Consider the following 229,534-nt stretch of genomic DNA (forward strand, 5'->3'; position numbering starts at 1 on the left):
TGAATATTGTGTTATTATTATTTATTTAATTTGTATACCACCCTAAACCTGGGGGTCTCAGGGCAGTAAGACTCTCAGAGACTTTTGAATGTATAAAGTGATATAAAGTCTAACAAATCAAATTAAAATTAAGTAGAATCAATAGAAAAGAAACTGTGGACCAGGTAAGAAACAATATTTCAAATCCACAGAGGTGGACAAATTTAGCAAGAATGTTGAGCGAAGGAGACGTCAGAGATTTGCTTCTGCCTACTCACAGTGATTACAACAGAGAAATTCCAAGCTGAATATAAGATTGTGCGCATGCACATTTAGTTGGTTGTACTTTGAAACAATGCATCGTAGCTCAGTGGCAGAGAATCTTCTTGGAATGCAGAAGTCTCAGATTCAATCCCTGTCATCTCTAGCCCTTGTCCCAGAGAGCTACTGAACTAGGTGGAACAATGGCCTGATTCAGTAGAAGGTAACTTCCTACGTTGCTATGATTCACTTACGGCTTTTAAGCATGAAAGCCAAAGCTGTACTAATTCCCAGCTGTGAATAATGCAGATTAGATACTCATTAAATTAACATTGATAGCCTATCTGATGGAAACATCATTGCTGGATTAGTGTTCTTGCACTAAATCTGAAGGGCAAGGTTGGGAGTAGAGTTTTTTTTTTTTTTAAAGTACAATGATTTTACACAACGAAGATTTCTGGGAGCATCTCACCCACGATCCTCTAACTTGTGATCTAGTGAGTACAGTTGCCACGTCATGATTCAGATGCACTGAATCAAATCATTTAAATCCCAACAAAAACCCTGTGTAAATGTTCTGTCATTCAAGAAAAGAGTGCAGTACAGCCATCCCTCTGCACAGATAGACTTAAGAGACCATGGATGCTTAATGTATTAAGAGTGCAGAATACAAGCAATGCCAGCAACAAGATATATGCATCAATATATGCATTTTCCCCATTCTTAATTAAGACGGGCGCAAGTGGTGCATAATAAGGTTGCAAAATAAACCTTGAAAGTGAGAACCTTGACAGCTGTCAGTTATTGGCTTTGTAATGCACTACGCTGTTCATGGAATCTAATTAGTTGAACTTGGCTCAGTGGAACTGGATCAGAAGGCCCATGTGCAATGTTGCTGCTTACCAAAATAATAAATTATCATCCTAAATTGCATCACACTAACTGTGTAGCCATATTATATTTCAGGATTATTTCTGCTACTGTTCCCCTTACTTATGCTTGATTGATGAAAGAGTATTAATCATATCTCAACACACAGTGGAAGATGGGATTGTGAGATTTGGGCAGTGATTTTTTAAAATGTGAAAATAAAACATGGAGTCAGAACTTCAGTTGGTTGTATATTGCTGAAGCTCCATTGCAGATCATTATTTTATATAACAGTCTTGAGAGTGGCTATAGAATCATAGAACTGTAGCATTGGAAGCCAGCATGAGGATCATCTAATTCAATGCCCTGCAATTCAGGAATCTCAACTAAAGCATCCATGACAGATGACCATCTAACCTCTGCTTAAAAACCATCTTCCAAGGGAGTCCATTCCACTGCCGAACAACTCTTACCACCAGAAAATTCTTGCTGATGTTTAGCCGGAATCTCCTTCCTTGTAATTTGAAGCCATTGGTTCAGGTCCTATCTTCCGAAGCAGAATAAAACAAACTTGCTCTACCTTCCATCTGACAACCCTTTAGATACCTGAAGATGGCTATCATATCTCTCCTCAGTCTCCTTTTCTCTAGGCTAAACATACCCAACTCCCTCAAACGTTGCCCACAAGGCTTGGTTTCCAGACCCTTAATCATCTTGGTTACCCTCCTCTGAATATGTTTCTGCTTATTCATATATATTTTTAAATTGTGGCACCTGGAACTGGACATGGTTCTCCAGGTATGATCTGACCAAGACAGAATACAACAGGACTATTACTTCCCTTGATCAGTAGTTGATACTTCTGTTGATGCAGCCCAGAATAACTTTGACTCCTGTTAAGCTTGTGGTCTACTAAGACCCCTAGATCCTTTTCGCATGTCCCAGTGGCAAGGCCAGTGTTCTCATCTTATATTGGTGCAGCCATCCTGCCTAAGTGCAGGTCCTTAGATATGTCTTCAGCCTTTGAACACTGAGTTGATTTGCAGAAAGTCTCATGGTCAATTCCAGACATTTTTTTAAAATATTTACTTTTATGATTTTTCCAAATTATTACAAATCAAATCAAATTACTTTAATTTGATACAATTTCTTAAAATCAGGTTTCCTGCTCCTGTTGCAAACATTTGTCGATCATTTCCTCCTGCAGCTGCATCATTTCTTATTTAGTGGCCAGTTGTCACCCTTCACTCGCCGACACATCTTTAATCAGATGGATGAAGTGGTAGATGATGTGTCTGAGGCTCTGGAAAGCTGCTGCCAGTCAGATGGGCAAATAATCTGACTGGGTGTAACATAGCTTCCTGTAGGGTGCGGCTTTCTCCTGATTGAAGTGCAGAGTGTTTGAGAACCGGAACATTAGCAGGGAAACCAAAATGCTTGTTTACAAAGTTATTGTACTACCAACCTTACTGTATGCTTGTGAAACATGGACCACTTATAAACCCCATCTCCAACTCCTCAAAAGAGTCCATCAATGGTGTCTCCGAAAAAATTTACACATCACTTAGGAAGACAGGCTAACTAATACTAGTGTACTGGAAGAAGCAAAGATCACCAATATTGAAGCAATGATCTTCAACATCAGCTTCATTGGACTGGTCATGTGCGGATGCCTGATTATTGTCTTCCAAAGCAACTACTCTATTCTGAACTTAAAAATGGAAAGCGTAATGCTGGTGGTCAACAAAAGAGGTTTAAAGACTGTCTCAAGGCAATTTTTTAAAAATGTAGTATAAACACCAACAATTGGGAAACACTTGCCTGCGAGGGCTCCAACTGGAGAACAGCCTTTACCAAAGGTGTCATGGGCTTTGAAGACACTCAAACTCAGGATGCAAGGGAGAAATGTGCTAAGAGGAAGGCATGCTTGGCAAATCCACACCATGATCAGTTCCCACCTGGAAACCAATGTATCCACAGTGGAAAGACGTGTGGATCCAGAACTGGCCTCCAAAGTCACTTACGGACTCATTGTTAAAACTGTGTTTATGGAAGACAATCTTACTCGGCTACGAGGGATCGCCAAAGAAGAAGAAGACTCTTAATTTTAACACATTTTGGGCTGCCTTTCTTCCTCTTTTCCTAGTTGCCTTGTTGCCAAATTAAAAACAACAAACCTTTGATACATGTTGAAAAATTGTGACTAGATTACTAAAACCGACATTGTGTCCATTGGTTGATACTGATACAGCCTACTGCTGTAGGTTGTTATCAACCAGACTTTGAACTGTTTCATTCTCCTCTTTCCCCTCAGAAAAGGAATCCTAAACAGACACACAGACATCATGGTGATGGTGTTTCTGATCCAAAAGGGCATTACTGACTGAAAACTAACGCCTTCTAATACACCACAGAATTCTCTGCCATGTAGAATAAGGAATCACACCGTGGTTCCTTACCACACAAACCTATGTAGAATTGGTTCTTCAAAGACAGAAAGTGTGATCTATCACAATGAACGTTCTATGGATACTTAATATATAAAAATAATAGTTTCTCATGCCAAGTATCAGCTCTTTATCCTAGTAAACATATTGCAGTTGGGAAAGAAATACATACATCTATATTCTCAAAGGAAATACTAATCTGATTACTGTTGTTGAATTTAACTCTCCTTTAAAAGAAAGACAAAGTGGTATTATTCTCTCTAAGATATAGCAACCAAATAAAGGCTCCTTATTTTTCAATGCAATTTTCTAAATAATGAGGTAAACATTAATCTCTGCTAAGATCTTCACTGCTCTGGGATGATCGGGGATGATCGAGAAAGCCCCCACATCTCTATTAGCAACAGTTATCTGTGCTTTTTGGTGGTATAATGCAATCAGAATATTGCTCATCGCAGCAATTTGTAGACAGGTTAAGTAAATTAAATCACTCAATGTCTCTCTTTTTAACAGCTCTAAAGTTAAAAGTAATCTGCAAAGAAAATACACAGTTTCAATTGGTTTGTAATATGTGTTAATGATCTTTGGTAAAAAATTTCTGATAACACACTACAATTCCCTCAGGGACAGGCTTGTGAATAAGTGGATTTTTTTTTATAAAAAAAGTCTGAAATATCATTAGCTAGTGATTTCTTTGAAATAAAAAAAGCTGTTAAAGAATAAATTGCTTAGGTATACAAATGAAAAGGACGATCTTTTATAAGGATAATATATGTTGCCACTATGCATTCTGTTGTACAAGGAAATAGTTGAAAATCTGACTTGATACAAGGAACACAGTATCAACCCATAGATACAATATTGGCTTTACTGACCTGTTTAACATGTTTTAGGCAGAAATCCTGGGAGTAAGTGTCACTGGGCTCAATGGGGCTTACCTCTGAGCAAATATGCATAGGATTGCAGTTAGTCATGTTGGCATCATAGCTTTTTTTTTTTTTAAAAAAAAGGCTAGCCTGGGGAATAGTTTTTATTCTTGAGCTATAATGCAGCAGACACAAGTGTAACACTGATTTTCAGCTGCCTGAGAAAGACTTTCTTATTTCAGCAGGTATTTCAGCAGGTTTGTATGATGAATTTTAATTGTTCTTATTCTCTTCTAGGAATAATTGTTCTTATAATTGTTCTTATAAACGTTTTTGTTTATACCACTTAGAAAATCTAAATATTCACTGGTATATATTATCTATTGATTCATTATATTAATTAATAATAATAATAATAATAATAATAATAATAATAATACAATAAATGTATGAAAGAGGAGTCCTAGCCAGATGTCAAATTCATCTAAATGCAGAAGATCCCTGGCTCAATCTCTGGCATCTCCAGGTACGACTGGGGAAGTTTTTGAAAACCTGGAGACCCGTTACCAATCAGTCTAGGTAATACTGATATCGACCAATGGCCTGATTCAATATAAGGCAGCTCCCTATTAACCAGTACTACAGCCCAGACTAAATGCATTCCTTAGCTATTTCATGCAGAAAGTTGTTCTGACTAGAGCCATCAGGCTTAAAGGTCAACACAGGCAACTCTTTTTAGGAAACAAGAGACTATCCAAGGATCTTTTAACTGCTCTGTTCAGAGTCTGAATCTTAGGCATTGGACACATTTAATAGGAAAGATTAGGCATCGGCAAACTTTGGCCCTCCAGATGTTTTGGGACTACAACTCCCATCATCCCTGACCACTGGTCCTGTTAGCTAGAGATGATGGGAGTTGTAGTCCCAAAACATCTGGAGGGCCGAGTTTGCCTATGCCTGGGAAAGATGCTGCACTGATCTTAAAGCTGTTTCCAAATAGTCTCCTCTAATTAATCGGTTATGGAGACTGTGATGCATACACATGGATCTCCCTTGCCCATAAGAGATTTCTCATTCTATTAAATGCAAGAGGAGTGCCCCACACAAAGGGACAAGTAGATGGGAGTCCACTGCTTCACTGAAGTGAATGGAGAAACACACACAGGGGAGAATACCACAGTTGCATCCAGTGCTTTTTTTCCCCTTCAAAAAAAATAAAAATGTTTAGGGATACTGTCATTTTGACGCAAGAAAACCACCATTTTATAGTTTAAATCAGGAAAAATAAATACAGTAAATGGACAAAAGTACAAAGATTCACAAAATGTTTAGGGGTATGCGTACTCCTGCGTCCCCTCCCCCAGAAAAAAGCACTAGGTGCACCAGAACAAACGTGTGTGTCTGCAGGATTTAGAATAAGCATTGTGTATTTATAGCAAATTCAGATGCTGAGTTATGATGGCTATGTCTCCAAAACAGAGTCCCTGGGAACCAACAGGTAAGTTTCAGAATGTTTGGGGGAACGCCTAGATTTGCAGAAGAAGAAGAAATATTTAGAGGACATAAATAGGGAGTAGCATCTTCTACTTAAAGCAGCCCAATGAAGATTGGGCATGCTCAGTGGCTACAGAATGCACTATCTATAAGGTGGATGGATGCAGGAAGGGGAGTAAAAAACCAGCAGGAAGGGGAGAGGAGAAACGGACCTGAGCATAGGTCAGTTGGTGGAGCACAAGATTCTTAATTTCGAGCCCTGCATTGGGCAAAATATTCCTGCATTGCAGGGCGGTTGGACTTGATGACCCTCATATTCCCCTCCAATTCTACACTTCCATGATTCTACGATCCTGAAAGATGGTATGGCTGGCTGGAACACTGAACAGGAGCATCCCATCAGGAGCAGCCTTCTGTTAGAGGTGCCTTTTGTGTAAGTGATTTGCAATGCTCAGCGCATGAACTTGCCTTACGCTGAAACAGCTCACTGAGTCCAGTTTGATCCACTTGGATTGTTATCCTGCTGCTCAAAGTGCTGGAGGTGGAGGCCTGGAGCTACTTCAAGCAAAGGGTATCCTGCTACTGATTCAGAACCTATGACTTTATGTGGACAACGCCCGCTACAAAATATAAGCTACTTTTATTTATTATTATTATTATTACTGATTTTTTAAAATTTAATTTGCACACCATCCTTCGTCCAAAGATCTCAGGGTGGTTTGGAGCATAAAAATACAAAATAAAAACATATATTGTTGTCACTTCCCCCCCTTCTGCAGCAATATATGATAGAATGCCTTTTTTTCGCACCCAGCTGCTTGCACCCTTCTTAGCATCCTAAATATAGGATCTGTAAAAATAAATTTCTGAAAAATTCCACTTTTAGGATGTGGCTTAAATTACCAAAAATACATTAGTGAATGTCATGCTGGTGTATCCTTGCCAGAGAAAGCCATTTTAGGAAAATTAAAAGCACCATTCTTGTATGCCCCGGCTATTCCTTTCGGACCACTTTTGCTGCTAAAACATCTTATTGTTTAGACTAGTGCTAAATTCCCATCCCATCAACCTCTGTTGATTTTCTGGGTTTTCTTGCACAATGGTGAGACGTAAGCATAAGAAGATATTCACATTCATTTTATGAAAATCCTCGGCTTTTGATGCTTTATGGCACAATCTGAAAAAAACCCCACACTGAACATATTGTCTTGTCTATTAAATAAATATAAACAGTGCTGCCATGGTGTGCTGCAAAAAGTAATTATATTGCTAGTCAGCAGCCTAACAGTTCACTTCAGGCAATAAATCCTGATCAACAAACAATACTTCTTCAGTGCTAAATTGGATCTTGGTGGTAATTGAATGTCCTTAACTTAGTATTCTCTTGGATTGGAGGAATATCATTTTCATGTACTCTCTTTAAATTTTCATTAAGGAAAGCTACAGCTACCTGCTGCCTCATCTGGTCATGTTTAATGATATTCTCTAACTCTTCTTTGTACCAGCAGGACCTTCTTTAAATTGGTCAACTGGGTGGAACATTGTTTTCATGAGTTTAATATACTTGGAATTAGTCTTGGAGAAATAATGACATAAAATGAGGTAATATTTCACACACACACACACACACTTTATTTACTTCCTTTTGGCAAGTTATTCCAATAAGGTTTGCCCCAAATAACTACATCTAGCTATATCTGCATTCACCAAAGTGACAGTCTGTGGACTACCACTGTTTGCACTGAAATAGATCTAGTTCCCTGCATTATATCTCTTTGTCACACTCAGAGCACATCAGACAGAATGCTGGGAGCCAGGTTTCTTTCTGTTGGTGGTAGGAAGTATCCACTGGGGAGTACGCAGAGATGTGTTTGGCCTCAGGGGTCTCTGCAATATACAGCCCACCCCCTTCATCACAATGGCAGACACTGTACTAGTGTACAATTCAGATATCCATTTTTTGTTCATTATATTGAAGTTGTGTCTGCGAGACTTTATGTGGATTGTTATGCCTCTCTGTACAAATGGCAGTCAATATCTTATGCAAATAAAGAACAAGAAAATAGTTTTGCAATAAAATAATGCTTTTAGTGGGTGGGCATTTTTGCTCCACGTGTTTAAAGACCTTATAGTGTGAAGAAGAAGGAAAGTAGATTGTATTGTTAACAATAAAGCCTTTAACATGTGGGAAAACCCCCAAAGTCCTGTGTGTATTTGTGTGGTGTTTTTTTAAATGATATTTGTTATTAAAGTTAGTCAGATGTTCCTTAAAATGCTCCCTATACCAGGATATTGTGTTTTAAACGTATGTGCATTTTTATATGAGCAGAAATTATTCAAATACTGTCAACTGTAAACAAACTAGGGCTATTGAATAGGTTTCATTTCAGAGCGATTTAATTTGTGGCAGCTGCTTTCAGTCCAAATTTTACAGTTGAAAGCAGACTGATGTTCCCTTGGTAAATTAGTGCTTAACTTTATTTGTTACATTTGAAATTCCCTCTTCCTCCAAGGATCTCAGAGTGACATTACCTTCACAACAAGCTTGAGAGGTAGGTGAAGCTGAGAGCTGTTGCTTGACTCAGGGTTGCCCAGTGAGGTCCATGGCTGTGGGTTATTTGAACCTGGGTTGCTCAAATCAAGTCCCAATTCACCAGCACTACAGTTCTAAATCTCTCTCTCTCTCTGCACATCTTAGAAACAGGGCAGACAGAGAGAAATGCCGCACTCATTCTTTGGTGATGCAATGTAACCAGGAGGCAATATGTAAGGGTTCTTCTTAAACATGAGCATCACATTGAGTCATCACTTGATCATTCAGTATTGTCTGTCTAAAAAATATTCTGCTTGAGTTGGCATCATGCAATATGGAAGTCCAGTCTGTGATGACTAATTGGCATCCACACATGCAATAATCACTTGATGCTGCATGCAATGAGTGGTTGACATGCACATGTGAACTGGGGCTAATGCTGCAATATGCATCTGTGGGGAAGAAGCAAACTGAAAGTCAAACAGCTGAAGCAGAACCGGAATGGAAAATCACTTGGATACAACTGAAGAATAAAAACTCAGCAGAATTATGTAATGCAATCTCTCTTTAAAGATTAGACCACTTCAGACTATTAGGAGTGGCAGGAAAGGAGGATGGCATGCTTGGATTTTCCCCAAATAAAAGCATTCCCCCAACAGAAAGCAGAGGTGTCAGGGAAAGGACCCACCCAGCTAAGTCCTTTTCCTGACAAGATAGCTCTATGTGTGTGAGAAGGCAGTTGTCCGTATATCTATCAATCTTGCGCAGCTGTGGCAAGATTTGGCTTGTATCCATATCTGTAGTGTTCGGAAGCAGCCCAATCTGTTTTGGATCCGTTCTGTGTTGTTCCAATTTGACCCAACCCAGTAATGTTAAGGATTATACTGAATCGTCCTGATTCACCTCATTATTTTGGATATATGCAGAGCTGATGCTATATATCTGTATGAAAATTTCAAATGTGCAATTCCTGACCTATAGTCTGAACTGGTATACACCATCGAAAACATGCTTCACTCAATAAGGTACGACTATGTACATTAAAAAGAGAGAGAAAATGTTCTTTTTTGTGGAAACAGTGTTCATCTTATATAATGCACATACCATACTTGATAATTTTGTCATTATATATCAACACTAAATAAATTTAAAAAATCAAAAAAAATCCAAACAAAATCCAAACAAAATCAAACTCTTTGAATCCGTAATGTCATTTTAGGCAGGCTTTGAGGGACAAAGTTCTATCATAAGAATGAGCAGTTGGGCCGCCCAATGGCAGCAGGGATTATTTTTTTACCAGGGGTCAGCAACCTTTTCCAGCCGTGGGCCAGTCCACCATCCCTCAGACCATGTGGGGGGGGGGCGGATTATATTTTTTGGGGAAAAAATGAACAAATTCCTATGCCCCACAAATAACCCAGAGATGCATTTTAAATAAAAGGACACATTCTACTCATGTAAAAACACGCTGATTCCCGGACCGTCCGTGGGCCAGATTGAGAAGGTGATTGGGCCACATCCAGCCCCTGGGCCTTAGGTTGCCTACCCCTGATTAAAACCAACATTTAAAATCCCCTAACTGCACCAGTGCTTTTGATCACCACTTATTATACACGTGTTTCAAACATCAGCTTGCTGCAATTTTATTTATTTTTGATGCATTTTAAAAATATCCCAACCTTACTCCCACAAGAACCCAGGGCAGGATATAAAAATTGTACAGATGATAAGCACAGTAGCACCTGGGCATGATCTCCTTTCCTCTTCCAAACAGATTATCAAGAGCCTGAAAGACGGAAGAGGATGCTTAGAGTATATTACACTTTATTGGAGACAGAAATGCATTTGTGTGTTTGTTTGTGTGTGTATGAGAGAGAAAATGGCGGGGTGAGAGGCAGGGAGCACCACGAAAAGCCTCAACAGGTACACAGCCTGCCTTTCCACACATAGATCCCTGGACTGGATTTTCTTCCATTTAGGTATTGGATGTACCCCAAAAACAACCAGCCTCATGGGTGGTACAGACAGCATTCCACTCTGTGCATGGGAAAAAAGTACTTCTGTGTGTGGATGGTTGCTGAATTGATCGGCGCCCCTGTCCTATATGCAGTTGATGGTGCAATTTGCCCAATTAGGATTCCATTTGCCCCAGAGAGTATCCCAAAGCTTTGGAGTGGGTCAAATGGGGAGGATGTTGATATAACTTAGAGGTTAAGTGAAAATCTTACCTCATCTTCACCACTGAGAATGGCTCAGGAATTCCTGTGCCAAGGGCACTTGGCACAGGAAACGGGAGCATGGCCTTTATACAGAACGAAGTCTCTGAGGAGGAAGTTATACAGTAACTTGAGAAACTCAAGTGCCATAAATCACCACATGGTGAGTTCTGAAGGAACGAAAGTGTGGAAAAAGCAGAGCTACTGACAAGGGCATGCCGCATTTCCTTAAGAGGAGCAGCTGCTTCAGCTGAGGGAAAGGAAAGACCTGATACGACCTCCCTGTGCAAGGAAAAGAAAGGGGATGAAAAACACCTCAGGATGCTTAAAAAGATGGCTACCGGCAAACAACAACTCAAGCAATAATAGCACAAACCTTACGTGGCTGCTTTAGAACTCTCAGAGTTGTTTTCTAAACTCTTATATTTCTCATGGGGAGGGGGAGATAAAACAGTAGAGTGAGTTGCTATTTGAGAATTGTAGTTCAGCTTGTTGACTCAAATCCATTGCTTATCACAAACCCAGGAGATATCATCTACAAGAGAGAGCATTATTTTTTTTAAAAAATGGTTGCACAAGTCCCTTTGTCGCTAACAGCAAAACAGTGGTAGGAAAAAAACCACGCCAGCTGTTTGCCATAAGAAAGGCTGCACTGGTTGAGGACCAGCAGGACCAGCTAATTAAACAAATGCAGAAAAAGCAACTATTTTTCTTTTCACTTCCCCACTTCTCAGGAAGCAGTGAAGAGGAAAGGAAAAAGGAAAGTTTAAAAGTAAAGTAATGGTTTTGTTAGGACTGACTGAAACATCACAATGTTATACAGTGGTACCTCAGGTTACAGACGCTTCAGGTTACAGATGCTTCAGGTTACAGACTCTGCTAACCCAGAAATAGTACCTCGGGTTAAGAACTTTGCTTCAGGATGAGAACAGAAATTGTGCTCCAGTGGTGTGGCAGCAGTGGGAGGCCCCATTAGCTAAAGTAGTGCTTCAGGTTAAGAACAGTTTCAGGTTAAGAACAGACCTCCAGAACGAATTAAGTTCTTAACCCGAGGTACCACTTTTGAGGTGTTCAGGAAACTTTTTCAAGCTGGATGTTAGAACAAAATGCGGTGAGGGTGGGGAAAGCAAGCAAGTCCCAGAGTCTTCATTTTATTAAGATGGTGTGCAAGAGGAGTTGTGCAAACTTATAGCCTCTAGCAGATTTTAGGCGGCACTACAGGCTACTGTGCCAAAGAAGCGTCCTTGCTACTTCCCTAAACAACACCCATTATTCCTTTGTTGTTTCTTGGCAACCCTGGGTGCAACCTGAAACATACTTGGTGCCTAGCAGAGACTAACCTGATTAAATCTTCACAATGGCTACAAACTGCAGACTTTGAAACATTAACAAAATGCACTCTCCCTTCCCTATCCCAACCTGTTTCCTTTCCTTTTTAAAACATTTTAAAAACATTTTTTTAAACAAAAGCTCAGGAGAACTGGAAAGCTTGCTCACAGTTCTCTGACCTGTTGTTTGGCCCTTAGAAAGGTATTAATCTGCTGTAGCTTTAGGGTGAACATGGCTATCTACATAATTTTTGTGTGCTAGGTTTGAAGGTTGCACCTGTGGACCTGGTTTCACTCTCAGGAGACTGCTGGTTTTCTGTAACTCTCAGTACAACAAGATAACAATAACATTCAGTGGCAACCAGTGGCAGCTCACTCACTACTGAGGTAATTTTGTCGAAACCCTATATGGCCAATAATGGTTGCAGAAATCGGCCTACACCACAATGTGTTTGGAAGGATATGTGTTTACAATGGACAGATGCTCTACCACTGAACTATGGTTTCCCCCTCAAACCCTTTAAAACAAAAGTTGGCCAACTTAAGGGCAACTTTCTGAGGACTGTATATAGGTGGCAGATTAGACCAGAAGCAAAATAATGGGCAGAGCAATAAATGGGTTGTATCAAATTTAGGACTCAGCAACATTAGTTTCAAAAAAGCCTTTTAAATGCGTTATAACACTGTGACACCAAATGGTGCTGTAGAGTTTGATCCTTCGGCAACGTGATTTTCCATTATGAGCTTTACAACGCGTTTTCCTGAAAGGTTTTTTTAAATTGTGTCTAGATCCAGCCTCAGTCACTGCATGGGCAGAATGATTTCTGCAAGTGCAATGGAACTTTACTCTCCCTCCTTCCTCCAGCCCCACACCAGATCTGATCTTGGGGATTCCCCCAACCCTCCAGGGCAGATTTGGGGGGAGGCACAAGGTTTGTGTGCGTATGGGGAAGAAGAGAGAGAGGGAGTTCCATTGCAGTTGTGGAAGTTGTTCCATTCATGGAATGATACCACCTGATGTGACTTGTACCTTTGAATAGCAAGCTAAAATCCCAGACACATAAAACTCATACATACACACATCCATGTACACCCTCTATCCAGGCAAGCAAAAAGCATTGTTACAGTTCAGGGATATATTCCACTTAGGCACAAACACTTGAGGAGGGCATGGAGCAGAACTACTGAGGGGTGTCACCTGAGGAGGATGTACAGCTTAGAACAGGCATAGGCAAACTTGGCCCTCCAGATGTTTTGAGACTACAATTCCCATCATCCCTGACCACTGGTCCTGTTAGCTAGGGATGATGGGAGTTGTAGTCCCAAAACATCTGGAGGGCGGAGTTTGCCTATGCCTGGCTTAGAAAGAGCCCTGAGGAAGGAACAGAAAGAGTTGGAGGGCCACATTTGGCCCTGGGACTTACATTCCCCACTCTCCTGCCTTAAAGATACTACAGAAATAATTGCCTGAGGGACAGTCATCTGTTGCAACAAAGAAAGAAAGAAAGAAAGAAAGAAAGAAAGAAAGAAAGAAAGAAAGAAAGAAAGAAAGAAGACGTCATTCTCTTCAGACATTGTTGGGTTGTAAGAGCTTACAGTAGAGGTAGAAAACAGCCATTGTGGCTACTAGCCATTTATAGCCTAAGTCTCCAGGAATTTTTCTAACCTTTGTTTAATCATCCAAGTTGGTGCCAACTCTGAATTACCAAGATGTCTGCAAACATGACAACATGGCAACATCAACCCTGCCATGTGGGAATTCCTTGCAGACAACCACAGTGCCTGGAGACAGACAGGTCATGAATCCATAGCAGTGACCAGAGGAGGAATGACTGCTGAGAGCCAGTATGGTGTAGTGGTTAAGAGCGGTAGTCTCATAATCTGGGGAACCGGGTTCGCGTCTCCGCTCCTCCACATGCAGTTGCTGGGGGACTTTGGGCCAGTCACACTTCTTTGAAGTCTCTCAGCCCCACTCACCTCACAGAGTGTTTGTTGTGGGGGAGGAAGGGAAAGGAGAATGTTAGCAGTTTTGAGACTCCTTAAAGGGAGTGAAAGGCGGGATATCAAATCCAAACTCTTCTTCTTCTTCTGCTGGAAGGAGTGCAGAGAGAAGAAATGTCATGGTGCATCTACAGCGGCACAACCAGATGCCTTTGTCTGCCCCAGTTGCAACCAAACATGTCTCTCCTGTATTGGTCTCTAGAGCAAGTGCTTCAACTTTCCAATAGTTTGACTTCATCCCCAAAGGTGCACTCCTCCATGGTTTCTGACAGATGGATGTCAACAAAAAGTGCTGCTGCTGACCACTGCCCCCTGTGGGAGCAAGTTTCATGGTCAAACTATGCACTAATCTGTTTTATATGTTTTTACTGCCCAGTCAGTCTGACATCAATACCAGGGAAGATTCTGGAGCAGATCATTAAGCAAACAGTCTGTGAGCACCTAGAAAGGAATGCTATGATCACCAATAGTCAGCATGGATTTCTGAAAAATAAGTCATGTCAGACTAACCTGATCTTGTTTTTTGACAGAATTACAAGCCTGGTAGATGAAGGGAACGCAGTGGATGTAGCCTACCTTGATTTCAGCAAGGCATTTGACAAGGTGCCCCATGATATTCTTGTAAAGAAGCTGGTAAAATGCGGTCTTGACTATGCTACCACACAGTGGATTTGTAACTGGCTGACTGACCGAACTCAAAGGGTGCTCATCAATGGTTCCTCTTCATCCTGGAGAAGAGTGACTAGTGGGGTGCCACAGGGTTCTGTCTTGGGCCCGGTCTTATTCAACATCTTTATCAACGACTTGGATGATGAACTCAAGGGTATCCTGATCAAATTTGCAGATGACACCAAACTGGGAGGGGTGGCTAACACCCCAGAGGACAGGATCACACTTCAAAACGACCTTGACAGATTAGAGAACTGGGCCAAAACAAACCAAATGAATTTTAACAGGGAGAAATGTAAAGTATTGCACTTGGGGGAAAAAAATGAGAGGCACAAATACAAGATGGGTGATACCTGGCTTGAGAGCAGTACATGTGAAAAGGATCTAGAGTCTTGGTTGACCACAAACTTGACATGAGCCAACAGTGTGATGCGGCAGCTAAAAAAGCCAATGCAATTCTGGGCTGCATCAATAGGAGTATAGCATCTAGATCAAGGGAAGTAATAGTGTCACTGTATTCTGCTCTGGTCAGACCTCACCTGGAGTACTGTGTCCAGTTCTGGGCACCACAGTTCAAGAAGGACACTGACAAACTGAAACGTGTCCAGAGGAGGGCAACCAAAATGGTCAAAGGCCTGGAAACGATGCCTTATGAGGAATGGCTAAGGGAGCTGGGCATGTTTAGCCTGGAGAAGAGGAGGCTAAGGAGTGATATGATAGCCATGTTCAAATATATAAAAGGGTGTCACATAGAGGAGGGAGAAAGGTTGTTTTCTGCTGCTCCAGAGAAGCGGACACGGAACAATGGTTCCAAACTACAAGAAAGAAGATTCCACCTAAACATTAGGAAGAACTTCCTGACAGTAATAGCTACTCGACAGTGGAATTTGCTGCCAAGGAGTGTGGTGGAGTCTCTTTCTTTGGAGGTCTTTAAGCAGAGGCTTGACAACCATATGTCAGGAGTGCTCTGATGGTGTTTCCTGCTTGGCAGGGGGTTGGACTCGATGGCCCTTGTGGTCTCTTCCAACTCTATGATTCTATGATTCTAATGTTGTCTTTTTAAACTGTTGTAACCCACCCTGGGACCTTATGGAGAAGGGAAGACAAGAAACTGAAACAGTAAAACAACAACCTAAAAGACTAATAAATTCATTATGGCATAAGCCAAAATAGAGGGCTAACTCTTCCCCTTTTGAAAAATGGTTCCTTTCCGAAGAAACATCCTAAACAAATTAATCCAAAGCTTTTCATCCTAGTTTAATAACAGCTCTTACACCAAATCCCAACTCCAAAAGCCAAAAAACTACCTTGAACAGCACTCTGGAGTGTGTTTGGGATACGAAATCATTGGCACTGAGTTCAATGTCAGGAGATCCAGAGTTTTAGCTTTAGATGATGGGCTCTGGGAATATCCTTAGATGTTAGTATATAGAATGATACCACCGATAAGATGAAAAATGTCTGGCAGGTGGAAAAGACATAGTAGCTTTGCCATTTATCTCTGCCCCTTCATGCCCAGTAATAAATCAGGTCATGAATGCTGCTAAACGTATTGCTGACCAATCTTTGATTAAATCCAAAACTACCAAGGAATGAATCTCAATGCACCAACGTTCAGGGTGGTTGTAATAACCCAGCACATGATGCCAGAGAATCATTCTCAGATACATTTTACAACCTAGCAGCCCTCAGACGTTTCCATCTTTGGTTTGTTCTGACTGCTGAGGGATAGCTGTGGGAAGATATTTGGTCAGTGAAACTCCTAGGAGAGTTCCTGGGTGAATCCTTAAGTGAAGCAAGAAAGTCACTGGAGGAGTTCTGGTTTTTCTGTGAGGGAAAAGAGTTCAGGAATAAGAAAGAATTACCTAAGTGACATTTAGCTCGTAGAGTGATAACATTTTTCTCTAGAAGGCGAAATGTTTGCAACCAGAAGAAAAAGAAGAATCTGGAAGGATTTCATTTACTAAGATAAGGAAATGTTCAAATTGTGATTTAGGAAATGTTGCTGAGAGAAGTCGGCTGAAGGTACCATTACTCTCTTTCCTAGAGTTCCCTTTAAATTTTGTTAATTCTTCCCACTAAGGAATTGATTAGGTTTTCCATTGTACACATGTTTACACGGGTAGAGAAATTGACACAGGATTAGCAGAGGGTACCCAGAAGGGAAGTTATGATTCAGAATTCATAGCAAATCTTTGTTTACTGGAACAATGCAAATACATTTTAAGCTAGTAGCTCTAATTGATTAATGTGAACGGGTTTATCAAATTGGTTTTGAATAACCCAGCACCTGACAGTAGGCAAAAGAGCTTAATGGTGTGTAATGACTGGATATCTTAGCTGAGACTTTGCTGCCATTTTGAATTCAAGCGAGATGGAGGGCTGGGCATTTATTTTATAATATTGTATTTATCATCTTAAATGGTATTACATAAAAAACCAAAGATGGGAGACAGAAAAAACCCAAACCAATGACACAAAACTATGCAGGGAAGCTATAAATTAACAGAACTGATATCATGAATAAAATATGTTAATATTTGTGTTTTTAATGGAGATTTTAATATGATGTCATTATTGTTTTTGAGTTGTGGATTGTAAACCTCCTTGAATTTCTTTGAGAATTTGTTAGGCTATAATTTTAGTCTAAATTAAAAAACCCCAGATAGAAATAAATAACAATCAAATGCATGTTTCCAAGATAAAACACAACTAACAAAATGTAAATATTAAACAAGATAATAAATGGAATCGGAAGCAAAAAGTATAAATGACAAGTGAGACTTTGCCAGTACTGGAACTGAAAACTCTTTAACCATATAGAAATATTCAAAGACCCATAGAATCAGAGCTGTACGGGTCCACAAGAATCGTTTAGTCCAGTGTTTTCCAAACTTGGGCCTCCAGCTGTTGTTGGACTACAATTTGCATCATCCCTGATCACTGGTTCTGCTAGTTAGGGATGATGGGAAATGTAGTCCAACAACAGTTGGAGACCCAGGTTTGAGAAATCCTGATCTAGTCCAACCCCCCTGTAATCTTTTGCTCAACGTGAGTTGACTAGGATCAATATGTGAAACGTGGTTAGAAGGACACAGGGCTCTAATTTGCTTTGAAAACTAATCTTCCAAGCATTTATAAATAGAGCTAATTTTTCAATGAACCTGTGTACCTAGTTCCTTGAGTAACTTCTTGAGAAATAAATCCATTTCACTAATGGATAAGATATACCTGATTCTTTCTATCCTGTCTCAGTGTGCTGGAATCAGTACATATTTCTAGTATGGAGCTATGAATACAGAGAGGTAGGTGTTTAGCTGGAGGTGGCTGAACTGAAAGCACTGGCTATGTGAGTGCGCAATCTTTTGCAGGATTAGTAGGCATGGTGCAGCTGCTCGCTTCAGGAGCCTGCCCACATCCAATATGATCTGTTTGTATATTTGCCGCTGGTACAAAGATGACTTAGGTCTCCAATGCTTTCTCACCGCAAGCGGTAACACACTGTAAAGTGGCCTATCCCTGGGTCTTTGTTTGTCACAATGCGAATAGTTGTTAACTTAAGAGCTCTAATTTATGACACAGTAATGATAGGATGAAGGTGCACCAGAAGCTTGTAAAGCTAGTAAAACATAGGTAGATATAAAACTACTCAAGCTTCTATCGCACTTTCAAGAAAATGCACATCTGATTCAATGTAAAGGAGTTTCTGCACAGCAAGCGTGTCGTGTTCATGGCCTTCCATGAGTGTCCTGACCAGATGGTTTTACACCCTGCTTGCACAAATAGACCCCTAACTAAATTCAGAGAGATCACATAGGGACAGTTGCTTAAAAGTCGACCCAGTTCCTGTGGTGCCACTGTATTGTCACCTCAGAAAATCGACTTTTTGTGAATCAAGTGCAAATATCGATACTGCACAGGAGAGCATTAGTCAGTGCTTTTTTTCCTAGTCCCAAAGGTTCTGGAACACACTTCCCTGAGGAGACCCACCCCAGAGCCCAAAGAGGATATCTTCGGACTGGTGTGTGTGTCTTTGTGAGCCAGAGGCAGCCCCTGTCAGCCTCCGTTTGTGGGGCTGCCTCTGCCGCCTTCACATGGGTGGGCTTCCTTTTTCTCCCAGGAGAAAGAGGCGGCCTGTCCATGTGTAGGCTGTGGAGGCAGAGGCAACCCTGCAACAGAGCAGAGACCCATCTAATGGCGTAGCATGGGCAGTGGTGTAGCTAGCCACTTGGGTGCCCGGTGTGGTGCGCACACCCTGCAGCTGGGGGTGGGGTGAGCTGCCTATGAGGGCGGGGTGAGCCAAGGCAGGGCGCACTGTGTGGAGCCTCTCCACAGCCTTCCCCTCAGCTGTAGGTGGTGTGCAGATGCAAGCCCTGCGCTGCGCAAAAAAGCAGCATGTGGCTTGCAGTCAGTCCGGCCGCCATCTCCCTCCCAGGAGAGACGCATGGCTCAGGCATGCTGCAGGCCCCGCAGTGTGGTGCCCAGTGCCCCCCGCCTGACCCAGCTACCAGTGGCATAGGAAGGGGGCTGTGGTGGCTGCAGGAGTTTTTTTTTTAAAGGGTCATGAGCCCAATTTTTTATTTTATTTTTAATACACATTTTTGCCATTTTGTCACCCCCCTCAGTGATGATACCCAAGGCAGCCTGCACCCACCGCACCCCCTCCCTATGCCACTGAGCATGGGGGCAGTTGCCCTTGGGGGCAAAATTGTTAGGATGCATAAAATCTCAACACTTGGTGTTGCCTCCAAACAGCTTCATACTTCCGCTGCTGGACTCCGTTGAAAATGTCTTCTCCATACGAACCAGGAAGTGACCTCTCCAGATGATCGAATGACTCTTCTTTTCTTATCTCTGCTGCTGCAATCTCCTTGGTGACGCAGATGCTGTAAAGCAGTCGAAGGCACATGCATACTCTGTCTGTTTCCCTGCCTCCTCACTCCTCCGTGTGGCCCCGCGTTCTGGCAACCCATGTTACGCCACTGGACCCATCCGCTGGGAAGCTAGTGTAGCAGCTCTGCCCCACACAGTGGCTCACTTCTGTGCCTAAAATAAAATGCCCACCATTACTCAGTAGCTGCATATATATATATTTTGGCTTTTTGGTGGGGGCCAAACATTCACTGCTAATCATAATCCCACATTTTACGTTTCCCCTGCTGTCTGCTCAAATTTTCATTCCGAGAGTGGCACAGTGCACACCAAAGCTGGCACTGAGAAGGACAAACAGCTTAAGGAACACTTTACAGTCTTTCCTTCCTTTGAGCAAAAGTGGTAAGAAGGCTTCCCTGGCCACTTCTGCTTCCTTCCTGGCCTGCCTTTACCCTGAGACTTGAGAGGGGTTGTGCTATTTATTATGTGCTGGGAAGGGAAGGCGAAGAATGTTGCCATAGATGTATGTGTGTGTGTGTGCGTGTGTGTGTGTGTGAGCAGACACACACAAACACACATTAGAAACCAAAAATAAAAAAGGAAAAGTAGGAGAGATTGAAAAGCAATTTCCTTTTAAGGTGTAAATTCCTCATTTTCCACATAAAAGTACAGGAATTAAGTGCTAAATCCTACTTTACCAGTTGGACCCCTGAAAAGAAGTGCAGAAAATAGAGTTACTGTTTGGCTTCAATTCACGTCTCCTGAAAGCCCTCGTATGCAAAATTACACTGAAATGGCCCGGATTTTTTCAAAGCCATCCTGCTGTTTGGGCTGACTTTTAAAAATGAAGCCTTGTCCAGCTTTATTTGTGTGGGTGGTTCATATTTTGTTCTGCCTGCTCTATATCATTTTCCTTCTCCTGCCATTAATCTTCGGTGACTATTCCATAGGGCTGTTTTACCCCCTTTTCTGCATGTATCGCCCAAAGTGAAATTCGCAGGCTGAAAGATGAACATTCTCCCTGTATTGGTGTTTGCTTCAAAACCGGGCGGCTTTTGTGACCCAGCACACTGGGGTGTCTTGTTTTTGTTTCTGCTTAAGAAAAAGCTCGGCTGCAATGTGAGGAGGTCAAGACACAATTTGACAATTGTATGCTGCATAACCTGGGCAAAAATGGGTGGCTTATTTCTCTGAGAAAGATAGTGCAATTAGTGTGTGTGTGTATGTGTGTGCACGCGTTGGGGGAGGGAAATGAATGTGAGGATTTTTTAAAAAATAAAAAACCCATTAAAGGCAAAAATGATAGGCTACGCACGGTGGTTTGTGTATAGCACAGGGCATGTGGGAACACCTCAGATTTCGGTTTAATGCCCTCTAGAGGCCTACACAGAAGCCTATTCTGTTTCATAACAGTGAAGCTTTTGATCAATTAAAGAGCACGTGGAAAATAAATAATCCTTCAATGGGTTCCTAGGAATGCTTCTGGGAAGGATAGTGCCCTCCCCGTAAGGCCTTGAAGTGGTAGATGATCTAATTAAATGCACTGAAGTATCTAACTATAGTAGAATAAACATACTATATTTAAATAGGAACGTAATATATTACAAAAATATAATTCTAAATCCTCTCTCTCTCTCTCTCTCTGTGTGTGTGAGACGCAGAGAAATTTGGTCCAGTTTGGATTTTAATTCTAATTTATATTTTCCAAGGCAGTATTCAAACAGATGTGCGCCTATCCTTTGAAATTCGCACGTTTCTGAATTTTGTGAAGCAGTTCAACCAAATTTTGTCAATATATTAGGCACATTAGATCTAATAATAATAATAATAATAATAATACTCCACCCACCTGACTCTCTCTCTCTTCCCTCTCATCTATCTATATCTATCTATCTATGACAGACAGGCACTCACACCCTCACAATTTTAAAAATACATTTTAAGAAAGGTAGTGCTTTTGGGATTTTACTGAAACATAATCCTTCATCCTGCTACAGGATGATGTATAATGCCACATGTTGGAATTGTGCTTCTCCAAATTGCCATAATTTCAATCAATTAATCAATTGCTTTATTATTATTATTATTATTATTATTATTATTATTATTATTATTCCCCCTCCCACCGCTAATGTACATTTACTTCCTTACACTCCACACAAAAGCTCCCTCAGTTGCATGTAGAGACCCTCATACCAATGTAGAAAACTACCTGAACATTTTGCACAGGTGTGATACCTCTGTTGCAGCCCAGGCTCTAGATATGATAGGCGTTGCTGCAATCATTAAGGCCCTTTTAGGACAGGATAGGGACAGAGGATGGGTTGGGGATAAAGAAGCATCCAAATGGCCGTTCATCAGCGCTGGAGCCAAGAACTGTGGCGCAAGATGAACTACTGTTTGTGCTACAACAGCTAAAGCCAATTTATAAGATCAGGCTGCCAGACTGTTTGGCTGCCAACATACTAATCTCCTGCTGTTTGCTTCTTGGGATGCTTTGTAATGTGGGCCGCTGGGAGTAGGAGTCTCAGGCAATGGCTGCAAATGGGAAACCCTCAATTTCTTGCCTGTTTAAACCCGGTCTGCACAATTTGTGGCCCACGAAGCTAAATTTAGTCCACCACTCATGCACTGGGGCCTGTCACAAGCCCGACAATCCGTCTGTTTCTGCTGGGAAGAACAAACAGGAGGCTGATTGAGCCAATGGAGGGCCACTCTGCATGGCTGACAGGCTGCGTTCAGCCTGGGGGAACCACACATTTCAAAAGTATTGGATAACATTTCAGAAAAACATAATTAGAAGGGTGTTTTTTATTTTTTAAAAAATGAATGCAGTGGGACTCAAGAATGCCTGACACCCTTCCTCACAACTCAAAACATATGCGAACTGTTTGTGGTTATTCAGATGTACAGAGAGGCAAAAAAGAAGAAGAAATGCAATGAAGAAATGGAGGACAAATAGATTCTCAGAAGTACTAAATACCAGTAAACTACAAATGTCCCTGTTTTCCAGGGACAGTCCTGGATTTACAGAAACCGTCCTGATTTCTTCGTTGATCCTGGAATGTCTTGCTTTTCCTTAGGACGTCCCTATTTTCATCGGAGAAATGTTGGAATTATGCAACCCCCTAGCCAAGGAGATAAGTAACTATACAACCTTTAGAAGACATCTGAAGGCAGCCCTGTATAGGGAAGTTTTTAATGTTTTATGTTTTATTATGTTTTCATAGATGTTGGAAGCTACCCAGAGTGGCTGGGGCAACCCAGTCAGATGGGCAAGGTATAAATAATAAAGTTATTGTTATTATTATGGAATATTTTCATTGGAGAAATGTCGGAGGGTATGAAACTACTCAGGTACTTTTGAGAATCCATTCACCTCTCATTCCTCTAGAAGGATATCTGCACATGCACAGTGATAATTTCTTATCATCCCTCATGCTTCAGAGCTGAGTCTTTGCAAATTAGCAGGTGCCAGAGTGAGCCTTGTGATTCCTCACTATTTTATTATGTCTGCATCCTTCGCTTTCCTCCAAGGAATGTCAGGGTGGTGTATACAGAGTTATCATAAGATGACCCCAGCAGTGGGGAACTTTGGGGCCTTAAATTTCAGCGGTGCCTTGTGCGATGCCAAAATTCTGCACTCCTGCCTCTTGCTCTCCAATCTAAATCATGGTTGTGGCGTCCCCTGCAGTGACCCTGAGGCTCTGTGCCCAGTGTGGCTGAACAGATTGTGCTCCCCTAAATCCGCTTCTGACCCCAGCTGGATCAGACCAGAGGCCTATTGCGTCTGGCAATCTCATTCCACAGTGGCCAGCCAGGGGTTGGTGGGAAGCCTTGAAGCAGGACACAAGGGGCAAAAGCCCTCTCCTGTTGTTCTTCAGTGAATGGTATCCAACTAGAGTAACACTAGAGCAATATCTAGCCATCGTGGTCAGGAGCCTTCGACAGGATTTTCATTCATAAACATTTCAGCCCCACTTTTCAGCTTCTCTAAATTGGTGGTCTACAGCTTGTCGTAGTGAATTCCATGGCTTCATAATGCCCTGTGTGGAGGACGTTCTTCTTTTCTCAATTCATCACCACAGATTCTTCCAAAGCTATATACGAGTAGGATTTGAACCCAGTTCTTCCACATGGAGATTTTGCACGCCTATTACACCATTGCTTAATACATAGTCACTTTGCCTTCAAGAATGATGCCAGATTTGTGCTAAACACATATCTGAGCATGCTGTGTCTTCCATGAATATTTCTAGTTTGGGCAAATCTCTGTGTCTTTTGTGTGTATATGTATGCAAAAATGTTCCTAATTATTACAAATGTTGCTCTGAGCTGGATCTGACACTGATCACTGTGGAATTGTTTTAAGATTAGCCTTGTCAAATTTGTTTAAATGGGCTAGGCAAATACATACAAATAATTCAGTTATAGGCAAAATTAACTAATGCTCTTTTTCATGGTGAGCTGCTGTAATGATTTTATATAGCAGTCAAACTATTTAAATACTAATGTTGCCTTCATGCTGTAATCACCACTCCAGTCAGATGTCATTTTTAGCAGCCTATAGGGAATTCCGTCCCTTAATTATTCTTCAATACACAAACCAAGCATTCTTTAATTGGTGTAAATTGAACAACGTCCCAATGCAAACAAGGAGAGGACAAACTAATCAATGATTCCGTGCATGTCTATTGGAAAGCTATTGCCATTAGATCAAGTAACAAATCCTTAACTCCATCAGCTTCAATTGCGCTACAGTCAAACAAACACTAAGCTAATGCTTTGGTACCATGGTATATGGCCAGAATGTGGCAAGACCTAAACCCCAAAAGTTAGCATGCTGGGGAGTGGGGTGGTGGTGGCCAGTCCATATTTAATGCATTCTAAAAATTCAGAAAATTATGAAGTGAAATAGAAATCGATGGAGCCAATTGCAACAAGACGGGAAAGCTCAGATAGAGCTGAAGACAGATGCTAAGCCCCATATAAGCACATCTCTTCCCTCCCCACAATTCTTGTGGTAGGCTTGAGGTTTCCCAGAGCTGATTCTTGTTTGTGGTATGGTGAAGTATTGCAGAGGAGCCTATTATATAACCCACAGCCAGGTTTTTCCCCCCAGTCTGGAACTCACAGGAACTCATCTCCAGTACCTCTCAGGTGGGTGCCATTGCCATTATAAGTGAACGAGGGAGGCTATATAGCAAAAATCAGCTTTAAAAAAATGACACTACAATGTTTGGTTCCTTTATTCCATTAAATTCTAGTCTACGTGATCCTGAACAAACATTTGCTGTCAATATTTGATTTTTTAAAAGTCCAACTCAATCAAGTAAATAAAGCATTAGAAAACATAATTTCCTTTCTTTATTAAACTAAATCCATTAAGACTTTAACATAAGTATGAATGGAAAACAAAGGGTACATACTTCTCGAAACATGGAAGCCTGTAGCACATTTGCATTTTAAAATTAATTGCTGACCTAATTATTTGTCAGTAGAGGCATAAATTAAGCAAATATGACTTACAGTAAAGCTTGGAGACACCCACAGGGTTTCTCCCCCCCCCAAGAGTAAATGGCTGTATTGGTCCAGTATGACAATCCATCCTTCCTGTCATCTCAAGACCGTAGGAAGAATTTCTGGGAAACTGTACCATATGGAGACATGAGAGAGAATGATGTACTTAGATCTTCTGTACAAAGGAATGATAAGCCAGAAGTCACCAGAGAGAATCAGGAGACACAGACTTTGATTTAAGAAAAGGAGGATGATGCTGCCTATCTCTACTTAGATAACAGTTTTTGTTGCTTGTAGCCTGGATGAACACAGATCTATGTAGCTGTCCAAAAGGAAAACAAACCCTCTGACCTCTTCAGCTTGCAAATTATCTGGAATCGAAGCCTGCTCTTTAAAACCAAAGAAATATGTGGAGAGTTGCAAACCGCTAAGAGGTCCCAAGGAATGGTCTGGAGGCCCATGAGACCACCAACTTGCTGAAGCTACACAGGTCTTGGCTTGGTCAGTGCCTGGGTGAGTGGCTGCCTGGAAGCCACAGGTATGCCACCTTGGGTTAGGATAGAAAGAATGAATGAATGAAGGAAGTTAAATAAGCAGCGCTCGTTCAAAAGAGAAGAAAGGCCACTGCTGTCTGTCCCTTTCTTTTCATCTCCATCCTCAGTGGTGCTCCTAGCATTCGTGACCTTAATTTCATAGTGCAATAACAAAGCCAAGTATGCAAGGAGCTGCTCTGGCTTTTCATCAGACTGCTGGGGGTAAAGCTGTGCACAGTTACATCCAGTTCTCAGACTGTGGGCTGTCAGGAGTGGTCAACCGGTCAGGTTGAAGCCACAGCAATAGCTTCCTGGTGGTGGTATTACTGCTTTTTACTAGGAAGGGGAGACAGGCAAGACAGTTGTGAGTTTGGGGCTGTGTGGGTGCCCTGGCAGGAGCACTGTATTGCCTCTGCTGGTCCACCTGCAGAGCCCCTACTTTGCTACTACATTGCATACCCCTCTCCTGGCAAGTTGCAGAGGTGCCACTGCTGGGAGGCTATTGCTGCTGTTTTGTCCCAGCTGGCCAGCTGCTCTTAGGTTAATATGGGAAATAGCCACTTGTTCCATCTCACAGGGTTTCTTTGAAGATATAAAGGGTGGTGGTGATGGAAGAGCACCATAGACTGATAGAGTTGGAAGGGATGCCGAGGGTCATCTAGTCCAACCCCCTGCAATGGAGGAATCTCAGCTAAAGCATTGAGGACAGATGGCCACCCAACCTCTGCTTCCAAGGAAGGAGAGTCCACCACCTCTCGTGAGAGTCTGTTACACTGCCAACCATGTCAGAACATTATTCCTAATGTTGAGTCAGAATCTCTTTTCTTGTAACTTGAATCCATTGGTTCAGGTCCTTCCCTCTGGAGCAAGAGAAAACGAGCTTGCTCCATCCTCCATGTGAAGCCCTCTAGATATTTGAAGATGGCCATTATATCTCCTCTTACCATGCTAAACATACCCAGCTCCTTCACTGTTCCCCATAAGGCTTGGTTTCCAGACCCTTGATCATCTTGGTCGACCTTCTCTGCACACGTTCCAGCTTGTCAATACACTTCTTAAACTGTGGTGCCCAGAACCATGTATGTCACATTGCGATGGCATTATAAATCAAGCAATGAAATAAAGCATCCTTAGCATTGCACAGAATTGCTACCCTGACTCTTGCATCTCTTTGTGTGTTTGATTTCTTCCCTTTCTTTCTTCCCCTTTTTTATCTTAGGGGCTGTCGGAAGTCATCTGTAATAGTTGTCCACTCCCAAGATGTGTTGCTAAGTGTTTAGGGTTGAACAGCAAGCATTCAGACAAGGCAAAGGAACAAAATCCATACATTCACCGACCTATGTGATACTTTCAAAGGGCCCACTCATAAGAGGAGGATCACACTCCGTTCTCATCCTATAGCTACATGAGCGACTCTGCTTTTTTCATTTCATGGCTGCTTCTATCTTGTCATCAGCTGGCACTGGCAACCCAGCGTATAGGATGTTTTTCTGATCTTTTTGCACTCATTAAATACAGCTGTCACAATAGCGAGTACGGGAATGCGTGCCAAACTTTTCTTATGCCACGTCAAAATAAAGCACAAACATTTTTTTTTTCAAAGAAAGAGAGAAAGATCTGAAACCTTTGAGCTTCTTGAGAAATCCGGAAATCCTTTTTATGTTGTTGTTTTTGACAATCTAAATTGTTCCATGGCAACATGCATTAAAATCTCACGGCAGAACAAAACGTCAACCTTCAGAATTATTTTTTGGGGTGAAAGAGGCAATAAACAAACAAATAAATGAAACTGCAAAGCTAAACTTGACTTTTTAGTAGTATAAAGAGCTTGGCTCTGAAAGTTCTGAGAACTGGGGCTTGGGCAATACTGCTGCAGAAGAAACAAGACACTTTGACAACATTGCAATGAATGCCACTGCCCACTTTTTGACTTCTGCAGCTTTGGAAAAGATTCGGGGCTTTCAGCAAAAGCACAACAGTCTGCCATCTGCCCATCACCACCACCAGCAACACGAGAACATAAGAAGCATTCTGCTGGAACAGGCCAGTGGCTAATCTGGTCCAGCATCCAGTTCTCGCATTGGCCAAAGATGTGCATGCGAAGACCACAAGCAGGATTTGAATGCAAGAACAGCCTCATCTCCTATGGCTTCCAGAAACTGGTATTCAGAAGCATAGTGTCTGCCTCTCCCTAAGATCTGGGGAGAGACATTTGCCACTGCCACCACTACCACCATCAGGAAGGTACCAGGAACTATAGACTGTCCTATGCGGGGAGATGCCCTGTCTTCCCAGGGACTAAAACACCTGTAACTGGCTTTGGGTTGGCACAGGTGTGGTGCTATCCTGCCCCATGAAAAGCAGGATTTGAAATGGAAGTAAACCATAACCAGTAACATCCAGACCTGTGGCCAGCATTTTTTTGTGGGGAGGGGCTCCCGCATATACTGGGCAAGGTGGGACCGTGTGGAAGTGCTGCACTGGAAATGCAGCCTGCACTTCACAACATTTAGAAATCAGGAGCACAGACTTGCTAACGTTTTCCAAACATTATTTTTATTGAGTCGCATTAAAGATGCAGTTCATGAAGTGCAATTAATACAAACAAATTTGGAACAAATGAACAAACAAAGCAAAAGCAAACCGCAGACAATTTTTTAAGGTGACTTTACTGAACGTTATTTGCATGATTATTGCGGCCATCATTGCATTTTTCTAATTGTAAATTGCTTGGAGATTTTTAAATTATATTTTTATAAATGCAGTTTTTAATAAATGACGAAGCCAGGTTATAAGCATGTGACTGACTGCTGTACAAGTGAGGTAGATGACAGCAGAGAAGTTCAAGGTGGTGTACAAAAAATAAGAATCCAATATAACCCAAAAAAGCACATCATGCAACTGACTTTCATCAATGGCCTCATTTTTAGGAGATGTCAAAATGTCATCATTGATGGTGCCTACCTCAATTCAGGAGGAAGAGGTTTCCAAATCAGGAGCACCACAATGGTGAAGGCTATCTCTGGTTTCTCTGTTGGTGGTGACACTACCATCATCAAGAAAGCATCACCATCTCAATAGAGCAATAGGGATGAGAGTGTGGCCAGAGGTCCCAAGTTGTTCAGGATTTGTAGCTGTGGACGAAAACTGTGAACCTCACTCAATAGGTTATTGGCAGCCAGGGGAATTCTTTTGAGATTGGTGTGATAAGTGTGCAGCAAGGCATCCCAGTGAGTAGCCTGTGTTTGGTGATCAATAAAGCATTAATCTCTCTCAGTCAATAGCCACTGCCTCCCCAAAGCTACACAAGCTTGTACTATCAATAAAAACGTGCATTTATCAGAGAGCCATGAGTGGCCACAGCTCTGCATTGCATGTGGGCATATCCAAACTGGCCTTGCCTTCCTATAACATGCAAAAACCCCTTTCCTGAGCTTTGTGAGCAGGTTCAAGTATATGGACACAGACACGGCCTTCTCCTCAACTTCCTGAATAACATTTGGAAGCTGATCAGTGTTGCTGGCAAACTCTAAATTCCAATACATTGGTCAAATCCATTATTTCAACAAATTTCTATGCTTCGTTTCAATGTGCAAGCTGATTTATAGTTCATGTACGGAGCCATCACTATTAGTCCCATTCTTTGGGGGACTGTGGTAAAGCCTGAGTCTCTTAACCAAGGTTACCCCCAAAATTCATGGTTGAGCAGGGAATGGAGACAGCAATCCTAGGTGCATTGCTCAGAGAGAAGGTGGACTCAATGGGTTCATGACCTCTGAGAAGACATTCACAGGTTCGCACTATGAAATCTGGACCTCAGGTCGAAGCCCAGTGCTGTAACCACTGGAGCACCCTGATGCTCTCTCTGTTATGCTCAGTTTAGGTTAAATTATGTCAATTCTAAAAGGATCTCCAGGTATGCTGCAAAAACAGCTTCATTTTAAGTTTTCTCTACTGTGTTGCTGTCTGAATTTTGTTCCCATTGAAATACATGGGCGGAACCTGAACATCAAACACATGAAAGGTTTTGACTTTTTATTCCTATCGTGTATTTTGGTGAGGGGAATTAAATGTCAAAACACAAAAGTGATTATACTTTTAATGGTAAAAAATATATATAATCCCATAATCAGCTCAGTTTTTTATTATTACTTCCAAATTGTAGGGGTTGCAGGGAAAGGGCAAAGGGGTCTTTCTTTGACATTATATGAAATGGAAAGTTGCATGCGTGTATGCCTTTGTACCTTTTAAAGAATTTATGTATTGCCAGCTAGTCTCATTCATTTTGGAACAGATCACGCTTTGGATTTAGAGAGGATTTTGTCAGAGTATTGATGCACACACCCAAATAAAATGTGACATATGACATCAACAATGGGTGAAAGTACGGTAATTATTCCTAGTGGCTGATCATTCCCAGGCCTCAGCAATGCCTTCCAACTTCAGATTTCACCCTTGTTGGTAGAAGAGCTAGGAATGCACGGGGTTGGTTGCCCTGGGTGCAAAATTTCAACACCCAGTGTTGCCTCAATACAGCTCTGTGCTTCTGTTGCTGGGCTCCATTGAAAATGGCTTCTCCATGTGAACTAGGAAGTGACATCTCCAGACAATGGGACGACTCATCTTTTCTTAGCTCTGTGGCTGCAATCTCCTGGGTGAAGTGGACGCCATTAGGCAGTTTCCATTTGTTTCCCTTCCTTCCCACCCACGCCCTCCACATGGCCCCGGGTGCTGGCAACCCCCGCTTTGCCACTGGTCTAAGTGGGCTTCCATTGAAAATCAGGCATATCCTGGTCACATTGAAATAAATGGAATTAAACACTGGCTAGCCTAAACTGATGCATCATTGGAAGTCCAGCATGGAATGCCACTGTCCCACCCACAATGTGGATTATTCCCTCTGCCTCCTCTGGTATGACGGGCCAGAGATTCTGGCTGGAGAACACAACCTCCCAGAGCAGATCCACATTGCATATTTAAATCACGTAACTTCCCCCAAAGAATCCTGGGAACTAAGTGCTAATACATAAATTGTTCAGACTGTGGCAGGAATCCACCCAGCACTCATGGGAAAATGTGGTGTGATCTCTTAGAGCAGTGGTGGCCAAACTTGGCCCTCCAGCTGTTTGTGGACTACAATTCCCACCATCCCGGGCCACTGGTCCTGTTAGCTAGGGATGATGGGAGTTGTAGTCCAAAAACAGCTGGAGGGCCAAGTTTGGCCACCACTGTCTTAGAGTAATCAAATGAAACTTTAACACATGGCATGATAAAAGGCTGTAATTTTATCAGGACAAGTTACTTGCTGTTTACTGTCGTAGCAATTGCTTTCTCAAAATTTATCTTCTGTACCATGAAAATAAATGAAAACAGTATTGGAAAGAAAAAAAGAATGCTGAGAATTGTAGCTCTACGAGGGGAAAAGGACAGTTCCCAGGATTCTTAGCAGGGTGGTGGTGGAGTCATGTGCTTGAAATGTGTGTTGAGTGTGGTGTAGTGGTTAAGAGTGATAGACTTGTAATCTGGTGAACTGGGTTCGCTTCCTTGCTCCTCCACATGCAGCTGCTGGGTGACCTTGGGCTAGTCACACTTCTTTGAAGTCTTTCAGCCCCACTCACCTCACAGAGTGTTTGTTGTGGGGAGGAAAGGAGAATGTTAGCCGCTTTGAGACTCCTTCGGGTAGTAATATCAAATCCAAGCTCTTCTTCTTTTAAATGTATGATGTCAGTCGTGATTCAAAAAGCCATGGCCCCAACAGTTCCATTGATTTCAATGGAGCTTTCTTCCACACAGGTATATTTTGGAAGATCTGAATGTGAAGGCTCACATCTCCGCAGCACGGAACCCCGATCAATGCCTAGTTAGTTGAGCTCTCTTTCTAGCCCAACGAATGAAAAGCGGATTGCCAATAGCTGAGTTTGATAAGTAAAAGATGTTTCCTTTCTTTCTCCCTCACCTCCTCACATGCTGGAATGTCACCATCCCCCCTTGGTTCCTTTGCAAGTCGCTGTTGTCACTTCCCGAGTCACAGAACCATTTGCAAGAGCGGCTCTAGAGGATTTGGACTGAAGGAAAAAGAAATAATGTAAGATGCTTCGTTTTTAAGAGAGATAGCGATAGAAAGACCAAAGAAGAGAGGGAGGGGAAAAGAAGGAGGACATAAAGAAACAGGGGGGATTCTCAAGTATGTAGCCTGCAGCCTTGTCAGGTAGCGTTTCTTCAGATGATGTTCTCTTTCTTTCTCCACCCCAAGATCTCCCTTCATCATTTCTCTCCCTCAAAAAAAAGCATCTCTTCTGGGGCAGAGACATGAAAGCAAGCCGTGGGTCAAAGACAGGTACTAGGGGTTGCCTGGGATGCGATGTGATGGCTTCGTTTTATCTCTGTGTCCAGGCTTTTGCCAGTCAGCAGGTAGAGCAGGCAGCCCGCCATCATTCCATTCTGGTCACATCATTTTCCTGCCGGATGACAAGCATCACACCTTCATCCATCACATTTACATTTCAAACTGCCACGCGGCTGCTATTGATTAATTATTTAGCAGCCGTTGCCCACTTGTGAGCAGTTCTGATCTTGCATTTCTTGTCAAAGAGGCTGCCTTCCCCTCCCCTCCCTTTCTTTGGTGGTTCAGCTTCAATAATTTTATCTGCATGAGTGGATGGGCGTAGCTCACTCTTAAAGCAAAATGGACACATCCGTGGATGCCCGCGTGGCTACAGACAGATGTATATTTCAAGCGCAGGCACAGGAACATGCAGTCGAATAGCCTCCCCCAACCACACTTGCGGCAGAAAGACAGCTTCCCAAGTCTTGCAGTCTTCAACCCCCGGGTGGGGGACACCTGTGTTGTGGAACTACAAACTCCATCATCCCTGGCCATTGGCTGTACTTGCTGGGGCTGATGAGAGATGTAGTCTGATGACATCTGCAGGGCCACACATTTCCCACACCTGTTCAAAACCAAGCTCAAGGCTGAGGGATTTGAGACAGGAAGGTTTTGTTTGGCTTAGGTTCTGTTTCCATTGCAGTGGAACAGTTAAGTCAGCCTTTGCTTGTTTAGCTGCTCTAGATCAGTGGTTCCCAACCTTTTTTTGGCCGTGCCCCACCTAAGCACCTCTAAAATCCTGATGCCTGCCCGTGACATATAATTCTTATTATTCAAAAAAGTGAACTCCTGTTCATGTGGAGGAAGCCAAAAAGGCCATTCACTGTTAATAACTCATTCTCGAATTGCTCCCCTTAAAAATCAAATTGCCCCATGGGGTGTGTGCCCCATGTTGGGAACCACGGCTCTAGATGTTTTGTACATCTATCAGCCCCCGCCAACACGGACGGGAGTTGGACGGCAAAGCATGTGGAGGCCACTAAGTTGGCAAAGGCTGAGTTAAGCAATCTGAAGGTCTTGATGTAGCGGTTGTGGTGGGGCTCTTTAAGTGCGTTCCTTTCCTAATTTCAAAATGTGGCAAGCCAACCCATTGCTTGTTCTGTTTAATGGATACCCTGGACTCCTACCCCAAAGTCCTGCACTGTAAACATCCCTGTTCAACTAGGACGGCAGTTCCTCTTGCCCAGTTTTGGTTCAAGAAGACGGAAGATCAGGACTTCCGGAGGCGGCGCAAAACGGCAATGGCGGTCCTCTTTACCGTGTGAAGAGGGGCTCCGCGAAAAAGGGTCGTCCGCTGCGGCAAAGCGGAGACCCATTAAGACAAACCGTAGGCAGAGCGAGCCTGCGGCCGTGGGACTCGGCGGGTGCCAGAAGCCCCCCCAGAAACGAGGAAGGGACCTCGTAAGAGGCTCCGGAACGTGAAAGGGGGAGCGGCGCTGTGAGTTCATCGCTCTTTTCGCGGAAGTGAAGCCGCGCTGCTGTTGCTGATGAGCGTCGACCTTTCTTCTTGAAAATCATCGGAATTGGCTGCAACTTACCCGTGAGTAAGGGGTACTAAAGATTGATTAAAGATTGACTTAAATTCATTTAATTCGGCTGAAAACGGGAGGCGAGTAACAGGAAGTCCGTCTCCCGGTCCTGCTAATCAGAGCAAAGCAAAGAACCCGACGTGGGCTGAAGCGCTCAAAAGAGACTTCGAAATTAGTATGAAGGGGCATTAACAGACTGTGTTCTTCTAGAAATTAAAAAGATTGAAGGATTAAATCTTTTGGTTTATTGCGCTAAGGAATCTTCCCCCTATTGTGAAGTGACGTGGAATTGAAGGAGATAACCGAGCTATCGGACTGCCAGTGTTGCAAAGGAGTACTGTAAGGCTGCTGAAACTTTTTCTTAAGTACAAATTGTTGCATTGATGGATACACTATCGCTTTAATACTGATATTGGAACCTTTCTGCTACCTTGTGGCACTATTTTGAAACAGAACTATCTGAAAGCCTCCTTTTCGAACTTGGGGACTATAAAAGTTGAAATAGGAACTTTGATGGTGGAAAAGAAACTTTCTTTCTTATGAAAACCCCCCCTAGTGGATTTGCGGAGACATAGAGGTCTGGGAACTGTACCTTATTGGGATTTTTTGTGGTTCAATTGTTTACATTCTGGACTTGCCTTTCTCATGGATTGAAAGACTATTTGACCTTGAACAGAGGCAGCTGGGGAATGAGTGGCCCAGGGAAAACAAGAGCATCTAAAGCTAAGGAAGCTTTAGCTGAGGAAGCTAAAGAAAAGAAAAAAGATAAGAGAGCTGGGCAGCTTGTTCAAACAACGTTGACTCATCAACGCAGATCTTCGGTACCAACTGTGCTGACGGCGCAGGAGGAAGAAGTTGAAACGCTTGCAACAGAAGATATGGCAACTGGAGGAACTGATCCAGTCTTGAAACAAATTTTGGAACAACTGGCACTTTTGAATAAGAAGGTGGACGATCAGTCATCTAAAATTGACAGAGCTACATCTACTATCAGCAAGTTAACAGATCAGGTTTCCCAGCATACTCAGGCTATTGAGAAATTGCAAGGAGCTACGGCGGAGAACTACAAATTAGCTGCGGAAGCCAATCACAAAGCTGAGCAAGCGTGCAAAAAGGTGGAGGAGATCAAAGGGGAAGTAAGACCTCTGAAAAGACAGGTAGGAGAACAGCAAGCCTACCTGTCAATGGTGGAACTGAAAAGTAAGGAATGTAATCTTAGGCTGAGGGCCGTCCCAGAGCTGGAGCAGGGCAACCTAGAGGAATTTTTGACGCAGTTGTTTTCTAAATTTTGGGGGGTTGAGGAAGATAAAGACTTCAAAATTGTGACGGCCTTCAGATTGGGAAGATCGGTTAAGAAAGACAAGTCCAGAGACTGTTTGGTTTGTTTGAGAACAAGAGAGGAAAGAGACAAGATATTAGGCCAACATTTTAAAAAATCTCTGGAAGTTGAAGGCAAAAGGGCAGAAATTTATAGAGATATTCCTAAATATCTGCTGGACCTTAGAGCCTCATATACAGACTTGGCTAAATTGTTAAGGTACAACGCAATCCCTTACAGGTGGGAATTTCCTCAAGGTCTATCATTCACTTATAAAGGAAAGAAGGTAAGAATTAAAACACCAGAGGACCACCAGAAGTTCCTACACGACAACGAGGAGGACCTCCAAAAGAGAGCTGTAGATTCCTGGCCCCCACCACCGGGATCACCACCAAGACCCGTACCATCTGGAGGCGGACCGGCACCACAGCCTTCGGGAACGGAGGACAAATTGGATACCCAACTGTGATATTCAAGAAGTAGACCGGGATGTCTCTACAGCTTCTTAGTTGGAATATAAATGGCGGGAATTCTCCAGAAAAACGGAGAAAAGTATTTCATATTTTGAAAAAAGAACAATTGGACATTATTTGCCTGCAAGAAACACATGTGACAAGACTCCACAGAAAAGTGTTAATTAACAAAAGGTTAGGCCAAGAATTTATCTCATCGGACAAAGTTAAGAAAAGAGGAGTGGTGATATATGCAAAGGAGAACTTGTCACCAAAATTTGTATTCAAAGATGAACAGGGTAGAATTTTGGCAATTGAAATTCAGACACAAGGAGAAAAGTTTTTAATTCTAGGAATATACGCCCCAAATGATGGAAAATCGGAATTTTTTAAGAAGCTGCATGAGACTATGCTGGACTATTTGGATTACAACAACATTATCATGTTGGGAGATATGAACGGCGTCGCCTCAGTGAATATGGATAAGTCGCAAAGTGCTAATATAACGAAAGACGGCAGACTACCAAAAACCTTTTTCGAAATGACTGACAATTTGGATTTGATTGACATATGGAGGATCAAGAACCCTCTAGGGAAAGAAGGAACTTTCTTTTCTGAGGCCCACATGACATGGACGCGAATCGACCAAATATGGATAACTAGAGGGCTGGCACCTAAGACTAGAAAAGCGGAAATCTGCCCAAAAACCTGCTCCGACCACAACGTTTTGAGAATGGAATTGAGATTAAATACAACCGGATCTTTCAGATGGAGAATGAATGACGCTTTGTTAAGAGATCAGGAGATTGTTAAGAAGGCCCAAAAAGTTTTAAAGGATTATTTTGAAATAAACTTAAAGACAAACGTGGAAAAAAGAACAATCTGGGACGCAAGTAAAGCAGTTATGAGAGGGTTTCTAATACAGCAGAACACGATTAAAAAAAGGCTCTGGAATGAAAAGAAGGAGAAGATCTTGGAGAAAATAAGAGAAGGAGAGAAAAAACTGAGATCCAGGCCTAAATCAAAGGAAGTATTGAGAGAAGTGAAGTTTTTCCAGGCACAATATTCGAAACTGATAAATCAAGAGGTGGAATGGAAAATTAAACAAATGAAACAAAGATCCTTTGAATCTGCTAACAAGTGCGGGAAGTTGTTGGCTTGGCAGTTGAAAAAGAGACAAAAGCTTAACACAGTTACAAACCTAGAGATTGAAGGGAGAATGGTTCAGAAACCCGAGGAAATTAGAAAGTGTTTCCAGAGATATTTCAAAGAACTTTATTCACAAAGGCCACAAAAAGGCTCGGAGGTGGACCAATTTGTCACAACTAATGGATTACAAAAAATACCCCAGGAAATGAGAGTAACCCTGAACTGTAATATTACAATCCAAGAAATTGAATGCGCCATTCAGAACCTCCAACTGGGCAAGTCTCCGGGACCTGATGGACTTACTTCCAAATATTACAAGGCATTGAAGGATTCATTGATACAACCATTGTTGGAAGTTTGTAACCAGATTATGGAGGGGAGGAAAGCACCGGAAACGTGGAAAGAAGCTTTCATCACGTTGATATTAAAATCAGAAACTGAAAAAACTCAACTTAAAAACTACCGTCCTATCTCACTCCTAAATGTGGATTACAAAATTTTTGCTGACATTTTGGCAAGTAGGTTTAAGAAAGTATTAAATGAAGTGATCCATAAGGACCAAGCAGGCTTTCTCCCTGGCAGACATTTATTTGATAACACAAGAAACATCATTGACATTTTGGAATTTTTACAGATTAACTCAAATACAAGAGCGGTGTTGATCTTTATTGATGCGGAGAAAGCCTTTGACAACATTTCTTGGATGTTTATGAAGAAAAATTTGGAAAGGATGGGAGTAGGGCGGGGGTTTGAAAACGGAATAGAAGCAATTTATTCAGAACAAAAAGCTAAATTGATAGTAAACAACGTGGTGACAGAGGAGTTCAAAATTGAAAAAGGGACACGACAGGGGTGCCCTCTATCTCCTCTGTTGTTTATTTCAGTCCTGGAGGTGCTATTGAATATGATTAGAAATGACCGGTTGGCACAGGGAATTGTGGTCGGAGAGAAACAATATAAACTGAAAGCATTTGCAGATGACTTGGTATTAACATTACAGGAGCCAGCCTCTAGTACTAAAAGAGCGTTAGAATTAATTTCTGACTTTGGTCGGGTGGCGGGATTCAAGTTGAATAAACAAAAAACTAAAGTTTTAGCAAAAAACTTGACAACTACTGAAATAGAGGAGTTCAGAAAAGAAACAGAACTAAATGTGGTTAAAAAAGTAAAGTACTTAGGGGTGTACCTGACCTCCAAAAATTTGAATTTGTTTAAGGACAATTATGAGAAATGTTGGTCAGAGACCAAAAGAGACTTGGAAACATGGTCAAGACTGAAACTTTCCTTGTTGGGTAGAATAGCTGCTATAAAGATGAATGTATTGCCGAAAATGCTATTTTTGTTTCAGGCCCTCCAGATCGTGGATAAGGTGGAATGTTTTGGAAAATGGCAGAGGGATATGTCTAAATTTGTCTGGCAGGGCAAAAAGCCCCGAATAAAGTTTAAAATACTAACAGATGCGAAAGAAAGAGGGGGGTTTGCCCTGCCGGACTTGAAGTTATATTATGAATCTGCAGCCCTCTGCTGGTTGAAGGATTGGATTTTGTTGGAGAACACCGATGTCCTCGACCTGGAGGGATTTGATAATGCTTTTGGGTGGCATGCATATTTGTGGTACGACAAGGTTAAAGTTCATAAATCGTTTAAAAACCATATTGTCAGAAGGGCAATTTTTATGGTCTGGTCAAAATATAAAGACTTATTGGAGAGTAAAACTCCGAGGTGGCTCTCACCGATGGAGGCCAAAGCACGTAAAAGACTCAATATGGAGGCCCATTGGCCTAAATATTGGGAAATAATTGAAAAAATTGGAGATAAATGGAGGTTGCAGAGTATGGAAAAGTTAAAAAACAAGGTGCGAGATTGGTTGCATTATGCTCAAATCCAGGAAGTTTTTAAAGCGGACAAAAAAGTGGGTTTCCAGGAGGAAAAATCGAAACTAGAGACAGAGTTGCTTGAGCCAAAATCTAAGTTAATTTCGAGAATGTACAACTTGCTGCTTAAATGGAATACACAGGATGAGATTGTTAAATCCTCCATGATAAAGTGGGCGCAGGACTTGGGGCACAACATTTTGTTTGAAGACTGGGAAAGGTTATGGAACACCGGAATGAAATTCACGGCATGTAGTGCCCTGAAGGAAAATATTATGAAAATGACATACCGGTGGTACATGACCCCAGTCAAGCTTGCAAAGATATATCACCTGTCTGATAATAAATGTTGGAAATGTAAAGAGGAGGAAGGGACATTTCTACACCTCTGGTGGACCTGCCCGAAGGTGAAGGCCTTCTGGGAGATGATACATAATGAACTAAAAAAGGTGCTTAGACTTACCTTACCCAAGAAACCGGAGGCCTTCCTCCTGGGCATGGTAGACCAGAGGGTGGACAAGAAAGATAGAACTTTTTTTATGTACGCTACTACAGCAGCAAGGATCTTGATGGCAAAGCACTGGAAGACACAAAATCTACCCACATTGGAAGAATGGCAGACGCAGCTGATGGATTATATGGAACTGGCTGAAATGACTGGCAGAATTCGAGACTCGGGAGAAGAAGAAACGGAGGAAGTTTGGGAAAAATTTAAGGACTATTTGAAAAAACATTATAAATTGTATGAATGCTAAAAAATGCTTCTCTCTAGGAAATTATAGCTTCAGTATCGGTAAATCTTTGAATTGGTAAATAAGGCACAACAAGACAGAAGTGGTGTAAAGAAATAATTTTATTGTGTTGAAACTAAAAATTAATGGGTTCGGATTGAAATGTCTAGAGACCAGATAACACGATAAAATGGAAGATATATATTATGTTTAAAATAAGTCAACAAATTGCTGAGGTTTTGGTTTTACAGAGAATGCAGAGTCCGGAAGAGGGGGGGAGTCCACTAGATTTATGGAAACATGTATTTGGAACTTGAATTTTGTATATTATAAACTTAATATATGCGTTCCTTTCCTAATTTCAAAATGTGGCAAGCCAACCCATTGCTTGTTCTGTTTAATGGATACCCTGGACTCCTACCCCAAAGTCCTGCACTGTAAACATCCCTGTTCAACTAGGACGGCAGTTCCTCTTGCCCAGTTTTGGTTCAAGAAGACGGAAGATCAGATACATGGTTTGAATGGGAGAATTTCAACCCACTCACATTTTGCAAAATTGCACAGTGAGGCAGGCCAGGTGGATAGGTCAAATCTGCTGACATCTCCAAGAACTGGAGAATCTGTATGTGCTGCACTTTGTTTATGGAGCTCTGACCATTGGACTGCTATGGAGAACCTCCTGCACATGTGGGGATCTGGACAATAAAAAGCATCTTACATTCATTACATATTTCTGCTTAATGCATTCCTTCTCTTATTCATGAGTAACCAGCTTGTTCTGTATAGGGGAAAAATCTAACTAAAGTAATTAGTTCATCATAGGTGTGCCTAATGTGTATTGTCACAAATAAAAAAAAAAAAAGCAAAAATGCCACTTAATCTTTTTTTATCTGTGCTTAATGGGATCAGGAAGCTATTTTCATAATTGAGTAGTGTTGTCTTTGGGGGGGGGGAATTCACCCAAAATTAGTGACACCAACATAATATAGGTACTTCACATGAACGTGACAGTAAAATAAACACAAATCATACAAGAAACAATTAGATTGTGAATGAACCCATTAATTTATTAACAAATATAAATACACACAATAATTTGAGGTAATTTGTAAGGTCACACTCGTTTAATACACAGGTTGGTAGGCAATGTGTAAGGTAGCAGCTAGCAGCAACAGAAAGGGAAATCCAGAGTTCCTTCCTCAGCATATGAAACCCACAGTTCTTGAAAGGTTTGGGAGGGCAACCTTTTTCTACTGCTGAGCCACAATAGCTCAGGGAGATAGTGCTTCACCCGCACTCCCTCCTTCCTGATCAGTCTTGCTCTTGTCTTCCTTCCACCCACATGCCCTCATTGTTCCAAGCTGGCCTCTTTCTGCTGCCAACCTGCTGTTTTCTCACATTCTGCACTATCCATTGGCCAACTTTCATGCTGGGTTTTTACTGCAATAGACTTTTGGCCACGTGGCCATGCCTTTTGATGGATCTTTGGTTGTTCGATCCCACTTCTACATACATTTCTCAGAGGTTATGCACATCCGTTGTCATCCAACCCTTACATTCCACATGGGGCCCCTGCTCAAACCACTGCCATTTCGCTACTAGGCTAAGCTCAAGGTGATGGTTTGGGTGTAGAAAGCCCTATCTGAAAGATCATCTTACCCCTTATATACCCAATCAATCATTGCACTCCACAGGTGAGGGTCTCCTACAAACGCCATCTTATCACACAATGAAGGAATTGTTCCTTTGGTGTTGTGGCAGCAACCCTTTTGAATCTCTTCCCCTTGAATATTAGACAGGCACCGTCTTTATTGTCATTTTGGTTCCTACTGAAGACACACACACACACACACACACACACACTTATTGTTTACCACCCAGGCCTCCTTTGGGAGGAAGGGCAAGATATAAATTTAATAACAAGCAAACCAACCAACAAATCGGTCCTCTGTGTTGATGAGAATTATTCTAAAGTGAGAACCTGTGGATTCTCTCACACCACACTGTTCCTGCTTCAGGTAAGGCTTTATGAAGTTTCTTGAACTTGTCATGCAGAGATAAAGGAATCTACCTTTCCCACAATTACTTCTTCTGCATATATATTAAAGCCATGGACACCTTCTCTTCCTTGGCAACGGAAAAACACAAGGAAATGGACATATCACATGTGTGTACCAAAATATGGACATTACATAAGAGTGGGTGATATAAAGTCAAAACAAATGGCCACTTTGGCCACCTACCATTTTGAATGGTTCATGGTTTTCTACTACATGGTTTCAAACATTATGTGATTTTTTTGGGGAGGTCACATATTCTCATGTGAGGTAAAGCAGATCTTCCCCATATTTTCCATGTGGTTTGTTGAACCTATCTGCATTAATTAACTGTGGCTGGTGATGTTGAGCAGAGAAGGTATTCCTTCAGATTTGCTGCTAGAGACTCCTTCCCTTCTTGTCTTTTCTTCCACCTCTTCCCACCCACCCCCACCGCTTTCTAGATTTCACAATATCAAATGTCACTTTTCAACTGTGAAATATTTACCTGCTGTTTCGGTGAGAACCTATGTAAATAAACCACCACCATACTATGACCAAACTTTTCAGAACAGAATAAACCAGAGGTAGCTATCAAACCTATCCATTCTTAAGGAAATCAGCCCTGAGGGCTCACTGGAAGGACAGATCCTGAAGCTGAGACTCCAATACTTTGGCCACCTCATGAGAAGAGAAGACTCCATGGAAAAAACCCTGATGTTGGGAAAGATGGAGGGCACAAGGAGAAGGGGATGGCAGAGGACGAGATGGTCGGACAGTGTTCTCGAAGCTACCAGCATGAGTATGACCAAACTGCAGGAGGCAGTGGAAGACAGGAGTGCCTGGCGTGTTCTGGTCCCTGGCGTCATGAAGAGTCGGACACGACTAAACAACTAAACAACAACAACAACAAAAGCGATGGTGAGAAAATACAGCAGTGGCACATGGATGGATCAAGAGAACTAATCTGCCACTAACAGGTAACTGGGGATGAAGGAACATCAACCACAGAATACTGTGTAAGACCAACCTTGATCTGCATTAACACATATTTAAGCAACATGCATCTTCCTGGCATTTCTCTCTTGGTAAGTTGGCTGTTCACATTCACCTATAAAAACACAACATATTTTGGTGCTTGTCCTTATTTCAGATATCAACTCTTCCTTGAGATGCTCTCTGGAAGTTTCTTGTGCTCCCACTGTAGCGCTGAAATGCCAGAGCAGAGAACGGATCGGTGCCTGTGCCTGTGCCCTGCCCATTTAAACAACAAGGTAGGCAAATGGGGTTTCTGAATTCAGCTAAAATAAATTTTGAATCTGTTCATTCAGATCAGGTATGTTGCCTCTGGAGGCCCAAGATCTGTCCCTCAAGAGCTTTGTCCTCATCATTAATTGTCAAGCATCAAGCAGACGAAATCCAAGTCTGTGGAGAAAAAAGCAATTAGATATTTTAGGCAGTGATAAAAACACCACAAATAATCAATTTCTATGGCATTAGCAGCTACCAGGTCCAGGAAAAGTCTATAAAAGCTAGAATTTATTGCAGAACACCAGCCAGCTTACAAAGCATTGATCCTTAGTAGTATGCATAGATTGCTGGATTTTAAGAGGAATTCCTAATGATTCTTACCTTTCGTAAAAGTGGGGGTGGGGTGGGGGTTGACACTGAAGGAAAGAGAAAACACAGCAAGGGAAAAAACTAGGCTAATAATGCCTGTTAAACTGTATTTGTTTACTTTCTATAAGAAACCCACTAGTAAATTGTTTGGAGGCAATTAGATGTAATCTGATGCACAGAACCTCATAAAAGGGGAACAGTTAATTGCAGTAATAACACATTACTTAAAAAACCCCCACCACATTTATTGTTCTTATTTTAAAGATTGTTTGCCACACCTGGAAAGGAAAAGGAGGAACAGAAATACATTTCTGAATGTAATGGAAACCTAGAGCTGCTCTTTTCTATCTCTTTTTTTTTTTTGGAAAAACACATACATCCCCTCTTTGTGAAAGTTAATGCCAGACGGTACTTAAATTCGTATTAACCTTTCCAATACTATTTATTTATGTTAAATAATCCCACATTAGACTCTTGCTCACACTACACAAAATGAAAATGGAATGAATAACACTCATTAGAAAGACTAATTTACCTACTTAACTTTAAAGACATTGCTGGGTAGCTTTGAAAATTGAATATAGAGAGAGCAGCCACTGGCAACCTGGTGCCCCCCACATGTTTAGGACTACAGGCATGCCCTCAAACATTTCTCAGATGAAAATATGGACATCAGGAAGCTTCTCCAGCATTTGATCTCACCGCACACATAGACGTCATCTACATCAGTTCCCTTGAGCCAATTGCAACCTCTCTGCCAAACTTACCTCATAAGATTGGTTCTGAGTGAAAATGTTTAGAATTGCAATATAAGGCTGCCCAGTCTTTACCCAGTTACCTGGGAGTCAGCTCCATTGAATACAGTGGGAGTTACTTCTGAGTAGGTGTCCTACGGCTCCATTTACCATAAAGGAATAAACACTCCATGTGTTTCCTAAAAAACGGCTGGCTGTGGAAGCATTGCAATTAAAGAATTTAAAGTGGATTGGTGACATTTTCCTTCACAAGTATAGGGAGGGCTTCGTATGCCAGCTTCAACGTTTCCTTCATTTGGTGCAATTATTTTATTATCAGTATAAACAGGACTTTGTTTTTCCACGCACCACTTTTAGTTGTTCTCCAAGACGTGGTGGAGAGGAAAAAGGAAAACCGGGATAATCTGGGATCAAATAAAAAACCAAAATGGCTTCTGTAATTCCGGGACTGTCCCTGGAAAATCAGGACACTTGGAGGGTATGTGACAAGTCCCATCAGCTCCAATCAGCAAGGCCTTCTGTCTCAACAAGAGACATTGAGGAGCTAGCAGCAGTATTATACTGAAACTGAAAGAGCTGCATAGGGTACACCTCAAATACTTCTAGAATTGCAGCATGAGGAGTGGTTTCAAACATTTTTAATCAATTCCCAGTTACACAAACTGAGAGTGACATTGCAGTAATGTACATGTGTACGTAGAAGTAAGCTCTACTGTGTTCAGTGGTACTTACTCTGAGGTAAATGCTTATAAGATCACAGTGAACTTGGTTAGCTGGCTTTGGGAGGGCAGTACAAGGGCTGTGGGGGAGTATCAAATTTTGGGCATGCTGGTCCCCTGGACAACAAGGTAGTGTGCAGCCCACCCATGTGGAAGTGCTCTTGTGGCCCCCTTGGTATGAAAAGTTGGGCCGCCATGCATCAATACAGGCATAGGCAAACTCGGCCCTCCAGATGTTTTGAGGCTACAATTCCCATCATCCCTGACCACTGGTCCTGTTAGTTGGTGATGATGGGAGTTTTATTCCCAAAACATCTGGAGGGCCAAGTTTGCCTATGCCTGATCTATACAATTCAACTGCACTCAGGTACCACGTGGAAGCCCTCACGACTATATTTTGAGGAGCAGGCAACCATTGTACATAACTTTACCTGGCCTGAACAAATTGTGACCCACCAAATGTATATTATGGTCATATGTTACAGTCCAACCACCCCTTCCTAGGGTTTTGCCACCACCCTGAGAATTTGTCCAGGATGGCAGGGGTAGGCAATATGCCGGTCAGATCTTTTCAAGAGAATGCATTGAAATGTCAGAAGGTATGAAACGCGAGCTCTGCTTTAGAGGTGGTGATGGTGTCCAGGAGTGTGTGTGTCGGGGGGGGGGGGGAGAGAATAGAAATTAATCCAAAACGTATCAAGTTCACCCATTAAATCCTCGCAGTAGTGAACTGCTCAGTAGTGGTGCTAATAAAAACAACAACAGCCTGGCTTACGGAATGCAAATGAGGCAGTGAAAAAGCAAAACGAGAACCCACCGCCAACCAGCCACCCTGTTTGGGTTATGGTATTTACTCAATCTGTACGTTAGCTGCAGCCCCACACTTGCAAGCCCTCAGATATGCTCACACAGCAGTGGAGGGGAACCTGACAGCGACACTTGGCATGCGATCATAACATTCCCTGGCACACTCTCCGAATGCCATGTGGAGCTATTTGTACAGTTAGGCAGAGACCCCTGCAGCACAGGAAATGCCATCGGAAGTACCGCTGACCCTGCTTGGCCTCTGGTGCAGCTCTGCTTCCCGACTTATCACTGGCCCGAATTCAAACGCGATCTCTGGAGAAAGCAAATCAATTGAACACATGTTTGGTCTGAAAAATGCCATTTTTTTTTTGGGAAGAGGCGGAGATATTCCCTTACACCAGAGCGTTTTCCTTGCCCTGAAGATTTGTCAAGTGCAATTGAAGGCACGCACATCACGGCGCGTTGCCGGTGCCAAGAGAAAATAATTCCAATGTGTCCTTTAGTGCTCCGATAAAATACAGGCAGGCAGTGTTGAAACAAGATGCCCTGCGAAACTCCCAAACACTCTGGCATTCTGCGTTTCTTCTACGTTTGGGATGGGGCCAGAGCGGCAGGTTTTGTGTAAGAACCAAGAGAGCAACTCCACAAACTTCTCCTCTCATCTCCTAGACAGTTGTTTTTAAGCGGAATAATCGATGTGTCTCTCTCTCGCACAAGCTCATCTTGAAAAGCCATGTTTAAAGCAAACTGGTAATCTGGGTAGCTGAAGAATAAATGATGAACAAATATACATCACAAATGAATTTATGCATTCATTTTCTTTTTTGCAAGTCACAGAATCATATCACCTAGTCCAACCCCCATGGTGTGTTTCTGCTAAAACATTTCACAAATACACCAAGAAGTCATTGTTGGCACAACCATTATATTTATCATTTAGGTCTTGGGGGTGATTTTCCACTGTACCAATTTTTCAGTGTGGTCTCCAGATTATTAATATGCTTCCCAGATGAGTTCATTGGGCCCCTTCCTGATTGCTTTTAAGTGGGTATGAAAAACTATATCGTTTTGGTGGGCATTTCAAAGTTAATTTTCTTCTCTCTGTTTCTTTTAGTTCTGTTTCTGCTTGTTTCTTTTAAAATTGGCTTCTTCTTTGATTGTACTTGGTTTTGTTACATCAATTTACCTTAAGAGATTGCATGCCGTCTTGAATTGATACTTTGCCAAGGAGGTTGCTTGGCATTTAAACAATATAAGTAAGCAAATAACATACATAAAATAAATGATTACTTCCCATTCTTTCTGAATTTCACCTGCTCTTTATTAGCTAGCTATTACAGTAGAAATTCCTATTGAGGACAACTTGGCTTGGAATCTTTTTCTTTTTTTCCCTTTTCTTTTTTTTTTTTAAAAAAACAACATTTCAATAAACCTGCTCCTCTCAGTGTAACACTAGGTCAGCCCTGTGCAAGACTGTTTTGAATGGATGAGGTTTCCTACGGTTTTGACCACCATTGCTGAAGGTAAACTCAAACTGTGAAGGTCAAACTCCCAGCCTCCCATTGAAAGTATTATAATACAGAGAATGTCCTGGAGTCAGATACTACTACTGATGCAATAGGGGCCTGACATATCCGAACCGCGAACAGCCGGCAACATTTTAATCGTAACACCCTGAACGTTTTCTGCAGGATATAGAAGAAATAACGTGATCCACAGTGAGGAAATTAGTGGAAAGGGAATAGGAGAGGAGGAATCCCAAAAGAATCCAAAAGGAACACATTTTCCTGACGCCTTTCCCCTCACATCACCAAATGATACCCATATGAGAAGCTTCACACAACTGCACACAACTGCAAGCAGCGGAAAGGCAACATTTGCATGGAAAGGTCAAAGGACTCTTATGGATAAACAGCTTGATACACATCCCCCCGTCCCTTAAAATTAAAGGGAATTACAATGCTATTTTTAAGGGGGAGGGGAATACTAAAAAGGGGAAACTGGTTGTGCTCAGCTAGAGGAAACCGATATATTTTCTTTCTTTCTTTCGGGGTGGGGTGGGGGTTTAGGGGGTTGCTTTTAGTACTTTCCGTGGTGCGAATTATTTATTTATTTATTCGCCAAGAACAAGGATTTCTGTTCTTTGATAGTTTGTTGTGTTTAAAAGACAGTGTAAAACTCTCCTCGCAAACAGTTGTTTACAGGGTGCTTTTCAGCACAAAGCTGTTTTAAAGCTCAATTGTGCATTTTGCAGATAAAGTGGGAAAACTAACTGAAGGCTGTATTGTAAGCAGCGGTTGCCGTGGAAACCCCAGTTTCAAGAGCTGGTTCTCCATTACCACTTAATTTAGGCTTCCTAATTGCATTCCGCTAAATCGGTAGCGACAATATCTGCAGAGCAAAACTGCATGCCCAGTCTAGCGCAAACCTCTTTGAAACAAGCTTTTTGAAAGCCAGGAGCTATAAAAACTCAGCATGACGCGGAGCATATGAGAAACCTGTAGTTCAAATGTACTGCTGCCTGCTTTCTCATCCTTAGTAACTTCAGTGTGCTCCACACCAATCTATTAGTTCAGTCTACCTTAAAGATCATAAAGCTCTGCCAAGTGGAAACTCATCTGTCCACCAACACGTTGGTGCAAAATAGATTTAATTGTACTCCTGACCCAGTATCATGTCCATCTTATTTTACTACACGCCAGCAGGTAGCCTGAGCGGAGGCTCACTTTTCCTTGAACTGCCCTTGCTCCTGCGGCACAAGGAGAACAATGCTTCCTCAGTTTAAATTATTTGCCACTGTTCAGCTGTGTAGCAAGCCAGACCGCCCATCTGTGGCCTGAAGAGAGCCTTGTCAGAACCACTAGACATAAAAGCATTCCAATTATCGACCACACGGCTTTAATAGAGGAGGCAACTAATATGATAGTGTAAGTGATTCTGCCAGTGAGACGCTCTCCGTCACTGTCAGATTAACACTTCAGTTAAACTCCTGTAAATCAGTCACATTATGCAGTTGCTCGAGGAATAAACACAGGCCCATTATGCTCAAAATTCCAGAGGGCTGCCCCCCTTCAATGGGGAGTTACATGGGATGTTCTATTAATCGACATTTCTTGTCAAGTTTATCATGGTGCAAGCACTAACGTGGGCATTGTCAGAAAGATTTAACTCACCAATGATGAGGTTCTGAAATGGACATCCAAGTGTACTAGCATCTCCTGAGGCCTCCGATCTTCTGCATCTGAGAATGTCCCCTTTAACTCAGGCTGGGCTTACTCCTGAGTGAACATGCCCATTGTTGAACTTTATAGGTGGAAGGGGTTCTCGGAACTGATATGCAGTCATGGCCAGGTTTCCTTCTTAAAACCTTTAAAAGCTTTATCCAGTGGCTTCAGCAAATTATCGCATCAAGTTTCAGGTGCATGTTGTATTTGCAAATCACCGCTTCTTTCCACATTTTACTTTCATTCACTCTGGCCGGTGTTTACAAAACAGTCTCAAGCCTTAACACCTTTGATTAGTGGTCTACATGTCTCACACACACACAGACACCACCACCATTTAATGTTCCAGCCTGTCTTCTCTGTCTAAAATGGCTTTGTGACACCAGCACCCGAAACATGTCATTTATGGATTTTCAAAGTTGCTCAGCCCATTTTTCTTACATGGAGGAGCTCAGGAGCACATTGTTCGTGAACAGAGAAGATCACATTGAGAACCACCACAGGTTCTCAGCCACAGTAACTCTGTGGATAATTGAGTGCAGCACATAGCTGCAAGGAAGGCCCAAGTCTTTTAAATACAACTGGGACCTGTGAAATGGCAACAGCAGAGTGTGTGTCTCTGAGCATACGCAAAGCACCTTTATTTCACTGCTAAAACAAAGTGGTTGGCTCTCATCCATCTGGAATTAAGAGAGAAGTCATCTTTCAACGTGAGAGAATGTGTCTTCCAAGCAAGCCTACTGCTTTTAGGGTTTATCATTGTCATTTCCTTGGAACGAGGTGACCAGCCCTGTACTTGTACTGCTGTAATTGAACTTATTCCTCGGAAATCAATATCAATTCTTTAATAAGATACAGTACACATGTTGTGTTATGGCATCTCCTGCTTACCTTCTGGCCTGCTCTCTGTTTGGGATGCAGTTGGTTTGCATTGTGTTGGTTGCTCGTTGGAGAGAAAGCTTAATATTGAACGGTTCAGAAATCCAGGTTTGCAAAGTAGATTTTTCAGACATACTATCTATACGGCACATAGGACCAGATAGACAGGTGGTGCCTTAGGGTCTCAATGCATGAATGAGCTAATGGTTTCAGGAGGCACCATTTAGATTTGCCAGGTTCTGGGAACATTTTGGGTCAAGGGGCTAGGGGTGGGAATCTGTACAAAGGAGATGGGCTCCACTCGAACTGTAATGGAACCAGACTGCTGGTGCTTAAAATCACAAAGGTTGCACAGCAGCTTTTAAATTAACTTCTGGCAGGAAGCTGACAGGTGCTGGTTTGGGAGGCATCTGCCTCAGGAGAAATCATCCCTTGGGAATGACATTCTAAATGTTCTGTGAACTCCAAATGGAGGACAGGGGAGAATGTGACAATGAACGCATGGAAACGAATGGGAGCGAATAAAAAGAAGAAGACTAAAAGGTCACAGGAGAGATCATTCAAAAAAAATGAGTTTGTAAAGAGGGGCCATAGTGTACAGTTTATGTGCAAATTCTAGAAGCCTGAAAGCAAAGGTGCATGAATTACCCTACTTGGCAATAAAAATTTTTTTAAAAAGGAGGGATATAGGGAGCAGAGATACCTTCTCGTGCTCAGGTTCTGGGAATCTTCACTCTCAGTGTATCTCCTGATGCCCATGTTGTTGTTGTTTAGGCAGCAGGTGGAGACCCTTTTGTTCCCCCAGGTCTGATAGCATTCATTTGTTTTTTGTTGCTCTGCTACTTTTATATGATGATGAATGGAAAGATACAGCTACGTGACACTAATGTCCACATCCCCAGATGGCAGCTCCTAATGGTTGGTTTGCCAGCTACGGCAGTGGGCCAGGATAGCTTGGCATCATATGTCCGTGCTCTGGTGACCTCCTGCTTTAACTATTGTAATACACTGGGTGCAGTGCTGTGCTTGAAGATGGTCCAGAGACTGCAGCTAGGGCAGAATGCAGCTGCTAGGTTGGTAACTGGGACAGTGTGATGGGACGATGTGTCACCAGTCCTGGCTGCTGGCGACTTAAAGGTAAAGGTAAAGGGACCCCTGACAGTTAAGTCCAGTCATGAACGACTCTGGGGTTGTGGCGCTCATCTCGCTTTACAGGCTGAGGGAGCCGGTGTTTGTCCACAGACAGTTTTTCTGGTCATGTGGTCAGCATGACTAAGCCGCTTCTGGCGCAATGGAACACCAGCACCAGAGCAGCGCACAGAAATGCTGTTTACCTCCCCACCGGAGCGGTACCTATTTATCTACTTACACTTTGACATGTTTTTGAACTGATAGGTTGGCAGGAGCAACAGGAGCTCACCCCATTGTGGGGATTTGAACCGCCGACCTTTTGAACGGCAAGCCCAAGGCACAGTGGTTTAGACCACAGTGCCACCTGCGTCCCTGCTGGTGACTTACCAAGCCTAATTTAAGGTGATAGTACTTGGGTAGAAACCCTAAGTGACCTGGGACCTACAGTAAGTTCCTAAAGGAGTGACTCCACCAATATCAACCATCTTGGTGGTGCCATCTTTGGCTGTTATCCTTTGGCCTTGACCTGTGGCAAGGCCTTCTCATCAGTGGTCTCTCATTTCTAGAATGCCCTCCCTGGTGAAGTGCAATTGCCTCCCTCATTGTTAACTTTCAGGAGGAATTTAAAGACATTCATGTTTACCCAGGCACTTGATGGTTGAGAGATACTGGCCACGGCAACATTGGAATTGGTAAATATAAGGGTATGTAATTGTCTTACAAAGGTTTTACATGGTCTAAAAGGATTAGGTGGTTTTTAATTGTTTTTAAAAGCTTTAAAGTTTTTGTTGTTTTTATTTTAAATTATAGTGTTTTAACATTTTGATGTTTTCTGCACTGGGCTCTTTTGGAAAGTAGAGTGGGACACAAATGCAACCAACCAACTAACCAACCAACATATAAATCCAGTGGTCATCATCCAACACACCAAATAGGCTACAACTTTGATGCCATTTTTGACACATGTGATGTGAGGGATGGACCAAAGAAAGGGTATGTGTGCAGTGCACCCCTTCCCCAGTCATGGTTGGGCCACCATCTGAGTAAAGCTTGGATTGGTGGTGGCAATTGCTCCCTGCAAGAGTGGTGGTGTTATTTACAGAACAAAAGATGTTATACGTTAATTGTCTTCAAGAAATTGACACCACTTCTAACTTGGCTCTCAGTCCTGCTCATGACTCTGACTCTCTCTCTCTCTCTCTCTCTCTCTCTCTCTCTCTCTCTCTGGATACAGAAATAAACTTTGGGGTTAGCTAAAAACGAAAAAATGGGAGCAAAAGAAAAGAACTGCAGATTTTATTTTTTTAAAAAGAGAAGGAATAAATCAGGTAGAACAGTGCCTGGGCTCTTTTGTATGCATTAAACCTCATAAGCCTAGCTCATAACTAGTGCCACGGAAGGGCGAGTGCCAAGACCCATAGGCCTGTTGAGAATAGGATACAAAACAACTGGCCCTGGTTTCAAACTCTGGTGCAGGAGCATCTCCCTTCAGCTGCTTATATAGAGAGCCAGTGTGGTTTAGTGGTTAAGAGCGGTGGATTCGTAATCTGGTGAACCGGGTTTGATTCCCCACTCCTCCACATGCAGCTGCTGGGTGACCGTGGGTTAGTCACACTTCTCTGAAGTCTCTCAGCCTCACTCACCTCACAGAGTGTTTGTTGTGGGGGAAAGGAGATTGTTAGCCACTTTGAGACTCCTTAGGGTAGTGATAAAGTGGGATATCATATCCAAACTCTTCTTCTTATATGAGTATGCTGCCAAATGGTTTGGTGGGCACCCATTTCTCCTACTGCATCGATCTTCTCCTGCTGTTCCTCCTACTGTCAGATTTGTGTCAAGCTGAAGGGATTTGCAAGATCAGAGGGCAGCACAGATAATTTCTGGGACTCTGCAGCATGCATAAAACACTATCTCTGGGATGAGCCGTGCAAATCAGCTCTTCTCTTCATTTATACACATACATATGTGGTCTCCTTCCATCAAAGAAATAACGGCAGTGTGAAGAGACCAGTGGGAGGTGTGCAGAGGTGTTGATAACAAAGGTCCCCATGCTCCCATCCATTGCAGAGCAGGAGGACAGAGGAACTGGGAGGGCTGGGGGAAAAGGAATGATGAAAAGAAACATGTCACCCCCCCCTAACAAAGAGCAGAGCCAAAATGGCACGTTTCCTTTTCTTCTGAGTTCTTGGGTGACCTTCTGCAGAATGAATGAGTGCTTGGCTTGCCATAGGCTTTGAGGGAAAGGTGTCAAGGCAGAAATGGAGCCAGAAACAATTGTTCTATATGGTACATGCTTCCCAGTGGTTGGCACACTTCCCAGGAGATGCCTCAATGTGAATTAACAAACATCAACACTTCCAAGAAGTCACGAGGAGCTGTGTTATCCAGATGATATGGCTTGTTTTTTTCCTAGAGATAGAATGCAAGAAATATGATAGGACCTTAATGCCAAGGATGTGGCAATTTTATTAGCAATCTCAAACACGAAGGTTTCATTGGACCGACCCACTGAGATTTTACTTTTACAGTAATACTCTAAAATACTTAAGGGAAGGTGGACATTTGTGTTATGTTGCTCCCAGACAACCATGTCTATTGAGTATTCAACCTGGTTTGTTTGTACAGAGCTTAGGGGAGGTAACATGACACCCAGGATCGAGCATTCACTCTTATTGGGTGGCAGGGAGATCATGCAATGGGACATCAACCAATGAATATCACCTGCAATGCAAAGGTGCTCCAGAGGCAGCCCCTTTCACAGTCACACTGTGCTATCCCAAAGCGCATAAACACTCACCAGGAAGGTGTATCACTGCAGGGAAATTGCAATTTAATTTTACTTTTACAATCTTTTCACATCTTCATATATTTAAATTGTCACTGATAAATATAACCTCCCTAATCTAGTTATGGACGTACACCACAGGAACAGTTTGACACAAGAAGAAATAGGCATGCAAACAATTCTGTGCATACAGTTTTTCTGCATCCTGATATGTGCACTTAGCCCAGTTCTGAAGATCAGTGATCATGTCAAGTCCTGGACTGGATTCAGTGCTCCTGCTTCCACCTTTCTGCTAATCTTGTGCATGAGCCTACACAGGTACTGTTCTAGGTACTGGACTTTTCAAAACAATGAGAGCAAAATATTACAGTGGTACCTTGGGTTACACATGCTCCAGGTTACATATGCTTCAGGTTACAGACTCTGCTAACCCAAAAAATAGTACCTCAGGTTAAGAACTTTGCTTCAGGATGAGAACAGAAATCGTGTGCCAGCAGCGTGGCGGCAGCAGGAGGCCCCATTAGCTAAAGTGGTGCTTCAGGTTAAGAACAGTTTCAGGTTAAGAATGGACCTCCGGAACGAATTAAGCACTTAACCTGAGGTACCACTGTACTAGCAAGAAAAAAGAGTTCACTAGTGACGCAAGCAATTTCAGAGGGTGCCGAGCCATAATTAGGGATCTACTGGATTAGATAATCTTAACATGTAAAAGGTGACATCCAATTAGCTCAGATAGAGCTAGTACAAAATTATTGCACTTAAGCCTTAATTTCAGTGAGTCTAACCTGAGTAGGGCTAGCATTGGGTATTGCTCTTAGGAACATACATATTAAATCTGAGCAGCCCTGGAGTTTTGTTACAAATAATTTTTTGGACGCCATCCAAATTTCAATCTTTCCATGGATTCTTCTTTTTAAAGCAGCAGCTAGATCAAGGCTTAATGAGTATGTGATATAATTACTTCTCCTAGCATTGGAATTATGCCACATATTCAGTTATTGAAGTCAAGCTCTGCTGTGGAATCCCTTCCCTGCGGCAATGCCGTGACGACTGTTGCCCTGATTGTGGTATCGTTGCCGAAAATCAGCTTGAAAGTCAGCATGGTGTCTGTTTGTTATCCGTAGGCTTAAAAGATCTACTTTTTGGCCAATGGGACGAAATGAGAGATCTCTGCAAATGTTCACAGTGGCAGTAAATCTTTTATTGTACAGCTTCCATTTGCAAATATCAGCTTTCATAGTCTCAAACTAGCTATTTAAATATTCTCACTAGCTTAAATTTCCTCCATCTCATCGGCTGGATTTTCCTGTGGTCTGGCCAAGCCCATTTTGTAAGGAATAGATTCTGTAGTTGCCGTGTCGGATTGTGGCAAACACACACACACATACACTCAGACGGCAAGATGGGAAATGTTGCCATACACTGAAGCTTATTGCCTCATTACTCTTCAAGTCTTTATGAGCAGGGGTGGGGAAGCCTTTTAATTGTATTACTTAACTGTTTAATTAAGGGCCATTACTATAACAATTTCATTCTATGCAAAATATATGTCAAGATGACATTAGCCTGCACAATGAAACACACAGCTATAAGGCTATGCAGAAATACAGGTTAAGCACATGACTTACCTCCCCCTGGCTTTTTGCATATGGGCCTTTGGACATTGACTAATTGTACTGCTCATTGCTGTCTCCCAACTGTATACTTCTTGCATGTGCTCCAAAAACGAAGTATTGCATTTACAAAGTTTACATTCCTTGCAGACTCCAAAGCTACTGAATCTGGTGGCGTCAAGTCAATCATGGTTTGTAGTGCTCTTCAAGGTCTAAACATCAAGGAATGTTTGAAGAAAATCACTTTGGAGACTTTCATGTGATGAAGGTTTAAAATCTAGCCTCTTCTGTGAGAAGGTTCACAGGTCAGAAACAGGGAGAAGAATGTTTTAGCATGTCACGATTAGTGGCATATTTTCAAAAGATTATAGCTGGATTACTTGATAACCAGGAGCTCTTAGGTGGTATAAAATACACACATATCCACATCCCTGTACAGATTTTAGTCATTTTAGCACCATTTTCTGGAAAAGTGTTGGAAGAAATCATTCTTTGACTTATTTTAATAAAGATAAAAATTATGTTCCCACTCTTTTTTACAATCTGCAACTGACTAATGCATACGGCAACTAAATGTGACAGATTATATAAGCATACCATCAAATAATGGTTTATATCATACAACCTTTTGAAATCAGCATCCCACAGAGAAAATTTCCTGTCCAGCTTCAGAACTATTTAAAGCATTCCAGGACAGTGGCATCTCTTTTAAGACTTTATTGAAGTTCATAACTTCCAAAGGGAAGACTATGATAGTGTTTGGTTTTCTTCCTTCAGTTTTCCCCCTTAAATGTTTTACCTAAAGGCAAACACACTCCCCCTTGTTTCAAAGTAAACTTTCAAATCAGTGTTTGTGTATCCTTGAAGATACTTACTCTGGATCAAGAAGACCATTTTGGTTATTAATCATTATGGGTCACTTACTAATATTTGTGCAATTAGTGGGTATTCATCTGCATTTTAGTGTGAATTCCTCCTAATAAATGCATTTTTATATGCAATTTTCCTTAATATAATGCATTTTTTTTGTTATTTTCACTAACAGATGCACTTTTATGCCCCCCTTTACACTGCTATATTCATTTTTGTAAGCATCACTGGGCTGAAGAATTGCACTACAAAATACTGAGAAGTGCAAATTTTGAAGAACAACTCTGTTTTGGTTTGTGTATTGTTTCAGGAAGTGCCGATCAGGTAGGTTCACCTTTAAATGTTAACTGAACCAAATTTCCCCTCTTAAATCCAGTGAAATATATGGATGCAAGTCCTACTAAGTTCAGTAGCAATTTCTCTGCCCATCAGACAGAGAACGGCTACATGACATGTGTTACACTAGTTGCCAGCAAAATACAGTACTTCTAATTTTAAACCTTGGGAACATTATAACTTAAAAAATAGACAACAGATCTTCACCATACCACTGAAGATATTTCCATATGCCCTGGAAATACCCTTGAATTTTGACATAATCTAAACCAGCAGAAGGGGAAACTGAAGGTATGTTTTGATCTTGAATGTGTAGACAGTCCCAGGCAGTGGGATGCCTATAGTTCAAAGCAAGAGAGCTGAAGTGATAGAATTCAGCCATCTTACATCAAATTTATATGAAATGCAGTTTATACTTCTTATCAGATTGATTCTCTATGCCAAATTTCATAGATATTGCACAAATCATCTTCACGTTCCCACATCATGATGGACAGAGTTCATTTGGACTTCTTTCTGCCTTTGACTCTTACGTGGTCATATGGTCACTCCCATATGTGACCATTTAAAAACAAATAAAGAAAAAAATCCCAGGATCTGGATTCAGCGGAAGACCAGCTGCCTGACACAGTTTTGAGGCATTGGGCTAAGAAGAACTTCTATCATATAGAACTTTTAAAAAAGAGCTTCCCTTGATCTGCAGATCTACTGTCAAGGTAGCATTGCTGGGACGTGGGTGGCGCTGTGGGTTAAACCACCGTACTGCTTGGGCTTGCCGATTGAAAGGTCGGCGGTTCAAATCCACGTGATGGGGTGAGCTCCTGCTGCTTGGTCCCTGCTCCTGCCAACCTAGCAGTTCGAAAGCATGCAGTGCAAGTAGATAAATAGGCTCCAGCGGGAAGGTAAATGGCATTTCTGTGCACTGCTCTGGTTTTGCCAGAAGCGGCTTAGTCATGCTGACCACATGACCTGGAAAAACTGTCAGCGGAAGTGGACAAACACCAACCTGTAAAGCAAGATGAGCACGGCAACCTCAGAGTCGTTTGCGACTGGACTTAATTGTCAGGGGTCCCTTTACCTTTACCTTACCTTTCTACTGAGCACAATCCAGAGAAAGTTAAGGTCCATTGAAATCCATCTGCAAAGGTAAGGATTTCACACCCATTCATTTCAGCGGGGTTCAGGCATGTTTAACTTTCTCTGAACTGCACATGATATGTTTCCAAACTATGCTATGTAATAATCTGTCTCCATACTTAAATGTTTGACTTGAACATCAATCTCGCCACAAAGTGCCTGGCATGCAGTCAGCGCCGAAGAAGCTGATAAGAAATGAGTAAAGGGTAGACACTGTAAGGTCGCTGGAATCTTCGCGAAGTGTGCCTTTTAAATTTTACCAGCTTCAAATTTTCACTTAACTCGGAAATGTGATAATACACAAAATGGAGCAAAACCCAAGATACCCAAATTGACTTAATTTGTGACAGGATGATAACAGGATGGGAATTAATAGCACGGTAATCAAACTAATACATCTTTTCTAAAGAAAAAAAAATATGAATAAAAGGCTTTTAGCTTTTGAGAAATGGAATCCTATTGTAATTAGATCATGAACTAGGGCCTTTCAGTGCTGAAAATTCAAACTGTGCACAATTTAAGTGGCACCTTTTAATTCTTCCACAGCATATACTAATAGAAAACTCTGCTCTGTTTTTCTTTGTGTGAACCCAATCACATCACATCAAATTATACAACTAATTAACACACACTCCTTAAAAAATTGCATATTATTTTGGCAAGCCAAATTAACGCCAGTCCCCTGAAACCATGTTTAGTAATTCCCATTGACTGTAGTAACGCCTACTATTGAGAGACGGTCTAATCAGCTACAGGCTTTCCTGCTGATGAGCTGAACCAAGGAACCAGATGTTTCTGCCTTCTAGGCTAATGAAAATGTCATAGATGTTTCCCCCTCCATCTCAATGAAGAAATAATTCCATCATGGTCATGATCTAGGTAGTCCTTGCCTGTTTCTTGCTGATCTCTTTGGCACAACTGGAAGGAGCGAAAACATCTACTACATACATACAGTACAAACCCTCATGATTTGATATACATACAATTATATATATATATATATATATATATATATATATTTCTTAAAAAAAATAATTGCTCAGATATTTTACAGATGCACAGCTGTTCCATGTCTGCGAAGACTTTCTTACCAGAAAGTCTGAAAGACATGGAGAAAGATAAACCTCATTGAGGAAATTATATTTCCATCTCACATTATATTGTATATACAAGCTAGCGAAATATGTTTTCTGTTTATGGGCAAGAGATCTCGCTAGCATTAAATTACTTAATGAGATGTCTCATGCAATTAAAATAGGCATACCATTTGCATTAACGTTTTAAAGCTTGGTTATTCTGGGAGGGTTGGTTTACTTGAGTTTAAATAGGTGATAATGAGCGTGATGAATCAGTCTGCTTAAAACTGCGTACTGTGTAACTGTCTAGTAAAATCTTAATATTAAACTGCATAACACACAGCACATTATAAATGCCTTTGGTATGGTGTTATTCTACCTTGTTTATCAGATGATGGAACTGAAATTAACTACGAAGATACATGGAAGAGTTCATTTAAGATTCTAAAACTAATGTAACTGAGAATCTCCCTCCCCCATAACACACAAATATAGCCCACACAACTGATTGTGCTTTATGTGTGTCTAGCTCTGTACTCGATTGTAGCTTTGAAGTATCTTGAAAACTGCTGCTGTTATTATTATGCCTGGTTTTTAAATTTATTTAAGTTTATTCATTTGCTCTCACACCCTGCCACAGAACCGGATCCTGCCCTCCTTCACTTCTCAGTTCTTTGGTTGCTAACAATGAACACTGAGATGAGTTAATGAACTGGCCTCACAATTCAGTCTAAACACACTTCTCATTGGGGCCCAGTTTATGTGTTTGGCCTGAACGGAGAACCATAATCTTTCCCCGGCAAATAGAAAGAGAGTTCCTGAGGGAGGCCCTGGACCAAGTCACCTCCCTCCAGCTCTTCCTGCTCACAAAGGGCTGTGGGATCCCTGAGAGCTTACAGGGTTGCAGAGACCTGGAAAGTCCCCTTGGCCATCTCTGGACCACAGTGACCCTACTTCCTGTCAGGTTCTCTTCTTCCTCCTCCTGCTGGCAGCAGCTGTCATCTTCAGGATGACACTATGTAGACAACCGAGACTCTGGGGAGTGCAAGGAAAATGCCAAAGGCCCGGACGGAACCCCAGCCAGTCCACTAGGCTGCCTGCTAGGTTGCTGAACACCAGTTTGCCCAGCACTTCCAGCATCCAGCACCCAGTCAGCCGGGTGTAGTGTTTTACAAAGTACAATTTGACATGCCCTTATCCTGGGGATCTGATGGCACAAGGCAACAGAGAGGGGTGGAGGGAGAAGGGAAATGGCCTCTGGGTTCAACACAGGAATCATATACAGTGGTACCTCGGGTTACAGATGCTTCAGGATACAGACGCTTCAGGTTACAGACTCTGCTAACCCAGAAATAGTACCTCGGGTTAAGAACTTTGCTTCAGGATGAGAATAGAAATTGTGCGGTGGCAGCACGGCGGCAGCGGGAGGCCCCATTAGCTAAAGTGGTACCTCAGGTTAAGAACAGTTTCAGGTTAAGAACAGACCTCCAGAATGAATTAAGTTCTTAACCCAAGGTACCACTGTATAGGACTAGTTATAATAGGGTATGGGAAATAAGGAGTTGGGCCAAAAGCTTCACTGGAAAATGTGGTTTTTGAGGGTAGGAAGGGAGGGAAGGATGTGGTATCATGCAAGCATTCTGGGAGGCAGTTCCAGGCATAAAAGGGCAACAATGGAGAAAGGGCAGAGTTGTTTGAGGGAGTGGGAGGTCTCTGGATGGCCGAGGGTAATGGACCTGGAGGGTCATAGGCTAGGACATATTGGGTTAGGAGAGCAGCAGAAGCAGCTCACCCAGGGGGATGCAATTGCAGGGCTAGCTTCCCAGCAGCAGTGTTGCAGGCAATTACCAATAGAACAGAAGAAAAGCCTGCTGTATCAAGTCAATTGCCTATCCAGCCCAGTATTATGTTCTCACAGTGTCTGTGGGAAGCAAGCAGGACAGGAGCACAGCCACACTCTGCCCACCTGGTATTCAGAGGAATATACATGGAAGATGGGAGATGGCCATTGTGACTAGGAGGGACAAGGGGAAGGTGTTGAGGAGGGGGGTACAAAATTGATGCACACCCCTCCAAAATACTGTACCATAGCAGTTATATATTCATTGAGATTATCAAGGAGCAATTAAAATCAGACATTGTCTTGCAGTTTAAAACAATAAAGCAAGCAAAAATACTATTCAGAGAATCAAGTAGGAAGGACTGGTTAAATTCTGCCCATACAGTGCCACTTATTAAAATTTGCCTCTCGCAAATACTGGTCAAGTCCATGTTTTGTTGATTAGTCTAGCAAATTAAATTTCATAGCCCGAATGTCAATCCATTAATGAACAGTTAATACACTCAGCTAATGATTTGTAAAGGTAAAGGTAAAGGTAAAAGGACCCCTGACTGTTAGGTCCAGTCGCGGACGACTCTGGGATTGCGGCGCTCATCTCGCTTTATTGGCCAAGGGAGCCGTCGTACAGCTTCCGGGTCATGTGGCCAGCATGACTAAGCTGCTTCTGGCGAACCAGAGCAGCGCATGGAAACGCTGTTTACCTTACCGCTGGAGCAGTACCTATTTATCTACTTGCAGTGATGTGCTTTCGAACTGCTAGGTTGGCAGGAGCAGGGACTGAGCAATGGGAGCTCACCCCGTTGTGGGGATTCGAACCACAGACCTTCTGATCGGCAAGCCCTAGGTTCTGTGGTTTAGACCACAGTGCCACCTGCATCTCTTAATGATTTGTATCCTCATGTAAAAAAACCACCCTCCAAAAACTTACTCATGTCTGAGATTGCAGAACAGTCCTGTACACCATTACCATGGAGTAAGTCCCACTGAACCCTGTAAAGTTTGCTTCTGAGAAGAAACATCTAGGATTGCAATGTACTGGTAAGTTTTATTGAAGCCAATGAAACATGCTAGTTCTCTATTTCAGTTGCTTTCGTGCTTGGTTGGCTTGGAGTCTACATGTTCTTTTATCATCTTTCACAATGTGACGGATTCCTCTTGGATAGCTGAAAAGCGTACAGTAGGTATTTGCATAAAGTAATATAATCACAGAATAATCAACATGGAAAAGGCCTTGTATTTGGTCAAACCTGGATAGCAACGGCATTTTAAAGTTCTAAGCCACATCCTCAGAATTTAAATGCCAACAAAATAATATCTAAAATCCATGGGATTAAGTCTTCTTAATTTAGTGATCATGTTCCAGATGCATTGACACAAATTAGCTTGGTTTAATACAGAAAATAGGCTATACAGTACTCTTATCTACACTGCCTTGGTCAGACCACATCTGGAATACTGTGTCCATTTCTGGGCACTACAATTTAAGAAGGATATTGACAAGCTGGAACATGTGCAGAGGGCAACCAAGATGATGGTTAGCCTGGAAAAGAGGAGATATGATAGCTATCTTCAAATATTTGAAGGGTGGCCACAAGATGGAGTAGGCTTGTTCCAATGGACACGAACCAATGGCTTCAAGTTACAAGAAAGGAGATTCAGACTTAACATCAGGAAGAACTTTCTGACGGTAAGAGCTGTTTGACAGCGGAATGGACTCCCTTGAGAGGTTGGGGACTCTCCTTCCTTGGAGGTTTTTAAGCAGAGCTTGAATGGTTATTGTCATGTATGCTTTAGCTGAGATTCCTGCATTGCAGAGGGTTGGATTAGATGACCCTTGGGTAGCCTATTCAACTCTATGATTCCATGATTCCACAATTCCATGATACAATGAACAGCCAGATTCAAATCCCTGTTGAATCTAATGGTTTAGAATTTAATCTGATTGAACCAGTTGGTTGAAAGTGGACCTAGACCAAAGTATTTGAGCTTCACTTGATGGTGGTATGGGCCATCTATGTGAAGTAGGCATACAAAGAGTATAAATGGGGACACAAGACATATATGCTGAACTGTTTTTGAGAAAGAAGGGGCTTTCGGTTGGCAAATCCACATGCTATTAAACTTCTCAGGTTTTTTTATTCAGGTTCAAACTGTGAGAGCAAAATGAAGTGGCTGGACCATGTTAGCCTATCAGAGCAATGAATGACAATACTAGCATCCTCAGCAAGAATCAAATTGCTGTGCTTCACTCAGAACCCCCATTAATCCAAGCTTCAAGGAGAAGCGGCTCCATAGTCAACAAAAGAAGAACTCTGGCAGGAATTCTGGTAGCCAGCTCCTGGGTCATAATCACAATCCTATATTTGAACCAATGGCTGCCAGCGAAGTTGAACTTCTAAGAACTCTTCTGCATACCAAACCAAACCAAACCAAACCAAACCAAACCAAACCAAACCAAACCACACCAAATTGTGGGCACAAAATACAGAGCACTCTCCAAACATATAACATTGGCTGCAGTCCTAAATCCACTTATCTGGGCGTTAAGCCCCATTGAATTCAATTGGACTATTGTCTGAGTGGACATGGTTAAGATTGTGCTGTTAGTCTGCCTTAAGGGGGATTCTTTTTTTTTTTTTGCAAAATTATTAGAAAGGAGGGGCATTTCACAATGGAACACAGCCTATTCTTCTATCCCAAAGGGATTTGCAAACATTTTGAAATATGCAGTTATGTTGTAGACAAGCATCTGCACCCGTTCTTCACAGATGAGAAAATCACATGCAAACGTAGACTGAGATAAGAATGGCGACATGTTTTACTACAAGAAGTGTTACAAAGTTATTATAACTGCTATTATAACTAGAATTATTGTTACCCTTATTGTTGTAAGCTGTACTCCACAGTAAGCTCTACTCCAAGCGTGTCCTTGAGGCTTCTTCTTAAACCCACTTACCCGGGAGTAACTCAGTGGGGCTTACATCTGATAGAATTGCACTGTAATGCTCCCACTGGGACTCACTGCTCAGCTCTGCCTGGACTCACAGCCCTTGCTCCTCCTTTATAGAGCAAGAACAGCAGTTTTAAGCCCGGTATTTGGCAAGTGTCTTATTTATGCGCTTCCAAGAACTCCTTGAAATTAATGGTATCTATCAGATTAATAATTGAAAAAGTCCCTACAGACATTGATTTCTCTTCATGTGCTTGCATAAGAAAGCTCAGTCCACCCCCTTTCCGATTTTAATGCTTTCTTTTCCTTTTCATCCCGTTGAGATTGGTTAGATGATTCCTCAAAGTGCAGGTGCAATGAAAATAAACATGTAGGGAAATGCATCTCAACAAATAGCTTCATTGTTTTGTTAATTAAAATACATTCCTATTCATGTGCCCATTTCAGATCGGTGCTAAACAACATCAAACATTTCCCCCAAACCAGAAAAACGAACAAGCAAGGGCAGCGCAGCAGAAAGACCTTCCTTTTGCAAAAAGAGAGAGAGAGATGTTATAGTCCTGTATACCAGGTGCCCCAGAAAGGGGCTTTCTTATGGTCTAATTGGTAGCTGGCAGGCTCCTCCCTTCAAATCCTTTGCTCTGGGGTCCTTTCTTTTGTCCGGGCCATCCTAGTTTCTGTGTTCTAGCTCATTCACTCATGGTTGACCTGAAGGTCCTAGGTTAAGCATTCCCACTGGTATTTAGCCTCAGACCTTGTTATTGTTCCACCCATCTGACCCCTGCTACATTAAATTCTAACAAGGTACTCTGGAAGGAAAGGGGAGAGAGAGAGAGAGAAATCCCTCATTTCTCTGTATGGTTTCATGGCTTGCCTCTTACAGCTTGGCTGATGTTCTTTTCTCCACAGCAGACCACCAAGCGCTCTGCTTTAGTTTGTCAATTTATAGTGCTGTCATGGTTTCGAATGCTGAAACCATTGTGTCGAATATACCCGGCTGACCTCTGAAGCGACTTTCTGTATTTCAATTGTTAACTCATTAGGGTTGGGAAAGGGCTGGCTGAAAGGAAAATGGCCTTTTCCCACAATCGCAATCCAACGAGTGGCTCAAGAGCCGTAACAATGCCGCGTGAGGGGAGACGGAGAGCACGTTGCCCCAAATTAGCTCCAGATATTTTTGCATTTGTAATCAAAGGGGGGAAAACAGCAACACCCCCTGCCATGCATTGATTGTATTCTTCAGCTCTTTCCACATTATATAATTCATGGGAGGCGTGCCAAATAAAGAAGAACGTACTCTGTGACTTAAAGAGCTTGGGTTCTTATGGGGTTTCCTTTAGCAGTGCCAAAGCAGAAAGCAAATTGTCATATCATATAGGAGGCAACTTGTGGCCCTCTCAATGTTGTTGGACCACATCTCCCACCATTCCTTGTCATTGGCCATGCTGGCAGCAACTGTTGTGAGTTTGGAGTCCAGTAACATCTGCAGGACAAATGGCTCCCCATGCCTGTCGTACAGGATCACAACAATGACTGTATAGAAAAAATTGGTCGCAGGACTCCACATAAGCCTCCATCAATTATATGAATAATCCCTTATTGCTCAAAAAGGGCCTTTTATCAGGGGCAGGGCCTTAGCTCAATGGCAGAGCATTTGGCTGAGCAATGTTAGAGCGATTTGGAAGGGCAGTATGGAAATTCAATAAATAATGAAATAATGAAATAATTTGCTTTGCATCACTTAGCATCTCCAGGTGGGGCAGGGGATGTCTCTGCCGGAAATCCCTGAAGGCTGTGCCAGTGTCACCGAATACTCAGCACTGTGCAATAAAAGAAAACTTATTTTCACAGTAGGGAAATGTTTAGGGCTATAAGCCTTTGTTGTTTCCGCCTTTGATTTAAAGCAGGAAATACAGCCACTTCCTTTTAAAAAGCCATGCACTAGGGCAGGGGTTGGGGACTCCAACTCCCATGATCCCTCGCCACTAGGCTTTCTGGGGCTGATGAGAGTTGGAGTCCAGCAACATCTGGAGGGATACAAGATCCTCACCCTTAGTGCAATAGCTCAGTCCAATGGAATATGGAATGAAATAAGTTTTAGTGACCAGCATCAGATCTAGAGTTATTTAACAATGTCATCATCACTGCATACAGCTGCTTCCAGCACTTAGGAAAGTGCTATAGAAACATCTATCATTAGAATGTGATATAATAAATGAGCGGCAGAATTTCTCCAAGTGGCACGTAGTGTTTACAAAGTTTCAGAAGGGTTGTTTTAAGTTCACTGTGTGTTAGGAGTGGCTTGTGCTAAGATCGGGCTTGTGGTCCTGATCTGTTCCCCACTGCTTCTTGGGGCTAGCCTGTGGAAATAAGCAGCCACTCCAAGATTTTGGGGTCCTCAGACATGCCCCCTTAAGCTGGAAGAAGCAGAACATGAAAACTAAGCATTTCCTTAGGCTGCATCTGATCAGTAGCAGATGGCCGGCGATTCTCACCTGACCTCCTGACAGCGGAGATGGAATGAGAGAGAAAAGGCTGAGGCGGTGGAGAGGCTGGCATGGTGGAAGCACACCAGCAGGAGCACTGGAATGACTCCACTGTTGTGTTTGCACCACACTGCCCTTCCCTCACCAAACCAGCAAAATTCCAAATTATCGGATGGCTAGCATTCGAAACAAAAGCAACATTCCAAACAACTTTAGTTTTTAAACCATCTCTGCTAAGTCTTCCAAAGCCAGAACACTTTATAAAAGCATCAGACAACTGCTCTGTAGTCATAACCCCACTACCAAATTTAATCCCACCCTGATCTACCTAGGAGCAACATGTGAGCATTGTCCAGGTTTCTGTGTACACTTATCCCTACCTAGATGAAGGATCATCCACAGGCCCGGGCAGAGCTTTTTTGAGACCCAGAGTGGGGAATCTTGTTAGAATAAAGTTATAAACTCAAAAATCAGCCAGTCCCTGGCTTGGCCCTCCAGGTGGCTTAACCCTCTGACGCCCTGGCTGCCTTCCCACTCTGTGTGGGTCTGATCATCCACACAATCATATCCTGAGTGAATACCTCCCAGGCCAAACCAGTATTCAGTCGTGCTTTCCTGCAGATCAGCTACTGGGGAAGAGAAGCAGGTTGGATCCAGTCTCCTTGCCCACCCTTCCTTCCTGACTGGTGGGATTTTAGGTTTCCCAAAAGCACTACACACGAGCAAGCCTAACACCCAGAGTCTCTGTCTTTCTGGGAAATAGGATGTGGGAGTTTTACAGTAACTGTTTCCATTAAAACAAATTGCATGGGTGAATGCTATCCAAAAACTATTGGTTTGCAGAAAATGTTCTAGTTGGTTGGCTTTTTCTTTTTTCCAGCTATGTTTCTTATGCATCACTGTTTTTTAACAGAGAGTTTCTTATTATGACTGCATATACCTTCCATAAAAGCTCTCTAAGCTGGATTTCCCCATACCACTTGGCATTTTAAAAAATATATACTTTTTCATTGTGAACATTTATGGGAGTTATTTCCCAAATGTCCCAAGTTGGTGAAACGCTGAGACCGTAGTAGCTTGAGGAAAGCGAGCATGATAGTTGATGTGGGCCCCAAACATATTTTGATTTTAAATAGAAAGCCTTCCTCTTTATGAGGATGTTCAGTTCGCAGCTTGAGCAGTGTAATTTTTACACAGGCCCCGGCAATCAATAAAAAAAGCCATGGGAGGAATGATTTATCTTGTTGGTTACAGAGACTGTCACCGAGAGAAATTGTAAAAGATCAATTTACACAACCTGGTGTGAGAATGTTATTGATATAACACGGCTGATCAGTTTCTGGTTGTCTGTGGGCAGTCACTGAAAAAGAGAGCTCTGCCCTCTGATAGGGCCACTGACCATGAGCTTAATAGACTCGCTGGTCCATAAAATGGACAAGAAGCCAATGGAGGACGAGATTGCCAAAGGCTCTGGGTATGCTAACCTGCCGGGAGCAGAATGGATTGGCTGGACGCCGACTGCTTAGTTAAGCAATGTCAGGCAGCCTCTCCCTCCCCCTACATCCCCCCATCCTTTTTTTCCTCCCACTGTGAGAACAGTTCACATGGAGACTTGCTGCCTTAATTACAAAGAGCCCTTTTAAATACAGGTCACAGGAGTTGGCTCACTTGAAAGGAAATAAGGAAACAAGCTACCTTCCTGGAAAAAAAAATCAAACTTCCACATCTCAAATTAGTTAAATGAAGCTTATCAGCAGTTGTTAGTTGATCCTTTGACAGTCTGTTAATTGCGGCTCTTACGTTAACTATGCTGTGTGGACCCTGGTATATGATTTCTCTCTCTCTCTCTTCCTTTTTAAGCCAATGGACAAATCACATGAGAAGCATATTGGCACAGAAAACAGAAGCTGGGCTGTTATGCCCATTTGCTGTAAATATCTGGGCATAAGGCAAATGTTTGTGAAAGGGACGTTTTAATACAGTTGATTAACCTACATGCGTTTACTTTTGAAATCAGAATTTGCTTCATTTTGCTTGGCCAAAAGATCATTCTTGCTTCTTCGGACACTGGTCTTAAATGGTGATGGGAGTATTAGATCAGAACAGGAGAGTTCAAATCCTCATGGATGATTGCCAATCTGGGGTTAGCTCAGGTTCTCATTTTTCCACTCTTAAATTGAGTTCCCCACATTCTTTTTTTTTTTTTTTGGAAAAATAACAAGTCCTCATGAAAACTGACCAGCATTTTGGTGCAAAGTGCCTCCTAATATACACATTTTTGTATGTGATCTTGCCCAATAGACACATTCTGGCAAAGCAATTTCCCCTAATGCCGTGCATTTTTGCCAAGTTATTTTTTTACGTACTTTACTAGCATGCTTTACACTAGTATATGCATTTCAGGGCACATGAGTTGGCTGGAGAAGTGCTTTGCACAATTCAGAGCAATTCAGACTTTGAAGGCTGGCTGTGTGTTGGTTTGCACATTTCTTTTACAGAAAGTGTGGATTTGGCAAAAGTGCATTTAAATGCAAACTGAACTGAATTCCTCCTCCATCCCTATTCAACCATCAAGTCCACTGGGCCAGTCACTTTCACTCAGCCTAGCTTACAGGGTTGTTGTAAGGATAAAAGAGGCAGTGATGGGAAAACCCTTTGAATTTGTTAGCTGCCTCAGAGCACTCATGCTGAAGGCTAGGATTCTTTTTTTAAAAAAGGCTAAAATAACTATCTTTCCCAGTAGTGATGTATGGAAGTGAGAGCTGGACCATAAAGAAGGCTGATTCCCGAAGAATTAATGCTTTTCAATTATAGTGTGGAGGAGACTCTTGAGAGTCCCATGGACTGCAAGAAGATCCAACCTCTCCATTCTGAAGGAAATCAGCCCTGAGTGCTCACTGGAAGGACAGATCCTGAAGCTGAGGCTCCAATACTTTGGCCACCTCATGAGAAGAGAAGAGTCCCTGGAAAAGACCCTGATGTTGGGAAAGATGGAGGGCACAAGGAGAAGGGGATGACAGAGAACGAGATGGTTGGACAGTGTTCTCGAAGCTACCAGCATGAGTTTGACCAAACTGCGGGAGGCAGTGGAAGACAGGAGTGCCTGGTGTGCTCTGGTCCATGGGGTCACGAAGAGTCGGACACAACAAAACGACTAAACAACAACAAAATAACTATCAAAGGCTTGTAGAGACGTAGGAACTCTTCCCAACCCACAATGAATTATTTAAGCCCACATGCTCAGGGTGAGACTACATGGCATGAAAAGAGGGTACACGGTCACCTCCCCAGATTGTTACCTTGGCCCGTTATGTAAAAGGCTGGTTTGAATATTGTTGGTTTGTGCATTTGCTTGGTGCTTGTGATGAGTGAAGCTTTAAAATTAATAGTTTGCAAATACAGAAGCTCAGCTAGATTGCTTTATTTACCAACTTTCATTTCTTCGGCATTATTGCAGAAAAGAGAAACTCAGTCACAATTAAAAATCCCACAGAGGTAATTTCTGCCTTGGTTGAAGTTATTATTCTGCGTTAAAGCTAACAATATAAAGGATCCAGAGGAACATTAAGGGGGGAAAAGGAATGTTGTCATGTGTTTAACCTGTTAATTATAGTAATCTACACCACACTGTAAGTATCTTAACCTGGAATGAGTAACAGGGGGTTGAGAAAATGAACAGACTAGAGTCACTGCAGCAAAATGAAAAGGGGGAGAAAGGAGAAAGATTAAAATCACATTGCCAACTGAAGTGTAAACTGAGCTGTGTGTTTCCAAGTTGTTTGTTTTCACATTTCCACACACACGGGTATACACTAGACAGAACACTTTGTGCCTGGAGACAAGGTTCTCATTCCCCTTTCTTCTACATTTTTAACATGCCTGTAGAAGCTGGGCAAGTTTATCTGACCCCCCTCAATGTAACTTCTAAAGAGGCAAAGCTGAACCATGTTCCTGTCCCATATTGAGAGCAGAGGGTTGGGTGGGAGGAAAGGCCCCAAATTGATGTTTATTCTCTTGTTATGACAGGGGGAAGAGGGGACTGAGAAATCGAGAAATTAAGCCATAGCTTTGAATATGAGACAATTTCATAATTTGGTGATCACCCCGATCCAGAAAGGGGGGGGAATGCTAATCTCTGTACCCACATTCAGCCTCCTTCCCAGTTTTCCTAGTTGGGGATCTGCCTGTCTTGACCCAAGGGGCTGTGCCATAGTCCTGCTTCCTGTTACTTCTGTTCATTTGTGGGAATGCAGGAATAGTTCTGGGGACGGATAGCTATGACTTTCATTGAGAGATTTAGGGTACTTCTGGGCTGTCAACTGCTTCTGGGTCGGGTTCAAATGCATGTCTGCAAATCCAGATTGCCCCATGAAAGCTGATTTAGAGTTACTGCACAACAAACCTGTTTCTCCTGAAGATCAGACATTTTGAAGCAAGGGAAGAGATGGGGAAATGGAATGTGAGATGCTACTTGCTTGAACACAACATTGTTCAATCTCCTCACAAAATAAACAAGAAAGAATGCCCATTAAATAGCCAGCATCTTCTAGTCCTCCCACAAACAAATTAGGACGAATGCTCAATAAACAGAATAATAATCTTGATTCCTCCCCCTGGCTGCCATTTTAAAAACTAAAGACAGAGAGGTTAATGGGGGTAGGGAACCAGATGTTATTGGATTCCAACTTCCATCAGCCCCAACTGCTGGCCATAATGCCTGAGGCTGATGGAAGCCTTACACAACTCAGGACCTCAATACCTTACGGATTGCTTCTCCCTTTACGAATCAACATGGACTCTGTGCTTGTCATCTGAGGCCCTTCTCTAGCTCATGTATCCCAGAGAAGTTCAGAGGGTGGCAACAAGAGAACAGCTCCCTGATTGTGGAATGCTCTCCCCAGAGAGGCTCGCCTGGTACCATCACTACATGTTTTTAAATGCCTTTAAACAATCTATGGCTTGTGAAAGTGTGGGGGAGAGGACTGTTATTATGATGAGTATGCTTTTTATTATGTTTTATTCTTTGGTGTTCTGTAACATATTTTTAATGTTGTACACCACCTTGGCATCTTTTGACAACGGGCGGTATATAAATTGAAATAATAATAATAATAATAATAATAATAATAATAATAATAATGTCATCTGGAGGGCTAGAGGTTTCACATCCCTGGATCAATGAAGCATCTTAAGTTCAATATAGACTGTGAAACCTCCATGAACCAAACCTCCTAGTATTCTCCTTTAGTGGGTTTTTCAAGGGAGGACTTGACTGCCAGCTCCCAGGTTGTCTCAACACAACTAACCTGCTTTTGCATGGAAGGCTGGAGCTGAGCAAAGCTATACAGCAAGAGAATGGAAACCAGTTGACAGGACTTAAGTTCCCTGCCTATGATTTTGGAACTCATATATGTCTTTCTCTCATGGCCAACAAGTTCAGCAGGATTTTAAAACAGCAGAACCTCACTCTCCCTGTAAAAACTGCTTGTCCCCAAGTGGGATAAGTGTCTACGATTGATGCAGCTCTTCTTTCTCCAACCCCACTTCAGCTATTAGCCCCAGTTAATCTATTGGCTTCCTTAATATTGTGGTTAGGTTGGCCTTCGTCATCACACATCCCCAAAAAGGGAGCTCAGAGCTGCTCCAAGCCTCTGATAACCCAATTCAAAAACCTTCCCACAAAAGTTCTTGCAGGAATATTTGGTCATGGTGGCGGTAATGGGTGAGAAGCTGGTTCTGAGAACACACTCTTTCTTTTATTTGACAATTTCCTGACAATCACAGTTGTGCATATAATCATTTACCAAGAGTGACTTTGCCAGCTTGACTAGCTTGTATCGTTAAGATCCGTCATTTCCTCCATTAGAGTGGTCTTATCCAAGCAGAACGAACCAGAGCAGCTGGCCATACCTCACCTGCAAGGACAGCCTCCTCTCAGAACTGCAACTCTCTCTTCTCCACCCCCAACACTGTGAATCCAAACCTTGACTACAATACAGTTGCTCATATACATTTTAAATCTATAATAATTAAACGACATACGGAGAAACTCACAGGTTAGCTGAAACAGACTTTGTGAGTTTTTCCATGCAAAACCCAGCCAGGCACAGTACACACATTGGGACAGGAAGTTGTGTTAAGAGAAGCCCATTCCCATATTTTCATTCTCTGGAATATTATCTGTATACAACAGAACCAATTGTGCAAAAACTGTCTACTGTGGAAGTAGCTTTAGTCTTGTGTGTGTGTTCCAGATTGTGCCCCTGCAGTAGCTTTTCCCTTTCCCATGAATAAAAGAGGCCTGTTTTATCACGGTTTGAAAATATTGTGTGTTTTTTTTAAATGTTGTGCTAGGATAACACAACATGTGGAGTTGCTGTATTATAAATTGTGAAGTGGGCCTTCTTCATGGAGTCTCATAATATGCATGGAGATAGTGCTGAGAGGGTTGTTTTCTCTCAAGAATTGCAAGGGATGGGATTGGAGGAAGAGATGATTGCACAAATCAGGCTTATGCATATATTGGACCCTCATTTGGAGCACCCAAATCACAAACATTAGATTAGGTAGGGCTGCCATACATCTGGAATTTCCCAGACGTAGCCAAACTTTGGCCGAACCCTCTGCCCCCCCGCCCCAAACCTTTGGTGTCCGGATTTTCACTTTCTGAAATATGTGATCAATGTTGATTGTGCATAATGCTGCTCTTTCATGGAAACTGGGTTTGTACCTGCTAAGGATCTGAACTGGACCTGAGGATTTAGAAAAGGTTCAGATGGCATTCCCTTTTACACATCAGCCATGCCAAACTGCCACATTTCACCCTTTCATCGTTTGGGGTAAGTCTACCTACAAGGAAATATCCAGCAGGATACCAGAATTTAAACACTTAGCAGTTTGTCAGCAGGATTCCTCTCCACACTATCAAACTCCATGCACAGTTGTCTCTGCCAGAGTTAGCCAACATGGTGTCTTCCTGGTGTTATTGGGCTCCCAATACCATCAGCCCCAGCCATCATGGCCAATGGTCTGGATTTATGGGAGCTGTCACATCAACGTGGACAGCTAGAGGCTCCCCATCTCAAGTGGCAGCTGGTGTCCATTATGTCAGGGTGCTGATGAGTGTGCTTGGGAGGAAGGGTGGCTAGAGTCTGACTCAGGAGAGCTGAGCAGTGGCTTGTGAGGATCTGTACCAGCCAGGAGGCAAGAATCAGAAGCAGGGGAAGTTTCAGAGCGGAACACAGGATGGGTTGGAGGAAGAGGAGGAGGAGGCAGGTCAAGCAAGGGAAGTGTCAGGGACTTTCCCACCTTCTCCTGCACCACTGTCTTCCTGAATCAGGAGGGAATTGAAAAGGGAAGAGCAGAGGATGTTTCCAGGCAGCTGCAGTGCCTGGCTGCATGCATGCAGTCAGTTGGAGGAAGGTTCTTAAGCTGATGGAGGGGGAGTGGTCCCCTGTTGCTTCAACTGCTCCATAGAGTATGGACCTGGGAATAGCTGCCTAGCTGTTAGATTGGTGTGCATTGATATCCAGAGCTGTAGTCTTTGACAATAAATTCTATACTATCTGCTGTGTGTATTCCTTAGCTGGGAAGTGCCTTCGACTGGCTGGTAGGCCAGAAGTCAGGGAGCCCCAATGGACACCAGCCACCACTGGAGATGGGAACTTGTGGACCCCCACAGTAGGTGGAGCCAAAGCCAATGACAGACAGAGCTGACTAACTCTACTTTTGTCCCCAGCCTCCTTCCTGTTGAGGGGCATCATTGAGATTGAGGAGGAGGAGTGTGACAGCTAGCGCCACCCCCTGGACTGGCTGTAACTAGGTAAGGAGCCGGGCAGGTGGGGGCTACCTGAAGACAGACTGATCTCAGAGGGGTAGTGTCCCACTTGCTCTAATGGACCATCCTCCACTTCCCATCTCTGCCCAACATCTGGAGACCATCTTGCTGACTAACCCTAGTCTATGCTACAGCACAGGCAGGGAGAAGACAGACTGAACTAGAGTTGCCACCAAAAGCTATACAAAAGGTGAAGCTGGGTTTCCTTCCCAACCAAAACATCAAAAGTCTTTCTATAGGACTAGCAATGTTTTAGAGGGATGTTTCCTATTGGGGGAAAACACTGTCTCTCTCTTTTGGCTGCCCATTAAATCACTCACAGACAGACACTCAGGGGTCAGTGCTGAGCTCGAACATCCATACTTTGAGAATAATTCAACAATATGTTCGGTATGACAACCTTATGACCCAGCCATATGAAGCGGGAAGCACAGCAAATATCACATGGACTCCAGAATCCAACTTTTTTTTTTGTAAAAAAATTACAAATTAAAAAACCCTCTCCCATTACCTTTTAACCCCAATACAGAAAAGGAAGAAAAGAAGAAACAAGCCAGGTTCTTGCGAGATCCTGCCAGTCAAAACTCGATCTCGGTTGCTACGCATTGCAAATTAAAAGTGAATACTTAGCAAAACACAGATGTGACCCCTCAATTCAGAGGACGGTGCTTGATAGTGAGAGGAAGACAGCAGGAGAGTGGAGACCAGATGGGGAGAAAGGCAATCAGGAAACACAAAAAGATCTCTATTCAGGTGTCGCCTAAATGGTTCAGGCAAGCAGGGTTGCAAAGAAGGAATGGGAGCAGAGGTGGAGTTGCAGACACTACGGGGTCCTTTATGATCACCGGTTGACTGGTTGTCTTTTTGTTTTGAGTCATGCACATGGCTTGATTTCTTAGACGTAATCTTTGGCCCATACGTAACCTACTCTCAAAGGTTCCTATCTTCCTTCCTTCCATTCCCATGGTAAGGTAAAGGTAAAGGGACCCCTGACCATTAGGTCCAGTCGTGACCGACTCTGGGGTTGTGGCGCTCATCTCACTTTATTGGCCGAGGCAGCCGGCGTACAGCTTCCGGTTCATGTGGCCAGCATGACTAAGCCGCTTCTGGTGAACCAGAGCAGCGCACGGAAACGCCGTTTACCTTCCCGCTGGAGCGGTACCTATTTATCTATTTGCACTTTGAGGTGCTTTTGAACTGCTAGGTTGGCAGGAGCAGGGACCGAGCAATGGGAGCTCACCCCATCGTGGGGATTCGAACTGCCAACCTTCTGATCGGCAAGTCCTAGGCTCTGTGGTTTAACCCACAGCACCACCCGCCTCCCTATTGCCATGGTATTACAGTGCTAAACCATTTACTCGCTTACTTATTACGCTTGTATCCTGCTTTTCTTCCAAAGAGCTTAAGGCAGCATATTCTATTCCATTTTAGTCTCACGACAACCCTGCAAGGTAGTTCAGATGAAGAGACGGGTCCAAAACCAGCCAGTGAGTTTATGGCTGTGTGGAGATTCGAAACAGGGTCTCTCTAGTCTTGGTCTGACATGTGAACCCACTGCACCAGAAGCCTCTTTCTGCAGTGATGTTGGGAGTGGACCTGCTTTTCTGTGCCAATACCAGAACCACAGGGACAGGGCTACTGCCTTCATTGCTCGCCAGGTGATGACCACATGGGGAAAACATGAATAAATTGACCAATATCCATAAATGCATATTATGCCTACAGGGGAAAGCCCCTACTGGAAACCAGTTCCTGCATTGCTGTACATGTATTTGAGTGGGCCTAGAAATGGGGAGAAAGCCGGTACATAAAGGGTAGTGCTGCCTCCATGCTCAATACTGAAAAACCAAACCAAACCAAACCACCACTCAAAGCCATTTCCACTTGAATGCACCCTTGTAGTTCTGAAAAAGTGTGATGACCAACTCCTACAGAATGTACATTATCTAAGCTTCCTTGGCTACAACTGACCTACTTCCCCATTAGCAGGTGTGACGGACAGCAGAGCCAGACCAGAGTCTGGTGATGCAGTCCCCCCTCCAGAGTGCTGGAGCCTCTTGCTGATTGGCTACAAAGTCAGCCAGTCACGGAAGGGAGAGGAACAGCACTTTGGGAGGGAGAATAAAAGGGTAAGGTAGGGGCAGCATTAGATAGGGTTTGATTTGAGATGAATAGGCTTGGTTCTGAGATAAGGCTAAAGTTCAGGTTGAGAGATAGGGCTTGATTTAAAATCAGACAGATAGGATTTGACTGAAGGAGAACTGGTTCTGAGTTAAGTTAAACATTCACACTGAGCAGACTATCCTAAGCAAGAGGACAGAGCCTTGCAGTTGGATAGGAAGACCAGGTTGAGGTTCTGGGTAAGGTATACAGACAGGAGGATTTGGGGAGAGGCAGAACCTGTGGGAATTCAGGCTACCTGGGTCTCATTCTAGCCAGGAGGGAAGAGTTCTTCTAGGTACAGAAGACTCCCAACCCAGTAACAAGGGGTGAGGTGATCCTCTGGATCTGCCCTTTTGAAATACCTCAGGTGTGAGATTGCTCAGAGAACGGGTAACTGAGGAAAAGTTTCCCTTGCTCATGAACCAAGGTATTAATCAGTGAAGGAAGCTGTATGGTCCGACGGGGGCGGGACTTCCAAGGCTTCCAATTGGCTGCAGGAGTTTCCTGCAGCCAATCAGAAGACATGCTTTGGTTTTTGAATGTTTTGAAAGTCGAACGGACTTCTGGAACGGATTATGCTTGACTTCCAAGGTTCAACTGTACAGTGTGTGAAATCCATGCATACTCAATGTACAAGTGCTGAACCAAAAGAAGTCCATCTGTTTACAAGGAGCTATCATCAGGTTGGGTAGGCATTACCTTGAAGGCATGGGTCTGGTACATATGTTTAGCTTAAGGACCCCTAGGTATGATGGGTTAGTGTGAAGCTGGGGTGGTACCATCATATCTACCAATGTAGTGTGTGAGGCAGCTGGAGGGATGGATGGATGAACAATGAGTCAATTGCCCATGCCTAACTATTTTTGCTAATCAAACCTTGTGCATCATTCCATTCAACAGAAAATTTCTGACTGTCTGTTCACCTCTTGTAACTTCACCATAACCAAGAATTAACAAAGAGAATTTCTGAATTAAGCCATACATTGTAGGAAAATTAGCTGTTATTAACTTCTGTGACATCCGAACAAAGTGCAAAGTGCAATTTACATGTCATTAATTTATTGCATTAAGGTGTTGTGGAACACTTCATTGTTTAAGTGTTCTTTAGCAAGAGATACCCTTGCTAATTCTGACAGATCTATGTTAATCTTGGACGATCAATATACTGGGGCAAATCTTTTGCATGTTATTGCTTGCAGGAACTGTACATTTTATTCTTGCACATTTTATTCCTGTTGTCATTTCTTGGTAAGTTTCTGCATATGGCATTGTGAATGCTACCCACAACACCTGCACCAAGAGTGCATTACAGAATGAGCTTCATGCTGAGTGCTATATATTCTTTTGCACTAGGTTCTGGTCCATGTCAGCCCCAAAGTGCTAGCATTTAAAGTCCTTAATGGCTTTGGGCTAGTTTACCAGAAAGAACATATACAGCATACCTGTTTGGAAGTTCTTCATCAGAGGTCCTATTCCAGGTCCCCCAGCCAATTGATGTAAGGCAGGGAGTCACCAGGGAAAGGAACTTCTCAGTGGTGATTCGCCCTTTGTGGAATGATTTATCCAGAGATTTCTTTTACAGTGTCAGCTGAGGACCTTATTTATTTTCCCTGTTTTTTTTTTTTTAAAAAAATCTGTTTTAGTGCCTATGTTCATACTGATTTTATACTTTTGCAGTGCTGGTTTTATACTAATATTATGCTGGGTTTTGATAGTTGTGTTCATGCTGGCTGCATTGATACTCTTTTAATATGAGTTTTGATATTCATTTTTGGTGTATTTTATACGATTATAATTTTGTAAACCACCCAGAGAGCTTTTTATTGATGGATGGTCTAGAAATAATAGAATTAATGTTGAGTCCCGCTTCTTAATCTGAAAAACAAATGAGAAGGTTTTTAAACACAGACACAGACACACACACACACACAGAGAGAGAGAGAGAGAGAGAGAGAGAGAGAGAGAGAGAGAATCCTATAATAGGTAACCTGGGGAGAATGGCAATGTCTTCTCCACAAAATTATTTGACTAGCTTTTAAAAACAAACTTGTTGACGTGAAGTCCCTGATGTGAATCAGGACCCTGGGTCCCAGGGGGTGCACCTACAATTTATTATTATTGGCATCACGTATAGTTTGACCCTAAAACTGTATGTTTCAACTTTTGACTGTAAACGATTAACCTCGTTCCTTACGGGTTGTGCCCCTTCCAAAATACAAAGGGTAGTAGCTAAAAATGATGTTTAATGCATATATAAGGAATATCTATCATTGCTGTTTATAGTTGTGTCTATTCACTTACAGCCCAATTAACAAATGGTCCAAGAACAAACAACTGTTACTGCTATTGATTTGAATGGAGCCCTGCCCCAAATTCATTGAAGTTATGAATGGAATAGTTTTCAAGAACTATAGCCCTCGGGACATCTCACAAACAACAACTGGATTGTTTTTTTCTGCATTTCCTACGACTGTAAAGTGAATAATCAGACATGTATGTAAAGGTAATTTTGATTTTTTTAAAAAAGATGTCTTGTTTCTGCACTCTAGTCACCAGTGTCACACTTACCCATCTAGAAAGCATCTTAGTGCCACTTCTGAAAATCCCATCAATACCCCTCCATCCTCAAAAGCTACCTTTTCTTAATTAAAAAAGAGGAGGGGGGAGAGGAATAGGAAACTACTTTGGTTCCTTGGGTCTGTACTATTGTGAATTAATAAGAAAGAAAGGGAAAGCAGATGAAAATGATACTTCTGTCGCAAACATGCCAAATCTTAATCAGGTTGGTTTCCATTTAAGACTGTCTTGCTTGAACTTGCTGAGTGCCCTTTCACGAAAATACCGGTACATCTGTTTGCATGGATATTTCAGTTTTCAGCTAGAGTAAAATACTGAGGGTGACAAGTCTGTCCACTTGTGGAACTGGAATTCTGGTTCCTTTCCTCCCTCCATCCTCTGCTCCCCCCCCCCCAATCTACCTTGGAGTATCCCAAAACCCTCCCCTGCAGAGTAGATTTGGGGGGCACATTGTGGGAATGGGGTGGAGAAGTCCTGTGGTGTGATCAGGTTTGAAAAACACTGTTTGGTGATAAAGTCACCATTAGTACAGTTTCTGCTCTAAAAATAAATAAATGTTTATAAGGCCTCAAGTACCACAAGTTAAAAAAGGCCAAACCATCAGAGCCCTGCATTTCAGAAAACAGCACAGAAATAAGAGAATGCAAAGTTATTTTATAGTGGGAAGGGGAAGGAGATGAAAAGGGGGCGAGGGAAGAGAACTAGAGAAAAAAGTCTGTCTTTCAGTTTCAATCTGTCTTGATGTTTAAAATCTCTGAAGTTTTCTTATGTGTTAAAAATGAAAAGCTACAAATTTATCTTTTGCCATTTTCCCAAGGGAAGTTGACCCAAATCCTCCAGCAACAGTTGAAAAGGTTTTTTCCCCCCCAGCTTTATCAAATGGCCCCAACAGAGCCCGGCTTAAAATTAAAAGCTTCCCCTACCAGAGGGAATATATGTGACTTTAATAACTGAAATGTGTTTTTACTTTCTATTACAAGGGTCAAAAGGTTTCTAAACAAACCCAATTTATCAATTATTTAGAGCTGATTTCTTCTGAAGTGGTATTTCTAAGATATTATTTGGTGGAGAAATTCAATGTTCTAAGACCAGCCACAGCATTTTATTCATAACAAATTTCTCTGAAACTGAATTTGCTGGGGCAACTTAATTTCCCCGCTATCGTGTTTGCACTGCAGAAATATCAACTGAAGTGTTATAGGGACTAACGAGTGGGCTTTTTCAGAGAGAAATCCCATATAAGCAATGCTTATTCAGCACCACCCCTGCTTGCTGTTTATTGCTTAAGAAATGAAGTAGTCGATTGTGTTTGGAGGAGAATTTCTTTAGGTGCGCCAATATTCTCGTGGGTGGGTGAGGGGGGGAAACACCACACACAGAGAACGACGACGCAGAGACACCTTTAACAGTCATGGAACAATATCTAAAACCACACTGTTTGTCACCCATGCAGCAAGCAAAAACCAGATAGCCATCAGAGGTTGTGTTAAAATACACTTTGAAATGAATGCACACAACTTTCTCAACGCGGGGACTTTCCCACCCAACAAACTACGTACAACATTTCATTTAGTGGAAGGAACAAAATGAATGTAAACGCAGAAAGTGGCCATTTTCCCCCCTAACGGAGTCTACAGACCATGTAAATACTGTGTTTATTATATAGCTAAACACACATTGGGTTTCTGCCTAAAGACTGCCATTCGATGCTGGCAGAAGATTTTACGGAACAGTTCATAAATTCATGGGAAGCCCTGTTAAATGAAACCAACCATCCAGGGGCTGACATTCTGCCATCTTTCAAAACCTGTCTTCCCAGCAGTAAAAAACTGCATGTTTATTTGTGCAGGAAAGTATGAAGCAGAAATGAAATCTAGGTGTTATATAAGGCAATTAATTATTTTTAAGGAAAATAATTTGTCCATTGTACATGCCAAAAGGGGGAAATAGATACTGGCCTGTATCTGTAAATGAAAAAAGATACGATAGAGTACCGTTTTGCATGCAGAGTGTATGCACCAGGTTCAACTACTGGGAGCTCTGGGTAGGTCTGTGAACACATCTGGATTCTTGAATGAATGCTGTGGGTGCCACCACTTCAAATCTCTTCTCTCCCCCTTTCCTTGGGTCAGCCCCCTGGGACACACAAATGGAGGAACTGCATGTGTGAAAAGGATATGGAGTTGAAAGAGGAAGTGGGCAAGATCATTACTCTTCCAACTTCCTCTTCCAGGTCTCTGTACTTTCCAAAGGTCCTCCAGATGTTGCTTGCTTCAACCTCTATCAGCCCCAGCTAGCCTAGACAATGATCACAGAGACAACGGTGGGCTGAAGTCCAATGACATCTGGAGGGCCACAGGTTCGAACCTGTTCACACATATGTCAACTTGGAGGAAACCTAAAAAATAACCCTGTAAGGTAGGCCAGTGTCATGATCATCATTTTGCAGATGGGAAAATGGGAATGACAGAGGTGGCTGCTTGCTTAAGGCCACCTGCTAAATTTATGACAAAGGTAAGGTTCCTGTTAAGGAGGTTTGATTTTGAATTATTCATTGTTTTGTAGAGTTATATAGTAAACATATTGAATGGCCTTGCTAGATCAAGCTATTACGATGTTATTTTTAGGTGGCCGAATGGCTTTATTCCTCTTAATATTATTGTATTGTTGCTTATGTTTTCTAATGTAACAGTAATCTGAAACTTATTTGTATACCACCCTGAGATCCATTTTTGTTATTATATTACATGTCATGGGAGGGCATGATGCAATAACCATGCCTTGTTGATCTCCAGCATCCACCAATTAGAGGTCTATTGCCTCTAATGATGGATGCTCTGTTTGACTAATCCAAGGTTTCCCAAACTGTGGTCTGCAGATCACTAGGGGCCTGAATCGTCACTCAGGTGGCTGACAGCATGTAATCATTCCCACAATGGGCAGAAAAACCATTAAGTGGTCTGCCAAGATCCTCAACAATTTTAAAGTGGCTTGTGGGGAAATGGTTGATGAACATGGAACTAATTTCAGTTTATTATTTGACTAATAGCCACCTACTTTTCCATACATTTGTCAAATCCCATTCCCCATCCCCCAAAATTTAAACTTGTGGTCATTATCATTATCTTGCACTGATGAATTCAGTAAGTTTTATACATTTTAAAACCTGGCAGGATGCAATCATGTCTCTCTTTTTGGGATGTTTAACTTTGGGTCTGTTCTTTGAGCAGCTTTCTCCAGATTTGTCCCTGATTGTGGCCGCTTAGGCTATTGCAAGTGGCTCATATAATATTCATTTGGTGTGGGGTTTAGGTTTTTTTTTGTTAATCATGACATAATTCATCTTATCATACTAAGTAAAATCACTGAGTCTGGTTATAGTTCCTATAAAAAAAAATCATAATATTAATATGTTGATGTTACATGTTCTATTTTGCCTCAAGTGCAACGCACTGTTAACAGATCAGCTGCTTTAGGCCAGTGGCTTGTGCAATTGTAGAATATTTCCTCTCAAATTGGGCACTCGGAGAAGTCAGCTGTTTTTCCTGGCAGAAGGGTTCCTACTACTAAATACACTCATGAATAGCTCTAAAAATCAGTGTCAAATTGGCTTCATGAACTGTAGGAACTGTGTTTCAGGAGGAGTATGATATTCCCTTGGATATCTTCAGAGAATCTATTGATTTATTCCAGAGAAAGCCTTTTCTGTCCTTATGATGTCTGTGACTTAGTAGAACAATACAAAGGCCTCGATAGCACAGAAGGCAAAGGTGAAAAGTGAGTGTTGCAAGGAGTTGTAGGAAATTATTGGAAGATGTTCTCCACAGAAAAATCTCTAATTAATTCACTTAATTGTTTTAAAAACCTTTAGATGCCATCTCACCATTCTGAATTGCCACCCGCAATACTGCTAGATTCCCCAGAGGAACCAGCAGAGCTTGTACTGGATCAAGGATGAATTCTGCCACTTGGTCTAATGGAGAATTGCCTTCACAGGCAGTTCATTTTGGCCTTACTGTTAGAATGAGCAGCCCTGGAACATGTGGAGTTGTTTTATGAATTGGGGTAAAAGAGCCAGTTCATGTGCAATGTATATGGTCATGACCCAAAGACCAGAGGAGATTTTATTTTTGCTTACACTCTGCCTTATAGATTCCAGCATTGTTCAAAGCGAAGAGTTCTTTAAATGAAATAAGCAAAGGATCCTCTTACTGGATGATAAATGGGATAAGAGCAAAACAGAGAGGTCAGCCTTGATATAATTAATCCCACACTTACATCAGATATGCACAGCTTCCTACTTACACTTTAGGAATTAAAGAGAGAGAGAGAGAGCAACAGGAAAAAACTGGAAGAAATTACGAAGGATGGAGGTGAACTTTTGTGTGCCACAATGATATTACAATTGTGTCACAAGGTATTGCATATGTGGGTGTGGGTGTATAATCTGCTTTCTTTTTGCTGTTCCGTAGACCCTTCTACCTAAGACAAACTAGTTGTGATGGGAATAAACTGATTCAACATATGACTCTCTGTCTGTCTGTCTGTTGATCAATCGATCAAACAGAATATCCACGAAATTAGTTGAATGTACATTCACATCACATGTGAATGCTGATAACCTCAAAAGGAATATCCCAAAACAGATAGATACCGGGCTTTTTTTCAGCTGGAAACTCAGTTTCAGCACCTCTCAGGTTGGCATTATAAGAGAACAAGGGAGGTGTTCATGGTGAGTTCCGGCACCTCTTTTTCTAGAAAAATAACACTGCGTAGATAGAAAGATAGAAAGATAGATGAAATAGTTCATCTAAGGGGTTATTTTATTTTATTTTATTTTATTTTATTTTATTTTATTTTATTTTATTTTATTTTATTTGTATGCTGCCTATCTGACTGGGTTGCCCCAGCCACTCTGGGAGGCTCCCAACAGCATATTAAAAACACGATAAACAGCTAAACATCTAGACAGACAGACAGACAGACAGACAGACAGCTGATGAAAGATTTCATTCTGGTGTAAGTTAGAGAGTTTTCAGACATGGAAAATCTGGGCATTAAGCTCTTCTGCTGACTGCACTGAAGGTGCCAGGCACAGTTGGGTGGGTCAGTGTGCAGGGGCAAAACTAGGCTTTATTTCACCCGGGTCAAATACCCAGTTTTGCACCCACTCACAGGCATTTGCACACACACACACACACACACACACACACACACACACACACACACACAGGCTGGGAGCCTCAATGGCGCCTCTCTAGAGGCTTCACCTGGGGCAAAAAAACCCAGCTGGCCCCGCTCCCCATAGCTATGGTACTGCCAGTGTGGAAGTGTCTGCCAGTGAGGCTCCACCCACTCAGATGCCCACAATTGGCCAGTTTAAAATAGGGACTTTGGCAGGCAATGGCACCCTGCAATGCAGTCCACCAGATGGTTTTCAACAGCCAGCCATGCATGTAAGTTCTGGCCGCTGAGAATAGTGGTTGGCACACAAGGGGCTGCAACTGCTGCCTGCACGGAGCAGGGGAAGTGGCCATTTCAAGCTGGGACCTCCTGCACATCTATGGCCCTTACTCAATCAATATCTCTACATACAGTAGTACCTTGGTTCTCAAACTTAATCCGTTCCGCAAGTCCGTTCCAAAACCAAAGCGCTCCAAAACCAAGACGCGCTTTCCCATAGAAAGTAATGCAAAATCGATTAATCCGTTCCAGACTTTTAAAAGCAACCCTTAAAACAGCAATTTAACATGAATTTTACTATCTAACGAGACCACTGATCCATAAAATGAAAGCAGTAAACAATGTACTGCAGTCACACAATCAATCAATCAATCAATCAATCGCTGAACTGGGTTCTACACAGTCACAAAAACAAAACAAAAAAGAGCAGCAGAAACAAAAATGCAAAATAAATACCAAAAAACAGACAGGCCTCAGCATAACACTCAAATCCGAAGTGTGACACTCAAAATGGAGCACTTCCAGAAAAAGTTCACAAACCGGAACACTTACTTCCAGGTTTGCAATATTTGGGTTCCAAGTTGTTGGAGTACCAAGGTGTTTGAGAACCAAGGTACAACTGTACACTGATATTGAAAATGCTCAATTAGCTGGGGTTTGATTCAAGCTTTTTCTTTTTTTTCCTGGAAGGTGCTAAGATCAGCCCCAGCCAAAATTACCTTTGCAGACCTCAGCAGAAGCCACGAGCCTTTGTGAAAAGGAATAATCCTCCCTCTAGCTAGGCATTATAAAGTTTTTTTTCCCTGTGCAGGACAAAAGAGATGAGGGATCTGTTTGTCACTCACTTGCTTCTCATTGGTCTACAAATGGCATCAGGCAAAGGAGCAATGAAGAAACACAACCGATTGCAATTATGCTGGGATCTTTTCCTTCTTCACAATTAAATATAATTCAGAGGAAAACCCTATCACAGTCAGCCCCAGTATAAACCGCATTTTTCCTCCCTTTGATCAGGTTTCATGATGAGAAGTGGCTACAGCCCAGGCAATACCTGAAATTACTCCTCTGGGCTGGGAGCTTGAATAAATGGAAGGCTGGGTGGCGATGGTGGGGGTGGGGGGGGGGAAGAAATAGCCGCCTTTCCCAACGAAGCATACCCTTGCAATCTGGTGCATTTCCTTACGTGGCCTTGCACAGGCTTATAAACCATTGGAATCAATTTCTTTTAAAAACACGTTTTTCAGAAACTTATTACGCACTTTAGAGATATATTATATACCTTCAGCGGCAAAAGAAGAAAAATTACAGGTGCAAAACCAACCCATTTTTCTCACTGCTGAAAATGATGCTGTGTACTAGTCACAGGGGAACAGTAAAAATTACACTCTAACAGCAACAGGGCAGAAACCCACAAAGCCACCGCAGAGCGAGTGGCACAGCCAGGCAGCGCTCTAATAAATCAAGATAATTCTCTGCCTGCCTTGAACTTAGACCCGACTACAATTCACTGGTACAGCGGGGAGAGGGAGGGGAGAGGAAGGGAGGGGAAAAAAAAGTCTGTTAGAGGAATTCAGCTTTACTGGGGGGACGTGATTAGTCACTGGCCAGATTGAGCCTCGATTGCATCTAAATGGTCCACTTTATGAACCATTTATCTTCTGCTCAGACCATTTTCATTACACCAAAAAGTGATGCTGAGCTACCAGCTGTAAGATACAGCCTGGTGAAAATTAATAACCTTTTCTCCCCCCCCCCTCCCTTCCTCCTGCAGAACTCCTGCATATGTGAGCAGGAGCATTTATCCCTGTTTTGTTGCTATTTGCATCCTGGCGTTCCCTGGCAGTCTTTCAATTTTCTCAAGTCTCTTAGCCTTTGCCCCCTGTTTCGCTTTTGCAACACAAACAATTCATCTGTGCATTTAAAATTCTCTTAGCGCCCTGACATCAGGATATAGCCTTAGAGCAGGGAGCAGTTTACGGAGGGGAAAAAAAAGGGCTCTTATTAATTCCTCTGTCCTGCCTTCCTGCTAAAATATAGGGATCTTGAGATTACTGCTGGGTCCCTTAAAGACCATTTAGAGCAGTGCAATTTTAAAAGGAGACCTTTATTAATACCTGCTTAGGCTACTGACTGTGGGGAGGGCAGAGGAGGTCTGGCTGTGATGGAAGATAGTCTCTTAGTGAGGGCGTCACGTGACTGATAATTCACCAGCAGACCTACAGAGCCTTCTGTAGCTGCAAAGATATATGCTGATATGATTACAATAACACACAATGAAATTATGGAGTATTAATGGTGCTTAACCACTGTCAGGAATTAAGCAGAATTAACACGAGTCTTTCTTTGAGCAGACATAGTTTTGATAGGGCTGATTAAGGATTTGGCTATCTGAGGAAGCTCATTATAGTATTAATTAGGATACAATGAGCACCAAACTGTGTTGTTTTGGCAGATTCCTGCATGGAACTACACAACTGGGAAGAGCTTAAAACACACACACACACACACACACACACACACACACACAACCTGATTTTTTTTTTAAAGGGGGAATTAAATAAATAATTTGTTCAATCCACCACTCAAGTCATTTGGATTTTTCCAGCTTTTAAAAATAGTATTTCCTTTGCCTGTCATAACAGAAGTCACAAAATCACTTCTGTTCCAGCCATAAATATGGTTGGCCAAATCTATGAAATATATTGCGGGGACGGGATCGCTAAATCACACCATAGAGATTTTGCTGAAAGAATAAAGGAATTCAAAGGAAACTTGCCAATCTGGATAGTTTGGCAGAGCACTTTACAACATAATGCACAATCACCCCCTCCCATAATTGTGTGCTTTACATAATAGAAATCTAACAATATCTTAGATTGACTGGGGGGTGGGGAAGCTAATAAAATAAAATGGAAAATTTTGTTTTGCACTGATCCTGTTATTCTGCTAATAATGCAATAACTTCCTTTGCAAACAAAGATTAAAATTTTCAAATTAAGAACATAATTAAAAGCTATTAGATAAAGCAGCTCCACTCATATATTTTACTGTTTGGGGTTTGCAAGTATGGGTAAATTGCATTCAGAGAGTATTTGCGGCTAATTTCAGGTGTACAAGCTGAGCTCATGTTCTCACTCTGGCAATATTGCATCATTACAACCTTACTGTGATGTGATCAGCTGTGTCTCAGCCTGGTCTGAGCTAGGAGATGCTAAGCTGTAAATCCAGCTGCTTTTGAGAAGGAATTCTTCCTTCTAATAATTAACAAGCAAATGAGAAAGACATTTTGGCTTGATTCCTCCAGAGGCCAAAGGCAGGTACAAATTGCACCCAATGGATCTCCTGGAGGAATTTGCATCCTGGGGGGGTGAGGTGACTTCACCTTTGGGAATGCAGATGGTTGAATCATTACTGCCCTCTCCTGGGTATTTGTTAGGAACAATAGATTTACTTCCAGTCATAAGACTGAAGCTATTCAAAGGACAGACGCAACACTATTTCAAGAGGAAGAAAACCCCAAACTTCCTGTCAACTTGCATGCATTTTAATGGGATATGAAATGCAGTGGAGATGTCTCTCTGTGTGTTTTGAATTGGGAGTACTGCATTAAAAAGGCTCAGGGTGCACTGGTCACCCTGCACCACAAACAAACAGACAGACAGACAGACAGACAGACAGACAGACAAGGTTGTAGCCACAGTCCCAGGAAAGGGACTTTTAGTTTTTTTAGCCATGAGGCTGAGGGAAAAATTCTCCACAGATATTTCTGGCAATGGAAGAAAGCATCCTGTGGCACTGCAAAGGCTACTACAGACTGACTGAGGTCTTTGATGAAGTGGGATTTTGCCCACAAATGCGTATGCCCCAAGACATCTGTAAGTCTTGGTGCAAAGCTTGCTGTTAACAGGCTAGCATGGCTACCACTCCAGATATTTCTGGAAGGATGATCACTGTAGCCCAGGTGAGGTTCTGGAAGCAGTGTCAAACCTCTGTTTCAGGATTCCCAAATTCAGGTAGGTAGCCGTGTCGGTCTGACGCAGTTGAAACAAACAAACAAACAAACAAACAAACAAACAAACAAACAGTCTAGTAGCACCTTAGAGACCAACTAAGTTTGTTTGGGGTACAGTATACGCTTTCGTGTGCATGCACACTTCTTCAGATACTCAGGATTCCCAAAGTTTGTTTTTGCCTGGCCTATTGGAGCAAAAAAATTTTGTGTGTGTGTGTGTGTGTGTTTGTATTAGACCAGATTTACCAGAATTTCATGAACACTGGTTGAGGGCAAAGGGTGGAGCTGGATCAGATCTTCAGCTTGACCTACTTTCTTCCTGTTAAAACTCCTCTGAGAGTAATATTTTATTAAACGTCTGACTGCATTTTCATTGAATTTCATTTCCTTCCATCGGTGTGATGTGCTGGAATTCTCAAACATCCTTGCAATATTTTTATGCTGGTGTTATTGGGGTTTATGTTTGTAAACAGCTTAGAAGTCTATTTTGGCATTAAGCAGAATATAAATATTATTTCTTTTATTTTTCTTAAGAAGAACAGGCAGGGAATTGCTGCTGCTGGCCCCTAGAATCTGCGGTCTGAAGCAGTTGCTCACTTTACCCAGTAGGAGGGCTGGCCCTGCATTTAAGGCCTAAATCCTGCCTTCCACTGGTTAGTTATTTTACAGGCATCAAAGTTGGATTATTTATGTATTTTATGAGATTCTGTTAACAGCAATTATCTAAGCACTAGACTTTTTTTTTTTAATTACTTGGCTTTGTTCCTTAGATCTTCTTCATTGATGGTTTAAAAAAAAATTGTTTTATTTGACAGAAATGAGATCACAACTCCACCATATTCTCTTTGAGTAGCTCCTTGGAAATACTGCAATCCTAACCATGTCTACTCAGAAGTAAGTCCTACTGAATTCAACCCTAGCTAAGTGTGGCTGGTATTGTAGCCTAAAGCTGCAGACCCATACCTATTTATCAGACGTATGTCCCATTGAACTCAATGAGCAGACATGCGCAGGATTGCACCATAAGTCTCACTTCATATCTGTAAAATGGGAATAACTGCTATTTACCTCAGTGGATTGTTGTGAAGGCAATAATAGGTCTCTGCCCAGACACTGGTCTAAGTGACATTTTGTTATTATAGCTTAAATATAGATCTGATCACTAGCCCCAACTTTATTGATGCAACAAGCTGTACAAGTTTTGCCAAAAAATGTTCTTAAGGCAGAAGTATATTCTAGGCTAATGCTAAGGGACAGTACAAAAGTAGGTTACATTACATGGAATAACCTGTATAATACAATTTATCGTGAATAATAAGGCCTAGGATCCTCGTACCTCTTCTGGTATGTCCCACAGAGGAACTTACGGTCTTCAAACAAAAACATCTTGAAGGTCCCTGGCCACAGGGAGGTTAGGCTGGCCTCAATCAGAGCCAGGGCTTTTTCGGCTGTGGCTTTGATCTGGTGGAATGCTCTGTCACAAGAGACTAGGCCCTGCGGGACCTGACATCTTTCCGCAGGGCCTGCAAGACAGAGCTGTTCCACCAGGCCTTTGGCCAGGGCACAGCCTGACTCCCTCTTTTGGCAATCCTCACAGAACTCTAGCCCAATGGTTGCCATCAATTTGATTTGAATTAATTTTATAATGAAATGATTTTAGAATGTTGTATTATTTTATTGTTGTTAGCTGCCCTGAGCCCAGCTTCGGCTGGGGAGGGCGGGATATAAATAAAAAAATATTATTATTATTTATTATAATGGTGATACATATTCTATCTTTGAACTGCAACATACTCAATGGGAAAAACACTGGAAACAACAGGAGCCTTGAAATCAGCGAGACTCTGGGTGCGTGTGGGGCCTCTCATAATGAAGTGTTCCACTGTACAAGTATAATCCACACACAGAGGAACCTAGCATTTCACAGAGAAGATTCCCTGACATGCTACTTTTCTGTTTGCAGGGATTCCTTTTTTATTTGAAGAGCATTCAGCTGCAGCTTCCAGTGGTACACTCAGTCTCCAGCCTTAGTGAGTGCTAAGCCAGAGCCTTTTGAAGAGGCAGGAGTCTCTAGACCATGGACAGCTCCAAAAACAGCTCTGAGAAGCTACACGGCTCAGCTGATGTTTTGTATCTTGATGTAGCCCCCATTAACTTTTATAAGTCCTTCCCATCAGAAGAAGGTGAGCAAAGCTAAAGGGAGCCATCCTTGAGGTCTTCAGTACTCTGGAGCTTCTACACAAGGATGCCTTTCTATGCTTGAAACACATTTACTGCAATGGTGAATAAATGGAATTCAAAACTGTGATCCATACATATATTATTTGAGGGTTTGTGTGTCCTAAACTGAAGCAATATTTATAATGTCCTAATTCAGTCTTGAAACACCAAACCCTAGCAAAATATCCTGTGAATGTTCCTTTTTTTTGGGAGTAGTTATCCTTGTAACAAAATCCCAGTGTATCAACGATTAAAAATAGATTGAAGATCTATAGAATCTGCAGTTTTATCGACTGTTTCTAACTACACTGTACACTACAGTGTACAGCCTCCATATCTATTTTATCCTGGGCTTTGAGTCTATAATTTCCATTTAGCTGTTGCCAATATGTACTGGCACAAATCTCTCTTTCTCACTTCAACTTTTTTTTTTTTTGCTGTTTCTGTTTCTATACAGCATCAATTACATCTTACTCACTCTTGTATAGTGCATTCTCGATTAAAAAAACAACCCTCAATGCTCTAATTAACTAAACAATTAACATCAAACCTAGAATGCATTTGTGTGACCACCTTAGTTCTGTTCTCTAAGGCGAATAGCAGGACCCATGTAGTAATAATTATTACTTCTTGGCAACTTCCCCTCGCTCCGGCATGGATATAGCAGAACTGTATTTGATAGATCCAGCCATTAAGAAAAATAAATAAAAAGGAGCACTGTGTTCTATACATATTAAATCAAAAATAAGTCCTGATGAGCTCATTGGGTCTTACTCCCACCCCCAGGTGTATATCCTGTGTTAATTCATACACTTACCTGGGACTTACAGGATTATACTGTAAGTGTATTTACACTGGAAAGCAGAATTCTGTTTCAGTCCTGAGCTATGCAGCAAACCCGGTTGTAATTTTATGACATGTGTCTTATTTGAAAGCTACTGTTTTAAATTTTTTTAAAGAAGAAATTTGAATTGCAGGCAGTGTTACATAGAGAAAAAAATGTACACGCAATAAACAGAATATTTGTTGGGGTGTGTATACGCAAGGGATACAACAGGGATGGCTAATATTCAATATGTAATATCCTCTCAGCGACATAATCTATAAGTATCAGATAGTTGTAAAGAAGAACACAAGGGGCAGGGAACTTTTTTCACCACTGAGGGCAAGGATGGAAAGTGATCATGTGTCAAAGGGGCCAGAGCTAATTGCATACTTCAGTTTCATTTAATTAGCATAATTTGTCTATCAGGTCACAGTTTGAAACCAAACAACAGCTTGAAGCTAAACTATACGTGGTGGACATGTTGCATTTATTCTGTGATATTTTTATTTTGGAATTTTTAAACCCCTAGGGTGTAAATACCTTAGGTAAGCTCTTTTTCATTGAAATGCAAACAATCGGCTAGCAATAGAGGCTTGAAATATATATCACTAGATATATTAGTGATCTCAGTATTCTGTTTACCCACCTTCTGATTTTTGATTTTTCAAAAAACAGAGATTGCTATTAAACTAGCCTTGCCACCTCTACTTCCTGCTCCAAGTAAAACACCTTGTTTTTTTAAATTATGTGTGGAATTTAAGGGTCAAACCACAGAGATTGAAAGACTGTAGTTCTCCCCACCCCATCTCTTTCTGCTTTGCAAAGAAAACTTTTTTTTTTATTAAAAAAATTGCCAACTGTTTACAGACTTTTACATAATGGTGAATCTTATGCGGCTCATTCACACATCCCAGTTCTTCTCTTTGTTAGTTGACCATGTCTGAATAAAGGTAAAGGGACCCCTGACCATTAGGTCCAGTCGTGGCCAACTCTAGGGTTGCGGCGCTCATCTCGCTTTACGACCCATTAAAATAAATGAATTTGAGTTATTTAAGCAAACCACTCCCCTTTGCTTTTAAGCCCAAACCTTACACTCCTTTCTGACTGGCAAAAGCTACATTCAAACATTAGGAGCCATCCCTACAAGAGATCAAGGGATGTCCAAGGATCTCAGAGGAGCAGACAGAAGATATATATTTCTTACCACTGAATTCTCTAATATTAAATAGCTGGGAAGAATCAGAAGGTTGATCAAATGCCCACAATTATTATAAAACACAAACTTCCTGGGACAGTGTGCAGGAGGACACACACACACACACACACACACACACACACACACACTGATAATGGTCAATTCACTGTTTTACCTTGAAGGGTCATCTCCATTCTTTCACCTTACCATGCACAGAAGAGTGTTGTGGGGATAAATGAGATATTCACTGCAAAATATATCACACCTTGGAAAGTGCTATTAAAATGATCAATAATGATACAATAAAATTGTAAGGTCATGGTGATCCTGATTTATACATTTGTAGGAGTTAAAGCCAAAGTGATGGTTCTTTCCTTATGGGAAGAAGAGAGAAACCACGCCTTAATGAAAGGACCCCTTGATGGACAGGCCTAAGGTCTAGTCATATAAACATAAGACTTCCAGTCAAGATTCCAAAGCAAATTGATTTGTTATAAATACCCAGGGAGAATTTTATGCCCCTCCTAATTTGCCCACCACTAAGTCTGCAACCTTAGTGGGATCAGGGTTTCCAAACTTGGGTCTCCAGCTGTTTTTTTGACTACAACTCCCATCATCCCTAGCTAGCAGGACCAGCAGTCAGGGATGATGGGACTTGTAGTCCAAAAACAGTTGGGGACCCAAGTTTAGGAAACTCTGCCTGGGAGGGTGCCTCAGGGGTCACAGGGTATATCAGATCATCCCCTCTGATGCTGAATCCCACTCCTTGCTGCCATGGAAACCACTAACGTCCTGGCCCATTTGATGGTGAAGCTCAAACATCAGAAGGCCCAAAATAGGGAGCAGTTAAGGGATGGGTTAAGGGAGGATTGGAAAACAGCTCAGCTCTGAAGGACCCCAAGCTGTCTCAGCCACTCAACCACCTGCCACCTGCAAAGTGTTCCTCTGGCCTCATTTTCACCCTCTCAGTGTCATTCGAGAAAGGCTTTTCAATTTAAGCAGGCCCTCCAAGTATCCCTATTTTCCAGGGACATCCCTGATTTGGAGAGGCTGTCCAGGTTTCTGATTTGATCCCAGAATGTCCCACTTTTCCTTAGGATGTTCCTATTTTCATTGGAGGGTATGGAGTTATCTGACCTCCATGCTGTCTGAAGGCAATCCCATATAGGGAGGTTTTTGAAAATGTTTAATGTTTTATTATGTTTTTATATGGTGCTGGAGGAGACTCTTGAGAGTCCCTTGGACTGCAAGATCAAACCTATCCATTCTGAAGGAAATCAGCCCTGAGTGCTTACTGGAAGGACAGATCCTGAAGCTGAGGCTCCAATACTTTGGCCACCTCATGAGAAGAGAAGACTCCCTGGAAAAGACCCTGATGTTGGGAATGATGGAGGGCACAAGGAGAAGGGGACGACAGAGGATGAGATGGTTGGACAGTGTTCTGGAAGCTACCAGCATGAGTTTGACCAAACTGCGGGAGGCAGTGGAAGACAGGAGTGCCTGGCGTGCTCTGGTCCATAGGGTCATGAAGAGGCGGACATGACTAAATGACTAAACAACAATGTTTTTATATGTGTTGGAAGCTGCCCAGAGTGGCTGGAGCAACCCAGTAAGATGTGTGAGGTAAAAATTGTAAAATTATCATTATAGAATGGGATGTCCCTATTTTCATCGGATAAATGTTGGAGGGTATGGATATATTATATATTTTATTTATATACTGCCTTTTCACTTGCCAAAGTAGCTCTCAAGGTGGCTATTGGCATTCAGGCAGTATAAAACAGTCAACAACTGAACATTAAAGAGAAGCGGCGGCAAAGCAGAAAATTAAAAGAGGGTCAGTTTAGAACACCTAAATTAGCAGAAAAGGCACCCGAACAAAATGGTCTTACTCTACTAATATACTAAAAGAATTTAAAATGAGCACAAACAGAACCCTGGAACTAAAAGTTAAACATACACCAACCTCAACAACGTTCCAAATCCCAATTTAAAAGGTACACGTCTTAAAAGACAATTCTCTCAAAATGTTTGTTTAAATGTGGATTTAAATACATGTTTTGATATGTCCAAACTGCTGGAGATTGTTGTGGGATACTGTGGCCTAGGTTGCTCATGCTATTGTGTCCTCCTGTCTAAACTACTACAATCTACTCTACACGTGGCTGCCCTTGAATACGGTCCAAATCTTGGGGTGAGTGGGGCAGTCTGATGGGACCAAGTTTCACTGGGCCTGAAAGTGCTGCCAGGGAACTACTGCTACTGTCACTATTAAATACTATGGGTAGCTAAATTACAACCTGCATATTAGTCCATATGTACAATGTGATTGGGTCATTTCAGGTGAGATTCACCTCACATGCCCCATGAGTGGAAGCCCTGCCCAAAGACCTCTGATTGCACCGTGGGGCTTTCCCCTCTCTCTTCTCACTGCGCCCCCAAAATTGGCTCTGGGGAGGTCAGGAGAAAGAAGGTGGAGGGTTGTTCCATCAACCAAACTGCAACCTTTGTAATAGTGTGTCATTGAATTCCACCCATAATACAGGAAATCACGAACATCAAATTCCTCAAGCATCCTTAGCCGACACATCCTGTATATATCTATTGTTGTAAATGCACAAAGAAGTTGTGACATGCTGTTGTTTTCCTCTTCAAAGTGCACATACTTATCTTTTTCCCCTTCGCCATGTAGTGTGTGCAGAGTTGTGGATCACAAAACCATTTCCCCCCCTCCAGTTCAGAAGAATACAAGGATTGTTTACAACCATGCCATGAACACAGAATAGAGAGGACTTTCCCGGTTGTTATCTTATTAAATATTAACATTGTCATGCATCAATTGTTTAATCAACCAATTAATGATTAATGCCTTCAGCTGCAAATACTAATAGCGTGATGTTAAGTATATAGTTGCAGCCATAATTTTTTTTTGTTTTTAAGAAAGCTGATTACAGAAATCCATCCTTTCGTCTTAGGATAACATTAACACTTATGAATAATTCCCATAGTGTGATTACACAATAAAGTTTTTTTTTAAAAAAAGCTCCACAAGGAGAATGTTATATATTTCATTTATTATACATCACTCTTATGTTTACAACTGAAATAACGCATTTCCTTGGGGACTGTGCCATCATTTATTTCAAATCAATGTTTAAAATTAAATGGTAATCCTCCAGAGAGGAAAAACGCTCTCCAGTTACCAGCCTTTCCAATTGGAAATCTTTCTTTCATGTTTCTATTTAATACTCAGTCCAGGGTTTGAAATTAATTAAAAGATATCCTTTCTCTAATCTTTTGATTATTAGCTTCAAAAGATTCTTTTTTTATTTTTATTATTATTCAAAGTGTTAGAGTAACTTCATCTTTTAGGAGCAAATCCAGGCTGTTATTAAATGTACAAAATGTATTATCTTAACTGACCGATAAACAGAGGAATCACCCAACCTGATTTGAGTGGGGGGGGGGGAGGAGGGAGGGAAGGAGCGTCATGGCAAACATGCCTTCTCCTTCTGAGCAAGTCCCCTAATATGCAATTAATTCCTCTTCATGTGTGGTTAAATTGTGGTGGATTAATATTAATGACATATTTAAAACGAATATTATAATACTGTAATGCTTAAACCTAGAACACCAGCTGATACAATGCCTCCCTCTTTCCAAATTGCTTAAAATGTTCTTGCTACGCCTAATATGTATTAGCAGCAAAATATTCCTCATGATGGCAAGTGGTTGGGAAGACTTGTGTAAAACCAGAATCCTGAGAGTACAACTCAAGTCCTCAATCAATAGAAGTAGAAGGGTGGCTTCAGGGGTCCTATCATGTCAGGAATTGGGGGCAGATTTTCAGGACCACATTTAGGAGGTTGAGCAGGGGACACCCCAAATGCAGCAGGACTGGCTTACTAAGTTTTGACATGTGAAGTGATACATGTTCTAAGAAGCTCCCTGCCCTCTGGTAGGACCATTAAGCCCAGAGTCTAACACAGTGGAGGCCGGCTCATTAGGGCAAATGTCCCATCAAACTCAGTCTGCTCTCTGCCAGCCCCCACCTGGAACAGGAAGTGCCTGTTAGCTCCCTCTTCCTTGGTCTCAGTGTTGCCCTTGTAGAGTTCAGCAGAGAGAACCTAGAATTAGTTGGCTCTGCTCTGCCTGCCATTGACCACAGCTCAGCCGGTCATCAGCTCTGGTTTCCTTTCATCTAGCTGTGCCTCCTATGTCATTTATGCACCACTGAGCCTCAACCATGTTGGCATCCTCTTCTCCTTCCTCCCCTCCTCCTCCCTCCTTCTCCTAGGTGACAATGTTCATGGCAACACATCACATTATATGAGAAGACTCCCTGGAAAAGACCCTGATGTTGGGAAAGATGGAGGGCACAAGGAGAAGGGGACGACAGAGGACGAGATGGTTGGACAGTGTTCTCAAAGCTACTAACATGAGTTTGACCAAACTGCGAGAGGCAGTGGAAGACAGGAGTGCCTGGCATGCTCTGGTCCAGGGGGTCACAAAGAGTCGGACATGACTAATCAGCAACAACGAGATGATGCTTTTGCAAGACAGTACAGTTGATCTTCCTCAAGAAAAGGTGAGCATATGCCTACAAGACGTTTGGTGTGTATCTGGATTCAATGGAGTTTATAATGTGAGCACAAAACTTTCACTGAACAAAATGTTTATTTAATAATAATAATAATAATAATAATAATAATAATAATAATAATATAGTGGTACCTCAGGTTACAGATGCTTCAGGTTACAGGCGCTTCAGGTTACAGACTCTGCTAACGCAGAAATAGTACCTCGGGTTAAGAACTTAGCTTCAGGATGAGAACAGAAATCATGCAGCAGCAGCAGGAGGCCCCAATAGCTAAAGTGGTACCTCATGTTAATAAGGGTTTCAGGTTAAGAACAGACCTCCAGAATGAATTAAGTTCTTAACCCGAGGTACCACTGTAATAATACAGTGGTACCTCCAGTTGCAGATGGGATCTGTTCTGGAGGTCTGGTTGGATACCGAGATTTCTACAACCTGAGGACCGCTTCTGCGCATGCGCGCGTGGCGAAACCCAGTAAAATACTTCCAGGTTTGCCACGCGTGCACCCAGAAGTTTATGTAACCAGGGGGTTACGTAAACGGAGGTATGACTGTAATAATAATAATAATAATACTCTGCTCATCTGACGGCAGCTTCCAGTATATACAAAAACATAATAAAACGTTAAACATCAAAAACTTCCCTATTCAGGGCTGCCTTCAGATGCCTTCTAAAAATCATATAGTTATTTCTCTCCTTGACATCTGATTGGGGTGTGTGTGTGTTTCACAGGGTGGGCACCGCTACCAAGAAGGCCCTTTGTTTGGTTCCTTGTAACCTCACTTCTTGCAGTGAGGGAACCACCAGAAGGCCCTTAGTGCTGGACCTCCGGGCTGAATGATGGGGGTGGAGAGGCTCCTTCAGGTATACAGAGCCAAGGCCATTTAGGGCTTTGAAGGTTGGTGCGAACACATTGAATTGTGCCTGGCAATGTGCTGGGAGCCAATGTAGGTCTTCCAAGACTGGTATACAATGGACCTGGTGGCCGCTCCCAGTCACCAGTCTAGCTGCTACATTCTGGATTATCTGAGTCACCTTCAAAGGTAGCCCCATTATCAATGCCTTTAGTCCATGTTCCCATCACATGAACAATGCTCAGACAGCAGCATAAAGGAGATCCATACTTGGGCATTCAAGGAACACCTTGGTGTGGGGGATTAAGCAGGTTTACAGAGGGGGTTCAGGGCTGCAATGTCCCACATGTGCTTGTCCAGCTGACTCAACTCCTTGGAACCCTGCACCCTCATGTTTGGGAGCATTGGACCATCAGGGCTCCTCATCTTGGGGAGGATTTTAAGAGAGGCAACTGAACTTGCAAATATCCTATTTCCGTACCTTCTGTCCAAGGCTGTAGGGAGTGGGAATAGGGATGCCCCACTCCACTTTCCCACTCTTTCCTCTACACATATGGACTGAACAGGGAAACTGTGGCCCTTCAGATGTTGCTGGACTATTTCCATTATTCTTGAATTTGGGCCAAGCTGGCTGGGAGCCGATGGGAATTGGAATCTAGCAAAATCTGGAGGCCCATAGGTTCAGCCTCTCTGACACAGAGCTATAGATGATTTCACACACAATAACACAAGAGCTTCCCCCCTGGTTTTTGTAAATCCGCACACGAAGTCATTGTTCATGAAGTACCAGCATAAAGAAAGAGTTTTGATACTCCACAAAAGTAAATAAGAGAAATGCTTTTATCGCAGATGAGTCTGAAGCGGATGTCATAATAAGCTGCAATATCAGGAAGAGAAAGTAGAACAGTAAAAGTAACACTGGATGATCAGCCTCGAAGCAATTTGAAGATGTTTGTTCTTTCATGTCACATTAGTGATTCCTGTATACCTTTATGCAATTTTCATACCGTCTATTAGCAACATTTGCATCATTGGAGCAACTTTCATATCTTGTGTCTCGGAGACTTCAGTAATGTTTTGGCAGCTTTCATATTTTATTTAGGATTTTAACTTACTGTCAAGCGTTGTGTTCCGCTAATATGAAACAAAAGGAACGGATGTTATACTTTTCGTAAGTTCTTAATGGAAGCAATGAGGAAAAGGAATCAGGGCCTCCCTATGCAATCCTAAGTACATCTACTCAGGAGTAACAGCCATCAGCTTCAGTATTTCCCAACAGCAGTGTTTAAGATTACGGTCTTAAAGTATGTAGCCCTAGAGATAAAAGGGAGAATGTCCCGGAGTCCAGTGTTCTAGTCAATGAAAGCAAAGGCACTGGAGTGACCATCAGCCTTCTTTTCCACACTGAAGGACTGTCCACATTTGAGCTGGATCTTGCTTAGAATCCACATTTTCTTCCTTTCAATTTGACCTCATTAGTCCACATACATGCACATTTGCAGTTGTAGTTGGAGACCTAATTCACTCCTGTGCATCCATTTGACGGCCATTTTGCTTTGTGCTGTGCTTGCTTATTGCTGCCTCCTCTTCCGTTCGGGCCTCTCCCATAGTTTCGGCTCTGAGTGAGCATGTGTGCAGGTATATGCTCGCCTGTTGTTTCTAAAGAAGAAGAGGAGGAGGAGGAGGAGGAGGAGGAGGAGGAGGAGGAGTAGTAGTAGTAGTAGTTTGGACTTGATATCCCACCTTTCACCCCCCTTAATGAGTCTCAATGCGGCTAACAATCTCCTTTCCCTTCCTCCCCCACAACAAACACTCTGTGAGGTGAGTGAGGCTGAGAGACTTCAGAGAAGTGCGACTGGCCCAAGGTCACCCAGCAGCTGCATGTGGAGGAGCGGGGAAGCGAACCTGGTTCACCAGATTACGAGTCCACCGCTCTTAACCACCACACCGTGCATGTGTGCAAATTAGATCAGTTTTAAAAATAATACTAATACTTTACCCTGAACTATGGTGCAGGGGTTTGTGAGATGTACAGAAGACCATTGGACACACACAGCAGCATTGGTGCCTATGCACATGCTCAAAGCACTCCAAAAAACCATTCTCTAAAGACTCTGCAGAACTGGCAAAACCTGCGTGAAATGCAGAGCTGTTTCATAACATGCAGAGTTCCGTGATAGAAATGTGTGCTGGTTTCTCCCATAAACGATGGTTGCATGCAAATTCCAGCTTTAGAACAAAAACAAAAGTTGACAGCATTGCACCCAGAAGAAAAGGTAATGAAATGGAACAATGGCGGGCAAAGAAAAGACCCCGCAAGAGTTTTGCTCCTGTCCCCCACCCAGGAAGAACGGCAGCAAACTATCCCCCACACTTTAGCAGGTAGTGGCATTGGTTCACATTTTTTTACCTTGCCAGATCTCATTTGATCATCAAAATGCAGATTTTAAGGGAGAAAGGTGTGGAGAAAGGCATTTGTGAAACATCCTATAGATTCCCTTCCTATTGGAGGGCAGGCAGGTTCCAATACATATTGCACTCCTTCGTGAATGAGCCCTTAGAGAGAGCCTCATGTGCTTGACTTTGCATAGGGTTGAGGTACTTGAGATATGCCTTTGGGAAACCTGTTGGCCCCTAAGTCTGCTGTTAGGAAGAGTGGTCGCTATTGTTTGTGTTCAATTATTTGATGATTCTTATTATGAATTGGGTTTCATTGGGTGTGTTTTGATTCTGGATTCTGGGATTGCTTTTAGGAACAAAGAGTAGGCTAGAAATTTGAATAAACAAATGTGCTTACTTTAAAGTGCAATCCTATGCACTTTAAAGGTGACTGGTGACTGGGAGCGGCCGCCGAGACCATATAACACCGGTCTTGAAAGATCTACATTGGCTCCCAGTACGTTTCTGACCACAATTCAAAGTGTTGGTGCTGACCTTTAAAGCCCTAAATGGCCTCCGTCCAGTATACCTGAAGGAGCGTCTCCACCACCATTGTTCTACCCGGACACTGAGGTCCAGCACCAAGGGCCTTCTGGCGGTTCCCTCACTGCGAGAAGCCAAGTTGCAGGGAATTGGCAGAGGGCCTTTTTGGTGGTGGCGCCCACCCTGTGGAACACCCTCCCATCAGATGTCAAGGAAATAAACAACTACCTGACTTTTAGAAGACATCTGAAGGCAGCACTGTTTAGGGAAGCATTTAATGTTTGATGAATTACAGTATTTTAATATTTTTTTGGGAAGCCCAGCCAGATGGGCAGGCTATTATTATTATTATTATTATTATTATTATTATTATTATTATTATGCATGTGTGTTCTGAAACAAGTCCTAATTAAGTTAAATGAAACTTACTCCTAGGTGTCTATATGCACTTATACGGCTAAACTTGTACAGGTTTGCATTGTCAGTCAGTTAGCAACATTCCCCCAGCCTTCCCTTTTTTGTCCTTTGGTTTTCCCTCCCATTTTCTCTGGCCTTTTTGGCACTGCCTGAATTGTGAAACAGGGGTGGCAGTTACTAAGGGTAGCATTGTCTCCTGCAACCTTTTTTTTTTAACAATAAAAGCTGATTAGTATCCTGTTTATATCACATTGCTTACTCTTAATGTTTAATTACTGACTTCCTAATAGTGTGACCGAAGGTAGGAATGGAGGGGAGGAATCCAGAAGAAGAAAGGCAGGCTGGGGAATATTTTATGTGTACAAAATTAAAGCCTTTCCTATGAACAAGGGAAAAATAATTCAAATTTTGGATAACAATATTCATATATTTTAATAACACAAGGTTAAGCATTGCTTATATTTAGTTTGGGGGTTTTCTTTGGCACAGATATATTTTGTCATCTCATCCTCATTCACAAACCTTTCATGCCTCCTCGTCCTGAAATGCCCATTCATGAGTGAATGGTTGTGGACACATTACTGGCTTAAAACACAGCTAGGTAGTTCTTTTTTCTCAATTCGGATCAAAGCAAAATATAAACAACCACCATTTAAGCTTTGTGGATGAATGCTCAATAAACGAGTTACCTGGAAGAGCCCCAGAACTAATTGAACCATATACTTCCACATATCTATCATGGCACACTCCCCTATATGTAAAACACCCTCCTGACCACTGAAGACCAAACAATTCTCTACCCAAAATACCAAAAAAGAAGGTCTGAACTGAATCTGTTGACCCAGAACTAGCAATGAATGCCAAAACTGGAAACAAAACAGAGGCTGGTTCATCAGGATAGTGGGTGCTCACTTGGAGTAGGGTCCGAAACCAATGGATTCAGAAACTTGCAGAGATGCAGATGTTAAACTTCATTTTATGATTAACTAAACTTCCTGCTATGCTGCCTTGTGAGCTGACAGAGAAGGTGAACTAAAAAGAAATCAACTGCTTGGCTATTGTGGTCCCCCCCTCTATGCCCAAAGCATGCTATTCATCCCAGCATAAGATTCTGGCATGAGTGACTGATGGAATATTTGACTGATGTAATTTATGGTGCTTGATATGACAGCCCATTTCAGGGAGCTCGAGGTTTACAGTCTTTGGTACTAGTACTTGCTGCTGAAACAAGAGATTACTCTCCTTGGACAGACTGTAATTTAATAGTACAACTGTGCTGCTAGCCACCTCCTACTGTATTTCACCACCCACTCCAGTCAGATTTTGATAGATAGATCTCAGGACTTGGAAAGTGAAGCACTAATGTATCCTGCTCCCAGTCTTGAAAGATACATGAAGGACAAAAGCAAAGCAAAACAAACACTACCTTCTCAAAGCCCACAAACCAACTGCAAGCAAACAGGCAGAAAAAGAAATGCAAGAACGAAAATATAAGATGCTTTGAAAAAGGTAAACACAGAAGTACAAAAATGAGATGCTTTTAAAGGTGACATCTGGGCCTTATCCACTGAAGGTTTGAGCCTAGCTAGCTACAGTGGAGGATGTGGATGCTGAACTTTCCATGGGGAGAAGAACAGGAGTGCCCCATGTGTCCTCCTGCTTCTAAACATGCTTGCCAATGGTGGCCAGCAAGTTAGAGAACAAGTGAGAGTCAACCCATTCTCCCTTGGTTCTTCAGTGGTTTGGCTGAGTGTGGGATTCCCAGAGCTATTTTTCTAGAAAAAGAGGTGCCAGAACTCACCATGAACACCTCCCTTGTTCTCTTGTAATGGCAATGGCGCCCGCCTGAGAGATGCCGGAACTGAGTTCCAGCTGAAAAAAAGCTTTGGATTTCCTTATTTATTTATTTAGAGCATTAGTAGTAATCCACTCTTAAGCCAAAAAGTATCCCAGAGTGGTTTACATTTTTTTTTTTTAAATACAACATGCAAGGGAAAGGGGGCAGGAAAGGAAGAGGATAAAAAAACAACAATAAAGCTCAGGCACCAATTCTGAAACCACTGAATTGTTCTTAGAATGACCAGCTTGGCACAGTTTAGGGGTACGAGGTGGAGTGGAGTTGGGCTTTTGGCAAAGAGGATGGAATGAGCAGTATGGTAGATTAGCTGTCCCAGGCGAGAGCTGAGGGAGAGCAGGCCTGATGGAGCTGGTCTGTCACAACAGATACTGATGGCATGAGTTCTGTTTCCCAGTTCTCTTACTGGTGGAATGCTAGTCGTCACATTAAAGTTAGTACGGGCAGCACAAAAGCAGGGACCTTCCTGCTTCCCTGAGTAAGTCCAGTCATTGAGCATGCCAGAGACTAGCAGCAAAGCCTGGAAAATATCATACTTTGTATGGGTATCAAAACATTGTAATTTCAGCTGCCTGGCTCCGCTTTGTGGTTTACTTTCATTATCAAAAGTGCTCGTCAAGCAGTGTCATTGGGCCATAGCTAGGTATATTTACATATACAACACCAAAGTTATTTTCTCTGCTGCATATTTTGTTTCCTGCTTATGTTATGCATATGCTTTAATTTTTTTTCCGAATTATTATCCACATCTAAGCTATGTTATATCTAGGGTTTTGTGCATGTGAAAAATTGTATGTAGTAATAATAATTAACCAATTAGATAATGTTGCCGCCAAACTTCTAGAATGAAGGCTCAAGACAGTGAATTGGTTGAACCGTGAGACACAACTTTACTGAAGTAAATATCTGATTTGCGACATTCCTGACTAGTGAAAACCAACTACTGCTGCCAGTCAGGAATCAAAGTTTTTGTTCGGTTCTGTACAAAATATGGATCTACACCAGGGGTCAACAAACTTTTTCAGCAGGGGGCCAGTCCACTCACTGTCCCTCAGACCTTGTGGGGGGCCGATCTATATATTATTATTTTTTTTGGGGGGGGGGAAATGAACGGATTGCCCCACACATAACCCAGAGATGCATTTGAAATAAAAGGACACGTTTTATTCATGTAAAAACATGCTGATTCCCGGACCGTCCGCAGACTGGATTTAGAAGGCGATTGGGCCAGATCTGGCCCCCGGGCCTTAGTCTGCCTACTCATGATCTACACCATCTGAACTTGGCCATAGACAAGACTGTCACTCATTAGACAACATCTCTATAACCCTTGGTTACAGAGCAGGATGCCACCAAGTGTTGTTCAGCAGCTGTAGGCTGACTTCTGAGGTATTCTCATTGATCCCCATTGCTCAGCTTAATGTATTACTTATTAGAGATTACTTCTAACTAAAAGCTGAAATTCTAAGCTTCTTCACTGCCTTAACTAAGCTGTGCAATCCATGTTTCAAAGCCTAATTTTGAATCCCCCAAAACAGGATCGAATACTGTCATTTCGGTGTTTCCTTAAAATAAACCAATGCACAATTGCCTGTGAATGAGAACATGAAATTTTAGTTGTTTGTCCGAATAAAGGGGGGGGATATTCATTTTCATGAAGCAATAATAACAAACCAATAACAAGCCAATAGCCAGGAATGGAACTGAAAGGAATGCATGATGAGGCAAAGGAGAGAAGGGATTTTTGTTCAGAAATATGAGTTTTGTTAAACACCTCTTAGTGTTGCTTCCAGGCCGCTCATTTTTCTAATTAGGTATCAGAGTAAAGTTCCTTGTGGGCTTCTCCCAAACCAGGCTGAGATAGATCATATAAGGGCTTGTCGAAGCCCAACTTAAATGAGAGGTGAGCTTTTGAAGCCTGGAATAGTTTTTTGTGTACTTCTTGTAGGCCATAGCTTGGTGATGGAGCATGCAGGAAGGCAAGAGTTTCAGTCCCTGTATGCAGAAGATCCCAGGTGCAACTCCTGGCACCTCCACATCTGGTTGGAAAAGACTCCTGTCTCAAAACCTGGAAAGTTGCTACCAGTCTGTGTAGACAAAGTTGAGCTACAAGGGCCAGTGGTATAAAACCATTTCCTTTGTACTATTCTCAGTTGCTTTCTGCCAGAACTCTTCCTTCCATGGAAATTCCTCCATCACTACTTACCCTTTTCTCTTGTTCCTCAAATGCCTTCTTTCTCCACAGGCTTTTTGGCTCATCATCTTAATCCCCATTCCCAATGAACAGTTTCAAGGACATGTATGTGGCGGCTTTTGGCCTTCCTGCCCTTATCTCGCCATTCCCCTCTCTCCCCCAGTTGCCTGTTTATTTATTCCTTTATAGGCCATCAGTAATGACAAAAACCTTCCAAAGGCAGCTTACGAGATAAAAACGTACACCAGAACACAGAACCAGCTAATAAATAAAGCCAGCAGTTAATAAGGAAACTACATTCAGCACAGAAATATTTAAATTCTATAACAAAATATAGCTAAAATCAACAGTAGACCAACAAAAATATCTCAAGAGATGGCCGAGCAGAACAGTTTGTTTTTCAGAGTGTTCTGAAGGGGCTGTAATAGTGAGACCTGCTGGACTCCAAGATCATTATCATCATCCTGTCCTCCTGGAGGGTCAGGAGCCACTGGAAAACTGTACCTCCTAAAACCAATCTTCAGGATACTGGGGTTGATGGGATAGAAAGCCATTGAAAAGTCCAGGTCAACAGGAATGTACTCCCTCTGTCCATTTTCTGGAGTTAGTCAACCACATAGACTATGAAAGATGTTAACATCCCAAAACCAAGCCTAAGACTGCATTGAAATAGATCTCTTGCAACCTTCTTAGTGACAGGGGCCAGTATGTTGTTGTTTAGTCGTTTAGTCGTGTCCGACTCTTTGTGACCCCATGGACCAGAGCACGCCAGGCACTCCTGTCTTCCACTGCCTCCCACAGTTTGGTCAAACTCATGCTGGTAGCTTCGAGAACACTATCCAACCATCTCGTCCTCTGTCGTCCCCTTCTCCTTGTGCCCTCCATCTTTCCCAGCATCAGGGTCTTTTCAAGAGAGTCTTCTCTTCTCATGAGGTGGCCAAAGTATTGGAGCCTCAGCTTCACGATCTGTCCTTCTAGTGAGCACTCAGGGCTGATCTCCTTAAGAATGGATAGGTTTGATCTTCTTGCCGTCCATGGGACTCTCAAGAGTCTCCTCCAGCACCATAATTCAAAAGCATCAATTCTTCGGCGATCAGCCTTCTTTATGGTCCGGGGCCAGTATATTGGACTCCATAAGATGCCATGTGTTGTACTACTACTACTGCTATTACCATAAACATCACTAGTGAATTCAGTGGGTTCTGAGGATGCTTGTTTAGCTCAATGTTCTTGTGCCTTTCCTCCCACAGAACAGGATCTATGCAGCCAGTTTTCTTCTGATATTTAAAAATAAAAATATGGAGATTGGAATGGTTAGCAATGAGGGGGGATGGAAGACTAGATTTAAGGGAAAGGATAATATGATGTCGTAGACAGGCAAAGAGTGAAAGAGAAACAGTAGACTTCTGAGGAGTTTGGAGTGGGGCAAACAGGCCAGGAATCAGGATAATGAGCGGCGACAAGGAGGGGAAGTGAACCTGTCAATGCTGATCTGAGTCTTACAGGAGGCAGGGAAACGGTACATTTGTCCCCACAAAACAGTGCAGGTTGAACCAGGCTCTTCACGAACCCTTGATAAACAGGAGCCCGAGAAGCCTTCCAAGGCAAACGAAAGCTTTCTTGTGGTACATTTGCATTGCTTTTCTCATCTTGTTTACACAACACATCTATTATGCAATGTGGTTCTTCAGATCGTACAGAAGCTGGGTGGCGTTTTGATCCCTCTCTCGCTCCCACCCCCCCAGATGCCCCCCCCCAAGTTGGATCCCTAGGTACCTGTAAGTTTGAATCTCCTAATGATATAGTGGGCAAAACAACAAGGGGAAAAATATAATTGTCTAGTGTTCTTCTATGTCCTGAGGAAACAAATAACTAATATAATCAGAAGAGTGACAGAAAAGAAATGTAGTACATCTCATCCTTGCTTAGTTCTTCTGTTTTGCCTCTTTTCAGAACTATCATAGGGGGAAGAAAAGAGAACAGTGTGAAAATAATGGTGTTTGAATTGCTTTTATAGGGATTGTTCTCTGAGGTTTTATTTATAGGAGTGTCCTGTAAGGAGCTGCAGGGAACAAACATATATACATTACCAAAGCATTCTTTCTTTCTGTCTTTTTAAAAAAACCATACTCTTTTAAGGGCGGTAGTTGTGTTTTTTCTTTTGTCTGAGCTCTATCCTATGAAACAGATTTTAAAAAGCATTCTGGGCAATGACAAGTGAATGAAAACACTACTGTATTTCGCTCCTAGAAAACACAAATGGGAAGATTCGATATGTAGCCTTCCTAAATCTATGTTTCATCAACAAATTAGCTTGGAGACACTTGGATCATTTCACCTTTCCAACGTAGACAGAGATCAGTCATTCTTGAAGATGGTGGTGGAGCTCAGTAAGGAGACCTGGTCACGGGTACCAGTGCCCTGCCTTCTTCTAGTGTTCTTTTGGTGGACCTCATAAGTCTTTTCATTAGTCTTCAGTATTGTTGATCATGAGGTGTTGTTAACCCAGTGGCAGGGCCTGGTGGGCATTTGTGGGAGTGCTCTCGAAAGGTTCCCTCAATTTTTCAAAGGAAGTTCACAGTAATAGATTTTCTCACCTGCTCACTCTATGGAATCTTGCATGCTTTCGCCTTACATTTTCCTATTTTCAATAAGTGCATGAAGTATCTAGGCAAGATTGTGTAGAGACTGCAGCTGGGTGCCACCAATATTCCAGTGACACCCAGCTGTACTCCTCTCTCTGCCCACCCTAACCAATTTGATCTAGGTCATGCAGAGTGTTTTTGATGTTTTTTTCCAGTGATTGACAATAGTAGGGTTGGCTTTTGTTTTTATCCTTTTATGCTGGGTTTTGAGTCAGCGATTAACTGATGGGTTTGGTGGTCTGCTTTGACCTTGCTTGATCTTTGCTGCATCACTTGCCATCTAGAAAAAAAAATGTTTTATGAGGTGCTTTGGAGTAAAAATAGACATGAAGAAGAAGAGTTTGGATTTGATATCCTGCTTTATCACTACCCTAAGGAGTCTCAAAGCGGCTAACAATCTCCTTTCCCTTCCTCCCCCACAACAAACACTCTGTGAGGTGAGTGAGGCTGAGAGACTTCAGAGAAGTGTGACTAGCCCAAGGTCACCCAGCAGCTGCATGTGGAAGAGCGGGGAATCAAACCCGGTTGACCAGATTACAAGTCCACCGCTCTTAACCACTACACCACACTGGCTATCATGATGATAGCAGGCCCATCTCTTTAAATGTGGACCTGCCCCAGTCATTGATAACATGGATTCTAGGGGACCTCTACACTACCAGGCAGCAGCTCTTGAGGGTTTCAGACAGGGGTCTCCCAATCCTACCTCAAGATGCCCTAGAGATAGACCTCACACGGAAATGGCACTGCAGTGATAATAACTTTGCACAATCTCATGCACAGTGTTAAACTCTACGCTGCCAGTGTGGCTCTACATTTGGTTGTTGGTGGCAAAAGCAGTTCTTCTCTCTTGTCTTGAGTGAGACCATCAACTGATGAATTTACACAGCATGCAACCCCTTTTCACCAAGGCTACCTAACACTAAGGCACTCTTTGGCTTAGAAGTCCAATTTCCTCTTCAGAAGTTGCTCCTCTAGGTTGTGAACTAGCAAGCTACAAAACAAGGGCTATACCGGTGTTTGTGCCATGCCTGTTCAAGAAATAGATGGTCAACCTCTCTAACTCTGAATTAGAAACAATTGTGGTGGAAGAGTAACTCTACTGATGTAAGCCTTAAATAGCAGATTGTAAATGGTTTAATCTTTACAGTATTTAGTTTTTAATGTTTGATGCTTTACTATGTTTTTAGATATGCTGTAAGCTGCCCAGAGTGGCTGGGGAAACCCAGTCAGGTGGGTGGGTTATAAATAATAAAATTATTATTAAATCTGGAACCTTTGGCAGGCAAAGGTTCTTGCTTACCCTATATGTGGCCCTGATTCTGTGTCTTGACAATAGCATCTGGATACTTGGTTTTACTTGCCTACTACTTTTTTTTAATTAATTTTTATTGGAAATTTTATTTACAACATAACACAAACTCCCCCACCCCCAGCAAAGAAATCCACCCCCATCAGACACGAACATAACAAACAATAAGCATAATATACAACAATACAAACAACCAAATAAAAGACTTCCTTTATCCTGTTTCTGGCATCCTTATTTACTTCTTACAAGCTGTTTCCTTTATGAATGGTTATTAAGATTTTTCTAATTATAACTTAAATATCCACAAAGTCTCCTGCAGACATTAACTGAAACAAGTCCAGGTATGAATTTTAGGGCACTGTTTTGTGAAGTATTCTCTGCATTTCCCCCATGCTTTTTGTCTAATTCTTGTCTAGTGTGATCTCTAATTGCCTCTGTTAATCTAGCCAGTTCAATATACTCTAACAGCTTGTCTTGCCATTCCATTTTTGTTGGCACAATTTCTTTTTTCCAGTTTTTAGCAATTAAACTTGCCTACTACTTGCCCTAGTGGAAGGTGGTGGAGCATCTGTCTTGAATGAAGAGCCCTTAGAGCTCCAGGTAGGCTAGGAGAAACACCTGCCTGAAATCTTGAGCCACTGCAAGTCAGGGTAGACAATATTGAGTTCGGTGTAGCAATGGTCTGCCTCCCTATAAGGCAGCTACATATGTTCGTGTGCCATTGGTTATCTTCTAGCTTGGCCTTCCATGGTTGTGCCAGAATGACACTTAGGCCTCATTAGAACAGTCTCACCTGCACAATTTAAAATCACATGGCTCCCCCCATAGAATCCTGGGAACTGTCATGTGTTAAGGGTTCTTGGAATTGCAGCTCTGTGATGGGTAAACTACAGTTCCCAGAATTCTTTGGGGGAAGCCGTGTGTTTTAAATGTGCTTCAAGTGTATGGTCCAGATGTAACTTGGGACGGCATACGTTATAACTTCAGACGAATGTACTGAATAAAATGCTGCTCAAGAAAAAGAGATTCAGTAATTGTATAGCTGCCTTTGTATTAGGAACTTCATCCCCATGGTTCAGTGTATTTTGTGGATGGGAATTTTTAAAAATAAATAAATGAAATTTAGACAAAAAAGGAGAGTGTGGTGTGCCCCCCACCTTTCTTTTAATATGCAACAGGGACCACAAATGATTTGTTTCACTTCCCACAATCCCACTGTGTGTTTTATCTATACCCTTTAGATATATTTATTTCCATAAAAAGCAGAGTTTATGCTGATGGAAGCTAAGCCGGTGTTTTATAAATAAAGATGAAAACTTTATTAAAATTCAAAAGGGGAGATATTTGGGGAGTTTTATTTACTTATTGGGCAAATCCTGCTAAAAACATTTAGGCCCTCGATGTATTTAAAAAGTAATAAATAGCTATTGTGCTTACTTCATAAACTTGTCAGAGTGTCTTCATTTTATTTTCCTGAACAAACTGAATTTCTGTACTGCTCATCCCCAGCCAGTTAATAAATACATCACCCTAAAAAGTGCTGTGGTATTAAATTTACAGCAGATAAAATATGGATGAAGTTGCTCAGCTTCAGGTACGTCAAGTGTGATTTAATATCTCTCACTACCCTTATGAGGAGTAAAATATTACTCAGGCTGCTCCAACAGCAAGACAGTGACCTTTGCTCCCAAGTAACAGCCACTCAGCAAACAGTACCAAATGAAGAAGTAGAATAACATATAGATTTGCCATAAGAAAAAATTGATCTCAATCCATATATCAAATCTGCTGATCAAAGCTCTGCAAAAAAACAGGGAAAAGGTAAGAGAGAGAGAGAGAGAAGACCTCATAATCTTTAGTACATGATTGGAAAAACTTGAGATGGAAAGACACTGTTTATGCCTGATGCTTGAGAATAAGACATCGAGGAATATATTTCCTGGTCAAGAAGGTCATGTGAGTGTGCACTGCTTAGATTTAGCTTCAAATAAGAGAGCATTCATCCTAGTCTGTTCCATTATTGGGCAGTGTCATAAAGATCAGTAGTTTCCCCCCCGTTTTTTTCCTCAGCAGCTGGGGAAAAAAATTATATGATTTATAGAAATTTCCATGGCAGTGCTTTATACTTGACGGTGATTTTCCTCTGGGAAATTTCTGAATAGTCTGATTTAATTTTTATCTTTTAAAGGAGGAGAGGGGGGTAAATACCAAAATCTATAGTAATATCTAAAGGTGATAAAAATTCCCAAGAGGAAGTGTTTGTTAGCAAAGAAAATACATTCCCGTGATTTACATTTTGCTTTCAAAAATGGTGGTTGAGTGAAAGGGTGCTGCTCTGCATTTCAAAGGGAAAGGGAATGAAGAATTCTCAACAACAAAGACAAAAAAATGAAACAGACAAATCATACAGCTGAGCACTTTTAACCTAGAGTTGCACTGCCTAACGAAGCAGTTACTGTATATATAATAAGTACTGAGGAGGTATTCTTTCAGAGGTTGGAATGGAAAATAAACTTTTTTGTAATTAGAGTGTATTAGTCGTAACAGTGCCAGAAACTGGGACTCAGTTCAGCTGTCAGTTTAACTGGTATAAATCAGGAGTTGCCCATCTGAAATTGATGGGAATTGTGCATGCATATCAAACTAACCTAGATTCGCGGGAGGGGAGGGGAGGGGAAGCAGGGTTCTCCTTTTCCTTAACTGTCTTTTAATAAAAATGCTTTTATCGTCTGAATTACCATACTTTTCATCTTATAGGTGCACACATAGCTCAGTGACAGAGTCAGGCATAACAGTCCAGGCTCAGTTCTTGGCATCCCAGGAAGCTGGTCCAGAAAAAGCATCTAACTGAAGCCTTGGTGTCATGGACTGGTTGGACACAGATGAATGGTAGGAGGAACCCATTGGGGAACCCCCCACAAGAGAAGAAAGCACAGAACCTGGGGATTGGTGGTGGGCCAACAATGAGTGGTCAGAGGGAGAAGAGGGAGAAGACTGAAGGGAGGAGGTATCGGAAGCTGAAGAGGTAACAGGGTTTAGTGAGTGGGGAGAGTCTGTGCCAGAGAGAAGTCCAGAATTAGAAACAGAAGCAAAAGCGGGAGAGGAGGGAGGCCAAGAGGCAGAGATGAGTCAGGCTGGTGAAGAAGCTCAGATGTCTCCAACTCTTGCTCCTCTTGCCCCTGGTCTCCCAGAACCAGAAGAGGTTTGCAGAGGAAGGAGTAGAAGCAGCTATACCGGCATAGTCTCAGATTGCTTTGGAAGGATCCAGGAGAGGAGGAGACAGGCAGCTATGGGAAAGCATGGACCTTCACTCTCCACAACTGCCTCATAGGGGTAAGGCCTACTGAAGAAGATTTGCTGTGTTCATTAGGCATGTCACTCCTGAGCAGACTTTGCTTCTTCTAATAAAGACTTAACACCCTGTGTGATTTACTGCTGGCTCGCTCCTGACACTTGGAGATCCACTAGCAGCCTCAGTCTGGTGTGTAGGAGTCACCCACCTTTGAGGGCGCAGGGGCAGGTTTGCAAACCAGAAAAACTGTGGTGGGCTGCACCCTATTATATTGACTTCAACGGAATGCTTCATTCAAGCCTAACTTCACAGGTGAGGGGGAGAGAATCCTGTAGGCACCAGCCTTTTGTGGGAACATGTTGGCCTTAGGATCTAGCAGTTAGGAGCCTTCGTTCATACATTCACTAAGAGATGGTGCCACATAGCTTGATGAAGAAGTGGCACGAGACCTCACACTGACAAACTGATAACTAAGGCTGTGCAAAGCTCTGCTGATTCAGTTTAGGGCCCAGTTAGTCTTGATTGGGTCTGATCTGGCCCAGATGGCTCCATGATAAATTTGATCCAAGCCTGATTCGGGTACCAAACTGAACTGGGAGCCCTGCACAGTCCTAATAATTACTTATGGTTCTAAACGTGTTGTCAGTGGCAGGGAGGCAGAGGGCAGGAAGAAGACATGTAGGCAGAAATTCTCACCTGCAACATCTCATTCTACCTTCTCTCCTCATCACCTGACTTCTCTCCGTTTTTGACATCCCTGGACATCACTCAAGGTGAGTCCAACCTGACCTGGGATGACCCAGGGCTGCCTCAACCTGCTCCAGACCAATCTTGGCCTAGTTTGATCTAGGATTTTTCTGACTACCTACAGAGTGAACTGTGGCCTCTTTCTGAATGGTTTGTTGTACAGGTCCAGTTCAGATGATTTATCCACAACCCACTTTTAAAGGGGGAATAAACAGAGACTCCTACAACTGGGAATTCATGTGGAGATAGTGGCCCACATAGGACATAATTGACACGGTGGGAGACTTCCTGTCACCCATCTATTGCTTCAGCACTGGCCTCCAAGGAATATGTGACCTGAGACTCAGATTTGAGAATACTAGGAATTTTTAAGGTCCCCTGTACAGGACAGTCAAAGTGACATGGAACTGGGATTCATCTAAGTGGGTTGCATCCAGCCCAGGAAGGGAACGAGGGTACTTTCACACTTCTTTCCTCCCCACTGCAGCCCTCAGAAGGCCTTTCTCAGTCTGGGATGTGGAACTGAAGTGAAAATAGGGCAACCATAGCCTGTGCTTGCAGTGGGAAGAGGAGGGGACAGAATTTCCCTTGCACAGACAGCCTTCCACGTGTGCTGAATTGGATGCAACCCATTGACTCCTGTCTTAAGAAACAGACTTAAGAAGTAACAACTAAATTAGCCCTATGCCTCATTATAATGCTAATTGACTTTATGTTCAAGCAACTGCTCCACAAACCACATTTTATCTCAGATGGTTAAAAGGTGGCCAGGACATTGTTCTCCGATGATGACAGTCAAGGAGTCACAAAGCACTAATAAAGCCAGGTTGGTAATTAAGTTGTCTCACGGCTTCTGCCAAGCGTTTCAAGGTCCAGCAAAAGGGAAGTTCCCAAAATGAGCATAACACAGAAATAACGGTAGAACGGAGCTCAGTAAACTTTATATAACATTCAAAGAACTGGATAGATCTTGTCAAACGTCAAGAGCGTTTGGGACCATTGGCAGCTTTTTAGCTGGATGTGAGCATACCTTCAGATTCAATATTATGTCAAAAATGCAAACGCATTATGCCTAAAATGCGAATGCATGATAAGTTGGTGCGATAATTAGAAAATATTTATTAATAAGCTTAAGAAGTCTATGGTCACTGGTTGTGAGCTCAAGAATGCTTGTGCAATGGAAATTCCCTGAAGCCCTTAAGTGTCCCTCAGGAGAGGATTTTTTTTTTTTAGGGATACAGGGGTCTGTACACCTAAATAGGGAGCAAGGAAACAAATTGTGGCATTGTGGCAATATGGTGCTATAACACTTCATTTACTGGTGCAAAAACGCATATAAGCCAAACATTGTTGTAAACGCTTCTGCTTCTATGTTGGAAATTTGGTTTCAGTAGGAGCAGCAGTTTGCCTACCTGTGCACACATTCAGTGTATGGCAGATAAATAAGGGAGTCATTAAAGAAGAGCAGGAAGAGCAAAAAGACAGAGAAGAAGAAATGTCAAGGACGCTGGTGGTTAGCCAACAATAATCAGTGCCGCAAAGAGCAGCCACAGATGCAGTCTCTTCTGGCGGGGCTTTGAAGCCTGCCTGTCTGCCTGGATTAAGAGTGAAAGTGTGTGACAAACGACCACTCTAGCACCATAAACTTCTCAATGGCCCTCTGAAGGGGAAAGTTTGGGTCTTTTTTATTATTATTTCTTTCTTTTTCATCTCTACTGTGTGGGGGAACCTACCCAATGCACGGATTTGCCAATCTTCCCATTTATCAACACAGGACAGGAAGTGGCATGTTGATAGTCTGCACCTACCAATTAGCATGACCTGCGTGTCAAGGGGGAAACGGAGAGAGCTGAGATGGTGCATGAATGGTGTCCATATGATGGTTCTCCTGAGGCTATCCATGTGCTGATCTTCTTGCTTGGTCTCCTTGCAATCTATTCTGACTAGCATGTGTGGGCTGTGAGTGCAGTCGCCATCACCATCACCCTTAGTACTTTGGGCTTCACATACATTATCTTGTAATTCCCTCTGTAAGGTAATATTATTATTTTCACATTGAAGATGGTGGGATGGAGCATATGCTCTGACATGGCCACCTAACGAGTTTATGATAGAAGTAACTAGAGAAGGGCAAGCTTGCCCAAGCTCACCTTGGATTAGCTCAGAAATGGTCTGAGATCTCCTCCCAAAATTCAGATTTGTGATGATTTGGTTCCTTGTGAAAATATTTGGGTCACATTTGAGACTTGGAAGTAGACCCTTGGAGCCAACATAACTGATGACATAAAGACTTATTCCAGTCCCCCTTGTTGTTTATGATACCATTATTTTTTGAGTTTATAATTCACCCGCATGCTCATTAAACAAGATGTTTGCTAAAATCTCCAAAATGCCTGCCAACAGCATTCAAATTGGCTGTAGTTTCTATGACTTCTGTTTCTTCACCTGGTCTTCAATTTGGACAAATTTTTGTTTTAAAAGTACCTATAGGTACCATCTACTTTGATGTCTAGCCCCTTGACATTAGGTCTTCAAAGATTCCATGGAATCTTAGATACCTCCCTACATACTGTATATACAGTGGTTCCTCGGGTTAAGAACTTAATTCGTTCCGGAGGTCCGTTCTTAACCTGAAACTGTTCTTAACCTGAAGCACCACTTTAGCTAATGGGGCCTCCTGCTGCTGCCGCATGGCCGGAGCACGATTTCTATTCTCATCCTGAAGCAAAGTACTTAACCTGAGGTACTATTTCTGGGTTAGCAGAGTCTGTAACCTGAAGCGTATGTAACCCGAGGTACCACTGTACATACAAGAGAGAAATAAATGCATGATGCTCAATTTTTTGGGAAACGGAAGAGTTTTATTATGTTTTGGAATGATAAATGTAATTATGACATATGCTTTATTCTCTTGATTGAGTAGTGGATTTGTAACAGAGTTTTAATTATATTTTTATTTATTGACCCACCCACCCTGTCATTACATGTAATATATTAACAAATCTAAGCTTCCACACTTTGAAAAAAGAAGGTCACACACTGACCTGGATTTTGGTGTACAATTACCTGGGCTTTCCTCCTTCATGGCCAGAGAAGTGTGAACTTCACTCTTAGATAATGGTCATAGTGCATATTGCATGCTCATTAATACAGCAATTCTCTAGCAAAATGACAGAGAAAAGAACTTTCCCTTTATTGAACTAAATGCTGGTTTTACATAAAATAGACTATAACTCAGAGTCTGTAATGTCTACTGAAAGGTTAGGCTCGTTACCATCCAAATAGGCTGAGCTAATAAAAATTATATTTGTTACAATCCAAATAGATTAATTGACCTTAAGAGTTTAGGTATGTGTTACATTTCCCCAATGTTCTCATAATTAAATTAAGGTGAATGAGACATGACAAATACAGTAAATAAATGAATAAATACATGGAAACATCTATGTTTTATTTAACCAAAATAATAACCCAATAGTTTCCATGCTTGGAAGTTGGTGTGTATTTTGAGACAGAAAGGAATTAGATACTGAAAAATCTTTTTGAATCTGATGGTGGACAGCCTCAATCCACAAACAAGTTATAGAACCAAAGTAATCATAAATACAATAGGTGTTTAAAGCAAATATGTCAGCAGGTTCTGTAAGCCGATACTATGAATGTTTGCTTGGAAGTCAGCCCAGTTTTGTTGGCTCCAAGTATGCATGCATACAATCGTCACCTTTCAGCCTGAACCTAGGCATGTTTATGCAGAAGGAAGTGCTCAGCGGGGGTTTATTTCCAAATAAATGTGCATAGGATTCAAGCATTAGTTTTCTGAAGTAGGTAAGTCCTTTTGAGTTTAACAGGCCTTACTCCCAAGTAAGTAGCTATAGGATGTGGCATGTGCAGGTTAGTTAAAGCACCTATAAAGTCCCCTTGGCCTTATGAAACTAGTGTCATGGTCCTTTCATTCCTGGCCATCATACGAAAGCTCTAATCCAAGTCCCTAATCCAGGGGCCAGCAAACTTTTTCAGCAGGGGGCCAGGCCAGACCTTCCTTGTGGAGGGGCCCTCTATCTATCTATCTATCTATCTATCTATCTATCTATCTATCATCTATCTATCTATCATCTATCTATCTACCATCTATCTATCTATCTATCATCTATCTATCTATCTATCTATCTATCTATCTATCTATCTATCTATCTATCTATCATCTATCTATCTATCATCGCCTGTCTGTCTGTCTGTCTGTCTGTCTGTCTATCTCTATCTATCATCTATCATCTATCTATCTATCATCTATCTATCATCTATCATCTATCATCTATCATCTATCTATCTATCATCTATCTATCTATCTATCTATCTATCTATCTATCTATCTATCATCTATCATCTATCATCTATATCTATCTATCTATCTATCTATCATCTATCTATCTATATCTATCTATCTATCTATCATCTATCTATCTATCATCTATCTATCATCTATCTATCTATCTATCTATCTATCTATCTATCTATCTATCTCTATCTATCTATCTATCTATCTATCTATCATCTATCTATCTATCTCTATCATCTATCTATCTATCATCTATCTATCATCTATCTATCTATCTATCTATCATCTATCTATCTATCTATCTATCTATCATCTATCTATCTATCTATCTATCTATCTATCTATCTATCATCTATCTATCTATCTATCTATCTATCTATCTATCATCTATCATCTATCTATCTCTATCTATCTATCTATCTATCTATCTATCTATCTATCTATCTATCTATCATCTATCTATCTATCTATCTATCTATCATCTATCTATCTATCTATCTATCTATCTATCTATCTATCTATCATCTATCTATCATCTATCTATCTATCTATCTATCTATCTATCTATCTATCTATCATCTATCTATCTATCTATCATCTATCTATCTATCTATCTATCTATCTATCTATCTATCTATCTATCATCTATCTATCTATCATCTATCTATCTATCTATCTATCTATCTATCTATCTATCTATCTATCATCTATCTATCTATCTATCTATATCTATCATCTATCTATCTATCATCTATCTATCTATCATCTATCTATCATCTATCTATCATCTATCATCTATCTATCTATCTATCTATCTATCTATCTATCTATCTATCTATCATCTATCTATCATCTATCTATCTATCTATCTATCTATCTATCTATCTATCTATCATCTATCTTTCTATCTATAAATGAATGAATTTCTATGCCCCACAAATAACCCAGAGATGGATTTTAAATAAAAGCACACATTCCACTCATGTAAAAACACCAGGCAGGCCCCACAAATAATCCAGAGATGCATTTTAAATAAAAGGACACATTCTATTCATGTAAAAACACACTGATTCCTGGATTATCCGCGGGCTGGATTGAGAAGGCGATTGGGTCAGATCCGGCCCCTGGGCCTTAGTTTGCATTCCCATGTCCCTAAGCCTGTTAGAAGTCCTGTGAAACTGGTATCTCTTCTTTATTTATTCCTTCGCTTGTCTTGTGTGCAAAGAAGGTTTGCACGGGTTTGTGTAGGGATTCTGTGGTTTACTTCTCATTGGAGAAAATCAGCTCGTGAGGACTTCCCAATTAATATGTCAACATAAGCTGGCATCAAACATGTTCTATGGGAATTAAGAGTGGATGATAGGCATAGACATGTTAGTAACTAGATTAATTTTGTCATTAACTTTTCCAGTAATGGGATTGCAAATGTATTCAAAATTAAAGTGCCAGAAAATAGTAATCTATCTCGCATGTTATTCTCCCATGACAAATGGAAAGAACATTTGTTAGGATTGCTTTCATTTAGCGCTCAGAACTTCCCCCGCCTGAATGTTGGAAGCCGTGTTCAGAAGGAGGCAAGGGGTGGGGTGGGGGGCGTATATGTTTTGGTCGCAGAGTCATTAAGGCCTGGATGCAATGTCAAAAGATGAAAGTTCAAAAAGAAAGAGGCAAACCGGTGACCTTCTGCTTGCTACCATTTAGCTATGGATCTTACTTCATTCCATAGGTAAAGGTAAAGGGACCCCTGACCATCAGGTCCAGTCGTGACCGACTCTGGGGTTGTGGCGCTCATCTCACTTTATTGGCTGAGAGAGCCGGCGTACAGCTTCCGGGTCATGTGGCCAGCATGACTAAGCCACTTCTAGCGAACCAGAGCAGCACACGGAAACACCGTTTACCTTCCCGCCGGAGCAGTATCTATTTATCTACTCACACTTTGACGTGCTTTCGAACTGCTAGGTTGGCAGGAGCAGGGACTGAGCAACAGGACCTCACCCCGTTACGGGGTTTCGAACTGCCAACCTTCTGATCGGCAAGTCCTAGGCTCTGTGGTTTAACCCACAGCGCCACCTGCGTCCATTACTTCATTACATATCCACCGGCAAAAGGACCAACTGCTGGCAAAAGAAGGATGTAGGTCTGCCATACATCCATAATTTCCTGGACATAGGTGGGATACGGCCTCGTAAACAGCGTCAGGGCGAAAATCTCTTAAATGTTCAGGAAAATCCCAGACAACCCATGTCGGAAGTGTAGATTTGTCGAATTTCCTTAAAAATAGCTCAAAACATCCCCCCTTAATAAAATAAAAAAGTTTGACAACTTTGCCCAAAAAAGCTTTGTACGGATTTCCATTTTTGAAATTTGGCAGCCCTAAAGGATGCCCATTTTGGCTGCACACTTTTGATACACATCTCGAACACATTCTCTGGCATAAATTGGGGGATAAACTCAGGAGCTACCTAGCAGCCCAAGTTCAAAATCTGCACATTTTATGCATTTCAAAGCAGCGCTTTGCGGACGTTAATGATCCTCCATATGACATACATTACATATCTATAGATGTTAAGTACGCAGTAGGTAAAGCACAGTACGTTGACTTTTCTGCCAGCCAAATAATTAATACATGTGCAAATTATAAAGGATGTTACAGTACCAAAGAAACATCTGCTAACCAAAGTAAAATGCTGATAAATAAGGAGAGACAAAGTGAGCCTCTTTTGAGTTTGATTTACATCCAGCTGCACTGCACTGTACATACGTTATCAAAGAAATCTCCCTATTAGCTAGCAATTCTATACAAGTTTAGAAAGCTGTGCCTCCTCCCTCCAAAAGCATTTTTCTAACAATTTAATGCCTTCGTCTCTGAATGTTCTTGTTTTTCTTTAAAAAAATAAAATAAATTTCCACGAACATATCATCCGATCAGCTCTGGCTGAGTTTGCTGCAAGAAGCTACAACTATTCAGGGTCACTGAGAAGAAGAAAAAAACCCCCATCTAATACCATCACAGCAGGCACAACGCACAACCCATAAGAGAGTTTCATTTGCAGATTTATTTCTGCGGTGAGTTGGTGTCAAGTTGCATTTATGTTAATAGACGTGTAGGACTGCAGGGCGAATGAAAACTCGATAGAGTGCCCTAATCCAACCCCTGACACTCTCTACGCCCACACACCCCGAGGCAGATTTCAGTAGTGGTAAGCCACTGAGATAATATTTTCCTTACAATATTGCAGCCTTATCATCTTACATCAACAGACTCTGAAACGCACATATAAACGTTTAAAGTGCAATACCAGCTCCGTGAACTTGCAGGGCAATCAATGACATTCAGAGCTACAGAGCAGTTGGACCATGTGGCTAAAGCAACACTATGCAACTGGTGACCCAGCAGGCTGAATACAGCCCATAAGCCATGGACTGTGGCCTTCCAGGTTCTGGGCAGGTTCCTGCATATGTGGTGTCAGTCAGACAACATTATAATGCTTCCTGTCTGCTGCTTTCTCCATGCACTTTGAAGGAGAATATGACCGTGGCTAGCAAGTAGACAGCACAAACTTTTCATTCTGCTTAGATCTGAAGTGCTCTTTTCATTCAATGCTTTTGAGCAGGGCCATCTTCCGCTCTTGTCTTTACTGCTGCAATTGAGCCCTGAAAGGTAAAGCATGATGTGGAGTGGGAGACACCCACTGTGATGTTACATAGTGGGTTGTGGAAGTCACAATTGTTCCACTGGCTTATGGTGAACACATTCACTGAATGCCTGCATATTCATCATACGTTTGAAGCATGTTTCCACCCCTCAAAGAATCTTGGGAGCTGTACAGTCATACCTCAAGTTGAAGTAGCTTCGGTGTGAATATTTTCAGGTTGCGCTCTGTGGCGACCCGGAAGTAACGGAGCGCATTACTTCCTGGTTCCGCCACTCGCGCATGTGCAGACGCTCAAAATGACATCACACGCATGCGCAGAAGCGGCAAACGCGATCTGCACACACACAGTCACACAGTCGGGTCTTACGTTCGCTTCAGGATGCAAACAGGGCTCCGGAATGGATCCCGTTCGCACCCAGAGGTACCACTGTAGTTTGTTAAAGGTGATAGAAAATGTGGCTCTGGATGTAGTTCTTAGGATTCTTTGAGTGCTTGAGCGTCTCTGAAAAGGCCCTTAAGTGAGAGCCTTCTCGTAACAGTAATTAAGAACGAACGCACGTGAACTGGCCATATGAAATTGATTCCTGTGCTGTCTGTCTCCAAATGGTGAACATTTACGTCCACTGGAATGCCATGTGAATTGGGGAACTCCCTTCATGAAACTTGACTTCTTAGAAGGAACATTAGTGTCCTAAACCATGTGCCCTTGACAGAAAGTGTGTGTGTATGTGTGCATGAACACACACACACACACACACACACTCCAATACACATCTAGCTTTCCAAATGGCGCCAATCTCCTTGTAGGTGGGAGAAAAAAGAAAGTTTGAGGGGGCATCTGCTAGTTTTTGTATAAGACCCAAACTGAATTTTTTAATAAAACAGCTTTGACAGGTTGTTGACACAGCATATTGAACACCAGGAGTCTTTCGATCCTTGGGGTGTTCCATTAATAATCTTTTTCTTTCCTTATGGTGAATTGGCCATTTATTCATAGCTTTTGCTTCCCATTCCTTTTGCCAGTGTTTGAAGGCTTACCTCACCCCTTGGTTACAAGGTCTCTTAATAGTCTCCTGTGTGCGACTTTTTCAAAAGCCCTTTGAAAAACCTGAACAAGTTACTCTTACAGTCTCTTCTTTATCCACGAACATTTTCCAAAAGAATTCTAACTTACTAGAGACCTACAAGAAGTCAGGCATACTACGCTTGGAGAAGGAAGATGCAGGGCAGCGCTCCTATCTATGTCTACCTGGAGCTCAATGTGACTCGACTCCCATAGGGGCATTTATATAGGATTTCAGCCTGAGCTAAGGATGTAGGATGCTCCCTTGTACCAAGGCAGAGCACTGGTCCATCTAGCTCAGAATTGTGTATACTGACAGGCTGTGGCTCTCCAGGGTTTCAGGCAGAGACCAGGGTTTGAACCTTTTGCACTCAAAGCGTGTGCTCTGCCACTGAGCTATGGCCCTTCTGTATAGCAGTTCTGCAGATAGTATTGTTCTTGCATTGCAAGGCTGCATGCAGGACTTCGGCCCGGTTTGCAAAGCATATGTTACTGCTCTGACCTAGCACCACTCATCTCCAGGATAGAGCACGAATCCAGGCACTGGGTGGTACACGCGCACACACACACTCACTCACTCACTCACTCACTCACTCACACATATACACATAATCCCCAACCCAAAGGCATAGTTCAGGTGTAAGCATAGGAGCCAACTCCTTGGGGTTGTGAGGGTTTCGGTCCCCACAATAAAATATTTGAGAGGGCCCAGCCCCCTCAAAGTTGATGGGCATTCCCATTCAAATGGTGTGTGTGCATTGTGTCATGTGATTGATTATGCGGGGCGGGGCTTACCTGGGCTCCCACAATATTTTATTCAAGTTGGCACCCTGTGTGTAAGCAATAATAGTGAAATTCATGCAAGTGCCAAAATGGAGGGAGGCTGAAAGTTGCTAATATCAGTATAATAATTTTTTACGTTCAAAGTAGACCCATGAACATGGCTTAGGTCCATTAATTTCACTGAGCTTACTTGGAGTAAAACTTAGTTGAATACTATCTTTACTGGCTGGAGCTTAGTCCTAAATCTATGTGTAATATGTATGACAACAACAATTTTATTATTGGTACCCTGCCCACCAGACTGGGTTGCCCCAGCCACTCTGAGTGGCTTCCAGCATGTATGAAAACATAATAAAACGTGAAACATTAAAAATGTATTCATGTATGCGACTACAGCGGCAAATATGTTACTTGTTCAAAAATGGAAAGAAGTTTCAACGAAAGAAGAATGGATACAAAAACTTATGGAATATGTAGAAATGGCAAAACTTACCAGAAGAATAAGAAATCAAGATAAACTTTTTATAAAAGAATGGAAATGGTTTATTGAATATTTACAAACTGTAAACAGATAAGAACATTGGCAGGGTTATTGTGATAACCTGCAGTTTTATAAGAGTACATATTTAAAGCAGATGATTAAACAAATAAGTTAAGTTAAGTTGGAATATGAAGAAAATAAAAATAAAAAGATTAAGGAACTGCAGAAAGAGGGGGAAGGAAGTCGAGTTTAAAAATGTTTAAATTATTGTAAAATTATTGAAATGTATAAAATTGAAAATCATAAATAATAATAAATCATAAATAACAGCAACAGCCAGTGGCGTAGCATGGGTTGTCAGCACCCGGGGCAAGGCAAGTAATTTGTGCCCCCTAACCCGTGGATTTGCGCCCCCTAACCCTAACCCCCAGATGTTGCGCCCGGTGCGGCCGGCCCCCCTGCACCCCCCACGCTATGCCACTGGCAACAGCATAATGCCAATGAGCATGCACTCTAGGCAGTGCTGTTGGATGTCCTTGACATTCCTTGCTGAGGAAACCCGTCATTTCCAACAAGCAGGTGAAACATTTGTCTGTCTGTATCCTGCTGCTGTTGCCCATGAAGTAGGATGGCATAGCTGCCCTCAAAGGCATCTGTATCTCCTTGCGCTTTGCCTGGAACTGTCATTAGACACTTCCCTGGCTAGGTGGTAGCATTCCTCAGGCTGGCTGGCTGGCTGGCGGCCTCCCTGGTGTTGATAGCGCAGCAGGCCGATGGAGGTGGCAATCTTGCTAGGACACATCTGTCCCTCTTAGTATTCATGCAGCTAATGTCTCACTTTCACGGCAAATGCAAATTGGGTTGCTTCGTCCAAACATGTCAGCCTCATTAGCAGGTGCACACAGATTGGCATGTGACATATAGCAGCTCAGCTTCTGCGTTGCCACCTCCAGCCACTGCTGGTTTTGTTCTGTCCCTTGATTGCGACTGGCTAGGAAATAAGCAACGGAGCGGGTTGCATCTCATTTCAAGGATGCTGGCAGGGGAGAGAGACAAGGAAGCCCCTTGTCTCATGGGCTAAAGAGCATCGTTCAAGGGCCTGGATGCTACAGCATCCGACAAAATGAGGGCTGCATGCACTGTCTTGGAAGGTGATGTTCTTTGCCACAATACTGCAAATATATGTGGAATATATCATTTCAGGGGAGAGGTGGGAATTATGATGATTGTCAAATGGGGTTGTAAATGCCAAAAGGAGTTCTAAATTTGGAGGTTCTGAGCTGAACTGTCTGTGTGGTCCCATGTGGGGAAGTGCAGCTGAATTGCATCCGAAGGATCTCAGATTCCATTCCCACCATCTCCAAGTTGGGCTACCTGAAACCCTGGAGACCTGTTGCTAACCAGCACAGGCAATATTGAGCAATGTGGTCCAGTGGTTGAAAAGGTACATCCATTAGCTCATGAAATGTTACAGAGGATGGTAAGTTCTCAGATCATGAGAAACAGCAGCTTGGGGCGGGGGGCAAATATTGGCCCATCTTTGAAGATGGTACGTTTTTGCACAGATAGACTGTAGAGAAATTAATTCCATTCAAGGATCTGCCCCAGCATCCCACAGTGAATTACAGTGGTACCTCGGGTTACATGCGCTTCAGGTTACAAACTCTCCTAACCCAAAAATAGTACCTCAGGTTAAGAACTTTGCTTCAGGATGAGAACAGAAATCGTGCTCTGGCGGCGCGGCAGCAGCAGGAGGCCCCATTAGCTAAAGTGGTGCTTCGGGTTAAGATCAGTTTCAGGTTAAGAACGGACCTCCAGAACGAATTAAGTTCTTAACCCGAGGTACCACTGTATATGAAATTCACGCTTGATACACAAGGAATGGCATTGCCTTTACTTGAACAGACAATATCCAGAAAACAGATGACTGGTTGCTGTGAGCTCCTTCGGAATCTCATCCTTTCTACCCCATTGTTGACAAGGAATCTTTTTCGCAACTGTGCACTAACAACCACAACTTTCTTTACACAGGCTACGTACACTGAAAACACAGCAAGGCTGTTTCCCCCCACTGTGTTTCGAGTAACATTTGCACCGTGTTGTGAAAGGGATATTGACATTTGATGTGCATTACCTGTGTGGTTTCTCTGCAACACCCTCCTGTTCATGAAGCTGTCGTCTGCACATGTGCAATGGCTTTCTCAAATGCACACGCCTTAGCTTAACCGTGAAGTGACTGTGGCTTAAATTTTCTAGTCGGGTTGAAGCAGGTTTGAGGGGAAAAACACACCAAAGAGCAGCATTTCTCAGGAAACTACAAGATCGATATGGGTTGTGTATGCAACTTCAGAAACTAGCGGTGGGAATGCACTGGATGAAGAGCAAACGGCAATGTGTACACAGCCATAGTCATTCGGAATAATATAAACAACGCTGAGGTTGCTCATTATTTTGGCCATTGCTTGTTTGTTTGTAGTTTACCCTAATCCTAAATACTGATGCAAAAAAAAAAAATTAATCTCATTGAAGGGCAATATTTCAGCCACTAGGGATGGAAACAGCACAGTAATTGAATGCAGAGCCGGATGAATACAATTCCCCAAGGTAGCAAGCATGAATATAAGCGTAAATTTTTATGCATTTTCTGTTTAATTTTCCATCTTTCCCCTCTCTGAAATATTTTCATTTTCCTCTTGCCCTTTGCTGCTTGAATTTGTCATCTAAGTTGCTTGAGAAAGAAAGAAAGAAAGAAAGAAAGAAAGAAAGAAAGAAAGAAAGAAAGAAAGAAAGAAAGGCAATTGAAACGATGTCTTATACTTTTGCTGAACAAGGTCACACTGTCAATCCTTTTAAGAAGACACAATTAAGAGAGGGAGGATGAAGATGAGAGATAGCTGCCAGAGGGGGGTAAAATCACGAGACACATGTCAGCCCCTTCTGTGATTGCTGCAACGGTGGCACTAACTAGACAAAAAAGGCATCTTGGCTGCTTAGTCCTTTGGCCTCCTAGGGAGTCCCATTAAAAGGACGCTCACCACTGCCTTGATAAAATAAGTGCTTCATCTTGACCAGTCCTAGATCTTCTTCCCTCTCTTTCCTTTTTTTCCAGGTGCATTAACAAATGGGCCATTGACATGATGGCTGTCATCGAGTTCCCTTTCTCCCTTTCCCTCCAAATTTGCATAACAGGATTTCGATCCTGCATGCAGATGCGAGCACGCACAAAGTCGTATTTGTTTCGAAAGGTAGCAAAGGACAGTGGTGCGCATGTCCCTGTTGGGTGCAATGTATGTAAGCACTGGCAAAGAGTTAAGTTACACCACCCAGTGCATGGCCAATACTTTGGCCACCTCATGAGAAGAGAAGACTCCCTGGAAAAGACCCTGATGTTGGGAAAGACGGAGGGCACAAGGAGAAGGGGATGACAGAGGACGAGATGGTTGGACAGTGTTCTCGAAGCTACCAGCATGAGTTTGGCCAAACTGCGGGAGGCAGTGGAAGACAGGAGTGCCTGGTGTGCTCTGGTCCACGAAGAGGCGGACACGACTAAACAACAACACCCAGTGCATGACATTAACTCATCTGTTACCACAACTCATCAGTGAGCCATCATGCTGGATGATGAAACAATTCAGTATGGAGTGTCTACCCTCTCACCACTTGGCAGCTTTTCACTGCGGGCCATGACCTGAGATGGCATGTAATGCAAATTTGCCCCGCCAATAGCCTTAGTATAATAGTCTTGGCACTTTGGTTGTTTTTTTTTTTGCCATGCCCAACTCTATGTAGTTCTGCTTTCAGCAGCAACAAGAGTGCCCAATGCTGTATTTTTTCCAGCAAACCAATGATGAAGCGGGAAAGGTTTTACTCAATGTACACCTATGGAAATGAATGAACAAAAGTTTGTCTTGTCCAGTAATTTCAATGGTATATTTATGGAATTAGACACAACCCATGCTTTCATGAAGTTGATTTCACCAAGACCATCCAAGGAAATGAAAAAACAAGATTTTTTTCTTATCCGTTGCTTGCCGTATCTTGCAATTTTTTTGGGGGAAAAAATGCTTTGAATAAAGGGATGCTAATGACTGGCAAGTCATTGAAAAACCAATTTTATATTTTGCATGAAAATGCTTTTTCAATTAAGTTCTATTGTGCAGATAAAGATATAATATTAAAGCAAGTCCATTTGCCCCTTCTCGGGCAGGCGGCTTTGCAGGCAGGCCCTGGGCCTCCTCTGTGAACTGGCCTCTTGCCCGCAAATTAGCCAGTAGTGGCAGGAATTAGAGGGCATTCCCCTGGGTGCGGGACCAAAAGAACAACAGCGGCACTTGGCCCTGCACCCAGGGCAAGGATAAATTTCTGGTCTGCTGGGTCTTCAGCCATTTTAAAATAATCAACACTGTGCCACATACCTTGTCAAAGGAATTATTTTATGCATTAGGACTTGCCGTTATTTTTATTGATTAATTTAGTAATTATTTATTGTGATTGTTGAGAGTGAAATTCTGTTTAGTTATTCTTTGTGATATACTATTATACTGTATACTATTATATTCTAATAGATTATTTAATATTACTTTATTTGATATGAGTTGTTTATTTTAAAATTATGCTTTCATTACGACTTTTTTGGTACTGAAGCAGATTGTTATAAGGTGTGTGGTCTTTTTTTTGTATATTTTGCTGTTTCTTCAGCTTCTAAACCGCCTTGTGTATAGTAATATACAAATTAAAAGTGAAATGAAAAAGAAGAAAAATGAACAAAAGCAAAAGACATGCTAATAAAACTGGAAAAGTAAGGCTAAGGACACATTACCAGCTCAAAACACAGCTAGGGTGCCCTTTTTCTCATCATGGATTGAAATTGGTTTGGTGGGAGGGACATCAAAATGCAGCTTTGCATAAGAAATAATAGTATAGATATGCCCTGTATACACTGCTTCCTAAACCAATGATAAGAGCACACTGGATGCAGAGTAAATGCGAGTGTGTACACAGCCACACAAGAAAGGTGTGATTAACCGTAGATACACAACAATAGTCTTGCTCACCCAAAAGTCAATTGCATACACCAAGTTCTGAATAAAGATGGAAGAATGGCGCTAAGAGTAGTTTTCAACATCTAGAAATGTTATTTTTACGAGACATCGTATAAATATACTTTAAATATTTTTAATATGAAAAAGAAGGTGATGTAAACCTGCAGAGACTGAGCTACTGTTCTTTCAAATAACGCTGGAGTTTTCTTTTCTTTTGTGGTCTAAAAGAAGAAGAAGAAGACGACGACAGAAGGAGCAGCAGGGAAAACACAGGAGGACAAAGATTTGATGACAATGTCATGTAGATGCCCTGTAAAAAGTGAGTGAATAAAGCATGATAATTCCACAGCAAACGTCTAGTGTGGAAACACCCTTAGAAGAAAACATCATAGAGCCAGGAGAATCCACTTCTGAGGCTGTGGCCCTTTCAAGTTTAACTCAACTCCTTTTTTTCCTTTCTGTGTGCGGCAGTTCAAGAACGGCAAAGCCCTTCTATCGGGCTCTGAGAATGCAAACGATATATTTTCAATGCGCACTCAGGCACACACATTTAGCGGAATTTGCTCACAGCCATCAATGGCGTGCTGTAGAGTGAGAGGAACAATTTGCCAGTGGTGGTCACTCTGGGAATAGAAGGGGAGAGAATTAAATGGGCGGCAAAGGGAAATCAAGAGGGCAGAATGTGGAATAATGGAAAGTGCCTTTAAAAGAATCCGGATGAAAAGTTGTTAGGCTCAAAGATTTTCGTCTCTTCTCATTTATACAAGGTCCAGGGAAGAACAAAAACATATTTAAGCTGCTGCATTTAAATGTGCAATGTGATAGCTGCATTGGACACTGAACAAGATTAACAATGAATTTGTCAGTACTAAAGATCATATATGCACAAAGACACAGGGGGAGGGGGGGTCAAAATACTAACACGTAAAAACCCCCAATAGGTTGGATATTTCCATACCAGCTCTGATTATAAATCGCAGATGCCAAGATAACTGGAAAAGAATTGAACCACTGGGGGAGAGGGAGATTTTCTTGTGTGTGTGTGTGTGTGTGTAAAATGGCATGATTACAGGATGCTTCCTTTTGGTCAAATATTTATTATTTGAATTTGTAATGACTGAAATCAAGAAAACCGAAGACACCTAATACTCATGTAGTAAGCCTGCCAGTTGCCTCTGCATGAATGCTCTGTTGTTTTTGGTTTCTCCCTCACCACGAATCTCAAAACAGAGTTCTCTAAACTCTCCATAAAATTGTACAACTTTATGAAACCATATTCCTTGAGCAAACATGGATGATTCCGTTGCGGCACTCGGCATGCTGTCTTTAAGTGGTTGCAGATCGGGGCTATGGTCAGTCTCTTTGTATTTAGATTTTAATTTTCTGCTATTTTCAGAAGAAGTTTGACCTACTGGGGGCCTGCAAAATTGTGTTTGCTTCTGGTGCTAAGAGTTTCTGCTTCAGTGACTTTGTCACTGGAGGTGATTAAAAGGTTCCAGGTTTTAAAAGCTACATGGCACAGTGCTGTGGGATCCAGGTTCAACTCCCAACATCTCCAGGTAGGGCTGAAAGAGAACTGATGAGAGCCACTGCCTATCAGAGTAGACAATAGTGAGCCACATGGACCAGTAATCTGACTCAGAATAAGGCATTTTCCTATGTTTCCTTGCTGTGATTGCCACAGCTGCTCACAACAGTCCTTTGTAGTGTAGTAATGATAAGAAATGGTGCAGATAGGGAATTTCAGACCCTCCAAGTGTCCAGGGACACTCCTGAATTTACAGAAGCCACCCCAGCTTCTGATTTGATCCCGGAATGTCCCACTTTTCCTTAAGGTAAAGGGACCCCTGACCATTAGGTCCAGTTGTGACCGACTCTGGGGTTGCGGCGCTCATCTCGCTTTATTGGCCAAGGGAGCCGGCGTACAGCTTCCGGGTCATGTGGCCAGCATGACTAAGCCGCTTCTGGCGAACCAGAGCAGCACACGGAAACACCGTTTACCTTCCCGCCGGAGCGGTACCTATTTATCTACTTGCACTTTGACGTGCTTTCGAACTGTTAGGTTGGCAGGAGCAGGGACCAAGCAATGGGAGCTCACCCCGTTGCAGGGATTCGAACTGCCGACCTTCTGATCGGCAAGTCCTAGGTTCTGTGGTTTAACCCACAGCGCCACCCGCGCCCCTTAGGATGTCCCTATTTTCACTGGAGAAATGTTGGAGGGTATGGAGTTATGTGACCCCTGAGCCAAGGAGATAAGTAACTATACAACCTTGAGAAGACATCTGAAAGCAGCCCTGTATAGGGAGGTTTTTAAATGTTTAATGTTTTATTAGGTTTTTGTATGTGTTGGAAGCTGTCCAGAGTGGCTGGGACAACCCAGTCAGATGGGCGGGGTATTATTATTATTAAAGAACATTTCGGAGAAATGTTGAAGGGTTTGGAATTTTAGACTCTGGATTTAACGGCCTTAAAGGCCTGCTCCTAGAATTAAAGGTTCTTTAATGTGTATTGCTTCACGTACTTCAAGATATGATAAGGCAGCCTTGCAGCATTTGCAGGGGGCTTATGTTCATTCTGCTGTCTGACTCAAATTTGTGCACTGATTCAAAGAGTGTCCTTATTTATTCATATTCACATTTCTTACGAATTGCCAGACTTTGGACTGGCTTAGCCACATATGTACTCCACATATACAAAATAACCCCTTAAACATGGGGGTGGAGAGGACCAAGCAAAATAAGCTAACATCGCTTCCCCTCTTTCCCCCTACCTTCAAAGGCATAAACCTTAACCCAGCCAACAAAAATAAACCCGAATAAAAATAAATCTTATGATACTTCTTTCAAAGCCTCTGGCAAGCTCCCTGAGGAAACAGACTTCCATAGTTGTAGGGCGGAGACAGAGAATATCTCAGCACATATCTGCTGTCTGAATTTGGTTTACAGATTAAGTGCACCACAAGGTTCCTCAACCCCATTCTAGCTGCTCAGCTGAATGTGGCCCGAGGCCTCTTCAAATCAGGAATCCCCTGATAACGCAGGTAGAAGTGGGGCCAGCACACATGGCTCAGTGCCTACACACAGTTTGCACCCTTGTGCATTTGTCAGGAGGCCTGAAGGGGGCTTTTAGGCCTCCGCCTTCCAAGTAACCTGGTAGTAGATGTTCTTCAGTCACAGGAATGCCAGAGAACCTGGAGAAAGACTCCAACCATCTGCCTTTTGAGTGCTTTGTCTCTTCAAACGTACACTCGGCGTGAGAGTGCATGATATAATTACAAAGAAGTCCATCAGCCCTCGAGCTAAATGCTGTGAGGGAATTTAACAAAATAGGATTAGCATAAACTAGATCAAAATACGGTTTGAACTGCGAGCGGAGAAGAGAAACATGAAAACTGGCCCTATCTGGTTGTGACTCATCTGTGTGAACTCCTGCATGTACAGTCACCAAAGGGATAGAGGCTTGGGAGGCTTCTAAAACAAACATTTTAAAAGCCTTCAAAGTGCAGCTCTAAGAGAGATTTTCCCCAGTTATGTGGATTCCATCAGAGCTCAGATGAAGCCCAGCATCTGGCATTTCCGCAGCCTAAAGTAGCAATATCCAAGCCTAGTGTTTCCAGACCTTCTGGGAAGAGAGTCACCTTTCTGTGTAATGATTCTGCCTTGCTTTGAAATCCCTGCCTGTCTTGGGCCATGGCTCAGTGGTGTAGCAGATGCCTGAATATTGGCTCAACCTCTAGCATCTCCTGGTAGGTCTGGGAGAGATCCCATCTGAAACCCCAGAGGACTGCTGCCAGTCAGTCCTTAGAGCAGGGATGGGGAATGCCCTCCAACTCCCATCAGCCTTGATGAGATGTCCCAGTCTCACCTTACAACAGGGGTGTGGACACGTTTTCAGCCTGAGGGATGTATTTCCTTCTGGGGAACTGCATGTCTGTGGGGTGCAGAGGCAAGCAGGCTGAGAATTGCCTGTGATTTTTACATTTGTACAGTAAGCTGGTTCTTTCACACGCACACAACCCATGCAAGCAAGAGGCATTATTGGAGCTCAAGGACAGATTCCAGCCAGTCCAAAACACCCAAGGAGGGTGCAAAGCAGCACTGGTGAGGGGCATGGCTGAGGAGGGGTGTGGCCTCAGCAAGGGGTGTGGCCTGAGGAGAGACCTAACCGCCAGATAGGCCTAGATAGCTGCATTTGGCTACTGGGCCTGATGTTCCCTACCCCTGCCTTACTGGAAGGGCAGGAAATTATGATTAAAAAACCCACATCATTCCCATTTTGTATATATATCTGCATATCTTCTGATAGGCCCCAAAGTACCAGGGTCATCATTAAAATCCTTAAGCCATCAAGGCTTCTCACTCTTTCATGCAGAGTCCTGAATTCCCAATGGGCGTTCCCTTCAGTACAGCATTTCAGTGTGTTACCGGAGGTTCAGATCTATGCGTCCCTCCATAGGAGCCAGCTCCTAGGGACCAAGGTCCCTTCGCCCCCCTCCATAAAATATTTGAGCACCCCCCATTGCCATTCAAAGGGTGTGTGTGTGTGGGATCGGTTATATGGGACAGGGCTTACATGGGCCCCCCAATATTTTATTCAAGTTGGCACCCCTGCATTCTTCTAACACATGTCTTGCATGTATGCCTCTCAGTCTCTTTCCTACCACCACCACAAACAATATGGCGCCACTTCCTGTTTTTACAATAACAAGACCTGGGACACCCGAATGCCCCTAAGAAAGTTTTTCACTGTTTTCCTGTTCTTCAGTCGGTTGGTCTCACATAAAGAAAGCGCCGAGTGGGGAAGTGAAGGGGCTGGGGTCTGTCTGCAAGGCTGCTGTCATGGCTGTGAAGGGTTAAAGAGTGGTTCTTGGGGTCACTTGACTCTGGCTTGATTTATTTGGCCATTGTGTCTGTGCCCCTGCCCTAGAATCTGAGGAGGATGTGGGCAGGGTGTACAATACATCCCTATTTTCATCTGAGGAATCTTGCAGGGTATGTCTCTGACGCTGTACAATTAGACATCTCTGGTATAAGATGGCAGTCAGGTGGCAGAATAGGAGTAGCAGCACCCAACCAAATTACTCTAAACAGCAACACAAATGAACCCTCCCCAAGCCAACCAGGTGAGCGCTGTTCTTAATATCAAGGGCATGCCTTGCTTCTGAATATATCTGTGCCATGGAAAGAGATATGGCATCTTTGAATTACTGGGTGAAATAGATAAAGAGCTGGAGAACTGCCAAGGTAAAAGTTGTAAAACTGGATTGATTTTTGCTACAGCTTGCTAAGGGCTCCCTAGAGCCAGGATGCAATGTTCAAATATAATAATTGATAGCCTGAAAAAATATTTCTGATAAGCATGCCACTGTAACACACAGTCCTGTCTGAGATGAAGTGGGCCTTTGTGTCTCAGCTAACCTGACTAACCAAAGTGACCCAGATCCACTGTTCACTTCGCTGATTATAGCTACACAAACTCTTCACCACACGCACACACACACTCATGCATATGCTCCCATCCCCCTCCATCGTCTGCTCTTTCCAGCTGTAGAGAAAATGGGTCTGGCCTTCAAATAAGGGCATTTGTTAAATGTTGTTGCAGAAAAGTAATTATCCAACAATCAGACATATACAGGCAATGGATGGGAAGGAGGAGGGGAGGGGGTTAAATGCTTCTGTTAATGCCACCCTAGGATTCCCACGGGGCAGATTCTCTGACCTCGCCTGCCTTCACTTAGGTTTGTTGACCACCCTGAGCTACAAACCTACGTGTCTCCAAATTGCTTCAAGATTTAACTGGACACGTTACAATGAATATATATATATCTCTGAACATTTTCCAACAGCTTATGAAAGGAGATAATTCATTAACTCAAAATAAATTAAAATTTCGTATTGTTTCGCTCCGACCTGTATCCCTTCCACCAACCTGTCCCCTCTAATCGTGTTCAAGAGCACCTCCAGGACCGAGATAAATAGTAACGGGGAAATCGGACAGCCTTGTCGTGTTCCTTTTTCAATTTTAAACTCTTCTGTAACCACATTGTTAACTATCAGTTTAGCCTTTTGTTCTGAATATATTGCATCAATCCCATTCTCAAACCCCCGGCCCACTCCCATTTCTTTTAGATTCCCTTTCATAAACTTCCAGGATATGTTATCAAAGGCCTTCTCCGCGTCTATAAAAATTAAAACAGCTTTAGTATTTATGTCTGTTTGTAAAAGCTCCAATATATCTATAATGTTCCTTGTATTGGCAGACATATGTCTACCTGGGAGAAAGCCTGCCTGGTCTTTATGGATTACTTTGTTTAAAACCCTCTTGAATCTACTTGCCAAAACGTCTGCGAATATTTTGTAATCCACATTTAAAAGGGAGATGGGACGGTAGTTCTTAAGCTGTGTCTTTTCAGTTTCCGATTTTGGTATCAATGTGATGAAAGCTTCTTTCCACGATTCTGGCGCCTTCTTCCCCTCTAAAATTTCATTGCTGACCTCCATCAGTGGTTGTATCAAATAGTCTTTCAATGTCTTATAATACTTGGAGGTCAGCCCATCTGGTCCTGGTGATTTGCCCTGTTTCATATTTTGGATGGCCTGCTCAATCTCTTGTCGTGTTATTTTGCCATTCAGAATTGATCTATTTTCTTCTGACAACTTTGCCAGTCCATTTGTCTTTAGAAATTGTTTAATCGCTGCTTCATCTTGTGGCCCTTGAGTGTATAATTTTTTGAAATATCTCTGGAAACACTTTCTAATCTCTCCGGGGTTCTGGATACATCTTCCTTCAATCTCTAAGTTTGTCACTGTGTTTAACTTTTGTCTCCTCTTCAACTGCCAAGCTAGCAGTTTTCCACATTTATTAGCCGACTCAAAAGTTTTTTGTTTCATTAGTTTGATTTTCCATTCTATTTCCTGATTTATCAGTTTACAATACTGTGCTTGGTAAAGTTTGATTTCTCTCAGAATCGGCTGGGACTTCGGATTAAGTCTTAACTTCTTCTCCAACTCCTTGATTTTTTCCAAAATTTTATCTTTCCTTTCGTTTTGTTTCCTTTTCTTTACTGTGTTCTGTTGTATCAGGAACCCCCTCATCACGGCCTTACTTGCGTCCCAGATAGTTCTTTTTTCCACTGTAGTGTTCATATTGATCTCAAAATAATCCTTTAGGGCTTTTTGGGCCTTCTTAGTGATCTCCTGATCTCTAAACAGGCCATCATTCATCTTCCATCTGAAGGAACCGGTTGGAATCAATGTCATGTCCATTCTCAGTGCGTTATGGTCGGAGCATGTCTTTGGGCAGATTTCCACCTTTCTGATCTTAGGTGCCAGACCTCTAGTTATCCATATCTGGTCGATTCTTGTCCAAGTCAGTTGGGCTTCAGAGAAAAATGTTCCTTCCCTTCCCAAGGGGTTTCTCACTCTCCAAATGTCAATCCAGTCCATATTGTCTGTCATTTCAAAGAAGGTCTTTGGTAGTCTCCCATCTTTAGAAATTTTTTGGCTCTGTGACTTATCCATATTGGTTGATACAACTCCATTCATATCTCCCATCATAATGATGTTGTTGTAGTCCAGATAGTCCAGCATGGTCTCATGCAACTTCTTATAGAATTCCGATTTTCCTTCATTTGGAGCATAAATTCCTAATATCAGTATTTTTTCCCCTTGATGTTGTATTTCTATCGCCAAAATTCTTCCATGCTCATCTTTAAACAGAAATTTAGGTGAAAGGCTCTCTTTTGCATAAATTACCACACCTCTCTTTTTAACTGTATCCGAAGATATAAATTCCTGACCAAGTCTTTTATTTATTAACACTTTTCTGTGGAGCCTGGTCACATGTGTTTCCTGTAAGCAAATAATGTCCAAATGTTCCTTTTTTAAAATGTGAAAGATTTTTCTCCTTTTTCCTGGAATGTTACAGCCATTTATGTTCCAGCTCAAAAGTTGCAGAGACATCCTGAATATATCTGGTTATTCTTGCTGTGGGGGTACCTTATTGTCAGATTTTTGGGGGTCCGAGGGTGCAGGAACCCCCGGAGGTTCAGGCCCTGGGGGTAATCCAAGTCCCTTATGAAGATCTTCTCCGTGTGCCACCAAAAACTTGTCTCTATCCTCCGGCGTTCTAATTTTAATCTTCCTCCCTCTGAAAGTAAACGACAAACCTTGGGGAAACTCCCACCTGAAGATGATTGAGTTGCTCCTTAGCAGTTTTACTAATTCCGAGTAGTCTGCTCGAAGATCCAACAGCTGTTTAGGAATATCCTTATAAATTTCAATTCTTTTGTCCAAAATATCCAGTGACTTTCCGTAGTGCAGGCCTAGAATCTTGTCCCTTTCCTCCTTTGATCTCAATATTATCAAACAGTCTCTGGGCTTCTCCTTCTTTATAAGTCTTCCAAGCCTAAAAGCAGATAGTATTTTAAAGTCTTTTTCTTCTAAGTTCCAAAACTTGGAAAATTCCTTGGTAAGGAACTCAGTTAAGTTACCTTCTTCCACTTCTGGAATTGAGCGTATCCTTAAATTAGCCTCCCTGTTCCGAAGTTCTGTCATGGAAAAGTAGATCTGGTGTTCTCCTACTTGTTTGCTGAGTGGTCTTACTTCTTTTTCAAGCTGTCCCAATCTTTGGCTAGTGTCTTCCGCCAATTTCCGATTTTCACCTACAGCCTCCTTCAATTCTCCAATAGATTGAACATTCTGTGCAACTTGCCCAGTTAGTCTATTTAAACTTTCTGTGTTTAAGTCAATTTTAGCTGATTGCTGGTCAGCCTTTCTGTCCAGAGCCTCCAATTTTTCAAAAATTTTCTCCAAAATAGTGCCACTTGCTCCTGAGGCCATATCTTCCAGTTGTAATTCCTCAGTTTCTCCCTCCCCTGATTGTAGCAGGGAGGCCGCTTCTGCCTCAGGAGGCAAAGTAGTAGGCAAAGCAGGCACAGATGATCTACGCTGTGAGACTGTCGGTAAAGTTAACGTTGTTTGTCTGGTTCTTCCCCTTTTTCTTGTTCCACTCATTCCAAAGTTATCTAAAAGCCAAGGTCAAACTGAATTGTTCCCATGAGAAAGTAAGAGCCCAGATGGTAACACTCAAACAGGAGGCCGGGAAAGAGAAAGTAAAACAAAGTCACTGCTGTAAATCCAAAAATCCTCTAGGTGGAGCTTAGAATGTCTTTGGGGAGGAAGTCCAATCCAATTAAAGTTAGTAAGTCTGAATTGATCTCCAAAGATCTTCACAAAGATAAGTTTTAGCAGAGTTAAAACTTAAAGCCAAACATTGTTTCCAAAAGTGCTTAGACCACAAGTGTTTCAAAGTAACAAATTCAAACTCAGTATGTTCCAAAGTTCAGATTCAAAGTATCCAAAGCTTGCAGGCTGACTGCTCAGTTACTCAGGCAGCTCCAGTACCTGGGTTTCTTACTTTTATTTGTAATCCAATAGATCAACAGAAGACAGGTACCCTTGTCTCAATGAAGGTCCAAAAAACAGCCACTTAAAGTCTTTAAATCAGCCAGAAACAACAGTTTAAATAGATGCCAGATCAGTCAATGCAAAAAATTACTCTTTGTCTCCACTCCTCCTGCTCTTTACTTTCAAGTTCAGTGTCAGCGGAAGACGGACTTCCTGTTTTTCGTCACTCCGCTTTCAGCCAAATTCACAATTTTTAGAGGCTTTAGAAGTATAGTGTCCAAATTACTCACGGGTTGTTGCTTTCCAAAGTTAGCAGTTTCAAGAAGAAAGGTCAGCGCTCACCGCAACAGCGACGCGGCTTCGCTCCGTTGATCGCGCAACGACCCACAGCGCCGCTACCCCCTCCGCGGTCCGGAGCCCCTTACGGGGTCCCTTCGTCGTTTTAGGGGCTGCTTTTGGCGCCCGCCGGGTCTCAGGACCACAGGCTTCTGCTGCCTGTGGTTTTTCTGGATGGGTCCCCGCTTCGCCGTAGCGGGCGACCCGTTTCAACGGAGCTACCCTCTCCCGTTCAGGAGCTGGCAGCCATTGCCGTTCGCGTTTGCAGATGACTTAGTTCTGACATTACAGGAGCCAGAATCTAGTACGAAAAGAGTACTACAACTAATCCAGGATTTTGGTCGGGTGGCGGGATTTAAACTAAATAAGCAAAAAACCAAGGTGTTGGGAAAAAACTTGACAGATATTGAGTCGGAACGGTTTCAGAGAGAGACAGAGTTAACTGTGGTTAAGAAAGTTAAATACCTAGGGGTAAACATAACAGCAAAGAATTTGAGTCTGTTTAAAGATAATTATGAAAAATGTTGGTCTGAAATTAAGAGAGACTTGGATAGCTGGTCAAAACTGAAACTTTCATTGTTAGGTCGAATAGCTGCTATTAAGATGAATGTATTGCCAAAAATGTTATTTTTGTTTCAGACATTGCAGATTGTAGATAAAACGGAGTGCTTCCGGAAGTGGCAGAAAGATATCTCCAAATTTGTCTGGCAGGGCAAAAAGCCCAGAATTAAGTTTAAGATATTAACGGACGCAAAAGAAAGAGGGGGCTTTGCCCTGCCAGACTTAAAGTTGTACTATGAAGCCGCAGCTTTCTGCTGGCTAAAAGACTGGCTACTTCTGGAGGACACGGATGTGCTGGATTTGGAAGGTTTTAACAATGCATTTGGATGGCATGCATATTTATGGTATGACAAGGTTAAGATCAACAAGGTCTTTAAGAACCATATTGTCAGAAAAGCAATATTTAATGTCTGGACAAGATACAAAGACTTATTAGAAAACAAAACACCGAGGTGGCTGTCACCTTTGGAGGCCAAGGCCCGAAAAAGACCCAATATGGAGGCCAATTGGCCAAAATATTGGGAAATACTAGAAAGGGATGGAGACAATTGGAAACTGCAGAGTTTAGAGAAAATGAAAGATAAAGTGCGAGACTGGTTACACTATGCTCAGATTAAGGAAGTGTTTAAGATTGATAAAAAGTTAGGATTCCAGGTGGAGAAATCGAAACTGGAGACAGAACTGCTAGAACCTAAGACCAAGGTACTTTCAAAAATGTATAACTTGCTGCTGAAATGGAACACACAAGACGAATTGGTTAAATCGGCTATGATAAAGTGGGCCCAGGATATCGGGCACAACATTATGTTTGAGGACTGGGAAAGGTTATGGACTACCGGGCTGAACTTCACAGCATGTAATGCTCTGAAGGAAAATGTAATGAAAATGATATATTGTCACGGCCACCCAGGACGGGTCCCAGCTCACAAGAGACCTCACTCCGTTGCAGTTTATTTACAGGAAAAGTTTATTGAAGATTTCTGCTTCTCGTACAGTTCAGCATCGTGGCCGTACGTCTGTCACGTTAGACCGCTGAAGTCCCCTCTGACTCCTCCCCTCTTCCACACCAACTTAATAGCCTGGCTCTAGACCACCTCTTCCTCTCCTTTCTTTTCCGCAGGGTCTTCCTGCCCCCCTGGGTTCCCTCTCTCCGTGACTCGCCTGAGGCTGAATCCTCTGCCGCCTCTTCCCCCCTCCTTCTGGCTTTAGGGCCGGGCTCCTCCCCTGAGCTCTCTCCACTTCCGCGCGCCTCTACGTTTGAACTTGGCGCGCGTACGTTGCTGCTGACCTTTCTTTCGACCGCTACACCACCCCTTGTTCTGCTCTCCACCCTTTCCGGCTGAACACCTTGCTCCAACCCCCTTTCTCTGTTCTCTCCTAATCCTGCTCCCTCCGAGAGGCTGACGACTCCACCCCCTTTACTCCGTTCCGGCTGAGACGCCTCTTGCTGCGTCTGTCTTCCACTGGGCTCCTCTCCGCTTCTCCCTTCTCCTCCCTTTTGCTTGATTAAGGTAACCCCCTTTTGAGAATCCTCTGACTCGCTGCTCAGACTCGTGGATTCCCTCAGAATTCCGTCATCTTCTTCCTCATCCTTCTGCCCCTCCTCCCACTCGCTCTCCGTCTCCTCTGTCATCTCCTCCTCTCTCCCAGAAACCCTGACATCCATCCCCCCCTCGAAGCCCCCCCTTCCCCCCTCCCGCTCGCCGGGTGCAGGTTGAGGAAAACGTGGTTCTTCCGGGGTCGGTTCAGGATACAAGTTGTCCACTTCAACGTTCTCCTCTGTCATCTCCGTATATGTGTGTTCGAACTCGGGTTCCCCACCCACAGACATCACAGTCTCTTCCTCCATCACTGCTTCTCCTGGCGCTGCCTGCCAAGGACCTACCATCCATCTCTGACTCCATGCCTCCCTTGGCTGATCCACCCACCAACAAGGGCCTGTCTCCTCCCCCCCCAGTCTCGGATCCCTGGTCGGGCTTGTTTCGGGCGTATGGCCCTCGGGTGAGGAGAAACCCTCGAACGTGCTGTCTGACAAAGTGGGCGTGAAAAGCCAATCATCAAAAAACTCCTCGGGCATGGGCTTGTGCGGAAAAAGTGCATGGAACTCCTCCTTCAACAGGGGTTCGTCCAACGCGTAACTCGGCACCCAGCTATTGGCAGAGGCCGGAGTGCCTTCCCTGGCTAGAAAATATTCAACTCCCTCCTCCCCCCATCTCGAGTCCAGTATCTCTGTGACCTCGTTAAGAGGTTCTGGTCTTGGCGATTCCCCCCCCTCAGGCGCCCTCCTACGTGGCTCTGGGAGTGCTCCTGACTCTTGAAACCTGTGTGGGGTTTTGTAGGGAGTGAGCACCGACCTATGAAAGACCGGGTGCACCCTGGAACCCTCCGGAAGGGCTAGACGAAAAGCCACCGGATTGATCTTAGCCTCAACTTGATATGGCCCTAGCTGCCTGTGTCCTAACTTCTTCTTGGCCAATGACCTGGCCGGCATCGCGTGGGCTGCTAACCACACCCAGTCCCCAATCTGGATGTCCTCTCCCGCCCTCCTGTGCTTATCGGCCTGCACCTTATACGCCTGTTTTGCCAGCTCCAAATGTCTCCGCAGCTCCTCGTGCACCTCTTGCAACTCCGCTGCAAACTGGTCGGCATCTTGAGGCCCCCCCCCTCCTGGTGCCGCAAATCTCGGGAAGGTTCTGGGATGACGGCCATTGTTCGCGAAGAAAGGCGTCACCCCGGTGGATGCGTGTTTCGTGTTGTTGTAGGCGAATTCAGCCATCGGCAGATAGTCCACCCACGCCGCAGGTCGCTGGTTGGCGTAGCACCGCAGGTACTGCTGCATGATCGCGTTGACCCTCTCCGCTTGACCGTTGGTTTGTGGATGTCTCGCCGATGTCAGGTTGATTTTGACGTGCAAGATGCCCAGAAGCTTTCGCCAGAAAGTGGAAACAAACTGGCGCCCCCTGTCGGACAAGACGGACTGCGGAAGTCCATGCACTCTGAAGACGTGATCGATGAAGAGCTTTGCGGTCTGTTCTGCCGTCGCCACCTTGGCACAAGGGATGAAATGCGCCATCTTGGTGAACAAGTCCACCACCACTAACACCGCCGTCTTACCTCTGGAGCTGGGCAGGTCCGTAACAAAGTCCAACGCTACCCTCTCCCACGGTTGCTGCGGTGTCTCCAGCGGTTCTAGCAATCCCGCCTGCTTCTGGTGCACTGGTTTGGACCTCTGGCAGATATCACACCTGGCGACGTAGTCCGCCACCTCTCCTCTCATCTGGGGCCACCAAAAGTCTCTAGCCACCAACTCCATCGTCTTCTCTTTGCCGAAATGGCCTGCACTAGGGGCGTCATGCAATTGTTGCAGAACCTTGGCTCGAAGATCGTCGGTGGGCACGTAAAGGGCACCCTTACGAGTCAAAAGTCCATCTTGCAATTGGAACTCATCGTTGTCTCGCGACCCTCCGCGTAGCTCCTCCATCTTGGACTGTGCAAACTGATCCCTTTGCAACGCGCGTCGCACCGCGTCCAGGTCGACTGCGATGGTAGCGCACGTCCACGCCTGCGGTGCGAAAATGTGCTTTGCTGCGATTGGAGCTGCTTCCTCCAAGTATTGCGGCTTTCGGGACAGCGCGTCTGCAATAACATTGGAGTCTCCTGGGATGTATTCTATTTTGAAGTCGAAATCCGCAAAGAACTCCGCCCAGCGCATGTGTCGCTGGGTCTGTAACTTAGCCGTCCGCCAATACTCTAAGTTCTTGTGATCCGTGCGGACTTGCACCGTGTGCTTGGCTCCTATTAAGAAGTGTCGCCACGCTTTGAAAGCTGCATGAATGGCCAACAACTCCCTGTCCCATATGGTATAATTGCGCTCCGTCTTGCTGAGCTTCCGGGAGTAGAACGCACCCGGTCTCCAGTTGCCTTGTGAATCCTCTTGCAAAAGAACGGCCCCAACCGCTCTGTCTGACGCATCGGTCTCTACCCGCATGGGTCTGCCGGGATTCACGTGGAGCAGCTGCTCTTCGGAGGCGAAAAGACCTTTAAGCGTCCGGAAGGACCGCTCCGCTTGTTCGGTCCAGACGAACTTCTTCTTCTTGGAACTGAGGGTGTCAGTGATAGCCGCCGTCGCGTTCGCAAAACCTTTAATAAACTTGCGGTAAAAATTGGCAAAGCCGATGAACCTCTGGACCTCTTTCCGATTTCGAGGGCTTTTCCAGTCCAACAGCGCTTGAACCTTAGCCCTGTCCATGGCCAATCCCTCGTCGGACAACTTGTAGCCAAGGAAATCAACCTCTCTGACATCGAACTGGCATTTTTCCAACTTGGCGTACAGCCTGTGGTCCTTCAGCCTCTGCAGGACCTCCCTCACGTCCTTATCGTGATCCTCCGGCGATTCCGAGAAAATCAGGATATCGTCGAGAAAGCAGACACACTTCTTGTAGAGGAGACCTGCTAGCACGTGGTGCATAAATGCTTGAAAAACGTGGCTGCCATTTTGGAGACCGAAAGGCATGACTCTGTATTCGTATGTGCCCAGAGGGGTGAACATGGCGGTCTTCCACTCATCTCCTTTCCGGATGCGGATGAGATTGTAAGCTCCACGTAGGTCCAGCTTGGTGAAAATCTTGCCCCTCCTGACGGTCGCTAAAAGGTCGTCAATCTTGGGCATGGGGAAAGCTTTGGGCTTAGTCAAGCTGTTTATGAACCTGTAATCCACTATAAGCCTTTTTTGGGGCGTGTTTTTCTTCTTCACAAAGAACACAGGGCTGCCACCCGCTGCTTTAGATTCCTGGATGAAACCTCGCTTGAGGTTATGGTCTATGAACTCCCGAAGCTCTTGCATCTCGTCTTCCGACATGGAGTACAGCTTGGCAGCAGGCAGTTGCGCCCCTGGCACTAAATCAATCGCGCAGTCGTAAGGTCTGTGAGGCGGCAACTTGTCAGCTTCCTTCTCACAGAAAACCTCCAAGAAGTCCTGGTACTTGTGAGGCACTGTTTGCACCATACCCAGATGCAACTGCTGCTCGGCTTCTCCTCCCTGATCGGTCTGAAAGCAATGCTGAGCACAATACGATGAACAAAAGGTGATCTGCCGCTGGTACCACGCAACCGCGGGACTGTGCCTCTCCAGCCAACTCATGCCTAACACGATGGGTGTGTCCGATAAGTGGGTGACATTGAAACTAATAAGTTCTCGATGGTTGCCAATCTGCATCATCATGGGAGGGGTTTGCTGCACCACTTGCCCCCCCAGCAACTTCCTGCCGTCTACCGTGACCACGTTTAGAGGCGTCGTTGCAGGCAGGAGCGCCATGTTGTGCTGCTTAACGAACTGCAGTCCCACGAAGTCGGCGTTGCTTCCCGAATCGATCGTTATTGGAACCTCGAGGAGTCTCCCTTCAGGCAACTGGAGTGTTGCTGTGAGCAGAACTGCCGGTCTGGGAGGCAAAGGGTCCACGCTCTGCAGTGATGCTGGGGGCTTGTCTACAGATCCGCCTGGCTGAGCCCCAGTAGCTCTGCTTCCAGCCAGGCACTGTCGTTTCCCTGAAGTTGCTCCCCTGGTTGCACCTCTGCTGTTACAGTTGCCAGTGCTGCAGTGTGCTTCTGGAGCCTCTGGGGGCACTCTTTCGCCATATGGTGCGCACTGTCACAGATGTAACACTTCCTGGTTCCTCTAGGAGGCTTCGCTTTGGCTGCACCAGGGACAGGGCTCTGGGATGGCTTCTGAGCCCTAGCACCACCAATCTCCATTGGCTCCTCGCTGTCCTTCCCCATTGGCGAGGGGTGCGCACGGCTGAAATCCCTGTGCACAAAAGGGAGAGTCCTCGCTTGCGCACGCGCTTGGGGCCCGTCCTCCTCGTGCCACGGACGTCCCTCATGTCGAATTCCAATAGCTAAAGCCCGTTGCACCACGTCTTCTAGGGTCTGGGGTCTGTCCCCCCTAGCGATCTCATCCTTGATGGGGGGGCTCAATCCCTCCCAAAAAAGATCTCTGACCGGCTTACTGTCCTTTGGCCAATCTAAGGCGGTGAGCAATGCAAAAAATTTAGAGTGGTATTGGCGCACAGTCGCTTTCCCCTGCCTCAGCCCGTGCATTTGACGGCGCGCAATGTCCACATCCACAGAGGATTGAAAACAAGAATCCATCGCTTTGATGAACGCAGTTGAATTGCGACGGGCCGGTCCATCTTCGCGCCACAGATTGCGTAGCCAAGCCCTGGCCTCCCCATGCAGGTGCGAAACAATGAACCCCACTTTCTCCTCCTCATCTTTAAAATCGTGACGGAGTAAATGCAGTGCATATACGACGTCCGCTCTGAAATTGGGATAGTCTTGCAAGTTGCCATTAAAATGCGGAACCAGGGCACCCCCCCTCCGTCCAAGCGCAATGCCCTCCGCTCTGGAACCTGGGGCCCCCGCCCTGTCCGCGTGTTCCCACCTTGCCTGCAAATCCTGGCACGTCTTCTCCAAGTCGTCATTCTTCTTCTGCGAAGCAATGACTGCCGATGTGAGAGCGGTAACCTGATCCCGCAGTGCAACCAGCTGCTCCTCAGCGCTCATGGCTGCTCCCGTTCGTGAGCTTCGCAAAAAAAAAATTTTGCTTTCGGAGAGGGGACTTACTGTCACGGCCACCCAGGACGGGTCCCAGCTCACAAGAGACCTCACTCCGTTGCAGTTTATTTACAGGAAAAGTTTATTGAAGATTTCTGCTTCTCGTACAGTTCAGCATCGTGGCCGTACGTCTGTCACGTTAGACCGCTGAAGTCCCCTCTGACTCCTCCCCTCTTCCACACCAACTTAATAGCCTGGCTCTAGACCACCTCTTCCTCTCCTTTCTTTTCCGCAGGGTCTTCCTGCCCCCCTGGGTTCCCTCTCTCCGTGACTCGCCTGAGGCTGAATCCTCTGCCGCCTCTTCCCCCCTCCTTCTGGCTTTAGGGCCGGGCTCCTCCCCTGAGCTCTCTCCACTTCCGCGCGCCTCTACGTTTGAACTTGGCGCGCGTACGTTGCTGCTGACCTTTCTTTCGACCGCTACACCACCCCTTGTTCTGCTCTCCACCCTTTCCGGCTGAACACCTTGCTCCAACCCCCTTTCTCTGTTCTCTCCTAATCCTGCTCCCTCCGAGAGGCTGACGACTCCACCCCCTTTACTCCGTTCCGGCTGAGACGCCTCTTGCTGCGTCTGTCTTCCACTGGGCTCCTCTCCGCTTCTCCCTTCTCCTCCCTTTTGCTTGATTAAGGTAACCCCCTTTTGAGAATCCTCTGACTCGCTGCTCAGACTCGTGGATTCCCTCAGAATTCCGTCATCTTCTTCCTCATCCTTCTGCCCCTCCTCCCACTCGCTCTCCGTCTCCTCTGTCATCTCCTCCTCTCTCCCAGAAACCCTGACATATATAGATGGTACATGACCCCAGTGAAATTGGCTAAAATATACCATTCGTCTGATAACAAATGTTGGAAATGTAAGGAAAATGAAGGAACATTCTTTCACCTCTGGTGGACCTGCCCTAAAGTGAAGGCCTTTTGGGAAATGATATATAATGAGTTAAAAAAGGTATTTAAGTATACCTTCACCAAGAAACCAGAGGCCTTCCTTCTGGGCATGGTCGGCCAGAACGTGTTAAAGAAGGATAGAACATTTTTTATGTACGCTACAACGGCGGCAAGGATACTTATTGCTAAGAGCTGGAAAACCCAAGATCTACCAACACTGGAAGAATGGCAGATGCAGCTGATGGACTATATGCAACTGGCTGAGATGACTGGCAGAATCCGCGACCTGGGAGAGGAGAGGGTTGAAGAAGACTGGAAGAAATTTAAGATTTATTTACAAAAGTATTGTAATTTGGTTGAATCCTAACAAGGAAGCCAGAGCAGAAATAACTGTCTACCATTAAATTATAATTTTTTATTTGAGTTTAACCTAAACATTGCACTTAAGAGTATAAACAAGATGATAATTTGCTTGGAAAAATTCGTTTTTAATGATGAGAGTGGAAGCGGGAGACGTGAGGGAGTCCGCAATAGAATGAAAAGATGTTATGAAACCTATTTTGTTTGTTAAATATGTATCTGTAAAAAATCTTAATAAAAATTTTTATAAAAAAAAAACAAAATAAATTAAAATTTCAAACACTGTAAAGACTTTAAACATTGCCTGAAATATATTTTCCAAGTGTTCTACTATAATATACCCACACACATCATATAGGGCTGTACTCCATGAAGTTTGAATAAAAGTAAATATAGGGAAATTAATGGATCTCTGCTAGTCATGTTCATTCATTTCAATGGGTCTTCTCTGTGCATAACTAATGTTGGATATAAGCAATATATTTTATTTAGCAAATGTCCTTTTCATTACAATTGCCTTGAAAGCTGCAATGTTAAAGAATATAGTAGCCTTTCCTCACCAAATAATAATAATAAAACTTTTGCATTTCTGCTAACACATCAGTCTCTTTCTTTCTTAGTTCACAAAATAGTATAAAAGTTCCATTTGGTTTATTTAGAACAACAAAAGCATTGTGTGCATCGATGTGCTTTCTAGGGGATAGGCATCTTCACATTTTGGGTGTCTTTGGAATACTATAAACCAGACTTATCCCTGATAACAGAATTGCCATGAAAATACTCGGAATATATCTGAGGAGCATCTTCTGCTCAGCAACCCAGCCTTTGGCTGATTGACATCTGATGCCCTTTTAAATGTGTTGGGGGAGGGGGGATTATTGGGTTTTTTTGTCCTCATTCTTATTATGTATTTTGCATTTTTTATTTTGTAATTTTATGCTGGGAATTGCCCAGAGATTTTTGGATGAAGGGTGGTATACAAATTTAATAATAATAATAATAATAATAATAATAATAATGGTAACTTTTAACAGTGTATTGCTGTTTCCGTATGAAGGCTTACAAACGGCACAAAGCCATGATGGTGGTTCATATAGCAATAATATTTTCAACAGTCTTCACCCAGGTGGGAGCACACTCATGGGTTGAATGGGGCAAAAGACTTGCTTATTATATCCACTGAGAGGAATATTGACATGTGTAAGCTTTTTGTTGACCTCCACATGGGAGCCATAATATTGATATCAACTGCCATAATATGTATGTTTTCCTAAGGTGACACAGCATGACTACAAAGAACACATTTACTTGTCAATTTAACACAAGTAATTTCCTCCCAACTTTAATTATGGCACCTTCATCTATTATCATAGATCTTATCATATTGGATAGTTGGACTATCATTCTGATCGTTCTTATTTGTGAGCAAGGAGTATAAGGTGTGTGTGTGTGGAGAGAGAGAGAGAGAGAGAGAGAGAGAGAGAGAGAGAGAGAGAGAGAGAGAAGTTGTCTCTATGGAGGACAAAATAAATAATACAGTCTTCCCCAAGCTTGTGCTCTATAGATCTTGCTGGACTATAACTCCTATTACCCTTGATCATTGACCATGCTGGCTGAGGCTGAAGGGATTTGTAGTCCAATGACATATTAAAAGCACTTGGTTATGGGAGGCTGAAATAACAGAACCTGAGCTATACTCCAAATCCACAGGGGTTTTCAAAAAGCCTGTCTCTGAAACGAATTCCCATTTCATCACACATGTCACCACCCACAATAATTCATTCATTCATAAAAGGTTCTGAGGAAAGGACGTCCAGCCACCTATTTATTTATTTGTTTGGTTGGTTCTCATCCCACATTTTCAATCCTGGGGAATCGCCAAGGTGGTTTACATAAAGTAATAACATATACCGTATTTTTTGCTCTATAAGACTCACTTTTTCCCTCCTAAAAAGTAAGGGGAAATGTGTGTGCGTCTTATGGAGCGAAAGCAGGCTGCGCAGCTATCCCAGAAGCCAGAACAGCAAGAGGGATTGCTGCTTTCACTCCGCAGCGATTCCTCTTGCTGTTTTGGCTTCTGAGATTCAGATTTTTTTTTTCTTGTTTTCCTCCTCCAAAAACTAGGTGCGTCTTGTGGTCTGGTGCGTCTTATAGAGCGAAAAATACGGTAATTCTAGTAGAGCTAATTTTACCAATTTGATATAGAGAATTGCTCTGGGGTAGCATATCACCCAACACCCATTTCAGTTGGGTCATTGTGACTGTTCTCATCCCCTTTCACTTCCCTTCCTACCAGCAGTTGGGTGGTTCATTGCTTAACTGCATTATTCTTCCTCCATTCCTCCTAGGATGGCAGGCCCAGGAGCAGAGACCCAGGTATGCTTTAGCTAAGCAGCTAAGCAATGACACTGGGATATTCTATTTCTCAGCTTTGTTTTCCTTACCCACCCCCAAAGACCTATACTCTGCATTTATTGGTTTGTTTGTTTGCTTAAAACTTCTGTCTCCCAAAAGGATCAGTCCTCAAGGAAATTCGTGTTGATACAATCTATGCTGCAAATGGTAAGATATGATTATGAGCTGAAATCTCCAGTTCTCTACACCCATGTGGTTACCTGCCAATTCAACATCCTGGCTGCGTGACTCTCGATGCAATTTTTACACATATCTCCAGGAGTGGGGTGATACCTATGGACAAGTGTGAAATTTAGAGAGCAACCCAAACGTATGCTTTCCCCAACAGTGATGAAGTGTCCTTCCTTAAGCATGGGCAATAGCAAATAAAAATGAGATAAACTTTCAGAAAGATATGAAATAGATTGTATGGAAAAAGCAGGGAGTTTCATTTTCCACCCTCCAACATCTCTGTTTTTGATATGACTGATAGAGAAGCAATAACCCATTCTTTGAGAAAGCTGTGCTCATAAATCAAACCATGCTTCAGTCCAAAGTGTGATCACTAGGAAAAGGATGGGGATATTGGAGTTATGCCTTCTAAAATTACTGGTAGATCATGCTTGTATTACTCTGGTCAATGGCAATTTTTAAAAAGAAAATTACAATTAATCTTCTTGTTAAGGTGATGGGAAAAATGCCAAGTAATCAAGCAAAAGAATTTGTGTTGGATAATAACTCATTACAGTAAGTCAGGATTCAAGGAGAAAGTAAGTTCAATTTGCAAGCATTATTAGAGGATAATCACTTTAACAATTCTTCTCCATTTAGTCTTCTGTTGAGAATCTGGAACTACTCAAGGTTTGAAGCCTGATCTGTGTAGATCTCTGCTCGTATAAGCATCAGTGCAACTAGTGTAAGGGAGGAACAAGGGCAGTTGTCCAGGACACATCTTGGATGAGGCAACATTAGCACCCAAGTCTGTGGGTGGTAGCCAAAGTCAGTCACACACAAAAGACACCCACTGGAATCAATGAACTTCCAGTCCATTGCGTTGAATGGGTATACTCTGAATATGACATAGATGGACTACACTTGCTGCATTAAAAAGTTTGGATCATATTGCCATGTCTTAACATAATGTTAAAATAGATCAGATTTTGCTTTCAAATTGCAACAAATACCCATGCTTTTAAATACTAATTGAAGCTCTAGACATTAGCCTGCTCGGAGGCTTAGAGAGAGCAGCAGACCAGGTACAGTGGACATCCTATCAGTCTCCCATTGACTCTGTGCAATGGGAGTATTGTGGGTATTTAAGGGTATTGTGACCCGTTTGGTCACAGTGGGCGTGGAACCTCAGAGACGCTGCAGGGGGTGCCTCAACTATGATGTAAATTGCACAGGGCACTGCTGAAATCTGAGACCCCAAGGTGTGCCACTGCTGTGTGCTTAAGTGCCTACTATTGCAGTCTGAAGTGCTAAAGCCTCAATCCATTCCATTCTGCTGCATGTGTAGAACCAGCCTGAATGATGTCATTGAGTAACAAGTGTTGAGCACATACATGTGAATCTGAGTGGTACGGGTAGTCATGATGGCAGCAACAGAATCACCAGCCCAATCCATTAATCATATACAAGGATCAGCGGTGGTACTTTATGTTCAGTATGATTGTTTCATTGACAATGAAATGAAGAATGCCTTAATGTGTATTACCAAAGGATTTATCATGGGGATTTTCCACGGGGCTATATTGAAGCCAAGAAGTAGTCTCTGAACTCTTTGACTAGTCGATAATTAACTATTGTTGTTTTCTGCTAGCTAACACATGAGTGTTTAACCTTAGAAAAGGTGACAAAGGTGTTTGGTTGCAAATGTCCATTTTGAAAGGGAGCTGCTCTGTGAGAGTAAGGATGTAAATGAAGCTGTTCCAGGCTAATGGAGAGAGAAAAAAACCTTTGCTTATAGATTTGTTTGGAGCATTTCATATTTTCGAAGATGCTAAACTTGTGTGGGACAGCCCAATATATTACAGTGGTGCCCCGCTAGACGAATGCCTCGCAAGACGAAAAACCCGCAAGACGAAAGGGTTTTTCGGTTTTTGCGACGCTTCGCTAGACGATTTTCCCTATGGGCTTGCATCGCAAGACGAAAGCCCATAGGGAAATCTCGGGGACCTTTTTTTAAATGCTGGCGGTGGGGAGCAAAGCCTTTTCCCCCCCTCCGGACTTCAGAAGAGGTCCAGGAAGGCCGGCGGGGGCGAAAGGCTTTGCTCCCCACCGCCAGCATTTTAAAAGCGTCCGGGATAGCAGGGAAGCGCTTCCCGCTATCCCGGACGGCTTTTGAAGGCAGGCAGGGGGGGCAAAGACTTTTGCCCCCCCTGCCTGCCTAACCGGGGGCTTTTAAATCGCCCCGGGACTGTCCGGGGCGATTTAAAAGCCCCCGGACGGCTTTTGAAGCCTCCCCCCTGCCCGGCTTCGGGGCATCATCCCGATGCCGGGCGGTGGGGCAGGAACGCCTCCCCCAGCCGCCCGGCTTCGGGGCATCGTCCCGATGCCGGGCGGTGGGGCAGGAACGCCTCCCCCAGCCGCCCGGCATCGGAACGATGTCCCGAAGCCGGGCGGCCGGGCGGGAAAGTCTCCCCCCCCGCCCGGCTTCGGGGCATCGTCCCGATGCCGGGCGGTGGGGCAGGAAAGCCTCCCCCAGCCGCCCGGCATCAGGGCATCGTCCCGATGCTGGGCGGTGGGGCAGGAACGCCTCCCCCAGCCGCCCGGCATCGGGGCATCGTCCCGATGCCGGGCGGTGGGGCAGGAAAGCCTCCCCCAGCCGCCCGGCATCGGGGCATCGTCCCGATGCCGGGCGGTGGGGCAGGAAAGCCTCCCCCAGCCGCCCGGCATCGGAACGTTGTCCCGAAGCCGGGCGGCCGGGCGGGAAAGCCTCCCCCCCCCGCCCGGCTTCGGGGCATCGTCCCGATGCCGGGCGGTGGGGCAGGAACGCCTCCCCCAGCCGCCCGGCATCGGAACGATGTCCCGAAGCCGGGCGGCCGGGCGGGAAAGCCTCCCCCCCCGCCCGGCTTCGGGGCATCGTCCCGATGCCGGGCGGTGGGGCAGGAAAGCCTCCCCCAGCCGCCCGGCATCGGGGCATCGTCCCGATGCCGGGCGGTGGGGCAGGAACGCCTCCCCCAGCCGCCCGGCATCGGGGCATCGTCCCGATGCCGGGCGGTGGGGCAGGAAAGCCTCCCCCAGCCGCCCGGCATCGGAACGATGTCCCGAAGCCGGGCGGCCGGGCGGGAAAGCCTCCCCCCCCGCCCGGCTTCGGGGCATCGTCCCGATGCCGGGCGGTGGGGCAGGAAAGCCTCCCCCAGCCGCCCGGCATCGGGGCATCGTCCCGATGCCGGGCGGTGGGGCAGGAACGCCTCCCCCAGCCGCCCGGCATCGGGGCATCGTCCCGATGCCGGGCGGTGGGGCAGGAAAGCCTCCCCCAGCCGCCCGGCATCGGAACGATGTCCCGAAGCCGGGCGGCCGGGCGGGAAAGCCTTTGTCCCCCCTGCCTGCCTTCCCAGGGGCTTTTAAATCGCCCCGGACAGCGGAGAAGTCCTCCGCTGTTCCGGGCGATTTTAAAATGCCGCCCGCCAGAAGAGGTCGGGGGAAGGCTTTTTCCATAGGAACGCATTAATTGATTTTCAATGCATTCCTATGGAAAACCGTGCATCGCAAGACGAAAAACTCGCAAGACGAAGAGACTTGCGGAACGAATTAATTTCGTCTTGCGAGGCACCACTGTATATGGAATTATCTGGATGTATTGTTGATGATTTTATTCTGTTATGAAGAAAGTTCTGCAAATAAAGTTTTGAATAATATCTACCGGTAATGAATCTGGGCAACACTTCATGCCAAAAAGAGCCAGTTTTTATGCATCCAGTCACATCAAACTGCTCCATATAAATATCTGCAATACTTTAAATATAATATAAAACTAAGTAGCTTCCTGCAGATCATGTACTGTATTCACCTTTAGTAACTTTTCAAAGATCACATTGACATGACACATCATTTAGTCTATTTTTGTGGTCTCATGCAGGACTATAAGGTCCCCACTCAGCTTCCAGATGGCCATCCCCAATGAATGAATTTATTTTCACTCTTTCAGTAAACTTTAAACTTGAACACATCTTCAGAGCAGCAAGTAGCAGACTATGGGAGGGAGTGTAATACTGAAATGCCAAAGGGATAAGTGGAATGTTAACATTAAAAATGTCTTTTGTCAGAAGTTTTCAGATGGTTATGAATGAGTAATAAATGTTAAATACGAGGTGGTTCTTCCAGTCTATGGGATTTCATCTGCATTTTAATGTCTTGATATCTGCACAGTTGGATGGCTATTTTTTTTTTTTTTGGTGACTGAATATTCATGTACTAATACAAAAATGTCATTTTAAGTTTTCTCCCCCAACATCTGAATGCATCCAGTGGGTGTTTCACAGCTTCCAATGCTACAGCCACAGAGATATTATAATCCCACATAAAGGATTCCATGTGGAAAGAGGATCTTCGGGCACATTTTGCTTGAGCTAGGGCTTCACATTTACTACCTCCATCAAATAGCCTTCATATAGTGTCAATCGTGTGTTAGGGGCAGAGAGAAAGAGCCGAGATGGCTAAATTTCCCTTCCTCACAAGAGATGATTGGTTCAAGTGAACAGGATACTTGTTTTGTGTAAGGGACAAACAGCCACCAACTGCTATAAAAGAAGGAACAAGAGGCCAAGGGCGAAAGACCCAGACAACTGGATGCCTGGTTCTATTGGGCTGCCCCCTTTCCCACTGCAGAGCCCTGTCACCAATGACTGGAGATGGGGGAGGAAATTTGGTTCAGTTTGCATTTAAAGTCAAATCTGTAAAATGAGCACTTTCCAAAACAGTTTGCAAAACTGAACTATAGCTCTCCTTCAAAAAAATCACACAAATCCGAATTTTGCAATGCAGTAAAGAATGCTTACAAGAATGCATATGTTAGAGGAAAGTGTGAATACAAATGAGGATATTACTGGAAATAACATAGAAACATGCATTATATTGCACCAGTTGAAGCTGTATACAATTTTTTTTTTTTATTGGAAGAATTCTGTAATAAAATGATGAAGAATTTCCTGAGGCTAATAATAATAATAATAATAATAATAATTGCTGCAAAATGCGGAGAACTAAATTTAAGATTGGAAAAATGGTAAACTGAAAAGACCAAAACTGAGAGATGCTTCCATCTGTATGAATGACTGCATAACTTGGCAGCTGCATTGTGAATATATGAGTTCAGGGGCCCCAAACCCCACTTTCATCCCACATGGGGTAGTTCCGAAGGCACTGATCTGAAAGTTCATAAAGAGGAGGAGGAGGAGGAGGAGGAGGAGGAGGAGGAGGAAGAAGAAGAAGAAGAAGAAGAAGAAGAAGAAGAAGAAGAAGAAGAAGAAGAAGGTGGTAAACCTAATTTTGCCCATGGGAATACTTTCTTCTTCTTCTTCTCCCTACTTGATATTATTAATGAAGCACTGGTACAGCTTCGGCAATTTGCAGGAGGGGGGGAAAAAGAGAGCAAGTTATGTAATTCTTCCATGTAATAGCTGCAGACTGGAAAGAATTGGCCTCAAACTGTCTGAAGGAGAGAATCTTCCATATTAAATGTTTTAATTGCAGGGTAATATTTTTATGCCGTGATTCTGTGAAAAAGAAAATCCAGCCCATTTAATTTGCTGTATTAACTACATACATTTGTTCCCTGGTATTCTTAATTAGGTCAATTTTAAATTTTAATAGCATCATTTTGCAACTTTAGTTCTGGTGAGAGAAAGTTTTTGAAATCCATTATATTCGCACTTCCGTTACAGATGAAGCAGTCGCATATCATAGCACAGATACACAATATTATGTCATGGAAGAGGCTGGCGGCTGCAATCCAGAGAAAACGAGGTTAGCCAATAAGCTGAATTAAGGCTACAAAGCAACACATGTAATCAGGAAAGAAGGAAGTACCATTCAACTCAGTGGGGCTTACTTCTGAGTAGACCGGGTATAGGCTTGCATAGTAAGTTTGACTGAAATCAATGGCATTTGTTGTTGTTGTTTAGTCGTTTAGTCTTATCCGGCTCTTCGTGACCCCATGGACCAGAGCACGCCAGGTACTCCTGTCTTCCACTGCCTCCCGCAGTTTGGTCAAACTCATGCTGGTAGCTTCGAGAACACTGTCCAACCATCTCGTCCTCTGTCGTCCACTTCTCATTGTGCCCTCCATCTTTCCCAACATCAGGGTCTTTTCCAGGGAGTCTTCTCTTCTCATGAGGTGGCCAAAGTATTGGAGCCTCAGCTTCAGGATCTGTCCTTCCAGTGAGCACTCAGGGCTAATTTCCTTAAGAATGGATCGGTTTGTTCTTCTTGCAGTCCATGGGACTCTCAAGAGTCTCCTCCAGCACCATAATTCAAAAGCATCAATTCTTCGGCGATCAGCCTTCTTTATGGTCCAGCTCCCACTTCCATACATCACTACTGGGAAAACCATAGCTTTTACTATACGGACCTTTGTTGGCAAGGTGATGTCTCTACTTTTTAAGATGCTATCTAGGTTTGTCATTGCTTTCCTCCCAAGAAGCAGGCGTCTCTTAATTTAAGCAATGGCATTTAAGCATGCCTAATTTCTCTGGAATGCAGCCTTTGACGCCAGCAAACTGACCCACCAGGAATAATGTGGAGCAGAGCATTTTGCATGTGTTCATATCCCAGATGCATATGCAAGCATATTTGTGTGTGTAAGCTGTAAAGTTAGACTAAACAAACAGCAAGAAATCAGTAGAAGCCTAAGGGTTTGGATGAACTGGAGGAAGGGAAGTCATCAAGGGTTGTGGGTGGGATGGGTGTGGAAGAGTCATTTTAGGAGCAGATAAGGACATAACAGCCCATCTTCTCCAGATTCCTGTTCTTACAGTGGTCAGTCAGATACCTGTGGTAAACCCACAAGCAGGATTTGAGCATGAGAGCACTCCGCACTCCTGCATTTTCCAACAACTGGTATTTAGAAGTCTTATTGCTTGCAACTGTGAAGGCATAGGCATCATGGCTAGTCACCACAATAGCCCTTCCCTCCATGAATTTGTCCAATCCTTTTTTAAAGCCAGCCAGGTTGGTAGACATCACTACCACCTGTGGAACAACAGTTCTTCCACCACTGACGTTACAGAAGTACCGGTATATGGTCTTTAAGGTAAAGGTAAAGGGACCCCTGACCATTAGGTCCAGTCGTGGCCGACTCTGGGGTTGTGGCACTCATCTTGCTCTATAGGCCGAGGGAGCCGGCGTACAGCTTCCGGGTCATGTGGCCAGCATGACTAAGCTGCTTCTGGGGAACCAGAGCAGTGCACCAAAACACCTTTTACCTTCCCACTGGAGCTATTTATCTACTTATTTATCTACCTATTTATCTACTTGCACTTTGGCAGGAGCAGGGACCGAGCAACCGGAGCTCACCCTGTCGCGGGGACTCGAACCGCTGACCTGATTGGCAAGTCCTAGGCTCTATGATTTAACCCACAGTGCCACCCGCGTCCCTTTATGGTCTTTACCAGTTTTAAAATATCCTGTGCCGAAGCAACACACAAAATCTAAACATACTTTCCAAATATGCAATAGTACAAGATAAACTTTGGGGACAATGTTCTGTCACCTTGGCCCATCTGTAGGGTTGCTGCAGCCCACTAGGCCTGGATAGCTTACATGGTTCTCTCCTGCTGTCGTTGGGTTCAAGCTGCCTTCGGTCCCAGTGAGCATGGCCAATGGCAAAAGATGTTGGGAGCTGTGGTTCAACGATACATGCAGGTCACCACCTTGCCTGCTATTGAAATAGGCAATGCAGACAAATGAGTGGGGATTTAGAGTTCAAAGCAATTCCTGATCCGTTGGGAAAAATCATCTAAAGGGAATGCAATCCCTTGCACGCCCTTGGGGAAGCATGGTGTGAGATGTGTAAGTAGTGGTAGTTATTATTGTTTAGTTGTCCTTCAGTCCGTACAAATGAATGGGTAGAATTCACTTCCATTATTTGGACATGTCATTTCTCTGGACCCCATTCAAGTCCAGGGGTTTGCAACCAGGAAAGCTTTTGAGGAGAACACAGTAACACCCTCCCAGTATAACAATATGTAGGCAGAAGTGACGGTGCTGCTGCAAAATTCATTTCCTAAGATCAGCAAAGAGCTTGATCTAGTCTGATCCTATGTATGTTTAGTCCTAAATGCAGGTCTTCTCCATCCTCTTGTTGACCTATGTGCTGCTTCATTACCATTCAGACCCTTGCTTGATGCCTGGTTCCCCTGCCTTCTCTCTCTCTATATATACTCTGTAGCTGACGATACTGTATCCCCATATGCAACTGATCACTACTGACATGTAAAGGATAAAGGTAAAGGGACCCCTGACCATTAGGTCCAGTCATGGCTGACTCTGGGATTGCGGCGCTCATCTCACTTTATTGGCCAAGGGAGCTGGCATACAGCTTCCGGGTCATGTGGCCAGCATGACTAAGCTGCTTCTGGCGAACCAGAGCAGCGCACGGAAACGCCGTTTACCTTCCCGCTGGACCTCTTTATCTACTTGCACTTTGATGTGCTATCAAACTGCTAGGTTGGCAGGAGCAGGGACCGAGCAACAGGGGCTCACCCCATCACGGGGATTCTAACCGCCCACCTTCTTATCGGCAAGTTCTAGGCTCTGTGGTTTAACCCAGAGCACCACCTGCTGACATCCATGTACTGGAGATCCAAACTAGCATGTATAGGGAAATCCGGGTGATGGTGGCATCAGTGTATCCTTCAGCGTTGCCAGCAACATGGACAGGAAGGGGACTGGGTTGAGAGGCCACACAAAGTATTCATTCATGGAGGGCAACTTGTAAGCAAACCCAATACAGAGGTACCTTGGTTCCTGAATGGCTTGGCTCCTGAGCAAATCAGCTCTGAATGCCACAAACCCAGAAGTAAATGTTCTGGTTTGCAAATGTTTTTTGGAAGCCAAACATCTGACTCGGCTTCCACGGCTTCCGATTGAGTGAAGGAAGTTCCAGCAGCCAATCGGAAGCCGTGCCTTGGTTTTTGAACCATTCCAGGAGTCGAACGGACACCCCAAATGGATTAAGTTTGAGAACCAAGGTGCCACTGTATATCACATGTAGTTTAGGATGTTTTTACTGCTTACATGGTACAAAAGATATGTTAGAAGCTTTAGTATGCCATTTCCCTCCTTTTTTTGTTTACAATTTTGTTAGCGCTTTAACTTTCCTCATACTGTACGTTGATTTTTTTGGGGGGTGGGTGTGTTTCACAGATGTATTATTTTGTTTTTGAATCAAGCAGATGTCTCATTAATAAACCAAGGGAGTATTCATATGCTTGCTTCACTGCTGATTTTAAAGAAAGGCATCTAGCATCTATATACCTGATGTGGAATGGAAAGGATAGCATTGGATTACTTTACGGATTTTGCAAAGCTGTAATCATGGAAAATCCCTGTAGCAAACACCAGATTATGTTGCACACACTCTGTGTAGCAGTATGACCAGAGGCTGATGCACCTGGAAGGTGAATGAAGGAGCCCATGATATGTGTCAGTTTTGCCTGCTCTGTAGCAGGTTTTAATTCTATCGGAGGCATTTATTTGAATGTTTGTTCTCCTGTTGGTAATTAGGAATAAGATCCCAACCAACGCACCTGCCAGAAAGGACTTGTTTAACATGATAATCAAGACTTTGCACTTCAAAAGTTGTTAAAGTTCATTAATGATACAAAAGAATAGCTGGCACACTTGCGATGGGTTCGGTAACAGAAAGGTAGATTGAAAGCACTTCTTTTGCAGGAGAGCCTTTCTAAAATAAAACGAGGTCATGAAATCTGTGCAAGTCCAACAGGACCTGCAAATGACATATTATGATCTGATTTGCGCATAAAGTTAGCATAATGTGCACAGACGACTTGAGGCTCATGCACACGTTCTCCACTCCTCTATAATCCTCCAGGATGGCTGCAAAGAGACTGGAAGCAACAGCTTACAACAAGTGTGGGGAACCTTTGTGTGCTATAGATGTTGCCCACCACCCTTGATCATTAGCCATGTTGGCTGAGGCCAGTGGCAGCCGGTGGGGCTGTGTTGATCTTCCGTCTCCCAAGTGTGGCGTGTTGCTGCTGCTTACTGAGAGGAGGAAAGGAAGAGACTGGCGTTGTGCAGGCACAGCATGGATGCAGCGGCAGGAGTCTCAGAATGACTTTGCCACAACACACCCTCCACCTCGAGCTTCCGGTTACCTTGCCCTGCTTCTTTCTCTCTTAGTAAGTGGTAGCAACATGCCATGTTTGGAAGACAGGAGAGTGAGACGGGAGAGCACAGCCCCACCCTCAGTGGTCAGCAAACCTTTCCAGCACGGCCTGGTCCGCTGCCCCTCAGAGCTTGTGGGGGGCCGGACTATATTTTGAAAAAATAATAATGAATGAATTCCTATGCCCCACAAATAACCCAGAGATGCAGTTTAAATAAAAGGACACATTCTACTCATGTAAAAGCACGCTGATTCCCGGACCATCTGCGGGCCAGATTGAGAAGGCGATTGGGCCAGATCCGGCCCCCTGGCCTTAGGTTGCCTACCCATGCTCTATTGGCTCAAACAGTGAGGGAGAAGTCATTGTAACACATGGATGTCCCAGTCTTTTATAATCCCAGCCCTGGGTTGAGATTGATACTGATTACTGTCCATATTTAAAGCAACAATGCCAACTGTATAATCAGGCTTAATTGAGCACGCCATCCATGTTGTCTTAAATATTTGTTAATAGGTGGTGGTGGTGGGAATGTGGTGGTGGGAATAGACACACAGCACATTTTTATATATAAAGATCAATTAGAACCATTTAATAACACTGTAAAAACACACAGCAAAAGATAAATATTTAAAAGTACTTGCTCATACTAGATATATTTTGAAAACAATTTAACTACTCCAGCCCTCCTGGTATTGGGGGGGGGGCATTCTGAGAAGAATCATTAAGGTATACAGAAAATTATAAATATTATTTGGTCTTAGGAACACATGCCTTACAGGTTACTCTGTGTTTGATGAAGTTGAAGAAGTACTGCCTCTCCTGTTTTTATCTATTGAGATTAATGATTTTTCTGTTTCATATAAAATGAAAGAAGGTGAGAGCCGGGGAGCATAATCTTTGTGTGTGAGGAAGAGAGACTCAGAAAGCAACTTTTATTTTAATACAGGAAATTCAGGGACATTGTATTATCTAATGCATGCATATTCAAACGTCAACTAAAGCACTAAAATCAACGGCAGGCCCACCCTCTGATATTTATTTAGGTCATATCATATTTTTTTTAAAATCACCTAGTCGATGCTTTGGAGAATCCTTGTCCGGATTTTGCTCAATGTTTCAATGCCAACACCAGTAAAAATAAAAATAAAATACTATCGCTCCTTTTACAGTACCGTCATTGCTGACAGGTAGAACATAAAATGCAAACAGCACATACGGAGATAGACTTGATCTCTGTATATGAATTCTTCACTGTATCTAAACAAAGACAAAAATAGGTATGACGGGCTTCAAACTGTTTAGTTATGTAACAGATTGAGGGTCTGGGTTTTAGTCACTGAAAATGTGATAAACAATGTTGTGCATTAATGCAGAAAACAGATTGAGCTCTTTAATGGGACATCAAATAAGACTTTATTAGCATCTATTAGGTTCAACCCAAAGCCCGGGAAATAGCATTAATGAGCATCATATATCAGTCTGTCTGTTATTAGATAACATTATCCCTTAAAACTAGCAAGTCATATAATGCTTTATACTTTTTTTTTTTTACCTTTATCTTTAGAATTAGTGCCTGACATTCTATCCAGCTACATTGGCCTAACTATTAGTAATAGTGAACCAATTTATAAACCCATTAGTGACACTTTTTCCCGAAGATAAAAACAGTCAAAATTATCTGGCAGCAATTAATCTTAATGGCTGTATGCAGTAAACAGCAATGGGCTAATTCCAGCTCTGTCAGCCCCATCAAACAATCCCACATTAGGCAGCTTTTCACTGATCCATTAAGCATATTCAGAACAACAACAAATTCAATGCTGAAGGCATATGCACTAAACATTACAACAGTGATCTTCTGAAGCCATCATTATCTCTTAAATAGTACTTCCCCCATGTATTATCATTATGCTGTACATTAGAAATACTTTGATTAAACTCCCTTAATTCATAACAGACAGCTGCAGACCATTTATGCAGTTAATCTCAACACAACAGCTATTGAGGAAATATAACAAATGAAGGCTGTAAACTGGAAGTCATTACGACGGAAGATACTGGTTTCTCTAGCCCTCTCAGAGCAAAGAGCATGTAAAGATTATGCTTTAGGTCTGTAATAGCACGCTGAAACCACTAATGACCTTCTAATTTTCTTGCAACATTAGCTACACAAGTTGCAGCTTTAAAAACACACACACTCCCCGAAACAGTGTGTAGTTGAGATCAAGTACGTTTCCAAGACAGCAATAGCCCAACGAGCAACATTAAAAATAAAATAAAAAATCAAGAACTGCAAGGGTCAAAATCCATTTGAGAGGTGGTCCAGAAACCATACTCAATTGGCACTAATCTAAGTGCGGGTCGTGTTTATTGGCTCAAAAAAGAAGAAGAAAAAAAGACAGTATTGGTTCATCAGATGTTTATAACATGGAAACATTGTGATTTCTTTTTGTTTTAAGGTATAATAGATGTGCCAAGGCAAGAAACTTTCCCAAAGCATTGCAAAGAGTTTTTTTAAGGGCAATTTATTCATCTGCTATGACTTTGAAGAAAAATAAATAAATCTGCATGTTATCACAGGGCTACTTCAGACACTAGTAGTATGTGGAGATGCCAATAGGCTCCTGTCCTAACCAATAAAAAAAATGACTCTGCAATTGTATAGAAATATGTGTGCAGTGGTCACATGGAGATACTCGCTCATATACATGATTTTGGCTGGGTCACACAGGCCCAACTTTGGTTCCTTTCTTAGTCCTTGAGCTAATTGCATGGAGGTCCCCAAATGTATGAACTGGCCTTTTCAGGAATTGTAATATTCAAGAGAAAAAGGTTGGTGACATTTTCTTGAGCTTGTCGCAATTCTGCTCAGTGCAGAGTGTTAAAAAAATCCAAGGCACGTTGCAGGGAAGATGAGCTCCCATTTGTTCCTTGCACATTTCTGTAGTGTTCACCATCACATGTTACAGGAAGGTTTGTGTCCAAAACATCTATGGAATATTTCCTCAAAATTGAAGCGGGTGTTTATTATACTGTCTCATACACACAATTTCCTTCTGCACATTAGAGGGACCAACCCATAGCCACCGAGATGAGCAACTGATACATAGCAACTTGGCTTCTGCATAACCTGGGATATTTTCTCTCTTTGTCCTGATGAGGGTTTCTCTGTCTTGCAGTTTGATGCTCTGGCACACTGATGGGTGCACAGAAGAAATAAACTTTGCACTGATATCTTAGCTTGCTTTTTATATACAATATAGCTAAGTATGCACATGCATTGCAGGTTTGCTTGTAGATCCATAGGCACAGACACAATTGGATACACAGCATCAGTGGAGGCTGATCTGTTAGGGCAGTTCCCAATGCTTTTAGTATGGTGGCCCATCAGTTTCTGGTCATTAAGCGTCAACACAACCTTATAATATGGCAACCAAACAAAATGTTGCAAGAGGTATTCAACATGCCAGTTAAGAATGACAAGCAATAGTTATCATGGGCTTACTTATAAATCCTGCAAATCACCTGCACAGGTTTTCAACCCACTTGGACATCACTGATCACAGGTTGGGAAATGCTACATTAGGGTAAATCAAAGAATCATAAAGGTAAAGGGACCCCTGACCATTAGGTCCAGTCGTTGCCGACTCTGGGGTTGCGGCGCTCATCTCGCTTTATTGGCCGAGGGAGCTGGTGTACAGCTTCTGGATCATGTGGCCAGCATGACTAAGCCGCTTCTGGCGAACCAGAGCAGTGCACAGAAACGCCATTTACCTTCCCCGCCGGAGCGGTACCTATTTATCTACTTGCACTTTGACGTGCTTTCGAACTGCTAGGTTGGCAGAAGCAGGGACCAAGCAATGGGAGCTCACCCCGTCGTGGGGATTCAAACCGCTGACCTTCTGATCGGCAAGTCCTAGGCTCTGTGGCTTAACCCACAGCGCCACCCACGTCCCCAAAGAATCATAGACTCATAAAATTGTCGAGTTGGATATAGGACTCTGAGGATCATCTAATCCAACATTCTGCAATGCAGGAATACGCAGCTGTCCCATATGGGGACTGAACCTGCAACCTTGGTGTTATTAGCACCATGCTCTAACCAACTGAGCTATCCATAGGGTCACAATGCGGCAGTGCTCCACTGACCCCATTCTGTCTTCAGGCAGCCCTTGCCTATCTGCTTTCTTACTTGCAAGCATAGCTTCATGGAGGCACATCTCACTATGTTTCTTGAGAGCCTCATTTGAGCTAGATCCTACCTTCTCTTAATGCTAACGGTGGTGTGGTGGATGGGTGGGTGGGAGATCCAAGAAATGCATGGGATTTGGGTACAGAATATACCTTCACAAATTCTTTACCTTCACAAGTGTAAAGAAACCATAAAAGTATTCGTGAATAAGGTCTATGTGTCTCGCAGTTCTTTGCCACACATAAATAGTTCATTTGATTTTAGAGATGTAAACCACAGACACAGCGTCTACTTTTCGATGAAATGGCCAAATAAATAAAACTTCAATCTGGCATTAGCTTAACTGTCAGGGCTGATCTTGGTTTCGGTTTATAAACCCAGCATACAGTAATACAGAAATCAGGACCTCTGCAGAATTTTCCGGGATTTGCAATGCGGACGATTAGAGGGCATGAGTAATAAAGTCCTGGAATATAAAAAAGCTAGCTAGCGATGCTGAAGGTTAAGTTAATCCAATAATGAAAGCACTTTTGTTTCACATCAGCCCTTTGTTGACCCAGCGTATTTTAGAAATCCTGCATATCCACGAGCCTAAAGGGCAACAGCTTTATTCTTATTTTTTTTTAAATAAAAAAATAAAATAAACTTACATTTTTAAAGCTATGTACAAGATGGATAGCAGAGCAACAACAGGAAGCATTTGTGGTCGGCGATGCCAAAGAAAACAACCCTTTTGCAGATGGCTGGTTGGCCTTCTTTTGAATGCTTTACCTAAAATATCCTAAACATTTCTCTATGCTATATGAAGGGCGGGGGTGGGGAGACACCCCAGCAGCATATCCTGAGAGGCTTTGATATACAAATACTTGTATGTAGGTACTAGCACTGGAGAAGAAATGGAGGCAGTGAGAGATTTTACCTTCTTGGGCTCCATGATCATTGCAGATGGTGACAGCAGTCACGAAATTAAAAGACGCCTGCTTCTTGGGAGAAAAGCAATGAGAAACGTAGACAGCATCTTAAAAAGCAGAGACATCACCTTGCCAACAAAGGTCCATATAGTTAAAGCTATGGTTTTCCCAGTAGTGATGTATGGAAGTGAGAGCTGGACCATAAAGAAGGCTGATCGCCGAAGAATTGATGCTTTTGAATTCTGGTGCTGGAGGAGACTCTTGAGAGTCCCATAGACTGCAAGAAGATCAAATGTATCCATTCTTAAGGAAATCAGCCCTGAGGTCTCACTGGAAGGACAGATCCTGAAGCTGAGGCTCCAATACTTCGGCCAGAGAAGAGAAGACTCCCTGGAAAAGACCCTGATGTTGGGAAAGATGGAGGGCACAAGGAGAAGGGGACGAAAGAGGACGAGATGGCAGGACAATGTTCTCGAAGCTACAAACATGAGTCTGACCAAACTGCGGGAGGCAGTGGAAGGCAGGAGTGCCTGGCGTGCTCTGGTCCATGGGGTCACGAAGAGTCGGACATGACTAAACAACTAAACAACAACAACAACTAGCACTGGAGGGAATACATTCACACTCCTGATGCCTTCACCTTCTACCTGCAATATGGCATCTGTTTGTTTAGAGGGGGAAACAAGATACTAAATGCAACCTTGGGACAACTAATAAATTTCCATGCTTGAATTTAACAAAATGACATTCGTTTGTATCCAACACTGTGCAAGCAATGTTCCACTTGCACAAAGCGACTTCTCCTTCCTCCCCTCTTCTTGGGCCCTGCCAAAATCTGCTCCACAGGATCCCCCAAGCCTCTGGAACAGATTTTGAGGGTGGGCAGGCAGCTGCAGAGAAGAGGAGAGCACAAATGGAAGTCTGTTGTGCAAACAGAACAGCAGCATTGGATGCAACCTGTTGTCTCCCCGCCACCCCTTTTCTGATATCAAATAGCAGAGCTTGCGCTATGCCTAGGAGAGACCTGAAACTAGCAAACCAGTTTCCTTTTCAGTGCCATGAATGTGTCCCTTCAGGGCCTCAGGTAAGGCTTACTCTAAGGCTGAAAAATTGTCCCCATGAAAGAGCTTTGAAAACACTGCATGCTTCCAGATGGAGGGCTCCTTGCACTGCCATTACTCTTCCACTGTAAACTACAAGTGGTATTGCAACTGATTATTTACATCTAGGATGGTGAACCTCACGCCTGGGAGCTCCAAGCCTCTCTGTCTGTTCCCCAGGGCTCTCCTTAGGCCGCATCCTCTGTTGTCCCGGCTTCGCACCCTTCTGGAGTGCTTTTGCCTGGGTGCACTGTGTCCTTCCTTGATGGGGTGTGTGAGTTGGTGTAGAAACAAGCCTACTGTACAAAGGTAACATTTCATCCATTGCTCTGCCCACTTTTCCCTGTGGCCCTGCCCACCAGTATCATCTGAGAAGGTTGGCCAGAAGGGAATGCAGCCCTTGGATTGAAGAGTGTTCCCCACCCTATTGGGGGCATGGCAGTTTTCCTTCTGGGAGGATCCTACTCTCTACCCCAATTGAGTCAACAGAAACTACCAGTATATGGATGGGGAGAGGAAAGACCCAATGCATATGAGTGGCATTTAAAACAAACAGACAAACAAACAAACAAAAACAACATCATTTCCACCTCTCTCTCTCTCTCTCTCTCTCTCTCTCTCTCTCTCTCTCTCTCTCTCTCATCTATCTATCACCTACTTACCTACCTACCTACCTAAAAATTACCTAATTGTGGTATAGCACTTGTTTGCTTTAGTACCTACGGGACCGCCTCTCCTGGTATGTCCCACAGAGAAACTTACGGTCTTCAAATAAAAACATCCTGAAGGTCCCAGGCCACAGAGAGGTTAGGCTGGCCTCAACTAGAGCCAGGGCTTTTTCGGCTGTGGCTCTGATCTGGTGGAACGGTCTGTCACAAGAGACTAGGGCCCTGCAGGACTTGACATCTTTCCGCAGGGCCTGCAAGACAGAGCTGTTCCACCAGGCCTTTGGCCATGGCACAGCCTGACGCCCTCTCTCAGCAATCTTCACGGAGCTCTGGCCCAATGGTTGCCAGTGGCTTGATTTGAATTAATTTTATAATGAATGATTTTAGAGTGTTGTGTTGTGTTGTACTTTTGTACTGTTTTATTGTTGTTAGCCGCCCTGAGCCCGGCTTCGGCTGGGGAGGGCGGGATATAAATAAAATTTATTATTATTATTATTATTATTATTATTATTATTATTATTATTAGTGATATTAAACATTTGTGTATGTGTCTGTTTTCGTCAGCTTCTGTTGGGGAAAAATTTGTGGTAGTGTAAAGTAAGGAGGTGACTGACGGCTATCATATGAGGGTTATTGATGTGTTTTATTACTGTTTTCTTTAGTTTTTCTGTTTGACATTTTTTATTGTTATTCTCTTTGGTTGGAATTCTATGGTATATTAGGTTGAAAACCTGTAATAAAATGGATTTAAAAGAAGTAAGAAGGAAAAACTCTCTATAAGCTTATGATGCCCTCAAACATTCCCACCCTTCAAAAGTGGAGCTGCTTTCTGAACACAAAGAGGAGGTCAGAACTGGAGGAAGTGGAGCTAAGCACTTTTGAGCAAGTACTGGTCTAGGAAGCTGCATTATACCAAGTGTGACCGCCATCCCTCTAGCTCTGTATTGTCTCTGCTGTTTGGCAGTAGGGTTACCTGGTCCTCCTTGGAAATGTCATGGACTGAACATAGGACCTTCAGCATGCAAGGTCCTTCTGCCACTGAGCTAGAACCCTTCCTTTTAATGTTTTTATACAAATGGATGGTCTGCATCAGTCCTGCCTCCCACGTTATCTTCACAAGAACCCTATGATGCAAACGGTACATTTAAACCTATTAAACCTGAGAGAGCTGCCCTTCATCCCCCTGTTTTGCTTTCTCACTTGCTCAAGGAAGCTGAAAGGAGCAAACTGAAAGTTGATACTGAAGGGGTCTCTGTCCCTTGCAGATGGTGCAAGTAGAGCTCCAGCTCCCCCAAATTCCACTGCGCATCTCAAAACCACACACCCCTCCAGAAGCCGGGAAAGTAGCAATAAAGAACATCATCCACACCTGTGGAGTTTGTGGTCCTGTTTCAGCCTTTTTTAAAATAGAGAGGGAGAGAAAAAGTCAGATTTTGCACTGCAGTGGAAAACATGGAACAGTAACTAAGGAAACACTTGACTATAATTGGAAGACATACAGACACCACTCCTTCAAAAATGCAAGTCAGTGAGCCCCAGTGATTCTACAGTAAACATTTCACCTGGAAGCAGCCAGATTTTTGTTCATTGTGTGCATGGGTGTGTGTGTGTTGTATAACAAGCTTTTTCGATCCAAGTTGTGTTGCAAAAATTGAAACGTGTGAAAATTTTGCCTCTGTGAAATCTTGCAAATTGCTAGCCAGTCCTCTGAAAAAGACAACCACATCTCTTCTTGTCTGGTTTCAGTTAGAACAAGGCACCATGGAAGACCTGGACCAGTTGTGAGTTGCTGAGCTGCTCAGAAAGCTGCACCCAGTAACAATGTCAGTCTGAAAGAGAACAGACCTCTCCACTTCCTCTCCTCTCAGTACATTAGCTGCCCAGAAGATTTCATGCAGTTGTTTTTCTTTTAAGGCATAATGGTTGCGGTATGGCAAGCAATTCACAGAAAGCATTATAACATAACCCATAAAACTGGGGCTAACAGCAACACAACTTGTCAACATCTCTTAAACCCTCTTGCTATCTGACAAGGTTCAGATAGCCGAGCCATGGAGGAGGCGAAAAACCTTGCACTTGCTCCAAAGCCAGTGAGAATTCTCTCCCATTTCTGGGAGGGTTAGTCATGAAACTTGCTCAGACATATTCGTTGCTATTTTTCTAGAAAAAGAGGTGCCAGAACTCACCACAAACCTATCCCTTGTTCTCTTAGAATAGCAATAGCACCCAGCTGAGAGGTGACAGAGCTGAGCTCTGGTAATCTCTGGCTGAAAAAAAAAGCTCTGGCCATATTGAAGAGAAAGGAATGCCGAACAACTTAGCTCAGGGGTGTGGAATCGTTTTCAGCTCAACGGCCATTAACCCTCCTGGTCAGCCTTCTGGGGGCCACATGGCAGGTGCAAATGGGCACGGCAATAGATGTGAATCTTTGTACAATGCGTTACATTCCAGCCATTTGAAAGTCAGTTTTCCACACCCCCCCACACACTACATGTCTCCATCTTCTTCCTAGGCAAGCCAGATGCATGTCTCCACCCCTGTCGTTCAGCCCAGAAACTGAGGTCCAGCTCCAAGAGCCTTTTGGTGGTTCCCTCACTGCAAGAAGTGAAGTTACAGGGAAGCAGACAGAGGGCCTTCTCGGTAGTGGCGCCCACCTTGTGGAACGCCATCCTGTCAGATGTCAAGGAAATAAACAACTATCTGACTTTTAGAAGACATCTGAAGGCAGTTCTGTTATGGAAGTTTTTTATGTCTGATGTTTTATTGTGTTTTTAATATTTTATTGGGAACTGCCCAGACTGGCTGGGGAAACCCAGCCAGATGGGCGGAGCATAAATAATAAATTATTGTTATTGTTATTCAAGGACACATTCCAGCCAGACGAAACCAAGGAGGATGCGGCCTGTGGGGATTCCTGAGGGACAAATAGAGGGGCCTGGGTATGTGCTGCATTTGGTTCCTGAGTTGGAGGATCCCCACCCCTGGCTTAGCCCAACTGTGCAGATACATTCAGCTGGGCACACCACATATAAATTTCCTCTGACTCCTTGGGTGGTTTTCAACTAAGAGTAGATCCATTGAAATGAATGAGCATGACTACATTAGGTCGGGAACCAGTGGTGAGATTTAACAAACCAAGCATCTGCATTGAGGGAAAATATAGTAAGTTCTCCTCCCATACTGGCCTGCATGAGCTGCCAGCACTTTGGAAATGGTGATTAACCCAACAGTCTAAGCACCCACCCATGCAATCTACTAAGGGTTACACTGTAAGTAGGTCAAGTTAAAAAGGTAAAGGTACCCCTGCCCGTATGGGCCAGTCGTGTCCGACTCTAGGGTTGTGCGCTCATCTCACCTAAGAGACCGGGGGCCAGCGCTGTCCGAGGAGACTCCCGGGTCACGTGGCCATCATGACGAAGCTGCTCTGGCGAGCCAGCACCAGCGCAGCACACAGAAACGCCGTTTACCTTCCCACTATAAAGCGGTCCCTATTTATCTACTTGCACTTAGGGGTGCTTTCAAACTGCTAGGTGGGCAGGAGCTGGGACCGAAAGACGGGAGCTCACCCCGCCGCGGAGATTCGAACCACCGACCATACGATCGGCAAGTCCTAGGCACTGAGGTTTTACCCACAGCACCACCCCAAGTAGGTCAAGTTAGTTGTGACTAAAATCAGCCCCATTGATTTCAATAAAACTTAAGCAAATCTAACAGCTAGAAAGAAGTATTTTCTAAAAATCCTATATCAAACCACATCTTTTTAAAATGTTCTCTACCTGTTATCTGACACATTTCCCATTAAAATCCTTGAAATGTTGCTGCTGTGGTTGTTCGCTACATTTTATTGATGAAAAGGGCAGAGGTGTGGATTTTGAAAAAAACAACTATATTGTAACATAAAATATATTTTGAAAGACATTCAATCAGGTACATAACAATTATTATATTTACATAGAATTCTGCCTACAATTTATAGCCAATTCATCAATGGCCAGGCAGCTGCATGCCTCGTATTTTTTTAAAAGAAAATCTCACTTAATGTTTACATAGTCTTTGAAAGCACAACATTCTAGCAAGGGAACAGGAAACCACTGGAGTAATTAGAAAGGTAGATTGTAGTGCATGTAATAGTAGACGGATGTTTGTATTATAGTCAAACACATCATTAAGGATACAATTGTTATTTAATGTGACACAATAATCTTTCTACTCTTCGTGAAATCCACTCTAGTAATTACTTTTTGTAGTTCATTGGCTCTGTGATCTGAATGCTTAGCAATGTGTTATATCCAAAGAAATATTAAATGTCAGCTTTCAAAACACTTCCACCTCTGTTTGTAGTCTCTATATAGGTGGAGCAGCCATGCTCTGAGGGCAGTTTCACAGCTGAAGTTGCCGGTGGTGTTGGCTTTTTGCATGTGCTCAGGATCCAAAAGTGTCTGTTTCTGGAGCTGGCCCTACCGTGAGACAGAATGAAGCGACTGCCTCAGGCAACAGATGCAGGTGGCTGGTTTTCCTGCATCCACGTGACCTTTCTTGTCCCCTGAAATAAACCTGCCGCCTTCAGCTGTGATAGATGATGCCTTTGTCAGTTGGCTTCTGCATGTGAAATGGGGAACCACCCTCTACTTTTGTCTACCACCCATCTCTTCAGTGAGCCAGAGAGCCAGTGTAGTGTAGTGGTTAAGAGTGGTAGACTCGTAATCTGGGGAACCGGGTTCACGTCTCTGCTCCTCCACCTGCAGCTGCTGGGTGACCTTGGGCTAGTCACACTTCTCTGAAGTCTCTCAGCCCCACTCACCTCACAGAGTGTTTGTTGTGGGGGAGGAAGGGAAAGGAGAATGTTAGCCGCTTTGAGACTCCTTTGGGTAGTGATAAAGTGGGATATCAAACCCAAACTCTTGCTCCTCCTCCTCCTCCTCCTCCTCCTCCTCCTCCTCCTCCTCCTCCTCCTCCTCTTCTTCTTCTTCTTCTTCTTCTTCTTCTTCTTCAATTTTAAGGAACACTGGGGATTGAACTTGGGAACTGCTATGCAGGGAATTTATTCATTACTGTGATTTCTGCCCTGTGCTTCTCCCTCAAGGAGCCCAGGGTGGCAAACAACTAAACAAATATAAATGGCAGGGTGTTTTTTTAAAGTTTTTTTTAAGTATCTGAAATTAGTGGCATATCCTTCCATCTAACAGTTCTAAGGCAGAACTGCCCCAGGTGCCATCCCTTAAGGGGGGTGACAGAATCCCCCCATGGCGGATCAATGCTGTGCTGATAGGGACGCGACACGATGCGCAGTACCCATAGGGATGCAGCATGCCATGGGGCCTCAGCCACCCTACATCTGGGGGGGGGGCTGGGTGGCAGCAGACGGACAGCGGACAGGATGGGCTGTCATAGGTGCCACGTGCGCCGCATCCCTAGAGGAAGCCAGATTCACTGTGCCCCATGGGAAGCTGTGTACCTATGAGTGGGGCACCCAGCCCCAGGTGCCTGAGAGGCTTCCTCTGCTGCTGTTCCAAGGTTGCCAGGAACAGTATGTTTCTAGTTGAGTAAGAATGTTTTTTAATCCCCTCCATGATGTTAATAATGAGGGATAGTAATAATGAGGGAGACACCCAGCACCACAGAGGACATTCTCTAAATGGGAAATGGCTCCCAAGAAGGCCCTGTCATGGCTTAGCACCAACCAGACCTCACCTTACAGACAGCCAAAAAACCCCCCCAAAAGACCCAGCTTAAGTATAATAACAGGAACAGTTGTTGTTGTTTAGTCGTGACTGACTCTTTGTGACTCCATGGACCAGAGCACGCCAGGCACTCCTGTCTTCCACTGCCTCCCGCAGTTTGGTCAAACCCATGCTGGCAGCTTCAAGAACACTGTCCAACCATCTCGTCCTCTGTCGTCCCCTTCTCCTTGTGCCCTCCATCTTTCCCAACATCAGGGTCTTTTCCAGGGAGTCTTCTTTTCTTATGAGGTTGCCAAAGTATTTAACTCTAAATGAAGGCAGCTCGGTCTCAGTTCCTTCCTTAAGACAGGAGAAAGAAAACCGGTTCTGCAAGAGGGCAGGCATTCTGCCTGTTTCTTGCTCTTCCCATCAGAACCCTGAGCTGCTCATTTCTCCAACATCTAGAGTAGTCCCTTCTTTTTCCAGGAAGGAAGTGAAGAAGGGTTTTTATAGGGGACAGATTGGAGACATTCCTTCTAGGCCCTGCTCCCAACTCTGGACTCTACCGGAGATGCTTCCTTTGACCTGGTCACAAGTTGATTCAGAGTGATGGAAGACTGTCCCAGGACAGGGCTTGTCTCTTGTTCAGGTCCCACTCAGCTGACTCTATGCAACCTCTCCCTCCAGCCTGACTCCCAAATAATTCTGGCTGCAGAAGAAATTACAGATGCTAGCTGACTCACAAGTCAAACTGGTCAGAAAGATGCAAAGAGAATAACGAAGAGAGGTTTGGAGGGCAATAAGTTCCCCATCCCCACTTTACAATCTCCATGTTCTTCTATATCCCTTCCACAGAATATCCCCCGTGCTCTTTTTTTATTATTATTAAAAAAAAATAGGTCAATAACATTCCTCACATGCTTGGCTATATTGCATGTACAAGTTCAGACATCCATACAGTTAGGCAGGCCCTATACTTTTTTCAGTAACAATTAAGATTAAAATGAGAAAACCAACAGTGTTTTGAAACCTAGTTGGTGTACTTTCATCTGCTTTAAGTACTGGGCTCAGTTTCAAACAGCATAACTTCTGGGTTTACTCCCACTGCAAAAACGCAACTCAGAAATACCTTTACCCTGCAAGGCTGTTCTTCTATTCTCAATACTCGTTGCTTAAAGAGAAGTGTCAGCTGTATTTTACTTTATCATATAAAAAGTTTCAGAATTTAATTAAGGGTCAAGTACCCACAGTAGATAAATGCAACAGCGAAAGCCTATTTCTGATCTCTCTGAAGTCTGCAATCATGAAAATTATTATCATTGAGTAAAACTGGTTTCAGTGATGGTGACTGGGAGATGGAATCGGTGTTAGTCAGCCACAATTTACATAATAATGGGTTCCCAGTTTTCATCAGCACCTTTTGTTTGTACAGTGCTTACTGCTACAGCAAATTGTCAAAATGTCATTCCTCTCCAATCAGCCAGAAAATATCAACAGTAAACAAGAAACAAGACAAAAATCCTCTGATTAAAAATATGGCAGCAGTAGTAGCAAAAGTGAAAACTCTGCGATCTTCTGAGCATCGTTATTTCAGTATCTTCAATAATACAGGTGGATGGCTTCTGAAATGTTTTATTACTTTTAATAACAAACAACCCACAGTTAGCAACGTCACTCAAAACATGCCTCAAAGAGTTTATCAAAGATAAACAGAGAGTTTATCTGGTGGGTTGTGGTTGTTTTTTGCACAGCTTTGACATTATCAATGGTGTCAACCAACCTTTCCCTCTCCAAAGAACAGACGCTAAGTACTGGCGAGGGAACCATATGTCTCACATACATTACTGTAACACAGTGAACAAAACAAAGCAAACCAAATTTGCTGGGTTGGAGCCAAACGTGGCCCCCATTCGTGACTGGAAGGATCTTTGGTTCAGAGGATGCTTTCACTAATGAGAGGAGGGGAGCGATTTCCTTCTCTGCAAGCCCTTGAGCATCCCCCAACCGTCTGGAGCAGATTTCACAGTTGCTCAGGCAATTGCAGAGCAAGGGAGAATAGGCAAAGTTCACCCCTCCTTTGACTACCTCACAGGTAGCCATCCCTGCAACACAGTTGCAAACAGTTACACCCCCCACACTTCACTGGAAGAGCATTTCATTCAAAGCGATAGAAAGGTATGCCCACCATTTTGAAGCACATCAAAACCACTGCTAGATCTTCTGTGGCTCTCCGAGCACTGTTGGACGGCTACTCCCATCAGCCTCTGCCAGCATAGCCAAGGGTCAGGAATGATGGGAGTTGTAGTCCAGCAGTATTTGGAGGGCCACCGGTTTCCTACCCTGCTGTAGATACATCCTAGAGAATATTTTCAGCCAGGAAATGTGACCAAAATAGCCGCTATCCCAATAAAGAATGCCAAAGAGCCATCAAGAACTCCAGGGCATATCACATACTTTAAATACCTTCCATTACCCCAATTTAATTTTATTTGGTGGCATTCCCCACCCTTGCCATTATGAGCTGTTCTTATGATATCTGGTTTTACACAAGGTTTTATTGTTTCCTTTCTTGTTTTGTAAGCTGCCATTATGTAAATGCCGCCTTGAGTGCTATAGGGAGGCTATAAATTGTCTAAAGAATCAGACAAATGGATAAAATCTTCTTCCTGCCTTTGATTGTTGCATCAGCTTTTATTATAACAATTCCTATGGCCAATGTGATTTTTATTATTATTATTATCTTCACCTATACTAACAGCGAACCCAATTTTCAGAGTGTGGATCCTTAAGTGGCCAACATGTTGCCATCTACACAGAAGAATATATCAGCAGGCCTGGGAGGAACTCAAAGATTTGCAGACTCCAAAAAGCAGGGCGTTGGGACACTATGAGTGAAAACACAAAACAGCTGAGGGAGCATGTGTGGGGTGCATGGAATAGAGCATCTTGGAAAGTGACATAGCTGACTGACACCCTGAGCAGGAATACTCCCTGGCACATTTCTTTGCTGCCCCCACTTACATTTTTGATTATGTTTTTATTAAATATGTTGTTATACTTCAATTCATCCCAAACAACAATGCTGGGGTGGCCTAGGGCTGCCCAAGTGGTTTTATGGTTGAATGAAGATTTAAATCTCAGTCTACTACAGCTAAAAGCAAACACTCTATACAGTGGTACCTGTGGTTACGAACTTAATTCATTCTGGAGGTCCGTTCTTAACCTGAAACTGTTCTTAATCTGAGGTACCACTTTAGCTAATGGGGCCTCCCACTGCTGCTGTGCCGCCAGAGCATGATTTCTGTTCTCATCCTGAGGTAAAGTTCTTAACCCGAGGTACTACTTCTGGGTTAGCAGAGTCTGTAACCCGAAGTGTTTGTAACCCAAGGTGTTTGTAACCCGAGGTACCACTGTATACATATAAAAGAAAAGAAAATTAACAACAACAACAACAACAACAACAACAATTTATACCCTACCTATCTCGATGGGTTTCCCCTGCCACTCTGGGCAGCTCCCAACAGAATATTAAAAACAAGATAAAAGACCAAGCATTAAAAACTTCCAAAAAACAGAGCTGCTTTCATATGTCTTCTAAAAGTCAGATAGTTGTTTATTTCCTTGACATCTGATGGGAGGGCATTCCACAGGATGGGTGCCACCACCGAGAAGGCCCTCTGCCTGGTTCAACAACACAGGCAGGTCATCCCATTCAGGCAGGGGCTCCCACTTGTACAGTGGAATTTCTGCTCCCTCTATCTCATCTGTGCACCACCCAAATCTTTTTAAAATTTCCCCCCAATCCCCTAAAGCTGATCTGTTCAGGAGGAACTGGGTGGTGGAGAGGAGATGATCCATTGCACAAGTGGAAGTCCTTGCACATACAGGACAACATTGCTGGATGCAATCCAGGCTGCTCACAGCTTTCTTGAAAGAAAACTGCCCCTCTCCTGAATTTCAACCTCCCAAATTGTCACAAAATGAAGGAAAGCCTTTGGCTCAGCCCTAGACTTTATCCTTGCATCTCATTTGATCCTGCTTTCCACCACCATCCACTGTATCTATTTATCCTAGTCCACGATATCACTCCATGTGTTTGATGAAGTGGCCCTTAGCCCATGAAAGCGTATGCCATGATATTCCTTTTGCTAGTCTTATTAAGGTGACAATAAATTCTAGTTCATTGGTCTCATGCTGTAGCCTTTCTCTGATGCAAAAGGAGTGCTCTAGATCAAAAACTACCAGCAAATTCAACTCTTTCAATTCTGTCAGTTCAGCAATTTGTGCCATTGGGCCTCTCTGTTTACCCACCACTCTACTGGTGTTGATGGATAGATATCTGTCAACCGTAGATAACATTTCATGCATCTTGAGAAGTGGGCTGTAGTCCATGAAAGCTTTTGCCTCAATTAATCTGTTAGCCTTTAAGGAGCCACAAGGCCCTTTGTTGTTTTTGCTGCAACAGACTAACATAGCTAGCCCTCTGAATAAATGAATAAATTAGGCGCCTTTATTGACCATATTTAGTGCCTGAAGGGGGGCATTCAACTTGAAGCGAGTGGAGTATACTTTATACTAAACATATTTTTCATGAAAAGATATAAGCAGCATAGGAAAAGCAGCTAAAAAGGCAAGCGGTTAGCAGCTGCCACTATGACCTTTATCTGCATCCATGGTAACTGGGCTAAAGATGGAGATCCATTTTATTATTCTCACACCCACAATGTTAAGCCTATGAATCCCATTGCAATTTAATGGCTAAAATCAGAAGGCAGATCTGTGTTCATTGGACCAGTGCCGACATCCTCTTAGCTAATGAGCGCTATAAACATTTTCATGCCAGGAAACCAATGCAAGTGGAAATATTATGCCATCCACCAAACACACACACACACACACACACACACACACACACACACAAATGGTCAATGAAGTCAGTTCTTTGCTGTCCTTATACAGATTGTAACTTCCAGGAACACAACACAGTTGACTTCCAGCTCATTTCCAGCCAAATTATGCATTCCAGCTAAATGATAGTTCCTCAGAATTTTCCAAGTAGAGGATAGTATCGCTTTTATGTATCACCCATGCAGCTATAAGGAATTTTATACTTATTTCTTGTCTGCTTACATTACCACCTACAAAGTAAGGAATATTAACCCAGCAAACTGATGAAGTAAAGAGGAAAAGAAATGTGGTTTATATTTGTGCTCAGCTCTGTTTCGACTCTTATCCTTTACTCAAGAAAGCTGCCATATTTGACAAAAACATGATATAAGATGCCCAAAGAAGATGTTATGTGAGAGATCAGTGATTGGATCTTGCAATATTTCTGTCTTTGAGTACATGTTGCTGAGGGTAAGGTTCTTTCTGCATTTGAACCAATGAAAGCTCTAGTATTCCTCCAATTTCCATCTGATTCTGTCAAAGGAGAATGGCTACTCCGTGACTCTCCCACAGGCAACTGAAAGAGAATTCCCAGCAGGTTTACAACTCCCAAAGAGGAGGGAGATTGGAATGATAGCAGGGAATCAGTGCTGGCCCAAGGTATATTTAGCTGCCTGAAGAAAAGTCCAAACTCACCCTTGTGATACCATTTCCTCTATCATCCCCATCCCATTGTGGTTTCATCTGAAATACTGAATTATTTTTAAGATCTCCTACCCACCCTTTGCTATATTGCTATATTCTGTCACAAGAACAAAATATACAACTATAAAAACAAATAAAACCACTACATGTGAAACTGTACCAAATGGAAGGCAGTGATGTAAATTCAGCAAAGAAGGTGGGTCCCATGAAACCAAATCCCCTGTGCATCTACAGCGCATGGTGAAAGCCACACAATGAAGATGCTAGAAGCACTTCTGTGGTGCCACAGTGCAGAGCTGCCACAGAGAAAGTCCTCTCTAGGAATGCTATATTCCACACTCCTGAGAGGTCTTAACTCCAGTATTTGGACCTAAGTTATTTAGGTTTTAAATCCCAACACAAGCCCATCAACTGAGCCCATAAATGAACTGGCTTCTTTGCCCAAAGTTGTCATGTGAAATGCCTGATGGTGGAAGAATGGCTTGTTTTTAATGCACTTCCCATGACCAGAGTCGCAGTCCTGGTCTTTCTGATTATTTATTTACTTATAAAAAATGTTTATATACTGCTGTACCGTAAAGCTGTATCACAGCGGTTTACAACGATATAAAAACACGAAACCAAACAACAACATAGTAAAAAGTTAAAATCATATTAAGAGCCAAAAGAAATTAAAACAAACATCAACAGACCATTTTAGGAGGTGTACTCTTAATTTGCCTGCATAGGCCTGGCGGGACAGAAAAGTTTTCAGCAAGTGTTTAAAAGTTGACACAGAAGATGCCTGCTGAATTATGAAAGGAATAGAGTGCTGAGCCATATTTTAAATATTCTCCAAAGTTTGTTAGTCAAAATGCACTTTTTAGCAACACCCTCTGAGGGGGAAAAACAAACTAAAGAACACTGAATTTCTATCTGGAAATGCAAAAAATCCTGATTAGCACAAGGCTATTAAAATGTCACAAAAATAATCTTTAAAAGTCCCTTTACTTTTATCTGTGATCTTTTGTCAGATTAAACCTGAAAGTTGCATTATAATAATATACACATGACAGTTATAATATACGAACCTCCATGTAAATGTGCAGCTGGGAGGCTAAAGGTCAACTATATATCTCCTTGTGCCTTTAGGTGAAGCCATCTTATTTGTTTCAGTATACTGCTGTCATTGACGTAAAACTATATTAATACATTCATAAAGTGTAATATATTAAACATTCCTGTCTCTCACAGTCAGCTTGCTTCTTCATCTTAAAATACTCCAGGATTCTATTTTTGCTATTAAAAGCCACACACGTTAGCCCAGCAGAAGAGAAAGAAAGCCTTAATAACTTCCCCTGTCAAGAACTATATATTTCTCTCATGGAAAAATGCCAAATATCCTTTGTAATAAAAAGCTTGAACTAGTTTGCTAATAAAAGCTGCTTGTTCTGGTAACTGTAAAGGTCAGGTAGAAAATAATGTTGCTGGGCCTTATCTTTTAAAATAATGTCACTTTCTATCATTACTGTAACATTTTTGGGCAACAAATTGCAGAGAAAACAAAAGATGCGATGTCCTGACAACTAGGCCACTTGTCCATTGAAAAGCGTTAGATTGCAAAGGCGTTGGCCAATTAGAACCCCAAAATGCTACAAAGGACTTTAACATCTCCCTAGTTGCACCCAGGAAAAAAAAATCAAAATCATGATATATTTTAAATTATAAAAACTCATTTTTAAAAAAGATATCCAAAGTCTTAGATGGGAGAACATTTTGAAGCTGAAATATTGTGTTTTTATAAATTCAACATTGAGTGAAGAACACTGAGGCTGCAGTCTGGCTCATTCAACACAGTGGGACTTTGAGTAAATTTGAGTAAGATGAGACAAGTCCAATTCCTACAATTTTTAACCAGGTCTTGAAAGCGTATCTGCTTTCTCCTGTTGTGTGGTTTTTTTTGTTTTTTTTGGGAGTTATTTTAATTGGGCAGGTGAACCTAGTGGTGCTGTTCTTCTTCTTATCATATTATATTTTTACAGTCACAATGGGCTGATTGTTGGTTTACAGCACTGGCTCTTTTGACATCATTGGTTGTTTTGAAGTTTGAAACGATTCATTTATAAATTGCTGTTTTATGCTTAGTTTATATCTTCATCCTTGCTGCCATTTGACTAAGTCTTTCTGAAAGGTAGGGGTATAAATTGATGAAATAAAACAATAAAACAATTGCTCAGTTAATCACTTTAATTGGTAGATTAAATGATTGGATTCTGTTGACTGAAGTGTTTGCAAATCAGTGAAGGAAAACTTGAATGTATTGCATTGAAAATTAGGGCACACTTTCTTAGTTTTGGATATCACTTCACCACAAACGGGAATGCTATAGTACTACAATGATACCTTGGTTCTCAAACTTAATCTGTTCCGGAAGTCTGTTCCAAAACCAAAGTGTTCCAAAACCAAGGCATGCTTTCCCACAGAAAGTAATGCAAAATAGATCAATTCGTTCCAGACCTTTAAAAACAACCCCTAAAACAGCAATTTAACATGAATTATACTATCCAATGAGACCATTGATCCATAAAATGAAAGCAATAAACAATGTACTGCAGTCACACAATCAATCAATCAATCAATCAATCAATAGCTGAACTGGGTTCCACACAGTCACAAAAACAAAACAAAAAAGCTGCAAAAAACAAAAACGTAAAATAAATAGCAAAAGCAGACAGACCTCAGCATAACACTCAAATTGGAAGTGTAACACTCAAAATGGAGAAAGTTTGGCTTCTGAAATAAGTTCACAAACTGGAACACTTCCAGGTTTGCAGTGTTTGGATTCCAAGTTGTTTGAGTACCAAGGCGTTGAGAACCAAGGTAGCACTGTAATAGCAATTGGAGTTCTAGTGAGACCAGAACAGATACATTTTAGTACTAGTGTTAAAGATACACCACAATATTTTGTTGTGTGTCCGCTGTTATTCTATACAAATGCAATCTGTGACATGTCAATTTCTTTTATATCCTTTCATAAGTCATAATGGACCTTAGAATTTTTTTTCAAATAGAGTCTTCTGGCAACATTACAGGTTCTTTTGACTTTTGGTGTTTCTGGGTTAAGAGTTGCTTGTGAACCTGGTGAGACAAATTCTTTACGACTGAGAGACTTTTGCATTACTATTTGAGCACTCCTAAATGTCTACAATGAAGCTGGCATAGCCCAGACCCACATTCAGATTGGATGTTAATATCATTCTCATGAGTTAGCCTGAAATCCTAAGGTTGTGCGGAACATGAGCAGAGAATTGAAGGGGGTCAAACCACCTTGGTTGGGCTTGCACAACCAGAATGGAATTGAGGGCAGGTCAGCAGCCTGCAATTCTCTATTCATTTTCAAGTTTGTGTGTCCACGTTTTAAAGCCTTTCTCACATTAGGAACGATGGAAGAACAGTAAATTGGATTAGCCCCAGGGCTGGTGTAGTTTTTCCATGTGCATGTTGGGGGAACAGGGGAGTCTATGGATCCTTCACACCCATGCCTTCTCCAGGTGTTTCTGAACACATTCTCTTTTCATCACAGCTCTAACATCAGTGGGGCAATGTCTAGGGAAGTTTAATGGCACTGGGGAAGGGGACCCAATATTGGATCTGCTTTTCCAAGGTCTGCTTTCTTCCCTTCCACACTTTCACAAATGAGATATTGGCTAAATTAGGGATTGTCAACATGGTGCCTTCCAGGTGTTTTGAACTATAACTTCCATCATTCCCAACTATTGGCTATGCCAGATGGAGTTGTTGGGGATTATAGTCCCTAACATCTGTAGAGCACCACATTGACTATCCTTGAGGTACAGGCATATGTGTGTATCTATATCTATTATCGTCCAAGCTTTTGCTTTGAATTGTTTTTCTACTGTACGGAGTTTTCCCAGCTAGGCTGATGCCCGATTTCTTCTGTCTGGAAGCAAATCGCCTCCCAAAGAACACTTGAAGTGACTGTTGGAAGAATCCGGTGACATACTGTAATTATTATCTTTCAGATCAGAAAATGGTTAGTTCCACAGGACAGAAGGTATTGTGGTGGGATTTGTTTGCAAATAGATTCAAAGAACAAAAATCACTTGGCTATTAAAGCACTCTATGGGCAGAGCAAGAAATTATGCTCAGTTTGGGGCTGCTGCCAACAATGGCAGCAAACATAAACACAGATTTATAGGAAACATAAACACTGGGAACAATCTAACCAAATTTAAGCACCCCCAATCCCATTGATTCCAAAGGCAATGAGATGCATATTGGCTTAATTCTGCCCCTGAAGTCAGCGGGACCCAGAATTCTGTTGACTAGCCCACTGTGATGCTACTAAAGTGAAAAATGTGAGCTTCTCAAAAACATGGTAAATGGGAGACATATGCTATAGAAAAAAGTTCAGGAGTTCAGGACAATAACTTGTCCTTTAAATGGAGTTGGGACAGAACAGGGCTGGCATTGATGCTTGTTTTGTTTCTAGTTATTTTTAACAACTTACAGTTTTAATGTGCTGTGAGCGGCCTTGAGAGAACTTCTCCTGAAAGGCACAATACGGATGTCAAAATAATAAACACTAAAACGCAGTCGTCAGAAAATTGAAACATGCATGCTGCCCCATATAGGAAGCTACCTATCTCAGGAAAGCTCAGTCGGTAGAGCACGAGACTCTGAATCCCAGGGTCACGTTGGGCAAAAGATTCCTGCATTGCAGGGAGTTGGACTAGATGACCCTCGTGGTCCTTTCCAAGTCCACAATTCCATGATAAGAAGGTGCTCCCTACATAGCACAAGTTTCTTCAACCTTCCAAAAAGAAATAAAGAAAATTTGATGTGGTTAAAACAAGTTCAGCTAAGAGCACCGATAAAACTCTGGGTAGAACTTTGTAGCAACCGTGATGCAAATCTAATGTACACATCTTATATATGGCATAGCAAAATGATATCTGCTGCCTATGTGTAAAGCAGGGGAGCCTGTGGCCTCTTGGTCTTCAAATTCCATCAGCCCCAACTGTAGTCAAAGAGGATGGGAACTGTAGTCCATAAACAGGCCATAAACAGTTCCCCAGCCTGGGTTTGTTGTTGTTTAGTCATTTAGTTGTGTCCGCCTCTTCGTGACCCCATGGACCAGAGTACGCCAGGCACTCCTGTCTTCCACTGCCTCCCGCAGTTTGGTCTAACTCATGCTGGTAGCTTCAAGAACACTGTCCAACCATCTCGTCCTCTGTCGTCCCCTTCTCCTTGTGCCCGCAATCTTTCCCAACATCAGGGTCTTTTCCAGGGAGTCTTCTCTTCTCATGAGGTGGCCAAAGTATTGGAGCCTCAGCTTCAGGATCTGTCCTTCCAGTGAGCACTCAGGGCTGATTTCCTTCAGAATGGAGAGATCTGATCTTCTTGCAGTCCATGGGACTCTCAATAGTCTCCTCCAACACCATAATTCAAAAGCATCAATTCTTCAGCGATCAGCCTGCTTTATGGTCCAGCTCTCCCCTCCCTTAAACCTGGGTTTAAGGGATGCTGAATGTGCGAATTTTTCCTCACTTGTATTTCTTAGCCTTCATGTGCAGCTACTTCCCAACCCACACTCATGCAGCAAAATATAAGCTCTTGTCGCATTTCAGAAATGATGCATTCCCCTCCCTCATACGCAGACATTTTTATGATAAAAATTAATGCCCCTTCATGACCCCCAAACCTGTGCTCAAGCTGCATTTCTGGGCTTTCTAACAATTGACATATCTTCCTCATAGGCAGTGAGGTTGCAATGGCCTCAAGTGTGCTTCTGTCTCATTCTGTAGTTCTGATTTTTCACACCAATATTTATTCACCCTATATTTAAATTGAAGTCTCTCAGGATACCGTCCTCCATCCTGGTATCTTATTAGGTATCTCTTCACCATAAATAATAAGGCATCCTGTGAAAGCTCATGATGGCCCCAGTCAGTGCTATGTAAACATTGTTTGCTTAGCCATCAGCACGGTAGTGATCATTAGGCAGATCCCTGTTTCCTAAAGCCCAGACAGAAATGTTTCCTTTTCTCTGATAACTGAAGCTGGAGGAAGAAAATTAAAATGGAGCATTTTTAGTTTTAACAGCCTGTGTTCTGTGACTTCCTAGTTCATAAGGCTTTTTTAATTATATAGCTTCCAATTACCAGAGATAGCACACAGAAAGACTTGTGCTCTATACAGCTCCCTTGTCATATTGGAAAAATACTATTCCTTAAAAATAAAATAATAAAAGACCCCAATGAATTTAAACTGCCATTCACTCACCTTTTTAATTAAATTACTTTCCCCTTTATGTGGTGCAATTTCACATACATACCAAATCTGAATTTTGAAGTTGGTTGGGAGGAAGCAAGATACTCCTCCTCCTCCTCTTGCTCATGGAGGTAAAATGATATCCCCATCTTTATTCAAATAAATAAACTTAACAAAGAGATCAATGTGTTATGACTGCTGGGACATTTTCAGGACTGACAGAAAGGTTTTCTGCAAAGCTCTGGGTGGTAAATGAACTTTGAAGGAGATGGCTTCATTGGAGAACTTCCTGAGGTCCCCGTCTACCCCAGATCTTTGTCGGAGTGCCTTCTAAGCTAGCTTGCAATCCCTGAAAGAAGCATCCTCTTTCAAGTCCCCAGGACTCTTGCTAGCTGCTATAAATATCTCTCTCTCTCTCTCTCTCTCTCTCTCTCTCTCTCTCTCTCTCTCTCTGTGTGTGTGTGTTTGTGGCTGCTACTGTTCTCCTGAACCTACAGCATCCTTTACCTAGCTATGGAGGAGCTGAGCTGAATGGCAAGGAAGTAAAAAAAAAATAAGCAAACTGAAGCAAACTGCATTGCTGTTTTTATAAGAATATGAAAGCTACAGCCGAGAAGGGGCAAGGCAGTGCCTCCCAGCCACTGCACTTGAATTCATTGTGTAACATCAACAAATGCATGAAGATTATAATTAACTGTGGAGAACAGTAATCACGGACCACAGTGCCTTTGCACTTACGCACAGTCATCGGAAAGGAACATAAGAAAGAATTCAAGGGACAATTTGCAGCCCCTGGAAAAGGCTGGTGTTTGCTGAGGTCTTCTCTGTTCCTCTTAGTCAATGCCATCATTGCAAAGGATCCCAGACAAGAGTTGTGTCACACATCAAAAGGAAAGGAGGCACCATCAGTGGAGGCTAGTACACTTGGGCCAACGAGGCACTGCCTCCCAGCCTCTGTCTGCCCTAGGCCAGCCCCATTCTGTCAGCCTTCTTCCATACAACCTTCCTGGGAGTGGCTCTGACTTTCATTGGCTTTGGCTTCACCGGCTCCGCTAGTCCCAGTGGGCACCAGTCAGCACTGGCATCAATATCTACCTTCATATAGTGCTAGTTTTTTTCCTAGATAAAGAGGTGCTGCAACTCACTATGAACTCACCCTTGTTCCCTTGTAATGACAGTGGTGCCCACTTGAGAAGTGCCGGAACTGAGTTCCGGCTGAAAAAAAGCCCTGCCTTCATAGAAAATAATTGTTAGCATCATTGCCTAACAGTGAAATCCTAGACATATCTATGCAATAGTAAGTCCCAATGAACTAAAGGGAACTTTCTTCCAGGTAGGGATTAAAGATGGGTCTGTTTTCAGTCTGTGCCAATTTCACACATGTTCATTTTGTAAGTGTTTCATTCTGTTTCTGCATCTAAATTTGTTTATGTATGAAAATATAAGATATGAAAATTCATATTCCAGTATGTATCAAAATAATGCTTCCATGCATATTTTATCACAAAATTATATATATATATATATATATATATATATATATATATATATATATATATATATATGTATCATATGAATTTTATCTCAATTTACATATTTCCAAATGCATTTTATTCTAAAGTATGGAACACACACACAGACACTAAAAACTATGGGTTGTATCTATTATCATCATGATTATCATCATCATCATCATCATCATCCACCTTTTCCCCTGACAGGGACTCAAGGCGGTTTACAGATAAAAGAACCAATAAAAACAGGGGAAAGCTCAACACAATAATCTCTGTGAAGAGGTAACTTGAATTGATAATGCATAAATAAACCTATTGCTTGTGTACTGTGCACTGCATATGAAACTTAATAAGAATGTACCACTCAACAAGTTACTGTACTTATATGCTGTTTTTTGTATTTATATGAAAAACAATAAAAATTATTGGGGGTAAACATTATAAAACAATTAAACATTGATAGAATTAAAACCATGCAAATACTTACAATAAAAAAATAGTCCGACTCAGAGTAGACTCACTAAAACGAATGGACACATTTCATGGATTAGGGTGAGTTTATGGAAAAACAAGCAAGCCATCACCTAGATATTTGTGCTGATAAAGGAACAGGTAGAGCTGATGTTGAAACATCACCCTCAAGGAAAATTAGAAGGGGAGCAGGGGTTCTTGCAACAGCAAAACGGCAGTGGAATTTTGAGGCAGCCAAGTGAGTTGGGTAAGACTAATAATGCTTCTCATTGGGGTTTCCATGCATGCCAGGGTTTCCCCCTGGATTTTGTATTACAGGAAAATTTCAGTGTTCTTCCCTTAGGCATCAGCATCCAAGAGATGCCTGAAGAGTTCCTGTGAGATATATATGAGAGAATTTGGGGATATATATCCACAAATTCTCAGGTAGTAGCATCCCTGAAGAAACAGAAACCGGACAGAAGAAAACAGAACCACATCATGTACTTAAAACTTTATATTGGTAAACATGAATAGGTTGCATTACACATTAGGAATGCTAATTCTGTAATTATTGTTACACAATTAAAAATTGTGTTATGGCCTGATCCAAAGATTCCCTGCCCCTGGCCATAAAACAGTAGAATGTGTAAATTCTGCCGTGTGCAAGGATCTCCTGCTGAACAAATGACTGGTGCTGTCAACTGAAATCAGCATTGCTTTAAATCACTTCCCCCTAGCAGGAATGTAAAACCTGCATCAGCTGGGATGTAAATTTGATTTTTCTTTCGAATTCTGCCCTGCACTAATAGCATTTACGATGGCTACATCCACACTTTCCAAGGCAACACACACAGAATCACTCCTTTGGGGAGGTGGCAAGTGCACCTGACCTCCCACAAGAACCCGGAATCAACGCTCCCCAAACAGCAGCCTTTGGATTCAGCTTGTGGCCAGTATAAATTGCAGATACATAGCTGGTTGTCACGCACTCTCAGCGGCTGGCAGAGAAGGAATGGTAGAGGCTGTCTCCCCAGCCTGACCCTTACAGAGAAGAAGGAGACAGTTCAGAATTACAACAGGGGTTTGAGGGAGGTCACAGATCAGAGGCAGATGAGGGGGGAAGCTGGGAAATAATGGGAGAGGAGGAGAAGGAAGAGGAAGCACCAGGGGAGTGACAGCTGATGGACCCAGTGTCTTTAGAGAGCATTCCAGACCCTGCCTCTCCCAGAATATGGTGGGCCTTGAAAGTAGGAGAGCAAAGATCTCAAAGACAGAGGGCACGTAGCAGCAGCACCTGCAAAAGGGACGAATGAGGAAGTGGGAGAGATTGGAGATTCACTCAGAGCAATGTCATTATTCCGAGAGGCACATTCCCAAGCCGCCTTGTCTTGTCTGTTCCTGGCAACCTGCCATGGGGTTGGTTCCTCTGCTGCCTGACAGCGGCACACATTTGCCTCTGTGGTCTATATGGAATTTAGGGCGTACAACAGTGGCAAGGGTCTTGATAGCACAAAGATGGAAGAATGAAGAAACCCTGACAAAAGAACAGTGGCAAGAGAAATGGATGAGCTATGCAGAACTGGCCAAACTGACATACAAATTGCGAGACAAGGACAACTGTGACTTCAAGGAGGAATGGGGACTTTATAAAAATTATTTAAAAATGCAACAAAATGAACTGGACTCCTTGGCAGGTTTTGAATAAACACACACAAATTTATTGTTGATAACATGATGGACAGATATGTAAGGATATATACAATTTTATAATATGCAGAGAAAATACGTGCAGCGAAATCAGGGAGAGGCGCTGAGGGAAGTCTATGGTGGGGCAGGGAGGGAAAAAAATTATGTAGTGATTATATGGTTTGATAATTTGATATGTGGAAAGTGAGCAATAATTTTTTTTTAAAAAAAAGAATTTAGGGTAAGCTATGTAGGACGCTGCCTTATTCTGATTCAGACCATTGCTCTACACAGCTTAGAAAGGTCTGTAATGGTGGGCAGTGGCTATACAACATTCCAGACAGGGGTCCTTTCCAGAAAGATGAAACCTGGGACCTTTTTGCACCCTCTGCTGCTGAAATATGACCCTCCACCTGCACCTGTGGAATATTGCAATTATGAAATTATACTGGCATTGTGAGATCTGTAATTGGAAAGAAGATCAATCAGGAGAGCAACCAAAGGTCTTAAGGGAGAACAGCACTGTATTTGTTTATGGAGCGGGTGTAAGCAAGCTAACAGAGCATCAGAAAAAGTGCTTTTCGTGATGCAACTTGCCGTGTTGGTAGAAACCTATGTGAAATGCACATGGCGCTGAGTGGGAAGCAGTCAAAATATCTTTGTTTCATGCATTTTACCCCCTATTTTTTTCCACAAGGAGGAATCTATGGCAGGAGGAGAAGTGATGTACAGGAACATTATTCTTCGCATAACGCAAGTAACATTTAGTCACTTCCTAGTCATGGTTTGTAGTCAGTCAGTCATCTGTCCTATCCATCTGCTCAACACCCTAGTTTTTCCTCCCCTTCAATCTAGTTGAACTATATCAACAACAGCAACTGGTTCTTTGAGGAAAGTAAATGTACCAGTAATGTATATGGTAATGAAATACTGACTGTGTGTGTGTTTCTTTTCTTTCTTTAATTAAAAAAAAGCAGTAACCTTTCAATATGCCAAATCAAGTTTGTATAAAGGAGATACAGATGATATACGTGATCCAAAAGAAAATGTTCCTCTTTGTTCCAATCCAGAGAAAGTTAGTTACTCCTGAGTCATTAGTAGGATTCAAGTTGTTTGTTTATTTAGAATATACAGTGGTACCTCAGGTTACATACGCTTCAGATTACATAAGCTTCAGGTTACAGACTCCGCTAACCCAGAAATAGTACCTCGGGTTAAGAACTTTGCTTCAGGATGAGAACAGAAATCGTGCTCCGGCGGCGCGGCGGCAGCAGGAGGCCCCATTAGCTAAAGTGGTGCTTCAGGTTAAGAACAGTTTCAGGTTAAGAACAGACCTCCGGAACGAATTAAGTACTTAATCCGAGGTACCACTGTATAGGAATTGCCATTCAATCTAAAACAGGGGTGGTTACACTCTGTATCCACTTCTCATCCAAGTGCTGCTTTGCTCTCCATAACCCTCTCTGCTCCCAATTTGTCTTTTAATAATAGTACATGGATAAATGTTACATTTTTAATTGCTCCTAAGGGGTCTTTGCTGTGATGCAAAATAAAAAAATAAATAAAATAAAAATTGGTGGCACATTTATTATTATTTTTTGCATGTTAAATCAAGATGCCTAGCTTGCCACAAGTAATTTTGCTCCCTGGGTTCAAGTTGACTATCCCTTCACCATGTATTCAGTAGATGCGGGGAGGGGGAAAGCATTCCTTGGCCATATCCCCCCCCCTCGGTGTTCATCATTGCTGTAAAAATGGCCCCCTGCATAAACAAGCTACATGTTTACACCCAGGACTCTTCCAAGCAATTGGGAGCTCAAGCTGATCAGGGTTCCCAGTTGTGTGCATGGCCACTATCACACTAACTTTGAACACATGGCTATGAGAATTGGGTATGAAGAACAGGTCCTACTGACTGTCATTCATTCACTGAAGAAGGTGGATGGGATGTTAGTGTACATAGGTGGTTTGTTGTGCACATAAGCCAAACCCTCCAACATTTCTCCAATGGTAATAATAATAAATTTATTATTCAAACCCAGCCCATCTGACTGGGTTGCCATTAAACATTCAAAAACCTTTTTTAAAAAAACCTTCCTTATACAGGGCTGTCTTCAGATGTCTTCTAGAGGTTATAAGTACAGTGGTACCTCAGGTTAAGTACTTAATTCGTTCCGGAGGTCCGTACTTAACCTGAAACTGTTCTTAACCTGAAGCACCACTTTAACTAATGGGGCCTCCTGCTGCTGCTGTGCCGCCGGAACACAATTTTTGTTCTCATCCTGAAGCAAAGTTCTTAACCTGAAGCACTATGTCTGGGTTAGCGAAGTCTGTAACCTGAAGTGTATGTAACCTGAGGTACCACTGTAGTTACTTATCTCCTTGACTTGGGGGTCATTACAAACCCTCCAACATTTCTCTAATAAAAATATGGACATCCAAAGGAAAAGAGGAGCATTCTGAAATCAAATCAGATACCAGGATGGCTTCTATAAATTCGGGATTGTCCTTGGAAAATAGGGACACTTGGAGGGTTTGAGATACTTTCTCTGGATTCATGTCAGTGATTTGCACTAGCTGTTCAGCTTGACCCCAATGCACACTTACTTGGGAGTAGAGTCTATGGACCACAGCGAGTCTTACTTTTGAGTAAACAAGTACAGAATGCGCTGTTAGTGTCCTTGGGGTGAGCTTGGATGTCAGATTGTTCTTAAATGTCTCATCTAATCCCATCTAGTAAGCAGACTGTTTAAGTAAAGGCTAAGCACATTCGCATGCATTCAAACATATTCATAATTTGATAGCACATTCTCCCTAATAAAGAAAGGATCGGGGTGGTAGTAAATACGGCTTATCAAGAAAAAAAATGGTGGGCTCAGTAAGTCATATGAGTACCTCATCCTCTTTCATTCACTCAGTGTTTGCAAAACTTTATTTACACATATTACAAGTCTAGTGTTAAAATACGTATCAGTCAAGAAGAAGAAGAAGAAGAGGAGGAGGAGGAGGAGGAGGAGGAGGAGGAAGAGTAATAGCAATAGTAATAGCAGAATTACCTTGGTCTCTTGGTCCCTGCTTTTGGGATTTTTTAAATGCACATGAATATGAGGAAAGGCCTTCTCCTCAGAGACGACCACTCTATGTATATATTTCAACACGTTCCCCCTTCCACATATCCATTATTAGGTAAGTAGGAGAAGGACTGTGTATCTCCCTGCTTTTGCAGATGGTTACCACTGTAATCCCCATCCCCCATTTTGTTTTCTGAGGGGATCTGCAACCATTATAATTTCATACCTCCTGTTCTTGTTGATTCACCTGCTCCTAGACCAAGACATAACTGAGTTCAGGCTGGCAGCCAATTCACCATTGCTTTCTCTTAGTTGCATTTGAGGTAGTTCAAACAGTTTGCTCTTTGACAAAAGGATTCTCACTGCGATGGCCTTCTGCACTAAGATGTTTTGTACTGTAAGATCAAAGAACTGTTCTAAGGAAGAGTTAGGAGCACAACCAATTGGACATTTTGAATTCATGTCATCTGAGGTAGCCACTAAATTAAATTCCTCCTTAGATTTTCTTTGGCATGCCTGAAAATACCTTGAAATATTTCTGGAGCTAAAAAGTGTGTGTCAAATAAAAATAAATGCTCATATTTTGTTTTTGAAGTTGAAAAGTAATTTAAGAAGCGTAGTAACAAAGACAAACAGCCACACACTCAGCAACTTTCACAGTAACTGCTCTTGGAATTATGCTTTCTGGATTTTACAGTGAAAGTATGCCATTGCACTCTCTCTCTCTCTCTCTCTCTCTCTCTCTGTGTGTGTGTGTGTGTTTCTAATGTGGGGGTTAATATAGTATTCTGTTTGCTCTGGTAAATCTAATATTTTAGTCAAAGAGAGCCGTTCTAAAGTGAAATGCACAAGCAAGGGATCACATGAAGATGTACACCCAATAGAAGAAATGGATCTAGAAATATCTAAGGCTGATTGAACATGACCTTCTAATGTTATCTATCCAATTTGCAGGTGGGAAAATGGGGCAGGGGATATTGCTGAATATCCTCCAAGAGAGGGTGGAATTTTCTAACAGTTTGGGGTTGTGTGTGAAAAAGAAAACCTTATTCTGATAAATTTCATCATCATCATCATCATCATAATAATAATAATAATAATAATAATAATAATAATAATAATTTATTTATTATTTATACCCCATCCATCTGGCTGGGTTTCCCCAGCCACTCTTGAGTTAATACTCAATGAAATTATATTGTTAGTTCACACTGGTGACTGAAGGGAATCAATGGACTTGGCCCCCACTGGAACAAATGCAGGCTAAGCCCATTGTATCTTCCAACAATAATATTGGACAAGATTAAAACTGGGTCCACAGTTGTGCTTGATTTTTTTCACTGCAAAAGTCCCCCCCACCCCAAAAAAACTATTGTGAAAAGGGTTTTTTTTTGGAAAATTTCTCCCTCAGATCCAAACTAGGCATACATATTCTACATATATGAATCATGACTGATGTCCACAGGTATGCAGATAGCTTCTTGATAGATGTTATAGTAACACATACTATCTATGCTACCTATATTATACATACTAACATGTTTGTGTTGTTGTTTTATCCTTTGTATATATTTAAAAGAGTCCTGAAAGAATAAGTGATAGGATGAGGTTCTCAGGAGGGGAGATATAATAGTACAGTGGTACCTCAGGTTACATACGCTTCAGGTTACATACACTTCAGGTTACAGACTCCGCTAACCCAGAAATAGTACCTCGGGTTAAGAACTTTGCTTCAGGATGAGAACAGAAATCGTGCTCTGGCAGCGCGGCAGCAGCGGGAGGCCCCATTAGCTAAAGTGGTGCTTCAGGTTAAGAACAGTTTCAGGTTAAGTACGGACCTCCGGAACGAATTAAGTACTTAACCTGAGGTACCACTGTATGTTTATCTGACATTTATGTTCTTTCCAAACCTCAGAAATTTTGTGTGGCTGCTGTTGGTTCTCAAATATGGGATGATACAATATGTCTCCTTGCTGTTGCTGAGCTGTGTGTATTTTAGGACTTAGTTAAATTAGAAAAAAAGTAAGCATGTACATTAGAAAACCTTGACTAACTTTGGTCTTCAGAAATTCTTTATCATAAACTGTGGAGGAAAACTGCATGAACAACAGGCACCTAAAGAACTGGACTTGTTACTAGCACCTGCATTACGCTGGATCTCACAAAACAGTTTTATTCAAAGTTTCTTTCTGGCTCCCAGGAAATCTCATGGGTTCTTTTCCAAAAAGTCTTGCATTTTACCCCCTGGAAAACTCCAAAGTACATTTCCTCCACCTGTCACAGATGCACAATGGACAAGCCCTGAAATCAACAGCAAGAGGTATCAAATGGGGACTGATAGGTGTCTAGAAAACTACACAGAAAGGAGGCGCTGATGATAAAGGAGACTATGCTGAATGAGCAAGGGTGTCAAGAAAAAAATGACAAATTTGCTATTGGCGCCTGTTAATGGGGGTATCACATGTAGAGCGAGAGAAGCAGTTTTTCCGCTCTATTTGATGCTGGTTAGACTTCATTTGGAGAGCTGCATTCAGTTTAGGGCACCACACTCTTCTCCAGATATAGACAAATTAGAGGCAATTAAAAGGACATCATCAGAAGTGATAAAAGATATTGAAAATAAGACCCAGGAGAAAAGATTAAGAGAAGTGGACATGCTCAATCTAGAGAAAAGAAGGCAAAGGGGACACATTATAACTTTCCACAACTGCAAAAAGGGCCATCAGAAAAGCAGTGGGGAACGATTATTCTTATTAGCCAAAAGGGACAAAACATGAAGTGAAGTAATTGGCTGTAGCTGCAACACAGATAATATAGGCTAAATATTAGAGAAAGCTTTATATCCTTAAGAGCAATTAGACTATGGAGGGAACTGGAGATGTTCAAGGCTAGAGTTAATGGTAACCCATTAGAATTTAAGGGTAATTAAATCAATCCTTGCACAATACACAGGAGGTCAGAGAAGAGAGACCCAAACAAATGGTTTGCTGTGGATCCCTTGTCTGTGTACCATGGTGATGATCTCAAAGGATGTGGGTCGCTGAAAGGTTTGTGCCACACTGCTTTATTCTCTATTGAGCATTTCCTATTGAATAAGTCCTGCAGTTGTTTCACAAGGGAAATGTACAAAGGCGGTTTCTGGGCTTTTGAAACCCTTATAGGGCGGAGTGGGTGGGTGGGGAGGCTTATAATTTTAAGGATCTAAATCAGGTGGTGTAATCCACAATAACTTGAAATTAAGGGAAGTTAGGGGAGCTTGGGAAAAGAATTTGAAGTGTGGCAGCTACTAGCATGTGGTAAAGGCATCACAGCGAGACAACCACAAACATCCTCTTGCAATGGCTCGGAAATCTGGCAAAGGTTACAGGTGATCATCTTTCCAGGTGGCTAGAGATTCTATCACAGCATGAGCCATCACACCACAAATTGCCATTTCAGTTTACCTTTGGAGGACTAAATGCAAAAAAAGAAAAAAAAGGCCTTGACATTTTTTTATAAAAAATAAACAACGTCGGTTCGAGAAGGGGGAAATGAGAGGAGACTAATGTTTTCTTGCAAGGTGTAGGATTCAAAATGTTTCTTTGCCAGGGCAACCACAGATTTGAAACTCCACGAGGAGAAGTAATCTGGAGCAGTGAAGCAGTGGATTCAGGATGAGTTAATCACATTCATTTCCCCTGCATCCCTGTTCTAAATTCCCCCTTCCTAAGCAGCATTGCTATTTTTTTTTAGTTTTGTAAAATATGTTTGGATACTGTTACATCCATTAAATTATATCATGCAGATGATTCTTCAAACTTTGTCCTTTAAGCTTACCATGTTGCCGTGTCTCTAACTGCCCTTGTAACTTGATATTCAGGGTGTTACTATTTCTATATATAATATTTCCATATTTCTATATAAAGGCTTCAAAGTCTTGGAGCCAGATTTTTTAAAGGGATCTTCTTGCCCATTTGATCTGCAGAACTGGCACTCTGCACTTGTGAGAACTCATTGTTTTAGTGCAGCAACAATTATGTTCTGAAACTACCTGCCTATTATTATTAGGCAGGTATATTCATTGTACTTTGCTAAAACTTTTTTTTTAAAAAAAATTATTACTGAGGAAAGTCTCTCTGGACCTGGAATTTATAGGGGTCGAATTCAACATAGCACTAAGGAGACCATTCTGTCAGGACTAGCATTTTGCTTGGCTGACAGAACAACCTCCCCTCTCTTGCTTCCACACTCTGGTCTGTAGGTTCTCCCAACCCATTCCATTAACAGGAATCATTGTACTGGCTTCTGTTAGTAGAATGGGTTATTTGAATCTGACTAATTATGTCAATTTACCATATTTTTTTGCTCTATAAGACTCACTTTTCCCCTCCTAAAAAGTAAGGGGAAATGTTTGTGCATCTTATGGAGCGAATGCAGGCTGCACAGCTATCCCAGAAGCCAGAACAGCAAGAGGGATTGCTGCTTTCACTGCGCAGCAATCCCTCTTGCTGTTCTGGCTTCTGAGATTCAGAATAGTTTTTTTCCCTTGTTTTCCTCCTCCAAAAACTAGGTGCATCTTGTGGTCTGGTACGTCTTATAGAGTGAAAAATACGAAATTTTTAAAGCTGTTTATTTTATTTATCTTTTGGTAATTTTACTCTGTCTACCATTTTTAATTGCTGTTTTAATAGCTATTTCTTATTAATTATTTTACATTGTTTTATGCAAACCACACACACACAAACACACACACAGAGCGGCATATAAATCTTGCTAAATAAATAAATAAAATTAATATGATATACATATAAAAGTTACAGTCTTACAACATAAATCAATATGGTAATATATAATCATTGTTATTCAGTTTTCGGATATCTTCTATAAAACAGTGTGAGACTTGCCTAGCTAAAGACAAAGTGTTGTGGTACCTGAATATAAACACAGAAGATTGTTCCGATCTTTTAAAATCACTTTGGCTATGAATGTAGATTACTTTTATCTGTTTGATTCATCAGATATCCTCACACCACTGCGGTAGTTTGCTCAGAGTAGAAATAAAGAAACTGCATAAGGCACAACACAGCCCTATTACACAATCAGTTTCCCTGGTGTCAGAAAATTCCTAGTCTAAACTGTTTAAAGTTAGCGTTCTCACTTGTGAAGCTGTAGTTCTGTTACACTCACGACTGATTCTCTAAATTTAAAGGCTCTGACCAAATGATTTATTACGGTAGCATAATTCTGGATGGCAACCATATATCCATGGCAAAATAGTTTGTTATTTAAACAGAACATCATTCTCTCACAGAAATATGTTTGGCATTATTTATACCTTTGTATAAGGGTCAATCATGTATCCGAGGGGGGGGGGAAACCACTTTTAAGTATGTTTCAAGCAGCCTGGTGTAGTGGACAGAAGCTACTTTCAAACAGTCATTCTGGTGTCCTTCAGATGTTGTTAGATTACTGTTTCCATCATCCTTGACCATTGACTATGCTGGTTGGAGCTTATGGGAAGTCCAATTTATGGCTTATGGGAACTCCCAACCAAGCAGTTCGAAAGCACGCCAGGACAAGTAGATACAGTGGTACCTCGGGTTAAGAACTTAATTTGTCCCAGAGGTCCGTTCTTAACCTGAAACTGTTCTTAACCTGAGGTACCACTTTAGCTATTGGGGCCTCCCACTGCTGCCATGCCGCCGCCACACAATTTCTGTTCTAATCCTGAGGTAAAGTTCTTAACCTGAGGTACTATTTCTGGGTTAGCGGAGTCTGTAACCTAAAGCATCTGTAACCCAAGGTACCACTGTAAACCGGTACCGCTACGGCAAGAAAGTAAACGGCGTTTCCATGCACTCTGGTTTCCATCATGGTTCTTCGTGTGCCAGTAGCATGCTGGCCACATGACCCAGAAAGCTGTCTGTGGAGAAACCCCGACTCCCTTGGCCTGAAAGCGAGATGAGCGCCACAACCCCATAGTAGCCTTTGACTGGACTTAACCACCCAGGGGTCCTTTACCTTTTTACCTTTTTATGGGAACTCCAACAACCTCTGGAGGTCACTGTGTTGGCAGCCTCTGAATTGTTATATGAATGTGGAGAATAAGGGAGGCATGATTGCGGTGCTTTTTTTCTTTAAAAAAAATGTTTAAGGTTACTCTCATTTTGACTCAAGAAAACCACCATTTTATAGTTCAAATCGGGGAAAATAAAGACAGTAAAATGGACAAAAGTACAAAAATTCACAAAATGTTTAGGGGTATGCGTACCCCTGTGTCCCCCCAGAAAAAAGCACTACATGATTGTATCTGCTTGACCTCTGTGCATTGATAATAAGAATGGGAAGGAGTCTCTATATATGCAACAGCACACACGTATGACATCTCTGAATGAACAGGCCTAGGTTTTCAGTGAGTCCCCGTCATACTATGTGCACATAGTTGCATGCAGGGAGCTCTTTTCAGACATTATTATGAATACGTGGAGGTTATGCCATCCCATGTCCCATTCATTCATATGGGTCAGGAATGTTAGACTTGAGTAAGGAGTCCTAGATTCAAGTTAGGACCGGTTTGAAAGGCTGTGTGTTTGCAGGTTGATCCCCATATTGATTTGGAACTAACCAGTTTGCACCTTCAAAGGAAAGCCACCACTATACAAAATATGAGCTGGATGCCGGTATGTAAAATATGCCCCCTCCACGAAATGCGACTGAAATAGGTAAAGTATAGTAAAAAAAACAACTTATTTGGATTGTATTTTAGTTCTTCTTAAAACAGCGCACCACTGCTCAACATAGAAAAGGTATGGAATGGATCGACAGCAGGGACATTTGAAATACTGAATAGAATGGAAATAGTTTGGCTCCATTTTTTCCTACTCTGGTCACGTGGGATAATACCACACAGAAGCAGTTCCCATGAGGATGTAGTCTATGTGAAATAATAAAATAATTTATTATTTATAGCCCGCCCATCTGGCTGGGCCTCCCCAGCCACTCTGGGTGGCTTCCATAGAAACCAAAAATACAGTAAAATATCACACGTTAAAAACTTCCCTGAAGAGGGCTGCCTTAAGATGTCTTCTGAATGTCAGGTAATTGTTTATCGCTTTGACATCTGCTGGAAGGGCGTTCCACAGGGCGGGCGCCACTACCGAGAAGGCCCTCTGCCTAACTTTGCTTCTCGCAATGAGGGAACCGCCAGAAGGCCCTCGGCGCTGGACCTCAGCGTCCGGGCAGAATGATGGGGGTGGAGACGCTCCTTCAGGTATACTGGACCGAGGCCGTTTAGGGCTTTAAAGGTCAGCACCAACACTTTGAATTGTGCTCGGACCTAATTTATCCCACCGACTAGTGGTGAAGATAAAATAAGATAGCCATGAAGAAGCCGTGCACACACAGCCCTGAGTTCCTTGAAGGAACAGCAGGAGACAACATGATAAGTACATAGGTGGACATACAAATAAAAGCAAAACACAATATATTTCTGTCCTGAGAGTTGTCATTGAATCCAAATAAGTGATAATACTTAGTTGAGGCTGGCTTGGATTATCTGTGTTTTATTTCCTTTTTCCTTTTAGAAAAGAGGGTTTTCAGCTTGAGACGCATCCCTGTCTTCCAATAGCAAACGACAATTTCAGTTTAATTTGGAAATTGTCTGAGGATTAGCTCACATGTTTGGCTAATAGCTGAGATATTCTGAAAATGAAAAAAAAAGGAGGGGGGAACTATGAAGGTTTAAAAATGGACTGCAAAAACAAAACACAAAACACAAAACAGCTTCACAGGCATTTTAAAATGTGGCTTTAATATGCATGTGTAGCAGCTGGACTGACACAATGGACCCTAACGGCTCTGTCAGGTTCCTTTCATACTGTATTATTCCCTCTTCAGCGAGAGTACCAAAAACATTTTAAGACGGGTGGGGGGAGAGAGAAACCTCCTCATATTTCTTTCAAACAGCTGCAGAAGGCAACAATGACACAGGCAATTCAGCACGCAAGAGTCCCAACGAAAATGTAACTCGTTTGATTGAAGGACTTCAAACAAGAGAGGGGGAAATAGCCAATACAGTAGCGTAGCCGTGGTAATAGGGCCCAACACAATCCTACTCTAGGCCTGGCTGGCCGTGTTGAATGCAGACTGTGCAACTGCGCTGTGCATACAGCAAGCAATTGTGCTGCCTGAATCCTTGGCTGTGATTGCCCAGCAAATCTTTCTAATAGGGTGGGGGGCATTGAGTAGAGACCTTGAACAGCTTGAGAGGGTGACTAACTGTATGACAGTCTCTTTGCCACAAACAAACTGGCGAAATGTGGGGTTAAGAGGAAAAGCACCCAGTCAGAGTAATCATTGTTGTTGTTTTACCATTACGCGCGCGCGCGCGCACACACACACAGAGAGAGAGAGAGAGAGAGAGAGAGAGAGAGAGAGAGAGAGCTTTTTTCTAAGAAAAAAATGTTTAGGGGTACTCTCATTTCCCTACTCATATTGAAATACTGCCCCTCAATGAGAACAAACTTAGATTCACAAAATGTTTAGGGGTATGTGTACCCATGTGTCCCCCCAGGAAAAAAGCACTGTATATATATGGTCCACATTTTAATAGACAGTGTTTTAATGAAACTAAGTAGTCAAAGAATTATATCCTTACTGTAGCTGCCCCACCATCAATTAGGCAATTTGTAAAGAAATGGCAACCCGATTTTCAAACACGATGGCTTGACTAGCTTTTATCCATTAATTTCAGTGGGTCTACTCTATGTAAGACTTTCTCGGATACAATCCGAAAACTCTGGTTAAAAGAGAAGAAAAGGAACACAATCTAGGCAAAAGCTTCATATGTGTATAAACACTGACTTTCCTTTACAAAATATAAGAGCAGAGTAGAGTAAATGTGCATGAGTATCCTGGATTTATTTTGCAGGGATGGATACATATTGACCCAAACATGTACCCTTTACTATGAATGTGCTAGTCTGCTTTTATTTTGCACTCTGGTTGTTGCTGTTGTTTTGGTATCCAGGTGTAAAAATGTAGCATTCAATTTGAAAGTGTATTATCCTCTCCTTTACAAAATATAACACAAAACAAAAAAAATTCTTTCCAGTAGCACCTTAAAGACCAACTAAGTTAGTTCTTGGTATGAGCTTTCGTGTGCATGCACACTTCTTCAGATACGAAGAATGGTATCTGAAGAAGTGTGCATGCACACGAAAGCTCATACCAAGAACTAACTTAGTTGGTCTTTAAGGTGCTACTGGAAGGAATTTTTTTTGTTTTGACTATGGCAGACCAACACGGCTATCTATCTGTAACTGAAAATATAGCACAGTGATTTAGAATATATAAAATGCAATAAAATCAGCTCTCTAAATATCTATAAAACCCAGTTAAAAACATTTAATAAAACATCAGCAGATACTTTTGGGGTGTTTTTTTTTTTTAAAAAAATCATATTGCGAAGACCTGTCTAAAAAGTGGAGTTTTCAAAAGATGTCTGAAAGATAGCAGAGGTGGTTTCTGCAGAAACCTCCACGGGTGCCAACTCCCATTCCTTGAGGAGTGTATGTGAATGAGGTTTGCCCCCACATTGTACATTACATCTTCGGATCTGCAGGTAAACTTATTTGGTGTAAATCTGCAAAAATGTAATACACGAAGGGGTCATTGGTTTTAAGAACTGCATTTCTAGAAATACACGTTCAATCTCCTATTGGGCATGTATTGGAAAGCACAGGGTAATCAATCAATTAATCAATCAATAATTTTTTATGCTGCTTCTTTCTAAGTGGCTTACCCAAAACAATAAAAGTATTACAGAAATCTATAAAATTTACTTAAAACTGGATTTAAAAAATATCACAAATAAAACTGATCAGTGTACAAAACAGAGAACCCACAGCTTAAAAGTCGGAGATCAGGAAAGGTTGGGTAAACATATATGGTTTTAAAAGGCATTTAAAGGTCATTACGGTCTCTGCCTCACAAATTGCCCAAGGGAGGGCATCTCAGAGAGTGAGTGCTATCGCCCAGAAGGCCTGTTTCCATATTGTCACTGAGTTATAATCTGCTGATTATGGAACAACCAGCAGCGGCCTCTGGGGAGATTTTAAAGATGGGCTTGGTCTGTGCCACCCTACCGGGGGCATGTGCTAGATATGCTTGCCCCAAGTTGTTTTAAGGAGTTAAAAAACAAAACCTTGAACATGACTCAGTAGCTAGTAGGCAACCAGTGCCAATCTTTTAACATCGATGTAACATTGATGTAAAATTAGGCACCCAACTAAGTACACTACCAGCTGCATTTTTCATGAAGTGATGCTTCCAAACCAGATGTGAGAGTAGCTCAACACTCAGAGCTTTACAGTAGTCTGATCATGACTAAAGTAGCCATCTACATCTAAATAGTAGCCAATGAATGATCCATCCCTGTCTAGGAATGGTTGTTGAAGCACCAGCTGAAATTGGTGATGGGTGTTCCAAGTCACTGAAGAATTGCTAGGTCAAACATCTAGTCCAGCAGCACAACTGAATGCTTCTGGTTTGCAGAGTATGGAGGGGATGGACTTTCCCCTTGTCCCCATCATCTGACACTCAGAAATGCATCTCTTCAGTAAATACCCTAATCATATATATCCTACGTTGAGTGTCACATGACACAAAGTGCCTTTTATCAGCTTCATCTGGTACAACAGTGATGGCCCTCACTTTTGAGTTTCAAGCATCTCTTGAAAACTGTTTTATGTCAATGGGCCTATGTTCTACATTTTCTTGAGTAGCCAATCATCTTAGTGACCATTCTGTCCCACTGTGAAATTACACTATCCTAGGCAGTATATAAATACGTCAATGAATAAATAAATGTGGGCTTGCATTTCAGATAATCAAAACAATATCAATGTGTAGACTTGTACACCATTTGTGGTGTCTAACAGCACGAGTTGACTCGGAAGTAAGCTCCGTTGAGTTTAATGAGTTCAATCAGTTTCAGGCAACTGTTTGTATAGAACTGCAGCCTAAATGGAACGCATGGAACAAAATCTTCATTCTTTGACTTTGTTTCTCTAATATATTTTACCTGATTCTAGATAAACAAATCCAGAACAAATCGACTATGCCTTTATCCTACCCCTCCTTCAACAACAAAGTATGGATACTTACTCAGATGTTTGCCATGTTCAGCTACAGTGTGAATTAAATATGCCATTTACTTATCAGCTGTAATGATATGTACTTGATGCCAACACATTCCTTTGATCTAAGTGATGCTATCAGTGAAAGCTATACACTTCATTTGCTTTTAGTGATGCAAATACTTTTTTTTAAAAAAATATCCTGCATAAAGTGTAGAGTTATAGCACTTGAAGGATGCCTAATGCTCATATATTGCTGCAGCCCAGTCCTAGAACTAAATTATGATGTTAGCTTCAATGAAGAAGCTAAGAGCCACTTGATAGATGCTTATTTTCCTAGCTTGTCCTGCCAACTTCCTTCCTTCCTTGCAAATTGCTGTTGGGTGAGGATGTACATCTGAATGACTTCAACAGAATTTGTGTGGAGTTCAGTGTGGTGCCAAGGAGATCATTCCATCAGTGCAAACATTCCTGCTTGGTTGACGGAATGGTCACTCATTCCTTCCTCCTGTGCTCTGTTCTAGGGATTCTATCAACCCTCCAGAACAGATTTGGAAGTGGGGGGGGGCACACAGGGAGGATGGGCGGGGCGGGAAAGCCCTATTAAGATAGCAGGAGACCTTTTGCTAGCTCCCACTGTCAGAACTAGGTGATCCAGCCCTATTGCCCAGCTAAAAGCTCATAGGACCATAACATAGCTTTGAATTATACTAAAATGGTAAAGGGGGTAACTACCACGGTATTAAAAACGTCAGCAGACCAAATGCATTTTAATTCATTTTTAACCCACTATCTATGCATGTGAACGAAAGGAAGAATTTCCAAAGGGCAGGAGAAGCATAGATATTTATTTCATAATAGATTTCTAACCCACCTTTCAGATATTCCCAAGAAGAACACGGTTTCCATTTTTTAAAAAACAACTCCTTATTAAACCATGTAAACCAAATAAAAAGACACTATAAGCAGTAGCCAATGGTGACCATTTAGACCAGGAGGGTGGAAGTGAGGGAGCAGGAATATCAACTTGAAAAATATATTGGGGGGGGGCAGGTAAGCCCCACCCCACATAACCAGTCACAAGAAATGGCACACACCATTTGAATGGCCCATCAACTTTGGGGGCCCAGATCCCTAAAATATTTTATTGGGGGGCCAAAGGGACCTCAGCCCCTAGGAGGTGGCTCCTATGCCAGGAAGACCTGCGATAGGTGAAGGCAGAGCCAGGAATAGGCAGAACCACCTCCCGACTGGTCATATGAAGGCAGACAGGTAAGGGCTGGCTGAGGGTAGACCAAGGTTGCCGGAGCAAGTGCCCCATTCAGTTTAATGACCATTCTCCACCAATAATAATAAATTTATTATTTATTCCCCAGCCACTCTGGGAGGCTTCCAACAAAATATTAAAATACAGTAATGCATCAAACATTGAAAGCTTCCCTAAACAGAGCTGCCTTCAGAAGTCTTCCAAAAGTCATTTATCCAGCAGTCAGATTTTATTCTTGAAATGCAGTCCTGCAGATTATCTCCTACACTGCCCTTTCCATATGTCTTCTACAAACACTGGCATGCTTAGTTCCTTCTGTCCTATCCCCCCCCTCTCCCTGGGAGTAGTCTTCACACCAAGGACCCAGAGGAAAAAGAGACTTGTGGATGCTTGAAGAGACTGAATGGAAGAGTCCACCTCGGAACGAATGGCCTGGTTACCAAAAATAAATGCAAACCAGAGCAAGGACCGATCACACATAAAGTAATTGCAAGGAATGGTGAGGGCAGGATTGTGGCTGAGTTCAAAAATGCATAAGCAGAGCTTGTGCGCCTGCACTTTGTATGTGTGTAGACAGGCCAGCTATTCTGGTGAATTCATTCTGTCCCATGTGAGTCCATCATATGAATGGTGCTTCTCTGGAAGCACTGGGGTCTCCCACCACTGCAAAATTCTCCTGACTCTTACGGTACAATGCTACTCCTCTGTTTAAAAACATTAGCAGGCCTTCCAGCAAGCAGAGTTTCAAACAAACTTTTCAGATGTGCAGAATCCAGCTTTTGGGGGAAAGAATTGGCATACCTTCAAAACCCCTCCCGCAACTACCCCATTTAATTGGGTAGTGTACTTCTAATGGATTCATCTGATTACTTCATGGACCAAGGCTTCTGTCCTAAGCACATTTAGTGGGATTTGATTCTGAGTAAATATACACAGAATCATCCTGGAAGCAAATCCTGCAGCTCCAGAAGATATGAACTGTAGATACATTTGGCCCTGACACCTGATGGAAACAAGTATGCCTAATAAATGTATGCAGAACTATAAAATTATTTCTGCACATGGGGTCTGTAAGTGGAAATGAAATACCATTTCAAAGCTTGACCTACTACAAGTGAAGGCATAAATATAATTCTGGATGAAACAGGAATAATGCCAATTACAACGACTCCGAGTCATCATGGGGCACTGCTTAAATTTCTTCTTAAAACAAGGCAAATGGCTCAATTGTTCTTATATCAACTGGTAACTGATTCCACATATGTGGAGTCTTGGAACAAAAAGCTTTTTGTGCTTAGTTTGTATTCATCCAGATATGGGAGCTACAGAGCCTGGAGGAAATGTGTAAGTCATTCTTTGCAAATGCAGGCTGGAGAAATATTGAACACCCATAACGCTGCTCTGATTCATACTTACATAAGTTGTCTACTTTTTCTTAAGCTCACGACAATTACACACACACACACACACACACACACACACACACTGTACAAACACACACAGAATATGAATTACGCACAGCTGCATATCATACACACATATGACACAAAGGAAACAACATGAGGAATCTGCATCCTTAAACTGCCTTAAACCACAACTTTTAGTGTAGCTGGGCACAGCAATCATAAACCCAAATTATTCCAGGACCAGAAAAAGGTAAATCCTGTGCTGGCAGAACCTCAACGGTTTCCAAAGGAAGAAGAGAGGAGAAAATAAACATGGAAAATACAGAGATGTCCTGCAACTGACAGACATGCGCCCAGCATCACTGAAAACACCTCCAGTGACCATCCATTAGAGACTGTATAAGTGACAATGCCCACATGCTACACAGACTCAGAGGGGACCAACCCAGAGAGGATGTCTCCATCATATTGCCAGCAGGGCTGGACAAATTGGTTAGTTTTCTCTCATTTTCTTGTTTTTCTGGTCTGAAATTCAGTTAGTCACATTTTCACATCAGTTTGCAATTGTGAAAATTAATCAAGGCATTGTAGTGTGCGTATCTCCTACTTGGCTTATTTCTGCAAGCAATTGCCCTGATATGTATTTCTGCATGTTATTTTCACTATTAGACACATTTTGTGCAACTTTCTCATAATATATGCATTTTCCTATACATTTTGTTGTTGCTGGTGAATTGCATTGTAAAATTCACAGAAGTGCGAATTTCGAAGGACAGCTTCACATTTCTCTAAAAAACAATCCCGAAATGCAAATTAGACATCGTTACATTTCAACATAAAGTGAACCATATTTACTCTTCATCCCTAGTCACCAAGCCCTCAACACACGTGAAATGCAGAAACATAGGTAGTAGCCGAAGGAGTTCTCGGGTGCAGTGTGTTAAAGAAGCCAGAAACATACTCAAGGGATTGCTGACTTGAGCCACTGCCTGGGCAAAACATTTGACCTCCCTACCCACAACAATAAACAATGAAACTATGTGGTGTAGTCTTTATAGCAAATAAAAATATGCTCAGGAGGTTGCTGTTTCAGATTCACACAGGGGGGTGTTTTTCTTTTCCTGGTAGACATTACTTATAGGAAAGGGAATGGTCAATTAAGTTGTGGAGAGCCTTGAACAGATTAACACATCTCTCCAGGGGTACTGGTTCAAATACCCCCAGGGGAAAAACTGCTAGTTGTGATGACTGTAGTCTACTCCCAGAATCAGAGAATGTTGGTGAGGGACTATAGCAGGGGAGGGCTAATGCCTTCATATTCCACCTGTGGGCTTTCTAAAATCAGCTGGTTGGCAACTGTGGAAAATGGGGTGTTGGCCTAGATAGGCCAGGCATGAGGAACCTTTGGCTCTTCAGCTGTTGCTGAACTGCAGCTCCCATCATTTTTGGTTGCTATGCTTGCTGGGCCTCATGGCAGTTGTAGTTCAGCAATATCTGGAGGGCAAAGTTTCTCTGAACCTAAAATGGCCCTTTGGCCTGATCCAACAGATCCTTTGGCCCTTTGGCCTCTTCTCATGTTCTTATGGTGTACAGCTGTACCAATTATCACCAGAAGAAGGCAGGACTCCAGCCATGATTGCGTCCACACAAACAATCAAACTACCCAGGGGCAAAAGAACTCATTCTGGGGTAATTAGTAATCTGTGTCATTCATCCAAATAGTTGAGAGGCTTGGAGGAGCTTTTCAAACCATGCATGAGCTGCAGATGTGTATCCACTCATAGTCTACTTTTCCATAAGGAAGCCATGCTAGTCACAGAAAAAGACACGGCGGCATCTGGTTTAACTGGCTTTTTGTTAATGCTTATGCTTTCAATTGCAACAGCCTACTTCATCAGATTAAAAATAAGGAAAATCCCATGTACAGTGCAGCTGGCCCTGTGCCCTTTATTTTGCAACAATTTTTTCCCCTTTTGAAACAGAGATCCTTTAGTCCCAAATTCTATAACTTCGAGTTGCAAAGGAGGATTTTGCAGCTGGTGTTTACTACGAGACTTCCAAATCATGTTTAAATAGCCCTTTCAGTACATCATAGCAATTTGCAGCACAAACAAAGACAACCCAACAAAAATGTCCATCATATATTTTTAAAACATCGCCCTGAAAATAACTTTGCACTAGAAAAGGCGGTGGTGGTGGCGGCGGGGGGAGGGAATTGACATAGTTTCAGTTTTGTAAATAAGATAATTCACTTTAAATTGGTGGTGAAACTAATATACTCGCAACATTACAGCAAACAAGGGCATCGCCAGCCACTGAGAAAAGAACTTCCCTGACTGATTTTACCCGGTCAGGCATGACTAAGGGGGGTGCTCAGACTGGATTTTTCTAAGTGCATATCCCAAAGAAAGCAGTTGTGGTTTGTACTTTATTCTGGATGGAGTCACCGGTTACTGATCCAGTTCTGGATTTGGTTGAAGGAAAGCACGCTGTTCATTAAAGAGGAATTCGCTTCCCCACAACATTCCACATCATAGCCGTTGAACAGACATCAAAAGGAACATTCTGACTGTCTGGAGATTTGCTGGCTAGGAAATGCTCTGTTTTAAACACTGGGGTAAAATACCACCCCACCCACCAAAAGATCTACTCATGAATAAAGATATTCCTTGTATTTCTACATAGCGCAGGCTGGGGTTCTTGCTCGCAGGTAATTTGCTGCTCTTAACAGGTGCAAATTTGCATGCCAGCTAAGGCCCTCTTTGGACAGAAATGATTTGGTCATTCTACTCTCATTGAACTTTCAATGCATGCTACATGGTGCTGCCCTTGAAGATGGTCTGGGAGCTGCAGCTAGTGCAGAATGCAGCAGCCTGGGTACTGGCTGGGACACCTGCCAAGATGAACATGATACCTGCACCATAGATCAGAGGCAGAACATCAGAGGTAGAACATGATGGTCCCAAATTCAGTCCCTCAAGGTAGGACTGGGAGAGACACCCACCCTGCAGATCTGCTTCCAGTCCATGTACTGATACAGGGGGACCAATGGTCAATGGCAGCTTCCTGTGTTCCTGAAGGAGCTGCAGTGGTTTGCCTATTCACTTCCAAGCGCTTGTCAAGATGCTACAGTCTTCAGGAAAGTCTCTTATTCTGGAGCAATCTTCTTTTGAGGGTCAAGGATTGCTGGCCCGCGAGAGAATTTTCTCCATAATGGCCCCCAAACACAGATGCCCCAGGCATAGTCTCTTTCGGCAATCCTTGAAGACATGCCTCTTTGCCTTGACTTTCAACAGTTGAACTATTACTCTCTTCCATTTAACCCCCGGTTTGTTGATATATATTGTATTTTGGGGTGCGGTTGTGTTATTTATTTTTATGTATTGTATTATCTTTCATAAATGTAACCTGCCATAGCACCTTGCAGTGAAGGGCGGAATAACAACAACAACAACAACAACAACAACAATAAAAAACAACATCATGTGCATCCACAAAGGATAGGAGCAGAATGACCTGGAATGAGGATTATATTGTCTATTCGCACATGTTCCATTCGTAGTATTGGTGCTGCTTCCCCATAGGTGAGATATTATACTCTTGTGACATGTGTCTAAAGAATGGAATGATGTGGGCAGAGTCAATCACATGGGTTGTTGTCATTCTCATCCCAGTGGGGAAAAGGTTTGACAGAAAAGACTCAGCTCAATTTCATTCCCAAAGCTGTGGACGCATGATCTGGTGAAACGGGTTCGATTCCCCACTCCTCCACATGCAGCTGCTGGGTGACCTTGGGCTAGTCACACTTCTCTAAAGTCTCTCAGCCCCACTCACCTCACAGAGTGTTTGTTGTGGGGGAGGAAGGGAAAAGGAGATTGTTAGCCGCTTTGAGACTCCTTAGGGTAGAGATAAAGTGGGATATCAAACTCTTCTTCTTCATTCATATACCTACTGCAGTAGCATCTCATCATGGGAAAGTGATATATCAGTATGTGTGAAGGAACGGATGAAGGGATAGCTCTTTCTCTTTTTCTGCTGTAAAAAGAACTGGGAAGAGCAGATTCAACAGGGCTAGAGATTAACTTCATTGATGTTCCATACAATATGAGGGGGACGTGGGTGGCGCTGTGGGTTAAACCACAGAGCCTAGGACTTGCTGATCAGAAGGTCAGCAGTTTGAATTCTCGCGACGGGGTGAGCTCCCATTGCTCGGTCCCAGCTCCTGCCCACCTAGCAGTTCGAAAGCATGTCAAAGTGCAAATAGATAAATAGGTACTGCTCCGGCGGGAAGGTAAACGGGGTTTCTGTACGCTGTTCTGGTTCGCCAGAAGCAGCTTAGTCATGCTGGCCACATGACCCGGAAGCTGTATGTCGGCTCCCTCGGCCAATAAAGTGAGATGAGCGCCGCAACCCCAGAGTCGGCCACAACTGGACCTAATGGTCAGGGGTCCCTTTACCTTCACAATATGAGTGTGTGGATGGATTTTTCTGCAAAACCACAAGCTTAGCTATTATCTAATATTAGCTAATGTTGGTGGAAGACACTGCATTTCAAGGGAAGCTGCCTTTGGCAACACAAAGGATAAAAACCTACACAGTTTACACATTAGCAATATGGCAGCAGGCTTCCTTTCTGGTAGGTACCAACAGACCATTTCCCTATTCACTCAACCTTTTCTGGGCTATCAGGCTTAGTTTGTCTGGTTTTGTTTATATTGATCTGATTAACAGTTTTACCATAGGTCTTTGCAGTTCACCTACTAGAAGGCTACACTAATCCCTAATTAATCCCTTTAAAACCAGTTACAGAGCTCCCTAATCAGTCTGTTTCACTTTGAAGATACCATCACATCTAACGAAACCTATCTGTAGCCCAGGATTCAAATGATAGTTCAGATAATATCAACACTTCCCCTTGCACAGTCATCTAACCCAGTCAATTTCACATAGGATACACTAAAATGGCAAGGAACTGAGTTAGAAAAAAGAGAGAGTGTGCAGTAATGACATTCAGACTGGAGCCCGGCAGCCTCTCTCAACCCTGGAATTACTCAAAAGTGCAGCTGGAGCAACTGTAAGGAGGGAAATGAATCATTCTCTTCAATGGGAACAAAAGTATAGCAAGTCCTATTTGTGAATCCCATTGACGTCAGTAGGACTGAGTTGGAGATTCAAATGAGAATAGTTTAATATTCAACAGGGCTAGGAGTTAGCTGAAACTTCATTGACTTTTCAGTACAATCTGAGACTATAGATAGGGTCCCTGAAAGACCATGAGTTTAGGCCACCTTCCATCAAACTGATGTCCTTCAGCTGCTTATTAATTTACAAAAGTATTTATATATTGCCTGCTTACAAAATACCATGGCAGGTTACAAGAATGCAACATAAAAATAATAATAATTCAAGGCAGTGCAGAACAATTACAGAAATGAGATGCTACGCAAGAAAATTTTAAACAACTACTGTCAGAGCCACCCGTCTGGTCCCAGCTCACAAGAGACCCAAATCCGATCCAGTTTATTTACAAAAAGTCTTTATTGAAGATCATTGCTCCATTTACATTCCATCTTTGTGACTCTACGTCTGTAACGTTAGACCGCTGAAGTACCCTCTGAATCCGTCCCGCCTCTACACCAATTTAAGAGGCTTGTGCTGGACCACCTCTTCCTCTCCTTCCTTTTCCGCAGGGTCTTTCTGCCCCCCTGGGTTCCCCCTCGCCGGGACTCGCCCGAGGCTGAATCCTCTGACGCCTCTGCCCCCCTCCTTCTCGCTTTGGGGCCGGGCTCCTCCCCAGGGCTCTCCTCACTTCCGCGCGCCTCTACATTCGAACTTGGCGCGCGTACGTTGCTTCTGACCTTTCTCTCGACCGCTACACTGCTCCCGGTGCTGCTCTCCACCCCTTCCGGCTGAGCGCCCTGCTCCGATCTCCTTCCCCTGTCTCCTTCTTGCTCTGCTCCCTCTGACACACTGGTAACTCCACCCCCTTCACTCCGTTCCGGCTGAGAAGCCGGCTCCGGTGTCCAACTCCCACTGGGGCTTCTCCCTTCGCTCCCCTGCTCCTCACTGCTTTCCCCTTGGCCTCCCTTTGGTCTGACCAGGGGGGCCCCCTTTTGGGAGTCCTCTGACTCACTGGACAGACTCATGGACGACCTTTGGTCATCGTCATCCTCCTCCTCATCTCTCTGGGATTCTTCCCCCTCGCTCTCTGTCTCCTCCCCCATCTGCTCTTCTCTCCCTGAAACCCTGACAACTGTGTACACCTGTCAACATGCAAAAAGTCTTCAAGCATAGAGAAATTCAAAACCAAGGATAACTGCTGAGTCTCTGCTGGAAGGATGTCCAATAGCATGGGACCAGTGGCCCTAAATGTTCTTTTAGACAACAACTCCCATTAGCATGGCTGTGCTGGCTAGAGATGATAGGATTTGTAGTCCAGAGAGCCAACAGGGTGGCGCCTCTTGGTCTAGACATTATTGCACTCAGCTATTAAAAGCTAGTTTGATGAAAGGCGTTGTATTTCTAGGACTCTTGCAGTTGGCAACACAGAGAGGAGAGTTGCAATATACATATCAGAAGTGTGACAGCAAAAGCACGCTCCCTTTAGCTCTGTCTGCAAGAATTTGTTTGTCCAACAAAATTCCACCAAGGGAAAGCTAAGGGGGAAAGGAAAAAATAAATTTTGGAGGTGATATTGGAAAAAGAATTAGTGAAAAAACCAAATAAAGAATCAGTAAAAACAGGCAATTAAATTGTTACAAACTCAATACTCAATGATTATTAATGGTGAAATAAAGAGAAAGAAACAGAAATATTTTGAACATGCTAACAAACCTGGGAAATTGTTGGCAATTCTTGTGGACAGAGAGGAGAGCTGCAATATACGTATCAGAAGTGTGACGGGAAAAGCACACTCCCTTGTTCGCCCCTTTAGCTCTGTCTGCAAGAATTTAAAAAGGGAAAAAATATATGCAATCACCAGCATTGTTCTTGATTCTGTCTCGATCCCACCAGAGCACGAAATGACAGAAATCACTCTAAGATCTTTATGCATCTTTTGCATTGCACTACCTTGCGCCCCAGTTTACGTTCCATGTTACAGCGTCACCCATGTTACATCACGCAGGGAAATGTGGAATGCCTGAGAACCAGCACTGCATAATTTATAATGGAAGCAAACATTATATTGTTCATTCGCTAACTGACATAACACTTATATGCATATAAATACCTCCAAGGAAACTGCTCCAATATTGCTATTTGATCCAAGCAAACAACACATAACAAATATTTTATGTGACAAACTTCACTTCTTTCACTCTTTGCCAATCACAATTGTCTCTAATGTATTCATTATTCAAGCTTACTTGACAAGCCTTCTGTCTATTTTTTTTTTAACTCTATGGTCTGATCACAGGTACACAAGCTGGAATTCATGCTGGATTGTTCTGTGCTGATTGGCCAGAGAAGTCTCATGGGGCTGCTTCTCTTCAGGAGTAAATTTGCAACGTCACCTGAAGAATGACTTGCCTCTGCATATGAATGTTATTTTCATTTGTAAACACATAGTCAGAAGTGGAATTGTTTGAAGCAACGATGCAGCCTGCAGAAAGGTAAGCAAGGATGGGGAAAGCAAATTATGCAAATAAATCTGAACATTCCTAGAAATAGCTGCTTTATATTGTTTGCTGCTAGTTATGTCATTTTTCGCAGCAATTTCTATTTTGAAAAATAAGCTCCCATTCCCTGGAAATAGCTGCTTTTCTTATGACTGAAAGCAATACATTGTATGTAGCCAAACTATTTTAAACTCACTCAATTTCTGTCTTAATATATATATCAGAATATCAGAATAGGATCCTTCACATTTCCCTCACATTTTGCTTTAGGTGAAATTTCATAGGAATGACAACTCTACTAGTTACAACTGAATGTTCTACAGCCAGATGCTCCTTATCATGATATAGGGAGAGATTTTTATTAGCTTCAAACTTCTGTGTAAAAATGTCAGAGTGGACCCCAGAGGACTGAACTTGCACAGAATTTCAGCCAGGATGCGACAAGGTATGCTCAGTACTTGTGAAATGTGTCCCCTGTTCTTGAAACAAAAAGAATTCCAGAGTCCAAGTTTGTTGAAAATGAAGACACAAACTAGACATTACATGGAACACATAGCATTTGTCAATCCAGATTTTCTCACCGAGAATTTCCCTGCCCATCAGAAGCAGCAGAAGTAGAGTGTACAGGGCTGACTACCATTAGGTAAATGGAGTCGACTGGGTCAGGTTTAGGGGTTTGAGAAAAGGCAGCTAGTTATTTAATTTATTATTGTTGCATTGTTAAGTCCCACAATGGGGGGGGGGAGGGGATCTTTAGGTGTTTTCCTGCCTCAAATGCCAAAATAAGTTGAGAAGCCTTGGGTACAGATCACCTTGACTAGGGAGAGGGAAGTGAGCCACCATTTGCTACTACACCCCTGGCAGCAAGCTATATTAGGCCACAACGTGCATAGAACAAGTACATCATTTAACTAATGTGAGAAGGGATTCAGGGAGGAGACACGGGTTGAAGAAGAAGAAGAAGAAGAAGAAGAAGAAGAAGAAGAAGAAGAAGAAGAGGAGGAGGAGGAGGAGGAGGAGTAGTAGTTTGGATTTGATATCCTGCTTTATCACTACCCTAAGGAGTCTCAAAGTGGCTAACATTCTCCTTTCCCTTCCTCCCCCACAACAAACACTCTGTGAGGTGAGTGGGGCTGAGAGACTTCAGAGAAGTGTGACTAGCCCAAGGTCACCCAGCAGCTGCATGTGGAGGAGCAGGGAAGCGAACCCGGTTCACCAGATTACGAGTCCACTGCTCTTAACCACTACACCACAACAAGCATACATTCCTCACAGCTTGATGTTTAGGCATCATTAAGAAAGCATATGGAAGAGACAATGGAAATAAGAAAAGGATGGCTTAGAACACTGAGAGAGAACCGAGTTGGGATGTTGTTTTTCTGAGATCTGGGTGAATGGGGCAAGGGGGTCTACTTTGGCTCTGATGTCACCATTTGTTCTCATGTTGATAGCAGGCAATGGCAAATGGACAATATATTACAGTGGTTCACAAAAATTCAGACTCTGTCATGAGTTACACAATGAAGAGTACCATTCATATTTATTTATTTGAAACATTTATATCTTGCCTTTCCAAAGTCTAAGGTGGCTAACATTCTAAAAGTGAAAACCAGCCAACCAGCAACCAACACACACACACACACCCAACAACATGAGTAACAAGAGTTAAAAGGCTAAAAGCAGGAACAAAACCATATATACTAATAAAGCACCAGTTAAATGAAAGACACAGATGAAACACCACCATAAAAATAGCCCCATGGCAGAGTAAAATACTAAGGGCAAGGTTAACATATCATATGATGCCTTCCTAAAAAGCAATGCCTTTGCTATTAAAGAAGGAGCAAGGAGCGCTTCCCTCAGAGCGATGGGGCACTTATATCAAGTCTTTGTAAGCTGGTGCAAGCAACAGGGATTCTGACAGAGTACTGACTATCCTTGCTGCACAGCAGATTTCTGAGTGTACTGGTGTCCTCTCAGATTTTGTGCAGAGATCACCACATCTATTGAGTTTCAGCTGTGTCGGGCTCTGTGCCAATGCCTCCCATCTAGGATGTATGACTTCCATGATGGCTGTGGAGAAGCCTCAATATAAAATGGCCCCAACACACGTTGTAGGTGATGAACTAGGCATCATATGGGCACTCCATTGCCATGGACATCGTACTGTAACTCCAAGCCCAGGCATGATGGTAGGTCAATTATTCTGATCTAGTCCCAAAGGTTGATGTATCCAGTCACTTTCCAAAACACCTTCATTTGTTGCTATGCAACCTCAAGAACCACATATTTGTGGACTTCTGGAATACAGAGTTGACTCTGATGGACGCAATAGCTCCAAGGCACTCTCTCCTGAATGCCACGGTACAGGTGTTACACATGGTGCCTTCTAGATATTATGGACCACAACTCCCATCATCTCTAATCATTGGCCATGTCATCTGGGGCTGATGGGAACTGTACCCACAACCACAATGAGGGCAGCATGTTGGTTAACTCTGTTACACTACGTACTTCCCCTTAGTAGTCCATTGGTTTGAGACCCATGCAGCAAAAAGCTTGAATGTTGGTGGTTGTATTTTTCTTGTTTTAATGTGAACGGCTTAGAGATTTTATTCTATTCAGCGGTATAAAAAATATTATAAATAAGCACATTTCCCTGCAAGTTTATGCTCTGCTTTGGAACCTACATTTTTCTATTTCCATAGCCACATACATAAGTGTGTAACAATTACAAAATGCAATTTCCACCTCTCTGTGCACTTGCACACAGTAAGTTTACAGTGGGACCAGCAATGACAGAGTTAAACCCATAGAGAAAAGAGAAAAGGAGTTAAGAAAAAAGTTCATAGGCAAGGTGGAGGTAATGGTGATGGGGATAACTTAAAGGAAATGGCCAGGATACAAGAGGGCTGAAAATATGCATACTGTACATAGTGCAAGAATTTTTAATGTGTAATTATGATTTGATATATGTAATTTAGTGGACCTATTTCATGTAGCATTTGTAGCCAGGCACTTTGTTGTAATGGAACAGAATTTAATTTGAAAACTGGTAAACACTGCTGGAGCGGGGAGGGGAATGGCATTCTATCCATCCCTACCTGGGAATGTGAGATTTTTCTCCCAGAGAGCACAGTCACTGTAATTGTTTGACTGCTGTGAGGGTGGTGTTTATAACAGTGTCATTGGCCCCTGCTGAATGATATTGTTTGCAATATGATTAGTAATAAGAACGTTCCTTTTCTCTCTCTCTCTCTCTCTCTCTCTCTCTCTCTCTCTCTCTCTCTCTCTCTCTCTCTCTCTCACACACACACACACACACACACACAACCATTTTGTACCACCCCCCCTTTCAGGCATTAATTCTGGGTAAAATTAATGCACACGGCTACATTGCTGTGTCAGACTGAGGCCAGCTCCTCTGTCTGCAGCTGCATGTTATTCAGGCCTTTTAATGTGTACTCATTCTTAAAACACCTAAACAAACTCATAAAAAGAGCTTCTGTTACTTTTTAAAGAAATAATAATAATAATAATAATAATAATAATAATAATAATAATAGATTTTATTTATATCCTGCCCTCCCCGGCCAAGGTGGCTAACACCAAATATATAATACATTAAAAACACAAAATCAAACAATTGATTAAAACACAGCTCAAAATAACAGTAAAATCAAAATAAAATTAAGTGGCCAACCCACGAATCACAGCCATGAAGGTAGGAATATGATATTCTGTGAAGGGGTTGTTACCTTGCCATTCTTCTAAGTAGTGAAAAGCAGCAAGACCATTAAAAACAAACAAAATATTTTGCTTAGTTTTACTTTAATCTCCAGGATCTGTGAGCTCCTCTCTCATGTACTGGAGTTTGTCTGTCTGCCCATCCATCCATCCAGACGGTGATTTTTTATTTTTTATTTTATAAGTGGGGAACCAGCCCCACAGCTGCCTCTTGCTACAGGGCCCTCTCTTGAACTGCTCTGCACAGGGAGGATATCTCACTATTGGAAGAAATGAAAAAATTGTCCAGTAGCACCTTTGTTGTTGTTTAGTCGCTTAGTCATTTCTGACTCCTTGTGACCCCATGGACCAGAGCACGCCAGGCACTCCTGTCTTCCACTGCCTCCCACAGTTTGGTCAAACTCATGCTGGTAGCTTCGAGAACACTATCCAACCATCTCGTCCTCTGTCATCCCCTTCTCCTTGTACCTTCCATCTTTCCCAACATCAGGGTCTTTTCCAGGGAGTCTTCTCTTCTCATGAGGTGGCCAAAGTATTGGAGCCTCAGCTTCACGATCTGTCCTTCCAGTGAGCACTCAGGGCTGATTTCCTTCAGAATGGAGAGGTTTGATCTTCTTGCAGTCGATGGGACTCTCAAGAGTCTCCTCCAGAACCATAATTCAAAAGCATCAATTATTCGGCGATCAGCCTTCTTTATTGTCCATTTCTCACTTCCATACATCACTACTGGGAAAACCATAGCATTAACTATACAGGCCTTTGTTGGCAAGCTGATGTCTCTAGAACAAACTTAGCTGGTCTCTAAGGTGCTACTGGACAATTTTTAAATTTATTTCAACTGCGTCAGACCAACACGGCTACCTACCTGAATCTAGATTCACTATTGGGAGGTTAAGGGAGATCTTTGGATGAAGGGCAGTCATTTTAAAAAGCAATTAAAATAAAAGTGTACAGTTAATTGCACATGTGGTAATGCAGCACATGAGGATGCTGCCAGCCCATCATGGCGTCCTCAGGCAGCTGTGATAGCCACAGCATCCCAGGTGGGTTCATTCTGACACTGATCCTGGCCACCTCCGTGTCAAGACAGCAAGGTCTGGGGCTCTTCCACCACCACCACCACCATTATTATTATTTATACCCCACCCATCTGGCTGGGCTTCCCCAGCCACTCTGGGCGGCTTCCAAAAACAGTTATTAAAATACTGTAATACATCAAACATTAAAAGCTTCCCTAAACAGGGCTGCCTTCAGATGTTTCCATATAATTTCCTAAAATGCCTCAGGGTACGTCAGGAGAATTGTGGGTGATTAAAATTCTGGCTCCAAACTACCCAGCACTCGTCGCAGGACTGCTTCTGTTGCTTTTCAAGGTCACTGTGCGGGGTAAACCCAGAGATTCCCAACAGAGAAAGCTGTCTTATACTGAGTCACTTAACTGGTGCATTTGGTCTCATTTAGCTGTCCTAAAGGACTGCAAGAAGATCAAACCTCTTCATTCTTAAGGAAATCAGCCCTGAGTGCTCACTGGAAGGACAGATCCTGAAGCTGAGACTCCAGTACTTTGGCCACCTCATGAGAAGAGAAGACTCCCTGGAAAAGACCCTGATGTTTGGAAAAATGGAGGGCACAAGGAGAAGGGGATGACAGAGAACGAGATGGTTGGACAGTGTTCTCGAAGCTACCAGCATCAGTTTGACCAGACTGCGGGAGGCAGTGAAAGACAATGCCTGGTGTGCTCTGGTCCATGGGGTCACGAAGAGTCAGACATGACTAAACGACTAAACAACAAAAGCTGTGCTTATTGGCAGAATCTGCCACCCTTGTCTGGGATTGGGTGGGGATTGAACCTGGGATGCAAAGCAGATGCTCTAACACTCAGCTACGGCTCATATAGGAGTCATTCTACCAGAGGCCACTTTGTGAAAGGCCCTTTCAAGCCAGGAGTACTTGACTCATGATCTGACTGTGCAGAAAGGCTTTTAGAATACAATTGGATGTGTCTTGTGGCTGCATTCCGCCATTTACTTCAATGGAGGCTTTCAGATACCCATGAGAATAAATGGTGAATGTGTGGCAGAGAACGCTTGCTGAATTCTCCTCCTTGAGATGCTTCCTTTCCTATTGATTTTTTGAGGTTCAGAATCGCCTTCTTCAGATACATTTTTTTTAACGCAGAGTTACATTTTAATGATGTGGAGGGGAGGAACTATTTATTTGTGTGACCAAATAATTAAAATATTGTTAATACTTCTGTATCTGAAGATGGAGAAACATGATTTTCGTTACCTTCCGGCACAATCTTCTCCAGGCTGTAAATTTCTCTCCCTCTTTGAACCTCACACAAACTCTTTTTAATGGGAAAAAAAAGATATCCCTGGGTGTAACTCTGCTCTGATAAAGTCATCCCAAGGGTGGATTTTCCACAGAAGTGTATGGTGTAAATAACAGGATTTTCTGGTCACTCCCCCCTCCCCCGCTGATTCCAAATTTCCTTTTCTGCTCTTTTCTCAGGAAATATTAGATTTCCAGAGTAGCTTCTGGGCTAAGCTGTTTGGTTCTGCCTTTCTAACGAAACAATGTAAATGCCTGCTGGTTAACTTCCCTTCTTTAGCTATGGTGCAAAGCTGGTTTAATATGTATCTTTGGTCATTTTGCAAGGCTACAGAGACTCTCTGGAGACACTTTAAGATAAATAAATAAAGGTTGAAGTGAGTAGAGCTGATTTATGGACTGGTAAGGATATGAACATTTTGTGGACACTGTCAATTTTGATACAATAATACATCCAAGTTATTAATTATACTCCTGAATAATAGGAAATGCTAACTGAAGTCCACTGATTTCAGTGGGTCTACTTTTGGTAAGCCTTAGTTGGATGCAACTGCATTATATTTTGAAACACCCTATACACTCAAATCGGAAATCACTAGAAACTTGTACTGGGCTTTGTTTCACTCAGTTGTCGATGGATGTGATTCTGCAAATATTAAAAGATAATAGTTTGAATCCTGGTTAACTACATGCAGTTAAAAAGACACTCACTTTCTTTAGTACATCAATGGGATGACTTTTTTTGCAGTCATGGAGCAGTCTATTGCATGCCCCAAAACTGTAGTCATCACTGTTTGAGGTCACCCACCTGTAACACTAACCCACACAATGAGATTCATTAAAAAAAATTACTACCACTTTCTCTCTCTCTCCATCTGCTTCTCAGGAAAAAAAGAGAAAACCCTCATCAACAAGACTAAAAATAAAATGTGGTGGTACCGCTTTAATTTGGGGCACAATTAAGTTCTAGGACGGAACCCACTGACTAAGGACTGACGAGTATTGATTCTCTTTCATCAGCATGTTGCTTGAAAGGCCTCTGAAATTTAATACCTCTGCCAGAAATCTTGCAGATGGATCTGCCTAGGATTAAGCAAGGCAAGTGTGAAAAACTAACAGGAAAAATGTGAGAGTTCAGAAATAAAGTCATCTATGCTCTTGGGATGTGCACAGACTCCCAGCACAAGAGAACATGGCACTTTATTTCTTTGCTTTCTTCTCCAGAATTTTATGAGCTGAGATCCGATTGGCTCCCACAAAGCCTGCTCTGTGGTGTGGCAAGTGGTGCAAGTGTTTTGGGATAAAGGGCAGGACACCAAGTACTCCCACCGTGTTGCCTTTGGCCCTCTAAAGCATGCCAATGAAGTAACAACAACAACAACAACAACAACAACATTATTATTATTATTTATATCCCACCCTCCCCAGCCAAAGCCGGGCTCAGGGTGGCTAACACCAATGAAATAATACAACATTCTAAAATCATTTCATTATAAAATTAATTCAAATCAAATTGATGGCAACCACTGGGCTAGGGTTCTGTGAAGAATTACCAAAGGAGGGAGTCAGGCTGTGCCCTGGCCAAAGGCCTGGTGGAACAGCTCTGTCTTACAGTCCCTGCTGAAAGATGTCAAGTCCTGCAGGGCCCTAGTCTCTTGTGGCAGAGCATTCCACCAGATCGGAGCCACAGCCGAAAAAGCCCTGGCTCTGGTTGAGGCCAGCCTAACCTCTCTGTGGCCTGGGACCTCCAAGATGTTTTTGTTTGAAGACTGTAAATGGGGCTCCTGGACCGGCAAAGGGTTAACATCTGTGACTTAGGGGCACATTTGGGTCCAATCTGATCCTAGTTATGGATGCATGCACAAAGGGGCCTGGTTCTTTTCTAAGTTGCATCAGGAAATTAGCCTGGAAAAGCTAGCTAATTCCTGACACTGTGAGGTTGGCGTAAGTAAGAGATGAACACTTTCATATTTCACAACCCATAAGAAGCTGGCTAATGGCTGGGAATTTATAGGGGTTTTTTTCTTGAAGAGTGGCATATCTTAGATTGGGTCTGGGGTCTGGACAGGGGCATCTATGGCTATGGGAATATAGATTTCAAGTACTTCACCATGGCACCCTATAGTTTACCCTTTTAAAAATGAGACTCAATAACTTTTTTCATAAATGTTCGGCTTGCTTGTTTTCTATCACCCCCTTGCCAGTGGTTTTATTACCAAAGCAGCTAGAATTTAGGGATCTGCACCAATCATTATATTTGAATCCAGACCCCAACTTAACACTTTGAAAAACTGCCTCATTCAGCTTGCATCAGTTGCATCATAGGGGTTCCCCCTACATCTACATTCATTACTGGAAAATAACATAAATTGGCTATAATCCCCACCACCACCCACACTTTTGCCAAAGTGTTTTCAAGCACAGTATGCCTTCCATAATGGCTTGAGCCTGCCAAATTACAGGGGGAAAGGCAGAAGGACTTCCATGCAGGAACTATCTATCACTTTTTTTGGCCAGAATTGTACAAAATATGTAAGCATAGCTACAGTTGTTTTCCTGAAAAGGCAGCTGTTATAATTTTAGGACGTGTGAAAAAGGAATAATTTAATCTCTCCTAGTGTTCCGTGCTCTGTAAGAAACCTGCTGCAGATAGCAATATCAGGTGCTGTTGGGCACCTTCAAAGTTGATACAGTGGTACCTCAGGTTAAGAACTTAATTCGTTCTGGAGGTCCGTTCATAACCTGAAACTGTTCTTAACCTGAAGCACCACTTTAGCTAATGGGGCCTCCTGCTGCCACTGCGCCGCCGCTGCACGATTTCTGTTCTCATCCTGAAGCAAAGCTCTTAACCCGAGGTAATATTTCTGGGTTAGCGGAGTCTGTAACCTGAAGGGTATGTAACCTGTGGTACCACTGTATTGGGATGGGAAGAACTAAGAGAGGTTCACTTCCAGGATAAAATCATTTATTCTGATTACAAGCTAGACCTGCCAGTCATAAAGAAGATCTCCTGTTCGTTCCCTATCCTGCTGTCTTCCTTAAGCTTAGAGACATGATATGTGCAAACCTGCTCCCTTCCACAAAACACTGAAACTGGAGAGTGCTGGAAAAACCATTCAGCTGCTTACAAACTTGACCCGCCATTCACAATATAGTGGTACCTCGGGTTACATACGCTTCAGGTTACAGACTCCGCTAACCCAGAAATAGTACCTCGGGTTAAGAACTTTGCTTCAGGATGAGAACAGAAATCGTGCTCTGGCGGCGCAGTGGCAGCGGGAGGCCCCATTAGCTAAAGTGGTACCACAGGTTAAGAACAGTTTCAGGTTAAGATCAGACCTCCAGAACGAATTAAGTTCTTAACCCAAGGTACCATTGTAGAGCTCTTTCTCTGTCTCTGCTCTCAACTTTGAAATTTACTCTCCCTTGCGCCACCATCCCATCCTGGCACTATGTTCATAGAATCATAGAATGATAGACTTGGAAGAGACCACAAGGGCCATCGAGTCCAACCCCCTGCCAAGCAGGCAACACCATCAGAGCACTCCTGACATATGGTTGTCAAGCCTCTGCTTAAAGACCTCCAAAGAAGGAGACTCCACCACACTCCTTGGCAGCAAATTCCACTGTCGAACAGCTCTTACTGTCAGGAAGTTCTTCCTAATGTTTAGGTGGAATCTTCTTTCTTGTAGTTTGGACCCATTGCTCCGTGTCCACTTCTCTGGAGCAGCAGAAAACAACCTTTCTCCCTCCTCTATGTGACATCCTTTTATTTATTTGAACATGGCTATCATATCACCCCTTAACCTCCTCTTCTCCAGGCTAAACATGCCCAGCTCCCTTAGCCGTTCCTCATAAGGCATCGTTTCCAGGCCTTTGACCATTTTGGTTGCCCTGCTATGCTTAGATACATTACTTCCATTTTCATTCAATGCTTGTCTTCAACTTTTTTTGATGATTACATCACCAAAGTGCCTTCAATCACTTCAGGGATTCCTGTTTTGCCTCACGTTATAGAGATCCTCCTTCACCTCTGACAAGCCCCAAAGATTCTCAAGGCACCCCCCCACTTTGCCTCAGGATTGATCTGAACCCAATGCACATCTCAACTATGTAAGGAGTATTCAAAGGTTTGTGGTAACACTTGATGAAACAGATTATTAAAACAAAGCGAAACTGGTTCTTATAGCAAGCTGCTAAGGTCAATGGATAAAATCCACACACACCCCTTTGAGTTGGCAAGGAGCAATCTATTTTTTATTCCAGCAGTCCTGGAGCTTAATTTGGCTTTTCTCCAATGGAATAAATGTCAACTTAAAACAGTAGCAAAAGCAACAAATATCCCATGTAAAGCAAAAATCAATCACAATAAGATGTTACAAACAACTCCAAATCCTAAACGTTACTGACAACCAGATAATCTATATATGTTCATGTGTTTACACCATTTGAAACAGTAAAAAAAGTTTCATCAGGCGGGAGAAATGAATTTCAATGCTAATGCAAAATAATTTTGCACACCGCAACATTAATTTATTTGGATGTCTAGTTTCCCCACATTCCCAGGGGTCAGAGTGAAGTAACAAATCAAAATACCCTGGAAAACATAATAGGGTTTCTCCAATATTGCATGAGTGAAATAATTTCTCTTCCCTCCTCCTTTTTACAGGCATTCTGTGCTCTCACCCCAATGCATCTCCAAAAGATAGGGTGACCCTACCTTATATCACCCCAAATCAAGTACAGGAATCTTGCACCACTCACCTGATTTTGAATGCTTTCTTCTTCTCAATGCAGCCCCGTAAGACATAAAATGCACCCCTGCTCCTTCTTCAACATGGGAATGCCCTGCTGGTGAATAACAAAGGAATAAGGCCAGAGTCTGTATCCAATCCACCCGAATATCTGTACAATATTGTTTTATGCCTGCCTAACTAAAATTCAGCTCAAGTTTGTTTTTAACCTCTAGTAATGCCTACAGAAAATGTGTTCTATGACTCTCCAAGAGACGGGGATGCAATATCTGTGAGGTTTCCAATAAGAAAGTCTCGCTTCATGTACACAGAATTTGTAGTCAGAAAAGTATTCTCAGATTATCTTAATGGCTGGAATCAGGACCTCAAACAAAGCTAACCTATATATCTGAGTTATGTGAAAGTTTGCAGCCTAAGTGATTTATAACCTAATCTGTATATTGGATGGATAGATGGAAAATTAAGAGGATGGATGCATTGAAGAAATATTTACATTTTTAGTTATTTATTAAATCACCTGGTGAAAACGCAGCTCCTATTGAGCCTTAAAACCAATGACTTTCCACCCTCATTTGTTAGGCAAGCATCAACTATTTTCTTAATATTTCATTTATAAAAATGAATGTAGCATAATTATATAACTTTGTGATATATAACCTTGAAGCTTCCACAGCATTTATATGAAAAAAGGGAAAGGGAAAAGGCCAGGACTAAATCCACTGCTAAAATTATAGATAGAAATGTTAAGGGGCTTATTGAAATCTTCAAGCCTAACTCCTACCCCTGCCCCCCCCCCACAATTTTTTAGCCAAATCATGCCCTTCCCCAGAGCTTTCTAACATAGGTGACTGAAAAGGTTTAACCCTGCCCTCTGCTTAAAGGAAAACTGAATTATGGCCATAAGAAGGTCGACAGTGAAAATTTGAGATGCCTAAGAGCCACAGTAAGCAGTAGTCAAATATCTTCAACTATCTTTCCCTTCTAATAAAAGCAGCAGTGGGAAAAGGTACTAGAGCAGGGGTCTGCAAAGTTTTTGTGACTTGGGCCGCTTCATGGTCCTGCAGATGCCGCGGTGGGCTGGAGTGTGTTTGTGCACACACACACACACATGCACAAATGCTTATTCTGGCGCTCCTTCTGGTGCAGAGGAGATGTGCGCAGCCAGTCGTGGAAGGCAGTCTCTGCTCTGCTTTGTGCCGGTTTAGCACAACACACAGGAGATGACCGAGTGGGCAGCAGGGGTCAATGGGCCGGTTAAATGACCCTCCATGGGCTGCTTGTGATCTATGGGCCTTAGGTTGACGACCCCTGTACTAGAGTCATGGTGCTGTGGGAGGGGTGACTAACCCCCCATGCTTCTTGACAAAGAGACCATGAGACGGGCCTCACCTGCAGTGAGTGGGACGGTTTTGTCTCCACAGTGAGGCAGTTCTCCAATAGGGGGCCACCACTCAGTGAGACCTGTCCCACATTCCCACATGGTGAGGCCTTCGCTGCAGACTGCAGGACCCTCCTTGGCCGATATGGAGAGAGGTCTCCATCAAGTATGCGGTGGGATGGAGAAACAACCAAGTAGCCACTTTTAGCAACAGAAAAAGACGTCAGCAGATTTATTAATGCACCTTCTGCATCATGTTTAGCTGGGCCCTACGATGACTCAGTGAAATGGATGCGCACAGAATTCCTATACATTTCTCTGAGACTTACAGGTGTGCCTAATGCACTCTGGATTTCATCCAAATGGATGGAAATTTAACAAGGATGTTAGGCCACAAAAAACAAAACACCTTAGCACACAAGTGATGCCGAGAGCCAATAAATTTAATTTAAAGAAAGTAGTTTAAGGTATTTCAAGGCCTATTCCACGATGCAGCAATTTCAGAGTATCCCAGCTGAAGCTCATTTGGTCCTCTTGAAGAAAAGTCAAATGACCAACCCTACCCCATCCACATTTACTTGGAAGTAAATTCCAGTGGTTTGACTGGAACTTACTTTAAAGAAAATAGCTTAGGGAAACAGCTTCAATCAGCTTAAATTCTCACAATTTTGCTTTAACTGGGTTGCGGGTGGGTTGCACAGAGCACCACTGCTATGCCTTATTATGCCCTGCAACTGACAAGGATAATATTCCATTTGCTTTGTTTATGGGCTATAGTTTCAGTCTCTACTGGGTCCCGCGCTTTGCCCCCTGCTAAACATATGAGTCGTGGAACACATGAGCCTTACTGTAATATTTAAACAAGGGATAAGCTTGTTGTTTTAATTTAAAGGAAATGATTTATGGAAGAGGGGAGATATGCCCGTAATGCTGTGTGTTCTTGAATCCTAACATATTGTCTGAAGTAGCTTCAAAGAGTAAACTAGCAGGTCATTCCCTGCGGCCCAATCCATATTTCAAATCATGGGCCAAGGGGACTATGGTCAGTTTTCAGACGGCTTGTTAATGAAAGTGAGTTGATGCCAAGTGAGGGCTAATATTTAGACAAGGAAATATTTGTGGATGCATTTCAAGCCTGCACTGTGATGTTCTACAAAATATAAGGAATTGATATAAAGCAATTTCCTTCCCCCCCTCCGTATAATGGGTGATTGCTTGCCTACCTAAACAGCTCAGAAAAGGACTAGGAACACACCAGTCCCTAAAAGCTGTTAAACATATCTTCAGATTTTTACAATAGGCTTCTGCATTATAAACATTCCAGTAAAATCTCTGGAGCATTGCAATCTGTACTTATGTAATTTACGGTTAATTCCATATTTGTGTATTCAGCATCTTTAAAAAAAAAAAATGGGGAGGGGAGGAAGTGAATATGGATAGTGAAAGGAAAATACAAAGGCAAGCAGCAGGAAGGGGGTGGGGTGCAGTAGCAACCTCAAACAGCCATGCAGCTATTAAACATATGCCAAAGTAAACAATAGTGTTCAGGTCTGCCACAGCTTTGCCCCGCAGGTAGATGAGAGGCAGCACAGAAGGAAAGCAAATTGAAAGGAAAAAAGAGAGAACAGTACAGGATCTGGATGAGATGCCGAACCCTGGAAGCATGAATGGCCTGATTGTGATCCTCAAGTCACACCATCAGCCATGCAAAGCAGGACATACCTTTCTGGCTTGCTTGTTCCGTCGGCTGAAACAAAGCAGTCCCATTCTCAGCGGGAGGCCAAATCAAAATGAAATTTTATTTAGTCTGCACTGTCCTCAGATTGGGTTTCAGAACGACTGCTTTAGGAGATAGCACGGATATGGCTGATGCATGCTTTGCATATGAAACTGCAGTAGGGGGAAAAAATCTACATAATCAAAAAAATCTGTGCTATGTGCATGGAAAACACACACACACACACACACACATGCCTGGATGTTTGCAATTTGACTACAAGGAACCTTAGCTGAAATGACCTTTTCTGAATTGTTTCCAAAAAAACAGGCAGTTTGCGTAAATGTCTGAAAGATCATTTTTACAGACATTATTTGAAGAATTACTGGGATATGGATGCCATTCTTCTTTTTCTTTTTCTCCCCCCCTCTTGGTGTTAAAAAGAATCCATCAAAATAATGGTTTGAAAACAAATGCTTGGAAAACACAATACTTTTGTGTTTTGCACTGTCATCTATTGTTCTTCAGAGTCATTAGTAATGTGTTTTGTTTAACCCCTTTTTTCCTCCAGCAACCAAAAAAAAAAAAAGGGAAGAAAGAAAGAAAAGGGCCCACTTGTACAAAAATAACATCTGTTTTTGCAATCATCAATATAATGCAGACCATGCTGGACTTATAAGAGAGGAACATTTCTTTGATTAGAGACTTCATTTTATAGCCTATTAAATAAAACCCCCATATATTTTCATCGAAAGTTGGGCGTAATTTACAAAGGCAATGGAGTGCATCTACAAAATATGTGGGATAGACATCATGTAATACTTTTGTTATCAGTTATGCTGCAAATGTGATTTTCAAACAGGATTTGCACTGGCTGGGCAGTGAATACAGAGCAACCTATATAGAGGTGGTAGTTGGTGGAGGGGGGGGAGCAAGTTGTACACATTATTCGCTGAAACCAGAGGGGCAGAATGGAGCCTGTTTGTTCATCCATATTCATATTCAAAGACCTCTGCTTCCAACATCCATTTAAGATGGCATGGATTTTGCTGTGTAAGGTGCCAGCCACATTGCTTCATGTACAAATGCCCTGAAAAACATGTCTGAAACAAGAAAACTGCAGGCACATGGTTCCATTTTGCAATTATAACTGTGGTAAATTAAAAACTGTAGTGTATACAGGATGGTGGAGGAGAGGAAAGAACTCAATTTATATTTAAGCCAGGAGGATACAAAAGGGATAAGTACCCCAAGCGATCAGCACTGCTACAAACTTGCAGCAATAATGAGATACAGTACAAACCAAGCACACAATGTGCTTTCACAGAGCAGTGACGGAAGTCACTGACAACAATGCAGCCATGTGTACGCATCCCTTGGAGACATATTTTGTAATTCAATCTTCTGTCTCTCGTAGGATATAGGTTTGGGATCCTTAGCAATAACTGCTCGAGTATAAAAATCCTCCAATAATTGGGCATTGCAGGAAGTAACCTCAAACATATATTGTGTACCTCCATAGCTATTTAATAAATTCAGCAATCCATAAGGAATTGAGGGCAGAGGGAAAAAATGTGTTAAAAAGACAAAAGTACATTCACAAGTATAGTGGGGGTTTTTAAAAAGAAGTTTCCGATGAGGTATAAGCAGACAACTTTCTGGACTGCAGAATACCTTCCAGAAAAGTGTTGTTGAATAGATTAAACCTTGATTTCTTTTTGTTTGGGAGAGGGGGGGGGGCGGAGAACCTTGTTTCTTCTGGTCACAGAATCTTTACCTCTGACAGACAAATTTTAATTCTGAGAAGAGCATTTCACATTATAAGAGGAACACCCCTCGCCCCAGCCAGTATTCCCAAAATCTAGTGCACCTGGCATTTGTGTTCAACCTAATAAGCATCCGTGAATATGCAAATGTTTGATGTCTCCAGTAACCTCATTAATTTATTCCTCAGGCAATCAAAGAATCTGAACCGGTCCTCTGATATTGGAAGGGATACTGGAGTTCAAGCCTGCTAGGATTGAGCTGAAAAACACTCTGCATATTGGAACACTTCCCTCTGACCCCCACCTCTCCCTTTAAGTCTCCATCGCTGGGATTTAAAAAGTTTAAAAATGCCAAGAAGTAGCTAAGATCCAAAATGTATGTTTTAAAGAGAAAACGAAACAAACACACCATGCTAAATCATTAAACTGTGGGGTTGTGGGTTGTTGTTTATTTAACTCTCCAGAATGTTCAGTTTGAGGCTGGCTTTAGGACACAATCGTAAGACTGACAATGGGTTGTGCCCTTATAAATTCAAGTTCACAATATATTAGGTCGGTCCTGGTTGGATACGTGTATGGAAGCAGCCCTTTCTACCTTCCCTGTTGCAGAGCAGCTGAATGATCGTGTGCTTTGCCCACATTAAAAAGCCCTGAATAATGTTTATAAAATGTTAGGGAATCCCGGTAGGTTTCCTATTTAACAAGCCATGTATGACAAATCACAGTGTAATGTACTACGTTCTTAATCTTTAATTAGAATGTGAATATCTGCTAGAGAACGCAGTTAACTTTGACACATTAAATCTTCTGGTTAAAGTGCCTTATAGGAAGTGCAAAGATGAAACACTGTAACAATCTACTGCCTCTCTCCATTCACCCAGACAGTTGGGGAAGGATGATAACATCTTGTAATACCTGCTCTCTAGTAATTAATCGCTGTGGTATTTAGGACCATTCAAGTAGACAAATATGACAGAGACAGGGACAATTAGGAACCTTGTTCAAGCTACATTAACTTTTCCAGCTATTACAACACAGCAGCTCAAGTTTGCTTGTAAAAGCTGCAGAGGGATTGTTATGCATTAGCCGTGTGATTATTAATGAAAAGAAAAGGAGAATTGTGTTTATTGTACTTTGAAAATTGCAAATAAATTTCAATTATCTGCTGTGTCATTTAGTTAAACATGCATTTTTGAAATGCCTTTGTGCTCTAAATCACAAGCTACTTATGGCGAAGTGTTACTAGGAAAACCTCAGGGAAGTAGAATGTCAACTGCCCCCGTCTTCTTTTATTGAACTGGCCGTCCTTTTGTGGAAGCTGGAGATGGATTCAGTTACCTGAAAAGACTTCAGATAGTTAGTGAACCCTGTAGACACTTGGCATTCTCTGCCTCCATCTCCTAATAGGTATTTGAATCAGACTCATGCAGGCACTGGGAAAGAGAGATCTGACTAGAAGTGCATATGCTGTTCCAACTAAAAATGAGCAAGCTTTTGAACCTCTTCAGTTTGCCCAGTGGCTGCATTTATCATGTCTCCACATACACATACTCACTACATCCACAACAGACCTGAGGGACTGTTGCTTAACTCATCATGTAACTGACATGAGAACATTGACTCTGAGTATCAAATAATTATGGCAAGGAATCCACTGATCAAGATAAGTAGGTAGGATTTGTACATTGTTGTTGTTGTTACAATTTGACTTTACCAATATTCAATCTCCCACTTTTATTTTCTTTACATAACTATATGAACTCTTGGGTTTCGTCAGCAGAAATATTCTCAGAAGCTAGGCAAGCAAGGATGCCTTTATTAATTCACTTATAGACAAGAATTCTAGGTCTGCCCACAAACACATTGGCCCCTGACTCACCCAGTCAGGGAACAGAAGGAGGATCATATGACTCAGCTACTGGAACATAAATGTATATAACTCAAGAAATCTCCAGAATCCAACTCATAAGGTATTAAAAACATAACTGGAAACCGTTATGGAAGACGTTTAGTTGAACTTCAGTGAGACTTACTTCCAAGTAAACATGATATTATTGACCACAAAGAGTGTTGTGGCACTTTTACGCTACAGTGCTATACCCGCTTACCTAGGAACAAACCTGACTGATCACAGAAGGGCTTACTTATGTGTAGACATGTCTAGGATTGCGCTTTTACTGTGCAGTGGGCTCATGCTTCAAGTTCATTTGAGCAGCAAGCTGAACACCTACAGAAGCTGAATCAATAAAAAGGAGGCTTGTAAGTGCTGCAGATTATTTACTTAGCTTTAGTAAGAAGTATGCCTAACATTCTTCCCATTGCAAATATCCTTTCAGATACAAGTGTTCTTAAATAACAAATAAAGCTCGGATTTATACACTCACTCACTCTTCCTTCTACCTGCTCAGTTTTTGCATCTGGTTTTTCAAAAGTGTTCAACAAATACACACTTCGGGGCACTTTCCGAATCTAAAAGGAAACACAACCCTGTTAGATCCTTCAAGGTGGGAAGGAAGGAACTACCCCACATTTCGTGGAGGCAGTTTTATTGACTGAATTTTGTCCGTCCAAAAACCATGTCCCAAGCATTTGCCCTTTCCTTTCTCCCTTCCTTCTCTCTGCTC

The 229,534-nt window shown here is 42.6% G+C and overlaps 2 long non-coding RNA genes across 2 annotated transcripts in view; both read right to left on the reverse strand.

Annotated features, from left to right (window-relative positions):
- Positions 1–41,814: 41,814 nt before the first annotated feature.
- On the reverse strand, positions 41,815–225,283 carry LOC309367872. The gene is made up of 3 exons (XR_014167406.1): positions 225,150–225,283; positions 222,060–222,146; positions 41,815–42,488 (listed from the first exon to the last, which is right to left on the reverse strand). It is a non-coding gene; the product is annotated as an uncharacterized lncRNA (long non-coding RNA).
- A 3,821-nt stretch (positions 225,284–229,104) lies between these two features.
- Positions 229,105–229,534, reverse strand: part of LOC309368132 — a 596-nt gene continuing 166 nt past the window's right edge. The window contains exons 2-3 of the long non-coding RNA XR_014167568.1: positions 229,311–229,379; positions 229,105–229,146 (exon numbers count right to left, since the gene is read on the reverse strand). This is a non-coding gene — a long non-coding RNA (uncharacterized lncRNA). The remainder of the gene's footprint in view (positions 229,147–229,310; positions 229,380–229,534) is intronic.

The sequence above is a fragment of the Podarcis melisellensis genome (genome assembly GCF_964234715.1).
Source record: "Podarcis melisellensis genome assembly, chromosome: 4".
In the NCBI taxonomy this organism is placed as follows: Eukaryota; Metazoa; Chordata; class Lepidosauria; order Squamata; family Lacertidae; genus Podarcis; species Podarcis melisellensis.